This window comes from Poecilia mexicana, unplaced genomic scaffold, assembly GCF_051168715.1.
Source record: "Poecilia mexicana isolate PSO_F unplaced genomic scaffold, ASM5116871v1 scaffold_5, whole genome shotgun sequence".
Lineage (NCBI taxonomy): Eukaryota > Metazoa > Chordata > Actinopteri > Cyprinodontiformes > Poeciliidae > Poecilia > Poecilia mexicana.
The window spans coordinates 5,133,057-5,421,414 of NW_028263374.1; the positions used below are offsets into that span (position 1 = coordinate 5,133,057).

At 40.9% G+C, this 288,358-nt stretch overlaps 9 protein-coding genes across 24 annotated transcripts in view; 2 read left to right on the forward strand and 7 right to left on the reverse strand.

The window, feature by feature from the left end:
- Nucleotides 1-2,256: 2,256 nt before the first annotated feature.
- Nucleotides 2,257-15,792, reverse strand: trpc4apa (transient receptor potential cation channel, subfamily C, member 4 associated protein a). The gene is made up of 18 exons (XM_015011428.2): nt 15,624-15,792; nt 11,953-12,081; nt 11,714-11,830; nt 11,551-11,608; nt 11,400-11,455; nt 11,135-11,263; nt 9,832-10,033; nt 9,557-9,742; nt 8,957-9,099; nt 8,739-8,870; nt 8,575-8,633; nt 8,301-8,486; nt 8,126-8,216; nt 7,868-8,008; nt 6,776-6,887; nt 6,554-6,666; nt 6,248-6,454; nt 2,257-3,472 (listed from the first exon to the last, which is right to left on the reverse strand). The coding sequence occupies exons 1-18, from the start codon at nt 15,747-15,749 to the stop codon at nt 3,335-3,337; spliced, it is 2,325 nt and encodes a 774-aa protein (XP_014866914.2). The 5' UTR covers nt 15,750-15,792; the 3' UTR covers nt 2,257-3,334.
- A 2,017-nt stretch (nt 15,793-17,809) lies between these two features.
- On the reverse strand, nt 17,810-22,622 carry sla2a (Src like adaptor 2a). 2 transcript variants are annotated; one of them, XM_015011422.2, is made up of 8 exons: nt 22,409-22,622; nt 21,853-21,928; nt 21,642-21,741; nt 21,477-21,563; nt 21,047-21,150; nt 19,412-19,564; nt 19,204-19,324; nt 17,810-18,381 (listed from the first exon to the last, which is right to left on the reverse strand). In XM_015011422.2, exons 2-8 carry the CDS (start codon nt 21,923-21,925, stop codon nt 18,258-18,260), a joined length of 762 nt encoding a protein of 253 aa, XP_014866908.1. In that variant the 5' UTR covers nt 21,926-21,928; nt 22,409-22,622; the 3' UTR covers nt 17,810-18,257. The 2 variants fall into 2 exon arrangements, with proteins under 2 accessions (XP_014866908.1, XP_087861516.1); XM_088005390.1 differs by having other exon boundaries at nt 22,405-22,622.
- A 2,949-nt stretch (nt 22,623-25,571) lies between these two features.
- Nucleotides 25,572-78,657, reverse strand: ndrg3a (ndrg family member 3a). Of its 3 annotated transcripts, XM_015011417.2 has the most exons (17): nt 78,500-78,657; nt 55,475-55,560; nt 51,880-51,912; nt 40,679-40,784; nt 40,419-40,539; nt 39,408-39,470; nt 39,267-39,327; nt 36,273-36,359; nt 34,971-35,027; nt 33,250-33,353; nt 32,951-33,016; nt 32,811-32,862; nt 32,685-32,732; nt 32,557-32,592; nt 32,136-32,187; nt 29,349-29,387; nt 25,572-27,685 (listed from the first exon to the last, which is right to left on the reverse strand). In XM_015011417.2, the coding sequence occupies exons 2-17, from the start codon at nt 55,529-55,531 to the stop codon at nt 27,510-27,512; spliced, it is 1,158 nt and encodes a 385-aa protein (XP_014866903.2). In that variant the 5' UTR covers nt 55,532-55,560; nt 78,500-78,657; the 3' UTR covers nt 25,572-27,509. The 3 variants fall into 3 exon arrangements, with proteins under 3 accessions (XP_014866903.2, XP_014866905.2, XP_014866904.2); XM_015011419.2 differs by lacking the exon at nt 29,349-29,387 and having other exon boundaries at nt 78,500-78,629; XM_015011418.2 differs by lacking the exons at nt 51,880-51,912; nt 55,475-55,560; nt 78,500-78,657 and adding an exon at nt 46,090-46,353.
- A 1,945-nt stretch (nt 78,658-80,602) lies between these two features.
- phf20a (PHD finger protein 20, a) lies at nt 80,603-95,848 on the reverse strand. Of its 4 annotated transcripts, none has more exons than XM_015011423.2 (17): nt 95,694-95,848; nt 92,699-92,805; nt 92,159-92,327; nt 91,918-92,002; nt 90,873-90,949; nt 90,196-90,784; nt 90,046-90,096; nt 89,678-89,950; nt 88,564-88,758; nt 87,779-87,862; nt 86,397-86,552; nt 84,629-84,810; nt 84,440-84,539; nt 83,761-83,956; nt 83,243-83,693; nt 81,893-82,061; nt 80,603-81,797 (listed from the first exon to the last, which is right to left on the reverse strand). In XM_015011423.2, the coding sequence occupies exons 2-17, from the start codon at nt 92,779-92,781 to the stop codon at nt 81,655-81,657; spliced, it is 3,003 nt and encodes a 1,000-aa protein (XP_014866909.2). In that variant the 5' UTR covers nt 92,782-92,805; nt 95,694-95,848; the 3' UTR covers nt 80,603-81,654. The 4 variants fall into 4 exon arrangements, with proteins under 4 accessions (XP_014866909.2, XP_014866911.2, XP_014866910.2 ...); XM_015011425.2 differs by lacking the exon at nt 95,694-95,848 and adding an exon at nt 95,083-95,182; XM_015011424.2 differs by lacking the exon at nt 95,694-95,848 and adding an exon at nt 94,580-94,779.
- Nucleotides 95,849-97,758: 1,910 nt separating this feature from the next.
- arhgap46a (Rho GTPase activating protein 46a) lies at nt 97,759-142,405 on the reverse strand. 4 transcript variants are annotated; one of them, XM_088005391.1, is made up of 10 exons: nt 141,219-142,405; nt 125,926-126,435; nt 113,315-114,719; nt 108,502-109,171; nt 107,255-107,347; nt 103,655-103,728; nt 102,341-102,540; nt 101,179-101,270; nt 100,924-101,093; nt 97,759-99,070 (listed from the first exon to the last, which is right to left on the reverse strand). In XM_088005391.1, the coding sequence occupies exons 1-10, from the start codon at nt 141,230-141,232 to the stop codon at nt 98,876-98,878; spliced, it is 3,423 nt and encodes a 1,140-aa protein (XP_087861517.1). In that variant the 5' UTR covers nt 141,233-142,405; the 3' UTR covers nt 97,759-98,875. The 4 variants fall into 4 exon arrangements, with proteins under 4 accessions (XP_087861517.1, XP_087861518.1, XP_087861520.1 ...); XM_088005392.1 differs by having other exon boundaries at nt 108,526-109,171; nt 141,219-142,404; XM_088005394.1 differs by lacking the exons at nt 125,926-126,435; nt 141,219-142,405 and adding an exon at nt 120,860-121,668.
- A 573-nt stretch (nt 142,406-142,978) lies between these two features.
- Nucleotides 142,979-232,896, reverse strand: sulf2a (sulfatase 2a). Of its 5 annotated transcripts, XM_015012673.2 has the most exons (22): nt 226,225-228,474; nt 198,500-198,568; nt 164,564-164,828; nt 158,488-158,727; nt 158,236-158,387; nt 156,584-156,753; nt 154,176-154,326; nt 153,712-153,887; nt 152,510-152,638; nt 152,152-152,208; nt 151,920-152,049; nt 150,920-151,127; nt 150,352-150,610; nt 148,087-148,183; nt 147,887-147,981; nt 147,753-147,812; nt 147,503-147,669; nt 147,173-147,315; nt 146,889-146,997; nt 146,760-146,793; nt 144,666-144,719; nt 142,979-144,273 (listed from the first exon to the last, which is right to left on the reverse strand). In XM_015012673.2, exons 3-22 carry the CDS (start codon nt 164,757-164,759, stop codon nt 144,243-144,245), a joined length of 2,658 nt encoding a protein of 885 aa, XP_014868159.2. In that variant the 5' UTR covers nt 164,760-164,828; nt 198,500-198,568; nt 226,225-228,474; the 3' UTR covers nt 142,979-144,242. The 5 variants fall into 5 exon arrangements, with proteins under 5 accessions (XP_014868159.2, XP_087861523.1, XP_087861522.1 ...); XM_088005397.1 differs by lacking the exon at nt 226,225-228,474 and adding an exon at nt 232,744-232,896 and having other exon boundaries at nt 151,920-152,208; XM_088005396.1 differs by having other exon boundaries at nt 151,920-152,208; nt 226,225-228,476.
- LOC148159598 (uncharacterized) lies at nt 194,122-195,619 on the forward strand. Its single transcript, XM_088005395.1, has 4 exons — nt 194,122-194,286; nt 194,444-194,599; nt 194,838-194,930; nt 195,314-195,619. Exons 1-4 carry the CDS (start codon nt 194,122-194,124, stop codon nt 195,617-195,619), a joined length of 720 nt encoding a protein of 239 aa, XP_087861521.1.
- Nucleotides 232,897-275,388: 42,492 nt separating the features above from the next.
- Nucleotides 275,389-276,842, forward strand: id1 (inhibitor of DNA binding 1, HLH protein). The gene is made up of 2 exons (XM_014998870.2): nt 275,389-275,927; nt 276,159-276,842. The coding sequence occupies exons 1-2, from the start codon at nt 275,580-275,582 to the stop codon at nt 276,192-276,194; spliced, it is 384 nt and encodes a 127-aa protein (XP_014854356.1). The 5' UTR covers nt 275,389-275,579; the 3' UTR covers nt 276,195-276,842.
- A 3,518-nt stretch (nt 276,843-280,360) lies between these two features.
- LOC106924911 (nuclear receptor coactivator 3-like) overlaps nt 280,361-288,358 on the reverse strand; it is a 48,276-nt gene continuing 40,278 nt past the window's right edge. For 2 of the 3 annotated variants that reach the window (XM_088005401.1, XM_088005400.1), the window contains 9 exons: nt 288,186-288,358; nt 287,144-287,350; nt 286,791-286,908; nt 286,496-286,667; nt 284,911-285,273; nt 284,679-284,789; nt 283,825-284,089; nt 283,554-283,746; nt 283,012-283,471 (listed from right to left, as the gene is read on the reverse strand). The exon at nt 288,186-288,358 is cut by the window's right edge and continues 70 nt beyond it. In XM_088005401.1, coding sequence (XP_087861527.1) covers nt 283,243-283,471; nt 283,554-283,746; nt 283,825-284,089; nt 284,679-284,789; nt 284,911-285,273; nt 286,496-286,667; nt 286,791-286,908; nt 287,144-287,350; nt 288,186-288,358 — 1,831 coding nt within the window. In that variant the 3' untranslated portion in view covers nt 283,012-283,242. Of the gene's footprint in view, nt 282,263-283,011; nt 283,472-283,553; nt 283,747-283,824; nt 284,090-284,678; nt 284,790-284,910; nt 285,274-286,495; nt 286,668-286,790; nt 286,909-287,143; nt 287,351-288,185 lie in introns of those variants that run through there. The other variant, XM_014998868.2, reaches the window with a different exon arrangement.

A 288,358-nucleotide genomic window follows, 5' to 3' on the forward strand; every position in this document is an offset into this window, starting at 1 on the left:
ACACACCCAAATTAAGACTGTAAAGTCACCGACTAGGAGGTTTTTTCGGGAAACAGGTCAGTAAACAAATGCTGAGGCTGAAGTTGAGTTTGTATTTTAAGGAACGTCTTTAATTTCTTAAATTCCCTCGGAGTATTTAAGGCGGTGACAGAAAAGAGAGGGCTTAAAACTCAGATGAAAGATGGATGTGTAGCTTCCTTCAGTATTGTGAGTGATGAAGAACTACATCACATTAGCCACCTGTTGCTTTCTGCAATCACCAGGAGCTCGACCAAAGAATTAAGATGAGTTGGACAGCCAACTCATCTTAATTCAACTCATCCAAAAAATAAAATAAAGCTTAAATAATACCTGAACCCCGAATCCAAAATGAGTTGAAAAGGAAGCTTCGTGGACGAAGAGCAGGACCTGAAGGCAGAGAACGAAGGAGGAAGTTCGAACCATCTCTTCCGATCAGTCATGAAGGACAACAGTCATCTCCCAGACTCCAGCGTCTCTTTTCGGCTTTCTATTGCGTGCTGTTTGCAAAGTTACTCAGTAAAAATTTAAAAACAATAATTTGTTTTATTTAGCCTGTCAAAGAAAAAAAATATGTGCAAATTTTTTCAAAATCATATTTTCACTTTTATTCATACAGAAATACGTAATTTACCAGCTAAATATTCAGTTTACAAAATAAATATTTTCAAATTAAGTACTTAGTTAAAAGCAAAATATTTAGTTCCCAAACAAATTGGAGCCAAATGTTTAGTTTTAAGCTAAATATTTAATTCCCAAATAACCATTTATTTAGCTAATTAAATATTTTGATCCAAATAAATTTTTAATATGAAAGCCAAGGTTCTAAATACTTAGCTTGCCACCTAAATATTTAATTTCAAAGTAAATATTTAATATGAAAGCTAAATAATTTCCAAACTAAATCAGCTTGCTAACATGGTGAAATGACTGAAAAATGGAACACCCCCATGTTTTTCTCCGACAGGATAAATAAGCTAAATTAAATTAACTGCTGTTAACTTTTGACTGTGTAACTTGACAAAAGGCACCACACAGCTTTCTAACAATACAGCCGTGCAGCTTTAAAGAGAAACGGCTAAAGCAAATGAGGTGGATTAGTACTAAGTGCTTCCCAAAAACTGATGGTGTCATCCAACACCGGCTGTCCTGTGGAATAGTCGGCTTTCTTTAATGAAAATCACTAAACTGTAGAGTAGAAGGAGAACTACATGTTTTTCAGAAGTTCTACAAATGACAATCTCAAAAGTGGAAAAAAGCAAATGTATACAATGCCCTTTACTTTGACACTGAAAAAAATAAAATCCACTGTTTGAGTCACCTGATTAGCAAACTGGAGTTCCTCTGAGTAATTCAATCTACGCATAAATCCAGCTGTCCTGTGAAGATCTCAGAAAACAAACAGCATCATGAAGATCAAGAAAAAGCAGACGGGTAAGGGATGAAGGTGTGGTGAAATCTAAAGCAGTTTTTAAAACATCCAAAGCTTCAGACATCACACTGAACAATGTTTGATCTGTCTTCGGAAAGTGAAGACTGCAAACGGAAACCGAGAAAACATCATCCACTAAGGCAGGGGTGTAAAAACTTTTTGCCATGTGGTACCAAAATTGTAGAGTGCAAATTTATTAGTTTGACAAGAAAATCAAGCAAATTAGCCTCAATGATGAAATGATTTTGCAGATTTATCAAACGAATGGCCTCCAGTTTTCAAATTCTTTTGGGCTTTATTATTCTTATTCTCTGTCATAAAACAGAATTTGAGTCAGTTTCTTTCAAAATGCAAGCATTTTGAAAGAAACTGACTCAAATTCTGCTATATTGGGGTTAGTAAATTAGATAAATGCCAATTTGGGTGCAGCAGCGTCAGCTCTTCAGTGAAAGCCTCTGGATGGACTTGGTTCTACTTATTAGATAAGTTTGGTCGTAAAAATACGACTACTTTGTGTTACACTCAACATTCTCCAAGACAAGAAAATTACATCAGCAATAGTTTGACCCAGAATAAAAATAAAAAGAAATTTGACAGAAGAGTTAATGGGGAGATGGATACTTCAGCAAGGCAGTGAGTAGGAGAGTTTAGCTTTGAAGATAAAATGGATCCCAGTGAAGAACAGCAGAAGGTTTATAGCCATGTCATGATTGGAAATAAATCTGGACTCCTGCAGTCCAGAACAAACCGACCCAAAATAAACCGGGTTTTAGTCAAGCCAGATAGACGAGCCTGAAGGAAGAGTCTTCTCTGAATACTAGCACCTGCATAGTTTATTCTCTTTCTAAAGCATCTCTCACAACATTGAAACAATTTGTTAGAGAATGGGAACATTTTAATGAACAAATGAGTTAATATATATATATATATTAAACAATAAAAACAATTATTCTGTGCAATGTTTTATTCTACAGTTTATCCAGAGTTAAAAGCCATTGATCAAAGCAAAAAAAAAAAAAAGAAACCTGGAAAAGGAAAGAAAAAAAAGGAAGAATACAAATAAAATAACCATGAGTCCCTGGGTGAAGCTTCTGAAGCCACAAAGAGAATGAGTTTTCTTAAGCAAGAGGAATCCTGTAAGATATGAGAACCAGGCCATCTTGCTGATTAAATGGGCCGAGTAAAGCCAGAAAGCACCGACCAAAGACAGCCACGTAGTAAAACAGGGCCAGAGAACAGGAAGATGAGAAGTCCCCCCCCCAGAACCCCTGCAAACACTGAACCATTAGCATTTTGTTCACCTCGGGCGAGGCAGTGGTGTGGCATGAAGTCAACAGAGTTAGTCAAAGTAGTGAGTGAGGCTGGTGACGACACACCACCGTCCTGCACACGTGGGCTCAATCTGTGCCGAGTTTCAAAATCAAGTCCATGTGAAAAGAAACTTTTTTTTTTTTTGTTCTTGTTTTTTTTCTTTTTACATATAATTTGTTCATTCATACTTTTCCATAGAATTCTGTATAGGCTATATAAAAGGCTCTATCTGAATTTCACATAAAGCAAACAACCAATGCGGGTGTCGTTTTTCCAAAGTCTATTTCCAAGGTCTGTTAGACTGCTGGGAAAGGGGGCCCTGCAGCTTTAAGTTCTCCTTTCCAAAAAAAACAAAAAAACAAAAAGCATTTTAACTTTGTGAGAAGATGACAGTCAGTCGAACTCCATCATCTGCTCTCAACTGTGATGACGGCCTCCATGCGAAGGTACGGACAGCAGACGGGTGAGTCTTTAGATCCTGAACGCAGTCACAAAAACACCTGGAGGGGTCGGATCAGAAGAGTCTGAACCACGGGCTCCCTTAGCCCCCCAGCGCCTAAGCCCGCCGGAGGGTCAATCTTCCAGCAGGTCCCTGTCCAGATCCATGAAGGGCTCGTCAATGTAACTCACAATGGCACAGCGAGAAGTTCTGTCAGAGCCCAGAAGTACTGACACCGTCTCCTTCCAGTAGCTGAACGGGATGCAGGAGCTCTGAGGGAGAGGAAGCAGAGAATATTTACTTCTGTTTGTTCTACAGCCTTAAATAGGGGGGCAATTTTGTTGAGCTGGAACGGTTAAAACTAAATTAGCTGCTGCTAAACATCAATCTTATGTTTAAGACGAACAGTGTTACTCTGAAAGGGTCATTGATCATTTTCTGCCACTTGGGGGCAGCAGTAAGATAGAAAACTCCACAAGAGAGCCATCTTTTTTTCCCTTTAAGATTATTATTATTGTTGTTGTTACAGAAACATGTATAAAAGTAAATAAATAGCTCCTTTCAATTTTTACATCCAGTTCATCCTGGCAAAATTAGCATTTGGTCACAATCCTGTAATTACTTTGACTTTTTCTAAACATAACATTTTTATCACAGCATTAACTCCTGGGTTGACCTTTAAGGGTGTCCAAACTTTTCAAACAGTGGACCAGATTTAAATTCTGTATTTATTTAGTACAATTCTTATTCACCATCACGTTTAATTTTCTTGTATTCTGTATTTATAACTACAGAATATGAAAAAATAAGTAAAAAAAACTGAACTAAGATTGAAATAAAATGGCAAATTAAATAATAGAGATAATCTAAAAGTTATACTGCCCTACTATTTGTGTTACAATTTTTAGATGCAATATTTGGTTGGCATATTAATTACTTTAACCATTTATTTCTTTCAATATCTATTACCAATTTTGGCAGCATCAGTACTCCGTTCCTGACTTCAGTACAGAAAATATGAAACTAACAAAAAACAAACAAAATGGGAAAAAAAAAAGCGACATTTTAGGTGTGGCAGAGGGCTAAAAATACCAACGGTAAATTAGGAATATTAATGTGGAAAAAGTAATTAAAAAGAGACCTGGATCTATTCCAAGGTGTTAGCTTGGTCCAATAAAAACATTTTAATGATCAATCAGCTACACTACAACTTACTCATCATGCAATTTGCAAGATCAACTTAAAAAAAAAATTACTCAAGTTGAATTGCGTTTTGAGTGATTATCAACAAGTCAGATCAAAACGGAGAAAATCTAACCAAAGACTTCAGCAAAACCTGACTTCATCAGATTGTAGGTGTTCATGTTGAGTCACATTTATTTTTTAGAGATGTGTAGTTGTACTGAAGAAACTGCTGATGGAACTAAATATTTGTCACTGAAGAGAAAAGCGATATTGTAGAGTCCGAGATGTGAGTAAGGAGTAAATGAACACATTACTAGTGTAGATCATGCAGTGTATTTTATTTTTGTGTTGAAATAAAATATATTATTTAAAGCAACTGAGTTTTTAACTATAAGAATGGCATTAAAGCCTAACTTAAGTAAAACAAGTAAATAAAAAAAAATCTACACACATTTGGACAAAACATTTATTAGTCTAAACTAGCAGGCTAGTTTAGCCCACACAAAGATCCGACTTGTGAATGAGTTTCTTATGTCTTAAATTAATGGCACTAATGTCATACTCTCTTTTCAACCTAAGGGACTTGTTTTAGTTTTGTTCAAATGTGTGGAGAATTTTTTTAGCCAACTACAAAAAAAAAAAAAAAACACTATTTACAAGTGGTAGGACTTGTAAATAGAAAAAGAACATGTTCTGTTTGTCCATTTAGTCCTCTAAGTTTAGACTTATAAATTCAGTGTTGCAACTAATATTAAACTTTTTAAAGTAATGTTTTTCGGTATCTGGCTGCTGATAGGCTGCTAAAATCAAACCGAATTGTGATAAATTGCACTTACATTTTCCTTTCAGTTTGTGGCTAAAATCTGCTTATGAAGTCACTTAAACTAATTTTTAACAATCAAACCTAAATCTGCCACGTCAGGAAATCAAAAATAGTAATTCGTCATAAACCTGACTAATTATGATTCCTCCGATGATCTTCTGGTGTGACACTAGAAGTATTTGTTGTATTTAGGGCTGTCACAGTAACTAATGTTTCTGGACAATTAATCGTCTCAGGAGTTATCGTGATAGACGATAATATTGTTTTGAGACAATTTGCCAGTAATATGATGATAATAATGAAAGAACACGTTCTGAAAGAGCAACAAACTTTAAATTCTAATTTAACACTGGAAGACATTTTAAATATCCAAAATAAATCAACAAAACAACAGAAACAACTAGTAAAATTAATTATGAAGACTTTGGAAATAAAATTATCCTTCAAAAAAGGTTTAGTTGAGACCAAACCTCCAGACTGAAGACTTTTATCATCCATTTTTTGATAGAGAAAAATGATAAATCATGAAATTGGAAATTGAGTTTGTTTTAATTTATCATGCAATTAATTGATTTACTGATTATTGTGCCATGTTGCATTGTGTTTTGTTTGTGTACTTGTGTTTGTAGATGTGTTGATCTAAGCCAGCCTGTTAGAAAGCAACTTTTCAGACTGACAATTGCACAAGTGATCTGTCTGAGCGTTTTTGGCTGATTTATCTAACAGCTGGAAACCACAGGAAGCTCTCAATGAGTAAAAGTACAAGCATCAGGTTGGTTTGCTTAAAATGGAAAACTGAACCAGAGTTTCCACTGACTCTATAAACTCCTTATTCTTGCTGTGTTAAGCTTTTGGTTAAAACTGTTGGTAATGAATTTCAGGGCATACATTTTAACCAACAAGCTTGCATTGCATTTCCATTTTGGGATTATTTTGAATGGTTGACAAAAAAAAAAAAACAGACAACTGATCTTGATACGACATGGAAAAAGTGAATTTACGCTAATAACTCATGGTTTAACTGCGTTCAGGGACTCACGTTCTCCAGACATGTGCTATCCTTGTCCTTGTTGAGGTAGTGGTGTTGCCAGAAGCGCAGCAGGTTGTGGAAGTTGTTCAGCAGGCAGCCGGGGTATTTCTCCGTGTATTCCTTCTCCCGCAGGGCGTTGAGATAGAAGGGCAGCTTCGCCTTTCGTCTGGCCAACATCAAGATCACCAAACTGGTATTTAAACAGCTCACGTTCTCCTGCAGAAAGAAAGAGAGGTGGGGGGTCACATGACTCAGTGTCCAGCAGGTTCGCCTGTTTCTGTACGCACACACACCGCAGTGAAAGCAAACCCCCACCTGTGTAAGTGTTTGTACGTTGATGATGTTGATGAGTCGGAAGAGGAAGGACAATCTGTTTTCAACTCTGGCCACGTAGGACAGCAGGCAGCACTCAGACAGCACCTCCATAACTGATGAGGACAGAAAAATCACTGATTTATTCACTCAAAAAAAGCTACTAACCATTTTCTGATCATATTATAGAATCAAAATTTGGCCTTCCTGAAAGACTTGTTTTACCTTTGACATCTTCGGTCTGGCTTTCAAAACGGTCCAGTGAGAGGACGATGCAGCGCACCAGCATGTTTGAGTCCACCAAGGAGCTGTTGATCTGAGTCAGGAAGGCCTGAAACTAAAACAGTTTGAGGTTCAATCAGCTGTGACGTCTTACTGACTGATCAAAACGAAGCAGAAGAGTGACACTGAAACGTAACGAGAATAAAAGACCTGCAGCTTCAGCTGTGACATTTTGTTGGGTGAAAACAACAAATAGGAATTCATTTTTTAAAACCAAACAAGTAAATTTCTGATTCAATTTAAGCGCTAAATGCTAAATCAACAGCTACAGTGGCCATGCAGTAAAGAAAGTCAAAACTATTTTAATTTCTGTGCAGATAAAATGGTTTCTACTGCATATTTTTCTGAATTATATTTATGCCTTGCTAATTCCAAATTTAACTCAAATATTACCTAAATTGTATCAACAACCACAATAAAGAGAAACGCTTTATTTTTCTTTTAGTGTTTATTATTCAACACAAATTACTAAAAATTATTTCACTGTTTCTGTAAAGTTCTTCAAAATTAGTCTATTTAAAATATTTTTGTAAAAAGAAAAGAATCCAAACTTCGTTTATGATGACATAAATAATGATGACAGTGCAACCTTATATAATGAGAACTATAATGTTCCGATCACAGATGCACCAAGACATGCATGGCAGTCCATCTTTAGTGGTTTTGATAGGACTTGTTGATAATTCAGTGGTAAAACGGTTTTCTTTCCAGCTCCAGTTGATTTGCTAAAGATAAAAACTCAAAAAGACTCACTCTCCTCCTTCATAAACAAAGTGTTGTCCTTGAAAAATGTATTTATTTTATGGTAAATGCCACATGTACCAATGTCTCTCCCTCAACACAGTCGGCCACATCAGAGAGACGGTGAGCTACACTCTCTCCGTTACTATGGAGACCTGTGTAATGGCTGATTAGTAGAAGAACAGAGAAGTCACACACAAACCAAAAAATATATCAACAGATGGTGTCACAATCTTTGTACTCTGTCAGATCGTGCGTATGATCTAACATTTTTATATCGGAGTGTCTTCATACCTTCTCTGGAGTGTTGACGTATTTGTTGAACCTTTTAAAAGCATCGATGTTGAACTTCATGAGCTCCCCCAGCAGATCAAAGTAGCTCTGAAGGACGTCTCGAGACGTACAGCCGCTGTCTATGATGCAGAGCAGGATGTGCTGTCGGAGGATCGAAGCACAAAATGAGCAGCGACTCGTTAAAATGACCAAAGTGGAAAAAAACTTTTTTGTTTTTCTTTAACATGAGTTTATTCCTGCAGGACAAACGTGCTCTACCTCTAGGAGCCCTCGCTTTAGGAGGAACATTTGGTCTGCGTAAGATGTTGCTCCTCTGAGAAAACTTTCCACTGCCCTTGCCTGCCAGAACCTAAACAAACAGGAAAAACAACACGGTTTAGTTCAATGTGCTTTCAGGATTAGGATTACAGTGACAATGATATATAATCTGAACCTAAAGGATGAGTCGGGCGGTTCCCTCTTCATGACGGTGAGGAGACGCGTGAGGAGACCCTTCTTTCCATCACAAACTAAGCTTCTGTCTGTGTTGACTAGAGCTTCCACCTCTGGGATGTTGGCCTTCATGGAGATGGCACTCAGTTCGTTCAGCTCCTGATTGTTGAGCAAGAGGTACTTGTTCCTGAAAGATGGAGAGCAGATTCTTAAAAAAACAAGACACCAAAACGCTAAACATCAGCACAAAAGCAGGTGAATTTCAGGACACGTACTCATGGTGATCGCTGAAACTCTGGAGTAGCCGCAGGAATTGGATTTTAAAGGATATCTCCTGCACAACAAGGAACATGTTTTTTTTTGGACAGGTGAAATAAATGTTCACATTCTTTGAAGATTTTCACTTCTCAGTGAAAGCAGAAGGTGAAGAGGATCATACTGGGCTGCAGTCGCAGTTCTCATTCTGGCCGTGCACCACGTGATTGGACGCGGTGTACTTCCTCCAGATGAGCTTGTCGAACAGGTTGTTGAGCCCCGGGATGAGACGGAACTCGGCCAGCATCTTGTGGACCTACAAAAACGACGAGGAGGAATGAGACAAGACTCGGCCGCGGCGAGGAGCGCGACATGTTCCGACTCCGGACGGCGCAGCGGTACCTGGTTCCTCTGTCGGCCCATCAGGAGGACGCAGAGCACATACAGAACCTCCACCTTGTACATGATCTCGTGGACGGTCTTCATGGACTGGGGCAGCCTGTGTCTCAGAGGGCTGGTGGCCAGAGAACTCTCGTCTGACGACTCTGAAGAGGAAAATGACCTGAAATTCAGACCATCTGAGAGACTATACACCGGAAAAACTGTTTGTCACAGTGAAAGGGACGCTTTCTACAGAATATGGTCAAAGTGGACATGGTATGTTAAACCTGTTCTATAGGCTGGTGTAGTGGCATGAAAAGTGATATCACAAATGTCATTATAATCTGGTTAAACCAAGTCCTTGGGGTTTTTTGGGGGGGTTTTTTGGGGGAGGGAAAGGGAAAAAAAGTTTAGAAAATAAGAAAATATCAATAAAGCTTAAAAAATGTGCAACTTTGACAGCAGCTTTCTGAAAAAGGTGCCATAAAATTAGTAATAATCACAAGAAAAACATTCTAGAGGGACTGAACTGAAGCCGGAAAACAAAATAGCAGATGGGTAAAAAAAAAAAAAAATAGTAATAAAAAAACAAGATTTTTCCAAAAATGTCTAAATTCTCACCAGTGCTGCTCTGCTCAGCCTCCTCAGTGGCCATCTGCATGAGCGCGTCAAGCACCAGAGCGTTGTCCAGCCAGGTGTACCAGTCCTCCAACTCCTGCAGGAAGTTTGCTCCTGTGGCTTCAGACACTTTTCTAGTGGCTAACTTACACAGCCGCTCAATGAAGCCCGGGATGTTCAGTAGAGTCACTGTGAAACGAACAGAGATCAGGAACCAATCAGGGTTTGTTTTTTTTCTCTCAGACCAATCTGATATCTGTACATAAAATCCAACCAACCCTGGTTGACCTCGGCGCGGGACGGGCTGGCGTTGCGCTTCTGTTGAGCGTTTTTGGCCAGCAGAGTGTGCTTGTCGTCGTTCCCTATATCCGGTTCTGAGATGGTGACGGACAGGATGCGGCAGAAGTTGGCCAGCTGCTGCTGGTCGAAGCTTTGGACCAGACCTGAGAGGTTGGGGATTCCTTCCAACTGGATCATCTCCTTAAAGACGTAAACGGATGTGTTGCCGTCAAATTCACACGGAGCGCATTTTACTGGATAACAACCCACGTTTACTGACAGATCAGGCTGAGTGAGGAGATCAAGGTCTGGAGTTTTTTGCTGATTCATGGTGTTTCATCGTTTTGGTCAACCGAACCAGAGACTTGTTACCAGAAACCGTCATGGAGGACATTTTCATTGCTTCAGTAAGGCCAACAATTTAGTGTTACAACGTTAGATTATTATGCAAGCGGACCAATGATCGTTCTGGTTTCAATCTAACAGTATAAAGACACAACTAAAATTGATTGAATATAAAACTATTCAGACAATTTCCACTTCTTCAAAAACTGTATTCAAAAACATTCATTAGGGTTTTTTTTTCCCTCCAAAGTCATTTATTTATGTCAGGATATAAAACGCAAAAAATATGACAAAATTAATGGTTTATAATAAAGTGATTTAAACATATTGTTGCGAAATTAACTGATACCCGAGCATGAAAAAACATTTTTACTACATTTTATTCTTTAAAAAATGTATCAAGGTCTTAAAAAAATTATATTGCACTTCTTTATAATCTTTTTAGGTATCTATACTGGGACTTGGTTGTATATTCTCAATTTACAACAGAACTCAGTTTCCCTGCCAGTCATTTATAGGTCTAGTCAAATCCCTGAGTTCCAGTTGTTTCCAGGGCTAAGCGGTTGCTGAATACAATCTAAACAATGTTTGTGAGGCTAAACCACATTGTTTCAGAAAAAGTTTACATTACACATAGTGAAACTAGAAACACAGAAAAACAGTGAATGTGTTTGCTGAGTTATTTTAAACAATGTGGTTGATGACATTTTTCTCTGCTTGGTGAGAAGAAAATTATTTTATCAATCTCTGAAATAAAAACTGAAAAAAAAATCCTGCATTTTAACTTGTTGCTAAATAATGCAGGTTTTAAATGTAAAGCCTGTAATTTACCTTGTATGATCACTACATATAACATATTATAACATAAGAAGAGAACTAAAAATCAATCCCTCAGCCCTGGTGCTTCCAGAGTCCCATGAACCAAATCTACAGGTTCAACCTGAGCGCACTGCTCACCTTTTTCACTCCAAGAATGTCTTCAATGAGCGTCGCCGTCTGCAGGAACGTCTTCTTGTTTGTCATCAGAGTGAAGAGAAACAGAACAAAGTCGTCCCTGGCTGCCAGGCTCTTCGTCACTCCCTCCGTCTGCAGTCAGAAATCAAATAACTTCACTACAAGTGACTCATCAGAAACAAGAAAATATTCTTTGAAATAAACTGCATGAAAGCTTGAAGCACCACCGCTTTTGTCTTACGTTAAAAAAATGTAATTGAACACTTACACATATACAACAGTTGTAGAGAACACTAAGGCAGTCTTTGACCAGCTCATCATTCACTGTAGAAGTAAAGGAACAGATGTTAGCAGGGATTTATTTGGTAAAAGAGAAAACAAAATGAAAAAGATGACAATTTGATGTTATTCTTACTCACTTTTGGGTTTCTTCTTCTGCATAGTTAGTGTGGGTCTCATTAAGATTTCCACAAGCAGCTGCCAAAGAAACAGAACATTTGGACGTCAGAAATAAACTACAGCTTCCACTGTAAAATAAAATTTAAAAAAAAGAAAAGAAATTGAAGAAACTCTCAAACTTACATCGACTCCACCGAACAGGTCAAAGGTGTAGGTGTTGGGGAAGGTGGATTCCTGAGCTTTTGTCCTGTCTTCTGTGACAAAAGACATGGCCTCCACCGAGAGCTGTGATGATAAGCTCTGGAAAAGAAAAAAAAAGAAAGAAAGGGTTGATTAGCATAAAATCCCTAATAACCAGGTTGGGAATCACTGAAAAGGATGAAACACCACCATGACGGTGAGCCGAGAGCGACGCTGTGTACCTTGAGATAGCCGTGAGCGTGGGAGAGGTCGCTGTTGGGGTGGCTGCTCTCGTGGAGCTTCTGGAGCAGGTCGGGGATGCCATGCCACTTAGCAGGTTTATCTCTCTCCTGAAGCAAGCCTCCAGGGAGCTGCAACGTACCAGAGAGGTCGGTCAATAAAACACACGCAGACCCACACAGACAAAACACTTCAAAACAAATGACACGCTGCAAGTTAAACTACTTTCAGTCATGCAATTCAAACTGTGTATACAAAGAATAAAGACTTCAGCTGTACAAGTGACCGCTGGAGCAGAGAAAATGAAGGGAAAAAACTAAATATGGCAAAATTTAAAAGTATCTTACACAGTTTGATGTTTGTCTACGATGTGGTACCAAGTGTGTGTTGCATTTAATGACGTTTCCAGCAGAAAACTGGCTGCTTGTTTTGGGTATCACTTTGAACTGGGGATTTATTGTTGTCATGGTACATTTTGGTTATTGATGATAAATAAAAAAATTTAAAAAAAACAAGACTGACAACATGATCTGAAAATGTTATTTTTGCTTTTGTCCTCCACTGTTTGTTCCACATGAACTTCAATAAATATCAATAAATGTGAATATGATATACAATTAACTAAAAATAAATACTAAATAGTAATATAATAATACTAAACATTATGATTAGATTCTTTCTAAGTTCATATCACTCACCCTGACACTGAACATCAATGAAAGACAATTAATCCTCTTTGAATCACTTAATAAAATAATCGCCAACTAGTTCAATTAGCTGGAGAATGCAGCTTCAGTAAAAGGCCATTTGCTGAAAGAACGGCACAATCAACCCAGGAATTATTCAAAAATGCACAATAAATTTGTACTTTTGCGCTCAAGACAAAAAAAAAACAACAAAAAAACAACAACAACAAAAAAAAACACTGGTCTACAAATTTACTTTATCCAGGACAAAAAAAGTCATTTACTAAGCACCTGTTTCTACGCAATTATTTTTTGAAGTTCATCTAAAAAAGCTGTAAACTGATTGATGTTAAGTCGAGCAGAAAGGCCTGAGCTTCTCACATTTTGATGTTTGTATTTTTTTTAGCTGCAGATGAATCCTTTGATGCAGACGATCAGTCCATTTTAGGCAATTAAATATTTTGTCCAAATGTCATTTTAAAAAAGGAATTCATCATTTACTTATTTGCATCTTTTAATCTAGATATTGTTTGAAAAAGGTTTGAGTGGTTAAATGAAGTATTTGTGGAACATACACATTTTTTTTTGTTTAATTGTCAGAATAATTGATAGAGCAATCGATGACTAATCGTTAGTTGCAGCCCTAGTGGTCGGTGAAGTGCAACAGAGAAAACCAGAGCTCAGTTATACTTTGCAGAGGAAGCCGTCATGTGACCTTTATTGTTAATTTTTCTTCAAATGACTTTGAAGTTTAGAGGATGATTGCATAAACCTGATTTAGACTGTGGAAAGTTGTAAAGACTTAATCAGGAAATAATCACATTTTACTCGCTTTTTTATTTGAAGGGACGGGACACTGAAAATAAACCTTCTGGGTTCAAGATCTGGATATCTTTGTAAGCATCTGTGAGCGAGCCCCAGGTTTCTCTGTTATCGTTTCAATCTGGAATCTGCATCCGTTTATCTGCTGACTTTTACAAACTTTAGACACACTAAGGTCAGGACCAACGTGAACAGTTGGAAGCAGCGGATCGCTTGTGCATAAATGCACAGAGGAGGCGAAGGTTTTCTAAATTAAACCACATTTTTCCACTCGGTAATCAGTAGGAATTTACTCTGAGCTCACAAAGGAACTCTGACTAAATCTGGAAACGAACTTGCTGCTTCAAATACTGAAAGCTCTTCATACTGGAGACCATTTTTTGGACAGCAGGACTTTTCTGCCATAGTGTTAAAAGCCAAATCAGTATTCTGTCTCAATGTGGCCACTTGTCCTTATGCACGTTTACCAGCTCAGTTAAATACTGCATGTAAGAATCTTCCTTTAACATCAACTTTGCCTGTTCACACCAAGAATAAAAATTGAAACTACCCTCCATCAGTGGACATTCACCCAAACCCAACGCATAGACAGTCATGTGGTCATATGATGTAAACAGCATTGAAATGCGTATCGCCAAAACCACAATCATCATCATGTGTTTTTATGACTGGTTTCCATGCAAACAACAACGAAACAAAACAAAACAAAAAAGCAGCTAAATATTAGGGTTATATGCTTTAATGCACAAATGTAGCGACGTATTTTATTCAGAAAGATAAATTCCTTCAATTAAACACCAAATAAATCATTTTATTGTTTACATTACTGACAAAAAATAAAGGGAACCTTTACCATTTTGTTCAAAATGTGAATTTGATTTTAATAAAGAATTAAAAAATATCGATAGTTTTATTGAAATAATAGCTATTCAATATTTACAGTATTCTAGTCTAAAATATCTGTCTCTCCCCTTTGTTTTTCCTCCCCATTTTTTTATTAGTATGAGATCGCAATTAGTTTGTAATTATTGTGAAAGGTGCAGGTTTTTATAAGGTTTTTCTTCTTCCTGCTCCTTTTCACTCATGTAGATTAATTGTTGTTACAAGACAATGTTTTTGTACATTGGAGATGGAATGTGTTTTGTTGAGTGAATAAACTGATTGATTGATTAGTATTTGACATTTAAGATGTCATATAGTTCAAATTTTGTATCTAAAGTCCAACTAACCCCTAAATAAAATGTTTATTGCTGATAAACTGAATATATTATTTAGAGTTCTTTTTAAGAGATGATGCAACTATATCACGGGACACTTTTTAAATTTAATAATTAGCATATTCAGTGGAAACATTTTTGTAATTCTAATACAGATTTTTTTTTTTTTTTTGGAGATTTGTCGCGTCAAATTAGCTCCCAATTCAATTTTGACAGTTGAGAGGCTAACGCAGTTACCAGGACAATCGTTCGAGCTAACCAACTCATCAAATGAACTCTTCAAAGTAAACTATATCTAGTAAATTTCTGTCAACTTGTGAAAACGAAAGATAAGCGTGTCAACCTGCCCAGGCAGCTGCTCTGCCCTATCCATTTATGGAAACGGTAGTTATTGTGGTTGCTGCGTGGTTACGTAATCACCTGAGCTGTTGAACTGCCTTAGCTAACCAGATGTACTTAGCCCGCTGGCTAACATTACCAGCTACAACTACCGTCAGTGACGAATTTAAAATCATATTTTAAATAAAGCGGAGCTTTTTAGCAATAATTGCATCTTAGAGCACAAAGCAAGGGTTAGTCTAAACATCTTGACTTATTAGATGATATCGCATTAACGTAGCCCTAGATGCTAAGCTAACGTGGAGCTAACAACAAAAGATGCATTTCATGCGGAGCTTTTCCATTTGCACTGGTATCAATATTTGTCCAACTACATGTGATAGAATGCTATTCCAATGCAAAGTCGTATATATTATTTTGCCTCTGAATATACTCTGAAACGTTCTGCCTAATTGGCAAAATACACTGGGACATTGACGGAAAACCTCCCCAGCTAACTCTCCGGGATAACCTCTTCATTTTCAGGCTTGACTCCAAGCGCAAGTCCCCGGTCTCACTCGCCTAACTTTAGAATGCGTTCACAACTGATAGAGGTGCCGTTTCTCTTACCTGTGTTCCTCGGCTGAAACCTTCCCCGGTTATTTTACTAGACGTTAACTTCGTGACTATATTACTGTTGCAATTTCTTCGTTTTCTTCCACTACTAGAGAACTCAGACCCCAGAAGCGTCGCCATTATTTCTTCTTCCTGAACCCAACTGTTTGGGCAGGAAGTGGAAAGCTTTAATAAAATAGAAAAATGAGGAGTGGCGCGCCATCTGGTGTTAGCGAAATTGACATTACACGTTTAGTTTCATAGTGTATTTTCGTTGCAGTATTTGCTTTGTTCAGTAAATATGGAGTTAGATTTGTTTCACAATTATTCAATCAAAAAAAAAAATCATGTCAAACAAAAAAAGTAGTATTCAACCAAAAAAAAAATCATGTCAAACAAAAAAAGTAGTATTCAATCAAAAAAAAAATCATGTCAAAGCAAAAATCACTAAGTTTTTTTTTAAAACTTTTTTTTTTGTTGTTTTTGGTTGAGTCTCTTTTTTGTGGTTTGCTAATTAACTTAAATTCTCAAATACTTTATTGATCCCAAAACGAACTTAAATATAAATAAAAAATGAAAATTAAATTATGTCAGTGGCCCCACAATTTTTTCAGGTTTTAAACCTCAAAATAAATCATAAAAAAATAGAGTAACAAAGGTAAAAAAAAATCTAAAAAATTTGTCTTTAAGCAAATTGGGAAAGCCCAGATGATGTGATGCTTCATAAGTTTATGATAGGATAATTCACCACATTTGAATATGGTGACACTGTTGATATATTTTGAAGAATCCCATAAGCAACATGGGGGAAAAATAAAATAAAACAGATCATGAGTGTACATTTTAGCAATGATGACCAAAATTAGCTTTGGAGGAAAAGAGCCAAGTTCGCTAGCCTGAGAACATAATTCCCAATTGTGATGTACGGGGGTGGCAGCATCATGCTGTGTGGGTGTTTTGCTGCATGAGAAACTACTGGTATGAGAAGAAACAATACATATCAAACCAACATTTGCCACACTGTTGGCACCTGGGAACAAATTGATCTTTAACAGACGAGGTCTATCGGACAGTCACCAAATTAAAATGAAGAGGCTGAAAGGCAACAACATCAATGTTTTGGTGAGGTCATCACAAAATCCTGATCTCAGTACCATAAAAACATGCAGGCAGAGCTGAACAAACTTATTGTTTCACCAATTATGACAGGAAGAATGGGACAAAATTTGAGAAAACATTTGTGAAAAGCTTGAAATACTTTATCTGAGTCACACAGTTTAAAAATCATTTCCACCAAATACTAAGGAAATGTTTAAAAATTCTGAATTTAGCAATAATATTATTCTATAACTGCTCTGCTATTAACAATAGAAACCCAAAACAAACGATCTGTTTGTTGTGATTAAATTTTTCGACAAATAGAGAGATGTGTGGTGTAATAAAATATTGGAGCTCAAACATTAAATGTGGTATTCCACAAGGCTCAGTGTCAGGACCTAAACTTTTTAATTTATACAATATTTGTGAAGAGGGATTTTATTTGCCAAAGAGAGACAAAGTGAAATTTTTATTGCTTATGCATTCATTCTCCTGTGTTGTTTTTGTTTTTCTTCTTTTTTTTTACAGACTTTGCTGATGTTTTATGGTAGATGATTTATTTTTTAGTGCTGGACTTTTGTGTACTTTTACTTTCAAATTTTCTTGAGTTTGAATTGGTGAAGCAAATATCAATACGTATGGTGTAATACAATGAACAAAATAACATTGATCAGGGAAATTGTCATTTTTGTTCTTAACTTCTAGAAGCAGTGGCGAAACTAGAAAATGTTCATGGGGGTGACGGGCTGGGACCGTAACTCACTCAGGGGGCCCAGCAACTGATCGGCACCAGAGTCACAACAGAGCACAACATCTGAATTTTCAAAAATAATTAATAATTAATCTTACTATATCAATAAACATAAGTTTATTGGTTTCATCACTGCTGCCACCACCTGTTTTGGAGGGTTGCTCTGCTCATGAGTGACTCACCTGAATGAACCAATCACTTCACAGAGATGGCTGCAAAGGTGGCCAATGGTTGCCCTGGCCACACCCTGGCTCCGCCCCTACTGAAGACTCATATATTGACTTGTTGGTCTCCAAACCCAACTTTTGGAACCCTTAAACTAAATCATATGAAATAAAAAAAACCTCCAAACTCTTGTAAATATGTGGTTTTATTGGTGTAAATTATTTATTGGTAGCGTATAGATTATATTAGTTTCAAATAACAAGACAACAGCGACAACATTCAGATACAGTCAGTTTGCTGTAATGTTAACAGGCAACATTAAGTTAAAATCTTCATAAATTAGGTGAAACATTCATCGCCTCTTTGCAGCCGACATCCTCTGCCTCTGTGCTTTGTCCGCCTTCCACTAGAAATGGCCGACAGTTTGACTTGTCTCTGAGCGGTGTAGTGCCTCTGCCTCGCTTCTGTTCCTGGACCAATCCTCAGAGATGGCGTTTGGGCGTCCAGAGGACTTCCTTCAGGGGTTTGCTCAAGCTTGCAGCAACCCCAGAGCAGTAATTCCCTCCACTCTTTTTGTTGAACTTCATTTTTTTGTTTGTTTTTTTTCCCCCAAAACTGACCACACAGGCTTTCCTTCACGTGTCCCAGCTGTAATCTTTGCACTCTGTTAACTGGAGGTAGGAGCTGATGGCCTCCCTCAGCCCGTCGCTCACCAAGGAGTTGTCCGACTCAGTTCTCTTTCTCCCGAGGATCACGGACCTATTTCAACGGAACATAACAGAAAAAAGGTTTAGGGGTTTGAATAGCTTTGGTTTTTGCTGCAAAGCAATTATCACAAATAAAAGTAGAACTTCACAGAGTCACAGGAAACTTTCTTCAGACCGAACATGGCGGTGAAGCGCACAAACAGCAACCAGTCAATACAACCACAGCCTTATCTGCCCAGTTGATCATGTTTTCAAACTCCTCTGCATCGGTTCGCTTAGCTCTAAATCACGCAGTACTATAGGACTATAATAGGTCTGTTTTTCATTATAGTTTAATTTTATTTTGCGACTTTTTGTTTGTCTAATTTAGTTAGATTCAGTGTGTGTTTTCTAGTCTCTATCAGTTAAATGCTGCCTAGTTTTGGTTTAGTTTTTAATTAGTCATAGTTTTAGATTTAGTTTTTTCATACTTTGGTTAATTTTTAGATGCTGAATTCAAAAAAGGTTTAAATATTATTGTATTTTGATTATGTATAAATCGATTGGGTAATACGATACCATTTTTTTATTTTATTATTCAATTATTGCTGAACAACCAACTGTCTGAATTTGCCACCAGCTGATGTGAACTGTGTGTGTGTGTGTGTGTGTTGGGGGGTGGGGGGAATCAATTTCTCACCAGTTCGAAAGGCTAAGAAATAGATTCATAAACACAAAAACGAAGAATATTATACTTATAATTTCAGTATGTTTTAGTTTTATAACATGGGTCCAGTTTCAGTTTTCGTTACTTTGCTGGTTTTAATGACCTTGGACTGAACCAATGCATTCTGAGGAAATGCCAGCAAAAACAGCAATCAGTCGGTCCTCTCACCTGCTAATTTCCCTCCAGTTGATGGTCGGCCTCCTGACGGTGGTGGGAACTGGTCTGGGCTCATCCAACCCTTGGATGAAGCAAGGGACCGTCAGTCGACAGCACAGCCCGTCTGGAAGTTCTGTGGAAGGAAAAACGGCGCCGATGTCAGTCAGGTACATTTTGCTGCGACGATGTAAGAAGACAGGACCAGGATCTCAGCACAAACCTGAATAGTGTTGCACCAGGTAATGGAGGGAGGGAAATGTGAGACCTGGAGAAATGTAGACCCAGGAGTTTTCCAGCTGGGAGATGCGGTAGTGCTTCACAGGGTTCAGGTCTGAGGAGCCGGTCCTCCGCAGGATGGAGAGGGAATAGCTGTCTAAATGCAGAAAACACACACAGACGCAGCTGTTAAAATACACGTTTGAACTTTTGTGCTGTTTTCCCTGGAGTTGAAATCTTTTTGTTGCACTTTTTAAATAAACTATCAAACACATGACTGAGTTCAGTGATAGAAAAAATTGACAAATATTTAGATTCTGTCCTCAGCAGGGCTGGTCAAAAGTTGAATGGAGTCCTGGGCAGAATTTTGGTTTGGGGCCCACTTCCTGTTTATTCACCAGCCACCATTGCACCAATAATATCTATTTAATATTGTCCACGGTCAATCGTTTCACATTCTGCTTTAATCATATCTTAACTAATTAGGAATCGTTCTGATTCTTTTCTTAAATAGGGTTCTGTTAAAAAGTAATTCTCTTAATTTAAGTTTCTAATCAGTACTTGGCTGGCAGCAAACATTTCATAAAGGTTTGCTGCCACGAAAAGAATATGGAATATACTGTATAAAATGTAAAGATGCTGATTCTAAAAATCAAAAAATGTTTGTTGTATTCAGTCCCCAAGTTGCTAATCTGGCTGAATTAGCGCTACTCCTATATGAGCTAAGCCGTTTATATTTTCTTTGTCTTCAACAAAAAAAGCAAATATTTCAGTTCTTTCATGTATATGTCTGCATTTTATAAACTGTTGAGTTATTTATTTAAGCAACATGCTAGATTTATGCTGCTGGGACAGAAGTTGTGTAGTTTCAACTAGACGTTGTGGGTCAGTTTGTCGGAACAGAGAAACACCAGAAAGAGTTGCTTCTTTTCAGGCGGCCATTTTGAACTATTCGACAACCTGACGAGTCTACACTGAAACTCTTCCACAGGATGAAATGAGAAATAAACAGATAGTAAAATGATGTGGTAAGATTATGTTAATGTGGGTAATGACCAGCTGACATACAAGAACCAGTTTAACTGAAACTAACATTAATTACCTTTCAGATTCTAAGCGGTTAATGCAAGCTAGTGCTAGCTGTGTTCAATATTCACACTTTCACCAAATAATTAGTCATTAGTCAAGTTAAAAGGCTAAAGTTGTTTCTACTTTCAAGTTTTCTCACAAACGTGGTTCAACATAAGGATCCGAGAATTTTAAACATTTCCATTTTGAGAGTTAATTTTATTATCTAAATTCAACTTTCTTGATAAGTAAACGCAAATTTAAACCAAAGAAGAAAAAAAATCCTACACAGTACTCCATTTGCATAAAGGCCACTCTATGGCAGGCTGAACATTATTTAATGTAACTCATATTCAGTGTACTGAGTCAACACTGCATGTTAAACCAACTCAGGTCTGAATCTATTCGTCTCAGTATCCAACTAGCAAAAATAACTGTAACAGAGCTGTTTTTAACCTCAAACCTTTTAAAGTTGTACTTTCAAATGAAATAAATCGCAGCAGAGGCTATAACATTGAATTACAAGTGTTTAATGTACAGTTTACTATTTTTTTTAAAAAAAAGATCTAACCTCTGTTTGTCTCTGATTCACGGATCAAAAAGGCTCCAGTCTGGTTGCTGGGATGTTTAAGGAGTTCCTCTGCTTTATACCTGCTGATCCCCGTGTACAGCCACCTGTTGCAAAAAAAACAAAACAAAAGTGTTACCCACATATTCAACAAGATGACACTACATTGCAACATTTGATAAATATTTTCAGGTCTGGAAAATCCACTGGAACACCATGACAGAAGATTGACTCCCCCCAGGAGGAGGAGGAGTGAAACTGTTGGAGCCTGTTTGTGTGATCAAAGAGAGCAGACATCTTGTTCCAAACGTCTGTCTCCACCGAGGCGCAGTTCACCTACACAGAACCTCCTCTCACGGAACTCCCCTCTTCTCTTCACTCTGTTCTCTCTGCTTTCTCACACGCACGGCTATGAAATCTTAACGTCACTCACTTGTCTGTCACCTTCGCCGTGTAGTTGGTGGGCACGTAGCTCTCGCGCCCGGTGGTCGTGGATCTCACCATCACGAAATCACCGTCGCTGTGACGTTTGAGAACAGACATCTGTCACTAATCTGCCGTCAAGTCCAGATTGGATGATGTTTGGAGTTACACTTACTCTGAGACTACGGTCAGCCTTTCCCCCAAGTGCATGGTCAGTTCTGTGTGCTCAAATGATGGGTAGTCGTACAAAGAGACGATCACACTTTCCTGTTGTCCTGCAAGAGATGAGATACAGGCATCGTTGATGTTTTGCTTAATTTATTTAATTTATTTAATTTACTTAATTTTTTTTTTGTCCTCCTGAGTGTTTTGGGAGTGGAACTTACTTGGCGTCGCAGATCCAGACTGATTTTCGAGGACTGTCTGGTTGCATTGACATCTGGTGTAGCAGGTGCCCATCCTCTGGTTTGGGAATTCATGAGAACAAGTAGAAGAAAAGGTAGAAGGAGAAGAAGAAGAAGAAAAAGAAAAAGAAGAAGAAGTGGAGAACTTAGTGAGACAATCTGGGAAACATGGAGATTTCATTTTCCTCATCCTACTGATTATTGCTATGACTGTGCAGCGAATCGTGGCCACCTATAGGGACTCTATTTATTGTAAGCAAGCAACAGTCGCGAGGTGACACAGGAAGGCGCCCGACCACAACAAGAAGCCCTGTGATATCCTGTGTTAAATTTCCATGCAGCATGCAAGCGAGGGAACGAGCGAGACTTTGATGCTTCTCGAAGGCTAGAAAAGAGGGAAATTTTCCTCTTATGACACGAAGTGCAAAATGCATTGAAGACAACGCACTTACTGTTCATCTATTTTTCATGAGGAGAATTCAATACTACATGCAATCAAAAACAAAAAGGTAAAAGTGCCCAGTTAAATATAACTTACCCAGTTTGTTTCTTGCTCCAATAATTTATCAAGAGGATGCAGCGATATCCAAAGACAATGCTTGCAGATAAATCCTTATCTTCGGTAAGAAAATCCTTTAAAGATTGAGTGACGCTGAGCTTTGCCTCCTCTTCTTCTTCTGCTGCTGCTGTGCGCTCTTGGAAGCTGCTGTGTTTTGCAGCTGTTTCTAACGTGGGCTGACTGAAGAGAGAGGAGGTCTCCCGCCTCGCCTTTATGTACGACGGCCAGCTTCAGCTTCCTGTGACGTGCGACGCTCGAACATCTGACTCAGAGCGCCTGCAGCGATGCTCTCTATCCAGTGCAGATCTCTGAAACGCACCGCATGTGTATGGAATGAGCCCCTGCGTAAGTGATGTTTGCACTCGCAGTGCTGTTGTGGTTTGATCTGGTGACATAATTTCAAGGAGAAAAAAAAAAAAAAGAAATAAAAAAGTCATTTGCAGTCTTTGGAATCGAAATGCGGCGGCCAGATTACATGATTCTCCGTCGGCCCACTGAAACCCAGCTGATGATTAAACGGGAAGGTTCTGACTAAAGAGCCTACGAGTCCATGAAGTGATCATTTCTCATCAGTCTAAAGTTCAACATAAACCTGAGATCATAGAAGCTTTAACTATGGAATTCAGATCAATTGATTAGTGGAATGGTAAAGAATATTAAAACTTATTTGTCATATAAAAAACATACATATATGAAAAAATATAAAATAGATATATTTATATATTGTATATATATAATGTATATAAATATATATTATATATTTATATATTTTTCATATATGTATATAAAATTATATATTATATATACTTTTCATATTTTATATATATGTGCAAAAAATGTTTTATTTGCTTCAATCGTAGTTTTATCATTAACTGCCTTATCAACATGTATTTTCATAAAATGTGAAAAAAACATTCACAAACATTCAAAAAAGTAGCAACTACGTTGCAACACTCTAAATCCATTTTTATTATTGTAATTTGAAAGCAATATTACCTGCAGTTAATGCCTTTTTTTGTTGTTCTTGTTTTTATTAACTAATCTAGTATAAATCTAGATTAGTTGGTCTAGATTAGATGTAAACTAACAGCTTGTCTGTGAAGGAGATTAAAACAGCATTCCACTGTCTTTAAGAGTAAACAGATTCAATCCAGTCTTGTAAATGAATTTGTAAGTGCCATTTTAATCAACCATTAAGCTATGGTTAATTACTAATGATCATATTATTAGCTACAGAATAGATGGTAGGAGGCTGTGCGCCACCTCTGAGGTTTCTGAACTGTTCTGAGATTGGATCATGTAAAATATTTCCATTAAGACCATTTGTGAAATAGAAAAGTAAAGTGGTGTAAAAAATTCACCTGAACCTCTCAGACTGTTGTTTTTTTTCCTGACATCTCTCAGTGATACAGTTATCTGTTAGGGGAAATTATATTGAAATATTGACGCAACATATAAAAACAAGAAATCTAAATTTCTAATTTTCTCTAATTGGCAAGAAATCTAAAGCATTGGCACAATAATTAATAAAAACTTTTTGAAAGGTTCTGGAGACTTTTATTTAGCACTAATGAGACAGGGAGTGAGGAAGTCATGTAGTAAGGGGCCTAAATCCCACCCTGGATGGTTATGTGGAGGGATGATGGTCTCTGTATTTGCTCTAATGCTACACCATGCGGTGCTTGTGAAGCGAGGCGGCCTACAAACCTGACTCAGTTAAACCTGATATCCATATTACTACATATTAAACAAAAACGCAGGCAAAGTGGAAAGGTTACTGAAAAATTAATTAGAAATTCAATGTGGGTGTTGTTTCTTTGTGCATTATAAAGGCGAGGAAAAATATTACATAACATCTTATTGGTGCCGGAAAAGGCATCTTCTCTGGTACTGGGGGCGTGATAAAATCTAGAGGTTCTCAATCGGTTGCTCTGAGTTTGAACCAAAACGACAGCAGTGAACGGAACAAATAGAAGAACAGATCAGGAGTTGAATCACCAGAACAGCCCGTTAGCACAGACGGAAAGTTGGGTTATCACCATTAAAAATCTTCCATAGCAGCGCAACATTTATGAAACGGGTCAGATTTTCTAATGGCGGAGCTTTTTAAACCTCCGCCTCGCCGTGTTTGATTATGTCAGATTCAAGTGCGAGGCAACTGAAGCAGTATTGTTCAGGCCAGCTCCGCAAACCGTCTTATTAAGGTTTCACCTGTACACTTCTGACTTTTTAAAAAAAAAATATGTGAGACCATACTGAATAAAATTTAACACAAGATATGTGCAAATGTAAGGGGAAAAAAACGGAGACATTTCTGGGGTATTTTTGTGGCTCGTGGAAGCAGCTTTGTGCTTCAACAGCCGTGTGCTAGCTGCTAACGGTTGATTTGTTTGCTTGCTAACCACATAGCAATCCAGTATTAGGAACTCCTTATCAGCAGCTTTAACCATATACATTAATATTAAGTGTTTTTGTTTATGGCTTTAACCACCTTGAGTCATAGACCGGATAGCTTAAGAACGTCTTGCCTAATAGAAAAGTCCTGCGAGAAAAAAAAACTACATAGAATACGAAATTAAATAGTTCTGATACAACAAAATTTAAAACCTAACTAGCGCATTTAATGCCAACTTACATTTTTAATCAATTTAATAGATATTAAGACGTGGGATGCGTGTACACCCTGGCAAACTGTGGCTTCATTAGGTCCCCAAAAAGATAAATCTCAACAGCTTTACATTATGACCCAGTATTTTCTAGCACTTGCACAACATTCAAAGAGAAACTAGAACATTCCTCTACATAGATACTTTGTTTTTGTTCCACTCTGCACCTCTGAAGTCGTTGTCTTTTGTAAAGCAGCTGATCATTGTTTTTTTGTCACTGCATGCTAAAAATAGACTGCCTCATCTGTGACAGCAGCAGTTATCACTCAGAAAGGAAATAAGAACATGTGCGGTTGGAAACAATCTCACCACCATCACCTCGCTTTTCCACTAACAGAACAGGCAAAGTACTAGAACTTACTGTCTGTCTTTCTCCTGCCAGCTGAATGAAGAAGCTCCTCTTTCACTTTATTGGGAGAAAGATACAAAAAAAAAAGAGGCAAACTCACCCGGCAAACAGAAAAACACCAGACATGTTCTCGTCTCATAGCTTTTTATTCAGTAGTAATAGAAATGAGCTGAACCAGCGGACAGTGAGAAGCCGTTCTTGGCCCCTACGTGACAGGACTGCTACACTTTTCACACCTGAGCTTGTTTATTAAGCGTCAGTGAAAAATCCATTCAGCCTGAACACAAACACCAACACAGAGCGTAAAGAATTAAAGACAAAAATAAAAAGATGAAGGCGTTGAGTTTGATCACAAGGAGAAATCTAAGCTAAATGGTGACATTTTCTAGAAGAATCTCACTTGTGCAACGTTGCAGCGCTACGTCTGCCTCACTTTGTCTGCCGTCAAAATGCAACTCCTCTGCTGTGTGCCTGTTAGGTTTATGTGATATAAAATTATGAGACCTAGATGCATTCTTACAACTTTATTCCCCTCATCTTTAATGTATCGATTCGAGATGGAAGTGAAAAAAAAAGTTTACTTGATTAAGTGAAGGTTTTTGGTCAAACATAGCTGACACTTCGAACCGATTCACCAATAATACATTCTTAGAGTATGGAGAACACAAGCTGTTAGTACTTTTGGCCTCTCAGTGATCCTCCTCCACCCACTTTAGTCACCATGGTACACAAATGGTACACTGCAAGCTCTTGTATCCTTCTGCTGACTGCTACCTTTAAACAACAAGATTCCTTTAATGCTTTTTAACCTAGTTTCTAAGGTTAGATTAACAAAATGTCTGATTTGTTTTTCAGTTCGCCCACTTTTCTCGCAGAAAAGTTCATGCACTTCTACAGTATTTTCAGTTTTCCAGCTCCACACTTTGAAGATGAAATCAATATGAAAACCATTTCAATTCGCCACTCTCTGATGTAATTTATTACAGTTCTTAATAATAGCTTGTGATGGTATTCTATATTCTACAGCAGAGACAAAGTAAGCTGAAGTGAAGCAAAATTTTATGTTTTAAAATGTCTACATCTCATACATCTGTCTGGGTTAAGTTGCAAAAAAAAAATCTCTAAAAGAAAAAAAAATCTTGCTATGTTTTATGGAATTTACTAAACTGAAATAATTTGGCTAATTTTAACATAAAACAAGAATTAATTTTAGAAAGTAAGAAAATAAAGTGTGTCATTTTATTATGTTTAAATATCCAGTTTCAACTTTAAACGATGCTTTCCAAATTCAGGCTTTTAGTCAAACGCTGTAGCTTGCACTTTATTTCAAAGCGGTGACGTTTTAATATCAAGTGCTTTAGATGAAATTAAACACTTTCCAAGCCTTGAAAACATGTAAATGAAACTCGAGCCTTTTTCGGGCACACCTGTTTTCAGTTGTATCGCACCACATAAAAACATCACATCCAGGAAGGACCTGTACAGTGATTCATCGTGGTCTCATTTTTCACATCCCAAACCTGCGCACCGACAAGAATCTGCATGTTTTGATCCCTCGCTTTCTTCTGCGACTCATCTGCATTGCAGTAGGTTTAAAAAGAGAAACACAATTTGTTTAAAATCCATGTGAGAACCTTAAAAAACAAAAAGAAGCTCTTGCGAACACAGAGGATTTCTACAATAATGTCTGAAGAGGTTTAAAAACAAAAACAACAAAAATAAATACAAGGTTAGACAGCTGACTCAAACATTTAAATATACAACATCTGAATGTTCTCATGGTTTATGTTAGTATGTTGACTTTGACATTGTGTGTATATATATATATATATATATATATATATATATATATATATATATATATATATATATATAACATATCCTCTAATATGCATCTGTTAATATATATTTTTTATTAGCTCCTCCTTTTCTAATCACACATACACACACTCACACACTCCCTCTGGCGTCAAGTAGCTTGGGAGCAGGATGAGTGAGAAAAGAGAGGGAGGAGGGGAGTGGCGTATAAATTACTGTGGGAGTGCGCACGCAGGTGGGGAGGGGTTTAACAGGACACCTCCATGGTCTGGGGCGCCACCTGGCTGTCCAGTGCCCCGGCAGCGGCGTTGCCCTCCAGCAGGCTGCTGATGTTGTTGCGGCTGCGGCTGCTCTCCATGGAGGTGATGCTGGAGGAGGAGGTGGTGCGCGAGCGAGCCAGGCGAGTCATTCCTGCTGACGGCACTGAAACAGGGGAGGAGGAAAAAAACAACAGATGTTGTACTCTCACACACACTGACACACACATCAACACAGAGACCAGAGTGAGGCAGGAACACAGAAACAACTGAAAAACAGAAAAAGAAAAGTGCTTACCATGCAAGCAATTCTCAGAATAAACGACTAATCAGGCTAAAATAAAATAAAGAGGTGTGACTGAGAACTGCTGAATGTGTCCACTGAAAGGGGGGAAAAAAAATTAAAACGACACAAGCAATGCAGCACAACAGAGCACGGCATTTTGCAGCGGGTCATGCAGTATTTGGACGCCGGAGCGAGGACATGCTAACGGGAAGCGCCGGGCTCTGACAGGGAGAAGAAGAAGAAGAATGTAATGCAGAAGCTTCTAAAAATGCTGCTGGAAAACGTCTAGCAGAGCTCTGTGGGGAGCTTTCTGCACACATTCACATTCAAAATGGAGCGGGGTGGGGTGCCAAACTCATTTTCATTTTGGGGCCACATCAAGATAACGAATGTCCCGAAGGGTCGTTTGGGCCGGAATGTATTACTAAAACTCATTAAACTGTTAAAGAGGCAGTGTTATGTGCCTTTTAGGCACAAAGTGCCATTTTATAGCACAATCAATTAACTATGTTCCCTGTTTCAAAGTCATATACCAAATATGACTTAAAAGAAATTTGACCTTGTAATTTAACACCTTGAAATTGGGCCTTTGTCTCTTTAAGAAGCTCCTACTTTTTCTGAAACTCCGCCTTCAGGAAGTCATCACAACATGGCTCCTCTATTAACCCTTTAACAACATTTTTACCAGTGGTTCACTGAGAAGCCACTCCTATATAAGTAGACGTGACGTTACACTTATGCAGGTGTTTGCTAATTGCTGCTGGCTAGTTTGAAGGAGCAGAAAAAGCTAAAAAAAGTCGATTTTACAAAAATACTGCCCCTTTAAAACATTAATAAATAGCCATATCTGAATTCAATAAGCACTTCTTAAAAAATAAATAATATGGAACAGCTTTTCACTCTGGTCAGTCCCTCCAGGATTTCATGACTGCAAAAAAAAAATAAATTAAAAATTAAAATTAAAAATGAATTTAGTTTTTGTTTTTACAAAACCAATCACAATTTTGAGGGGCTAATTTAAAAATATTTGCACGAAATGTTGTGATACTTGAGCTTATATTTCAGTAAAGGTGACTGTTTTTTTGCTACTCGCCATACTAATCACAAACTATATTTTAACATCAGTTAAGGCTGAGGCAGCAGTGTGGTAGACATAAGAAATACTGCCACCTGCAGGTGGGAGTTGGCATCACTTTAACCCAATATTTTTCAACCACTGTGGAAGATTTGCAATAAACTCACAATTATGGAGTAGCACGTAGAAGTGCAAAGATCTGTTGATTTTGCGACTGCGAAAAACTCGAGGGACTGATTGATGTAGTTTGGCCGTATAGAGATAAAAACTGTTGCCTTAACTGATGAAACAACATTTAAGCAAAGAACTGTTAATTATATGCGTTCCCCTGCAGCCCAGAGGGACACATAAGTAGCTAAGGCGGGCCGGATTTGGCCCCGGCGCCTTGAGTTTGACACACGTGTGTGCTGCAGAAGCATTTCGGTTCAAAGCGCCCCCTGGTGGAGGAGCTACTGAAGAGTCCAGTACCTGATTCGTTGCTCAGGTGACTGAGGAGAACGTAGGGAACTGAGGGCAATAGTAGAAGAAGAAAAGACAGGAGAAAAAGGAGAAGAGGAGTGAAAAGGTGCATCTTTGTGTTTATAGAGGAGGCTTGGCATCGGCTCAGGACAAATGGCAGCTGGCTGGCAACAAGAGGTAAGAAATCATAGCATGTGCGCACACATCGAGGGCTGCTTCCTGCCGTCTGTGACCGTTTCCTGTTGCATTTCATGCTGCCCCAAGGTGTTAATGAGGGGGAAACACACTGAGGTGCCAAGGTTTTATTTTGCACACATTCGCTGCATGAAAACAGCCTTTTTTAATCTGCTCTAATCCCGCGGTGACATTTACTCGATAGGTGGACTGGATGGCCTTTAAAGCGATGCCGCCACGCCGGCTCCTCCCACGGCGAAGAGTTTGATAGCAGCAGAGACCAAAAGAGAAGTGACATTAAAGAGATTCACTCATACGGCGCCTTGCAGAAAAGTGTTTTCACTTTTTGTCACGTAACATCAAACTGCAGAGGGTTTAATGTGGGAGACTGACAGGGAAAAACAAGAAAAGAAAAAGAGTTGCATAACGGAAGTGGAAAGAAAAATTATTCCTTCTGCTGATGAGCTGCTAACGAAGGTTAAGTGCTATTAGCATAACAAAGAATGACCAAACACAGCAGGATGCTGTAGCTGATAGCTATAGCTACAGGTATAGCTTTACAGACGAACCGGAAAATAAATTCCCTACCAAATTAATCTAATATGTACACAGCTGATTTATGTGTTTCTGTGTGACAAAGATCCCATCGCTCACATTTATTAAATTGACTGAAGATGAATAAACTAAAAACTGGAGTATACACATTTTAAAAAATCATGTTTTTGAATATGTTGCTTTCTAATGTTATTACATTGAACATAATTTCAGATTTTTGTGGAATTTTGACATAAAAATTAGATATTATTGTTACAAGTTCATTTTCTAAGGAACAGGAGTAGCAGTTGGAGATGCACATACATGGAAATTTGGGCTGATATCTACAGCTGATATTGATACTATTTTTATTTGATTATACAATTAATCATGAGAAAAATAGATTAATTGATTACTAAAATAGTCAACAGCTAGTCAATAGGACGATTATTCGTCAAGCACGCCACAAAATGAGTCTTTATGGAGAAGTGGCGAGAAGGAGGTCTTCTTGGTCTCTGACCAAAAGGGAACTATGTGGCCAATATGCTAAAAACATGGCAAAAAAAATGAGCATCACTCATCTCCACACCACAGTGAAATACGGTGGTGGCAGAGTCATTCAGAGCTAAATCCAGGATAATTCTTGAAGAAAAACCTATTAGAGTCTGCAAAAGACTTGAGAAAGGGGGCGGAGCTTCACCTTCCAGCTGGACAACAAACTCCAACCATTCGTCCAGAGCTGAAGCCGGACGCCGGAGCTCAGAGCGTGTTCACATTCTGGAGCAGAACAGACACTTTCCATCCAATCACACTGAAACATCTTTTGCAAAGAGGAATGGTGTAGGTGTGCAGAGAACGAAATGTGGTTCTGCAAAGTGTTGAATCAGGGAGGATGAATATAAATTTGTTTCATCATTTTTATATCTTACTTGCAAAAAGATAAAAAAAAAAGGATAAAAAAAAAAGGATTATTTTCCTTCCCAGTTATGCACTACTACCCTCTAGGCTTGTTATAGAGCCACACATTTCCATTTATTTATTTAATTTACTTTATATTTAAGTCACATTTAAAGTACTTGTAGTCTAAATATTAATTTCACACTTGTGTTGCACATTTTATATCACTAATTGTTGCTAATATTTAACAGGAATAGCCTGTCAACAAATAAGAAATTTCCCCCCGGGGATCAATAAAGTATATTATTATTCTTTTGATGACCCATGTTGATCTTTTACATGAAATCTTAAAAAGAAATATAGGGTGGTTTGTTGTAACATGACAAAATGTGAAAATGTTCACTCATGGCTAATTTTGCAGCCCACTGTAGACAGATGATATCTGTGTGAGAAAGGAAACTAAAGCTTTATAAACCGACTCATCCGCCCAGAGGTCACACTCTCAATCTTTGAACACTTTTTCTTTTTTCAAAAACTACAAACATTAAAACCAGAAAGCCTGTTTAACTATGACTCGCCCTCAAAAGAGAGCGCATCAGTAAACAGTTGAGCATTAAAAGGGAGAGAGAGAGAAAAAAAAAAAGCACACCAAGAACAATAAAAAAGGGGTCATTTTCAACACCCACTCTGTGCCGAGCAGGAAGCAAATTGCTGTTCAGCACATCTGAGTGTGATTTCAGACACAAATCTCACCTACTGAGAGCTGTGAGTGGCACACGCTGCAAAGAGCACAGAGGAAATGATATTAGCACCAACAGAAGCCCCCCCTCGAAGGCCACTCCGTCCGGGATGGGGGCTCAGAGAGCATGCCGCTTTTCATGCTCTCCTGGACGAAACCCAACCCACTCTACCAAAACCCAGGTTGTTTAGCAACAGGCAGCAATGCGAGAGAGAGAGAGAGAGAAAAACAAAAAACAACCCCCACCGAGCTCAGGAGTCTTTTGTAATTGCGCTCACGTCAACAGGAAGCCGAAGAAGTAAACACAGATGAACCTGAACCACAAGAACGTCATCGAAAAGCAGCTAGAAAGTGACCACAGAGTCAACCGGTTCAAACCCGAGTTACTATATATATATTCATATGTTTTTCAAAGACCTTTGACACATTAAAATGACAGCTGTTTTACTTACTGTATCCCATGCCCTGAACAAAGTACTTGAACGCCTCGGCGAGCTTCCCGGGCTGCAGAGAGAAAGTCAAGTTTTATCTCCAGAGCAGATTGGAGCAACAAGGCAGTTCAAAGTGTTTGACATCATGAAAACGTAACATAGTAATGATGAAACAAGCAGCCGACGTTACATTTTGTCAAATCCTATCATTAATCAAATATGTTGATTAATGTTCCAGTTATTATGAATCAAAGGCGACTCTAAACTGGTGAGTTTTTAGCTTTGATTTGAAGGAAGTCGGTGTTTCTGCAGTTTTAAAGTTTTCTGGAAGTTTATTCCAGATTTGTGCAGAAGCTGAATGTTGGTTCGGCTTCAGAAAAAATAGTGATATGTTGCATTTCTAAAATGTAAAAAAGCAAAAAAATAAAAATAAATAACTGACCTGCACAACTTGTGGCAAGCCTCCACAATCAGCCATCTAAAGAACCAATATCAGTTTTATTAAAACGTGAATTTTAAAGCTAAAATTGATTTGAGTTTTACTCATCTGAAATAGCAAACGCGCTTCACCTTTAGCAGTGTGGTCTTGGTGGGATTCAACCTGGAATTGCACTCCACCTGAAACACAAAGACGTTGACAACAAAGAAGAAGAAGCAAATTATTTAAATGACCATTTCTGGTGAACTTTGACCTACCACAGCCTCGACAGCAGGTGACGTGTCTCCGACCACCAGCAGGGCGGGGCACCTGGAGTGGGTGAACAGAAAAACATCTAAGGTCAAGCTGCGCTCTGGTGCAAAACACAGATCAGCGCCGCCTCAGTCTCAACACCCACGTTAGTGTGTTCACCGTATCCTCGTTCAACCCCACGATGGGCCTTTCGATCTCCAGGTCTCTGCGGCTGCAGACAAAGTAAAGTAACGGCGTGTTAAGAGAAGATGAAGCTAAAAAAAGAACCATGTAATGTTGACTTAAGCTGTGGGGTTAGACTGGCCTTTTTGGGATTAATTTTAAGTTTTGACCAGAAATAATAATAATAATAATAATAATAATAATAATAATAATAATAATAATAATAAAATGAAGAAGGAGAAAAAGCAAAACAATGTGCATCTTTCACATCTTTGAACTTACTACTGGTAGGAGCCACAGAACAGGGCCAGGTTGTCCTGGTTGATGTCCTGGGCGATGTGGAGGCGGTAGGTCTGGATCAGCTCCTGGTTTTCTGTCAGCTCATCCTGACGGACAGAAAATACTTCAACAAATTCCAGTAAAGATAAACACATTTAAGAGTCCAGACTCTACAGTAATCGTACCCCTTTCTCGTTTTGGCACACTTGGCATGATGTTGTCACTGCTGTGTTTCACCATGGGATGTTCAGGGTGATCCATTGAGGGGTTTTTTATGTGCATTTTGAGGTATATCATTGAAAAAAAGGTTTATGGTTTATGTTAAGGCAACATTTGAAAAAAACTCCCTCAATTTCACAAAAACATTTTTTACTTTTTTCTTGAAAAGTGTTAATGCAACCTCCACTTGCAGCCATGAGTTTATTACATCTAACGACATTACGCTTTCCGTAGCCTGGTTGATTCGCTCCAAACCCGTAGATGGAAACGCGCCTAATCTGCGTTTTGCTTTTTTGTGGAACATTTTAGAAGTTTGCTCAAAATTCACAAAACAATTGGATGGAAGCATGGCTACGGTTCATTTTTAGCCAAAACCTGGACTTTTACATGTAGGTCAAAACAAATAAACTTCTCCCACATGTTTTCTTGAGGCAAACAGCTAACAGTACTTCTTTAAGCTTCCTGCCGCCTCTCTTCCATACATGCCAGATCTATAGAAAGTATGACTGAACTACTACAAAGTCTTCATGGGTCTCTCACACTGCTGCTCACACTTCATATCCATGAACATGCATCAAGAACAAGCAGTAAAAACGTCATAAAGAACTTGCACCCATGGTATATAGAACCAATTTGTCTGCTCTTATGGAGGATGTATAAATCCCAACATGTGTCTCCAGAGGAGGCACTGATTACAGTTTCAGGTCTATCGTTGATTTTTAAAAAGTCCGACTTCCCAATTCCAATTTTGGTCGATACTGTTTTTTTTATTTTTTTATTTGTTTGAAAAGCGACTAAATATATCGACAAAGTTGCTAAGTTGGCAACAGTGGGTGACTATTGTTGACCGCTGTCAGCCAAACCTCTCTCATGGCAGAGGAAAAGAGAACAATGGCTGACTTTTAGACCTCTGCAGAGGAAGGTAAGATCGGTAAGACTGAGGAAATCAAGGCCAATTTTTCGGTTCACACCTACTTGTCTAGTCTGCAGAGTCTGCGGATCTCTGCAGCTTCACTTTTCAAATGGGTAAAATAAAACCTGGTGTAATTTTTATTCAGCTTCACAATTCTGCTTAAGTTGCATATGACGTCAAACACACACACAAAAAAAACAATGTTTCAAATTTCTGTGCCTGTAACGTGACCACGTGTGTTGAAAAGATTAAGGAATAATCCATTTCATACACAACAACGTGGAGGAAGTCACATTTAACAGAAGCGCAGTGGATGTGAATACATTTTACGTGATTGATTCACTCCAACAGCTGCTTATGTTTGCACAGTGGGGTCATTTATAGCACTATTAGACGACTGTTTGCTTTTTGTGGGTCATGATTGGCCTCACTACATATTAAAGATGTTATTAGCAAACGTCTGTTAGTCGTTAAAGGTTAGATAAACTTCTGGCTTTTCAAGAGAAGTCGAGTAGTTTATTACAGACGCCGACACAGGATCAGTAATAAACGAGAGAGGAGGGCGGGAGAAAGAGTCGCAGTGAGAACTCACAGTGCTGAAGTGGTGACCCATGACGATGTCCACCAAGTTACTGGTCCATCCAGACAGCTGCACACACACAGCCGGCAGAGACAATGTAACACATTTATCATCATTTTGTTAGTGTGTGCTTTTCGTTTTCTTAGGAAACTGATTTTTGTACTCGGTGAGCAAATTCACAGAACATTTAGCTTGTGCAACAATAATAAGCAGAATAAATGGCATAATTAGAGTGTAGCTAAGTTATTACTTAAATAAACATTGTTGAACAACAAACACTGTATACTGTGTGTTTTAGAAATTAACAAAAAGCAGCTTAATATATCTTTAGATGCACTATCTCACATTAACATGAGGTCGGGTAGAAAAACAACCCTATCTGGAGCTTGCATCAGCGCTTTCTGATAAAAACTTACCATGTGTATTTTTAACCACTGCTCATCTAATAATACTGAGTCTGCTCTGCCTGTGCAGATCTTATATTGTACACTTAGTACACTGGTTGGAAGTCAAAAGATTGTCTGGGGTTTTTCAACTGTTTTAGGGTAATTTTGATGAGCTCAATCCAAAAGTCAGACTGGTTTTGCTGAATCAGATCAACTTTCTGAACTATGGAGCAACATGAGTATCAAAACCCACGACTTGTTCTCACATCTGGATCGATTTCCTGAGAATCTGATCAGTGAGTGATGAGCAGGAGGAGAGACTCCATCAGGACAGGAAAGAGACGGAGAATTTTACACAGTCAAGACGAAATGTTCAATTCACATGTACTTACCCTGATCAGTGTTTATTATTCAATTTTCAGAAATCCAAATTTGTATCATTTAATTAATAAACTCTGTTGGAAAACAATTTTTTCCTCCTAAATCCATTTTTGGATGAGAAATATTAACAAAAATGAACTGATTGTGTCACAAAAATGTAATGAATTAAGTCAGAAGATCAGATTTCTCTAAATCAAATTAGAATAAAAACCTGACCTGATGGAGGAAAAATTGATGTCATTTTTGGATTCAGCTGTGCTACATAGTCCAAATTTAGCTGAAAAAACAGACAACTTCCAAAGAATATTCTTTTGTAACCCAATGTTATTGTTCCACCATTTTTTGTTGATGGGATACTCTTCCTCTAGCAGTAATTTGAAAGTCGTCTGAATCGCAGCATGATAACGGTGAAAAAAAATAAATACTTTTGTGTAGTTCGTCAGTTTATTTTTCCATTTTGGTCGCTTCTGATCGCACATTTCTCATTCCTGTTTGAATTTCACATGAAACTTCCTTCCGGGTTCTGCGGTGAAGTTGGAACACTGACCTTCGAAGCGGCCCAATCAATCCAGCCTTCGGCGCATGGGTCGACGTTGATCAGAACCAGTCCTTCTATGAGGCTGGGGTTGTTCAGCTGGAAAGTAAGCGATGAACGTGAAGGTAATGCAGTGTTTTAGAGACAGAAAAGTTTTAAAATGAAACAACTTTCCACCATTTTTTGTAATAATAATAAAAAAGTGACACACGAAAAGAGTCTTAGAGGAGACATCCTTCTAAAAAGAAAATCTTAATATGGATGATGACAGCTCGTCTAGGACAGCAAAGCAGCTATATCTGTTCCTGTAAATTTAATTAACTTTATAAAATAAAAAAACAAAAAAAGGGAAACATTTTTAAATGACTCTGTGGCCATAAACCGTGAATAAAAACATAAAGTGAACAAAAACAAAGAAGCAGGTTTTCTTCTCCTCTGATAAACATAGCAGCAGTGAATGGAAGCAGCTGAAAGTCTTGGTTTTTCTCTTTACCAGAAATACTTTTCACTCCAGAATCATAAAACAACTGAAGACTTGATTTTAAAGGAAGCTGTCAAGATCCGTGTTTCTTTGTGTTTATTTTTGAGTTTTCTGTGTTCAGTCCTGTTTCCCTGTGAGTCTCTGTCCTGTCCTCCCCGTTGATTGCTCCCCAAGTGTGTCTCATTCCCTTGATTACCCCGTGTGTATTTAAACCCTCCTGTTGTCTGTGTTCCTCGTCGGGTCCTCGTCGTTTGACTACTGTGTCTTATGTTCGTGCCAGTTGTACTGCTTAGTCCTGGTTTGCGTTAGCTCTCGTCTCCAAGTCCTGTTTATCAGTTGCTACCGGTATTTGGCTGTGTGCCTGTCTCTCTGCCGTGCTGCCTGTTGTTGGACTGTTTGAGCATCTTCATCATTAAATATCTTCATCATCATCACTATAACCTGGGTCTCAGCGTCTCTCCTCACCACCACTTCAACCCCACCTCATGACAGAAGCAACAGCAAATAGGAAGTTAAGGGGACAAGCCCAACACACAGTTCATGTTGTGGCAAGGACACACAGTTCTAGTTGTACGTCAGCCAGCAGGCCACTGAGGTCAGAGGTGTTGTTTGTGGGTACAAACTGTCTCGAAAAGAAAATTATTTATTTTCATTTTGCATGCGTCTTCTGTCACTCTGTGGATGACATGATAAATAACAGGCTGTGCATTTCCTATGCATGTTATCCTGCACTAATAGCGGCAGTTGTGACTAAATGTTTCCTAGAGACCAATAAATGAGAGACCATCTGACTGTATCTTAGTATTTTATCTTCAGGTCTATCCACTACATGTGTGGTATTATCTAGAATTGACTTGTTGAAAAACAACATGTGAGAAAAACTAAATGCTGATGTATGTATAAAGCTAAACCCTCTCAAATTAAATGGGGACTGAAAAGCGGAATTTCCAGCTGCTTCCATTCACTTCTACCATGTTTTGCAGAACCACTACCACTGACAACTACTGGGAGGAATGCGCTGATGCATGCATGGGTGGATAAGAGTAAAAATGCTGGTCAGAACCAGCAGAAATACAAATGTCTAACCAGAAAGCTGCCAGAATTTTAATTTTTGAATGAGATGTTTTTAATCACAAGCAGTGATACCTTTGTCTGCACTACCTTTGCGCTATCGCTCTTCACTACCTTTGTCTGCACATTTAGCTGGTTGTCTTTTTTCTTCATGCTTTTTTTTTAAAATATTACTCAGTTTTAGAAGTTGAAATTACTATCAACATATCAGCTACAAGCAGTCATTCACTACATTCAGCAACTTTCAGACAATTTGGGCTCTTCACAGAATGCTTTTAATTCACTGGGTAGAGTACCGGTTGCTTGGGTATCCAGGCTGCTGCTCTCAGCCAAAATATCTCTTGACTTTTTCCTCCTCACTGAACAAATCGCTGCCTTATAAACAAGCTGGAGACTTTGCCATCTCTAATTTTATCTTGGGTGGCAATGAATAATTCATTCAGTAAATCGTCACTCTCCACTACCTTTGTCTGCGCTATTGGCTGGTTGCCTTTTGCCTTCATGCTTTTCTAAATATTACTCTGTTTTAGAAGTTGAAAGGACTATCGCCATCATCAGCTACAAGCTCAAAAGCAGTTTAAGAAAAACATTTTTGGAAGCTATAAGTGCCAATTGCTTCTTCAGAATTGGTACCAATTGCTTATTTTTACAATTGAGTGTCGGGTTACAGCTTGGGGAAAATAAATATGTTTTTAAAGTTGTTAACGAAGGCCTGAGAACATGAAGAAAATGGAAAAACATAAGAATTTCATGCTCATATGAAGACACAGATAAAACCTATAAAAAAATAAAGCACATCTGTCAGTTCAAATGAAGCTGAAATGTGATTCAACAGAGAGTGCTGGGTCTCTAAATGCAGGCGAGTGGATTTAAAAAGGCCTGAAGGCAGACAGAGGCCGTCTGGGGAAACACAGGACCTTATCTTGCTTAATATCGAGCAGATGCTACAGATGCTGCGCTTGGCCAAAATATGAATGCGGTGCAGCGTGAGCCGCTCTGCCCATCCCGGGTAAACAAGATTCTCTTTCCGGCCTGTTAAAGCCAAACATATTTCACAATCAATGTTTCCACTTGAGTTTTAAACCGGAGCAGACTGTCCTTGGAGAGACCGCTGCTATTTTTCCATCTCTTCACCTCCCTGTATTACCAGCCTCCCGTTTCATTATTAATCTGTCAGTACTTCCTCTCTTCTCCAGAGCTTTCTTCTAGATTGTGCTTATTTTAGCTTCGTTAAGCGAGCGCAGAAACAAGGCGCACGAAAAAGGAGGGAATCTTAAAGGTGATTCATCCCGGGGTGACCGGCACCACAACAGGAACCCGATGTCGTGTGTGGGTTTGATAAGAGGCTTTCATGCTACAAGCTGTGTGGTCAAAAAAACTCCTGGGAAACGGTGCCAGGGGGAATCTACGTTGCACACCAGGAGAAATAAAAAGCACCAATGTGGAGGACTCACTGCAAAGCGGGTGAGGACGTAAGCTCCAGCTCCTACACCGATGCCGATCACACTGTTGACCCTACAGAAACAAACAGATGCTGTAGTGATTCAGACAAAAAAAAAAAACATTAACCAGCAAACAGCAGGAAAGATGCTCACTTCAGCTGAGTCATCACAGAGGGCAGCATTTCAGCCAGCTCGTCCATGGTAGGGTAATGGTATCTGTAGACAGGTCAGAGGTCATGTAATTGATATACGATATGTCAGCACCAACATCGGTATCAACCACTTGATATAGCTGCATCCATATGGATATTGGTATCGTTATTGGATGTATAATATATTGGCACTAATATTGACATCGGCCACACAATATATCAGAATTAATATCAGTATTGGCTATGTGATATTTCAGCACCAACATCGTATCGGACAAAAATAACAGTAAATATCGAGTATCACCCATAATGACAATATTATTACTGGATATCAATATTGGCACAAATCTTTATATCGATGCATCCCTAATTTATACTATCATGTAAAAGTGTTTGTGCACTGACAATTTTTACATCCTGTCATTTTTTCAGACTCAAACCTGAACAGATTGTATTTAGATTTTGACTGAAGGGCCAACACAAAGTGGTGAATAACTGAGAAGTGGAAAAGGAGAGTTATATATTGTTTTCAACTGGTCATTCTCACACACGCACATCTAAAGCATTCCACTGCAGCTCAGGCTGTATGCTTAGAACAGATTTGAACAGGAGGTAATTAGTTGCCCTGGATTATGTTTAGTGGCATTAGAGTATAAATATATTTGTATATAGTTTTCTCTTTTTGAAAATCTACAAATACTTTTTTCCACTTTCCAGCTGTGCACCACCTTGTGCAAGTCCATCATGCAAAACCATAGTTAAATACACTGAACGTCACAGCTGTAATGTGACAATATTTTTAAAAGGTTCATGAAATACAAGCAGTTTCTAAACCCTGTACATTTTCTCATCTTTCAGTTAATCAGAAAAATTGAGATCATTATAGATTTATACGTTCAAGGAAGTTCGATTTGAAAAACAAATGACCAGTGAAAACGTTTCCATTAGCAAATGAACCTGCTGTGTCAGCACCAGCTCTGAAATGAATGTGTTAAAGGAGAGCGCCACTCACCCGCTGGGGAAGGGAGGCGCGCCCTCCTGCTGGCCGGGCGCGTCCACATGGACCACAGCAAAGTGCTGGGTGATCTCCTGCATGTCCTCATAGTTGAACAGGGTGTTGAAGCAGGACTTGTCTAAAAAAAAAAAAAAAAAAAAAAAAGAGGCAAACAAGATGGAGACAACTTACCAATAATACAAAAAAATAGTCACTAAACCGTGTCATTCATCCAGGAGTGTGGGACATGGGCGAACATATTTTTTTGGCTGACTCACGGTTGAGTCCGATGTCGTGATAGGTGAGGATGACGGGCCTGTTGCCCTTGGGAACGCCTCGCATCGTCACATGGAGAACGCCGTGAGGAGTCTCAATGTCATGTTCCTGCAACCAAGGAGAGGAAAAACATGAGCTTAGGATGAAAGGTGTAATGCCTTCAGGAGGATAGATAGGCAGATTCTAGCTTTCTTTTACTAACGAGCTAAGTTACAACAGAAACCTCTCAGATGAACATGAACAGCAAAAGAAGGCATATAATGTTTCCTGAGGAAGAAACTACTAATAAATAATAGCTGGGTTGTTTCCTTAACCCAAATGATGGATTTACTTTGCTGGGAGAGTCGTCTAAACACCGAGAACCAGCAAGCTGGGTTAGAGAGGAGACTAAAAAGCGCCACTTTGGATGAGATATCACTCAACCTGTTGTCCAAGACAGCATAAGCAATAGTAAAATGTAAAATGATGCTGAATAACAATGTTCATTTCAGCGGCTTATGTTAAGAACATAACATAATTTGTGTAACTTTTCTTCACATAAGGAAACCAATTTGTTAATTTAAGCTAGCTTTAGCCTTTTAGCTGCTAATTTATTAGCACAAGGTAGTGCTAGCCATGTTTCACACACACACTGACCAAAGAGTCAGACATTTAATATGGACACGGTAAGAAGCTGTAATTATTTATATTATAGGATTTTTTTGCCGTTTATTAGTTGTATTACTCCAATAGTTTTACCAAATATGCATTAAATTTAATCAACAATAGATTTAAATGCAAACTGAAGTAAAACAAAAACAAATGTGATTTAGTTTGACCCAAATATTAATATTTTAGTATTTTAAGTTATTACTCGTTGATCATATTGAGGGTAGAAAGGAGCTGCTCTAACCATGTTATTGGTTAAAGCAGACTTAATGGTCAAGTCCATTAAGTCCATTGACTTAATGGACTTGACCATTAAGTCAAGTCCATAACCCTAATGTGATAAAATCAACTCAGACCAGAAGACTTTCATTTTTGACCAGGGACTTGATTGGCCACACCACCCAAACTGTGTTGGTTTTAACTCAATAGTCGTAGATAATAACAGCTGCAGTTTCTTTATCGATGCAGAAGGAAACGTATCTCCAGAGATGAGCGTGAAGTTCCAAGGCTAAACTAAATTATTTAAGTAGAAATTTAAATGTAGTAACACTGGGTTAATTACTACATACTATTTGTTGCTTAATGTTTTGCAGTCCTTAAACTGTTGACAGGTTATTTCTAACACACTCATTGTATTAGTGTGTCCACAAGGACACTTTAAAGTTTATAAATTGGGCATGCAAAGCATGCGTCTTTTCAGTCCTGAGCCCTTGAAGAAACAAAGCAGTGAATAGGGCAGGCTGCAGAACCCTTTTCATTTGGTTAAAAAGGGAAAGAGAAAAAGCAGCATTATTGTTCAGGACTCTGAATCCGCTTTCACCCAGATGACTCTGCAAAAATTTCAGCATGGTGTGCTTTGGACCAATGGGTTTGCAAAGAGAAGCATAATGAAATTCAGAAACCACATCCCAGCATTTGTATCAATTTATTATTATTTCTTCACCATTAACCAGAAAGCCCCACGTTTGTATATCGGATGATTAAAAAAATGACTAAAGTGTGGTATTTGCACAGCAACAAACAATCAAAGCATTGACTGTGTTGATGCAATTCAGAGAGAAATGACAGGAAGTGGGAGAAAAAAAAGCTGCCACTTTCCAGGCCTACTTTGTGATTCACAAACTCATCATATCCCAACAAACAGATTCCTCAAGGTCAGCATGATGCGGCGCTGCAAACAATGCTCTGCGTGATGCGGCTCCATACATCTGTGAGGGCGTGTGAGCCGCACAGAGCAGCAGGCGGGGCCGCCGCCCCGGTCTCCAGGCCCCACTGGTCATCAATAATGGAGCGAGAAAGCCGGAGCGAACGAGAAATCCACATTAAGGACAACAGATCGAACGTCGGCCCTGCTTCTCCGTGAACTCCCAGCAGCATTGGGAGAAGCGCATGTGTTGTAAACACTTCAGATTAGTTGGAGGCTAATCCTGAGGCCGGCGGCCGCTGTAATCGTTCGGATCCGCTGAGTATAACGGACACAGCAACACAAGAAGAAGAAGGGGAGGAGGAGGAGTTGATCCTGTCGGTGCCGTTTTCCTGAACCGCACAGGTTCGGGCAAACATTAAAACTGCACCGCAGTATCATAAATGTGTAGGGCTGAAACGATTATCGATTAATCATGATGAATCGATTGTTGAAATAATAATCAACTAATTAGTAAGGGACAAGGGTGTAATGAAAATGGATGGATGGATGGATGGATAATTAGTAATAGATTTAATGTTAACTGGAGAATACAAAGTACAAAAGAAAACCACTAGCAGAAAGAAGAACATATTAAAAACAGCAATTCAGCCAAAACTGTGGAAAAAAACAAACCAAACACATTTTGTATTTAAAATAATAAAAAACACTTTGTAAATATGTTCAACCCAAAACTCCTCAGGTGTTATAGCTAAGTTAGCTAAAACATTAGCTAGTTTTAGTTTTTCCACCCAATTAATAATTGATTCATCAAAAGATAAACCAATTGATCATTGGTTTATTTTTACTGATGAAAAGTTAAGTATCAAGGGCTGAGCTTCTCATAATATTTAAACTATTTTTAAGCTGCATCCTTTGATACAAGTCAAGCAAACACTAAAGGAATGCTGTTGTTGCATTTTTTATTTTAAAAATGAAGTACTTGTTTACTTGCTTATTTTATTGGACTTCTAATAGTTTTTAAAAAAGACTTAAATGGGTAAATGAAAAATCTTTTAACCAATTAATCAATAAACCGTCAGAATAATCATTTCAAAACCAATCATTGGCTTCAGCCCTAGAAATGTGTGGCAAATGAACCGATGATGAACTCTACTTCTCATGGCGAGACCAAATAAACCCTGATGGAGGAACTCCCGCCTTCGTGTGGAGCCTTCGCTCGAGGTAGTGCAGAAAAACAACCAGCTGTAGATGGAAAGACCGTCTCAACGGCCGTGCTGCTGCAGATTTTCATTTCCAGACAAGGACAGAGTCAAGGACAAGTCCACAAATATACTTTGCTAAAACGCCTGTCTTCTTTGGTGTGTGTGTGTGTGTGTGTGTGTGTGTGTAGGTGTGTGTGTGTGTGTGTGTGTGTGCCAGAGAGAGCAGGCACATGCATTCCCACCGCTGACATGAAATGAAAAGGTCCGTGGGGGGAACCGGGGTGACGATGGGTTAGACGGATCAAGGGACAGACTGGACGTAGATGGAGGGAAGTAGAGCATGAAAGCCGTGGCAGAGACAAGTCAAGAGGCTGGCTGAGGGAGAGTGCCTTAAAACAGAAAGGGCTGCGTCGCTTTAATTTCTCATGTCTGCTCCAGCTATCATGGAGAAGGAGGAAAGGAGAGGAAGAGATTTCTGTTGGGCTAAAAGTGTTATTGATTCACTTTTCAAATCTCTCGTCACGATTTTAAACATATAAACATGAGTGCTTGGATAAGTTCTTAGTAAAGACAAACCAATCAGCGTTGAACAGGCTGATTTTCTTTGTACTAGAATTTTTTTTTTATCCTAATAGCAGTGAATGCTGTAATTATCTGGATCTACTGTGTGTGAGCTTTTATCCAGATTTTTCCAGGCTGATAAAGATTTAAAATTTGTTTTGATTATGACCAATTCAGATCTTGTTTTACTTGAGCAACTGCACAAAAAGAAAAACAAATGTGTTGCAGGCTCTTTGATGGAGGTAAACATTTCTAATCAAACAGAAAATAAAGAAATTACATGACCATACTGGTTTGAGAATTAGTGTAGAGGCACAAATAGTGAATTTTCCGCCTGAACGAGGAAAAACTACCTCGCTTGAACTTCTCTTACCGATCAATCTCATGTACCAATGTTGATCGGTACATGTGTAGGTTGTAGACATGGCGTGCACAAAACCGGACATATGTGTCACTGCAATATTAATTTGAATGTTGTGACGATGACATCGATTGAGATTAAGCCAACATGCAACTCCCTTAGTTGTACCTTTCCCATCATGATGTCTCTACCATTCTCCCTGAGCTTTAGCCTCTCTACCATTAAGATCCAGGTTGGTTGTGGGTAAAATCAGCAGTCCATCCAATTCAAACTATTCTTCCAGTGTCTGCTGTTCAAAACGACTGAATTATGACTCTGCAGTACAGTTGCACTATTTAACGTAATTGGTGTAGAAAAGTAGCCATCTGATAAAATTTTAGATTTATAGCAGTGTTTGTTGTCTGAGTCTTTGACTGTATGGAGTGGCATATTTGTAACCAAATAAACATTTGATTGAATTTTATTGTCACTGTAATGAATATCATAAAGTTTGTGATGAAATTCCTCATCTCCCACCCCTACTGGTTGAATAAGTTATTAGTAAGGGGCGTTTGATAGGAGACATAATGACTACTAAAGTTATTGCATCCCAGCTGTCCTTTGGGATATTGCACACATCGATATCCGACTGAGGATTGTGATTCAACGCATAGAGCTATAAAATGGGAAGTGAAGGGCGTTAGCATCTATTCCTGCCCGCTTTGGGTGGGTTGTGGGAATATCAGGGAAACATCTGCGCTTAAAATATGAGTATCAGCATGTGCACAAGTGTGAAAAGGTAACTAATGATTCGCTTTCTAAAAAAAAAAAAAAAAAAAAAAAGGTGCAAAACAGATATGCCACCCTCATCATCTTCCCGCAACGCCTCGGTCGATCAATACCTGCACTCTTGTTTCCTCCTCCAGCTAAAAACGACGGCAGTCTCGGGTGTGAGCCACTAAACCCCTCCATGCACATACAAACATCCATGTGCATATTCCCCCAGCGATACGGTGGCCCTCCCCTCCCTGCAGCCCCCCCATGCTACTCGCATGTGTCACATCCAAACGGCGGGCTGGAGCTACAAACTCAAGGACTCTGCAGGGAGGGGTGAAGCAGCAGCAGATGTTTTTAACGTATTGTTGCCATGCCGTGCGTTGGGGGGTGAGTGACCTCCCTCCCACTGCCTCTTTTTAGTGAGTGATGGATGAATAAGGAACACAATGCATGGGTGCACCACAGGCGTTTGCAGAACACGTTCATCTGCAGCGACACACATGTACACACAGACACCGTGGGCATCTTTCGTATCGTCACCACACCCTGAGCAAGTTTGGGTGCTGTGTGACCTGTGGGTGCGCACACACACACCTGGCAGATGTTCCCCTTATTCTACCAGCAATCCAGAACAGACCCATTGAGCTAATAACAGTCAGTCTATTGAAAAAGTGCAGAATAACGCCTCTCCTCTAAAGACCTAGCCAGGCTCTCCAGTCGGACGCATTAGTCACTCACCGCATCATTTCCAGCATACGAAATCTGCTCCAGGTCCAGGACGGTTGACATGTTTTACCCAATGCAGGAGCCGAGTCTGTTATGCTATGCGGAAGCGTGTGCTGAGCGGCTCTTAAGATCTCCAAACCCAGAAGGGGGAGGCAGAGGAGGAGGAAGAGGAGGAGGTTTTGGTTGGATGGGAGGGATGTGGGGTGAGGCTGCCAGATGATCAGCAGCAGCAGCAACACCAGCGACAAGGGAGACAGACAGAAGAGTGAGAGGCGAGGAGGACACGGGTAAACAACTTGAATGAAAACAAGGAGGAGGGAGGGCAACTGAGAGGCAGAAAGACTGAGAGAGAGAGAGAGAGAGAGAGAGAGAGAGAGAGAGACGGGGAAGTGGTGGGAAAAGAGAGCAGGAAAGGAGACAGACGAGTAGGAGAGTGAGACTGCAGCTTGTGTTTGGTAGTCACAGCGCGATCATGCATTCAGCCAATGCTGCGTCTAATTGGACTGCGGAGGGTCAGGTGGGTTGGTGGGAGAGGGAGGGACTTTGAGGAGCATCAGGAGGAGGAGGAGGAGGATAGCGGAGTGGGAGAGGGGTGACGGGGTCCATGGGATGCAAAAAGCAGTCCAGGAATACGGATAGGCTGCTGACATCACTGTGTGCTATGGATAAAGAGGAGAGGAGAGGCAGGGAGGAGGCCGACTTTGACTGCTGGCCCTTGGGGTCATTTTCAGCGTCAGCAAAATGGCCGAACAAGATTCCATAGCTGCCACCGGGAGAGATAAGAATGACCTTAACCCTAACCCTAAACCTAATCCTGAAGGACCCACTTAATGACCTCCAGATTAATAAGAGGGAGTTGAACACTGATTTCCCACAACACTGTTACGAACATCCATAAGTGCTTCTCTCATAGACCAGAAAAAGGAAACAAGAAGCTCCTTATTTCATCTCCAGAACGATGAGGATTTTTTTTTGTCCTCTAAACTTCCTGCTTAGTCACCTGATCCACACAGTTTATGGATCTCTCCTCTGTCGGTGCACAGCAGCTAGCAGGGCATGGCGTCACACCTCCGTCTGAGACAGGCTGCTCGCCTCAGCCAATCAGACGCAGCGCAGCAGGTGAGATTTAAAAAGCAAAAAATGGGTTTTATTGGTCCGTCAGTGTATTAGCATGTTAGGTTGTAGACTGCAGTTTCTACATCTTCTCACGGTCCTGACCCATAGAGGGGGCTGTTCACACAGAGTATGAACATGTACAGTAATTTAACACATAGGAACTATATGTGGATGTTGTGTTTCAAACATTTTAATGCTGGCCTCTTTGTTCCTGATGAATGTAGATGGTATAGGCTTTCCGTAGCAGAAAATATGTCAAACTGCACAAAGGTAGTGTGTGTCAACACAATGGATTTGTGTCACGATATGCTTTATAGTCAGTGGTGTTGCATTTAGGTGATTAAAACATAGAAGGAACCTTTTCTTGTGTCACTTTATCATACAGTGAGTCATCAGGGTCTAAGCATAACTCCGCAGTGGGAGGTTTTATAGATTCACACGAAGCTGCTCAGGTTTGCGTTAAGCAATGCACTGCAGCTTTCCATCCATCTATAAATCAGCATACAGTACCCAGCTAAAGTATTCTTGCTCTTGAACCTTCTACGTGTTCTTGAATTAAAGCCACAAACTTCAATGGGTTATGTTGGAATCGCGATAGATAAGCAAAATGAGGATAATGTGCGGTTTTCATCTTCTGTTTACAATACAACATCTGAGTAGCGTGTCTTACATTTCAACTCCCTTTACTCCGACACACCAAAATGAAATCTAGTGCAACCGGTTGTCTTAAAGGGAAAGCGGGGGTGAGATTATGCAAAATAATTTTTTTGAGCTTTATATCGTGCTAAAATGTTATTCACTCATCAAAAATGTACAAAGTGTGTTGCTTTGAGTCACTCGTGCATGTTTGAGAAATCGCCGCCTATTTACTGAAAGCTCCACGCTGGTGACTCCGACGCAGCTACAATGCAAAGTCATATTTCTATTACGTCTTTGATACAGAGTATTTAATAACAACTGAAGGCAACAGTTACTTGATTGTGCTATAAAATTGTACCTAGAAAATACGCAACACTGCCCCTTTAAGAAATCATTTAATAAGTAAATGAAGTCTAGTGTAAATACAGAAATTACTGGAAGGCCTCAGAGATTTGATAAACAAACAGCATCAGGAAGACCAATGAACACGAGGACCAGGTAGGTCGAGGGTAACTTACCCATGGATAAGGAGCCCTTCACTGAGATCACTGCCCTCTATGCAAAACGATATGCAAGGTGGAAAAATAATTCCACATCACTGTAAATGTACCATGTCCAGTAAAGCAAGTCAGTGAGAGCATTATAATTATTAGGAATGTTTTTATTTTTATTTAGACAGAATGGATGGAGCTCAGAACATTGCAGTCCTGAGAAAAAAGTTCGACTCTGCAAAAGACTTGAGATCTGGGAGGAGGTTCTCCTGCCAGCAGAACAATATAAATCCAGAGGGAACGACTGAGATCAAAGCATTTTTATGAGTATACAGCTCTGGAAAAAAATGAAGAGACCACTGCAAAATGATCAGTTTGTCTGATTTTACTCTATATAGGTATGCGTTTAAGTAGAATGAACATTGTTGTTTTATTCTATGAACTACTGACAACATGTCTCCAAAATTCCAAGCAAAAATGTTGTATTTATTTGCAGAAAATGAGAAATTAACAAAATAACAAAAAAGATGCAGCGCTTTCAGACCTCAAATAATACAAAGAAAACAAGCTAATATTGATTTAGAAACAACAATACTAACGTTTTAACTCACGAAGAGTTCAGAAACCAATATTTGGTGGAATAAACAGGAGGTTTTCAATGTGGTTCAATGCAGTGGGCTCTTACATTTTTTTACCAGAGCTTTATTAATTATAATGCTTCCAAAAATGCATTAAAGTTTGTAGTTATAAAGGCAACCATGAAAAACTCATACATTTGCAGGGAATGCTACTGAATGCATGCACTCTTTAAGACTATCACAATTCTCATAAGGACTATCCTTCAGTAAAAGCTGCAAGGAGGAAAGTCAAAGCAAACCAGTCTCAAAGGAACAGACAGGCTGATGTTGCCCTCTGCTGGGCATTTCTATGAAGTTAACAATCCTGAGCAGCAACCTGCATTATGTCGAAACGACAGTGCTCAAAGGAAAGACGCTAAATTATACTAAGTATGCAAATCTATGGTTTATAATTAAAGTCAAACAGATTTAGAAAAAAAAGAAAAGAAAGCAAAGAAACAGGTCATAAAAACGGCCTTGAGCAGACGCTTCAGGGAAATCTATTTATAGCGCCCAGCATAAGAGCACACTCAGCTGTTTTAGTCGTTTTCAGCCCATGAGGCGACTCTGTATGCTGACGCCTACACTTCAAAACACTCTTTCACATGGGTCTGACTCAAACCTCCATCCTCAGTGTGGCACACTGTCACAAGCAACGCACGAAGTCATTATAGTCACGACGCTGTGTGGTGCACAGGGATGCAGTGTTAACGGGCAGCCTGCGGGGGGAGCTGTAGCAGCAGGTGGATTGATTTCCAGCTGCTCAGAGTGATGGCGCAGTGGCATGCTTAGTGTATAGATGTAAAATTATGCTGCGTAATGCTTATGCCTATTTTTTCTTCGTCTTAATATAAACCGTGAAACTGCAGGTCCTAATTTGGACGTCTCCACATAAAAAAGCAGTAGCTTGCATGTTATTTGTTCTGAAAAACACAGACTGCTGCGAGAATTGAACCCGCAAACAGCTGCAAAAATACGCTGCTGCATGAGGATGTGTTGGGAGAAATGGTCCAACTGATTCCTGTTTTCATCCAGGACATAGTCCAAAGATGGCTACCTCTAAGGCAATTAAAGCTACTTATGTCCTGATTTTTTAATAAAAATAATACAAACTTTAAAGAGTCCTTTGTGTAAGGATTGTGTGTCGTTCTTTTATAGTGACTGATAAATGTGGTAGTCTGATCTTAAAATGGCAACCAAGGAATTAAGGTCAAACTTGTTTAAGCCTGCCTCCATGCCGACAACAGAAATCCTGGCACAGATTTTCTGCAGCTTACAGCTGCATAACTTCAACCGAACAGATAACAGAAAACAGTGATGGGAAAGACGTTTTATATTCAGTAATTGGGCAGCAAGGATATATGAACACGACTTTATTAGTAACAGCAGAAAAGGATCAAGTCCTGAAGAGAACGTATACCATCTGCTCTACCTGAAGTACTAGTACCCTTCCTGCAGCTGCTATATTTAGCTCTGGTGGGATGATAGGAAGAGGCGTGGCTTCAAAACAAGAAAAAAAAAAGGAGAGCGAGAGGTGAGGGGGGAGATACTTTACCCACTTTATGATGATCACTGAGCAGCACAACCAGTCAAGAGCAAATCCATAAAGCTGTTTGAATGTGCTAAATGTCTGCAAACTTGGGTTTAAATATTCCTCCAAACTCTAAATCTAAGATGCAAAGGCAGATCTGGTCCCGTTTGCCCTCATGCATAATAATGTATATTTATGTAAATTAGAGAAAGAACAAACAGTGTCGCCTCATCATCGACTAGAGCCATTTGTGTTATGCAGATTGCTCGCCTAAAAATAGTCTGGCGTTTGCTGCTGGTGGAACTTATCCTCTCTTCTAATGAGGTGTGCATACTTATTCAGTAAATACATTTTATATGTAATTAAATTGTCTGGATTGGGTTTGTGCAGACATTAATTCATACTTTATATCGCAATATGAATTAGAGAGATGACATATTTCATAATTGGTTTTGAAACGTTCCAGCGTGACGTCTCTGATTGGTTCTTAAAGCTCACAGGAATGCAGTCAAGTGAAGAAATGTTAATAACAACAATAATAAAGTTACAAAGCAGAAACCAAAACTTAAATACAAATAGTTTCCATCTGGACATGATTTTTGCCGAGTGTATTTGACGTAATTTGCTTAGTAAATCCAGGGCAGAAATAAATCAAACACCATATGCATGACAATTGCCCTTCAAATGTTTCTGAATGTGAACCAATGTAGCATAACAATGTTTTCTGTTGATTGATTATCTCACTGATTTTATATGCGTGTCCCTGTAATCCCTTCAAAATCTGCCATAGAAACTTTAAAGTGCCAACATGTAAGATTAATTTTATAGGATTATGACTTTATCCAGTTATACGACACTCTTATAACAAGTGGATTTATACAGTGTTCTCAAGCAGTGACAATTTCCCATCACATTCATGTTGAGGATTACTGGATATGTGATTTATTTTTATTTTGTTAAAGTGCAGTTTAGCTACTGCAGAATCCAGCCGTAGAGCAAACCACGGTAGATAAACATGATCTGAGCTTCACAGTTATTCAACAGCTATAACAATCTTTAGCATTATTCTTGTCAGTCACACCAAAACAGCATTTATTAAATATTAAACCTTACACCCAGGAGACCCACAGGTGCTAATAAGAAGCGGTAGCATTTGTTTTGTTAGTTTTATTTGCTGCAGTTTTCAGAAAGCTGGACAAAAAGCAAAGGTGGGGTACAAAGACTGATTTATCCATAAAAAGACAAACAAGCCGTACTTCTCCAACACTGGGATGAACAAACACACACAAACACACTTTCAGTATAACAAGGAGGCCGAGGATACAGCCCTTAACCCCTCCTACCCAAAAAGCCTCACAGCATCCGCTCTGACCAGGACATAATTAATGGCGGGGAGAGCAGCACTCACCTGGCAGTCGAAATCTTGGAAGTTCCGCGCGTTCTGCAAGAAAAGCAAAAAGAGGAAACTTTAAATGTGCGGCGTTCTCATATCTGAGGCATTTGGCGAGGTGAGCTGATTCTCACTAGGTCTGTGAAATGCTCGCATAAAGGAGGCATGAACTCCAGGGCTTTATGAAATAAAACACAATCTGATTCTAAAATGATGTGAATCCAACCGCAGATCACACACCGTGGTAAAAACAAGAAGCTGTTGCTGCAAATTTGTCCAGGAAGAATTATGACACCATTTCCAAACAACTTGAACTCTTGCTCAAGCTCGACACAATTATTCATAAGTGGAAAAATATTGTCAGTTTTTCCAGCCAAAGGACCTGGGAACCTTTCAGTCACTGGATCCACCATGGCCCGTCTGTGTACGGAAGAATTCAAGAGTCAAATGTGAGGACAGAAGAAGCTTGGTATAAACTGGATTGTACAAAGCATCATAATGAAGTTTTATTAGGATTAAACCTTTATTAAGTTTAGGACACGTAAACTTAATAAAGCTTAAGTGTCAACAATTCAATGAATTGTGGAGAATTCGAGATTCTTCACAATTGTGGACATTTGGAGATTGCCAAATCTCTACAATGGCATGAGACTGCTACTAAAGCTGGTTCTAAAAGGTACTAGATTATAGGATGTACTTAAGTTTGTTTTGTTTTGATTTTTATCCTTTTTGGCTTTAAAAATCGAGATGCACCAATAAATCGGCCAACAGACAAATCGGTCCAGATTACTTTCATTTTGGGAGATCGGCCGATACGTGCATGAGAAACCGTTCTCATCCCGACAAACCCGCCCACCAGCTCACATCTGCATGTGTGCGATTAACAATGGTCACCCAGCTTTAATGATTTATATTTAAGCAATAAATATAAATCATTAGAAGAAAAATAAATCGGCATTTGGCCAAATCAGAATCAGCAGATCAGCGCAAAAAACTGCAATTCACCTTCAACCTAAATAAATATCGGCATTATGGAATATATTGCATGTGGTTTTTTTTTGTACTCTTCATTCGGTCTTTGTACTTTTGATCGTTAACCTAAATTGTTAAAACTGGGACAACAGCAGCTCAGATTTAAACCCAAACAGTGAAAGGACCGACTCCAAACAGGATGAATTAGGAGCAGGGAGCATCTAGGAGAGAATACCTCCCAGTAGGTGTGGACTTTGCAGAGAACACTAAAAATATCTGCAGCAACACTGCAGATATTTATTATCATACACATAACGCCTTTCAAAGCACTGAAGGAAAGGGAAATGCACAATATATTCTCCCCCAACAGTATAAAGGATGTTTCCGCTAAACGTAACAAATAAAACCAGAGCATTTCATTGTTTTGTTCCTGTTGGCAATGTTTTCATCCACTGCGCAGCTTCCTGAAGCCAGAGCTGCCGGCCAGAGCGCTGCGAGTGGGCAGCAGGCGGCAGAGAAAACTATACTGGGATTCGCTCCAGGTGTTACCAGTACGGTTTAGACGCAATAGAGAGCTTACTGTCGTCTTCCCAAAAACATATCGTATGTAGAAGAAAGTCAAAAAGATAATATGTTTCGTCTAAGATGGACACTTTTCTTCTCGCCTACGCTGCCCTGAAAATATAAATTCCTAGATACTGAGAATATATAATTTGGTGAAGGGAGGAAAGAAAAGACAACAGAAAAAAATTCTGTGTCAAAACAGGCTTCCAGGAAAACGGCACCAATAAAATCTTAATATTTATTGACAAAGTTTTGCTCTCGTAATTACCACCATCCTTTGGCTCTTCCCATTCATCTGCCTCATTAGCAAAATAATATGTGAACAGAATGTTTGCCTTTTGCAGCAGAGCCACTCCTGTCCATGCTACCAAAGTTTAAGACTTCCAGCAGCAGCAGCAGCTCTGTTTTGATCCAGATTAGCGTCTGCAGGGAGGGAACAGACAGAGAGCTGATGTTTCTGTTGGGTGAAGCTCGAGTTAAGAAAAAAAAAAGGAAAAAAAAAGTGTGTATCTCACTTTAGCAAAACTGGTTTTCTTTAGGGAGTTATACTTTTTGTATAGATTATACCCGACATGGCTATGTTTAATTAGATTATTAACCATTTCTATTATTTTTACAACCCTAATACTCATCACCTGTGGTTTTTGATGTGAACGATACAGCTCCCCATCCAGGGCTCCATCACTCCAGGGTTAGTTCCATATTTAAAATGAAAAAAATTATTTATATATGTTTATTTTTTTATGTCATTTTTTTATGGGAATTGGGCTCCCCTGTGTTGGTACTGTTTAATAATATGTGGGTGTACACCTCGGCTTGCTGATGACGTTGCATCTGTATCTGATTGGGTATCCTGTTCAATGCCCACATCCAGACTGCATATCGGCCATCTCTAAAGATTTTAAATATGATGTTTCTGAAACTCATTTTGAAGCCAACAAAAACTTTATTCCATTTGTGAAATGACAGAAAAAGTCATCTTGTGGATGGAAAGCCAACGTTTTGTACTGTGCATCAGAGAAAGGAGGAGACCATCACAACCAGGAAGTAAAAAAAAAGTTTTCATTTTTTTATAGAGAAACCCTCATATTTGATATTCACATTTCTTCACAATGTTTGACTCAATTAAAGTAGCATTAAAATGTCAAATGAGTGAAATCTTCTCCATGTTTACAACTTTAACTCCATCTGCTAATGTCATCTTAATAATCTCTTATTTCAGTGTGTTTGAAGAAACCTGACAGATAGTAGGAGTGTGTTTGCCATGTCTTCAGGTTACAGAGATTCTTCCAACTAGGTTTATTTTCTTGATATGATCACACAGGAAGCATCATGAACAACTCAGTTAAATCACTTTATGACATATTTAAAGGAAACAAACAATTCATCCAGGTTTCATCTTGATCTTTGCCTTAAACTTCTGTAAACTCTTTTTGATGAATTGACCACTAGGTGGAGTGAGAGGTCAGTGACAATGTTGTCCATTCAAATGGCGTTTCTGATGCATTTCTCCTGCTGTCATGCAGCATGACCAGGAGGAGTTGTCTCCTCCTCGGTCTTCACACCCCGCTGTGGAGGTGAGATCCCCTCAGATCAGATGAAGAACAGCTCACACTCCTCTCCGAGGTGAGAGGAGCGATCTGCTTTGAGTTTGCTGAGGGAACAAAACACCCAATCAGATAATCGGCTGCCGAGACGACACTTCAGGGAGGGAAAGAGAGCCGGAGCGAACGGGAACGGCTTTGATCTGCCGTTTGGGGTTTTCCCTTACCTTCTGCTGGCTAGTCGACCTTTTTAGAAAGAATAATAAAAATAAGAATTTCCTCAAGCTCTTCCTTTCATCTCCTACATTTTTCGTCCCTCCTCCGTTTGCTGGCTCTATACATTTGCTCCCAACATTTTGAGCATGTATGAATAATTCACTTTGATGACCAGAGCTGTAGAGAGTGCTGTTCGTTAGCGTAGAGTTTGGCTCCGTTTCGCTCAACACACAACACTTGAGTTCCATCTCAGCTGTCCGTCTGTGCGCTGGTGACATTAGCAGCTTGTTTCCGTCTCGTTGCGACTCGCCACTCACCTTACTGGTCAGCAGCGGCTTGATCTCGGTCAGCTGTACGTCCTGCAGCTCGTCCATCTTCCTGATGCTGAGAATCTCTGCGCTTGCTGAAATAAAAAAACAAAACAAAAGGAGAATAAAATCAAACTGAAAATAAAACATTCAGGAAAGCAGAGCAGCGAGAGTGCTGCACCGTTCAACAACACGGTTTAGACCCGTTAGGCATTACATAACCATCTGGATGTGATTTTTAAGCTCAACGGTAATCACTCTGCATAAGATCCAGGATGCGGAGGAAATCGAATCAAACGAAGAGGCGTCTCTTCTTAAAGATGCCACTCTGTTTGTGTGTGCATTGTTTTCTCAAACTAAAAGAAGCAAAGTTGGAATAAAGCATGAATTTGTTTTGGGTTTTTTTGCATCTGTAGAAAAACTGCTAATTGTTAGCAGTTTCTGGTAATTGCTCATTTGGACTGATGATGACAATAAGAGGCAATAAAAAAAAATGAATCTAGCAGGACTAGCAAGTATCAGCATCATTTGACAAATTTAGACATATGAATCATTTAAGTTGCTTTTAAGCTGCAAGGGGATCAATCAGAATCTGACTCCGGTGACTGCCACTGTGGAGGCTTCTCAGCAGACTATTTTAGGTCATCCTATGACATCTTAATCAGATTTCCTGACTTCAACTAGGCCACTTTAAAGCTCTCTTTTCTTCCTCATTTTTGGAGTCATTCATAGGTGGACTTTAAGAGAGGAAACAATGTGGGAAAACAGAGTTTCTGCAAGTCTTACAAACTCAAATTTAAGACCTAAATTTCAACTTTAATGGTCTTAAAATGTCTTAACACCAGCATCTCTAGAAAAATGTACGAACTTTGACCACCATCCATGACAGGCGCATAAATGTTAGCTAGCTAGCTGGCAAGGGTATATTAGCAGCTACTTAGCGGTAGCCTCAATTGTCTCGAGTCACATAACAACAAGAAGTGTCACTCAAACTTTTCCCTGATAGAAAAGTCCCATGAGAAGAAAAAACAACAACAACAATAATATACTTGATAAAACTTTTCTGCCAAGACAAAATTTAAAACCTGGGTAATAACAATTTGAAGGCCAACCTACTTTATTATAAATTTAAGACATTTTAAGGCCTTGATTTTAAATACGTTAATTTAATTTAAGACTTTTTAAGAAACAACAAAAATACTTCTCATCTCACATGTGTTGTCTTATGCATTAAGCAATGTCACCGCAAAAAACAAACAAACAAAAAAACAAAAAACAAAACTGTTGAAGCTCGTTTGTGAGCGGGTCAATTTCATCTCAACTAAATAACATTTTACAACAACAACAACAAAAAGCAAAGCAAAAACAAAACAATTACATGACTTTTTATACAGGTGACCATTTCTAATGTGATTTTTAGTAGAATTTAATAAATACTCATAATGAGTGTTTCATTTATCAGAATGAACAGAAAAAGACTAGCAGGTTGAATGTCTAAATTACATTAAAACAAGTCAATTAGCCTTTCTGTTCAGTACCTTACTAAATAACCAATGGTAAGTGTTTAAAAAGCACACGACTCATTTGCATTCATGTGTCCACTTGCTGCAGCCTGTTTCTCTTCATCTTTACATCCCACATGCTGATTAATAGTAAGTGATTCAGCACAGCAGCATAATGACAGCACAGCCAGGGATGACATCTTGAGGGAAAGGGCATCCTTCCAGCCCACACAGGTGTTGCTGCAAACACACAAAGACAGACCGGGCAGACTCGACAGGATGCTCCGAAGCCTTCCTCATTTGTTTTCTCCTTGAAGGGAGCAGCTTGTCCCTGCACTCGATTATAGAGCAACAACAGAGACAGAAAAAAATACCCCGCCTCTACCCCGAGACAGCTGCTGAAACGCTGCCTGCAGCTCAGCCTCGCCTGGCTGCAGGAGGGGCGGACAGGAAGTAGTGTTGGATTACCTGGCTCAGGTTGCAAATGATCGCACATGAAGCCTGGTCTTTGTCAGTGCCTCAAACTGCCTGAAGAGGTCAGATCACCTTGTTATTTAGAAAAAAAAAAACAGTCTTCATACAGAAAGACGACACTTCATTAAGAGTCAAAAGCTCTACAGAAGGGAACTCTGAAGGACATAAAACAAGTTTTGAAATTTTAATCAAGCGCATCAGCCTGTGAATGTAATGTTCAATAATAGCTAAATGTCCAGGGTGTACAATAAGAGAAATAACCAACCCCAAGGATAAAAGCGTTTACACAATGGATGGATGGATTCTTTCATTAGAAATTTAAATACACACTATTGTGCTTTTGTTTATGAACTGCTGATTGTGCAGAGGTTTTGTACGTCCATTTAATTAGGAAGACAAATTGATGTCCATTCCCCGTTGACAAAAGTCAACAAAAGACTGAAAGAGTCGTTTATTTAAAGAATTAATTAAGAAAATTAATTTGAATAAGAACATTTCAAAATTTGGATTTACGTTTTAAGTATACCAGAGCGCGCCGGTCCATTATTCACGGATTTTTCTGTGTAACATAAATTATTTGTGAAAAATTAACGATCTTTCACATATTTACAATATTGGAAAGAAAATGCAGCTTGTGAAGCTCAGATACATAGACACAACGCTACTGGCTAGAGTTTACAAAGCAGCCAATGCAGGAGCATCATTTATTTTCCCTGTCGTTGACTGGCTGTAGAGTCAAGAGCAGCAAAGAGAAGCTAACATCCAAAGTCTTGGATGCTACCTTCTGCATCAGTGCTAAAATGGCTTCCACTGTCTGTATTAGAGCATATTAAGGTGTATTTGGAGTTTTAACTATTAAAATAGGCAGTTATAAGTGTTTTTTGAGGGGTTCTCAACTAGCTGCGGATTTTAGTTTTTTGCGGACGACAGTGGAATACGCAGTTGGAATTTAATTTACTTGCTAGCGACTTTTGGCCGTAAAGTTTACACAGTTTCTACTCAAATTGTGGTTAAACTCTACCCAAATGAAACATTTTGAAATTAGTCCATCGGTTTTATTCATTAAATTTAATTTTTTTAAAAATCGGTATTATCTGTGTGTGATTTTCACAAACAAGCACACTGGCAAAGCTGTTCAAACTGCTATATAAGTGTATTTGTTCAATTAAATGTACTACTGCTACCACATGTATTGAATGTTAACTATTAATTACATAATATTGTTCATCTAGTTTATCATCCATGTTAAAAAGAAACTAAAAATATGAGCACATTGTAACTTTGGCATTAAGCATTGCTGAAATTGAGTAAACCTGTCAAAATCAACTGTAACTAGGAGGCATGTAAACATTTTCCCTGATGCCTAGCTAGCAGGTTTTACTTTAGCATTAGCGCTGTCATACACTCTTAATGCGTACTGTGACTAAGAAACTTTTTAAACGAAGTCCTATGACTTAGGAAGCCATAAAGACCTGCCTTACTGTTCTTAGCTGGAGGCTGCTAACCGTGGATGAGGAAAACCGTTAACTAAACCAACATTTTTACCATTTTATTAGCATTTTAGCTAAATGCTAAAAAATGTTTTAAGCAGGAATTGTTAGCCAAATAAACTAGATAGTGCAATAACAATTGAACAATTATTGATAATTACATTGAAAAATTGTACTGTCACAACTCAGAGAATTTAAATGATCAAAATTACAGTAATTCCTGTTTAAAGCTCACAAAAGGTGAGGAAATGCAGTCAGGCATTGGGGACCAAACCAGCTGCCGGAACGGAGCAGAATCACTTCCTGAGCCTGAGCCAATCCTCCCTGAACAACCTTGAGGGGCTGGTGTCGAATAACTTTCAAGGTTGCCGACTGATGAGCCAACTTCCAGCAGGAGGGGTCCTGCCGCCATGACGCCGCCAAGCAATCACGTCTGCCTCGACCTCAGATTAAAGCGACAAAGGTCCGAACAGACATCTGCCTACTGACGGATTATTGGTGTCAGAGGTCGCAGCGCTAAGTCAACAGACTGCGTCTCGCACGAAAACAACCAGCGAAGCAGATGGACGCAAGGCAGCAGAGGCTTTAGATTACATAAAACAATCAGAAAAAACATGGAAAGATCCAGTGCAGAAAGTCTTCAGCGATCACAAATAAGAAGTGAAAACACGGCCGGAGAAATCCCTGCTGACAAATCCGGCTCAAGTGTGGAACTGAATAATATTTAGACAAGTGAGCATGGGAGAAAAAGAAAAAAAACAAATATTCAGCATGCCTGGGCAGATTGAACGGATCAATCCAATACTTCCTCTGCCACAGAAAGTGGGATAGAGGCAAATGCGGCTTTAATTGTAGCAGGAAAGTCGGTAATTGAGGCATTAAATTGGAGATAAAGGTCAGCATACGCTTTAAATGAGACACTGATTGGGTGGCTTTTTCTGTCCCAACCCTACTGATGTCCTACAAATGGGTTACCCAGACATCCTTCAATGTGATTTGATATCTCCTGATATCAAATCACAACTTAAAAAAAAAAAAAAAAAAAAAAACACGCAAACACCACCACAGTGCACCCATTTCCTTCCCACTGCATGCCAGCTCCACCGCTCGGCATGCACAGCTGTTGCCATAGAGACAAAGATGGTTGCTGATGTTCATTCTAAACTGGGATAGACCCATGGGACAGATGTGAGGCAAGGAGACGAGCGATGGAAGCGATGCTGCAGAAGAATGTCTTCACTTTACAAAATCCGTTTACCTCCCGACAATCCCCAAACGAGACGCCAATAATAATAATAATAATAAAAGAAAGACGGTAAAGCGAGGTGGAACCAGATCAGAACGTTGTCTCCCCGATGACAGCGGAGAAATCTATTTGCAAGCTGTGCAGCTTGCCCCACATTCACACCATACCATGAATGTGGAACAGCATGAGGGGAAGGATGAAGAACTGATCGTGCACGAAACCCTCCATCAAAGAGTGGGATTGCCTCGCTCTTGCAAAATGCTTCCCCATTACACCAGACTTTTGTTTATAGGTGATGAACCAACATACGGTTACATGGTTGGCCCGAGAATCCTGTTCTCCATCTCCATTCCCCTGTATGGTGCTCTGTTGCAAAGGAAGCCTCAACTCAGCTGTAATTATCACACCACGCAGCGAGGGGCGAGGAGGTTGCAGGGGACGAAGAACTGAGTCGAAGGAGGACCTGGTGAGGGTGGAAGAGGTCCGTTTTCACAGTCAGCGATACCTGTGAGAGATGGGCTGTTTGTGCAAAGACGAGCTCAAATGTGTCGGTTCGATAAACGGATAACACGTTTAATATCCCATCTCCTCTGTACTGAGCAAACATTTCTGCTCTCCAACGCATCAACACATTCAGGGGTTTGGATGATGGTGCAACAGGAAGACGGATTTGTGTGTCGGACCACCTGCAGAGCACAAGTGTTTTAGATTTCATCATGGTACAACAACAAACATCCAAGTTTTTTTATTGAGATTTTATACAGACCAAAGCAATGTATCCATAAGTTACTGTTATGATAGTCCTGTGGATTCATTTTGATCGGGGAGCAAAACTGCAACATTTGTTACATTTTCAGGTGGAGTGGTTCTCTTTTGCACTGTGTCAAATTAACCGAAAACCTCCTCACCTGTGGGGCCGCTGCACTGAGAACCACTGAAGAAAACGAATCAAAAACCTCTGAAGAAGACACTGAGCACAACTTCCTACTTCAAAAATGGATTTTAGTGGTTGTTGATTATTAGCGGCAGGCCTAAGATGATCACAAAAAAATCACCCCAAAATAAATTTAGGTTTGTAGGTCTTATGTGACAAAATGTGAAAATGTCCAATGAGGATCAATACTTTTGTAAGGTATTCTTACTCTTTTCGGTTCAGGAGGCCAGAACGTGGCACCGACCCACTTTTAGCCTCTTCAATTGGTACCCATTCCCACAGCAGCTCTCCCTGACGTCATTATGACGGCGACTCTTCTGATTTCAGGGTCACAGAGGTGACCGGCATCAGCCTGACTCGGCCACAACAACGTTGGGCTAACCTGCTGAACTCAAACTGCTGAAAGAGGATTATAGTGGGAACGGTGGCTGAGTGACAGGCTGTAGTTAGACCCAATCTGCCACCTGAAACACTCACTCATTTGAGAAAGCATAGTTCGGAATAGTCTTGAATTTCAATGCAAGACAATCTTGGTAATGCCGTTTAATCCTACCACACAGATCAATCAATATATTACATCATAATTCTTATGATTTATTTATTATATTTACTCGAGCCTAGAAAACATTCCTTTATGACGCATAGCTCCACTTGAAGCCTGCTTTAGAAGTTGATGTTTTGGGAGTTTCTTGCTTCAAAGCCGTTCATAAATTTACATAAATCTCACGGAAGGTTATGCAGAAAACTTTGAAGCTTACAAAAACTCAGAATAATAAACATTGTTTTAACTGCCTGGCACCGAGAGTTGTCAAGTTGTTATGGTAATCGCTATGCCATGTATTAAGTCTCTGGCGAGAACAAAAAGGAGAAAGAATAGATTTTTTTAAATTGTCCGTTTAACATGTCTCATCTTTTATCCAAAGCTCGCTTCCAATTGGTCGAACAACACCTTGTGACGTCTCCTGCCTCAAAACCAGAACAAAATGTCTTAAATGACTGAATCAGAGTTGTCCATTTCTGCCACTTTAAATGATTTTGTTTGCACTTTGCTAAATATTTAATTTATTTATGTTTGGGTTCAAGTTTCTGCAAACACCAGACCTCATACAGACTATCGGTGACTGTGTGAGGTTTTTATGCCTTTTTATTTTTGTGTTTTTATCACATGAAGAACTTCGAACTGCTTTGTTGCTGAAATGTGCTCAACAAATAAGTTTGACTGAATGACAAGTACATCCTAATCCTGAGAAAAACACCCAAATCTTGTCATTCTTCCCTTTATGTGAGACTATTCCCTCAAATTCATCTGTCAGATTGATTTTCTGATTATGAAACCGACTAATATTTGGTAGATTGTAAGATTGGTTTATAGTCTTAAATTATTCAAAGTAACATAATCAAGTTACATTCCATCCACACAAAATCTGAATTATGCATTGGAGTTTTACTTACAAGCTCTTTTTTCTTTTCCCTTTTAGAGTCTGGAATTGATTTCACCATAACTTTGTGTTATCAGCTCTGATTGTATTTGACCACCATCTGTACAGTGATGGCTTGGTTATCACAGAAACCTAACATATGATTGCAGCTCTCATTTTACAGTTACTTTCCAACCTAAATATTACTTCTGCAAGTAGACTGGGGACACAAAGTCCTCACGCTTCTGTAGGTCTTCTGGGCGACAAAACAAGACCAGACAACGTCTTCCGGTCGTGTTCAGCTGGGAAACCTCCAGGATCACGTCACTGGAAATTTCCTTATCCCCTCTCCACTCTCCCTCCTGTCCCCCCCCACACCAACGACTTTTCGTAAGTCAGTGTTTACTGTTCTGGGTCCGCAGAGACAGCCATCGGCGGCGGAGTAAAGCTAATGGACTGTGACGAGGCTCAGTTCCAGATTATTGCTCCAACACGGCTCGTTTGGTAACAGAATTAGAACGGGAAAAATCCGTTTGAGCGGGATTTGAGCCCCCGCCTCCTCCCATGCCACTCATTAGGTCAATAACAAAACACGGGTGAAGTAACGGTTCACTGATCATCTCACTCATGTTGTGTTGTATTGAAATCAAGAGGCACAAAGAAAGAGAAGACCCTGGAAGCAAATCTGATCTGGGGGTATAATCCTCTCCATGGTGGAAAATGTAACCACCAAAGGTCTCCTGCTGGCATTTCCAGCAGACCCCACTCAGACGAAGCGCAGCGCACATCCTCACACAGCTCCACCCCCCTGTGCTGCGCGTCTGGTTAATTAAATGACAGCTTGCTCTCCTGAGGCGCCGTCCTCCTCCTTGCAGCTCCCAGGACTCTCCTGACACAATCTTCCCGTCTTCAACAGACAATGTGACAAAAAAAGAAAAAAAAAAAAAGAAAAGAAACGATCAAAAGACCCTACAGAACACCCACGTTTGAGTTTAGAAATAAAACTGAGAATAATGTGACAGGATGCTTTGAAACGGCAACCAGAACAGGGAAGTAGAAAGCTTGATTAAGTTTAGAAAAGATAGAAAAAAACAAACCTTAAACATGAATCTCACTCATTGATCTTTCCAGGATTAAAAGGGTCTATAAAAAACTAAAGAGTGCATTACTATAATTGTCGGCGCCTTTATTAAATAAGCTCCATCTGAAGCCAGTGTGACGCAGTCTTCACAGCACTTTAAGCTCTCCATCGTCCATAACGCAATACAGAAGTGATAGAAAATAAAAAATGTTGCAGAGGTTGTACTCGAACATGAGGCATTACAGACACCGGATCGATACTCCAGGCGCTGCTGCTGAGGTCTGAGAGCCTCAGCAGCCAACACTGCCGACCCCCGGATCATTAAATTTACTCCTAATGTGGACGTCTTTATCTCTTTTAGGCAGCCTACAAATAAATCCAAGGTTGTCCTTTTGTGAGGCGAGTTTTATTTGATTAATTTAGGATATGCCTCAATGAAAGGCCATTAATTCAGCACCTCAGGCTTTGTGGTTTACAGCAGCTAAAAACAAATGGAAACACCCTTAATGAGAGCCATTAAAGCTAATCTTTTGGTTTCAAAAGATGTAATTTTAATCGAGATCAAACATACTTTTATATAGCTCTAAACTATTTATTTCCCTTACCCTCTACAGTTTGGAAATGTGATCCTAATAAATACGGCCTACAGTGGACCACCGCCTAGTCCGGGTTGAGTATTCGTGGAAAACTTGCGTATGCGTGATTTGTTCATAGAGCAAAATATTCCAAAGAAAATGCAAGTCAGGAAGCTAAGATCCCTAGCCACGATGCTACTCGACATGCCATTCTCTGGAGTTTACAAAGCAGCCAATCCAGAGGCAGATACTCTTTTCCTTTGGCAGTGATTGGCTGTACCACGGCCCAAGAATGGAGATGAGGAAGACTGTGGATGTTAGCGTCTGTGGTATTGCCAAGATGGTTTCAGCTTTATGTATTAATGCAAATTAAAGGTATTTGGTGTTTTAACTATTTGACGAGGAGGCATGGTCTGATATATTCCATAGTCAATTGGCCTAATAGGAGTGCAACACAAAGCTTTTAGGAAATATACAACTTAATTCTATATGAAGGCTATGTATCTCCATAATTCGTAAAGACAAAGAAAAATAAAGTAAAAAGTAATGAAATTGCAAGACAAGGAGGCAAATTTACTCTGCAACAATAATCTTAGCTAATTTAATTATGTGATCCAAAATAATCTTTGAAAATTGCTGAAGAATGGAAAACAATATCAGAAGAAACGCCCTAAAAGAAAAAGAGTGCTATTCAGACTGAATGGCCCTGGTGAGAGAAACAGAGTCAGAATCGTAAAATCCAGTCTTTTTCCACTCAGTAAACGCACCATACTTAAGCCCTATGAGGTCACGCTGACAAAACCACTCTTGTGTAAAAGACGCTACTGATTTTGAGAATCAGTCAAGTGTTTAAAAACACGGATCCCGAAGATGCGTAAGAGGTGGAAGAAGCTCCTAAAACAGGAAACCGTATCCTCTATGACGGTAAGTCAGGTGTTAATTCAGACTGATACTTTTAAACATTAAATAATGCTGCAGAGAGGCTGAATCCATTACCACAAAGTTAGCTCTGTTTTATCCATTTCAGCTTCCAGCGTTCGTCTGTCATGGAACATTATAGTTCTGGAAATCCTGGCAGCCTTTTCATGACTCCAGAGTTCAGGTAAAGATCTACATTCTCTAAGAAATATTAAAACTTACGCTTTATAATACAAACTGTGCTAGCCACTAAAATAAGATGGTAGTTGTTTAAAATATGTTCACTCTACAGTCACTTCCTCTTTGCCATAAAATGATTTAAAGCAACTCCTCTCTCACACAGTGTGACGTCGCTGCTTAGTAAGCAACTAACAAAAAGAAAACAATATGTATATTTTGAGTTGAGGCATCACAAAAAAAATGGACGTGCTTTGAGTCCTCATTGTGACGAGCTGAACTTCCTGTTGTATCAGCGCTCTTCTCCAGGTCTGCATGCTAACAACCTAGAATCACGCTGTTGGGAAGCTAAATGTCTCACCAGTCTCTCTTGCGTTCTTCGCTGCAGCGATCGGCCGACAGGCCAGCTGAGACCCGGTGAGTGATTAAGCAAAGCGCTGACAAGAAATCACTTAACCTGATGACTGATTAGAAAGATCCACAGCCCTCATAACGCCCGCGCTGCGGTGTAATTTAATGACAAGAGATAGCTGGATTTGAACAGAAGCTGGAAAATACAACAAGTCCAAACAAACAGTTGCGTCAACGAACCATTTGCATTCAAATGTGCATTTCAAGCACACATCTGAAAGCGGGAAAATGTCTTCAGTTTTTTCAAAGCTTACAGTTTTTTGTGTAAGAGTGGATATCATTTAGGGAATTTTGTCAATATCATAATGTAAAGTTGGGAGAAATGCTCTTTTTATCTAGGTATTCTGTAGTAAATTTTAACTTATGTTTTCTGCAACTGCATCTGGTTTGAAGGAACACAGTGTGGGGCTATAATTTTAAATCAAACTATGAAAAATATTCAGACCATAGGAAACTCTGATTACAAAGTCATTCAGCAGTAAAACCCACCAACTTTGACTCAATCAAAATGAAAACACGTTGAAATGTCTGGTGAAATATTAATTACTTTAGTAACAAAAGGAGGACGGACAGAGAACGACATTATAATTTGACAGAAAATGGCTTCTTAACTGGCAGGGCTTAAACCCTGCAAATGTTAAAACGACTTAAAAGTTTTGTATGAATTACAACTTCTCAACTGTCACAAAATGTATTTATTCCTTCAAGAAAATATGGTTTGCAGTGTAATCCAATCAAAGCAGTGGATGTATTCTGGTAATAGTCTCTGTTATGCCCAAGTCTGTCTGAATTAAGCCATTCTGTTCTTATTTCGGGTTCATTTTATGCCACATGTGCCCATCTTCTGCAGCAGGTAGCCTGGTCCTTAATCCAGCATGCACAGGTGAGGGAGTGCATCACTAAGGTAATTTAGATTAAATTATATCTGTACCGTTAAGCCAGCCAAGTTTATTTGTATAGCACTTTAAGCAACAAGGCAGTTCAAGGTGATTCACACCATAAAAACATAACATAAAAACAACTAACATTACACTTTATAAAATGCTATCATCAAAATAATCAAACATGTAGATCAATGCTCTACTAATCAAAGGCAACTCTAAACAGGTGAGTTTTTATCCTTGATTTAAATGAACTCAGTTTCACCTAGTTTTCAGTTTTTTGGAAGTTTGTATCAGATTTGTGGAATGCTGCTTCTCCATGTTTGGTTCTGATTTTGGGGATGCAGAGCAAACCAGAACCAGAAGACCTGAGTGGTCTGTAAGAGCGATACAACGACAGGCCTTTAGTGTATTTTGGTGCTGTAAGCCAGTCAGTGATTTATAAACTAAAGTATTTAAAGTATTTTAAAGAATGTTCTCTGAGCCACAGGAAGCCAGTGGAAAGACTTCAAAACCGGGGTGATGTGCTCTACTTTCTTATTTTTAGTAAATTATAAAGGGTATTGACTTTTTAGGCAGAGCTGTGAAGACAGTATTGCAATAATAATTGCAACTAAAGACAAATGTACAGATGAGTTTCTCTAGATCTCGTTTGGCGTTAGTTCTTTAATCCAAGTGCTCTTCAGGTGTTAAAAGGCCGACTTTGTAACTGTCCTTATGTGTCTGTGAACGTTTTAGGTCAGAGTCCATCATTACTCCCAGATTTGGAGCCTGATCCCTAGTTTCTAGCTGTAACAGCTTAAGTTCACATCGTCTTCAAAATGAGTTTAGAGAATCTCTACACAAAAGTATTTTCTACATAAGACATCCTCTTAATAAATGTTACACTGGATAGTCTAATTGTATTGCATGTCTTAACAAAAAAACGAAAAACCCATACAAGACGTCTGTCACTGTAATGTCTGTATGCATATCAGCGAGGAAAAGGCTCGTTCATTAGCAAAGACAGAAACTGGCACAGCATCACGGACTCTGGGTTGCACTGCCTGCCAAAGGGGAGGCCCTCCTCTAATCACTTAGAACTGGAGCCATGTTGGGGGAAAGCCTCGGATGCTCTCATCCATCTAAACAGCACATGACCTTAGCAGACTGGGCCTGTACGCACTGCAGCCACACAAACACATCCATACACATTTCTTACGACACTGGGCAACAAACTGTAAAACACCTCATTACTAGGAGATTCTAAAGATTTAAATGAATTTAAAGGGCCCAAATTGTCCTCCATCATAAAACAGCAGTGTTGGACTTTGTTCATAATGGCATATCCCTCAAATTATCACATTGGGCAAGATGCACAATGAGAGAAAGCTTCAGAAATGCCATACTTTCCAAAATGTAGGCCATGATTTCCAGTGGCAGGCTTATTTTATTATACCAATACAGACTCGGGCAGCGACACCAATATCTTCCACTGGCGGAGCGATGTTTCAGACCAGCAAACTGGAAACTATTTAATCATCATTCCCGTAAAAGAGAGGGCAGCGCACGGAGCAGCTGCGAACTCGGTAGGGTTTAGCTGGGATGTGAGTCAGTCCTCTCCTGTCCATCCCTCTTCAGTGCATCCATCTATACAGCCTCACAAAGTTACCAAGGATTCTATTTTAGTCAACTTCATGCATGATTAAAAGGACAATTTCTGCAGTGAGTTGCATATCAATTTTATGGGAGTCCTTCAGATTTGCGCACAGAGGCTCTCTGGTTGTAACCAAAGACTGCAACGTAAAACATGAAACATGGGGGTGAGTCAGTACCCCCTTGTCGACAGACAATTAAAATTCATTTGAAGTCTGCTTTCAGAAAAAATAAAAGTATTTATCCTGTTGAGGAGATTGAAGAGGGTAATTTTTTAATCAAGCAGTCAAGAGCCCCCCCCTAAAAATAAGAGGCATCACGATCCCAAATCATAAATGATGCGTTTTGAACATTTTCACAAGAATTTAACTCAATAATACATGGGAAAGAAATGCAACTACAAAGGAAGTATGCCATGGTTCAAGTACATGGATACAAATTGTCTTGTTTACCAGGATAAAATATAAGCGGGCAGGAACAAAATTCCAATTCATAGGAATTAAGACAATGCCCTCTGTAAGGTTACCCTCACAGTTTATAAATAATTTGCTAGATTTTCAGAAATGAAGCTGCCATTGTCAAATCAAAGAAGGAATTGAAATGAATTCATAACTTTTGGCTAAACTGTTTGTCAGTGTGCTTTGACGATGTGACCCCTCGCATGGTGCCTCAGAGGCAGTGGGATGATTTAAATCCCCTACTGTCTTGGTCCTTGCAGAAAACCTATAAGAATGCAGTTTAATCTCAGCTTGAGATATTTTTAAAGGGGATTATGTATTCTGTTAGGTCTAGGAAGACGGTTAGAAATTGGGTTGATCACCTGTAGATTGGAAGACAATGGGCATCTACAACATTACCATTTGGCAGTGGGGCGTGAAAGCAGGAAAACCTGTGTGAAGTCAACATTCTCCAACACTCCACTTCTGAGCTCTCAACCTCAGTGAGTCATGGAACAGGTTGGAATTGGAGATGTTCCTAGCGCAAGGCATTCTGGGTAAAAACAACCAAAACAATCACACAACTCTAGCGCTTGCAGAAGAAATGGTTCGTGGTCTTTTACCAAAGACAAAAGAGAAAACCTACAACTGCTGAAAACTCTCATGCCACTCCATTTTTTGTTTGCATTTTGTGAAGGAGGGAGTTGTGCTCAGTGTTTTCATGTCATTTCCTTCAGTGGTCCTTGGTGCAGCCCCACCGCAACGAGCGGGTGAACAGTTTACTCAAAGAGTTAGGTTCGTTTGATACAGTGTAGTGTGATAGCAAACTGCGCCAGCTGAAAATGTAGTGAATGTTGCAATTTTGGTCAAACTGAGTCTACCAGACTCAGTTTACCAGACTAACAACCTCAGAGTTAAAGAGGCCATTTCTACAGACCTGAGACAAACAATCATGAACACACACTTATATAATACTGCTCAAAAAAATAAAGGGAACATTTCACTTGAATTTTGTGTGTGGCTCCAAATCCAGGCCTCCATTGGTTAATAAATTTGATTTCCATTGATGATTTTTGTGTGATTTTGTTGTCAGCACATTCAACTTTGTACAGAACAAAGTATTCAATGAGAATATTTCATTCATTCAGATCTAGGATGTGTTATTTGAGTGTTCCCTTTATTTTTTTGAGCAGTGTACTTAAGGGTGATTAATGGTTAGTTTCCACTGAGCGGTACGACATGGATCAGTTAAGTTCAGTGTGCTATTTTGTCTGATTCCATTGTAAAAGTGGCTGATATCATACCATATCTCATCCCCTTTACCTGTAGCTCCATAGGACAATGGTACAGTATGGTTAGGGTGGAGTTACAGTGCATTGATTTGGGGTATGAACAACGCGTTAGACGTTTGGGTTCAACCCCGTCTGCCCATTAAGAGTCCACTTGCCAGTTGGAAACTAGGCATGAGAGAAACCAATTAACCTAATATGAATTGATGTGCACAGCAGGAGGAATGTGGGAGAACCAGGAGAGAATGCAAGCAAGCATGGGGAGATCATGCAAACTCCATGCAGAGATCCAGCAGCTTCTTCCTGCAAGTTGACAGTGCCAAGAATTGGATGAAAATAAGTATTGGCAGATAAGGCTTTACAAAAACTAGAGATGGGAAATTGGCCACAAAATTCTTTAGCAATGCATCTTTTGCTAAAGGATAAAAAACGCAGAGCAGATAATTGCTAAAAAAAAAAAGAAAAAAAAAGAAAAAAAAAAAAAAAAAGAACATTGCCAACAAAAACACCAAAAATAAAAAAATAAAACATCTCTGTTCTTATAGGTGAAAGTGAGGTCTGAGCCCAGCTGAATGTGCCTCTCCTGGCTGAGCCCCTCCTTCTATTCAGCTATAAATAAAACTGAATGGCTGCCGCTGTCAGCCCTGCACTCAGAGCTGCTAATAGAGTACCTGTCCCTCCGCCGCTACACTAAGCGAGCTGCAGGTCTGTCGGGATTTCCTCAGCCATGGTTGGCCATGTAGAGAGGACTGGCAAAGACAAAGTGTCTGAGAGACTCTGAGAGTGTGTGTGTGTGTGTGTGTGTGTGTGTGTGTGTGTAGCCAGTGGATGTGAGGAGTGCAGTTTCCAGAGCAGAGGAGCCCCGCTGGAAGCCCAGCAGGATCCGCAGAGCGCGGTCAGACAAGGGCAGATGTGGCGACAGCGGCGAGGCCATCTGTAAACCCTGCTCACGAATTGACCGACTGAGACAGAGAGCGCTCGACGGGATGGGCCGAAACGTGAGATACAGGCTTCAATAAAACATGAACACAACACTGTGATACCTCTACTGACAGGCTGGCTGTGAGAACATGAAGAGCTTTACATCCCAACACGTCATATTTCAGTGTGAGAACCAGCACTGGGAAGGCTGTTCCTCACGGGAACGCGCCTTCGGCTAATAGAGTTATCCGTGTGGTCAGCCTGGCCGTCACAGTGACTGATTACTGACAATTCAATCTCCAGAGAAACGCCGGGAATACTCCTGCACCGCCCCGCCTTTAGCAAACACTGGCTATGGAGGCCCTGAGTGTCCTTGGCAACCACTCAAGAGGAGGTCCCCTCCCTCCGCCTTGTCCTCTCCTTGCCAACGCCATCCAAAGCTCAGCTGGTGGCGGCCCTGAACTCAAATGACCTTTCAGACATCATTTACATGAAGTCATTCTGCTTTCATGACTTGATCCAACATGTGGAAAACAACAGGCAGCCGAAGCTTTTTGTGTGGAAACAAAGAGTAATATAAACCATGGAGATAAATCCATCAACAGCAGAATAAATCAATAAAGATGTATGTGGTGATAGACACGTGGTCGATATCAATAGATAATTTGTCTGACAGAATCTTCAATAATTTCACTCCGATCAGGACCGGCTGATCGGAGCATTCGGGGGGACGTAGGCAGAGAAAATGCTTTTGCTGCTCAACCTCTCAAGGCCAGCTAAGCAAGATTGGTGGCATCAACTCACTCACTCACTCACTCATTTGTTACCTAGCAACAACCTGTTGAATAACGTGGGCGCCAGCAGTTGAAGTTTTTGACCAAATCATAATTGCTTAAAAATAAACAACAGCGTGGAGTGAAATGTCTGGATAAAAGAGAAAAGGTCAGGGTACCAGTTTGGCAATAATTATCAATATCTACCAATATGAAATTGGAAATATGTTGTGATACATTTTTCAGCAATATCGTCCAGCCCTACCCATCCTTAGCAGACACACACATGAATCTCCAAGTCCTGGCTCACACTCCCTCCTGAGAGATCTACCGCCTCGTAGTGAAACTGTGTGTGAACGTTTTCTCTGTGGGCATCAGAAAGAAACCTGCGGCCTGAGCAAGAGCGTCTTCAAAACACCAACAGTCAACATCCGGCAGGGCCAGACGAAATCCCTCAGGAGGACGAGCACACTGTAATGCAGGTCAGCGAGTCTTTATACGAGGCTCTTGTGACAACATCACTTTTAAACATCAGGCTCTGGAGAAGTATTCATGCCCCTTTAACTTCACTCTGCAAGACTTTCTTCAGCTGAACAGAAACAGAACTGAAGTTATCATTTTTGGACCCAAAGAGGAACCATCAAGAGTCAACACACAGCTTCAGCAGTTACTGTTAAAAAAATTTATCAGGCCTGAAATCTGGATTTAGTCATGATGGACTCAGGCCTGAGCCTTCAGAGTCACATAAAGACAGTTACAAAGTTGCCTTTTATCACCCGAGGAACATTTTAAGGATTAAAAGACTAATCTCAGGGGTGCTGTGGTGGTGCAGGGACAAAGCACAACCCATCTATTGAGCCCTTAGTCCTCATGCTGGTGGTTGCAGGTTCAATTCCTGGCCTGGTGACATTTGCCGCATGTCTTCCCCCGCTTTCCTTTTGAACTACTTTCAAATAAAGGCCACTAGAGCCAACAAAACCTAAAAAAAGGACTAATCTTGCAGCAATATCTAGAAAAACTCATCCATGCATTTATCTTTAGTTGCATTGATTACTGCAACATGCAAGGCAGAGATGTCTTTACATGTCTGCCTAACAAGGAGAAGCAGCATTCAGGTTTTACGTTCCACTACATCTGGAACAAACGTACAGAAACTGCAAAACAGACGAAACACTGACATTCTTTAAGTCATGGCTAAAAACCCACCTGTTTACACCTGTTCTTAACTAATAACAATTGGAACATCAATTCTAGTCTGAAAAACAACTTTTCATTTATTTTGTCACTAATACGATGCTTTTTATGCTTGTTTATAGTGTTAAAAGCCACGGTTGAAAGAACACCGCGAGAGGTTGTGTTTATAGTATGGACACAGAAAACAGGTGGAACAACAAATCAACTTGTTTTCCAACCACATATATTCCTGCTCTACTTTGTGTTGGTCTATTAAATGAAACCTCAATAAAATACATCAAAGCTGGTGGTTGCAGCATGACAAAGTGTGAAAAAGTTCCCAGGCAGTGTATTGGGGGGCATGTGAATCCTGGATTTAATGTTTTGGTTCAACTAGCTTAAAACCTGAGCTTTGTTTCTCCCCACCCCCACCTGCTGCCATTACAGCTGATACTGAAAATGGAGACCGACAGAACCCAGGCTCCAGCAGGGGAGCCTTCCACCGGATGAAATCCAAAGACTCTCCTTATTGCCTCACTCAAGATACACCGTCTCAGATACAATTCGAGCCATTGCCTCGCTTTTCTTCTTCGCCATCAGGAAACTCAGCATTCCCATCGTCCCAACAATCAAATAAAAACATCAAAGAAACCTCTGGAGCCGTCTGAAATTCCAGCCGGCCTTGTTCCGGGAGACATATATTCTCCTGGAAGAGGTAGTGTCCGTTGCTTTAGCAACGCTTCGGCTGTAACTCGAAGCTTGGAACGTCTTAGATTACAAATGACTTCTAGTTAAAAACGTGCTGCGGCTGTGCAGAGCAATGGAGCGAAGGGTTATGGCTGACATAGGCACATAAAAAACAATGTTGACCTGTGGTGGCGCAGGGGTTAAGCACAACCCACATATGGAGGCCTTAGTTCTCGACGCAGCTGTCACAGGTTCAATTCCTGGCCTTGGCGACCTTTGCTGCATGTCTTCCCCCTTCTCTCGTTACCCACTTTCCTGTCAATTAACTATCAAATAAAGGCCACTAGAGGCAAAAAAAAATCTTTAAAAAAAACAATGTTGACCTTATTCTCATGACGAAAAACAAACGGCAAACTGAGTAGATGATAGCAGGCATTTTTGTTTTTGAGAAGGTCAGAGAAGAAGTCCACTTGAAACTGGTTGTAGTCATGAAAACTGGTCAGCATGGACTTGTGTGGTGACCTGTTAGTAAATCTAATCATTAGTAACTGACCAGAGAAGAGCCAGTAACCAAACTCAAAGTATATCAAAGTTTTAAAAAGTTGCAGCATCAAAACTTTTTGACATTTTCCGTCTTTTTAAGGAGACCACAGAGAGAGCAGCGGCATGACGGAAGTTCTCACAAATACCAGCGAACTATCCCCTCTCCCCCACCTGCGCCATACGCTTTTTTTTTGTCACCTCTGTAACCTTTGCTTATGATAAAGAGAAACTTTCAGGGATGAACAATATATGAGTGCCAACATCAGTTTCAGCTGATATTAGTCATTTATCAGTATATCTTAATGTACCGATATTGGCACAAACTTTCATATCGGTGCATCCCTAGAAACTTGTCTTTAAAGCAGCGGTTGCTATTGTTCAGATAGCCTGACTAAGTAACGGCTAATATCAAGTAGAGAAAAAGAAATGTCCTTTGTAGTTCCGCAATGGGGAAATTCTGCTGTAACAGAGAAAAAGTGACAATTGATTAATATGTAAAACTTTAATTAAAAATAGCATGCCATATCGTAAAATTTACAACATTAAATACTCTGTGGTTCCTAAAAAATTGAGTACTACAATCTAAACAAATGTGAAACTGAGTAGGATCATTTTTATTTTAAAAGGCACCAAGTATCCATGTGTACTTAAAAACTGATATTACTGATAATAAAAATTGATAAGAGGGGAGATGTTATTAAAAATGGATTAATAAATTAATTAACTGATTAAGTTCTTATTGCGACAGACTTGCCACTCACCAATACAGAAATGGCTAACTTTTAAGTCTTCTCCCAGTAAAGACTTCCACACAGAAGAGTCTTGCTCCTAGTGCAACCTCATATAATCGGCATGGTGCATTCACTGCTCAGAAAAAGACGTAGTTTTCCGAGTTTCAAGTCGTTGAACGGCACCAGTCAAGTTTAAGATCAACAAATTACGGCCCCATCTGTCAGTTACTGTAGTAGTTTTTATTAGTTTATTTTATTTAAGAAGCCAGATTAAAAAGCCATTATGATTTAATGACGTTTATGAGAAAAAGTTAAACCTACAGTTTAAATGCACGTATATAAATGTTGCACAGTAAACAATGTAACATGTTTCTATTTTGAATGAGTATTTTTATTTAGAAATATGAAAACATCAAGAAAACTCCAGCTGAACATTTATTAGAGAATATGTAACTTTTTATTAACAATAATTCAAACAACAGCTTTAGAGTCTGTGCATGCATCAACAGTAAGGTCTGACCAGGCCTTCCTGTTACAGGTGTTTCAGGTTTGGTTCTCTGTGTCAAAACATGGATCGATTTTTGGCCCAGCCTGAATTTAGAAACAGCAAAAGCTGAGGTGAAAAAAAACAAAAAACAAGTCAGACTGACTGTCAGCATGGAGGCTTAATTACTGTCTCTATCCCTCCGCTGGGTGTTACGGCCTGACATTCATCCCCTGCCACTGCTGCAAGGAATCCTCTTCCACACAAGAGCATTTCTGCCTTTTTATGTGCTCGCTAATCCCTGCAATACATCAAGTTTACACTGTAATCCAAGCTGAAAAGGGGTTTAATATTGGTTTTGCTTAATGCGGACATCCTGAAATTATTTCACATGGTTCACGGATTGTGTTGTTGTGACAAAGAGGGGCCAGGCGGCAGAATTATTCTCAGAAGTGAACAGACGGGGCCGTAATTTGTGGATCTTAAACTTGATGGGTGCCGTTCAACGACTAGAAACTCAGAAAACTACGTCTTTTTCTCATCAGTGAATGCACCATGCAGATTATATGAGGTTGCACTAGGAGCAACACTCTTCTGTGTGGAAGTCGTTACTGTGAGAAGACTTAAAAGTTAGCCATTTCTGTATCAGTGAGTGGCAAGTCTGTCGCAATAAGAACTTAATCAATTAACTAATTTGATTCCCATTCTGATGATTAATACTTTTTAATATTTTAATATTATTTCCTTTTATTTACGGTTTTTATTTTGGATATTTGAATTCTCTTTCATTTCCAGTGTGGGGTGTTGCGAACAAAATGAAATGACAGGTTAGTAGTCTTTGACAATGTGGATGAAGATTATTATCCCATTATCGATACATTTCTTGAAAATGGTCTCAAAACAGACAAATTACCATCTATCGCAATAATTTCTGGGCCAGTTCATCATCTAGTAAAATGTATTCCGACAGGCTTAAGTGTTCTTGCGTTGTTATTCCATTATTATCACATTAGCTGAAAATCATCTCAAAAATATTATTGTTTATCGCAATAATGTCTGACAATTTACCATCCAGCAAAATTTGTTGTTATCTTAACAGGCCTAGTGAGGAGTTTAAGATGAAGTCAGAGAAAACTCAAATTGTTTTGGAAGCAATTTGAAGGGAAGCTGTATTGTCTGACTGCTGCCACAAATCAATTCAATTCAACTCAGACAATCAAACTTCAGCAGTTGCTGCTCATTTCACAATTTTAGCATGTTTTTCTATCATGGGTCGTCTCATACCTTTCCCACCTAATAATTAGCCCCACCCCCCACCTCGAGGACATTCGTTCACCAGTTGAAGGAGTGACTTGGCCTGGGGCGGACCTGGGCAGACAACAGCAAGGCCGGCCAGCAAACCCGCTCCGTTTCGTTCTTTTGAACCCTTCAGCCTCTTTCTGTCACGGAACATGCTGGATTTATAAACACTGGGAGGCTTTTGGAAATCTCCAAGTTAAGCTAAGGATCTGCATAATCTCAGGAATGCAAACGGAGGCTGATGTTTTTAGTCATGTTATTGACACTATTAGCGCTAAACCCTGCAATATAATCCCCAAATGATAACAATTTAGTTTTCACAAAGTCTGTTGTGTAGCGTGATGTCACCTTTGCTACTTATTTAAATCATTAATAACAGCTCATAGGGGGAACTTTTTTTTATGCTGTTTACTTATAATTTTTTATAGACAAATTGGAGTTGGCTAGTATTTTTCTCAGTAGGTAAAAGCTTAAAAAAAATAATATCTTATGGGTGTAACTCTATGTAGGGTGCTTTTGCTTCAGTCTCAACACACTAAAGCAAAATGTTTCCAACAAAATTAAACACCCTGGGGACAACATGTGGATTAATAAACAACTTTTGACCGTCCCGTTGGTATGGCAGTGGATTCTCAGTGTAATAATCAACCAACACACTTCGACAACATGGCCGTAAACCTCTTATTACCCCGGAAAGCCTGATCCTGTGGAAAGACGCCAGCTTTGGTGCTAATCCGTTATCTGGTTGCCTTTCTAGGTGGAGCAACGGTCCTCAGCGGTTAATGTTGCGAGTGTCAACAAACTCATGGTTGCTGCTTGTTGTGCGAGCTGTACACACTACTCATACTCTGCTAACCATGTGACGCGTACGCTGTGGGAGATAGAGAGCATGACTCAAACAGCATGACGATGAAATATGGACTGAAGAATACAAATGGATTTGAAGAAGTCAGCAAAAAAAAAAAAAAAGGTCACAATGACCTTCCAGTGTTACCATCTTTCAGTAAAATTAGAGATAAGTGAAATGATGTGTGTCTCTTGTGGTTTTAGTCTCAAACTACACACTGAGGCCAGCAGCCCACGTGGTGGTTTTTGACCCTGCCACCTGTGTGACCTTCGTGTGTTGTCCTGCTGACATTGGAGTTCATGACGTGTGAATGCAGTGAGCCGATCTGCTTGATAATGATAGATATTAGCAGTGAAAATAGATTAATTCTGACACAAATAGATCAAAACTTAGTTTTGTTTTCTTCACAAAAAGAAAGCAAATCTAAACATCGTGATCGTATAGTCCCGTCATAATCAACTAGTGAGAACTTTTATTTTGAGGTTTACATTCATTATGTTTCACTATTATTTTAAAGTTGTATGACGTATTCTGCTAAAATCACGTTTGCTGGGAAATGTGTTTCGGTAAGAGGTTGTCATAAATATAACCTGTTAGCTCGTTTTTTTTTTTTTTTTTAGCTCGGTTTATAAAAAGGTGAACGCATCGTGACAGGCCTTGTTCTATTTTTTTCCTGTAAAAACTAAAGCTAATTTAATTCGTACAAGATTACAAATAGATATATATATATATATTCGTACTAAGTATCCCGATAAAAAAATAAAGAAACGAGCTCCTGAGTGTGTTAATGTCGCATCTCTGTGAGAGAGGAGCAGCACTCGAACTCGATCCAGTTCAACTGCAGTTTTTCTTACTGAACCGCTCCACTATGTCTCATTTCAGCCCTCCCGGGGTTCAAACATGTGGCTTTAAGCGGTAAATTGGGACTTTTTTGACGCTTTCACCACGAACGCAGTTCGCCTAAAATAACAGGGTAACATATAGACGAAAAGCAGAGCAAACTGTGCTGTATCCAGAAAGCTGAGGTAATCCGCCTGTAGCATCGGGCACATCTGTAACTGTGGTTAAATTGAAGATGTTCCGGGGTAAACACGGACATAACACTTACCTCTTCGGTGAAATGAGCTTCCGGTGAAATAAAGTTTACTCCCCGCTTGATAAATTGCTGAACAGCAACAAATAAATGTATATTTTAAGCTGTAGAAAACAAGCAGCTTCTGCTTGCCGCTTCCTCTCCACGACAGCCTGTATATCTGAGTGACTGTGGGCGGAACTACACGCTGCGGAGGAGACACAGCGGAGGAGCCAATGAGAGGAGGCGGCACAGCAACACAGATAGAAGGAGGAAACAGGAGTTCTCACTCCGCTCGGAAGAACAGGCTCACTTAAAAATCACAGTAATTCAATTTAAAAAGGAAAGCTCGCACATGACTTGCCATTTCAAATACATTGATATGCTTCCAGGGACTGTTTCTGTTAATTTTAATAGTTTTAGTAGCTAAATAAAGAAACGCCGATTTAGTTTCTCAGAAATTACAATACTTTGCAAGAACAACAACAACAAAACATTCAATATATAGGTCTTATCGTCTTATCTTATAGAAAGCTGGCTCTTCAGAGTGCTGTTTCCTTTACAATCCATATTAGAGAATTTTGCGATATGAGATAATGTGGCTGAATATTGCGATTACCTGAAATACATAAACTAAGACTGTTATGTCTTACTTCTTCAAATTTGTTCCTGATGTAGACTCACAGTAAGTTAATTCAACTGCTGAAAAAAATTGATGGTATATAAAAAATAAATTGTGGTGAGATAACTTTGTTGAACATTCTAATGGCTCCGAGAACACTTTCTGCTGCAGTATACTCCAAACATAAATATACAACTGCAATAAACTGCTGAACACAAGGTATTTAGCTAAAAATTACTGCAGTTTGAGCAATTCTTTGCAATACCAATATGATCTACAGTCATAACAATAAATTCGTGTCTTCTTGATTAGCCCTAGTATTCATTCATATTGTTTAATTTAGCTTAGTGAAAGGAAAAAGTGCAGTTGGGAAAACCCCACAACCAAAAGGGCCAATTGCAACATTCAGAGGATTGTGGAGTAAAATTGAAAGGGAAGATTCATGAGTTATGTCTTCTGTGCCAGAGAAAAAATCAGCTAGTTGCTTATCCAAGATCAGGTGAAGGGATAGGAATGGCAGGGTTCATGAGGGAACCCCAGTGATCTCTCTTAAGGAGACATCCACCAGGTCATAATAGGAGCTCTCAAGGCGTTGTTGGGATACATAGTCCCTCCAAGTGACTCCTGGGTCTTCTCTTGTGTCCAATCCCAGTGGGACGTGTCTGGAAAACGTCCAAAGGGAATCGACCAGAGGGCTTCCTGATCAGATGTCCCAACCAGCTTAGCCGACTCCTTTCAATGCGGAGAAGCAGCAGCTCTACTTTGAACTTCTCATGGATGCCGTACCTTCTCAGCACCTGCCTGCTCTGCCAAAAGATACAAATGCTGGATTTAATTACCCCTGGTATCTTTGTGTTTGACCAGCCAGCAAACCCGCCTGAAGTAAAACTGAGAATTTATTGGGTTTAACCAACAAAGACTAGACCCAACAATGCAGATGATCTAAAGGCCACTATTAAAGCAACCTGGGCATTATTGTTTTAAAAATTGTGTTATTGGCATTATGTAGAGTTCCAACTTTCAGAGAAACTGAGTTTTGGAATCACATAAGCTGATTTATGCTAAAAATTAACAGGAATAAGTACAACTAAATACTCAGGTTCTTAAATATAAAAGAAAAAAAATCCACTTCAGCCACTTCAGGAAAGTGGCAGAAATAGGCTATGCTGTCATATTCAAATATGGATTCCAATGAGGATCAGTTGTCACGTTAAAAGCTCCTTTTGGAAATAACCTTTAAAAGCGTAAACATTTTTCACATTTCCAATAAAAATAATCAGATGTTTTCATTAGCTATAATGAAAGTGCAGAAAAACAATTACTAGAAATAAAGGCTTGAAAACATCATGATAGTGTAACATATGCAGATTAAAGATATGGTTCATATCTTTAATCTGCATTAAACAAATAGATGTGAATGAAACTGCGAGCTGCGACCTCCGACTTAAACACAAAGGCAATCAAACCCATTTAAAAATCGTCAGAACGTTTGTTAAAAACATCACAGAAGATGTGCGTAGAGATTAATAACAATGATAGTTTATTTACGTTCCAGATCTGTTTGCATTGCCTTTGACATTTTCCCTGCTTCTAAGACAGACAGTTACAGTACAGTAGCATACAATATCTGTATTTTTATTCAGAACACATTTTGAATGATGGCTTAAAAACAAAAAGAATCAATGAAGGAAAAAGAAAAACAGAGGAAAGAGAATGAGATAAAAATAAATTTACACATGTTCTAGGTAATATATTACACTTACACAAAATGCTATGTTGAGGAATCCACATTACAAGTTCCCAGTGAATCATACTTCAAAATGCTACAGCGACACAAATATAGAAGTAAAAATAAGGAGATGACGTAATAAACACGAGCCAAAAACAGAGCCTACCTTTAATGTGAGACAGAAATTAACTTCACAGTGTATAATAGGAAACTGATAATTTTTATAGACCTCTTTGAAACGTAATTTTACAGTGAATGTCTTCAAATCGCCACCCGTCTAAAAAACAGACAATTTTTCAACTTAATATGGCAGGACAAATGGAGAAAAACAAAGTCTGAGATGCAAAAAAATAAAAAGACCCCAAGCGAAAATGTGTTCGAAACACTATTGCAAAGAGTTCGTCGGTTCAAGTACACAACTGCAATCTGAATCTAAAGCTGTGTGTAAAGCACTGTGCACCGAGAGAGAGGGAGGGAGGGAGAGAGGGCAACCTTCAGCGGCAGTTCGGACAAAAGGCATTCACAAGGTTTAGAGTTGCATGAGAGCCACGTTAAGTGTGATCTGGTCCTAAGGATTTCCTTCTGGATTGTTTTTTTTTTTTCTCTTATTTTAACGAGGTTGCTCTTTGTGTTAAATCAAGCAAAGGATGCTTGCTTGCTTGCTTTTCCGTTTGTGGTCATATCGATATTTCTATGATTCCACCTTGGACGGCGGGAAGCTGAGCGAGGTCGGAACGTTTCCTCCCAGAGAGAGAGAGAGAGAGAGCCTCTTCCGCCGCTCCGCCGTAGCCACGCGAGTCGCCGCGAGGCGCTCTAACCCGCAGCGGACCTCTGGCGCCCTCATGTGGAGCTGTACAGGGAGATCTGCTGCACCTTGCCGAGCTGCGTCAGCAGCCGCTTCATGCGGTGTTTGAGCTGAGGGAGGCGCGCGAGAGGCTCTGGAGGCTCCAGCTCCCCGGTGTAGTCCAGCCAGCTTTCCAGCACTGAGGAGGAGAAAAGAAGAAGGTCAGAGGGTAATGGAGGCTTTTGATCGGCTCAAACGCAGCACAAATATATATATTTTCCCCCCCCCCTTTACCGTCCAACTCTCGTTCTATGAAGTCCATCCTATGAGAGACTTCGTCCTGGACAGCGTCGATGTGATCCAGCAGGTTGATTTGCCACTGTTGGTACTGGCCGTTATCTGCCAGGTCTCTCCCATCATCCTCTCTGCTCTCAGCGTGCAACCATGACACACCCATTAAAGCCTATGATCAAATAAAGACGAGGCATATTTAGTTTCAGTAAATATTTTCAAAATAGTGCAACATAAATTAATTCACTTTGCTTTTTACAAAGTTCTTTAGGTCATATCTAAAATGGCTCAGATACTCAAAGATCCAGTCTTCTAAAAATTCAGTGAATGCAACATGACGAGGTACTACCAGGCCACTGTAGCGACAACACTCTTCAATGTGGAAGTTGTTATTGAAAGTTTGCTATACTTAAAACAGGTTTCATACACTTTTTCCACAGTAAAATTCAAGCACTTTTCAGGAAACTTTTCCAGCAACACACTTTGGAGATAAAAATAAAACAAACTAGAGACAATTTCAATTCACTATTATATGTCATTATGTGTTTATTGCTACTAATAATGTTAGTAGTTTATTGCTACTTATTAGTTTACGTTAGAAGGAACAACGTAAACTAAAATGTAACAAAATTTGATATTTTGAAATGGAACTGCTGCCAACAATGCTAACCGCGCCATCAATAATATAATGTAGACGCTAACATTATTTACAAAAACTGATTCAGACATTTTAGATTGAAGTTTGAATAAATTTATTTTTCCAGATGCCTTTTTGTTATTGTAGAAATGTCAGTGATAAACTTGAAAGGACACATAACTTTTGGAAAAAAAATAATTAAAAATGAACTATAGATCACAAATGAACAGGCATGAATAGTTTTAGTCCAAATTTATGAGAAAAGTATATTAAAATCTGACTAAAATAAGTTCACCAAACTCAGATTCAGAACAGCACAGCATGCTGGGAGACATAGGCGCAACCTCTCACAGCTAAGCTAAGCTAGGTTAGTGGCATCAAGTACTTCACTCATTCTTTGGTTACCTAGCAACAACCTGTTGAGAAACTTGCGTAGCTACAGTGCCTCATAACTGCTTAAAAATATTTTTTTTAAAATCAACGGCGTGCAGTGAAATGTCTGGATATAAGAAGAACGGTCCCATCAGCAGCTTGGGAGTATTTCAGATATTTAAAACAAAAACAAAACCAATAATTATCAATAAACTAATGTGAAATGCTTATGTTGCGATACGTTTTTTAGTCATATCGATTTTTTTTTTCTTTACAGAAAGTAACTTTTGGAAGAGTTTTCCCTCATGGAAACCCCTTCAGGAACTAGCGCCATGGATCCGAACCTTGTTGCTGTTGCCCGTTGACTTGGGCCTGTCCATGTCCAGGAGGCTCCCGAAGCGCTGCTCCCGCTCCAGCAGCTCCTCCGTGCTCCTCATGCTGTCCTCCAGCTCGGAGCCCTGCCTGGTCTCCACCACCAGCCGCTGCTCCACGGCCGGGTAATACGTCCGCGGCTTCTGGTAGCAGTGTTCGCTGGTGATGTACGAGTCCTGGAAAGACGGGAAGGGGGAGGAAGAGCTGGAGGACGACGAGGCGGCGGAGGCTGCGGCCGTGGCGGCCCGGCTCAGCTTCTCTAGCGCATTGGACATCAGGATCTCCCCCCTGCTCATGTCCTCGTCGGGGGTGAGCGGGGACGGGGCCGTGTTGCTGCCGCGGCACGAGTCCGAGCCGAGCCGCAGCCGGTCGAAGTGCTTCCACGGCTGCTGCCATAGCCTGAGGTCGGGGTGAGTGCTGCTCCTGCAACGGTCCCACAATGAAGCTTCTAGAAAATACACGACGGCGCCGTTTAAAGCCTCGGACTCACTGTAAGACGCTCATCTTGAGCTGCAGTCCGTTGAGGATCTCCACCACATGGTGCACGTCCCCCAGCAGCTGGTGGGTGGTGGTGATCTTTTTGGCGTTCTGGTGGGAGTAGTTGTCCTCCAGGAAGGAGAGGCCGTACATGTGGCCGTTGGTCAGCCACTCGCGGTCGTACCAGTAGCGCAGACTCTGCCTCTGACCTAAGATGGAGAACAACGTTTCTTACAAACTGCTGAGTTCTTTTCCGGTCCCGAGTGGCATCTGATTTTAAACAGACTTCCCCAACTGTAGCTGCATTTCTGTTTACAGTAAAATTGCGCAGATTGAATCGATTACTCCGGTTTTGATAAAGCTAGTGCTTTTCCGTAGAAAGTTTTTGAGCGAGGATGAGGTGGTTATTCAGCTGCATCGAAACGCTTTTTTCACATCACGGGAGTGACGTGACCAGCCGGATGTTACTACTGATGGAAACGTCAAAGAAGACAACAGGAAGTCGTCTTCTTCGTGGTTTGTCTGGACAAAGTGCATCAATCAAACCATCAAGGATAACTACTTTTTGGACGAATTATCTTCTTACAAATATATTTGTCATCTGTTTCGTTATAAATAAACTGTTCTGCATTTATGTGTCTGATGCAAGCAGATCTGTTTCTTTCTAGCAGGTAACTGCGCGTCGGTCTCACCTGGCGGATCTCTGCAGATGTAGCAGGTGTATCTGTCCGGGACGTTGTCCTCCATCAGACCCATGCAGGTGCCGTGCTGCCAGCACAAACAATCCTCGCACTGATGAACGGGAGAAACGCGTTAGCTGAAAGCCGCGTGCTTTAACACGACCGAATCGTGTCGAGAAGCGAAGCAAAAACCAGCACAACCTGAATCATGAAGTCGTTCTCCTCTTCCACCTCGCAGATGCAGCGCACGATCTCCTGGTCGGTGGAGTCCAAAGCGCCGGAGTCGACGCTGAGGGGAGGCGTGGTGACGTCCAGGTCCATGTCGAAGTCGTCATCGCTCCAGCCGCAGCTGTCGGTGGACCAGTCGCTGATGCTGTCCTCGTCTGTAGGGGCAGGGAGAAGCACAACCGCTGGACTTCAAAAGGGGTTTTCCTTTGTCTATTCTGCCGTGTCAGGATGTAAAAGTAGCCAGAAGCTGCTCGGTAATTGGATGATTTAATGGGAATCTGCAGGTTAAACCATGAAGCAAGCCACTGCAGCAGAGAAAAGCTCAGGATTCAACCAACCATCAGTTTGATATTAGATATTAATGTCAGCGATGCACAGAGAAACCTGCTGGTCGGAAATAACCCTTTTCTGATCTCTGGCTCTACTAGGCTGGTGTGACAACACTCTTCAGAGTGGAAGTTGTTACAGTAGGAAGCAAATTTAGTACTGATTGGATTGAGTGGCGTTTAAAAATTCATTAACAGCCAGCAGAAATGTTGTAAAAAGCTATTAAAAACAAGCAAACAAAAAAAATATATCCTACTACAAATCAGGACATTTCGTGTTCATTCAAACCAAGCAACACGACAGTTTGGATAAGTGGATTAGTTCAGGGCCTTCCAGCCTCAGCCTCTGGGAAATGAGCCCTTTGCAAACTCACAATCTTACTAAACATGTAACACACATCAAATTTTACAATGTCTTTCCTCACTTTTATTCTCCATTTGATAATTATTACATTTGTTTAGCATAAACGACGACCAAGTTGCTACGCTAGCTTGAGCAGCAAAGCAGTTTGATGATTGTGACTGGAAGCCAATCAAAACGATGAGCATGGCAAATAATGTTTGAAAAAAAATATTTTAACTAATAAGTTATAAAGATTGAAAAGTATATTAGATGTCGTCACATCTGCATATTTTGTAAGTCTTTGCGAGTAACAGTACAGCAGTGAGCCACACTGTTGTTTTGTAGCCACATTTAGCTGCATTTAAGATGGAAAAAATAAAAATAAAAAAAATCAGAATTGGCAGTTTAGGCTTTAAGAAAAAAAAAAAAGTGATCGGCCAGGAGCACTGCTGTTTCTGCTTGAATGAAGCAAAATATAAGACAAACATACCTAACAGTTCCAGGTGGAACCATTTCTAATTAAACTTTTTGTTTTATAACACTTAACTGAATGTTGAAGCACTTCAGTCAAGTTCTGTCATTTTGTTTCAAATCTCCTATCATCTACATTATACCTAGTAAAGCTTGTTGCCAATATAACATGTTAAATGATGCTTAAAACGTCATTTCCAAATCATTTCTGCTCCACTTAAGTTGGATAAAACCCTGTTTCACAGCAACACTATTAACCCCATATATTTAAAGACATGTGTGACCTGTCAGAGCAGAAATTCTAGAAAAAAACATTTTGAATGACGTTAATTTCTCAAAGAAAAACTAGGCTTTAATTTGAATTAAAAAATGCTTCTATTGCTACTAGCGGTAAAACAAAATTGCCCCAAATCTCTGATGCGTCTCTGGTGCAATATTTGCATCTTGTACTACATTAGATATTATTTGCAAAGCTGGCAGCATGGCTGATTGAATCCCAAGCGAATAAAAGACGAGAAGAGGGAGCAGCTGTCAAACACACTTACTCAAACTGAAGCGTATACACACACACACACACACACACAGTTATAGATATACCCACCATCGACAAGTATCTGCTCTGTGTAGCTGTGTCCGGGCCTGCTGGGGTAGGCCTCAGGCTTGTGATTGTGTGAGAGGGGGAATTTGAGTGGCAAATTCAATTTGGAGTGAAGACCCAATACTGAGATGTCAATATTCTCCTCACTACCAGTGTTTTCTGTTAATACAGGGAGGGGTGGGGAGCAGATGTGAAACAAAAACGTCAGCTGTGGAAATGCTCAACAAAACGCCCATCAGCAGGCGACAAAATGTGGCACAAAAAAAAAACAAAAAACAAACATCGTTGGTAGATTACAGACTCAACAACAACAAGTTCTCACACAGTTGGTTAGAGGTAGGGCTGGGCGATAAATCCATTTTATCGATTAATTAAATATTTGGCTTAAGATTTCATTTTGGGAAAAAAAAAAAAAAAAGGAGGGAGGGGGGGTAAAAATTTGCACTTTTTTCAACCAACCAACTTATTGGGTTTCCATCTTTAAGGGTGATGTCAGCGCGCCCATGGCGGCCATCTTGATTAACGAGCGTATTTTACAGCTTCTACTTAACTGGACTTTAATTCAAGTCAACTCTGTGACAAAATGTAAGGGCCAGATTACACTTTCATTACAAGAATGAAGTTATAATATTACAAAAATACAGTTATATGAGTATAAAGTCCCATTTCCTGAATAAAGTCGTAGTATTGGGGGGAAGAAATGAAAAAATAGAACAAATTATCCCAGCTTTGTTTTATTAAAACAACTCTTTTGGAAGATGTTTTTCCCTGAATCATTGCCTCTTTTTTCTGCTAATATGACTGCATTCTCGAAATTAAACAAAAGATTCTTGAAGTCTGGCCCTAATACGTCATTGTACGACTCACAGAAGGGATGACTGAAATAACAGTTTTGAAAATGTTTTCTGTCGTTTGGGGAAAAAAAATTGAGCAAAGAAGACAATAGCAAGGGGAGAAAAAAAAAGTTAAAAAATCGGAAAGAACAGATTTTCTTTCTGCAAAATACAACTATCAAATAATTTTTAAAAATGGGGATTTTATTTTTCAGCCATATCGCCCAGTTACAGTTAGAGGGAGGCAGCCTGTACATACATCCCAAACACAGTATAGGTTTGGAACATAGAGATGAATGTATGAGTCCAGCCAATTAAATCACAAAAAAGCCCATGAACTATAAAAAGAAATTATCTGACACATCCTGGTAGTCATGTTGGAGAGACAAAGCAGCCAGAAATGTTCCACTTCTCCCACACACCAGCTCAGTCACCGCACCAAGAGGAGTGAATGGAGCGCTTTGTGCTTTTAGCAGGCCAGCCGTCACAGCAAGCGCGCATGCAGAGCAGCAGATGATTGACCTCGCCCAGCTCTGGGGACCTGCTTCTTACCAGACTTGGCCTTCTTTTTCTTCTTCTTCTTCTTTAGCTTAATGCGGAGGAAGTCCTTCTGTTTGGGTTTCTCTTTGGGCTTCCCTAAGGATCATGAAATAAACATTAAAGGCCATGTGAACACAGAGACTTTCAGAAAGATTGGACCTCTGGTGCAAAAAAGATGAAAAAGAAATTAATCTTTTATTGGAAGAGCATAATTTAGCTGTGATAAAAGAACAAAAAAAAGACACATATTGGGATCTCTAACAATTCTAACTTAACTCCAAGTGTATTATTTTTGCCATTAATGTTTTGCTTAAATAAAGCTATGGCTTCTAAATCAAAATCTATTTAAAAATGTTACATGCAACACAAAGATATTTTGCAAGCTTTCTGGTTTTCTTCTGTTGTCATGGGACAACCCTAACCCTAACCCCTTGGTGAACCCAAATGTGCTTTTAATGACTCCGTTATCATAACTTGGCTAAATACAGAAAGTGTTTTGAAATGAAAACCGGCCTGGATTCTGTTTTTATTGCCAAGAACAGAAGAAATACTTGTTCAGTTCCCTTTGTTAAATCAAAGGTACTGGCTGCCTTTGATTTAACAAGGAAAGTGAGCAAAAATCATCTGAAGTTTCTACATGTCAACCCCAATAGTGGAAGATAAACAAGTAACATCATAAATGATTTAAGGCAAAGAAAACATACTTTACATGAGGAAAAAAAAATCAGGGAATAAAGATTAATATCCAACTACATTTAATCCGGTTTTCACTAAATAAAACACTGCATCACGCTCACCAATGTCAAAGCAAATCTTGTCAGTGTCCTTGTCCTGCAGCTGGCAGAGGTTCCTGTCCAGCTGGTTCTCCTTACTCTTCTCCCTCAGCAGCGCCCTCTGCTGGTGGCTGTGGGTGCTGACTGCAGGAGGGGCCGATGTGCGCCTGCCTGCAGCCTTAATGTCACCACGTGGAGCTGCAGCAGCTCCAACTGAGTCTGTAATGGAAAGAACTGGAATGAGTTCATGTACTGAGCAATTAAAGGATGTCACGACTCAGAAATGGCGAGTCTTATGGATGCATTACGACTGTTCATTCAAACATTGTCTTCATAATTTCAAGGAACCCAAGTAAGGATCCAAGTTACTGATTAATGAGTTAATCTAAAGTTGATTGATCTTATTGATACATTAATGATTAATTGATAAGGTCATTTCCCTAAAAACCTAAGGAAAATGGCCTTAGGTTTTCTCTTTGATTAAGACGACAACATTTTTTCAAAATATCAACAGTAATACTACAAATATTAAGAAAATTGCATTAGTATTTTTTGTCAGCAGTGTTACATACCAACATACTGGATTGTCGTTTTCTCACATTAGACTTTTACATATTTTTATTAGTTTTAAAAAAATAGAACATAAACATAAACCTGTTGATGAAAGATGAAAAGAATAAGATGTGAAACACTTAATGAACAGAGAGAGGTTTGTGCTTATAGGCATCAAGTTCCCCTCCCCTTCACATTACAATTCTTCATCATGTTCTCGCAGTGATATTTTTGACTGAAAAGTTGACAGCGCTATTAAGGCGATAACTTAAGGAGCTTATGGAGTGTTTATAATACAAAACAATCGTTTTAAGAGCATTTCACATCCCACACCGGACTCTATTTGGACCGTTTTTCTTTCCTTTTCCGGTATTCCCTGCCATCTTTAATTTCTGTATCAGCTGTGTCCGCTTATGGATGACCAGCGGCGCCCTCTGCTGGATGGTGGCCAAACTACACCACTAAAAGGAGGTCTCAACGGACTTTATAAGTTGGTCAATGTGAACAAATTTTAACCTAATAAACCATCAATCTGTGATTAACTGTCAGTAACCCTAAACCTGAGTGAAACTGGACAGGAACTCACGCATAGAGGCAGAAATGGTGCGGCGTCTCTTGGAGCTGTCCAGACCAGGAGCAGCAGCGGGCTGCTTGTCAGACGCCCTGGTCTGGACGCTCCTGGTGGGGCTGTGCGGTCCCTCCGCAGGCAGCTCTTCACCGTGGTAATATTTCATGTGATAATGCAGCAGCTTTGCTTTACGGAATGACTTGGTGCAGCCTGGAGCGCCACACTTGAAGGGATTGTGGTCGAGGTTGATGGACAGAACGGGAGGAGGCTGGTTTTTGATGACTCGGTACACTAAATAAATAAAATGAGAACAAAATGGTTTTTTTTGGAGTTTTTTAAAGCAGATAAAAAACAACATACATAAGGACCATTTCACATAGACTTACATGGCTCTCGGCTGAATCTGTTGGGATTGTGGAAGCCCTGCTTCCGTACCGCTGAAAATATAATCAAAGAAAAATCCACCTTTTGAATAAATCGAATCATTTATTTTTTATTATATTCATTTTATTGCTGCTGTCGAGCCAAACGCTTACGTTTCACAAGCTGAGGAGGCGGTGCGTCTGCTGCAGGCTGCGCGCTCTCTGATTGGACGTTTGGCTTCTGCTCCGCATCGCCGCTGGATTCGGCTGTCGTCGTAGTGACAGAGTCCCGCTCCGTCTGCGCCGACAACTCGCTCTGCATCTCTGCGTATGGCTTGGGTGGCTCCGTGTATGGCTTTGTTACGCTCTGCTCCGACTCCTCCTCCTCCTTCTTCACATCTCCGTTCACGCGGCGCTCTCCCTCCGTCTCCTCCTCGTCTTTTTCCACCTTCACGCCGTTCGTGAGTCCGGTTCCCTTCTCGGCGTCGGCAGGGTCGTTCGGCTCGGAGGTCTCCGACTCCTGTTTGGTAGTGGCGTGCTCGGCCTCGCAGACGCCGTTCAGTTTGGGGTTTTTGTCGTTCACCGCGCCCTGCTCCTGCTCTTCATCGTCGCTGTTGCTGTCCTCGTCCTGGTCCGAAGTGCTGCGCCGGGCGCGCTTGTTTTTGGGACAGCCGTTCTCCTGTGGCCTCCTCTCTCTGCGGTTCGGGGCCCTTCGCACCGCGTTCTTGTCTGAGGACCGAGATCTGCCCCCAGCTCCACCTCTCTATCAGAACAATTTAAAATAAATAAAATAAATAAGTCCAGGGAATCGGCCAGAAGAAGCCACAGATATCACCTGGACAGATTGTTACCTCTTTAATATAAGGCTTTACATGCATCCCCTTCACCGTCTGGATGACGCCGTCGTAGAACTTCACAGTGTAGGATGCTGAAGGTGAAAACACAGAAACTGAAGCAAACTATATTTTACACAATCTGGACACAAACAGCTCCATATCGTGTCTCACAAAAACTCCTTGATTTTTACTTCCTCGTGTTACGACTACAACATTCTGTGCATTTACTTGTGATTTTATCAAACAGAAGAGCACAGAGTAGCACATAACTGTGATGTTAAAGGAAATAGATTATTTCCTATAATTTTGCAACATTCAATTCACCAGAGTCTGTAATTATCCAAATCACATTTTTGCTGAATTTACAGCTGAAATGGATTTCGATTATGCAACTAAGAGAAATAACTTGATTTTTAAAAATAGGATACAGCAATAAATGCCAGATTTGAGCCATTTTTCTGTTTTTTTTTTTTTTTTTTGTTCATGGAATAATTCCATTTAATTTCCACAGCAGAATGACACTAAAAGTACCAGTCACTTTTGGATCTATTTTTTATGAGGCTGGAAACTGTGCAAATATCAAGAAACTGTAGCTATCATCTTTTTGAAATCGCTTTATTTTTTTCTTTTATATTAAAACCTAAACAAAAGAATAAAAAAAAGTAAATATTTATCAAAAATAAAAAACTGTCTTTTTTGAGGCTCTAAGTCTGTTTTATTTAGCTGGAAGCTTCTCTTTCCCATCAGAAAAAAACATGTCAACAGCATGATGCTGCCCCCACCATGTTTCAAAGGGGAGATGTTGTGTTCAGGGTGATGTTTACAGTCAGATTAAATGACATAATTGGACTCTTATCTAAAAGAAGAGTGACTTCCAAAGGGAATTAGTTTATCTCTGGAGTGCCAAGGTAAACTGTGCTGAATACAAATGGATGTCACACTTTTTCCAGTCTATTACATCCCAATAAATCCATTCCAGTTTATTGCAACATGAGAAAATATGAATTACTTAAGAGGTCCAAACACTGTATATACATCTGGAGAAGCTGAAGCTACTCACCATCTTTATTGACTGAAATGACCTTGGCTGGGTAGAAACGGCAGTCGGACCAGCTGGCCAGAACCTTGTCATTTACATGAAAGCCCTGGAGGAAAGAACACAGTGATCTGAGTGACTTCTACTGGCGAGCCAGTGTTTTCTAAAAGCCAACAGAGAGCAGCACTGTTTTCTATAGCTTCGCTGAAACTAGCATTTAGGAGGCGTAAACAAAACAAAGGTGGTGTGTGTTACGCCGTCTTACAGGTGAGCTGTCGTCGTGCAGGCCCTGCCGTCTCAGCTGAATTCTCTCCACGGGTCTCAGGTACGGACTGGTCCAGTCAAACCATTCATCGTAGCGGTGGCTCCACTGGCGGTAATGAATCAGTACTTTCTCATCGTCGTAGTCAATCTTCTCTATGTTGGCAGCATACCTTCAAAAATAAAAGAAAAAAAATTAATAATGCATGATTAGGGAATCATGCTGGGGCTCAAATCCCAATTTGTGTTGCGTTTAATATTTCCTACAGCCATCGAAATGCAACATAATGTGATCTTAGAGGGAAAGAAATTGATTTCCCTTGTAACGATTTCAGTGAGGTGAATCTGATGGGGGTTTGGGGAAAAAAAGCGAGCAGTTTACTGGCACAGGAAAAATGAAGAAATAAAAAATCTAAGATGTTTTTCCCAACCATAGCCAGTCAAAAAAAAAAAAAAAAAAGGAAAATATGCTACAAGAGGCTGAATGTGAGAAAATGAGGGAAGTGAAAGAATGAGGGGAGGAATGAGCGAGGCCATGACTCACCAGTTTTTGAGGCTGTCTCTGGCCTCGAGCTGAGCTCCCACCTCAAATGTTATCCCTCTTCTGTTAGGGGGCGTCTTACTCATACTGCCCACATCAAGGCTCCCTTCCTGCACAAACACACACACGTACACACATTAACCGACAACATACCAATGCAAAGCTACTCTCGTATAACCTTGGGTGTACAGAGACAACACAAAGCCGTCAAGGTCTCTGCAGGCGCTCGGCTCCACAGTCGGTCTACAGATTGTGGAAAAAACTCGGCTCTGTGAACAGTGGCAGGTTTGACGCCGAGCAGGGGAAGTGAGACCAGCAACTTAACAGCAGAACAACGCTGCTGGAAAACACCGGAGAGCAGATTCCCTCTGCAAAAACACACAAGTCATACGTTACGCGGGCACCAACTAGAGAGACGCACCATCTCAGCCGCAGATCAAAATGTAAAGTTACCCTTGATCAACTCTCACCTGAGATTTTCAGATCAAACACTAAATCAGATTTTTTTTTCTTATCAATAATAAAAACTTCCGCCATTTTCTCATTTGCTGCATAGAAACACAACAAGCAGCAACGTAACTAAGATCCTGCTCAGAGGATTCAGACGTCAGGGTGTAGCAGAGTTTGAAGCCTTTTCTTTATAGTATTTTAATAAGATGCTTGATAAACTCCAGCTGTTTGAAGCACAAATTAAAGCCATGCACTGCTGCTGCACACCACCAGTCAGCTGGCTGAAAGCAGACCACTACACTGACTGTGATTAGTATTCAGATTTGGCAAAAAAAAAAAAAAAACACCCACAAAAATACAACTGAAACAAGCAGTTAGGTAACCGGCTAATTGCTAATTAAATTATTAGTATTTTGTTCTGCGAGAGCTCAACAGGCACACACACAAAAAAACATCTTTAGCAGGTGCTTAATCTACATTTTTCTCTCCCACACTCTCTCTCTCTCTCTCTCTCTCTCTCTCTCTCTCTCTCTCTCTCTCTCTATATATATATATATATATAAAGTCAAAACAATAAATTGCTGGATATTATTGGAAATGTTATCATTAGATTGCCACACTGACCAGAAAATAAATCAGATCAAGGTTACGGACACACGTTTTGATACACAGCTGAGGGTACTCTTGTCATTTCTTCCATTGCTGTCAGATTAAATTGCAATACTTCTATCAAATAACCTGTAGGAGGATTTTTTTATGCGTTACATTCCTTCTAACAAGAGAATAGGTACAAATCAGAATAGCAGGTCAAACCTCAATGAGAAGTGGAGACTGGCTTCAGCCTGGAAATCCCTGAATCTAGTCGCTCTACTATGAACAGGGTGATGAAAACTGGACTAGTGAGGTGAGCCATGCCCCTGAAATGATGGTGAATATGTCCAGCGACGAGATATTCAAATGAGCATGTGTGACATTTGAAGAAAAACCCAACAATAAAAGAAAAAAAACAACCTACTATACCAGAGAAATATTCACTCCCCATTTCTGGAGAAGACATAAAACGACTAAAGACGGACCATTTTACGGACCATTTTGACCGCCCGCTCCATTAAAAGCCAGCAGGAAGCAATCATGCGCCAAGCTGATTCCCGCATCGATTTCACCGCACGCTCCGTTAAATCCCACTCTGATTGTTTCACATGTACACGTTTCTAATGCTGTCGGCTTCGGTTTAAAGAAAGGCCTAAATGAAAGGAGATTCATTCAGTCGCTAAAGGGAGGAGGGCGAAAAAAAGGCAACCGCATCATCCCTCCTCCGCTAACAGAGCTTCTTTTGTTAAACATAAAAAAGCACGGCGGACACGCTGACATACCGGCGCCCTTTTACTAATAAGCAACGATAAACATTTTTAAAAAACGCCGGCAGCATCTTACTTCTCTCCCGCGTTCAGCCGCCTGATGAGGTTCGCCATAGTGGAGGTGTTAGCTGGCTTTCATCAATGCAACACACTGCAACCTACAAACCGGATATCTCCACACTCCCCGGCCCACGTGTTTTCTGCTCAGCCGATTTCGCCGAACAGACACAATAGGAGACAAAGACTGCCGTGATCATCCTCGTGTGGCAGCTAAAATTCAGAGCACGACGTCAAAAAAGCATGGATAGTGATCCAGCCTGTGGAATACAATATTTAAAAATTGACCCGTTTGTTTTTATGGCCTGTAGAGAGCCAAAGATGACAAGACAGGCAGGCAGGGACGGAGGAAGCCGGGGTTAAGATGCCAAAACTGGGTCAGAGGCTCCGATTATTGGAGGTTTAAAAGGTGAGAGCTTAGCATACATGTTGTGTAAACATCAATTTACATATTAGTTAAGATTTAAGCAGGGGAAAGGTTACTTGGTGCGAACACAGTCTTTATACGAAAGAACTACATACGTGGACAGGTTTCAGCTTTCATTTAAACTGATACAACGCGAACACGTGCTTAATTTCCAGGTAAGCCATTGTTGACCACTTCCACCGCTGCTGGCACTTTATTGTCCGGTGTTTTATAACCACAGGGCGCAGCAAGAGACAAACCAGCTGTACGTCAGTGATTTAGAGAAACGTGATTGGTCGAGTCGGTGTAGCGTGGGCGGGTGCTCGCTGTAGCTCGCTGGCGATTGGACGCGCAGTTGTCAGTCACAGGGTGGGCTCTCCGTGGCCTCGCGCTAAGGCCTACCTCCTCGTACTTTTCCAACCGCGAACGAGCGGCGTGGAAATGCAAAACAGTAAACTTCTCTAACTGGGACACCGCACTCATATCTACGACTGCTCAGTCAGTAACAAGAAACGTACGCCAAAATATAGAAGGGTGAACTCATAAATAAGGAGCAAACAAATGTACTTAGAGGACATTCAATTATTTACTTCGTCACGTTTGTTTTGAACTCTCCAAGCCGACATGCGGCATCATACCAAGTGTGTGATGCAGCCACAAACAGGGCCTCATTTACGGCGGTATAAACTCGGAGATGCGCCATACTAAGAGGATTTAAGCCTCTTACCTGTTCTCCAGTCACTATGTGTCAGGTTGAGCGAAAAATGTAGCCTGCAATCCCTTGACTGCGCAGATACAGCCGCCTCCGCCTGTCTGCTCCAAACCACGCAGTTGAATTTCTCTCGCTTGCATTTACCACCGGCGCGGGTAGTGTAAAAGCACAGTGCGCATGCGTGAACCACAAACTGAACTCTTGGTAATTTAATTATTTAGATAGATACGGTTGTTCCTTTATTTGGAAAATAAACAAGCTTAATATTCACAAACAAGGAAACTCTGAAGTCAAAATGCCATCTCCATATGCAGTGTCGGCCAAATATTGTATGAGCCCGAAGCAGAAGTAGAGTTGGGGCCAAATCAAATAATTTATTCAAATAAAAGTCGTAGATAAATTGTGGAATCGTGGTTCTAGACTATGTCTGTAATTTGTATGGGGAGTTCAGCATTTAAGAAAAGACTCGGTTAAAGTAGGAAGTCAGTACAAATAGTTTCTTACTGATTAATATGCCGTTACATTTGATATCACAATGAAATTTACCTCGAAACCATCAGAAATTATTTTAAATTAGCAACAGTAAATGACTGCTAACTGTAAAACGTGTTACATTTTTTATGCTACAACTTAAATCCTAAAGAAATTTACATTTTGAAATATATGTTTGAAAAATGCTAACGCTAGTTTTAATATTTTCCTCAATGAGAGAACATGCTCTCGTGCCCCCCCTGCTGGCCTGTGAACATAACAGCAACGCACTGCCATGAAGCAGAAACATAATCACTGAGTTTTTTTTTTTAAATAAATTTTTTCTACTTTGAAATATATTTTAACTCTCTAGAATTGTGGAGAAAACAAGAGGAATATTTTTATAGTCCTTTATTTTTGAAAATGCTCTGTAATTTCAGTTTTCTCTGAAGAAAGTCGACATTGGTTCAAATTAAAGCAGCGAGTGAATGACTGTTCAGATAATTTACATCAAATAGGTTCAGGAAGTTGAATAGTTGAATTCAGAAATTCTGAGAAGTAAATTAACAAAGCTGGTTGTTCTGGAAGGAAATGGCAATCATTTAACTTTTCTTTTTCCCTTCACTGACTAGAATAGAGAAAATGGATCCTTACTCAATTAATCCATTAAATTCTGTCAGGATGTATTAATAATGCATGGCCTTCTAATGGAACAGCTCCCATGCTGCAGGAAGTGGTTTCATGTAGAAAATGACTCATGGGGCTGATGTGGAAAGACATTAAAGTAGAACAATTAAAGCCTAAAAGTCAAGGTTGCTGCAGGCAATTCATTGATAACATGTGGTGCATTCACTGTGCCTCTGAAACAGGAACTAGGATTTCAGAATGACGTCACATCCAACTTCATGTTCCGATCCATAAAAGAGACCGCAAGCATTTTTGAGACACACAGTTCTGCCAGAAACCTTTGTGGATGAATAATCTGGTCTCTAAAGTTCATCCAGATGGACAGCACTCAAGTTAGAGAAACATCTGAACAGAGGTCATCTTTTGGGCTATTGTGAACCTGTTATAGTTAAACGTTACATAAAAATGCTATAAATGTTTAAAAACACATTTTTTCTTTGTCATGAACTTTTTTTAAAACAGTCATGGTTTAAAAACTTATAGGGAGAGGAAAAAGAGAATAATACTGTCTGGATACACTGTACACGCAGTCGCCATGTTGGATTTTGATCATCATGGTTGATGAGGAATTTCTTCCCAAATTTTGTGTTGCATCTTCACGGAAACATTCCAGTTGTTTTTTAAACTTATGTGAAAGTTTTTCTGACTTGCCCCAGTTGCAAGTGAGAAAAACCAGTGCTAAGCTAATTACTATTAGCAATACGAACTAATAATACAGTTCTCAGCTATTATTCTATTGCTATGATCGTAGTTCAAAATTTCAACCAAAACATTAAAACTTTATTTTATTTTGAGATAATTTTCAGCTAATTTGTTTTATTCAATCTGCTGGGACTTTTTTGGAGTTTATTATAGTTGAATTAAAAATATAAATTTTCTCTCTCTCATTGCCCCAATTTATCTTAGCATGACCACAATCCACTTTATCAACAAATGAACAAACTTTTATTTATAGTCAGTCATTACAGAGAAGAAAGTCTGCAAACACACATATGCCGAAAGTGGTTTGAATCGGTTTTTGTTAAAATAGCAAGCAGTTACAGCAGGAAAACGAGCTGTCAATCACAGCCTCTCACTTACGCTTTTTTTATTGCTCTTTACAGTGAAACCGAACCCTCTTCCATCCCCACAAACCATCCCACCCCATAACCCAGTTAATTAGAATATACTTCTGGAAGGTTAGTACAAATTTCCACACAGAATTTATTTACAAACAGCTCAGTTTACATTTTTAAGAGAGTTCACTGACACTTCATTTTTCTCTGCAGGTGTTTTTAACTGAATTTCAGTCAGCGATATTCATCCAACACCCATTTTTTCCCCCGTAGGACCTGAGCTAAAAAAAAGAAAAAGAAAAAAAGAACAATTCCAACTGAAAGACTGACAAATAAAATACTTATTGCATAAACGGGCTTTGTGAGAGGTTCCATTTTGGGAAAAAAAATAAATTCTCTTTAGTTCTTGCTAAATGAAATGATCCCAAAAGCAGCCGTCAGTACAACCAACAAGAAGAGCTGAGGCAAACCTATCAATAAGACATGATTACAAGAGTTCTTTTAATTGACTTTCGGGTTACACAATAAAAAAACAAACAAAGGTGTCTTCTGTTCACACTGATAAATCACACATTAATAAAACCTGAAAGCTGGGGGGAAAAAAGTTTGAACTGCTTAAATTATTTTTTCTTTTTTACAAATGAAGAATTTCGATCTTGAATCTCGATTCAGTCCCACCTTGCTCGACCAAGCTGTAACAGTAGTAGTAGCCCTATAGTTACAAATAAAGCGTTGACCTGTTTTCACATGCTGCGGTTAAACAAATAGAAATCTGAACTGAAGCGTCTTTCTGGAAATGGACCAAAGAAACAAAACAAAACAAAAAAACCAAGCATTCACACACATGTTCTAAGAGCTGTAAAACATCACCTCAAGTTTCCAGTGTGACCTAAACAGAGACAGTGTTGATTTTTTTATTTATTTATTTTTCTCCACTGGTTCGTCAATGTGTGACCGATATGTGCGCTCTGGGCGTTCCAGTGTCTACACCACGCCCTCGATGAACCCCGTGTCCAGGTGGACGATGAGCATCCGCAGGAAGGACATCTCTTTGCGCGTGTTCTCGAAGATTATGCGCGGGTCGTCCGAGTGGCACCGGAGACAGTTGGGGGCCATCACCATGGCCAGGTTGTTGACGTCCATCTTGGTTATGGCGACGTTGGACGGCTGGGCGAATACCTGGAGATGAAGCAGGTGTGAGAAGGAAGGAAAGACAAAGGCGCACTGTGTGGATGAGCCTTAATCTGCACTCTGTTCATGAGAAACTGGGCTGAAAAACTCCACCCAACAATTTGTGATTTTTATTTACTGAAGACGGTAAAAAAAAAAAAATCATACATTATGTTCCTTCAACTTCACAATTAGTGAATTGTATCACATAACTCCATATTTTCCAGACTCAAATTTCTACATTTTCCCCCCTCAGCATTTTCTAGAACATTCTGAGCACTTGAATAAAAATTATTAAACCTAAACTTACTTTAATCATAGTCATGCGTAATTATGTGAAGGTTCCACAAAAGCCGAGCCAAGCCAACTTTATCTATAGGGACTTTTAAACAGTTTGGGGGTTTTAAAAGTGGCAGTAACAGGAAGTAAAAGTCAAAATTTGCTTCCAAGTGAGATAGGGTCATTTCAAAGGTTTTATGGCATTTGGACCAACTTGGACTCATCCTGATTCAAAGGCAGTACTTGGACTAAATGCAGATTCTTTCACTACAGTTTTTCCACTTTGGTGCATTTGTTTTTTTTTTTTTCTTTCTTTTCTTTAAAAAATGTGGCTTTAGTGCTTTATTTGGCCTTTCGACCTATTTTAAGGAACCACAAGTCCAGTTTAAGTTGAATTTAAGGTAGTTTGGAGAGCAAACATTAAGTATGAGAGGTCATTTTTTGGTGGAAATAGTATGCATTCAGACAGCAGATGTGTATTGAGTGTATTTTTATGCAGATTTTTGAATTGTGTTAAAAATGGTCCTCAGTTTTACTTTTTTTTTTGCTCACTTGAGGTGGAATTTTTGCTTTTCAAAAAAAAAAAAAAAAAAAATTAATGCGCTAAAGATGGAAACACATTTGCTGGATAAATTCTGAGATAACCAACTTTCCACTCCAGTCTGGGTGGAGGAGCGTCTACTGGGAGTGGCCGGCCAGAGACACTCTTGGTAGCTGTGCAACGGTAGCGTCTACTGGTGGGCCCGTGCCATACCAGAGGCATGAAGGCCGATGGAGGAGAGGACTCTCAAATTCTCTGAAGTGTGGGGTCCATGCTAGTTTGCAGCCTCTACATCTGGATTGTTACATCCATAACATCAACATCCATAACATCCTGAATGCATGATCAACATAATGCATTCAGGTTGAGTCGCTTCAAATTAGTGGATGGGGATGCGCCCGATTCACTTTTTTTTACATTTTTTTTTTGCAAAATGTTATAAGTTTGCTCAATAACATAGCCGGTAAGTCAACATCAAACTAGAGAGGCACCGATCCAATATAAATTATCTATCAGTCTACATACTGGGGTGGGGGGAATAATGTACTCGATCAATAAAGGCAAATCTATTTAGTGTAATTCTATGCTGTGTGCTCGGAGTGACGTCACCCTTTATTATTAATTTTACATTATATTCACAATTCCTACCTGTACTTTCTGAGCCATTTGCAGTTTATTTTTTTATACGTTAAACCAAGGTTGAACCAATTGTTTGTCAATTTCAGTTTATTGTTTACTTTGGCTGTCCTACTCCTAGTTGCACTGACAAAACGAATTAAAGTTGTGTTGATTTTACATGTTTGACCAAGCTTGTGAAGCCATTGATGTATTTAAGTAAGCTGCACTGGTGCAGTTATCAAATATATTTGTAATTCAGTACATTTACATCTGTGTTTAAAAAAAACGTTTAAAATTAAACCATTTTTCAAATCGGCGGAGGCTAAATGTCAGATATCTATATTAGTATCGGAAAGAAAATGGGCCGGTGGATCCCTGTTCCAGACAGGGCAAAGATTGTGTGTGAGAAAAAGCTGCTTGTTACCTGAAGGAAGTGGATGAAGTAGCATAGAACCAGTCTGTTGAGTTCTGGTAGAGACTGCACCACGGCAATGGCCGCCACCGGGTCGTCGCAGTTGCTGATGCACTGCTTGTAGAAGTCCATCGGGATCAGCGGCTCCTCCAGTTCCCGATACCACAGCTTCATCAGAGAGGCTTCATCAAAAAGAAACCGTATTAATCCATAAAACCTGAGAGTGTGAATGTGAAAACGTCTCTGGATGATAAATACAACCCGTACCTGGAACGTTGGGGTCAGAGAGATTCTCTGGAATCCTCCACTGGTCCACTTGGAGCTTTAATGCGTTGACTTCATCAATGTCTCCAGGCACTCTAAAGACCAGAGAAAAACAAAGAGAGTTAGGATTTCAGCTGGGTCTGAAAAAGTCAGCAAGAATCCCAATGTTAGGCCTCAAAAAGGTTTAAATTTACATTTTAGCTCCTAAATGACATTTAGTCCAATTTTAACTTCATGTGTAGCTGCTCTGGCTGAGGTAGGAGGAACTGACCGGAGAAGATTGGCACTAAAGCGGCTTCTGCTCTGTCTGTTTAGGGAAATGAAATCAAAAGGTACTTTTTATATCATCCACTGCCAGCTTGTTTGACCAAACATACTGGGTGTGTGTGTATGTGGTACGTTAAAAAAAGATAAGCATTTGTTAAACAATTAAAATCCTATTTCAGATTATTTAATGTAAGAAAAAATGACTGTTAAAACCAAGCTGGTGTATATAAATGGTCTCTCAACGTGTCACCCCCAAAACAGAAAAAAAAATCAATCAAAAGAGTTGCACTCTTTGGCCACTAGAGGGACCTCCGTCTCTATTCCGCATGTCCCTCAGAGCAATTTTAGATTACATTTGTTGTGAATTGGTGCAACGTAAACACACACAATTCAATTAACCTGAATTAAAATGCAGCTTTTTAAACACAACCTCTTGATCCCAGCAGTCGTACTTTTACTGGAGATGAAAACCAAAACACAATGAAGTCATCATAACCAAAAATGTCTTCCAGAGACGTTCCACAGCACGAAGTTTGTTTCGTAAAGGGATCTGATTTGTAAACATGAGGAGATCATACAGAATTCAATCCGACTGAAAACTCTCCACACACACACACACACACACACCGCTGAGAGGCCCCCACGTGCTCTGCCGCTTGGACAGCAATGTAAACACACACATCACCCAGTGTCGCGTTACACAGAGCGGCTATGAGGAGCAAAGTTTGCTTAGAAACAGAAGGAATCACAAGACCACACACACACACTTGTTTACACACACTACAGTTGCAATAAAAGCCATCCATGTACTTTGTGAGATCCCCTTTTAATTAGCCAGACCGCCGCAGCGGCGCTCGTGTCGAGGCATGTCGTCGGCCGACTCGGGGTCCCGCCTCACCTGAAGATGCCCTCTGTCTGAGCCCCGCCTAGAGCCAGGACGTACTGGGACAGCTGGACCTGCACCCAGGGCAGCTTCCTGTCTGGGAAGAGCTCGCTCTGCCGCTCCATCACTTCCTCCAGAGAGCTGCCGAACAGAGACGGGGTGATGATGGCCCGTCTGCTGTGGTCGATCTCCTCCAAGGTGGGCTTACGCAGACCCTGCAGGGTAACAGGGAAGCAAGAGGTAGATTTACAATCTGAGTGTGTCAAGGAGACGCGAGGGGGTGGGTAGGGCAAATCACAGCCAGGCCTGCAGGTGCACTGCTGTGACTGGGTCTTGTGTTTACGTCTCTGCCTGTGACTGTTTCGGCACACCTGTAATTACGTCTCCCTTGCAGACGGATGATTCAGAGGAGGTTCGTACCTTTCAAACTGATTCGCATGTCCTGCATCATGTTCCTGCACAGCTTTCGCTTCAAAATTACACTTTAGTCGACTCAAACTTGCAGAGTTCTCAAGACTTTTAGCCACATGCTGAAAGTATCAAACTCTAATCCTGTGACTAAGGCTGTCGCAATAAGGAATAAATCTTTTAATAGCATTACAAATTTAAATGAGCGTGACAAATTTCATGCTTGTTTGCTTAATTTTTTAAAGTGATGCCGTCATTTAATATTAGTGAAGAGCCACCAGTTTGAAACATTTTTTTACTTGCACTTTTATGTTTTGCAAAAGTCCTAAATGGCAGTTTTTCCCATCTGTTTTAAAGGGCAATTTTATTTTGCTGAGTCCTCATAATGCATTTTAGTTTTTGTTTTGGTTGTTTTGTTTGTATTTTTTGGATATTTAAAATGTCTTCCAGATCCAGAGATAAATGTTCTTTGGAAACTAAAGTTTGTTAGTTTCTGGAACAATTAATCGTTCCGCCAAGTGTGTCATTGTGACAGATTTACAGCAGGCAGACATTAAAAATAGAACATGCATAAATCAGAGGATGGATAAAACAGCATGAACGGATGGACTAAAGGATGAACAGATGGTCAGATGGATGAGGAGATTGATGAATGACGAATAGATGGATCAAAGGATGGATGTACAGGCAAGCAGATGGACAGAATGAATGGATGGACTACAATATGGATACCTGATGGGACTGATGGAGAATGAACAGAAATTGATTGAGAAAAGATGGATGGAAACCATTTTTGTTTCCCATCTTGTTTTTCCATACCGATTAGTATTTAGAAAACCTCAAATCACATTCCAAACTTTTGCAAATTGCCAATAAATAAATAAATAAATAAATAAATAAAAACTTCTCTGCCCTGCTTACCTTTTTGCCTCCAGTGATAGCCACCTTGAGCAGCTTCCGATGGCAGAATTTGGCATATGTGCTGACAGGAAGGCCTGCAGAGAACAGAACAAGCAAACACTTAGCACCAAAGAAAACCAAACTTCTCCGAAGACAAAAAAAAAGACAGACCCCCTTTCTCTATGTCCTCAAAAGATCCCAAAGTAAAAACTCTGGAAGCGTCAGTCAGCGTTGAACGCACAGAACAACAAATGATTTAGATTCTTTCCCACGAACGGGAACAGCAGTGTTTTTATTTCCCACAGATGTCAAACGGGAGGCAGAGTTTGGGAGGCGGGCGGCGGTAACTAGAGAGACATGTTGACGGTGCAACGCCGGCATGTGGGGATTAGAGCGTACCCGGTTAAACTGTCAGGCTGAGCCGAGATTTACTGCTGCTACAAAAAGCTTGAGGTACAATCCAACCCACACACACACACACACACACACCCCCACACACACACACAGGTGATTCATCAGCGTACACACATTTAAAAGGCCTCTGGAGAGAAGAATAAGCTCGGGGGGCTTCCTGTCTGATACCTGCATTAAAAGCCACAAGATAGTTCAGAAGAGAAATGCATTACAAGTAGGGATACAAGTTATCAATTAGTGAGTTATTTTAAAGTTGACTGACCAATAAGATTGACTAACGATTAATTGATAAGCAGCAACTGTCTTTAAAAAAAACTTAAAGGGCTAGATTTTTTCAAAATATGATTAATTTATTTTAAAAATAATCAAATATTAGCATTATTGAGTCAGCCGTTTTAAACACTGACTGAATAAAAAGGAAATATTAAAAGTCGTGATAGCTTTCAAAATCAGATGTGCTTATTTGAATCATGTTTTTTTTTTTTTAATCAAGTAAAAAAAAAATTCTGCGTTTTCTGTCGTAACATCCTATACTTTGTAGCTCTTCAGTATGAAGTATTTTTTTGGTTGAAAAGTTGACGCTGCTTCGTCATAAAGCAAGGCTCAATGAGCGCTATTAAGGTAATGAATTAAGGATTTTGTTGAGTGTTTATATTTCAAAACAAAACCGCATAAACTGCATTTTTCATCCCACACCGCTATCCGTTTGTACCGCTTCTCTTTCCCATTCCGATGTAGCTCCGCCATTTTTAATTTCTGTATCAGCAGACTCCGCTTAAGGATGACCAGCGGCGCCCTCTGTTGGATGGCGGCCAAACTACAACACTAAAAGAAGGCCTAAGCGGACGATACAAATTGAATGATTGGAACTAATTTTAATCTAATAAACAATTAAGCGACAATTAATTGTAAATCGATTTATTGTTTGAATTCCAAATTACAAGAGCTGCCTCCCAAGACTGGACACACTTAAAGAAACCTGGAGAAGATCTGAAAAAAGTGACCCCCCCCAATCATCAGAAAGTCTCCTCCTCCAGCTCTCAAAGTAAAAACCAAAAAAGAAAGTTCTGACATTCAGGCATGGATATAATCCCCTATCTTTCATGAGTGAGGTAAGTAGAGCCAAACACTGCGTTCTTGTGGGCTTTATTGTTGTTCTTCAGCATCCTCACCGAAGCGAGTACCTGAGGCAGGGCCATGTGGAGATGCTTTCTACAGGGATTTATAAAGTAACAAACTGTCCCCGGCATGTTCCCTAGGGTCAAAGCTCTTAGATTCATTGCAAACAGGTGACTCCTATGCGAGATGCTAATCTGACAAACAGACTATAATTACATCTATTTAGAAAGATCAGACCAATAATTTGCCCTTGATCTCCACATTCTTCTCTACCCCAGCAAAAGCTCCCAGCAGAGACGCAGAACAATTAGTGGGAGAGAAGCCTCAGCGCCATCGTTTGCGTATATTTGCATCAGCGTCGACACCGTCACTGCAGCGACAACCAAGCAACCAAAGCCTGGGAGAAATAGGAGCCCATTAGATGCTTGAGAGTACTGCACCGGACTGAGAACAACATGACACCAAACAACTCCCAGTGCTGCTGATCACAGCTACTTGTTGATCTGCTCAGCTGCCATCTACTTTGCAAAAGCATTCCTGAAAGCATTCAGGCTCTTTTAACGTTTCTGTAGCCCAAAAAGTTCGGTTTTTGGTCTCATCTGACCAAGGAACCCATTGTTTGACCTTCTAAAAAGTTTGTTGTAAACTTTTAATTTACGCTATGATGGTTGGTGTAAGTTCTGAAGCTCTTTGGTCAACTTTTGTTTTAAATGGGCTATAAAAATAAATTTGATTGACATGCAAGCAGCCACTTTTTCCTAAAGTTCAGATTTGAGTTGAGGGGAACTAATACTTCTCTAGTCAACACACTGATCCAGTTTTTTGCGATTCCTGACACGGAAATTCACCTCAAATCAACAGATTCCCACATTTTTTCCACCATAATGCGTAATTATGAGCTTATTGCAAGATTTCTGCAAAAATGATGCAAAACATTTGGTTTAAGTGACAAACTCGCCTTACTGCTACTACACTGCTGTGTCAGCCTTACTTGATGTTAAATTATGGTCCTTTATTTATAGCGAGTAACAAAAATTGAACTATTTAAGTTATTTAGAGAATAAAAATTTTTGCATGTGTAAACCGTCATATTATTCATGTTTTTACTTCTTTATGTAGATTCTGGAAACATATTGCCAAATTCCTTGCAAGTAGCTCAATGGAAACTGTGATTTTTAAAATTATTAATAATAATAATAATAATAAATAAAAATCACAAAAACGATCATAAAGTCGTTTTTGTGTCCTGGAGGGACTGATTAATATTCCCCAATAATCTTGTTAGGTGACTTATAAAATCGACTGCAGAAGTATTAAAAATATAAATGAATGTAAATGTTCACTGCTGTGAATCGTTTTAATCTCTTTACTTTATAATTTTGAACCCAATTTGTGTTGATCCATCAAATAAAATCAACTAAAGTGTCAAAATGTGACAAAATGGCTTTAGCAAAGCTGCCACTCATGTTCCAGCTCTGAGTACCAATGTGGGTTTTATTTTCCTCAGTTTGACCTTTAACTAGTGGGCTTCACCTTCGACCTCTGAGCTCAGCCTTGCTCTGTGTGATTCTGAATCACAGCAGCTCGACACCAGGCCGCTGTTGTGGTGCTGGATGATGATGTCACCGACCATCCAAGTCAAAGAAGTCGGTGAAGAGAAGCCACGTGCTGCTGCTGATGATGATGATGAAGAAATGACCAGAAATGATGCCGGGATGATTCACAGAGCAGACCATTGTGGCTGTGAAGGACCATCTGAAATTCTCGTCCTACTATTTTTCCCTCCCTGTTCAGCTGTCTGTGAAGCCCACTCGTTCTGCCAGTACATCAAAACGCACTCATCTGACAAACTGCAAGGTCCCCGACTTTCCATCCCTCTTCCAGCGGCCGCTCCGCAGGGAGCAGTCCGTTTGATTTGTAATGGTTTTGCACGGCTTCTGCAGAGAGTGGAAAACCATGTGTGGGACTCCCAGCCTGCTCTAGCTTGTTATCCAGCAGAAATGCTGGTGCAAGTGGGAATTGTTCGTCTCTTGGAAAAGCAACATCTGAGACTTATTTTGAAAAATGCCGATGAGCGAGAAAACACACCTTCTTCCTCCTCTGTGTTCTGTTTCCGCTTCTTTCTGGACTTTGAGTTCTTCTTCAGCTTCAGTTCCTGCTGCTCCAAAATAAACTGTGTCACTATGAAAACAAAGAGAGCAAACATCAATTTTCTGGTGAAAACGGAGAACAGGACGCTGTTATCCAGGGTTCAATCTGTCCTCCTACACACTGTTACAACACACACCGACAGAAACGGAGGAAAAAGGACTGAGTTCTATCAAAAAGCATCACAGAAGGGATAGAACTAACGATTATTCTCACAATCGATTAATCAGGTAAAAAAATTGGCACATTCTACAGATTTTTCATTTAATCACACAAATCGTTTTTTTAGATGATATGCATTAAAAGATGCAAATAAATAATTTAGTTCCTTTAAAATAAGAAAATAAACACTGTATTGCCTAAAATGCAATAACATAGCATTCCTTTAGTGACTTTGAAACAATTGAATAAAAAAATCCCACTTGGGGAGTTTTGGGTAAAATATATTTACAGGAAAATACATTTTTATCTTGAATGCAAAATGTATATTTATATTTTGTACAGTTTAGTTTTAATTATCACTCTGTCATATTTTTCAGCAAACAGTCTTTTTTTTTAGTATGATTAATCGATTACTAAATTAGTTGATTATTTTAATAATCAATTTGTCACAATTATTCCCATTAATCATTTCAGCCCTAAAACAAAAATTCAGTTCCTTTTTAAAATAAGAAAATAAACATGTCGTTGCCCAAAATGCAACAGCAGCATTCTTTTAGTTTGATCCTTTGTAACAAGAGATGCATCTGTAGCTACAAAATACTTCTAATGTCAACATGTGAAAAGTTCAGCCTTTCCTGCTTGACTTAACGTCAAAACAGCTGATCTGCTGATTCATTTTTGAGTTAATCTATAAATAATTGGAAAGCAACAGGTGCTTAATCAGAGACTTTTTCACAGAATTTGAATCAGATGAAGCTAAAACTGTCACTTGAGGAGTTCTGGGTAGAAAATATTTCCAGACAAAGTTTATTTTTTAATCTTAAATGCAAAATATTTGTATTTTTTACACAATTTTTGCTTAATAACTGCTGAGTATATTCTTCTTTCAGCAAATGGCCTTTTTTTAAAATTTGTATACTCCAGTTAATGATTAATCGAATCCTAAATTAGTTGACGATTATTCCATTAATCGATTAGATCACAGACAAAACAGGGAGGTGCAGACAGAAAGAAAGGTGACCCACCCTGTGCCTCAGTCTGAGACTCACATTTCTTGTCGCTGTTGGGCTCCGTGTGTCTCTGAATGTAGCCCTCCAGGTAGCAGCGAAACTTTGGCGAGGGCGCGAAGAAGGCCAGGCTGACGGCCATGAGCTCCCACCCCGCTGCCAGGCTCCGGGGGCTGGCGTTGCCCGTGGTCTGCCTCACCAGCTGCACGTACAGCTCGTCCCGCAGCCCAGGCATGTCCCAGCACTTGGTGACGATGAGCAGCGCGCAGTGGCGGCGGTCGAGGCGCGATGGCCGGTCGCCCATGTAGGCCTGCACCAGCTTGAACATCTCGCAGGCCTCCTTCCTGATGGCGCGATCGCTGGTGACCAGCATGGGCTTCTTGATGGACCCACGGTTCCAGGACAGCATGTTGGCGATGGAGACCCGGCGCCGGAACAGCCCCTGCGTGTGCATGTTGAGGTGCTTGCTGGCCCAGTCCTCCATGCCCATGTCCGGCGGCGGAGGCTGCCGCAGGGTAGCGTAAGCGAGCTGGTAGGAGGACCCTCCTCCTCCTCGGACTCCTGCTCCATCGCCTCCTTCTCGGTTGTCGTGGCTGGCGGAGCGATGCGGGCCTAGAGACGCCGTCCGTCCATCCACCATGCCTTTCTTCCTGCTCTCCAGCTGAGCTTGTAGCTCTAGGGTTCCCGCCTGCAGGAGAAGGAAAGAGGGACGGGAATCAACGAGGTAGTGGATACAAAGAGGGAGAGGCAAAGAGAGATACAAACTCTGAGTGTAGCTGCATTTTTCATTGTGTCACACTAAGAGCCGGACGGCCTTTCGCCTAATACTCTCCCCTCTCTGCAGTGCTGGGACTCCAGGGGAAACTGTAGCAAGATCGGCACATTCGTTTCCTACAGCTGGATATGTAGCTGGCAGGAAAGTACGTCCTCCTAAACTCTGGCTGCACACCAGCACAGCAGTCTGAACCCCGGCTCTTCCCTAACATCAGACCAGCCTTCCAGAAAATCCCAAACTTTCCTCTTCGCAAGAACTCCCTCTGAACTTTGCGGTAGAGTAAGCAGCAGCTCTAACTCCTTAGAAGAAATGACCGAGAAGGTCAGATATATTCTGCACACAGCCAGAAACAACACACAGAGCTAGACAAGGCCCAAAGCGCAGGTTGTTTTTAGTAGGACATAAAATGCACCAAGATCTCTAATCACTGGACCCTCGGGTGGAACGAAACGATCTGTGTTAGGGGAAACTGGATTTCAGATTCTGGTTTCCAATAATCAGTGATAATTGTGAGGTCTGGATCAACAGAGTCCGCATTGTTGAGGTGTATTAAGATACATTCGGGTTTTAACAAGTTAAAGTTGCAAAACTGCTACAATTTTACACCATTCCTATGGTATAAGACAACTTCTAATGGGGCCAGAGGTAGCAGTAGATTGACAGGAGTTTTCTTAACTACAAAGCTTAAGGATACTAAACTTCTTCCCTGGATACAAAAAACAGACAAACTTGGTTGTTTAAAATATTTCCAGAAGCAAAATAAGATCTCCACCCACTGTGCTTATTAAGGTAAACCAATTAAAAACATCATTTGGCTACAAACTGTATAATAATTAACCAGCTAAAATCATATCATTATGCATGTTATTTTGTAAACAGGAAAAGTTACATTCTGGAGACCTTTGAAAACACTTTTAGGACAATTACTATTTAAATTTAGATGTAAATTAAGCTTTGTAAAATTTTACTTGCTTAAAAACTTAAAAATAAAAGTTTTTCAAGTTTAGCTAGTGTTTAAGTAATTTTATATCAAAGTTTTCTAACTTGAACTCTTTGCAGTACACAGTAGGCCTCACAATTATCTACTGAAACGCTTTAGTAATAAATTTAGATATATTCACCTTTTTTCAGACAAAATTAGTCTATATCGTTTAAAAGATAACCAGACGATCCCAAAGACATACTACTCTAGTCCATTTCAGATATTTAAAACATTTTACAACCTTGCAGGACATTGTAAATTTAGCAAATATTTTTTCTATATTTTGGCTTACAACTATAAAAACTAAGAATGTCTATAGTTTGGATTTTTTCCCTCCTGTCTAAAATAAACAATAGGTTCATCTTCAGCCATTTGTATTTAAATTTTAAGCAAATATCTTGATGTAGTGGCATTTGAGTACTTTTACTCACAGTAAGCACACAGTGTGTCTCATAGATCAATCGAAAGTCGTCTCAACTTAAAGCAAAATTAAATGTTAGCATGTCCTTTAAAAAAAAAAAAAAAAAAAAAAAAAAATCAGTATATTCTATGAATGCATTTGCCTGATCTATCAGCAGGTCTGAAGAACATTCCAGCAGACTTAAGGGGCCCTCTCAATGCTGTCGCTGTTTTCTAACACACGTCAGCTGCAGTGGTACCACCAGGCATTGGTACCGAAACGCCTCTCTCCTCTTCCTCACAATCCTGGACCATATGGGCCTCAGTGGTCCTCCTTCCTGACCGAAGGAGGCCATGTCCTGAATCTCTCTGGCCTGGCATGGGCTTCGCTGCCCAAGCGCAGAGCTGGCATATGAGTTTACAGAGCCTGCAGAGCGAGGCAGATGGAGAGCAGTAAGAGGACGATGACTATTGCTGGAACTACGGCCATTATGGCCAGCAGTGCTCAGCCCGATGCTTCGGGACCATTTAAGTCCCTTTCAGGAGTGCCTTTATAGTAGAATGGGTATCTAGTTATGCATATATGGCTCCCATTTACCTTACAGTTCCTTTCAGCTTTATGCAGACATATTATTAGCCCATAATAATAGGCCATAACAACCTATTGAAAGAGGGCATTGAGTTTGAGAATTGGAAATATGTCCGCATTGATAACAGACAGGATGGCTGTGGGAAATGAGTAGGCATTACAGACGTGCCTAACACAGCAAAGCCTTGCATCGGTCACTGCCCTGAGCTGATGAAAGGCCAGAGGAAGACCTCCACCTCCAACAGTGGGGGTCCACTCCTTCCTATCCTCGGTTCAATAAGTGTTACTATACCCCACCCAGGAAGATAGGAAGATTGGCGTTATAAATCTTTAGAGGAGCATCTGGTGGCTCGTTCAAACTCATTCTGCTGCTTTCGGATTCGTGATACGCAGCAGGTATTTGAAAAAGGACTTTAGTCTCTTTACATTGTAAAAAGACCATAAAACTCAATAATTGCAAATGGCCATTCTTTACAAAGTGCAATGTGCGAGTCTTTGGGATGAATCAGACTTAATATAGGAAAGGCTTAATGGGAGTTAACACGATGTGAAAGGGTGGAATAGTTATAAAGCAGGAGTGTTCTCTACATTTCTTTTATTCTGCAGATTTTGTAAAGACCTGTGGCTAAAATGTAACCAAATGTCCTCAGTGTGGTCTGAAAAATATACACTGTGCAGAATTATTAGGAAACTGAGTATTTTGACCATCATTTTTAGGCATATTTTCTAACTACAGTGTGAATGAACATGAATTCTTGATGGATTTTAAGAATAGCAGATAAAGTTTATCTACGTAACGAGGGAGGGTGTGACGTAAAGATATCAACACAAAGTGAGCATAATTATTAGGGAGCTACTTTCCTCTAGGAAAAATGGGTAAAAAAAACAAAAAAAACAATTTAACCGACTATGAAAAGTGAAATATAAACCAAAAGTCTCTTGAAATAAACAAGATCTTGAAGTCTGATCACAGAAACAAACGGTTTGTTGCAAATAGTCACATGGGTCGCAAGAAACGTGTTGAGAAAAATAAGACAAGTTAGCTACCAAGGATTTGAGAAGAGTCGAGCATGAAACTGATCAAGTGACTGACTAAATGATCGAAATGTTTACTGGAAAGTTTTGAGCTGAGAATAAAACAAGTGAGATGGGAAAATTGTGTTTTTCATTTGAATGAGTAATAATCCTCAATAACAGCTGCACAAAGAAATATCCTCCTATAAAACCAAAACATCACTTTTACTTTCTTAAACATTCATGTTTGAAGTTTACTAACCTTCTGGATTAACCAAGAGCGCCGTAGACGGTGATTATTAAAAGTAATCCTCACAAATAAGACTTGCCTAATAATTGTGCACACAACATAATCTAATCAGTCAGCAGGTACATTTCTGCCCTGCCAAACAATCTGTTCATTGTGCCTTAGAGGAACCAGACACATGCATATCTAAAAATTCACACAACTCACAGATGAAAACAAAGATGCTTTATTCAAGCATGACCGGGCCTCATTTGGGAGCAAATTCTTTTCTTATCCGACAGCTAATCTACAGAGAAATCAGTAATCAGAGCTCCACCAGCTCAAATACACTCAAGCATGTTTAAGCTTTTTAATTACATAGTAAAGACAGCGTTAGATTAGCTAGAGTGACGAATTAAATGTTTATTCATGCAGAAACAGATTAGAAATGGGCTGTTTGTAGCTTCATCAGCCCTGGTCTTCTTCCATCAGTATGTATATTGCGTGTAAGCACAACCAGATTATGCTAACAACTAAACTGTTACAAAGGAAAGAAGACTTAAATTAGCCATTTTCAGTATCGATGATGTTTTTAAAATTAAAGGAAAATGTTTACAATTCAGACTGCAAACAGGGAGAGCACACTTTAACATATAAAACATGCAGGTCATTGACCTTCATGTTTTATATTACTAGTATTAGTGATGCTAACTATGCTAGTCACTAATATATCTCAGAAAGACATCACCTTTGCTCATAGTAATAACTACTACATTTAATGACAGGAGGAGTACAAACAGGTACTAGGAATTAACTTGGCCCCAGACCTACAACCAATAACGTTACCTGTGATGGTGGTCCTGGGGTCTCTGGTGAAGACAGGCTGGCCTGGCTGTTGATGCTCATCTCCAATGTATCCACCTTTTCATAGGTTCTTTTTTGCCTCCCTGGTATTTCCAGAGGGGTCAAAGCAGGGGGGCCGTAGTTAGCCGTCCCCTTTAGTGACCTTGGCGCACTGCTGACATCCTCTCGTGACGGACACCTGCCGGCAGAGCTCACTCCTCCTCCAAACCACCTGAGTGAGTCGGCGGGGGAGCGTGTCCGAGGTACAACGCCCCTGTCCCCCATCTCCGGGTCCAGCCCCGCTCTCACCTCTCTCATGGTGTTGGAGCGACTCACCACCTCCCTCATTTCAGCCATAAGTCTCTCGTTTAGGGCGCACAGCTCCCCGCTGCTGCCTACGGAGCCCGGCCTGCCTCCTGCCCCTCCGCTGCCTCCCATTCTCCTCCGGCTCTTTCTTCTCAAGCTTGGAGAGGGACCAGTTGAGTAACCAGAGTCTTGATAGTTTGCTGTGGCCTGCGGCGTTGTAGACGGGAAGTCTTGCGAGGCCTGGCTGCTCTGCCTGCTGTGCCGCGCGTCCATGGCTCGCTGCACGGTGGCCTCAAGGATTCGCCAGTTATGCTTTTTGTCCAGCGAACTCGGACCCGGGGTTCCTGGCTCTCTGTCCCTCAACTGGCCTCGAGATTGTTGCGAAGGTTGGGGTTGAGGCAGAGTCAAAACACGGTCCTGTCTGGACGTAGGGGAGGCGGCTCGCGTAGGCAGAGGAGAACTGGATGGGAGCCCCTGTTTGGGGTCCACGTTGACCATGTGCTTGATGCACTCCAGACCAGCTGGGCTGTAGTCAGAGGAAGACGGGTCTCTCCGGTGTCTAGACCCTGGATGTGACGACGCAGGGTGCGGGAGAAGTCTGGGCTTTTGGAGACTTTGGGTAGGTGTCAAACGAGACAAATGTTGTCCATTGTACAGGTGTGCCCCCTCTACTTCCATATCTGTAGGAGGTTCGTCATATATGGGACAGTCTGAAACTGGCTCGTCATAGATCGGGGCAGTGCAACCATACGGAGGAGATATGGGGCGAGGGGTGCAAGTCTGTGACCTATGGAGGAGCGGACTGGGATGGCTACCGTCCGACGTCACCAAACAGAAACTACCGTTGCTGGATTTTCTCATGTGCTGAGCCTGACGTGCATCACTGGTCATTTTGCCAGAGGGGGCTGTTTTATAGCCCTGGCTGGAGCTTAGCTGTCCTCCTTGGGGCTTGCTGCCGGATTGGTGCAGGGAAGCGGTGCTGGCTTTGCTGTGCGCACTGTGCTGAAGAGGTGGGATGGGCTGGCCGCGCTGCATGCTGTTCACCTTCACCAACATAGCTGCTTTAGAACCGGGAGCTGGCTGCCATCTTTGAGCGCTATCCCTGTAAAGACAAAAGTGAGATTTAAATTCAGTAACAGCAGAAGAGTAAACTCTTTAAAAAGCCTGTCATAAAAGCGGCATCATTATATATGACAACTGCAGGCCTGACGGGGCTGGGAAAATCTCCAGCAATCCATGAAGTCTTTTCCAAACATTTCCCTAACCTCTAAAGACTTGAGTCCATTTTTAGCCTGGCAGTCAAAACAGCCCCGTCAAAACCACAAGACAATGACTCCTGTATGCGTGTTGTGCAAATCAGTAGCCTAAAATTACCAACTGACTGAACAAAACACATCTTTCTTGAGGTCCTCTTAATAGGTGTGACTCATGTCTGGGGACCATATCAGGACTCATGCAAAAATATTTACTTGGACTCATATGTAGACGATCAAATGCGGAGCTGCTGGGTCGCCGCTGGAACATCTGAGCAGTGAATCAGCGCACGGAGAGCTGAATCAAGTCAAGACCACAGCTCCTCACAGATGAGGTTTCCCGAAGGGTGACTCTCCCCCCTTTTTGGGTTGAATAACCGGCCAAACTTCAAAGCCAAGAGCCGGCTGCTAATCCCGGCAACGAAAAACAATCTGCCATCAATCTGGTCACGCTGCTCTGGTCTGCTGCCCTCAATGCTGCTGCTGCTTTTTAATCCTCTACTGCGATCTCATCCCTCAGCTGATCAAGACGTGGCCTATAGAACGACATCTACATGTAAAACCAGCATAAAGCCTGTATGTCCGTGAGTCTACGCTGAGAAACGTGTAAAGCGGCACATGGCTTTCTTAAAAAGCAAAACAGGTAAATGGGTTTAAATTGAGGCCAAGCAGACTTACCTTCACACACTCCGACCCAGTCCAATACGGTCATTAATTACATCAAAGCCGATCATCTGGGTAAAGCCAAACAAACAGATCAGCGCGGAGCTGAGAACTTGTGCTTAAAAGCGTCTCTACGACTTGAGAGTTGGTGGACTAGAAGAGCAGGAAAAGGACGGCGAGGGAGGAGAGTAGGAGAGTAGGAGGTGGAAAGACCCCCTCCTTCTGCCCCCTACGTCTCTCTGGAACAATACTGAAACAATTCCCCAGAGCTCCCTCACACCAACGGCTAACTTCCTTTAGTCCTCGCAGCTACGGATTGGCCCTCCATTTCTTTATCAGGACCCCATCTGTGTCTTCCCCTCCACCCCCCTCCCATCATCTCCCTATACAGAGTGACTCACGCTGCCTCAGTCATCTGAATGTAAACACACACTCATCCTGAAACACTCCAACAAAGTCACCATCCAGGCATGGCCTATTAGCAGCCACTCAAATACCCTGCACTGATCTCTGACGAACATCATCCCACTCCCTCTTCCTCACCAAAGCCTACCGGGACGTTTTACTGCCCACTTAACACATCCACAGACAGACACGTGCGAACGACCGCTCTGATGAAACGCCACTGTTAGAACTGCTAAAGCCAGTGGCAGTGTGCCTGCTTACACAGGGTGGTCAGGTGACGCGCGGCAGCTGTAAACATGGAACCGCCGCCTGCTCGCTTTGAACCAGGGGACGTTTTCTCACTCTGGTCTTGTCAAACAGGAAGAGGAGCGGCAGGTGGCGCACAGCCGGCCGTTTTAGCGCCGTGCAGAAAACTACAAATCCCAGTCTGGTACTCCAGCACAAAAACGAAGTGTTGGGAGGATGTAATCGCTTGGTGAATAAAACATGACTGGGCTTCTCTAAATTTGGGCTGCATGAGTGACTAACTTTGTGAGGATTGACCCCCAAAGAAGAAATGACCACTACTTCCTGTGTGTGGAGAAAACTGGGAGGGTTGGGAGAGAGGGCTTATGCTGTATGCTGTACAAACAGGAAATGTTTTATGTGAGGTTCACACGCTGCATTTATGGAGGAGAGGGACTTTTACACACATTTGGAAAATAAGAAGAGCCTAATTGTGATGTGGAAGGAAACAGAGAATGGTTGGAAATGTGGCATGCATTTGCATTAAGCCAGCTTTACTCAGATACCCCACGATAAAATCCAGCAAATGTCCTAAGATGTCACCTAATAAGTAAACAGAAGCCACCTGTGCGTAATTTAATCTTGGCATAAATTAGGGCTGGGCAATATGGCTGACAAACATGATAAGCATTTCAGATCAGTTGATACCAATAATTAGATTCATATTTTGCTTTAAATTTCTGAAATGCAGCCAAACTGGTGGCCCAACCTTTCCTGTTTTATCCAGTTTCCTCTCTAGCTATTGTAAGAGACATATAATGGAAAAGATTCACAAAAGCTCTCCATCTATTCTGACTGAGGTTGCACCGTTTTGCATAAAAAGTGCTAACTTTTCATTCTCTGGATGTGCAGCGCCGGTAGAGTGAGAACCAAAAAGACTTGCAGCTGTAACTGCAATACAAGCTGCTTCTGGAACATACCGACACACTGGGGTTGAATACACCACATTTTTATTAGTGAACGCTTTGAAAATCATGGTTATGTTTCCTTCCACTTTGCATTCATGCACCATTTTGTGTTGCCTGATAAAATAGAGGCTCAGCAGCTCATTCCACATAGTTCAAAGAGATGGCTTTTTAAGGCGTCGTCTTTGTTTTCTTTGTCCAAACCAGGCATGGCAAGAAGCTTAGACTGTTTACCTTGTCTTAGTACATGGATGACATACTGACTGTCATGGACCTTAAGATAATGATTGTTGTGATTTTAGCCTGACGTCAAACTGTCTTCAGTGGACACCCGTCTTTTCGCGGTCCAGTACTTGCAAATTTTCTGTGGAACGTAATTCTGATATTTGCTGATTTTTCCCCAACAGAACATCCAAAATATTTGAAAGAAAATATATCCTTGTACTTAGGCACAGTGATATTGGCTGGTGTTTTCAAAGCCACCAACTCAGGAGTGCCGTCTATTTTCCTTGGCACTGATTGGCTAAATCACCAACAGCGTAGGTAAGACTGTAGATGTCCGCTTCTGCGGTAGTGCTAAGATGGTTTCCATGGTGTGTATCAATGCAAATTATGGTATATTTGAGGTTTGAACTACTAAAATAGGCAGTTATGAGTGTTTTTAGGGAGGGTCTCAAATATTTGTAGGTTTTAGCCATTAGCAGATGGCTGTGGTCCCTAAGCCCCTGCAAATACTCACAGTTCACTATACAGGACTTTCAATCTCTTTTCAAGGCTCATCATCCCGTTACACACCAAACACATACCAACCCAAGTTAATGAAAAGCCCAATTCTAAATTCTGCACCAAAAGGAAGACCAGAGCAGCACAATGCCGAGAAAAGCCACAGCTAGAAAACATAGGGTAATTTGGAGGTGGTTTTAGTGTGAGGTCTGAGTGAGCAGCAAGAGAGTGAGTGTGAATGTGTGTGTGTGTTTGTAAATGAGAAGGGGTGGGGATTAGTCGTGGGAGAGTGCAGCGAGGGAATGAGCGGGAAGGCTGGAATTCCTCAGGGCTCATTCAGCGGCCTTTGTGGCAGCTAGGCGAGCCCAACACAATGCGTGGCTGTGCCATCGTCACGGAGACGCCTCCCTCAATGGCAGCAATGGAGATCGGTGGTGGGGGGGAGCAGAGGGGGGACAAGAGAAAGAGCCATCTTTGACCTCTCGCGAGTCTGGCGGCATCCGGGTTACGTAATGTGGCGCAGGGCCCCTGGCGTCATTCTAACCGCAAAGAGAGTTGTTTGGAAAGGGCGTGTTGTTTGCTGGATGGCCGCCTGTCAGGTGTTAGCCTAGGATGGGCGCTATGCACGGCTATTCATCACAGAAGTTCAAAAGGCAGGCTTACAGCGGGATTATTTCGATTCTTAGCATTTAAAAACACACGAGAACAGCCCTTTAGAAAACAGAAAATCCTCTCCTTCTGAGCAACGAGCTTGCATGTGATAAAGAAATGTTAGATGAAATAAGTTCAGAGCTCCTCTGGCACTGAATGGGGTAATCTGATTGCTTCTGAAGCAACAAATCAGGTTAACTGTCAGCAAATTTCAATTAGCCTCAGATCCTCTGGTGCCTCTAAATCCCAAAGAAGGTATTTGAAAAGCATTTCACCTCTGAATGTTTAACATTTCTATACTACTGGTGGGCGGTATGGACTTAGGATTTTATCACGATATTTTGCGGCAATGTTGCAATAATTCTTTTTCAAAATGGCCCTTACTTAAAGAATTGTGATTTGCATAACTGAACTGCACATAAAAACCTCAGTTAATCATATATATATTTTTATTTTACTGATATTTAGTGATGCTCTCATGGAATAAAGAGTGAAGAAAATAGCAAAAACGACATTTCAGTCAGATTTTTAAAAGTATTAAGTGAAATTTATTAACAATAAATCAAAATTCTTATAAAGAAAACTTTTCCACAACACCCACAGCTGTTATCCACCCCTCTCTCTGTTAAAGAGACGCATCCCAATGCCACGATGCTGCCACCACTGAGGGGTAAAAACCCGTCGCAGTGAACAATAAATCTATTAATCGCATTATAAATTAAAATGAGCTCAATAATTTAAGGGCTGTTTTGATTACAGAGACATAATCCATTTTATTAATGATTTTGGTTGTGGGTATGTTTTTGATTTCCATTTCATTTTTGGTTTTTGGTCGTTTTGTATATTTATTTTAGATGTCTTCCAGTTCCAGTGTTGGATGTTTTTCACAAAATGAAAACTTATTGCATCATTATGCCATAATCATTATATTACCTGAAAATGGTCTCAAAAATAACAATGTTATTGGTTTTCACAATAATTTCTTTATTATTCATTTTATCATAAATTCTTTTGAACTCTACAGTATTTCTGAAGTTCAGTTTCGGGAGAAAATTCTCACTGAAATAAATTTGGAGAAGCCATTAGCAGAGTCACTTTGCAGGACTGGAATATGGATTTGGAAATTCCTAAATATGACGAGAACAGTGGGGTAACAAAAACAGGTTATTATTAACATCGGCAGAACAGGAAGAGGAAATGAGGTCATAGAGACAGAGTTGCTGCTGGACAAACACCTCTGAGTACAGGATCAGTGATCCACGGGGAGGAAGGAAATCAAAGACAGAGCAATCATTAAAGATAATATTGCACCAACTGGCCAGCGTTCAAGGCCAATTTTTCTTTTTAGAAATCACTTTTTGAAATACCAAATGACATAAAAAAAAAGAATATTAATAAGTTTGAGGGTTGTTGGGGGGAGCTGATAGCATCCCGTTTCCTGTCAGAGACCAACAGAGAGCCAGCTGTCCCGCAAACAGCTGAAAAAAAGACACACCTCCCACCCCCGAGCCAAGACGTCTAGCAGCTGTGTGGGTCTGAGTCGAGAGGAGAAACGGGCTGGGTCGAAGGAGAGCCCACGGGACGGCTCTGGACAGTACCACGGAGACCAGCCTCTGCCATCTGAAAGTTTATCTGCAGCTCTTTCAGCAGCTCCGATAATAGACTATTTGCTGAAACCGTAGTCAGCGTCTGCTCGCTGAAACATAATCAGAGAGCAAAACAGAAACACACCAACGCCGGTACGCAGAAATAGACCAGCTCTGAAGGCGCAAGTCGCTCGAAGGGGTCGGAGCTGAGGTCAGATGCAACCTGGTGCCGTCGGGTCTTTAAGAAAAAACACACACTCCAGCACATCCCAGAATCACAGTGAGGCGGTTTACTGCAGAAACGCCTTGAATAGGAGCTGAAACAATGGAGGTTTTGGATAAATGGCACGTCTGCAATCGATCTTTTGAGGATGACAAAAACCTCGCAATTATGTGGAATACAGAGAACAAAGTGGGATGTGTAGGAAAAAAGGTTTGAAAATGGAAAGAAAAGCATGACTTCAAGGAGACCAATGTAAAGAACCATAAACTCAACAAGTAGGGTTTTTTTTCGTAAGTGGAAAAAAAAAGAGGCAAAGATTTCCTTTTTTTTTTTTTTAAAGAGCAGACTTAAAACGGCCTCTATAAAGATCAGGAATCAAAGACCTTACCACACCAGCAGAGTCAAGATAAAACAAATCCTTCCCGTGTGCGTGTGTTAAAAACGCTGCGTACGTCCTCAGACTGGTGGCACATTAAAAAGCATGAAAGACTTCTGCTCCTGTAGGAAACGCCGACAGAATGTGTGATTCATTAAAATCTTTATCTTACCCATAAAACTCGCCCTCGCTTCCTAAATAAACCCCAGCAGTGATTTGGCCCGCATGGCTCACAGCCTGTTACTCACAAGCGCCTAAGAGGAAGAGGGTTTGTTTGGGTTCCTCTGAGTACTTTTGCTTTTGGTGCGAAGGGTTTGTTTGCAAAATTCCCTTGAAGAGTCCCTAAAAACTGAAAGTGAAATAGAGAGTCACGGTTGGTTCAAAGTGGCGTAATTCAGAAGAACGGAATATGAAGCGCTCGTTCAGCGTCACAGAAAGTTATCAAAAATCCTGTAAATCAGTCAGGTGTTTTCCTGACTTTTATTTTTTTTAAGTTTCTCTGCAGTCTTCAAATTTGAAAATAAAAGGTTTCTCTTAAGAACTGACCCATGACAGGAAAAAAAAAAAAAAAAAAAGACATCTCTGATCGAGGTAATGGTTTTAGAGCAAAAAGAAAATAAAAGCACTGCATGAATTTCTACATTTATTGTATAAATCATGATTTTCATCTATTTTTGATTTTTGTTAAACACAAAAATAGCTTGACTGAGTCCTTACATTTCCTGATGTTTTTGTTTTTAAGCCACTAGTGATGTTTGACAGTCAGACGGGCAGAGAGAGAGAGAGAATGTATTATGGATTATTTCATAATCAAAGTGGTACAAAAATTGTTTTCAAGTTCTTTGCAAAAAAAAAAAAAGTCTGAAGAGTTGAGATATGTATTCCACCCCTTTACTCTGATAACCCTTAATAAAATCTAGTACTAGATCCGTCATGATAAATTTTGCTGGACAAGAAATTATTGTGATAAACAATAATATTGACATTTTGAAACCATTTTCAGTTAATAATAATAATAATAATGACATATTGATCCAAGTACACTCCATCAAAGCTGAAAACTCCCTTGTTTAACACTGGAACTGGAAAGCATTTAAAAATATCCAAAACAACCAAAACAAAAATTAAAATGGATTATGACGTCTTGGTAACCAAAACTGCATTTCAGGCAAAAGTGGCACAGAGTGCGAACTAGCTACTTTGTAGTGGGCATCAAATCTTTCTCAAAATGGCGGCTTTTTAACAATATTAGAGGGAAGCATCTTCTTAACAATAACTGTTGCCCAAATGGAAATGATCGAGTTCATTTTAATTTACTATGCGACTCATTGATTTATTAATAATTGTGATAGGCTTGTGTAGTTGTAGTACAACCAAATTGACTTCAGAAATCACTCAATTACACTGTCCCACTAAAAACTAACAAAAGTAAAAAACGATGTTAAAACCGGCTTTACTGTCATGTGTAGCTTTGGCTACGAGAGCAGACGGCCTGTAAAGCAGCTCAGTAAGAAAAACTACTCACAACTCAGCTACTCCAAAACAGGAAATGCAACTTGTCAGTGACTAATAGTGTGAATTGCTTTGATTGGTCATTACCGGGATAAATTAGAGGTTGCTTGCAAACTGAATGCTGTTCCTCTCATGGCAGCACACGTAAACTTCCTAAAAACAACAAAAAAGGAAGCTTTCAGTTCACCCTGAGGCAGAACTGTGTTCGAAAATACCTTTTGTTCGCCTTACTGGTCCACGCTGCCCCTCAGGGCGCAGCGTAAGACAAAGGAGAAGCCACAGAGCCCACGTAAACTTCCTCGAGTCGCTTTCTGGTCGACTTAAAGCAGGCAGTCAACCGTCCCGAATGTCTTTGTGATCCGACGAACCCTACAGGTGTGCAACTAAAAAGCTGCATGGGAACACACCCACACCCAGCCACTATGTACATAAACAGAGAGCCCTATAAGTCTTTGGTTATGTTTAGTGTTTAACCCCATTAATACCATGTAGACTAATGAATTTCCCACCTCGTTTTTAATCGATTTTCATTACTACGTCATGGTAAGACCTTGACACTTTCCAACCCGATTCTCCGAGGAGTTCACGGTACTTCCCTAATGAGCTGCTTGAAACGCACAGAAATTTCCCTGCACATGTGATAAGACTCGGTCAATGATTCACAGATCTGGCACTGAGACAGACAGTCACACAAGTGCAGACTCACGTGACTGGATTCAGCATTGTTTTAAAAAAAACCCAAAACAAAACACAAATACAGGTGTGAGCTTTCTTCCACAAAGAGAAAGGAAGCAGCATCGCCGAGTGCAGCTTAGAGACTTTCATAAAAACTAAGCTGTCAGGAAGCTATTCTGAACGCATTTAGTCATAACCTAAAACAAAAATAAAGGACAGTCCTGTTTCCACACAGGGCAGCATTGTTTTCTAAAAAAGGTCAGATGTTAATGTTTTATTTCCACTGCGCTACAAGAAACAGGAACATGTTGAGACATGTCCGAAATAGCTCAAACGTTAATACAGAGAAGAAGAAAGACATTGAGGAAACGGCTCCTTTTTTTTTTTTTTTTTCAAGCAAACATTCGATGACCAGAAGTAGAAAACAACCAGCTCATCACAAATCTTCTCCGAAGCCTCGATTTCAGCCATTTTGGCCCGACGCATTCCACCCTCTGTGGGTGTTTTGTGGTTTCCAATTACCTGCTGAGAGACGGAGGGTGGTGAGCCTGTGAAGGACCATATGGTTAATTAGGGTATCAATCCTGTCGGCTAAAGGCTCCTCGGCTTTCTGTGTTGGAATACAGCTGGCTATTGTTTTAAAGGAGAGACAGAAAAAGGTTCTGGGAAAGGTTGAGTCACGGGGGGTTGAGGGCGGCAGTGTGGGACCCCAGAGTGAAAACTCTCTCCGTAGCAATGTGCTGGCAAGTTAACTCATACCTCTAGGACTCTTTTCACATTTTATCGCATTACAAACCACAAACCTCAATGTGTTTTAATGGGATTTGATGGGAAATCAAGTAGGTCATAATTTTAAAGTGAAAGAAAGTCATACATTGTCTTCAATCATTTCGCAAATGATCTGAAAAGTGTGGCACTGATTGGTGACTTTGGACTTTAAAATGTGAATATAGATTCCATATTTTTAGAAACAGACCTCAGAACAATTTGATTGGCTGCTTTTCCCCATGAGCCTGCCCCCAGCTACCAATGAAAGCTGCTCTTTCCTCTGGCTCAGCAGGGAGCCAGGGATTGGATAGCTCCATTTTTCAGTGAGTTTTGTCTCAGTAGCAACACAACAAACTGGTGCTTAGCAAGAGCTAGCATGACTATGGGTCCATTTTTGGATGATTGACTGAACCGTTCAAAGCTGGCGATGTTGTTTTGCCCTACCGCCTCCACCAATGCCACCCATCAGCCAGAGATTACCATTTAACTCCTCAACCATCTTTCTGCAGCACCCAAATAAAATACAAAGCAGATCCAAGCTGCTAGCCAGTAAGAAGAAGAAACTAATCCATTTTCAAAGACAAAACCTCTGAAAACTTTTCAGGGTTAGCCTTGCTCATAAGCAGCAGGAATGTGGTGGCTCTGTTTGTTATTAACCACCACAACATTCTCTCACATGCCTCTCATGCATGCACATTAGAGGGGTTACAGCGTTCTATGGCCTGGAGCCTGGATTTGTTTAAGGAAAACGAAATGAGCAGTGCGTTGGAGCCGAGCCGGGCCGAGCGCTGGTCAGCACACAGAGGGACACTGAGATAGCCCCGGTGGCCGTGCGCCAGGCGAAACAGAAGTGGTATGTCTGGTATTTGACTTGGACAGGGAAAGATGCGGTCTAGATGAGGCCGCAACGGCGAGCGCATGACGGGGTCTCTGAATGACTTACTGTTGGGGCTCGTTCTGCACCAGTAACCCAAGCGCAAGGGGGGAAATGATGTGCTCGCTAATATAGCGCACCGTTTCCCCCCCCCATTTGGTAGCGATTTGCTCAAACGGCCGGGCACGGTTCACAGGCGATCGTATGGAAACTCGGGATGTATGGAATGCGCAGATAAGTGAAAAAGAAAACAAAAAAGCAGTCTGAGTCTGGCCCAGATGGTCAAAAGTCAACGCAATCTTGCAAATTCTCACAACAGAAGCATTTGAGAGTCTTTACAAGCAGCGGTGACATATGCTCCGATCGGTATCGCGTTTCCTCAATGGTCCTCTGGTAATACGAGCCTCTAATGATCAAACCTAATCTCAGCAGAAGTTCCTAAAGCAGAGGTGGTGAACTCATTTTCATTTTGGGCCACATCAGGATCATGAGTGTCCTCAAAGGGCCGGTTGTGACAGAATCTATTGATAAAACCCATAAATGTCAATAAACAACTGCCTCTGCATTTAAACTTCAATAAATAAATAATACTGAACTTGAAATTAAAACTTAAAATACAATTTAAGTACACAATAGTTACCTTGAAGGTTTTATTTATGAATCCCTCTGGAATCTAAAGCAGGTGTTAGCTACTTTTAAAGCTTTCAAATGAGCCATTTTGACTCTCAGTCGAGCTACATGAAACATGCTGAGAGACCCAAATGTTACATGGCATTTTGAAGAAAAAAAGGACAAGTTATAATTATAATTTTAGATAAATAGACAGGATATTTTTGTTATTTTTAACCACCATTTTATTTCTATTTTGAGATTTTAAAATAAAGAAAAACTAAACTTTTAGGTCTATAGTTAGGGTAGGCATTTATTGTATGTTGATTTATTGCCATCACAATAAAATCCAGTTAATGTTTTAAAAAAAACTGTCTTGTCAGGATTGTTAGTTTTACCATTTTCTCCACTGTTTGTTCAGTGAGTGAGTCAATAAATATCCATAATTTTTAAAATATGATTAAATGAAGTTATTGTGAGAAGTCAAATAAAAACCACACATTTCTAAGTGACTGCTGTCCTAAAGAGGCATAACAAATGGTTTGTTTTTCCAAGAGCAGGATTTGTGTCTGTGGGGCTGTTAATGCCGTTTCATGCAGTCACAGCCTAAAACAAGAAGCAATAAATAGTTTGTCACCATCGTTACTTTATAATTACTATTACTTTATAATTATCACAATACTACCACAATACATTGGGATAAATGCCATCCCCAGTCTAATGAGCCCCTGTGGAGCCGCAGGTTGCAGACCCCTGATCTAGGGGGTCACATAAAAACCTGGCCGGACGTAGTCGCTTACCTCTGAGGGTCTTTGCCGTCCTCCGCCTCGTGTTCGGAGCTGCTACCATCTCCTTTGGTTCGGCCGCCCGCTGCCGGGTCCGGCTCGGAGTTGGCGCTCTGCTCGGACGGCTCTGGGGCTCTGGGCAACGGGCCGTCGCCGTCCCGCTCGGCCATAGGGGTGCGGCGCCCCTGGCTCCCCACGCTGCCTATGCTTCCGGTGGTGGAGCGGTGGTGGTGCTCCTCCGCCGCCCCGCCGGCCTTCCTGGCGTCGCTGCACCGCTTCATGGCCTGCAGCTGGGAGAGGGGCACTATGTCGGCCCCCTGGGGCCGGTGCCAGACCGTGCGGCGCCCTGTAGAGTTGTAGTAGTAGAAGCGGCCGCTGTGGGGGTCAAACAGTTCCCACCACTGGTTGCCGTCTGCCTGGCGGACGGGAACGCCGGTAGGGGGATCCCAGCCGCATTCGCCCGTGGTCAGGTTGACATACATGCGCTCGCGGGAGCGAGGCTCCAGGATCTCCACCCAATCAGAGCTGAGGAGGAACAAATCAAGATAAAAGAGTTACCAGCTGGTAAAAAAAAAACAAACAAACCCCCCCCACACACACACACAATATCCAAGGATGGGACGCTATCCACCTTTAGAGGTCGCAGTCACGCCTGAGCACTAATCAACTGGACAGGCGGTAAACAAGTCACGCCGTTTGGCAGGCTGAGAGGTTCAAAAACACACGTGTCCATATGGCAAGAGCTTTAATTTCTGTGCTCCCCGTAAGCATCCATCTGTGTGAGTGTGAGCTTTCAGTGATGTCATCTCTGAACTGTGGGGATGTAGAGTGATGGAGTGTGTTCCCCTCAAACCGGGAGACAGGTGGGAATGTCGGTAGGAAGCCGGAGCGTGGAGTCGGCGGGGCCCGAACAGACCCACGCGCTCTGGGTGCGCCACAGAAACCACAGAGCTCAACTACAATCAGAGTGGTCTGCAACCGCCAATTCAGCACAATGCAGGCAGGACACAAAAGAAACGCTGGGAGGGAGGAGGCGCAGGAAACAAAAGGAGATATGTAGGGAGGGCGGGAGATAAGTACGCCGCTGAAAAGGTCTGAACCAGTTTATAGTTCTACCATACTTCAGAAAAACCTAAAACCCTGGGACTGACTATTCCACCATTAGGTCAAAATACAAAACAACTTTGCAGAGACCACATTTTAAATTGGGCTTTAAGAGTTTCTTCAACAGGTGAAAGTCACAAGAACAATGTCTGAAGCACAACCAGTAAGAATTTTGTGTCCAGTCCAGTGAAATGACTATGCAGATTTTCAATGATTCTTTAAAAGCTGCATTAGAGGTACAAAAGGAATTCAAATATCCCTGTTAGGCCTCCTGCAATAAATATGGAGGCGCCGTCTCACTGTGCGAGAAACCAAAAAGTAAAAGAGCTTACTTTTTAAAATGACATTAACATCATTAAGATGGCTAGCATTAGTAAAACTCGTTTTTATGTTAGACCTCATCGGTCTAAGATTTCCAAATCCATTGTAATCCATGACAGAGGATAAAAGCTTAAACGGGTAAAAGCAGAGAAACTTTGGTGCTCTGCTACACCTTTCCATCATCTGCTGGGTCTTGGGGTTGCTAGGTGACGGCATAGTGCCGGTCTATCGTCACTTAATAATCCAGAGGTTTTTGAAACGACTCATTTTCAGTTCACCAAAAATATCAACTTATTGCTAAAAACAGCTTCTTTTTTTAAGTGATTGAGTTGTTTTTAGAAAGTACCGGAAAGCACAAAATGTGAAGTTAAGCAATGTTCAAAATCCAAAACAAACCCAAAATGAATAAATATGCAACTACTGTCTAAGAAACAAAACAAGACTCAAAGGCTTCCAATACAATAATCAAATAAACATCTAATAAGCATTTATCTACATAAAAATAAAGTGCATGGAAACACTGAGAGCTGTGTATCCAGGCCATGAAACTATTTTCTAGACTCCTTTGATCTAGTTCACCAGTGAAAGCCTTTATATATACATTTTTAAAAAAGCCAGCCCTATTCATGTGGGAAAAAGGAGAAGTCCTTCAGTGAGGCGATGTGTAGGTCACCCCCAGAGGACTGCTTCCAAACACCCAACATATAATCTGCTCTCCTCTCTCACAATGACCACTTGAAGATCCTGGCAGGCCGAGCTCCTTTTCTCTTCCTTTGTGTCCCACCCAGCTCCAGCTAAATATCTTTGGCAGAACAGGCCTGTGGGGATGAACTGGTGTCACTGGAATCTGCTGGATATTTGGCCGCTTTCCCAGTCTCTGGGTGGGAGGAAGAAAACCTCCTCGACTCCTCTCTGTCATTTTGTTTGCAGGCTTGCTGTCCAGGCTACCTGTGCTGCTCAGGAGGTGCAAGAAGCTTAGCGTGGATCAGAGTGTGGACCAACAAGCGCACATATGCGCTCCTTGAGCTCGTGCCAAGTCTCCGCTTGTGTGCTCAAACCTTGGGCTCAGAAATAGACACAGAAGACTGGTGCCAGTCAGCCCTGCCAGATTTACACAGTCACCCACTCTGGGAACGACAGCTGTTCTCTGTTTTAACGGGAACGCCTTGAGTAATACTGTGGTACCTGTTCCGCCGCGCTTTAAATATGGAGTTGTGTTTAATCGGGTGCCAGATGCAGCCCGGGGCGCTCCCGCTCCCTGATAAACATCCAGGTAAAGGCAGAGCAAACACGGAGAGGAACATAGGAGCCTTCCACGCTCTGCTTTCCCATGTGGTTCTGGGCTCTCCGCTGGGCAGCCATCTGCTTCATTCCCTCACACCGGCTCCAACTTTCTGACGACTCGATAAGAAAGCTACATTTTTGTGGCAAGGGGGCACATGAGCGTCAAAGAACAAGCTGCCATTGTTGGGCGTAACGTCTGACGTCCCCCGAACTCAGAGGTCCCACAAAGAGAGCAAACTATTAGAAGATGACTCGCAGACTGATTAGAGCCGCAACACTTAATGGCTGGGAAGCCTGGAATATAATAGGCCATTCAAAGCGAAGTCAACAGTCAACATCTCCCCACGCACGCACACGCGCGCACACACACACACACACACACCAGAGCCTTTATCCTTTTATTGCTCCCAGTCTCTAAATGAGGCGCTCCCACACTAAGAAGCTCAGCTGCATTCAACAACATTTAGCTGGGCTAATCACCACTTTCTGCCTAGGGAAAGTCTGAATCTATTCGACAAGCAGCAGTAGCAACGTGTTGGATGAGTTTTGTCCCTTGAATGCCTCAAATGTCCACTGTAGTGAAGAGAGGAGGCAGGAAAGCAGGATTCAGGGGGTCAGCAGTCAGGGACGTGGCTGATGAGCCGAGCAGCGCAGGCTGCGTCAGTCGCAAAGGCCGGCTCCCTTTGAGTAAATAATCAGCGGTTAGAGCTGAGAGCTAGCCTGCTGGGCTCTGTTGACATGGAAAGATAAGTAGGGAGGCTGGCTAGTGTTCAGACTGAAATTAATACTGAGGAAAAACTGCAAAGACAAGCAAAAGCCTTTAACAAATTCACCTAAAACAGGATTAAATGTGTTTTATATTTTAACTAAATTGCTGCATCGATTAAACTCAACGATGTTCCATCTGAGGGGTGATGTACAGCGTAGATTGGTCACCAGTTCATTAACAGGGTTTCACCAACTCAAATGTAAGACTTTTAAAATTATGAATGAAATTTAAAATTTAAGACTTGTAGCACGATGGATATGTAAAAAAAAAAACATTTGGGGTAAATTTGCACTTACTCATGATAAAAAAAGCTAGCCAGCTAGCAAGGGTATATTGGCAGCTAGCTACTGGTAGCCTCAATTAAAGGGAATCGCAGAATGCAGTGAAGATGTCTGCGGGTGACTTGAACTTTAGAAAAGTTTAATAAAGTCTGAGTATACAAGACTGTCCTGCCACGACAAAATCTAAGACCTATGGTTAACTTATTTAAGGACAACTTGCATTTTTTAAATGAATTTAAGTCATTTTAAGGCTTTAATTTTAGATACACGAATCTAGGACTTAAGGGTGGTTGTACACCCTGATTAAAGGGCCTCATTGTACGGCTTTTGCACCAAAGTGGTTCCAGTATTTAACCAGCCAGTTCTTCACTGGTTCCGTTAAAAAAACAACAACAAAAAAACACAAACTATTTGCTTTTCCACCATCCGAGCGCCAAGCCAATGCCGTGCCATTACATCACTATAAACGTCTCATCCACTTAGTGATCCTGCCACTGTTTTTTGCTGTGTTTTTGTAAAGGATTCTAGTGGTTGGAGAGAGTTTAACAAACAGGGAATACCAGCAAACAGATGTCTGTACATCACCAATCAAATTTATGTTTCACAATCCAAATCAGTTGATTGCTCATCGGTGCCAGAACCGCTGGAAAATCAGAGTTAAGTAACTTTTACGCCAGAATTGATCAACAATGACAACGTTACAGAAGGGACCTGGAGATGGCATTTATGGATTCAGTAGAAAATAATTTGCCGTTTTCTTTTTCTATGTAGCACACTGAACCTCTTGAGTTCAATGAAGAGAGACATTATTGTATACAGTTTGGAACCCGCTTGTTTTATTGTGATGTTACTTAGATTTTGTTGTTGTGAAAGCGGAATGTTTTTACAGTTTTTTCTTTTTAATTTAAAACATCAAAGGTGAAGCTAAACTCAAAGTGTGGAGCTCGTAAATTTTGAACTGATTAGATTCTCAGGTTTTGAATCTGCTTAAATCAGTATTGGCAGGTCAAAGCTTTACAAAAAAAAAGATCAGATAAAAGATCTGGATCAGTAAATGTACCTCCTGCATGACACCAACTAGAGAACACAGAAAAAAATCCAACGCTTGCAAAACAACATGCAAAGTTAAAACAAAATGGTCGTGGCTGAGATTTGAATTTAGGAACATCTTGTTGTGAAACAGCTGAAGTAACAAAAAGTAATTAATATACTTCATGAACAAGGCAGAACAAAAAAATAGGGAGAGAGAAAAATTGTTTTTGTTGCATAGCGCTTGTAAATAGTACTCTGTGTATGTAGACTGCACATGACACCATGTAAATTAACCTCAGTTGCCTCAGCGGTAGGCAGTCTGTCTGAGTCGAGAGGCAAACATGAAAGAATAGCTGAGGACTCCACATAATGTGCTTCATGCTGTAAATGTTCATAAATGGCTTGGAATGCAGTCTGCAACCAGCTCGCTGAAGTTCAGCTCTGACAGGAATGTTTTGTTTTTTTTTTCTTATTGATCTAAAATGAACTTGATACGCATGCGGTCCTATGACTGATGAATACAGCACCTGATTTACCTTGAGGGGAAACTCCAGCTGAAGCACACCGGTTTCTGTTTCACTCCAACGACTGGGAATGGAAATGTTTTTTTGTCCGTTCTCTTCTTTCAGAAACTCTCTGAATAAAGAGCTGGTTTAACATTTCGTGTCTTAACTTCCCAAAACAAGAAAGAAACGCTAGGAAGAAATGCAGCGTCCATTTCATTGTGGTGTGAAACAAGGGTTTCTATCTCCCAACTGGGTCAAGGAGACGCTTCAGCTGCGTGTTTTTTCTCTCTTTTTTTTCCACAGCAGCTAAAAATAAAGCTGGTCAAATTGTAAATCCACCATCAGGACTAAAAGATACAGAGACTAAACACACCTTCCCCACCATCATATCAATCTCAGCAGCTTTCTGAGAGAGACATAAGACATCTATCAAACAGATTTTTACCATCGGCTCCAAAAATAACTGGGAACGAGGGCAGTTTCCCAGAGCGAGGGAAACAACAGAACATGGAATCTGCCCCATTGTTCGAAGCCAACGCCAAAGTGTAAATGGCACTTTTCCCAGTAGCTGTAAACATACAGGACTGGACAATGCAGTCTCTGGAAATAGGGCAACGAGTAACCATGTGTCATTGTCCAGTTGTGGGTTTCAAACAAACTTGAATACCAATGAGTTCAACAAGGAGAGAAAGAAAGAAACAGCAGAGAGTTGCGTAGTGAACTCCAGCGGTAGCGTTTAATCAGATCATCAAGGAACGGCTGAATTGCAGCTTTCTGCTTCATTGCCACTCTGGCATTTTGCGATGTACGGATAGGACACCTCTGACAAAGCTCAGAGGGGGCTGTTGGAGAGTTCGTGTTTCACACATGAAAGTCCAGTAGACTCGGTTCCTTTGGGGACAAAAATTGCAATATTTGTTACATTTTCCGCTGGTGTGTTTTGCTTTCACACTGAATCGTGTCAAACAATTCAAACTAATTGAGAAACCTGTTCCCCTCCTCACCAGTGGTGGCGCTGCACCAATAGTTACTCCAGGAAACACAAAAATCATTGAAAGACGACAGGAGCGCAACTTCCTCCTTCGCAAAAAATGTGAATAAAAATGGAGTAGCATCAGAATTTAGCAGAAGGATTTCTCTTTTGTCTTTGGTAAAAGACCACAATCCATTTCTCCCGCTAGCGCAAGACACCTGTATTTGTTTTGGTTGCTTGTACCCCGAATGCCTTGCACTGTAGTTCTTTTCATGCTTTGGGAGCGGTCTCCGGTTTGCTTGTGTCCAAATATGCGTTCGTACCACCACAGAGTTCATTCCAACTGAACCGAGACCTGGGTTTTTAGGCGGACCAGAGTCTGCACCAGAGTTCGATGGCGCTTTCACACCTCCCCAAACGAACCAGACTTTCAAAGGAGAACTAGAGTTTGATTAAAGTGAACTAGACTAAGAGGAAAGCATTGAGGCAGTATGATGCCAGGTAATCGAGAACCTTCTCTGACAAACAGCCCACTCTGAGCTGTTCCTGATGGACCAAGGCAGGCGGAGCGCTCACACAGGGCTCGCCATTCATCCAGGAAACCTTAGCACCCTGAATCGCCGAGCCCAGCAACAAGTGGTAGGGGTCCACCCTTTACCGGTGTATTTACAGGAGTAGCTGCCTCCTATTTCTGCTCAGATACCAACTTAAAAATAAGATGGTGCCTCCAGGGAAAGGGAGAAGTGTTAAATCATCTCACCACACGGAGAAAAGCAGTTAAATTGTGCAATGCTGAAAAACTACTGAGTTATTTTCCCAAACAAAGCATGCAGAGGCCTGTGAATGAAACACAAGACACGATCTGCCAAAATACGACACTTCTGTTTGGTTATGGATAAAGCATGTACAAAGTCTATTCAGGGTGGCTGCTAAGCAACGCGCTTATCTAAATATTGTAAAGCATGAAGCGTAGATATGGACCGACAACAGAGCACTTGGCAGCAGTTCCAGTAGCTGTAACTGTAAACCCGACACGCCGCAGGGCCCAGGGCCTCGCTTCTGTTTCGCAGCGTGACGAGGAGGGCCGCAAAGCCAAATGGAGGGGCGGCAAAAGCCAGAGCTGCTCCTGCAGGAAAACAGGAAAAAAAACTGAGATGAGGTGCAAGATGCGTGACTGGGGTCCAACTCACCACCCCAGATGTCCGGAACAATCCAGAGAGAGGGGAGAGTGCACATACCTCACATGACAGAAAAACGTCCTGCACCTGCCGTGCACACATTCTCTGGGGCTTTTGTTTAACACCTCCCATTCCTATCGTGTCAGAGGGAGAAGGGAGCAGGACACCCGCAGCACAGCTTGTATTCAGCAATGCTTCTTCACTTTCTGAGGAGCCTTTGAAGAGTTGTTTTCTGTAAATGCTGGCTGCTTTTTAGTCCCGATTGAAAAATCAGAACAGTCCCTTCAGTTGTTTAAACTACACAATGTCACGCTGTATGCAATTGACTTGTAAGGATTCACCTTACTCAGACAAAAACTGCTGTTTTGGTGCCTTTCAATTTGTTTTTTTGTAAATGCAAATGAAGAAAAGATCAAGAAAACTGCCTAATCAGCCAATCTCCAGAAGGATTGTTTGTTTTTTTGTATGACTGTCTAGTTGACTGATTTGTAGGTATCTTTTAAGTTTCCTAAATACCCATTCTTCTGGAAAAGTTCAAAAGTTCTGGAAAAGCTAAAACAGACTGAACTGAAAATAAATGTACAATACAATCAAAGACATAACACAACTAATACTGAAAGACATTTCTCTTAAGGGAAGCATCATGTATTTTCCAGGCACATAGTGGGATTTTATAGCACAATCCAGTAGCTGTTACCTTCAGTTGTAATAAAAAGGCCAAATATATGAAACATGACTGAAAAGAAATTTAAGTTTGCAATTTGACGCCTTGAAGTTGGCCTCTGTGTCTTTAAGAAGCTCCTACTCTGACACTTTGCCTTCACCACGATGCTTCTCATTACACCCATTTACAACAGTTCTTAGGAACCTGAGACTGAAAAGTAATTTGTTTGATGAGCTAAGCAAACTTGCAGTTCCACTAGATGTTTGCTAATTGCTGCTGCTAGTCTGAAGGAGCTGAGTGGGGAAGTCGCATGGGAGGATGAGATTATACAGTCAGTATTTACTGATAAAATGGTTTATAATTGCAGCTGGTTGCACAAGATTTCATTACACGGTGTCCGGAATTGAACACAAGTGAGCGCCACACTTTTCAGAATCATTTGTAAAACCATTCGTCATTTCTTACATCTGCTAGATAGAGTCCAAATTTAATACAACGAAGTTTGTGGTTGTAAAGCGAAGATCTTCAAGTGATATGAAGACTTTTGCAAGGCACTGTAACTCTGCTAGAGACATGTAGGAGGTACTCATCCCCACAGCAATCTACATTAAAGTTAATGTTAGGCTTCAGGTTGTCATTTACCCGTCCTGATCCGTTTTTAGCTTAGCATTTATTTTATATACCAGACCTACAGCTTTCTTGTTTTTTTTATTCTTAGTTGTTTTATGTCCGATTCTACAAATCCTCGTCTATTTTCTTAAACACCACCACATTACAAGACCCCTTTCTCCACAAAATTTGCCAACAAATACTTTGGATTCCTGAAGAGAAATGATGGCGGGAACTAATCCACCGACTTTCCCTTTGCTTCAAGCCTCCTCCAGCTTCCTCTTCCTGTTCTGTTTGGATCTCCAGCAGTTGTCGATGTCCATTCCTCGTCACACGCTGGAAAACGAGTTTATGGGGGGGAGAGGATCGTCTTACACTCTTAGACACGGGAAGCACGCTAGAGCTGCTTTATTTGAGCCAGCAAAGATTGAAGACTGGAAGAAGAGTAAAGACTCAACAGCCAAGAATCTGCATGCCTTGCTGAGGGAAAAAGGGGTCGGATACGAGAGAGCTGTAGGCACCCCCCCGCGCTCTCATCCCTGTGACCGGATTCACTTCCAAACATTGGGATAAGACTAGAAAGCCGTTAATAATGGGTGAAACAATGGTCCTAAGACTGCCTTATATTGCGTCATGTGAAATCACACATGGAAAGTGTTCCCTCTCTAAGGACGTTTTATCTGAACAGATAAATGTCATTGCCACTTAGTGGAGAAGAGTGAACAGACTCTCAGTAACCCTAAAACTGTCTAGTCCAGTTGTCAACTGAGCTGGGCCGATATTTGTTGCTCACCACAGTGACGCACCTAAAGGTTCAACAACCAGACGAACCAGTTTGCTCGAAGCGCTACAGGGCTGGCGCATACAAACTAGTCTAAACATGGGGTTTCTCTCAAACTGATGCAAGGTAAAAAAAAAAAAAAAAGAAAAACACAAAGAAAAACATAACCTTTTCCAATCCGAGTTGTTCCGCAAAACACTACCCGATTGAAAACAAAGGCGAATTAGACGGTGCGTGATGTGGACACCGATATCACTGAGAAAAATAGGTCAACTTGCTCTGGGTCATAATGGGATTCTCACAGTATCACAACCTTAACTCTGTAATATACAACAGTTTTGCTGGATCACAGTCCTGGTACAATGAAGAAAATGTATAACATGATCCTACTGGGTTTATTTCAAATTAAACAAGTCAAATTTAAGACTTTTAAGAACTTTTAATGCTACCTTGAATGAAATTTAAGACAAAAAAAATCATAAATATAGGGAATGGTTGGGGGATCCTTTTGTACTACAGAAAGCGTCACAAAGCCCCCTGTGGTGCCTAGCTTAAATGTGTTTTGCACAGAATGCACCTAGCCTCAAATGCGTTGGCAGCAAATGTGAGCTAGTAGCAAAAACAAATGTTGTTCAGCCAACAGGATCTGCACTTAACGACAGACACAGAAAAATTAGCTAGCTAGTTAGCATGGATATATTAGCAGCAAGTTAATGGTAGGCTTCATCGTCTCGAGTCACAGAATGCAATGAAGACTCATGACTCAAACTTTAGCTACACAAACAACGTACTGGCCCTCTTTCAGCCAACAGACGAGCAGTGTGCAGCAACAGGTGGGGTAGGGACAGCAACTCTGGTCTCTGGCATGTCTTTAAAAGCACTTTATGTCATCAGAGCAGTACAAGACTTTTGAAGCTCCAACTTTTAACCCCCTTTGGACAACTGTCTACTGTTGTATTAATTCACTGAACAACCAAAGTATTGTATGTGCATCACTAATGCCTGTTGATGCACACGCCAAGCATCAAATTGGAAACACTTCGCCACCGTCTGGCAGTCAAAGTTTATTTTTCTAATTTACTTACCAAACACCTGTTAGATCTTTGTGCTATGTGTTTAAATTCATAGCAACATCAAATGAATTTAGAGTCTGACAGAAACAACTGTCCATACATTTATAAGAGGTTAAAAATTTGGTATACATTGGTAAACCAACTAGCTTGTGCCTAAGAAGCATTTTGTAAAGGGACAAAATATGGTACCTTGTACATAAGAAGGACCCATGACGACACGTGACCTTATGCATTACAAAGCCTTTGAAATAAACCTTCTTCTGAAGCCTGTGGTGGTGCACAACAAAGCCAACTATTGTCAGATCAACAGGCGGGCGCCCATTCAAGGAGGTCTCTGTGCCGCCACCACACGAGGAGAGTCCAGCCAATCAGAGCTAGGCTAGAGGGAGGAGTCTGGGTCATGTAGGAGAGGTCTGGGGTGACCTCCAATACCAGCTGCCCCAAATTTAAAAACGAGAGACAATTTCCGCCTCTCCTTTGGCACAGACTTAGAATGGGATCCCACAGGGTCACCGAGCCACCTTGGGCAAGGCCAACGTTTCCCATACTCTCTTCCAACAAACAATTTTACATGGCTTGAGTGAATTCACTTCCATGAGCCGCCAAACTGCTCAGACCCCGCTGAAGCCAAGTGATTCTCCACTAGTTGTGAAATAAAAGCGCCTAAACCTTTCAACAGCTCCAGGAAAAGGTTTTTGTGGGTTGGCACTTCAAAGTTTCTTCAGATACCCGGCCACAGTATCTGCCAACAAACTGAATGAGGAGAAGCGTTGCTCAGATCTCTCTATGGAGAGTATTGTCAGGTCCATCGGCCTGCATTCTCCTGGCAGAGCTTTCAGGAACCTCCACCCTCCGTCCAGCTCAGCTGAACAGTCGGTGTCTGTCTGAGGTCGCACTCGGCAACAGGATCACTGAACTCTTGGTGTAGTCATTCCTGAAATCCCCCCGGCCTCCCACTGGCTACCTGAAAACATATGGAGACTTTTGAGGTCAGATATGAGGACGGGATCAGCGTTTAGCACAAACACGCCTCTTTCCGTCCAGCACACCAGCTGTCACAAAGCGAACAATGGGGTCACTTGTCCAAACAAGATAAATCCAATTCCTGCTTTATTGTTGTAAGTTTTATTGTATTTCTTTTGCTGGTGATTCAACAATTCAGTTGCAGTAAATAGAAAATCAGAAACACCAATGAAACCAAACCAAAGTAGAGGCAGAGAGGCCTACTTGATAACTAGATTTCTTAGTACAAAAACAGTACCGCATCATAAAACAAGGGTAATAAGTGGTAAAATGTTGTGATTTCAAATGAAGTTTCATCTTACAGGCTTTACATACCAAGACTAGTTTGAGCAAATTTTACAAAATTAATGCATCTGTTTGAATCGTGAGAGAAAATGTGATCTTTACCATTATACTAATTTCATTTTTTCAATGTAAGGTGGTTCAACTTTCAGCCATAAGTGGACCAAACAATTCCATTTCTTTCGTTTTTTAAAATAAAAAAAATTACATTTTTGAACAATTTTGTTCAAAAACTTCACTTCCCCTGAAACATCTCTTGCTAAACAAACACCACATACGTATTTAAGCAAGCTGGCCCCCCATTTGTTTTTCCACCAGCAGCAGTAATTTGTACCATCATTTTAAGAGGAGCCCCACCTTCGCCCCGCTCCCCCAGATAACATGATAAACGACGCCAGCATCTAATCCCGGCGTGGAGCTAGGAGGTTAAAGTGGAGGTCAGTGGGCGGACAGGGAGCCAGGCAGGATACGCACGTCTGTTCGTGCCGTCCTCTGGAGGAAGTGAAGACGCCGACCCTCCAGGATTAGAAACGCAGAGCAATCTGGTGAAGATGTTAGCGCTCAGTCTGTCCGGGGCCCGACGGGGAGAGGAGGATTTAAGAGGCCATCGCAGGGGATCAGCATGCAGGGAGAGATTAATATTTCTCAAACAGTGGAAGAGCCAGTGCAAAACTTTGTGGCCATGTTTTGTTCCACTCCTGTGTGATTTATACCTTTCACTCAGTTTCTTGACAGCCCACCGGTACGACACGCACCGGCTGCACGGGTTAGAACGAGATGAGTCACCCGTTCAGATGTCTACCCGTGTAGTGCAACGAGTTGTTATCCGCTTTAATGCGGCCGAGTGATGATCAGCATTTTCCGCGTTTGCTTCGACTCTGCTGTGCGCAGGTGAGGAAAAGCAGCTCCCGGAGGACGAAAAGTGCGCAACATCAAATGGTTACGTGCAGGTGAAGATAAGCGTGTTTGACTATAAACCACCTTAACCTCATTACGGAGTCACTGCTGCAGGTCACGGCGAACCAGGGTCAAATTAGAAGGGTGTGTTGGGTTCAACAGAGCTGATCCGCAGATCTGAACAGGATTACAGTCCAGGAAAAAGAAAGAAAGAAAGAAAGACATGAGGAATACTAGGGCTGCAGCTAACGATTTTAGTTAACAATTAATCTGTTGATTGTTTTTGACAGTCGATTAATCATATTCAAATATTGGTCTGCAGATTTTTAATTTCAGACTTTTTTATACTGTATTAGAAATACATTAAAATATGCAAATAAAGCAGTAATTCAACTCATTTTTAAAAATGGAAAAATGAATATTTTGTTGCCAAAAATTAGTAAATGCTTGACCATCTGAGACGGCGATCAACATATGAGATACTGTTTATCTGTTTTTGGATCAACAGATAATCGGACATTAATAGATTTGTGTATTTATTACAGTGACAACTATGCCATGCGAGTTCTGAGTGAAAAATATTTATAGACAAAGTTTTGTTTGTCTATAAACAGAGATGAGTCAGTTTTGGTTTCATTACTTCTCTGAATATGTTGTACTTTCAGCAATTGGTCTTTTTGTGAGTCTGTATACTCCAGTTAATTAATTAATTACTAAATTAGTTGATGGTTATTTCAATAATTGAGTTATCATGATTTAGAATCGAGTTTTAGAAGCACTCAACGTCAAAAACACTTTAAAATGTCCCGTAGACCAGCAAAAAGATTAGTTAATTGTCAGGATTTCTTGTCTTTTTGTCTCTTTGACGACACTTTGATTCATCCTGTAAAGACGATAGGTAGGGAGTGAGAGGGGTGTGTAAAGTAAGTTGTTCTCCTTTTGTCTGAAGCGTCTCCAGCAGCCCATCAGGGTAAACACCGAGGTGACGTCCCATTGTGATTCCAGCCATTCATATTAACAAGCCCGTGCAAGGAAGATAAACTCTGCCTTGCGGCGACAACAAATGGATCAGAGTTTACACCATAAAACGATGGGAGACGAGCTTAGTAGAAATGGAGAGAAAAACCTTTAAACCGCAGCACCCAGGCAGGATGGTGATGGGATCTGCTGCACCCAAGAAGCCATGTTGGCCTGCTGTACCAAACCAGCAGCTTCAGGCTATGTAAACAACATCAATAGCTTTGGGTTTTTTTTATTTTAGATTATGTATGTGGAACAGCTGTCAACAAGAGGTCTCGGCAGTCAGATGACATGTTATAAAAAAAAAAAAAAAAAAAAAATCTGCACTTGGTACACATGTACCAGGGATAAAACAAAAATGATTCATCAATTGAGCCACAACAATGCCTAGGGAATATGTATACATTCCTTACATCTTTCACATATTGTCACCAAGATTTCATGTGGTAGACCAGCACAAAGCTGCGCAGATTATCCAGGAAAACGGATGGATGTCTGTGAAACGCTTTCACAAACAGAAGATATGAAAAATGAGGTGTGTGTTTGTATCAAGTCCCTTTTACACCGACATCCCCAATTAAAATCCAGTACAACTCATCACCTTTGTGCCATTTAATCTGAATATTGAGGACAACAGTGAACAAACAGCATTGTGAAGACCAAAGAGCACAACAGACAGGTCCCAGGATTTAAATAACTACTGAATGGAAATACTATGTCACAACTGGCAAACCAGAGATATATGACTGCTCCCCACAAACACTTGGGGGTCAGGAGCTTCTATCAGGAAAATCACTTTACATCACACTAAACGATGGTGAACATCTGAGGAGAATGTAGCTGTAGGGGCTGAAATCCAATGAAAAAAAAATAAAACGGAGTAAAGTTTTAAAGCACATCTGCTCTGAAAAGCAGATGGTGAAGGCATCCAGCAGAATATGAACCCTTATAGCTGAGGCTGAATGAGCCACCAGTGAAAACCGGAGCAACAAATGGGAGACTGTGGAACATTTACTGGCCTCCTAAACCACAGCAAAGAGGAAAGTTAGTCCAGCAAATTACTGGACGAGATCAAAGCCAATTCAAACGATGTGGCTGCTGGTGGTATATCATTTGGGAGAAGATACATTTCAAGTCACACTACAGCTACTGCTGTGTTGTAGCTCTTTAAAACTCTTAATTAGCGACTAAGAGCTGCAGACGTTTCAGTGTGAAACCCGTTGTTTCCAACGCTGTTAGCAAACAAAAACAGCTTGAATATGAGTTTTAAAATAATAGTAGCAAACAGAACCAGCCAACACATTTGCAAAGAAAGCCAACAAATTATCTAGTTTCTCTTAAAGCCTCTCTTGCATTGTCTCGACCCACAAACCGTAAAGTTTAAAATTAATTTGAACTAATTAACCAGTAAGTGGCGCGAGAGCAGTCGGGATGATAGCGAGCAGACACACCGAGCTAAACTTTCTGCGTTTAATTTCGTGTCGCATTCAAAATAAAGTGGGTAAACTTACCTCGTCCCGGCCATTTTTCACATTGTAAACGAAGCGGACGCAATGAAGAAACTCAGCTCTGCTTCGGAGGTTAGTTTTTCGGAGCGGTGAGCACAGGACGGTCCTCCCGGCGCTGCCTGCCTGGGTGAATCCGATATGGAGTCTCCGCCTCCCCACGTGAATCATGGGGTTGGGATGGGGGTCACCCGGTCTGCAACCCCCACCGAAGCACTAATACAAACTTCCCAGCCCACATACAACTCCTCCTTTACTCCACACCATCCACCCAATCCCGCTTCACTCCCGGCTGTCCGACGACGAGCCGAAGCGTTTGTGACTCATTCAGAAACAGCTTCAAAAGTAGACCGTCCAGCCGGGACAACTGCCTGGCACCTTTAAATAGAGCTACGTGTAACCTATTGCTGTCAACCAATATAACATATTAATTTATGAATTACACAATCTTTTTTATTACTAATACCACTTTCTAACCCTTTACTTGCTCTGTATTCACCGACTTTCAGACGTATCTTGTCTCACAATGTTTAGTGAAACAAAAGGCCTCCTGAATTCCGACTCTTAAAGTCGGAGCTAAATAAGCAACCCTGAGTTCAGTATCCAATATGGCCGCTTATGAGCGTTTCCTAGGAGCAAAGAGCAGCAAATCGGTTCAAAACAGCAGCTTTTGTATAGCGTAGTGAGTGGAGTCATCATATATTAGTTGACCATATTGCTTAGTCTAACACTAACATTATCCTTAAAATCTCCAAATACACTCAGTGGTAGTTGTGAGGTTTTTTTCAAATGACAGGTGGGATTATTGTAAGGGATTTGCTCTTGTGACGCAACCAGTGACTCCACCCCCTAGCCAATCAGTGACACAGTCTTGACAACACCTTTTCAACCTGACTGAATAAGAGACCCCAGCAGAGAAGTTTCTAAAAAAAACAAAACAAAAAAAAAAAAGAAAGGGGCTGTGCCATGCAACTGGAAAACTGTTATTAGCAGACGCCATCCTGAGTAGGCACTAATGTAAAAGAGCCACATATTATAGTAATTATTACCAGTATAAACTATAAACCATCCAAAATGCCCTCTTCTCTGATTTCAGCCATTCACCTGACATCCAAAGGTGACTCAAATGCAGCATCCGCATATAAAATACTAGCTGTTACTAATCAGAATCTCAGACACTATTTTTTTAATTGGGCAGTATGGCTTTCCACCCAGGGCAGCACACCACAAGGAATGTCATTCGTAAACAGGTTTTAGCTAATTTTCAGAATGACTCAAAGAATATAAGTATTGTTAGAAAGTGTGCACAACTATTATATTGACAGAGCACGTGCTTCACAGCTTATGATTCAGTGTTGAATCAAGAGGTCATTTAAAATCTGAAATGTTTAGACTGACTACACCTCAGCTGGATAATTTAAGTTTGTATTTGGAGTAACAGAAAAAGGGTCTCACCCTGTCAGTGCTACAAACTGCACTGATTAGAGTGACAAGTTCACTCAGGTCTTGGTTTGCCACGTCACATATCACTCAAGTCTTGGACTCGTGAAAATGTTTAATTGTATTAGAGAACGTATTCACCTTAACTAACCGTTTTTAATTATGTTTTTTATTTTCACAAGCTGTATCTCGCTGCTCTCTGACCTGCAGCACTCTGCAGTAAACATTGCTCTGCGTATTCGCCCAAATGAAGATCTTATCCTGTAGACGAGCAGACAGAGACACCTGCTGGACAAAAACGACATCATGACAATAAAACAATAAAATGCATGCCATTTTTTTTATTTCAAACAAAACACTTTATTATCCACAATTACTATCGGCTCTATCTAGGTCTATGGAAATGTTTACAAAGAAAAACAAAACATGATCTAATAACAAAAAGCAAGTACTTCACATCAAGTATTATTAAATTGTGTTTTTTTCCCCCCCTCTGGCACAGAGTAGACTATGTATTGATTATTGTACATCTCATCACAGTGAATCCTTTAAGTGCTTTTCTCATGTAAATAAGGACAAACATACAAATCGTGGGGTTTCTGAAGCCGCTTCTTACCTTCATTTTGTCAACTCGTATTGTACATTGAGGTCTGCCTCTTCTTAAGTATTATAAAAAAATATTGTAAACATTTATATTAATTGCACAACATACATTCAAATACATACTGTACTGTACAGCAAAGGTTTAATTCCGTGTTGTTATCCAGTAGCACCATGTATAGCAAGCTAAACAAACTATATAGAAACCTCTAAAGTGTGGTACAAAGGAGCAACATCGAAGTCACTAATGTCACTTTTGTGTTCACTCGTCAAATGTTCTTCTGTTCTAGCTGTGAGGGAGGGAGTGTTCAGTGAAGGCCTATTCAAGGGTTTTCTGTGTAGGTGGTGGAACGATTGCAAAGGAGAAGTCTGGTCACGTCACATCTCACGGCTGTGAGGGAGATGATTCCTCATGAAAGACATTCATCAGTGTTAAAAATCAACTACACCACAACAGGTTATGGCGAGGAGTTTTTTTTTTTTTTTTTTTTTTTTTTACAGTTGTTAGAAAGTTCACATCACTTCCATGTGCAAACACGTCGGTACGGTAAATATGTTTGTCCGGGTTCCTCGTCAGCACGAGGCCGTGATGTCATCGTGTAGCAGCAGAGTCGAAGCGTAGCTCATCGTGTTTCCGTCCCAGTCCCCGCTTCCCGACCAAAAGACAGCAGATTAAAGCGATATTCTGGATGTTATCTACAAGGATTTGCTGTCAAAACCGAACACCAAACTGACCCAAATGCAAATGATTATGAGATGTTTTCCGATGCAGATAACTTAAGAAGTTTTCCTAGCTTTTTCAGTCTTAGTGTCTCATTCACGCAAAGGCAACAAAGAGCAGCACTCCCAAAAACTAAACCCGGTTTAGAGATGAATAGTATCTCCGGTTCATGGTTCAGCGAAGTGTGGTCAAGGTCCTTAGGTCTGTATACAGTCTCCATGCTCCGTCCTCTGCTGGAGGAGGCTGGTGTGGTTTGGGGCTGCAGCTGGTTACCCAACCCATCCTTCCCAAATCTGTCCTCTGCAAAACCAACAAATAAAGCCGTGTGAGTTAAAAGTGCAACCTGAGGCATCCGATAAATACCGTCGCTCCAGTTCTTTCTACTGCCACTGTGAGAAAAAGCAAAAATAGAGGATAGGAGGACTGACAACACAGCATTACAGAATGTTTTTGTTTGTTTTTTTCCTGCATTGCATGACTGTTATTGACTCGACACGATGAATGAAGAAAAATGAGCTGCAGCTGTTTTTAATGCAGGCTGTTACTGTAAATGAATGAGTACAGAGCTAAAGCAAATGGCAAGCTGCTGGGTCGCCTGAGCGAGCTGAACAAAAACCCGGAGAGAAACGGGGCGAGAGGAGCGGAGCTTGTTTGGCTGACTACAAATAGCAGATGGGTTATGACAAACTCACAGCGACTTGGACGAGGGCTTCTTCATTTTTGGCCTCTTTCGACGATGAACTGGCCTGAGGCATGCACAGCATGTACACACGCGCAGGCCAAATGCACGTGCATGGAAACAAACAGGTATAGACGCACACACACGGCGTACGCATGTAGAGGCATGCACACACACGCGCGCACACACACACACACACACACACACACACACACACACACACACACACACACACACACACACACACACACACACACACACACACACACACACACACACACACACACACACACACACAAAACAGAGACGAGTCATTAGGGGTCAAAAACAGGAGAGGCAGAAACAGCAGAGCAGTGCTTGCATGTTAGCCTGTTTGGTGTTTGTTTGAATCACTAGAAAGATTTTGGACTATGATAAAACACAGAGGCTTAAAATAAGTTCAGATTATTATTTTTATTGATTCCTCTGACCGCAGACAGCAAGCAAAATCATACAGTGCCTTGCAAAAGATTTTACGCTTGTTCTAATAAGGTTGATCTAAGGTAGCAAGGTGAGTTCCTCTGGATTCTAAGTTTGTTCTAATTCTTGAAAGAATAGGTCCTTTGGAGTGAAGTATATAAACTAAATGTTCCTGCTCTGGAAAGTTGTTCCTCTGGATTCTTAGTTTGTTCCAATTCCTTTTCTGGGATAAGCTGGAAGGAGTTTCTCTGCATAATAATCTAAAAAATATAATATTGGTCTAAACAGTGAATACTCCACAATTTCTAAAAGTAATATAAGTTTGTTCTAACTAATAAGAATATAAGAATAAGCAGGATGAAACAACATTGGGAAGAGATAATTGATTTTATTTGCTGAAACGTGTTTGTGGACAAACACAAACTCAAAGAAGCTGTTTAACTCACAGCATCAGTTGCACTATGAAGATTATACTTCTACACTTTTATAAAGTAAACTTCCCAATTCCCTTAACATATTAAAATCTTTCAGTTTATCAATGCCAAAACCAATAAATCAAACTCAATACTGTCAAACTTTATAAACAACCATTTAGGGGAGGCTCCTGAAGGTCTGGGGTCCCCTAAGTAGATGTTTAATTCACTTATGGGCCGGGCCGGCTCCGACTGCTGGGTATGGAGAACCTCAGCCTCAAATTGTGTGCTGCCTGTCAGAAAGCAATGCCTGTATTTAGTTCTCTTGTTTGTTATGTGATGTTTCTAACAAACCTCTAAATCCTAAACAGTGTTTACCCTGAGATTTAATCACACACTCTGCTGCCCTCCATCTAGCACAGTGGTTCTTAACCTTTTCTGAGGTACCGAACCCACCAGTTTCATATGCGCATTCACTGAACCCTTCTGTAGTGATAAATAAAATAAAATATAGCTCTACATTCTTAAGAGAATGAAAAATTAATAATAATAAAGACTTTGCGGTATTCTGATTTAGTAATGCAATTATATTAGTTGTGTTACCACCCCCACGCCACTAGAGGCAGTACCAACCCCGAAAAGATGCGACTAAGGAGCAGATTTAGAAGTACACCAAAAGCTACAGAATTTGGTAAAAACTGTGAGTTTTGCTGAAGAAATTAAAGACACAAGTTCAAATCCATGCTGAGACTGGAGCTCCTTCAATCAGTGCTCCTCCGCAGCTCTGATTGGCTAAGCAATGTAACGTGATCCTCTGCAGCAAGTGATGGCAAAGCGGGGCGTCATCCCGACTTTACACAAGTGTGTCTTTACCTCCGCGGCAGAGGCTCCGCCGAACCCCTGAGACCGACTCATCGAACCCCTGGGGTTCGAACCCAGGTTAAGAACCACTGATCTACCAATCAGGTGACTTCTGGTAGCAGATGGCAGAGGAAGGAGTCTGAATACATACGCCTGCTTCGGTTTCCTTTTTTGTATCATCAGTCACGCCCTACTTTGTGTCTTAACAGGGACAATCCTGATGAACTAATAACATGACAAAAATGTGAAAGTGTTGCTTTTGCGAGGTACTGCAGACGAAGCTTCGCTGTGCAGACAGAAGCCTCCCTGATTTCATTTTGCAGCTTTACTTCCATCTGGAGTGTTTGTAGATGTAGACATAGAGGAAGACATACCTGTATTCACTGAAGTGGCTTCTCTCCTTTCCCCCTGGAAGGAAGTGAAAGGGATCAACATCGCTCTGAAATGACTTGAGAGAGAGAAAGCGACGAATCACGTTCTGCCCTGAGAGGCGTCTTACTCACCCTTCTCCGGGTTGCACTGCTTGTGGCCCTTGCAGCTCCTTAAGCCCATGAGCTGCTGATGCATCGAGTTGAGCGCGTTGCGATCCAGAGTGCTGACAGCATTTATCAGCTGCGGGAACGAGCGAGGACAAAATGTCAACGGGCGTTTGTAAACTCTGGAAAATGTCAGTAAAGCTCTACCCCCTGTGGACAAAGGAATGCACTGCATTTTTTTTTTATTTTTATAGTTGTTATTGTCGAAGTATTTATACCCCACTATGGGTGTGTCTGTGCAAACAAAATACCTGGTAGGGGTCGGTGCTGAGGTCAAAGTATTCCATGAAACCGGTGGCAAATTCACAGAACAGGAAATTGTGTGTGTCATTGATGGTCCTCAGGCACCAGTATGTGTTGTTGTTGGCACTGGTGCACGCACAGAACGGACCCACTACAGGGAGAGGGAGGCCGGAGGGGAAAGGGAGGGGGAGCAGATTTAGAAAACAGCAGCTTTTCAGAAAAAGGTCGCCATAATATTGTTTTTTATCTCAATCTGCCCTGACAAACGGCAGCAGAGGTAGAAAACAAAACACCACGTTCCAAAAACACTTTCTGAAAAGCCAGTTGTCGTTCCTTACTCGTCCAGAAGGGGGCGGTCTGCCAGTGATGGTTGTCGTGGGTGAAGCAGGTCAGACCGGGCATGCTGCAGGTGTCGTTGTTCTGGAGCCTCTTCAGGAATTTGCGCAGTTTTTTTCTGCGCTTTTGCTCCTTCTGCAGCCACTGAGTCTTCTGCTTGGACGGCACTCTGACGGGAACAAAATCTCCTAGAGTGACTGAAATATTAAAAAATAATTTAAAAGAGCCTTTACTAATGACGTAAAGTGTTACCTGAGAGAGTGCATTTGCTCCACATTTAGCAGATAAGCCTCCTTACTCTTGAGAAGATCACTGAGGAGACAAATTTCAGCCGTCACCGTTTGGCGAGTCTCGGCGGCGGTCTTATTTTCGGATGACTTGCTCACCTGGGCGCGTTGCACTGGCATTCCTCTGGCCGCACCTTTTTCAGGTGACCTTTCACCTCACGCAAGTTCTTGATTTTGGTCTGCAAGGTTTCGATCTGAGAGCAGCGAGAAGAACCAGAGAGTCACCCGGAGCACGTTGCGCGTCAGACAAGCTGTGGTGTCGGATCGGTTCGGCAGAGTTTAGATAAAAATGGGAGCACCTCATGCTCAATGTGCAGTTTGTGGTCCTTCCATGCCTGAAGGGACTTGTAGAGGCCCCCGTCACACTTCACCGTGTCGTTCATGAGGATCGAGCATCTGCACGTAGAGGAAAATACGCCGTTCATGCATATTTAGCACAACACAACTGAAACTTAAAATCCATTCGGCGTAAATGCTCCCGAGTGAAAAGAGTGGATTTATCCGACAGTGAAAGCTGAAGGTTAAAGCAGAAATCATTTTTGCTGCTGTTACTGGGTGTGTTTTTAAAGTTGCCCCTGAAACAATCCCCTTAAAAATGATTAAAAGTGTTTTGAAAATGCAGTGAAGTTGTAGCTTAAGCTCCAACTGAATCCAATATCTGGCAGAGTTTGAGGCAAGGCGATTTTCTTTTTGTTAAAATATTATGGCAAACAAATAATTTATTTAAAAAACTCCTTGAATTTCATCTTATCGTCCTCTTTCTAAGTTGCCTCTGTCATCTCCAATCAGAAACAGATTCCTTGGTTGAATATGTTGTAAATCTATATTTGTGAATACTTAATAAAAGTTGCTACACCTTTTATTGTCATTATTTTTAGACCTTCATAAAGCAACTTAAGATTCATAAGATTTTATTTTCATTGCAGAACTTAAGAACAGTTTGTTTTAAAGACGCACAAGTATACCAACCTACTGTGCTGTGGAGAATGGGTCTTCTCTTTCTCTAACATGTAAATTCACCTATTTCTTGTTAATAGTTGCAGTACGTTAGCAGGTGTGTGTGAAATGGGAATCCTTAATTTTTAAATTTGCTGTTTGTTTTTTAAAAATAAAGATCCAACTTAGGATTGGGTTTGCAAATTAGCCTGTGGCTAGAAAACCTCCGTACAAAAACAATGGATCTTTGTTTTCACCAAGTAACGTTGTTTACTGTTCCGTTCCTGATTAAATAAGCTTCAACTGATTCAGATGGTGACCAGACTCGGATGATTTTCAGCTTCTTTGTTTTCAGCCGGTCGGATGTGCAGAAATCCAGTCCTTTTTCGATCGCCCAGCATAATAAAACCAAACTACAAAGCTGCGACAACCACTTTAGTCTTTGTTGCTGGAATAGCGTCCAAAGTTATCTGTTGTTGGTATAAGTGGGTTTAAAACTGAAGTCAGAGGAAGAATAAATACTAAAAAAAACTACTTAAAAAACATAATGCATTTTCTTCCTGTTGAGAAATGAGGTGAGAACGAGTGAGAGAGAGAGAGAGAGAGCAAGACAAGAAGGATGAACGTATCACAGCAAAGTTGCTCTGTTTTATCTTGAAACAGGCTGGATGTGTGCTGCTCCAGTAGGCGTCTCTAGGGAACAGATTCTGCTGTTTTAGCAATGCTAAGCTTGCTAATCGCTTGTACATGGTGCTGGAACATCAGCTCTGTAAATGTTTTCTTTAATTCTAGCTACGGGTACAACCCCGTTTGAAGAAGCACTGCTGCTGTGTGAGGCTGTATTTTTTTTCAGTCACTTCACCAGAGTGACTTCAGCAAGTGCTAATCACTTTACTCCATAATGAGGCACGTTTGTAGTTTCTGTTTTGGTTTGAAAAGGAGCCATCAAACACAGAACATCAATCTGTTTCCACCGTGTTGATTTTTCATCAAGTCGGCAAAGAGGCTGAACGACAAGGGGCCGGCTTCAGCAGGGAGGCTGGATGTAAATCAATGTTGCTGAGTTTTTTTTTTTTTTTTGTGCTTCTGTTCTCTGTCTGCTATGAAAGATGCTGGGTTTGGAAATATTGGCCGTCTTTTGGAAATCTCACAATTAAGTCAAGGCTCTTTATTCTCTAAGGGATATACACACAGTCGCTGATGTTTACACCTAGCTACGTTAACTGCGTGAATTGCTAACAAAAGACGCTAAAGGCATCCTTAAAAATAAACAAACACTGTAATCCTGACTTAGTCTTTGCTTCTAATAGAAATGATTAATGAACTCTCACAGCAGGAAGGCTAGAAATTAACATTTGCTTTGTTTAGTAACAGTTTTTAAAGAAGAATCGGTGCTAGAGCTTTACCAAAACCAGAGGCCACAAATCAGTCACATATTTATGATCACTACATCTGTTATAAAGCTGCTTAATCCTTTCATAGAAAAATTACTACTTTATTTTAGCTTCAAAGCCTCTTTTTCTTGGCCATCACTTACAGAGCTTACTGTCAGTTTTATTCTGAGAGACACATGCATTAGCTGTGGACCTGACAGCTTGAATATTTGCATACCCCCCCATCCCACACACCTGTAGGTGACTTTCAAAGCAGCAGGTGGTGTGAGCTTGTCACGGGTGGTTGGCTTGGCTGCGACTCCCATTCCGCTGAATTCTTCGCCGTCGTCTCCGGCGGCCGCGCCTCTCCACCTGTCTCTGGTCCAGCTGGCGTTCCCGGATCCCAGGGACCTGTAGCCCTCCTCCAAATCGACGGCGTACAGATCTCCATCCAGCTCGAACGAGACGGAGCGCGCCCAGCGCTTCCTGGTCACGGCCTTACTGGACTTAACCTCTGCAGATTAATTTGATTGACAGAAGATAATTTGAGCACTTTTGATCAGAGTCGGTGCATTGGACAAATATCATATATTCTGAATTTGTTTCTTTGGAATGATTTCTGGCTCCTGTGATTTCTCAACACCACCACTTGGTGGCAGCACTGGCACATGCCTCTCATGTCATGAAAACCTGGCTGCTTTAATGTCAGATTGTAGACCCGCTGCTTCCTCTTCAGGCACAGAACACGTGTATTTCTGATCAATTCATGGTGTAATAACACTTGTTGGGACAGCAGAACGGTCAAGTGAGATAAAGAACTCACTCTTTTTGTTCAGCAGTCTCTTTTTCTTAAGGACAGACGTTCTGAGCCCCCCGTCGCCACAGTTACAGTCGTCAAAGTTGGAGGTGACAGACATGGTAGAGGGACTGCTGGCCATCAGAGCCTGCATGCGAGGGGCAAACAGACCCGCCATGCCTTTACACTTATACAGCCTCAGCTTGCCGGTCGGATCCTCCACACACTGCCACTTCTGGAACAAAACCAGAAAAGGAAAGGGAAATGTATTTAAGGGGGGCCTTTTAAACAAAATGTACATTTTGCACATTTTTGTTCTTCCATTTGTGTCTCTGCTGCCATGTTTTGGCAATAAGTTGATGCTTTTTGGTGTTTGGAAAATGAGCCGTTTCAAAAACCTCCTCATTGTTGAGTAACACTGCACTGTTACTGAGCAACCTAAGCGGAGCTCCAGCACACTTGGTTGGCTGGTTTTACTCTTTGTGGGCTGTACAATGGCTGCTGGAAAATACAAGCGTTTTGTTGTTGACTTACCATCCAGAAACTGCTTGCTGCTCCTGGTTTTCATTGTATTATTGTGCATCTGTTTGCAGCCATTTTCACATGCGATTGTGAACATTGAGTTTGAGGGGGGCCGGAGAGGGCGTGGCCTGCAGCAGCTTATTTGGATTTAAAGTGACAAGAGGCCCTAAAACAGCTCATTCTGAAAGGAGCTAAAGATAGAACTGAGCAGATTAAAATCTCATTATCTAAGCAAGATTTTGCACAAAAAAAAGTAATGAACATGTTTTGCATATTCACTGCGTTCTATCCTAACCTGTGTGACAGTTCACCTTTAACGATATAGACTCAGCCCTCTTTGATTATAAAGAAATTAGATGGTATTTTCAAAAGCTTACAGTCGCTGCACATCACAGTACGTTCACAGATGGTAAATTACTATCCTGCCATGGCAACACAGTTTGTTGTTTTTTTTTTTGTTGGAAACTGAACAGCCTCTCCTTCTTGGCTCATACAGGTCAGGTACCTGTCCCGGTTGTTGGCATGAAGTCTGATATTCTGCTTTCTGGCACAAGTCCTTCACCCTCTGGTATTTTGGCAGGAAGTTTTCCTCCTGGGCCATTTCCTTCCCGTCGGCTCTCTTGTGCGGAGGCTTCCTGAAAGAACAGACAGAACATTGACAGGGAGGCCGACGCTGCCAGAACACGGCGCCTTGAATGAGAACGCGTCTTACAAAAAGGTCAATCAATAAAACATACCCCCTCTCCACCAGGAAGGAGTCTCTCCATGTTTTCCCCTTCCTGTTCAACTGGAACCTGAGAAATCAGTAAAAAAAAAACAAAAAAAAAACACACCAGACTGTGATATTTGCAGTGAGCAAACATCTGCGCCATTTCGAAATGTCACGCTCCCTTAAAAGATAATGATGCTGTACCTCTGTGTTTGAATTGTGAATTTCATTATGTGTGACAAAGCACTTCGTTTTGGTAAAAAAATATATAAATAAATAAAAAATTCTGACTAAATCCCCATTTGACTGGGTCTGTTTCACTCTCCCCTTTTCTAAATGTCGTCCAGGAACCGTCGATGGATTGCTGAGACGGCGAGCGTGTTCACCTGTTCATTGGTCGATCCGAGGCCAGAAGCTTCAGGATGGACTTGCCGTCCATTTCAGCAGGAATATCGACGCCCGCCATCTCCAGCATAGTCGGCGCCAGGTCAACGTTCAGCACGATGTGAGGATTTCTGCCAAGAAACAGGAAACTCAGCGTGATCATCATAACGCCGTTCTTTTAACCTCCAACAAAATATACGTTTCTTCTTTGATGTGAAAGTTTCCACACGTCTTTGAAATATTTCATATGTTGTTGGAATAAAACAACAAGTATGTTTTATTGGGGTTGTATGTGATGAACTAATGCAATATAGTGGATACTTGTGAAGATGAAGGAAAATGATGTGCTTTTTATCACATTTTGTAAGTAAAACTTTATGAAAAGTTTTGTGTGCATTTTCAATCGATGCCTTAGTTAATTTTTGGCATCAGAATAAAGCAGGCTGAGTACAAATGCATGTCACGCTCAGAGTTTGGTTGTGTCCAGTTACATTTACTCAGTTATATAAACATGAATAACTGAGTAAATGTTGGAAAATATATATATATATTTTCCAAATATATATATTTGGAAAATATATATATATATTTAGGAATACTGTCACTATGCTGTACTTTTTCCTTTTAGTACTTACTTTTTTTTTTTTTTTTTTACACTTGAGTAGTTTGTTGGACGGCTACATTTTACTTTTACTTCTGTAAAAATATGTTGAAGTTGTGCTGCTCTTGAGTACAATTTCTGGGTCCTCTACTCACCTCTGGCTTTTTTTTTTTTTTGAGTTTTATTTGTAAAGAAAGTCTTTGAAGAAAGAACTTTGAAAATTGTGTATCATTTCCCTTCCAATTTACATTTATGTACTTTTTTCTAATCTGTCATATAAAATCCCAACAAAATATTAACATAAAATGTGAGAAAAAGAGAAATGTTCAGTAATTAGCTGACTTCTTTTTTGCACCAGACTTCACTCAGAATAAAATGATCTTAATTCAAATTCAGAGAGCTTTCAAACCTGTTAAAATCATGAATTTTCCTAGACAACTACGCACTACGTCCTGCCAATTTGCAAATATGATCCTGATAAAACACATCATAGATTGAGATTTCAACATGATGTGATCAGATGCAAAAGAGTGAATAGTTCAGTACAGCACAAGTAACTAATATTGCTGTCAGGAAAATGAGCGTGGTAGGAAAACTACTCACGTAGCGCCTTGCTCCACATTGGGCCCCCGTACGTAGAACGGCACGCGGATATCGAACTCGTAGGGCATCGATTTGCCCTTTACCAGCCCAAACTGGCCGATATGATAGCCGTGATCTGAGGTGTAAATGAGGTAGGTGTTGTCCAGTTCTCCCGTCTCCACCAGCATGTTGTACACCTGCGGGGAGACGCGAGTCATTGAGCAGGCACACGGGGTGGAAAAGAACAAGAAAAAAAGAGAAAAAAAGTTACACTTTTTGTTTGATAGCTCAAATCTCTTGTGCCAGTTTCAAGGAAAAGGAGATTGAACAATTTACCAAGTGTGTCAGTGAATTCATTACCCCAGTCCCAGTCAGAACAAGCACAGATCTCCCAGGACCGCCGGCTGTCAGACGGGCGGTACGTGTGCGTCCGCATTTAAGGGTCGATGTGTGTTTAAAGCCTCCATCTCTGGCTCACTGCGTACCTTTTGCACGCTATCATCCACGGACAGCAGCGTCTGCATCCTCCTGCGCTGGAGCATGTTGGTGAACTGCATGTGGACGGGCTTCATCGGGCCGGTGTAGCGCAGGATCCAGTGCTTGTCTGGATTGGGAGCATAGTTGTAGCTCGGCGTTCTTTGGCAGGACGGAAAAAAAGAAGAAGAAAATAATGAGCTATAAATGATCAACTACTAAAACTTTCCATTATTGAACAGGATTTCATATTAAAAATGTGGTGTATTTTTTTTTTTTTTCAGACAGCACAATTTAAGGTAAATGCTACATCTCCAAGCTGTCGTAAAATGTTTATAGTTCTGTTGTGCAGACGCAGCATCTTTTTCTGCTGGCGAAGCCTAATGACTTTCCAGAATCGAAAGAGAACTATTTATTCAGTGTTATAATGGATCTTATATAAGCAATGTAAAAAAATGCTAACGTGCTAATCAATACGGCTGCGCATTTTAATGAAAATTTAACTCTGCTCTATGTTGACATTTAACAATTTGGAAACAATAAGTGCCAAAGAGCTGAGGGGAATGAATGCTATGGTGGATTGATTGGAAGTTAAAAAAAAAAAAAAAAAAAAAAGATAATGCATCACTGTTGTTGAATTTTTTTTCTGTAAGTTAAATAGATTGTAAAGTTCAGGACAAAAAGAAACGGAGAAATAAAAAAGGACTTCGCAGCATCAAAAACCCAAGAGGAGTGCATTTATGGAGAAGGAGCAATTAAAAGTTTCCAGAAAGACACAGAGGTTGGATTTTCTGAGCCTTCTCTGTACAAAGCCAGTGTGGTACAGGTTAATGATGCAGGAGGGATTAGATGAAGCAGCACGGGAGTGAGGGGAGTGTGTGGGCTGAGGGAGGGAATAGTAACTACAATCTCATTACTGGCCTTGGATCCTTCTCCGGAGGCCAATAGTGGGCTTGCTATTAGCCAGCAGCTACAGAGAGGCAGTCAGAGGTACAGAAGGTCAGAAAAAAATAAAACAAAAGGCTCAAATGAAAGAGATACGCGCTTGTGCATATGCATGACGAAATCATTACCTAGGCATTAAACGTACATTGTTTATTCCAATTTCTGACCATAGCTGGCAAAACAGTACAAATTAACTGGGCTCATTGTGGTGACAACACTAACATGAACAACACTGGAGCCAAACAAACTGGAGCAAAAGAAGAAAAAAATGCTGGCTGTGCATGCAGAGGCCCCGAAGCTGCCAGCAGCCTACTGTAAGCAGCAGAAGACGACATCCAGCTCAGATTATCAAATCTGTGTCATTCTACGTCAAATGAGAAGAAGCGTGAACGCAGGGATGAGTCATTTGTTACCAAACGGCAGTGAAAAAGCAAAAATGTGCTGCGTACTTGTCAGCTTTGTCCCACAGAGATCACACAAATTCTTCACGATTGAAAAAAAAAAAATCACTTTTTTGTTCAAACACCTTGCAGTTTAATTGAGCCTGAATAATGAGAGAAATACAGAGCCTTGCGAAAGCTGTCGACCCCATAGACATCCTTGCATTTTGTCGTGCTACAATGATGCTTCTTGATGTATTTTTAAAAGGATTGTAGTTGATGGACCAAAAAAAAGTAGAACAGAATTATGAGGTGGAAGTAAAGTGACTTATCTAAAAGAAAAAAAGTGTGTGGCGTGATTTGATAACCCATGTTATGCTGACAACGTAACTGAAATCCACTGCAACCAAATGTTTTAAGAAGTCACCAAATTAAAACTCAACCAGACGTGACATCGCCCTGAAAGAGACCTTTCAGTTCCCAAATCTCATTTTACCTCCTCTTGGTTGGAAAAACAAACAGGAAACCTTTCCAAATTCAGAGCGGAAAAGCTGGATATTCCTTCCCCAAACAGACCTCAAAATCCAATATGGCTGCCGTAAATGGTTTATTTGTACTCTGTTGAGACAAGGTTTTAATCAATAAAGTCAAGAGGAATCCATTGTTATTCCTCGCGATGTTTGCAGCAAGTTGATCAAAAGTAAGCAAAGATCAGATGCAAGTTTTTGGTTTGCCGTCGTCCGTTTTGTACCAGTCAGTGGTATTTGTACCACAGTTTAAGAGCAAAGTGCATTCATCTGTCAGAATGACCCGGTCAAAGTCCAGGCAAAAGTCTAATTAAGAGGTTGTTGCAAGAGTTTTACTTTTTGCTAATGTTTCCCTGCAATCTGACTGATCTACTAGTCCACAAACATGGATTTACAAAGTGTTGATTCTGGGATTCTGAATACAAATGGGTGCAACATGTAAGTTTTCATTTGTTCAATTATTTTAAATACAAGTACATTTCCTTCCACATCACAATTGACTTTTTTATTTTTTATTTTGCTGATCTATCCCAGTGGTTCCCAAACTTTCCAGCTTCTGTGTCTTACATGTGCTGAGAGGCGTTGGGGAAGGCAGCGCTGTACTGCGGGGCGGAGTCCTCTGGACCGTGCGGAGCCACGTGGCTCAAGACCATCAGCACCGGCCGGTGGGGGTAAATCCTCTTGGACATCCGGAAGTAGTTGATGCTGTTGTTGGTGATGATGTCCGTCAGGTAGTCCTGTGGAACGAGCAATTATTACCCACCAGGCACTCAGCAGTCAGTGACAGTAGAGCAGATGTCAAAGCGTATGTTGCTACGCTGGGTCAGTGTCAAATACTAATAAATCCCATTTTTTTACTTTTTCAAACTGATGAGACTCGTTCGATCAATCCACTGCTTGTATTTGATCCAACAGGAGTACAGAAAGTACAACTATCCAGAATGCATCATGCACACATTTGGTTAAATTATTGTGTTTATTTTAATTCTACACGGTTTCTGCAATAGTTAAAATAAAGAATTTTGAGGAGAGATGTAGTTTCAGTTTTTAAAGAGGCAGAGGTCCAATTTCAATGCATTCAATATGGAAGTAAAATTTCTATCATATTTGATATATCATATGATATATATCATATGATGTATATCATATTTGATATATATATGGCATTTTTATAACAACTGAAGTTAACTTATAATAGATTATGCTATGAAATGGCACTGTGTGCCTGGAAAACACATAATACGGTCCCTTTAATATAATGTTGCCTCACTTTTTAGGAGCTATAAAAGATGCAACTCTTCAGGGAAAATATTTTAGTATTATGGGAATTTTTGACTATTCCTCTAAAACCCATTTGTGAGGTCAGACACTGATGCGGGACATGGTTGACGGTTCCATTTTAATTTGAGGTGATCTATAAAGTTGAGGACTTTGTACAGCTCAGTCACGTTTTCCCTCACTAAACTCAACGAGTCGTTTCTTTACAAATCTTTCTTCGTGTGCTGGTAGGCAGTAATGTTGGAGCAGGAAGGGGCCGTTCACACACTGTTCTCACACAAAGCTAAGACCATGAAATTATCCAATTTATCTTTGTATGCTTTACAAAGAATTAATGGTTCCATTCACCGGAGTTAAGGGAGTGAACACAACACCATATCATTATCCTCTTTCCACCAAACTTAACATGTTCAGTCAGGTAAGTGCCGTTCCCCTGATCAACGCCAAACCAGGACTCCTCCGTTAGATTGTCGGACTGACAGGAAAGAACGCCACTCCATTGCTGTGGAATCCAAATGTAATGTCCTTCACACCACTGCATCTAACAATTCATCTTACACCTTGAAATGTAAAATGTGGATGTAGCCGCTTTCCCAATGGAAACTCTTTCTCTCTCTATGCGCCTTTCTTGAGCTAATCTGAGGACCAGGTGAAGCCATTTACTCTGCAGAAAGTTGGTGATCTATAGGCACTAAGCAACTTATCACCCTCTGACCCTGCTCTCTGATTATACATATCCTAGCACTTCATGGCCGATTCATACGTTTCTAACACATGAATTCATTAATTTGGGTGGACGACCCAATACTGTGTGTTTAGTAACAATAGTCTCTAAATGTGAAGTGCTTAAAATTTATACTATAATAACCAATTTTCTAAAGTAGGCCATTGTTTTGGGGCAGTTAAAGAAGCATTTTGCAACAACAATAGAGTATCAATACCTTTGGGTAGTCGCTGCTGTGTTTCTCCCGTACTCCATTTCTGCAGAGGGTGTAGTTGTAGAAGCGGGAGTTTTTCACCAGCGCCACCCATTCTTTCCAGCCAGGTGGCACATAGGAACCGTTATACTCGTTCAGATACTTTCCAAAGAACGCTGGGTGGAGAATCAGGAGGAAAGATGTTAAAAGTCGTTTTTGCTCAAGTTCTCAGGACTTTGATAAAAACGCGAAGGCCGTCACGGCGGCAGCACCGACCCGTTCTGTAGCCAGAGTTGTTGAGGTGCACGGCGAACGTGTGCGGTTCGTGGTGCACCTGCCACGAGGGCGAGGAGCAGTTCTCGTTGTTGGTGTAGGTGTGGTGGTTGTGCACGTACTTCCCCGTCAGGATGGAGGAGCGGGACGGGCAGCACATGGGGGTGGTGGAGAAAGCGTTTGAGAAATGCGTGCCTCCCTTCTCCATGATGTGGCGAGTTTTGTTCATGGACTGCATTGAGCCTGAGAGAGAGCGGGGATGTAGGGAGGAAGAAAAAAAAAAAAGAGGATTTAATATTGGGCGGGGCTGGCAGGGTTACATTCAAAGGCTAACAGCTAAAATATAAAGAACCCAAGGTGAGAAAAATTAATTTAAAAAATCTGGAAATTCTAGAAGCACAGCTGGGAAAATGTGAATATACAATTAAAAGGGAGGGTAAAATTATTGGGAATAAAGTTGGAGAAAAAAGAGCTGGACTTAAGTGAGGAAATAAACCTTTTTGGTAAAGTGTGACCCATTTGGATTTCTATGTACCCAAGGCTTTTCAGACTGATGGTGATTGTTTGGGGAAACAGATGCTTGACCATAAATTCCTCCCTCAATGGCTGCCTTCTCGCTGCCATCACACAAGGACAAAAGATGTCACAGAGGCCATTATGCTGCTACTCCAATCCAATATGTTGCTAAAGGACTCAAGCGGGTAGGGAGATGGCCGGAGTTTGGCAATCAGACAATGGAAGCCATAGGCTGGCCTTAATTCATGTCAGAAATGGAGCTGGCAACGGGGAGAAACATGACTTGGACTGAGCCAGCTGTTACGTTGCCAGGGAGCAGCTTAGGTCGGTTTTCTCTTACAAATGTTGTCTGACTGACATGGACAGAATATCTAAAATAGCAGAACAAAAGCAGAGACAGAATTATACGTACACATTATAGATTTCCTCTTTTTACTTCCTTTATTCGTGCTTGAATGTTTCAGATTGTAAAGCAGATTTTCTAATCCAAAGAAAGATGACCTCTGAGTAAATGCTTCATCTTATTTATTAAGATGAAAAGCTATTCAAAACAACCTGGTGGGATACAGAACAGTAATTGCTCCTAATTCTGATAAATGATTGTGGCACATTTGGCACAACCACTGCCAATCCGTCTTTTCCAGTAGGTTGGAGGAATGTCGGCCCAGTGTTTGTAGATCTGTTTAAATCCAGTCACACTGGAGGGTTTCTGGAGCATGAACAGCGTGTTTCAGGTCAGATCACAGCATCTCAATGAGACTTTAGTACAGACTTTGGCTAGCCTACTTCAAAATCCTTCATTTGAAGATTTCTACCCGTTCACAGGTGGACTAGGTGGTGTGCTGTGGATTGATCGATTTTCTGCATAATCTAGGTCTAGCTTGTGCTTAAGGTCTTTCTGTGAGGATTTTGTGGTAGAGAGCATAATTCATGATTCTATCAAGATGTCTTCCAGGTTCTGAGGCTTTTACACTTACACCACTGTTCGCATGATGTTCAGTTGGTGAATATTTTTCATTTTTTGACAGATCTGACAAGGTTGAACATCTTGCTGTCCACAGCTGTGTAGCTCTTGAATTGCTACAAAATGGAGCTGTATTTCCCTCAGCCCACTGGCTACAATGTTGACACCTTGAGATGCCATGAGACCTAAATCCTGAACATCATGGCATGGAGTGCATCTCAGTTTTCCATGTCTGCCATATAACCATTCATTTTAGCTTTTAAACTGGTTCTATTGATCCTGTGTCCAGACAGAGTGATAATCAGTAGCCTAGCATCATGACCTGTTTGTGCTGAAGATCCTGCAGCTTCCACTTCTCTTTCTAACATGGCGCCTCCTAACCCTGACTCTCATACTGACAGGAGGAACCACAGAGCTCTGTTAGGTTAAAGCTCATCTTCTGAAGTTGGGATATTTTTACTCCAACAGCTTCCAGAGGAATCACCTCAAACCAGATGTTGGGACTGGATTTTATTTTAATGTCATTTGTGAATGTTAGAGCCTCATTTTCAACAGTGGACCTATAAAGGTTGAAAAAGGTTATTTTGGAGAAAGTCTTATCAACATCAATATTTCCACTAAATAAGAAGCAAAAAAATAGTATGATAGAGGAAAAGCCTCTCAGACTCGGTTTCTGCGGTCTGATGGCCGCAGTTACCACGGTTGCTGGAGGTTTTTGTTCACAGGTTGTCCCAAGGGTCACTGACAAAGACACGCATCGATGCACACATACTTAAGATCAATTTCTATCTGTTGTGTCCCACTAGCCTGGAAAAAAACAGCTCCTTGATTTACGTTTTGCTTCATACACGGGGTCTAGACCCTCGGCTATTGAGAAATGATTGTCTAATGGAGGTGTGAACTTCAAGTTTCAAAGAATTAGATTACAATACCCAATTGCTGGCGTTTGGCCGTGACTTATAAAATGTGTCAGCTCGATCATGAGCGAATCTATGCAATGAAGCTTACCAGAAAATGCAAACCATCCCAAGATAGAAATGTCAAGCCAAATGCCATCTTTACCAGCAATACAATGTCTTAAACATTCTTCTTGGTCCGACTTTAATTTCTCAATGCTTGGAGAAGTGGCCAAGACAGACTGAAAGACTTTGTTCACTGAGAAGTCAGTGAACGAAGCTACAAACAGGTTATAACCCTAAAAGAGCCCAGAAAATCGATATCATCGTTCACAACTTCTCCTTCTGTTCGCCAATTGGCCCGGTTGAAATTCTACCAGAGATACCGAGGTCAATGGGAGAAATCTCAGACAGAGCACTGAAGGGAAATGAGAATCAAGCTGAATCGCATGGAAAGGCATTTGCCCAGCTAGACTTCCACATCGGGTTGATGGGGTGACAGGTCCAGAAGGGAACCACAGACATCTCTCCCAGGTCAGAGTAGACACATAGACCATCTTCATCATTCATTTTAAATCCTGCACCGTATTCAAAAATAATCTAATTATTATTAATAATAATGTCACCAAAAGCTGCTGATGCTGCTCATCTGATGGAGACATAAGAGAGAAGCTACTATTATTTAAAAAAAAAAAGAGATATAAACATTTGTTTGGGTTTAATGGTTAAAATACAAGAAAAGTGAAAAACCAACAGACTCATAACCAGTTTACAGGAAAGCATAGAAATGGACTCATTTATCTCCTTCCCGGCTATGAGCAATGTGGGTTGCTGATGCTGTGCTACTGTTGGTGTCAAGCTCTCAGTTACACAGAAAAAGCTGGAAGACATTGTGTTCTGTCTATTGTTTATGTTTCCACACCGTACAGAACAAATGTGTTCGACTGGGTCGCTTACAACCCTTCAAATATGGAGCGGCAGCACCATTTCTTTGGGATCATCCTTTATTCTATTTCTATGCTAACGTGTAAAATTATTAAACCAAAAATAATTTCTTTGTAGCTGTTCTCCAAGCAAGCAAGCTTTGTCACAATTTACAACAGCAGTAGCAAATGTTTGTAAGTTACATTTAATTTACTTTTAAGATATTTTTAAGTCAAGTATAATTCAAAATTTTAAACCTGATATAATGATGAAAAATCCTACTTAAATTAATGATTTTAATATACCGTTGTCAATCTAAACTTAATATTTAACCATTAAAATCCCCGTTTTAATCCCTAGCCTCCTGAAATATACCCTTCTGAAGTTCGTCATGGCGCCTCGAATGAATAAGTGACGCAGTTGCAAAGGGTTAATAGTTTGAGTCATGTAGAACTGATTTGACCGTTTCCATAGCAACGATCAGAAGCAAGACATTCCTCCAGAACTACAGAGACTCATTCTAGCTATGACCTCATCTATGACATAGATCTGATATAGATCTATGACATAGATCAAAGAACATCTGAGGTTATGAATGCTTGGATCTCGAAACAAGCAGCTCTTTGACAATTAGCACTGTGTTTTACAAGGATTTTAAAAATGGAACAGGTCGCAGCCACCATGTTTTTTCCCCTGACTTTTGGCGCTGGATATTTGATCACCACAGGAGTGGTGGATTCCTGGAATCACCTTTGAAATAAGTAGTTATAAGGACGAGTCCACAGAGTACGATGAGTTTGATGCTTACCTTTTCAAACCTTCCACAACTGTGAAGCAAACTTCCCTGACCGGAAGCATGTTTTTTCCCCTGGGTTTTGGCATTGGAATCAGGAATGAGGAACGTTTCTGACAAACTACTTTCTGCAGTGACGTGCGGTGAGGTTCATTGCTGGTGAGGCACTGACTTAAGACTTAGACACCATGCATGTTATTGGACGTACGGAAATTTCGCGCAGGCATACAACGCCGGAGGGCAAAAGGACTAATCATTTACATGTCATCCATAGCCGCGTTAACTCAGTGAAACTTAGAAATGTAGGTATTGATTTCGTGCTATGATCCACAGCAAAGTGATCTATCTGTATTCGCCAAGCTACGCAGACTCGTTGCCATAGCAACTGACAACAATGCCACTTCATGTTTTAGATTTAACACCAAATAACACACAGAACAGAACATTTAAGCTGTGTCCGAATTCAGGGTCTGCATCCTTCGAAGGACGGATTTGTAGGCCGATTACGTCATAGCGTGGCGACAAGGCCTGTCCGAATTCAAAGACTCCTTCAAATGCATCCTTCAAATGCGTCCTTCATTTCCCCAGATTTGAAGGATGGGTCCGGTGTATCCTTCAAGGCCCACGATATCCCATAATTCATTGCGGGTTCCAACTGGGCGTTCAGGCAGAGCGTCAATGGCGGTGAATAGCGACAAATTATTTAGCTTTATAACACTTTAAATGACACAACGTGATTTGGTACAACGTTTTTAGGCGAGAATGTAAGTGTGTAAATCTCAAATATCTGCTCGGTTCATCAATACATCACCTAATTGCAATATTGCTCTGACATTTTCGGACCTGTCTGCTACCGCTGCGTTAACAGCCAGCTCCCCGCCAGCTGTCAGCTCGGGCGCTCCAGGTTCGGTATACCGAGAGAAAACGCCTAACTCCTGGCACATTGTATATAATATATATATATATATATATATATATATATATATATATATATGAAACTCACTTTCGAAGTACACTTATAAAAAAAATGTCAACACTCCAGCTTTTTGTTTATGTATTGATCTCCAGTCAGTGTAACAGATGATTTCTCACCTTGCCCAGACATTTATAGCTTTTGTGTTCATGTTAGCGACGGGATTTGACTTCTTAGTTCGTTGCACACAGAAACTCATCTATCAGCTACGTGCCGCCACGATGAGCTCCGCCACCCATTTGTTGCGACCGGGATGATATGAAATAAATTTTCCGGTTCATCCGTAAAGCTACACTTGCGTTAATCATCTAATGCGCAGCAGCCCGCAGTGTTAATATCTGCTCACCTGTATAAATACACTTTCATCGCTCGTCCCCACCGTTCGCTGGGCACCAGGCAGCAGCTCCGGGAGGAGAAAAGCTCCAGGCATCATGGCAGTCATTCTAAGGAGCTTATTGGTCCCCCGACATAATCATGAATCGATAAAATCCTCCCAGGTCAAACTTGAAAGCTGGACTTTATGCTGCCAACACTTGGCTTTCATCAACAATTCAGACGGAAGTGAGAGCGCTGCAGCTAGAACACGGTGCGCTAAATAATAAAATATAATTAACGAAGCTTTGAGGCAGGTAAATTTTCCTCGAAGAATTTTAATACTCGAGGTACTTGAATCACTCGAGGAATTGTTTCAGCCCTAAATTATTTGTTTAATTCAGGGGGTTTAAAGAGATTTAAATCCCCTTATTTAAATTTCTTCAAATCAGGGGAAGATGTGCTGCTTTTAAGGTCTTTTCACCTGGTTCATTTTGTTAGAGAGGCTTTGTTGAGGTGAAACAGGCCTGGGAGTTGTTGGTGAAACTAAACTAGAAATGTGGGTAATTGATTAATTTCTTGATTTTACAAGGTGGGCAATTGCAAAAAAAAAAAAATCCAAAAAATGTGAAAACAGGAGAACTCTGTAAGGGGGTAAATAGTTTTTCCACAGAACTGTACAACCACAGAAGTCATCTTACCCAGTTCTATGTCCTGATCATCTGTGAGAATAAGAATGATGTTGGGCCGGACGTTTCTCATCTGGCGGTCCCTCTGCAAGCGAGACCTGAGGCGAAACCCAGACAGGTAGCCGGAGCCCTGCGCCTCAGAAATAACTCCCACCAAGACAAGTAGGAGAAGAAGAGGGGGAACGGCAGGGTGTCGTCGCCCTGCCATCTTTTCAGCGTACAGTACCGCCTCAGTCCTTCATTCACCACATGGGGAGTCGACAGATCTCTCTGCAGCCTGTGAGACAGGACACAGGAGGGCTACAATAAGAACAAAACATTTAAAACCGATGAACACACACACACGGACACACACAAGGAAAAAATAAGCAGATGCAAGCCATACGCAGCCATTACAGGGTGTTCTTCCGCTCAAATGCACCCGATTGGGCTGAGCTCAGCTCGTTAATCAATCATTAATGATGCATTAGAGTGGTGTCATTGGCTGGCTGTAATGATCGCTGGTGATGAGCACATGGCTGCCAGGCTGGGGCTAATGGGCCTGGGACTCGGGCCAGCTCAAGCCTCACCTCTCCCTGAGAGGGTTTTGTGGACAGGAGGGATGCAGGCCGGTGTGGGTTCAAGGAGGAGGGGTGGAGGTGATGGAGTAACATGAGGAGAAAAGCAGGTGAGATTGAGAGGAGAGAGGAAAACAATTACAAATGCTAATTTTAAGTACCGGCAAGTAATCAGTGTACGTAAAAATGGAAATATTTGTGAACCATTAAAGCATAAAAATGATATCTGTAATTTAATACAAACACAATCATAATATGTTAAGAAAGTGACAAATTCTTATTATGTAAAGTCAACAAAACTGTTTAAATGAACCACCAAAAATTGTTGCCAGTTTCTTTTATATTTTATTTTTACTGCTAGAATCTCTAAAAATTTTGCTTTGGCTTTGGTCATCTAACTGAAGTTACAAAATCAAACAGGTTGTTGAGTCAACTCTGAGCAACATCAATTTCATGTTGCCCTTTACTTCCTGCCCGCTCTGCTGGAGATAAATGTCTAGAACGAGTACAAGAACAAGCAAATAAAATACTTTAATAAACAAATATAGCTAAAATATTTTCTATATATTATTTAAAAGGGTCTTCCACTAATATATAGTGAGAATTTTATGTCTGCATGCATCTTTTGATTGTAAGAAGTGTAAATGTAAGCTTGGCTAGCTACTAGCATAGACATAGACAGCGCTATGCTAGGTGCCAAAGGTTTGGGTGTTTATTGGATTTATCTTCAGCTTTTTTTTTTCATAAATCCTAAAAATATGAGATGTTTTAGATTTTCTACACCCCAAAATAATATGTGCTACATCACTAATTCCCACAGTTGAAAAAGATGCGCCTGAACGTGACTGTTCAGGGAGCACCAAGGCCAAACAAGTCTATTTTCCTGCTAGGCTGCTGAATGGTGAAGCAGAAGTGACCTATATGGAAGATAAGACATTAAAAGTATATTTTTTATGAATTAGATAAAGTATGATGTAGTGTTCAAATATAAAACAAGAACCTACCTTTCTAATTTTTATCAGCTGCTGAAATCAATGCCTCCCATTAACACACTTTTTAAATAAGCTGATATTTTGGTGTTTCACACCATCCAATGGGTAAGGGACAGCAAAAAAAAAAAAAAAAAGGAAGCTCAAATGTTGTGTCTAATTAATGATGACACATAGCTGGAGCTGCGACACGACCCAGCGACCGCAGCTACAAGCACAGTTAACATCATGCAGCATCTGCGTGTCTGCTGAGATGCTCCGCTGTCATGGAGAGGTGAGGGTCTGGATATTTTTTAGAGTGTGTGTATGAGAGACTCTCGCATACTGTCTCTCGCACATTGATAAGCTGCAGAAAATGAACAAATGTACATATTTAATTGAGTCTGGATGCACACGGGCTATTCGGTTATTCAGAGGCAGACAGGTTTGTTGGCACCAAGTGTGAAATGGTTTAAATGGAAATATGTATCTTATTGCAGCAGCAGAATCTCACACATTTATTTCTTTTTTTCCATTTAGAAAAATTCAACCTGTATTTGAGTATATTTATAAAGTCGGGGGGGAAATCTTTAACAAAACTACTAGCTAAACAATTGTTGGTACTCTTAATACAATACAATACAATACTTAATACAATAATCTAATGAGTTACTTTTAAAATTAATATTTACTTTTATGTTTTGTCAAATTGACTTCTAATTAATGATCTATGACGTTTGGTTTTCTGGGGGCATTTCTCTTACACAGAGAGCGGCCCGATGGTCACAGAGGCAAAACAAATCCCCCAAAGGACTTGGGAGAGGCTAGCACCATATTGATGGGTAACAAAATCTCCATAGCAACCAGCGGTAGACATTTTGGAAACCAGGTGCTTAAGTGTATCCACCAGTTTGATACTGTGAACATCAGGTATCTCCATATTTCAAATCAATAGTCCTATGCTGTTTTTGGCTCTATACAATACACAAAAAAAAAGAAAAAAAAAAGAAGAAAAGATTTCAGTAGGGCACTTTTTTATCTGGAGGAAAAAGTGGCAGGCCCTTTAACAGCTTCTGTGTCTATCCCTGATCACAACCGATGGATCCATGTAGGCTTTACCTGGAACCATGTGCTGTGGTCAAATGAGACCGAAGTTAACCTTTCAGTAACTAAACACTCCAGGCATTTTTCAGGAAAGAAAGGATGAAGTCAAGTCAAGCTTGCCGTTAGGTACGGTAGAGGGTGTGTGGTGGTGTTGGCTTGTTTCTCTTCAAAATACCCTGGAAACCTTACTAAAGTGAATGTCTTCATAAACTTTTTAAAATCACCAAATTATTGTAAATTCAAATCTGGTGGATTCTGGCAGTAAACTAAAAATGAGACTCCAACCAGCCTTTCAGCAGAATAAGGGCGTATAATTGATTTAGATACAAAGTCATCCTTCTTCCATGCATATAAGTATCCAGACCCAAATCCCACAGGGGTTAGCTGAAAGAAGAGAGCATACAAGAGTGTAACCTAGAGAAATAATCAAAGATCCCTCTGCCGGTGTGGTCCAACCTTTCAGAAATGTTGTAGGAGGACATCAAGAGGAAAAAGTGAGGCAGATGTGCCTATTCCAAATGAAGGGTTGAGTTTTCTACTTTTATTTTTCAGGGTGAGATTATGTCCGTTTAGTAAAAGATACATACATTTCAAAGCTTTTCACACAACTTCACCAGCAATCCAACAAACTGCTGCGCTTAATCACAGGATCCCAGCAGGTTTATTGCGCTGTGAATGCGGCGGCGCTGCATTCCAGCACCGATTCTGCTCCATAGTGTCCGGATTGGGCTCATTAAGGACCTCCCTATTGCACCAACATCTACATCTCGTCCCTCCTCCTTCCCCGTCCTCTGTGGCTCTGCATCGCACACACCTACACATGCAAATCTACTGTGTGACTGTGTACATTACAGTCTGAGGTAAAATGTATGACAGGGCTGTATTTGCTCTGGTTTCCAACACCCGGGGCACGCGCTAGCCTCTTCCCCCGGGGAACATCTGATCTCTGACCCGAGGCGATGTGCTGTTTGGAAATGTCCTTGCTCCCTTTTTTTTTATCCGTTCTGCCTGCCTGGATCTTCCTTTCATCTTTAGAGATGGATAAAAAAAAAAAGAAAAGGTACCAACGAGAAAAGATGATCCAATGTTAAAGAAATAAAAATAATGAAAACTGTCCATTTAACTAGCTGCGTTTATATTTAGCTGCGAATACATTTTCACAGAGAATCGAGGGTGGATTTGTGTCGATGTGGAGATCATCCTCTGCCAGTGGCTCCTTCATTCTCAGTGGTTTGTGAATGTTGGAAGGCGCAGTGCTTGCCTTTGATATTTGTTTGAGTCGTTTCAAAAAGCTGATGTGGGCAAACCATAGACTGTAAAAGAAAAAGCAGAAATCTGCACTGCTCTACAGGGAAAACTGTAGTTCTCGTCTTCAAAGAAAGTATTTAGATATATATTTTTTATAAAGATCTATCAATGGCCTCATATGTAAATGAGGGAGTACATCCATTTTACGGCTGTGAATATTTCCTTGCCTAACTCCGGTGAAAGCCGTCTTCTTCCACCTGATACTCAGCGCTAATTGGATTTTCAGGCTTTTATCAGCTGACACATGGACTTATTTCTTCCCAGTTTGCTCTTCCCCTCCATCTTTTATCAGCAGAAATTGTTTATCCGACTGTGCAGTAGATGATACATGAAACATACAAACAAAAAATAGCAGATAAAAACAACGTCCGACCATGCCGAGGGCGCAGCATCTCCAGAGATGTATGGAAATGCAGAGGAGGACAGCTGGTGTGCAGTGGGGAAAATGAGCTTTGAACATGTCAACATTTTTTCCTAGCAAACAAATTTCTAACAGGGATAGTGACACAAAACTCAGGCCAGATGGCGATAAAATTAACATAAAAAGGTCCTTAAACCATGTGTGACAAAAACAAACAGCACAGAGAATAATTATTGAGCATTTACTGTAGTTTATTAAATATTTAGGAAGGTACTTTTTGATAACGAAAACTTCAAACCATCTCCTGTATGTAAAAATTAGTCATTTGAATTAATCTGGTGGGCTTTCAAATCTTAAATAGCTTTTTTTTTTTCCAATTGAATTCAAGTGCGAGCCTTTCCAGCCTCTTTAATTATGTTCTCTGAAGCCAGCAGAGAGTTTCAAAGGCTGCGTGTTTGAGATTATCGCCGAAAACTCCACCCTTGTTTCATGTTCAGATTTGTTGAAAAACGTCCCAATGCGTCGCTCCACTAATCCTCCACTCAGCTCTACGTCATCTGCCAGTCCCACATGTTGGAGTCATCTTGACATTTTCACACCTTCAAACCTCATTGTGCCAAAGTCACTCTGAGCTCCTCTTAAGATTTTGTCCAATTCTCCCCGTACGTCATTAGCTTGTCGAGATGTCCTTCAAGCAGAACTTGGAACTATAAAAACTGATTATTTTTCTCAACTCCATTGGGAAAGAGCTTTAGAGGAGAACTTCAAACCAATGAAACAAATGTTTTTGTTTCATTTGTTTGTTTTTTTTTTTTTTGGTGCAATTACATTCTTTCCACTTAAAGCAACACACACACATATATATATGCATTTCTTTTTTACAAATGGTCACTATGTCATGATAGTATGAGACATATAATCTGTGGGCAACTCCTGGTCAGAAACAACCAAACAGAGCCAAGGAGGAGGGTCTTAGCGCTGTCAATCATCCTTATGTATGCACTGCTAAATGTGCATAAAAGAAGAAAAATGACTTTTTGTAACAAGTACTATTAATTATAATAAAATCAATGTCAGTTTGCACTGGAGCGGGTTGTGATTGCTTTCTAAATGCTATAGGGTTTCAGCTACCGTTTTGGCTTTCCATATCTTTTTGGAGCTTTCCTCATCTCCAGTAAGGTTAATAATCTATGGTCTCATTTCCTTTGATCTTTTTTATTTGCTGGGGTTTACTCTGGTTGTTACTGAAAGTGCTGTAATTTAACAGCCAGGTTTAAAATGTGATAACCCAGAGAAACATGGACACATGTAATATTTATCTTCCCCGCTGTAGACCAGCAACACCTTATGCTCCAGCTTCTCTCAGCCTCCGACAACATGACCAGCACGAAGGTTTTCAAGCGTTTATAAAACCGTTCCTGAAAACTGGGATGATTCTCGAGCTCGTTTTCCCTGACAGAGCTATATCCACATCAGCTCTTTGTGCTAACCGAACTGTGAAACGACAATGCTGATTCAGCTCGATGGGACGCAATGAAAGTGGGGGAGGGGGTTCTGCCTTTTAGACAGAAGCAGCAGACAACATGAGTAAATATATCTCTCAGCAAAACTCATTAAAAGCCAGAGGCTCGCAGAGAGGAAGGGCTGTGGGAGTTAGCTATAGCAGAATATGAGATCAGAGGGAATCAGCCTCTAAAAGCATGGATAAGGAACCAGGATCATCTGAGGTTATACTAATGCCTAGTGATGCGTGGACGGAAGAACACAGAGGGAAAGTTTTGCTCTTCAGTCATGCGCTTGTAAAGAGGCTCTAAGAGACGGCCGCGCTGCATCATGAGATGAAAACTTAATGCCGTCCATCATTTATTGATAAGACTAAATTATGAATGCAGTGACAACAGAGCTGCCCATGTCACAGCATGGGCATGATGGTAAGACAGCAGCAAGCGTGCAGGGACGAAAACACACACCGGATCAACTCGCAGCTACTTTACACACATCTGCATCAGAGTCCATATGAGGAAGCTGAGACACAGAGAGAGAGAAAGAGAGGGAGAAAGAGAGCAGCTTGTGAATTTTTCCCATACTTTTCAGATGTAATTTTCTTCCCATGAATAAAACACCCTGCCTTTTGAAAGAGAAAGTTTGATTCACCCAATCTCGAATCCCCCCCCCCTGAGATTCAAAAGTTATAGACAGCATTCGATAGAAGCCAGCAAATTGCACGTGTATTTCTTATTAAAGAAGGGCAAACCACTCTGCATTTGCGATTTAATCAGCTGTGTTTCACGATGCATGCAAAATATAGAGCCAGCAGCCCACAAGCATAAAACCACACTCCTGGATTCTCCATCTCCATCTCAAATGCTCCGAGACAGAAAAAGATTGAGAAAATACAAGTGGAGAAAAAAAAGTGGGCGAAAACAAAAAAAAAAAAAAAAAAGGGAAAAAACTTTAGGAGTACAGCCTAAAGAGTACAAAGACCAAGCACATCCACTGCAGATGGATTTTCTACAGCATTAAACTAGACACCAAGACCAAGGCTTCCATATAAAACAGAACAGAATCAAACAGAATCCACAAGCAGAGAACCTCTATATTTCTCCTTCTTCATTCTTGACACAGAAATGTGCGATCTGCTATTCCCTGATGGCAGAAAGAAAAAGAAAACATGAAGGAAGTGGCCAGGGAAGTTTGGATGGACACATTCAGAGCTGAATGTGAGCGGCCGAACATTATCAAGCCAGTCCCTGTGGTCATAATTGAGGCTGGCAGGGTTTTGCTAATGTGTGACTTTGTTCCCACTGGCATGCCTGGCTCCGAACTGAATGTGCAAAATCTCCAAGGACCCTTGAATTTTCCAACAAAAGTTGGTATTCAGATGCAAATTGAGCAATGGCATGCATCTATGTGAGAGTAACTTCTCAGAGGAGTGAGTGTGTGCTAGCATTTCTCACCTTGTAAGGCCCATTTTGCCAACAAATACTACATTGTGAGGACCTGATCCTTTTTTGGCCCATAAGAAGCAGTGGTGATTAGGGATTAGGCTACAGAAACGCATGAAAGTAAATCAATGCAAAATCCTTGTGAAGATAGAAAAATGTAATATGTGTGTGTGTCTACTTACTTAGCTATTCTATTTAGGATCATTTCTGGCATATTTAATGAACTTTTGAAGACCGACGGGTCTTATGGGGACACAAAGCCCAGTCCTAATAGGGCGGACCCCACTGTTTAGGGTCAAGGGATACGTTTAGAGGCAAAGTGTGAATTAGTTTTGGTTAAGGTTAAGAAAAAACTAGTAATGGTTAGGTTTAGGGAACATGTCTGAGAGGCATAAATGCGGTTACTAAAATGAATGGTAGTCGATATGAAGTCCGACTACGGGTAGAAATATAAAAGTGTGTGTGTGTGTGTGTGTGTGTGTGTGTACTTGTATATGCAACATATAGAGAACCGAAAAAAGCTTTTAACCAACAAAAAAAGGTATTTTTCAGGAAGTGAGGACATTTTCCTGTTCCTCACTTTTTTCAGTTGAACTGAGGTCTGCTGGGTAGGCATACAGGTAAATTAAGTTTTGGTTGGTGTTAGAGATTAGGTTTAGGACTAAGGTGTAAATTGAGTTTAGGGTTAGGTGTGTACTGGAAATGGTTAAGTCTGTCAGGGTTAGGCTATAGAAATGAATGGCAGTCAATACAAAGTCCTCAGACTGAGAAGTACAAGGATGTGTGTGTGTGCATTCTCAATACAGTATGGAGAGTTTTTTCATGATACAAAAAGGCCACAGCTTGCTGTTATTGCTTATTTATCATCCTCTACAAGTAAATCTCTGCCCTGCTGCTAGTTTCAGAAAAATCTTTACAAGTAAAAATCCTTCATTATAATCAGGCTAGTTAATCTTATGGATAAAGTGGATTGACTCAAGAAAATCATACACAAGAACAGGAAAGACTGGGCTCTTTAATTTGTCAGCAAGGCAGCGGGCAGTTCATTCTCAGGCCAGTTGTGTGGGACTTTCTTATGGATCCAGTCAAAAGTGATAAACTGGCCTAATTATCTTAGAGAGCTGAGCTTATCAGAAACGGCGGTCCACCACAGCCTGCAGGATCCAGCTTACTGTCATCCGTTCGCGCTGATGCAGCTCACAGAGTTTGTCCACTGGGAGGTAGCAGTAGTTACTAGAAGAAGCTCCAATTATTAGTTTGTTGCAGTGCTCAAAATACTGAAGGGGAGCATGCTTTACTGGGAACGGAAAAGCAATAAATCCACTGAGTTTAGTAGAGCCCACGCGACGTCAAAACAAATTCATTACTAAAGCTGAGCCAAGACATGGACTAAACTGTAAGTTCAGCAGGTTTAATTTGTGTAAAAACACAGACCACAGGACAAAAGCATTGAATTAAAAAAGATTCTAGGATTCTAATACATAAGAAAATGATTGCAAATGGTTTAATTAATGCTAATTTTGTTCAGACTGAAAAAGAGAAATAAATGGAGTCACGATACCTTCTAGTGTCAGCTTGTTAAAAATTATATTAATTAAGAATCAAGGTCTGATTTTCCAAGCTATTACCAGTCAGCTCCTAAGTCACAATGAGTCAGACACAAAATCATCAGTTTGTGCTTTCATTAGTTTTTCATCAGTGAAATTCGACCTTTTGATCTCACTGAGTTACTACTTTTCACATAAATAATCTCAAAATCAAAGAGCTTATTATTTTTAGTTTTGTTTAATAACTATTTGCTTTGTTATAAGATAAGCCAGAAAATGTACTGTATCATTACAGGACATAAAACTTTAGCGTTGGGTTATTTTGGTAATAAAGTCAGAATTTTCTGGTTTGTGTGAATGCTCTATCTAGTCTTCATTTCCAAATAGGTGGACGTGTTATTGATCTATTCCTGCTGAAATGTTCTCCCAGTTTTAATGCTTACATTTATTATTTATTGCCCCTGTTGAAAACGAGGTAAATGCTCCATACGCTTTGTGCAAACATCAGATAAACCTTTTATCCACATAGCTGCTCTTCACTCAATAGTGCTGACTCGTTTACATGACGTCTATGATCCACTGATACAAAAATAAAAGAACATATAATTTTATCCATTACAAAATACATGAAAGCATATTCAATTTCTTAAAATGGAAAAAGTCACCTACATAAACATTCCTTCGATAAATGTGCATTTGCTTCCCAAAAACTTCTCTGCCCAACTTCAGTAGATCACTTGAGAAAGATAAGAGCTAATTTGGAAGCAAGTTTCATTTACCACAAAAGATTTAATTTAGATTTCCCTCAGGTTCTGATAAGCTCAGCACTCTGCAGACATTTTAAGATGACAGGCACTTCTTGCACAGCAATTTTCATTGTGAGCATGCAGACACAAAAGGGCACTGACTTTTAAAGTGAGAATGAGATTTCTGCTGAGATACCAACACTGTAGATAAAAAAACTGCCTCTTTAGAGATGCTCTTAAACGTTTTTGCCTCTATATTTGTGTCTTGTCTTATTTATATTAGGCTTATGCAACCTTAACGGTGTTGTGAAAAGCTCTTTCTTGAAAGCAAAATATAAATGCTTGTAATTTTAGCACTTAACCCATCATTAATGCAGTTGCCCTGGGAAATGGGGTGAAGATGTGACGTGCTCTGGCTCAACTCTCTCTCTCTGTCACGTACATCCCCTTTGATGGCCTTCTAATCAGAGGAAAGAAGGTCTGCTCCTGACTTATTTAGGTTTCCTTGGGCGAGACACTAAGCTCTGCGTCGCCTCAATGTGTTCATTAACTTGTAATTATGTCTTTAATGGGAAGCTGGCTCAAGGTAAAGAACGAAAGGCTTTAGGAATCGGTTCATGTTTGCATAACGCCTTGGTCTGGAAAAACCTATTACAATATAAAGCTAACTGTATAATTATTGCCATTTTATATTTGTTATAATTCTGTGTTAAGAAGGGACCCAAATAAAGTGAGAGCACAACCTGTAGTAATTTAGCAAAGTAAAATGTCATAAAACACTAAACATAATAATAAACACAAACTAATCAACAAAGTGGGGATGATGTGACCTGTATTAAAATAACGTCACAGTGGGGGGGGGGGAATAAACATTTATGAATGTAGTGTAAATAAGTTTTATCTTGGTCAATAAATGAGTACAAGGTATATCTTGATAAAACTCCAGGTTGATTTTCAGTTTCTCTACAAAGTGCTCAATACTCAGCCTGAGTTAAAGCCGTCACTCAGGCACTTACCCAAGTATTTGTAGGACAATATATTTTTAATGAGGTTACCACAACTGAGATTATAGAAGGTATGAGAGTAATCTGTAGAAAATAATTGTAGATTTACTCACTTTAAGGAGAAATCGTCACTCATGAGATGCATTTGACAAGTAAAGTCAGTTTTGGTTCATCAAGAGCCAAAGAGTAGAGCCAAAACTTTTCAGCTTACGACCCACAAAACAACAACAAAATTAACTTGTAAATACTATATTTATATCTTCTAAAAATTTTAGCATAAACACTTTCGACTTTTTGTGCTAATTATGGTTATTGCTAATATGAGAAAACTAAGAGTTTAAATGTTAATTTTGTAATGTTTTAAAATGTTGGAAAATATCAATTTGACCCCAGAGCTTTAGAACAGTAACATCTCTCTTTCACACACATTATTGATTGAAGGTTCCAGAACAACTGTACAAATTAAAAATCCAAGAATTTGTCTTGGAAATCCATGTTTTTCATTCTATGTTTCGCAGTATCAGTGATTTTCACAGAGAAAACAGTAAAAATGTCACAAAAATAAACTTTGTGCACATCCACACTGACTGTCGTAAAACCTGGTGTACAATCTATCCTTGTGAAAAATTACATCTAGAACTAATTGTCTATAATGCAGAAAAGTGGGTCCAGCCAAATTTGATTATCAGTATTGAAACCGATTCTGACATCATGGATTGGATATGAAGTTGAAGGAGGCCGTCCTCTGACAAATTCTTAAACTTTAAGTTTATATTAGAGAATATGAGCAATCTCATATGATCCTAAAGAAATATCAATAGTGGTATTATTTTGATTATATATAGTACAACTGTGCACAGAGATGCTGCTGCTAAAGACAGTAATGCTAATGGCTCCAACACCTAAAACTGATCAAATCACTGTCAAAAACATTTTCTAAAACATCTCACTATGAAATGTTTTTTTCCCCTCTTTGTTTCACTAAAATAGGAAACAAATTTTATTGTGTCATTTCTCACATACACACAAGCTGTCGGCTCTGCTCATCGATAATTAATGACTGTTAATAATGAGCACATAGCTCCTTAAATTACTGCTGTACGGTGTGATTTTGTCACCAGCTTTAGCAGCTTAGCAGAACATTTTACAAAGCCCAATACACACACAATACACTGTGCTCCCTTGCCATCTCATTTTACATTCTTATAAAGAACAGCATGATAAAAATAATACTCTTCTAAGTAATCAGTGTTATTTGTTTTACATCTTTCTTTTTTTTTTTTTTTTAGCAGCGATTAAGCTCTTCTCATAACTGCTGAGCAGCTATTTGCATGTTTCCACTGGTATTTGGATGATTTATCTTCAGTGAGGAGTTCCAACACATTGAGGTTGAAAGGCCTCCTTGTCATCACCTTAAGCTTTACCTCTTGGAAAGTATTGGCATCTTGGCAGATATTTAAATCCAAATATCAAGATCGGATCGGAACCCAAAAGTCCTGGCTTGGAGAATCTCTGGACATGTTCTAGTTTAAATGTTTTTATCTGGGATAGAAGGGGCTAGGATACAAGGTGATTGGTTTAGCAGCAAGTTGCAAAGAGTGATGCAGGAAGAGAACAGAGGAGAGAGGTAGGAAGGTGATGTCAGTTCTGACAAAAGGCCCAGTCATGATGTGTTCTCACTAGAGAACAAAGAGCTCTGACAGAGTCCCTTGGTCTGCTCTGTTGACTATAAATACACACACACACACACACATACACGTGCAACTTAACGTACACGAGAATACACCCACACTGCATCATTCTTCAAGCTCTCTCTCCAAAAAAGAACATGAAAGAGAAGAAGAACAGCCACACTAATTATCTCTGAATCTGAACAAAATGAACATCGCATTGTTCAATTGTTCTCTAAATGTAAGGTCCAGTCTTCATCACGACATCACAGTTACTGTCATACTTTTTTTTTTTTATCTCCTTAAGTTACAACAAAGTCAGAGCATTTAATGAGCGCGTCATTTTGTCACTATGGATTACACAATGTCAAAATGTGCAGCACAGAGGATGTTTTGGTAGCTGAATGCGCTCCTAATCTCTTCAGATTCTCGTTTTCAAGTTTCATTCACACACTTCCACTTGGCACTGCATTTCCGTTTCCAGTGGCAACCGCGCGGCACGTCGGGCCTGAGCGGAGGTCCGCGGATTCCTTTCCAAGAGGGCTTCAGTCAGAGTCTACGTACGGGTCGGGGTATTTACCCCTCCTCCGCTGCAGCCTTGTGGTGCACCCCATGAGAGCCTGCAGAGAACACAGAGGTGTTCAAGAAAACCCTAACAGAGCTCCGATTGTCACTGCTGAGGGTTTAACACCCCCTACGGACTCACTCCTAAGCATTTAAGACTGACAGAATGAGCGTCCATCAATAGTGGTTCTGTAAATACGGAGCTGTTTGCACTGTGGACGGGTTTATTCAGAAGTTGGAGAGAAATCAGTCAGTTCACAAACGTTTGAGTCCTCAAGTGTCGTTGTCGTCGTCCTTGTCCTATTCAAATTTGCATGGGAAAGTCATTTACAATCTGTCCAAAGCAGCATCTTTTGAAACGGCGGTTGACAGCTGTAACAAGTGAGCAAGCTGGTGGGCACTACAGCCTGCTGAGTGATGACTGTTTCTTATTGGCACTTATTGACCAGAATCAAAGCCCCCCTACAGTGTCACAGCACAACTAACTGGATTACAGACACCATCAGGCGGCGTTCCCTCTTCCACCGACCCATCTACCTTATTAAGACCTCAGGGGTGGCCAGATGACCGCTGCGTGACACAGCGGAGGTGCAACGCCAGCAACAAATCAAATGTTTCCAAAAACAGATCCCAACAAGTGCGGTGGGCAGACTGCTATTGAGAAGAATTTTATTGACTCGTGATATTAAAGTTTACCTCTACTTCATAATCTGAGCAAACAATGATAAAATTAGATCTCATTCCGCACGGCTTAGGGGTTTTTCTGTTATCTGTTGTGTTTTAATTACATGACAATTATTTTTTTTACCCCTACTTCCACCCTCCACTTCATCAAATTAGCACCTGCATTGGGAACTGCTCCTAATGACCCTGATTTAATGATGATTACAGAAAGCAGGAGTTTCAGCTTTCTGTAAACAAATCCATTCCCGCTCACTGAATAAATTACAGATGACTGAAATTAATCAAAACACAGACTGGAAGTGGACGAAGAGATGGATTCTTCACAGGCGTCGTCTCATTGCTGGCATCAAGGTGGACCCATGATTTAAAATATCAGCGTACAAATATTTCTTTATATAACTCCTATGCTGTAAAGTGCTTTTAATGGAGACGGCAGACAGAATGGGGGAGTTTTCTTTGGCCTAATGGTGCATAGCCAAGGCTGAACTTTAGCTCAAGATTACTGGGGCTTTAGCCTTCGGGTTTTTAACATGCTTGGTGTTTGGGGGGGGTAGCCAGGTGAAAACAGGACAGAGGTACAATTTGGACACCAATTTATACTTCAAATTATTATAAAGATGTTTATTTAAAGAGATATAAAGAGATAAAGAGATAATAAAGAGATAATTTATAAGCAACTATTTTAGGATATTAGTACTGACATTCGGTCTGAAAAGCTAAAATTGAATTCTCAATCAAATGAATGTCCCTGAGAAAATTTGAAAATTAAAAAGGAATTCACAAATTCACTCCTCCCACCAAGTCATACTAGGAAATCATAAGTTGATCAGAAAATTATTGTGATATCTCAGCAGAATTGAGCCACATGTACCTAGACCTGTCACGATAACAAATTTTGCTGAGCGATTAATTGTCTAAAAAAATTATTGCGATAAACGATAATATCGTTTCAAGACCTTTTGACACTGATTTAATGGAAATGACTAATAATGCATGCGATTATTAGGTGGACCCATGATTTAAAATGTCAGCGTATAAATATTCTCAAGATACTGAAAACAAACAGGACAAGACTTTATTTTTTTTTAACAGTTGACTTTCTTTGTGTCCTTTTTGTTTAAACTATATTTTCGTTTCGTTGAAACGAAAATATAGTTCGTTTCAACTATATTTTGAAACGAACACAACACTGGAACTGATAAACTAAATAAACAAAATAACCAAAAACAAAAATAAAATGGATTCTCAGTCTCCATTAACAAAAAACATACTTGAATAAAAATTAAACAACATAAAGCCAAAGTGGAAATAAATACTGCATTCAACAAAAAGAGTGCAGATTATGAAGTCTGTATACTGTATTGCCCTTCAGTATTTTAATAGAGAAGATGGGCACATCCGACTACCTAATGCAATAGTTCATACTACACGATTTTTTTGCCCCTATTTTCGTCTTACGACAATCTTAGAACGTTGGCCGTTTCAAGACTGTCGCTGGTGATTTCGTAACCGATACTGCAGTGTGTGGTGTGTTACAGTAGATACCGTAACACATGTGGCCGCTGCGATCGTGGCCGCTCTGATCTAAATCAGGGGTTTTCCCCGACTGGGAGTTTAATGCAGCCTGTTGAATGTGACAGGTAGCCAATCAGAAAGCGCGGATTCTCCTCCATCCTTTCTGAGGGGAAATTAAGGAGGGGAATCCCAAACAGCCGACACGGCGCAACCCGATGTCCAGCGGACATCGGAGATGATATGTGGAAACAACATTAATATTTATTCAACATTTTGTGCAAAGAATATAGAAATGACAAGAGGAGGAACTGGAGCCAAATTGCTACCGCAGTTGATAAACCCGGTAACTTTTCAGCTGTTCTTCGTTAACGTGACATAAATAGGTTATAATGATTTTTATTCAGTCAGAACTTTACACTGACTCTAGCCACATGCATCACAGGTAGATTCTAGTAAAGCATTGATTAATGCCTGATTTTAAAATTAGTTAACTGGACTTGTAGCCATTATTTTGTGCCCATGTGACTGGACACCACACGGCACGACGAACCCGATCGAACTGTTATACCTAGGATTTCTGTCGGCTAATGTGTCTCATGTTTTGAAAATTGGCCGACAATCGGCCGACAACTCGTGTAGTGTGCGCTGGACATTACACTAAGGTAATGAGGAAGGGAGGTTCAGTGCAGAGCACCAGAGCTCAGCCTTTTTTCATTCAGTGTCATCAACAGAAAGAAAAAAAGGCAGGAAGAGACGATAAAGCCGATAATTAAAATCAGGTCGATAGGTTTAATTTATGGTGCGATTAATTGATTTATCACTTATCGCAACAGGCCTACATGTACCTAAAACAGAGACCAGTTAATGTTTGCTACTGTTGAAAATTAGAAAATAATGGATTGTTCTGCCTCTGTCTGAAAATCATAGAGAGAGGGCATTACAAACTCCAAAGTGCTACATATAACTATCAATATGTTCATAGTCAAGTTACTTGTAATTAAACAGAAATACCATAAAATATTTTAACCTGGACTTTTATTATGACTCTGCTGGCTGGACTCACACTCTCTATATATTATGACAACTTTCACTTGTATTTTAACTCGCAGTCTTTGGTAGAAATCTCTCACTGCATGCCTAACTACAGGAGCAGATAGCCTGACTGCTTATCCAGCTAATATCAGCGTGTTACTTCATAAAGAGCACAATGTAAAAATAGCTTATATTCCAAGCAGCAACCAATTTTTTTTAGAGTTGGCTTTGACAAATAACTGAAATAGATTAATTTTAGTCTTTGTTCCAATATTTTATGACAATGATTTAGATGACATTTCAGAAAATGTACTTTGTTGGTTTTATGTTTTCACCATGAAAAGCACATTGATTTATCAGTTGCTGAAATGTGATATAAAAATAAACTTGCCTTGCCACATTTACCTGAAAACCATCACCGATTCAGAGAATGCATCTTCACAAATGCTGCTTCAGCCTTCATATAAAAATGCTATGACTGTGAAAAGAAACGGTGCTTTTGCAGCAGAATATTTTTGTCCTGTTTCAAATAAAATTTTCTGGATCATGTTAAAACATTTTGTTGATAATTTTGGTGTCAATCCTCTAATAAGGTGAAACTGTGGTATGTTTACTCAAGTTATCACACTTTCAGACTCGTACTAGCCCATGTTTATTTCTTTACCCCTCACCCCTCCAGCTTGGACAAACCTCAACCACCATAAATGGAGCTCTATCTACCAAAGGGTGGCAGAGTTCAGTGGGCGCAGTGGGAGTCATCTTCATCTAATGTTGAGCACACCCTTGGGACTTTGAGAGGCAACAACTCCTTCTGCACCTCTTCACTCCTCCCATTCTCCGTCCTCACCCCCCCCCCAAACTTCACTAGCTGCCTTTCTCCTGGCCCTTTTGTCAGCGGATTACCGTCGGTTTAGAGATGCACAAACCGATCCCTGCCTCCTCTGTTGGAGCCACACAGGGGGTTAAGGCCGGAGCACACAGGGGAGACCCCCCACACAATGATCTGAATTACAGAGCCTATTTTGTGCATGCCACTTTGTATCCCCCCCATCTCCCTCCTCCATTTGCTTTGCTCAGAAATCACCACAGAGAGTTATTCAACAACTGTGGTTTTCCCAGCAGGAATCAACAGCTTCTTTGCCAAAAATCCAGATTTTCTGAATCCCTGCGAAGACATACTTCAGACTAAGTCTTTGTCTTTTTGTTCCGTTTAAACACAAAACATGTGACTCCTTGTAATGAATCACAATGCAAACAGTGAACTACAGGAAGTCTGCCTCCCCACACGGGAACGAAAACCAAGTTCCAGGTGAAACCGCAGGTTTTTTTTTTATCTAGCTGAACAAACTGAAGCCACAGTCGATGGCTTTCCTCGGCACAGCTAGAGAACACATGCCGTCTCTCCTCTTCCACAGGTCCGTATCCGTCTCTCCCTCCCCTGTCTCTGGGACAGCTGCCCAGACATCTTATCTGTCTGTCCTGACCTGTGTTTGGGACCATCGGGGGAGCCTAAGTGCCCCATGAAGGGGGTCTCTGGCATGTTGCCCACTCGGTAATGACAGCAAAGCTGCCAGCAGCTAGCCTAACAGGTCTCTCATGTGGTGCTACAATATTGATATTGTATCAGATTGCAAAGGGCTTTGCAGCCTTTTAATGAGAGCTCAGATTGATCAAGCAGCAGTGCTTGATCAATCCCTGGCTGTGCCTGCAGATCTCACCTCCATCTGATCCGTTTCACTGACCGAGAACGAGCAAAAAATAAATAAATAAATAAATAAATAAATAAATAAATCAAACCCCTTCATGCACACAATCCAGATACACAGACACAGAAACTGCACAATAAAGCAGAAAATCAAATATTTATATTGTGAACAAAAATGTCAATTTTGCCCTGGGTGTTTTCTCACAAACTACGGCGCTAATGACTTTTACGGATACTCCTGATTTTATCTTTCGGTCAATATGCAATAAAAGAGTGTCGTAAATTTCTCAGCCATACTGAGGGAAAAAAAAAACAGGCATCCTTTGTTGCAGTCACTATTTCTTGTTGTTGTTGCTAAACTGTTTGAATTAAAGTGGTTTTCAAGCTAAAACAAAGCCCGGCTTTCAGCGGACCCGATTAGAAATGAGATTAATCTGATTTCCATTAAATTAGCAGCACAGTTTAGCTCCTCTCCTAATCCTGTTGCAGAAAATGTGTTAACTTAATCCGTCAGAAACTATTCAAATAATAAAAAAGTTGATAATTGTGATACCACTTAATTTGGTGCAAGAAACTAAATAGTGGAACAATTAAAAATCTAGCTTTAGAAGAAAACAGAGCGACGCAGCGCTCAGAGTTTAAAGGTTTGCACTGGCCCACCACCAACACAAGTTCTGCCCATTTATCACACGGGACCCTCTGCTCTTTTAATATATAAAAAAACTCAATCTTGTGTGGCTTAAAAAGAGGGAGGTGCGATAAAAACTATTACAAAAATGCAACTATAAATGTATTCCTCCAGTGAGTAAGAACTAGAAGATAAAACAATGATTCACCATCAGCCATTAACAGGAGGCTGAAAGGTCCGGCTGCTGTAGTTAATCCCACAGCTCTGAAGCTAATAACCATTTTGTTCCACGTTGAACAGCAGCTTCTTATTTTTGGTTGTACTTATTAGTTGTTTTTCTGTTACGTTTTGACACATTACAAACAGTCGGTGGTTATTTTGCTCCTTTCGTCATTTCACATGTTTTCACAGTTTCAAACCAGAAACTTTGTACCCAAGTGGATTATTTTTATCCACTTTGACACAATTTACAGAAAATATTCTACTGCTGGTTTACTGTTAGGATTAGGAAATAAATATTACTGCAACGAATAATATTTACCAGCAGCAGGTCATTTAGTTTGCCCATCTGTCATGTTTTATACCTGGACATAGAGACGTATATGTGGAGAGTGCAACAATGCAAAGATATAAATATACGATTTAGTTCAATTAAACAAAAGACTTGAGCATTTTTATAGATATCTTCATAATTCATTCATAAAATGCTACAAATGAAAATAAAATTATGTACTATGATTGAAGTGCATGAGCATAAAGGATTTTCTTTTACAGGTAGAAAAATGGAAGTAAGAGACGAGATATCTCTTTCTACTTGAAGTGACTTGGAGACATTACAGACTTTTCAGGTCAAGGAAAGATTGCAATTAAAATTTAATCAAAAACACACACACAAAAAAAAACATGCTCAACAACTAAATCCTACATCCAGGAAAAGTATGTTGAACTAAAAGTTACTCTTAACGTCACAAAAACTAAAACAGAGGTCATGCTTTCCTAAAAGAACAAAAGAGGTTTTTCTTTGCTGCTTTTTTCCCCCCTGTGAGATCAGATTGCAGAAAAAAAAAGGGATGATAAAAGCAAATGGCAAACAGGCAGCTCATTCTAACACAAGCTGACAACCTTTCAGATGCACACCTGACAAACTCCACTCAGCCTCCAACACGAGTCTGTAAGAAAAGTAAAACGTTGGGAGTTTATCCTGCAGCTTCGACGTGAAGATGTCAGCCGAGACGAGTGAGGATGTAGTGAGTCCACCAGCACTACCAGGCAGCCTCTGTAATGGATCTTAAACTTTGCATCCCTTATCTTCCTTTTCACCTGCCTCCACAAGCTGCCATAAAAGCCACAGCAGAGGTCTTACAGACTTGAGTCTCTCCTATTAGCCCTCCATTAGACTCCTGTCAGAAAGGCAGCCAGCTGCCCCCCAACACGCCCCCACCCCCACCCCTCCATCACCCCCCACTGTTGCGATGTGATCATGACCCCCTTTCAGACCTTGAAACGCCCCCCTCTCCCCCAGATCTGCAGCAGGGAAGTAACAGGATGACGGTAAAAATGAAACCCTGCTCAGACTCGGAGGAGAGGACATTGTGATTGCTTGTCAGTAAAAAAAGACTATTCCACGGCTGTGCAGGCAATTGGTCACACCGAGATGTGATGTGAAAACCTCAAACACTGAATGCTGCATTACCACGGGTGGAAGGATATGAACTGTGGTCCTCTTTAAAGCATTCCAGACGCTCGGGCGACGCCAAAATCCTGCTTGTTTTCCTTACCTCCGCACTGTTTCGCCTCCTTAAAAATGAATAAACAGGGCCTCTGATCAAGTTCATAAAACTCGTGCCGTGCCAAAGCAATTCCCCAGACATGAGAGATCGGCCCCTACCATCGTACGTCTTTGACTCCTGTCCCCCCCGTGCAACTTTAAACCCTCTTGCTGGACCCATCCATCAGCTCAGAGAGAACATAAAGCAGCAAACACAACGCGGAGATACAGCCAGCTTTTCAACCATGAAGGGATTAATGGGGACCTATATCCATTTACTGTGGATTGCAGGGAGCAAGAAAGGTCAATCAGATTCATGAGAAAACGCTGTGGATGAATGTCTGCATTTAATGAACGCTGCAGAGAGCCAAGATCACTGTTACAATCTCCTATGTGGAGCAGCAAAGCAATGAAAATAAATGGGCGGCGAAGCCGATTCATGATGCTCGGCAAACGACCAGTAAATCCCCAGGATAAGCAGACAGGAGAGGGAGCGTCTTCATCTCGGGGAGAAGGACGCCGCTTCGCTGCCATCGTTCGGCCTCACGTCATGTTTTAGGAGACCGTTGGGAAGGAACGCCAACCGGGAGCTACTCCGCCGTTCCCTCGATACATCGCTTGACGTGCGATGTCATGATATCTGCTGATGTGACGATACGATTTCATGTATGATTGTATCTGATATTCATATTTTTAATTTATCCAGCCTGCAAACTACCATTACTGTTCTGTTCTCAGTGTAGTCGGATTTGGTTGTTTTTAAGACACTCGGTAAATAAACTTTGACCTGACTTAGGGTCTAAAGAGCTTAATGTGTTCATATTATATAATACAGATTAATTGATGGAGATACGTGGTCAAGTTCTATGGAAGGCCATAAGGGACACAAATTGCCACTTTTGCTACAGGTATGGCTAAAAAGCTGTGCAAAAAAACTGTGGTTTATGACTTGGAATGACATAAAATATGCCAGTCATCCCATCAAACTTTTTATGCCGTTGTAAGACTATTGGAGTCGCGAATGTGTGAAAAGATGAGTGAGGAGTCAGACCGATTTGCTTAGTGGCAAATTTCAACGTAAAAATCACGGCAACGGACGGACTACATACAGCAGTGGTGGATTACCCTCCCACCGAAGCATAGGCAGTTTATAGTTAGTATTTTCAAATTAAGTTTTAAACAAAGTGGCTTAAAACTGAAATACTAGAGACAATAAGACATTTTCTTAAACATATTTTGAAAACATGCATTTTTACAGTCCAATCTTACAAAGTTAAGTACAGTGATTGATCACAGAGTAGAATGTGATTCATCTGATTACATTTTAAATGGATTGACAGAAATAATACATATGAGCACTGGAAATTAGTTGAGAGAGTAAAAAGGTCGTTTTGAGGAAATTTAGCGAATGCTTCTTTCAGACTCTTTTACCCCCATCAGACTGCTTAAGTCAGATGAGCAGTTATGCAAGTGGACATAAAGGATTGTTTTCACACACGCACATTTTCGTCACAGCCCGGTGCTTCCTTACAAACGGAGAGCCGACTTCCCAGCTCGCTGATGGCAGCTGACACCCAACAGAAGAATGAGCTGCTTCTGTGTCGTCACCGTAAAGCCCGGCTGAAGTGCCGAGCGGCCTCACAGTGTGTGGCGCCGCAGGTTGGCACACTCACAGGGGTCTTTATTGGGGTGCTGTCCTAAGCTCCAGGCAGCGTGCCCGGTGTTGACAAAGCCTGGTATCGCCTGCTGTCAGCCCATTCTGTGTGCGCCCGGCGGAAAGAATCAATTAGGCCCAGCTCACAACAGAGCACTTTAATATTTGACTTTTAATCGGCGGGCAGACGGCAGGACGGATCATGAAAGCAGGGCTGGCAGAGTCCGTTTTACTGATGTGGAAAATGAGGGTCAGAAAAACGCTTCGGAGGACGACGGGGGGTGCATATCTCGTACCCCATTCGACGGCTTTCATGATCGTAAAAAAAAAAAGTCCCTCGAGATGTGAAAGGAAAATAAACTTTTATCGCTCACAAGATACTAAAACCTAAAAGCCTTACGTAACCCGCTGCAAGGAGCGGGGAAGGGTGTCACAAGTTCGTACCGAAAGAGGCGCATCGCTCTGCAGAGGACAGTGGTTTGAGAGACGAGAGCTGAGCTGAACTTTGAAGACTTGGGTGTTTAATCCCAGACTGCTGAAGGCCCTGCGTGTCAACAAAAGGATGAGGCAGAGAGAGAGAGAGGGAGGGAGGTGAACACTGTCCTCACACAGAGGGGGGTTTTGAAGTGGAGATCAGTCCTCAAAGAGAATATCTTACCAAAGGCCCGTCATTTACCTGTCGGCTCCTGCCAGTGTCACAGACGAGCGACGGAAAAAAATCAAAGTTCAGCTCCATCGAATATTCTGTCATGAAAAGTTTCTCGGCTGAGCATATATATCCTAAAACTAACGCAAAGAAGGTCGTCTGTTCATGCGAGGGTGATCTGATTAGAGCTTCACGTACTGCTGATGTTGAGGTACTAATGAGTCGCAGCTGTAAGTCGTAGCTTCTGTTGCGACTTACAGCTGTTCACACAGGATGGCTCTGATCTCGGCAAAATGCACCTGTACGTTACAGGATGCCGGCAGCACTGCACTGCATCAATTAGCAGACTACAGTGTCTACTGTAAACACATGGAGGCGGATTAATGCTACGGGCTCTCTAACTTTGCAACAAAAAAATAAATAAAAAAATCCTGCAGCTACAATAAAGTTTATGGATTTTTTTTTTTTACTTTGGTAAAGCAGCGTGATGCACGAGTGTTTCTGAGGTGATGAATCTGTTCGCCTGGAGTAAATAAAGTGTTGACAGTTACTGCGGCGGATAGCGTTTGTGTTTTATTTCCTCTGGGATCTGTAAACTCCACGATAACAGCAGCCGTAATCAGAATCTGACATATTTCTCCGCAGCTGGAGGAACGATGCCCACGGAGGTGTAAAACACGAACATCCCGATTCGCTTTGGAAAGACACGAGTGTCGCACAATAAAACTTTTGTGATTCCGTAATTTGGTTTTAGTGTTAAGATAGAAAAACACCAACCGGTAGGAAGGAAGCAATCAGTATGAAGATGCATCTCTGAGGAAAAACCACAAAAGTCTCACAAAACTATTCATGATGCTTGACCCTTTACATATTTGTCACATTATAATAACCAACTTTAATTTATGAGATTTTATGTGACAGGCCAACACAAACTAGTCCAGAGAAGCAGGAAGTGAAGCGTCCTTTTAACTTCAGAAAAATACATTTGGTCTTTAAAGCTGCGGTACGTAACTTTTATTAAAAAACAAAAAAGTTTTTTTTTACATATTTGTTACCACTATGTCATGACAGAATAATATGAGAGATAATCTGAAACATTTAACTCATCTACCGAAATACTCAGCTCCAAGAACCAATCAAAGCCAGGGGGAGGGTCTCAGTGCTGTCAATCACTCTCACGTAAGCGCTACTCACTCCTTCCCTTTTGCTCTCTGAACTCTACAGATTCCTCCCAACAGCAGAGTCTATCCTGAATGCTAAAGATACTTGTCATAGTCTAAATAGTGTGCAGTGTGTACACAATGGTGATTGACAGCAGTAAAATGCCGCTCTTGGCTCTGATTGGCTGTTTTTCACCAGGAGTGGTTCTTTTCTTGAGACAGCAATAGCAACTCAGAGAGGAGCTCGATCGTTTCACAGATTATCCATCTCATACCATACGTAAAAAACATATTTTTGTAAAAGTAGATTTAAATCTCCTTAGAGGTTTGTTAGAGAGCTTCAGAAATCAAATTGCATTGTGAAGAGCAACCACTAGACAAGCCTGGAGAAGTTTAAAGTAGAGTCAGGTTATAAAACAATACCTCAAGGTAAATAAATAAATACTACACTGAAAAAATGAGAATTGAGGGGTCTTTCATTTTGCACAAACAAAATAAGTTAATACTACACAAGACTATCATGTCTCTTGTATTTACACGATTGAATAAAGAATCATTTACTTAATTATCAACAATAATGAAACTACACATTTTCTTTACGTTGGTTTAACGTAATTATATTACATTACTAAAACCATTGTAATCATGTTTTATCATCACCGGAAATGATGCAATATATCAAAAGACACTATCAAATATGATTGGACAATAATAAGAGCGGTCTTTTTAATCTTAACCAATCAGAAGCCAAACAAGATATTTGTAAAGATATCGCGATTGCCGCCCAGTTTCTTCCGACTCCTCAGCGACAAGAACGTTTAAGACAAATCTTTAGAGAAATATCTATTAGGTAAGTGATCTAAATCTATATATTTTTTGTAGTTCAGAATGTTTCCACATGATTATTGTGTTGTATAATAGCTCATTGTTAAACTATCTGCATGTTCTTTGGTTTTCATTTTGCTAGCTATTCTTATTAGTATAGCTAATAGCTGTAGCTAAATACAGCAGTACAGAACAGTATGCTATAGTCCATCAAAGTTGTCCACAGAAGACGGTTGTTACCGATCATATTTGTAATTTGTGTGCTTGGGATAGATCAACGAGGTGGTTTCAATAGTTTCCAAGCAGTGAAATGCCACCAGGAGAAGTGTCCGTTACTTTATTTCCCTCATGGCTACTGTGACGATTTAGAACCGACTGGCTTCTCAATGTTCTGTTCGTATAGAAAATGCATGTTTTTTGTTCTTTCATATTAGCACTGTCAAGCAAATGAGCCACCTCTTCTGGGATTATACCCTTGTGGAAACATGATACACTAACAGAACCGATATTCGTTATTATGGTAACAATTCTGCATGTAGCGTCGCTGACAGAACGACAAAATAAGAATATGAGGGATTTTGAATACTTCGACGGGTTTCTGGGTTATTTTCCCTTATCTGTGGTGCACTGCGCAACATTAATGATCCCCTCCATCTTCATATTTCAATTTGCTAACGTAATGGTTCGACTGCATCAGCGCCGCTGTATGGATGCCAAGGCCATCCAGCTCAGTTCGCTGGGGGCGCAATGGTCCAGCGCAGTGCTGGAGCACAGTATTCGGTATGAGTAAAAATCCGAATGTTTTCCAAATTCTCAAGACTTATGCAAAGTGTCCTTTGTAAATATCTACTGATAACTGCAATATATGGTAACACATTTTTTTTCTTTAAAAAAAAATGTATAGAAATATTCGAAAAATAGTGTGCTAGGAACATTTTTGACAGATTTATGAACCACCTGCATTGGAACAGTACTGTTTTGTGAATGTGACATGCTTATTAATGACAGGTAGAATGTTTGTCATGTAGATGTTGTTATTGTGAGCCCAACAGTCGTCTCTGGCTCCCTGTCTCTCGCCGCTCCGCAAGTGTCAGTTCGTGAGTTCTCCTCCAGCGGCGGCGGCGTCTGAGAGCTCACCCTTTTTTCAATAGCTTAAGGGAAGACTCAATGTAAAGTGTTTACAAATTTGGGTTGTAGAACAGATGTAAATTAATTATGGCTCCTAGATAGGAATTGCTTTTTTAATTCATTTTTGTAAGCCAAGATGATTTAGTATAAAAAAACAAATTTAAGTTTCAAATGTGCCTTCCAAACTTTAGCACCCATGAATTTTATGCTGATGGCAGATATTTGTCAGGACATTGAGTTTTGGTAATCTGGTGAAGAGCTTAGATTTTTTTTTTCTTTTTTTTTTATATATGTGAAGTTACCTGCTGGATTTTCAGTTATCTCACTCAAGGTTATCTTTGTGTGTTACAGGTTTAGGTGGTGCTGGTAATGTGGAGTTGTAAGGGGTGCTCAGAAAAAGTGTCAAGTAGGTCCAAGCTTTTGCATCACTACAAATTAAAACATCCACATTTTGGACGTCATTGCCACTTCCCATGTACATACCTGCATTGTCCATGCACCTTTAAAACATGGAATGCACTTATTGTCCATCAAAATAAATGCCACAAAACAGTGTTGACCACTACAACAAAAGCTATTTTCTGTTGTCACCTTTGTGAATGCAATGATTTGGCATCAGTGCGGGACTATTTTGCTCACATATATTCACATCTAAAAAGAAATGAAACACTTACTTGTATGTTCCTAGGTTGTAACTTTAAAACAAACGTTTACTCTACATTTACGTCACACAAAAACCGTAAACACAGTCACTACACTGTGTTTGATTTTAAACAAGGCATAGTTAAAAAAGAGACCCCTTCTGCAAATGAATTTGAGGGAAATAGTCAGTTTGTAGAGCAGCTGGATGCCATTGTTCCTTCACACAGCCCTTGTCATACTGAGGACTTGGAAAAACTCATAGAGCAAAGATTTGCAGCTGCTTTGCTAAAACTCGAGCATTTGGTCCATGTTCCAAGCACAGCTATTGATGCATTTCTAGAGGAGCTGTATCATTTGATTTGTACTGCACCCATACCATTGTCCTGTGACATTGTAACAAACATATTGAATCAAAGAAACCTACATGTAGATAATGTGGTTGTCACAGAGACTGTTAGTGCAGTTTGTTCAGGCAATCCTGTGCCACGATGCATACAAAAGGGTGGTCTTCTAAGCACAGCGTATCTGCGTAAGCAGTATTACAAGAATAATTTCTGTGTTGTAGAACCAGTTGAATATATCCTTGATGTTAAAAATAAACAAAGCTTCCAATATGTACCATTACTGAAGTTGTTACAGCAGCTTTTGAATAGAAGTGATATTGTTGATGAAGTAGTTGAATGCCACAAAAAACAGAAGGAAACAAATACTACTGGTTCATATTGTTATCGGAAATCAAGTGATGGTTCCTTATTTAAGGAAAATACTTTCCTTACTGGAGAGAAGCTAAGGCTTTCTTTACGTTTTTATGTGGATGACTTTGAAGTGTGTAACCCACTTGGTACCTCACGGAAGAAACACAAGCTTTGTGCCATTTATTGGGTTTTAGCTAACTTGCCTCCTGAATCTCATTCTTCCTTATCATCCATCTACTTAGCAGTGTTATGCAAAACCACAGATGTTAAAACCTATGGTTATGACAAAATATTCGAACCCCTTCTACATGATCTGAAAAATCTTGAAGAACATGGCATTTATGTTCCACTTTTAGGAGAGTCGGTTAAAGGTACAGTCATAAGTGTAGTTGCAGATAACCTTGGTGCACACAGTGTTGCAGGATTTATGCAAAGTTTTTCTGTGGAATATTATTGCAGATTTTGCACAGGTAGAAGCAGTGATATTCAGCTACATTCTGTAGCATCTGGTGTTTTCCAGCTAAGAAACAAAGAGCTTCACCAGGTCCATGTAAAAGAAGCTCAAGAGACAGGTACAAGCTGTTATGGCGTTAAAAGAGAATGTGTCTTCTCAAAAAATCTGTCGCACTTTCATGTAATTTTTGGTTATCCACCAGATCTTGCCCATGATGTTTTTGAGGGTATAATCCCAGTAGAGTTGGCTCATTGCTTGACGGTCCTCATATCAAAGAAGTTTTTCACATTAGCCGACTTGAACAATGCGATTCTGAAGTTCCCCTACAAATGGGCAGATAAGACAAACAGACCTCATGTAGTGTCACAAACCTTCTGTAGCACAAAAACTGTTGGAGGAAATGCACACGAAAATTGGAGTTTGCTTCGGTTCTTGCCTTTTTTAGTTGGATCACTTGTGCCTGAGGATGAGCCTGCGTGGCTTGTTCTCATGGATCTGAAGGATATAACCGAACTTGTAGTTTCTCCTGCTCATAGTGATGACTCACTGGCCTTTTTGGAAAGCAAAATCATAGAGCACAGACAGAGATATCAGGCACTGTTCCCTGATATCAAGCTACTACCCAAACACCATTATTTGGAGCATTATCCACAGATGATCAGGCTTTTCGGTCCAGTAGTTGGGCAGTGGACAATGCGTTTTGAAGCTAAGCATAGCTTTTTCAAGCAGGTCATCAGACACACAAGCTGCTTCAAAAATGTACCTCTCTCATTGGCCTCAAAGCATCAGATGATGATAGCATACCATCTAAGCTCCCCATCTCTTGGCAAGTCTAAACTTGAGGTCTCAGCTATAACAACATTTCCAGTGGATTTGCTTAAAGAAGAGATAGCAAACATCATTAGGCATAGATTCCCAGACATACTAGAGGTCAACCTTGCACAGTGTGTGACAATAAAGGGCATAACTTACAGAAATGGAATGGTACTTTCTCACAGGGCAACAGGAGGATTGCCAGAATTCTGTGAAATAAAACACATCTGTATTTTAAACCACAGCATATACTACATTGTCAGAGAGCTGGGTGGCTGGTACAGAGAACATTTCAGAGCTTTTGAGCTCAAGTCAGTGTCCACAAGAGTATTCACTCTTGTTTCACTTAGTGAACTCCTTGACACTTATCCACTTGTTGACTACAAGATTGGGTCAGTCCGCATGGTGACTTTGAAAAGGCATATAGAAATACAAGGTATGCAGAAAGTGTGTTGTTATGACTTGTAATTCAATTAATTGATCACATGCATATAATTTATTTGTTATATTAATGTCTTATTTTTAAAACTATCCTTTCTAGATGTCTAATTTTTATTTTCTGTCCACAGAATAACTGTACAAAATGGGGTCTCCGCTGATCCTTAAGATCATCTTGACTGACGGAACAAGTCAAAGGCTCACTCTGTCCAGTGGGCCGCCTGAATCAATTGAGGACCTCATTGTTGAAGTAAAGAGACAGTGTTGTCTTGAGGGCAATTTCAGACTTCAGTTCATGGACTCCTTATTTGGGAACGAGTTCCTAAACCTCACCTCAATTTCGGAAATAGAAGACAAGGGGACAATTAAAGTCATTGATATTTCAAGGCCCACTATTATTCAGCAGAGTAATTCTATAGTTCTTGATTGTGTCCAAGACTCTGAGAACCCCAGTACTTCTTTTGATTACAACTCTTCCTTCATGACTGACAGATCTATTGATACAGATGTGTTGCCAAGTGAGTCAACAAGCTCGAGGTCTGCTTGGCCTGCTGTCTTTAAAGTGCCCAAGTTTCCCTATGATGCTGAATTAAAACTTCAGCAGGCAAGTATGTTATACAATCAGAATGGAACTGTACTTATTCCAGATCCAAAGTTGAAGTCAGCCATTCTTGATGGTTTGGTTCAGGAAATTCTGGTGTACAAAGTGTATGTCAGTGATAAAGAAATGGATCAAGTTGCTCAGAGTTTGATCAAGAAGCATCCCTGTCTAACTGAGAGAGGCTCCAGCACTGGTTATGGAGCATGGAAAATGAGCTTAAAATATAAGCTCTCCAACTATCGAACCCATCTACGAAAACTGGGATGCCCAGAAGTGACTGTGAACTCTTTAAAGAACAAACCTGCTGGAAGATGCAGTTCAGCCTTTGGTGTCAAAAAGGCAAAGAGAGCAGAAGTGAATTTTTGTCCACCATACCCAACAGAAGAAACTCAGGAAAGTTTAGAGGCGATGCGGAATGCTTTACTCTTGGAGACAAAGAAGAGGAACAACAGAGACTTGGTGAAACGCCAGATGGAAAAAACTTTTGCATACAGAAGACATGAAGTTGTTCGTGATGCACCGATGGTGGAGGCTTTCATGTCAAGATGGCCTGGTCTATTTGACATTAGAGAGGTATGACCTGTCTCATACATGTTTTTTTGGATACTGTGTTAATCTAAGATGTCTAGGCACATTTACTTCACTGTTCACTTTGGCAACACGAGTGATTGTGGCCTTCTTCCAGATGTTTATAATTTGAAAATCATTCCTTTGTGCTCATTTTTTTCAGATAAATGCTGAGTTTAAGAGAATTACGACCATACCGCTTCATTCAAAGTTCTTCTCTCAACTGGATCTCCACTGTGACAACCTGAGGAAGCTCTTCAAAAGAAGAGGAGGACAGCTCGGACAAAAGCTTAGACAAATTGTTGCACAAATGGATGATGTAAGTGATGTAGCCATAACACAACTAATAATATAGAAAATTACATTTTTCTTGTTTTAAATGTTGTCAACTTGGACTTTTACTCTTGCTTATTTTCATTTAAAACTTTACTTTTAACTTTATTAGTTTCTATCTCTTCACCATAAAAAAACATTTGGGTAAAGTACATTATTAAACTTCATTGTGAAGCACAAGGCTTGAAAAAAATTCTAATTTTTTCATACTGAATTTCCTTCAGTGTGAAGATGTTGATGTTGCACGGGAGTGTGTCATTAAGGGAGTCTGCATATATATGAGAGAAGATCCAGCCAAGCTCATCCATAAATATGTGGTATGTATCTTAATGTGTATTTACACCTAGTGATAGATAAATCAATCTAAATATAGAAATAGATTTAGATCTGCATATAGTTGTATCTATATAGACTTAGATGTCTCTAGATATCTAGAGATAGATCTATCTTTACATGAATAGACACATAGATCTGTCTATATCTACATGTAGGTATACTTGGAGATATCTGTAGAGAAAGGACTAGAGATATCTATCTAAAACTATCTATTTCTCTAAATCTATCTCTAAAACTGTCGATCTATATAAATCTATCTATATATCTATTTCTTTCTCTATGTTATGTTAACTATATCTATATATCAAGAACTAGATACAGCTAGGTCTAGAGAAAGAGATTAATTTGTCATTTCTTCACATAGGGTGTGGATGAAGCTACTATTGAAGAGGGTATTGGAGCCACCACCATCGGTGTTTTTCATCTTAAAGACTGTTCTTCAGCAGATGAAGACATCGGGGTCGTTCTTGAAGGCATCAGAGTGTTGTCCAATTTGGATAGTGTGCCAACAGCTGTTGCAATGCTTTTTGGACTGATATATGCAATGAACCTCGCCTACCCTGCTGACCTCCGCTACACTTTCGAGGTATTACAGAAAATAGTAATGGAACTGGATGGAGGTAAACTGTCAAACAAGGCATTGTCCCTTAAAAACCACCTCTATGAGTGAATAGAGATTTTCTCATGTTTAATTTGGTAATGTTCTCATGTTCAGTTTTTGTATTTCTTGTTGTATTCTTTATTGGAGGACACAAATGTATTTTTTTAATGAGGAACGTTCACCTGAAAGACTGGGCTTCAGCAGCTTTTACGTTCCAGTATGTAGTGCTACTTATAACACTACTGTTACTTAGTGTTACAAATATGTTAAAGAAATTTGCTATAAAAGTTACATTACACTGATTTATTGTCATGCAAATTACCGTATTTTCCGCACTATAAGGCGCACCGGATTATAAGGCGCACCTTCAATGAATGGCCTATTTTAGGACTTTCTTCATACATTAGGCGCACCGCATTATAAGGCGCATAGACGCTTCATACTCTATTATTACACATCCACATTAATAAAGAAATGGTCCCCGAGTACTTTATATAGTAGGCTGGCCCAGTCGTTGTTTCACTCACGGTGTTGGTGTTGCGATATTATGCCCAACTGCTTTCTGGGTAACACAGACCAACCGACACGCTGCCGCTGCAGTCTCTGTCTCTCTTCCCCTGCCCCTCCCCCCCTTTAAATGTATTATCAAACTTTATTAACAAACCAGTGTTCTGACAACTATCCCAGCATGCACCGCGCACTACTTCTTCTACGGGGGAAAAAGAAGTTGGCGGCTGCTTACTGTAGTGGACCAACTACGTAAGCAGCCTACTGCATGTCTGTGTAAACATGACGTCTTTCATTTCGATCTGAGTTAATTAGCGTAGCATTTCTGCCGGATTTTCACAACATATCAGCCACGACAATGGACAGGGGAACCAACAAGTTCATGTCATCTTTTTTGGACGACATCAAGGTGTTTGAGCCACTGGATGCCTCCAACATTGTGCGCGTCACAGCTAAAAGCTACCGATAGATGAGGAAAACAGCAGATCCTCACACCCTCAGCATAAATATAGCTGTGGACAAGATCACTGATGCCTATTGTTCTTGCAAGGCTGGGTAAGTCGGCATTCATGGTTTTGATGGTCCACAATGTACATTAGCATATGTTTACTACTGTAGCTTGTGTTTGTGAGATGGTCACGCACGTGGTAGCTGCACTGTGACCTAAAATGGGCATTAGCCAATGAAACGCGGCCCCTGTGGTAAGGTCCGTTGCTGGACCTGTTGTGGCTCAATATTGGTCCATATATAAGGCGCACCGGATTATAAGGCGCACTGTCGGCTTTTGAGGAAATTGAAGGTTTTTAGGTGCGTCTTATAGTGCGGAAAATACGGTACATGTTCAGAATTGTTTTAGAAATTTTACATACTTTTCTAAATCATTTTGTCTTTCATATTAATATCTTAAAGATAAACTTTTAAGCTGTAGTGTTTCCCTTGTAAAAAAATGTTCTTGTTTTTACACATTTGTTTAGACTATCACTATGGTATTACATAGTAATCAGTAAGACATGTGACAGATAATTGGTATAAAAAGTTTAGCTTTGTCTCATATTGACATAACATACTGATAGTTTTAACAAATATGTTAAAGTCTGTAAAGCTATGTACTGCAGCATTAATTAATGTCATTTGAATACATGTTCAAAAAGTTTGTAGAAATTTGACATACTTTTCATAATCTTGTACATCTTTTATAGAAATATGTCTCAGGTTTTCCTTCATGTTCATAAAAATTGTATTTACTAAATTTAAAAAAATGTATGTCTCTTCAATTTAAAATATGTTAAGTACAAAATGGTGTGATTTAAATTTTCTTTCAAATAAAACTAATTTGTTCAGTAGCACTCGCTTTCTTTGTCTTTCTTGTCAAATATCAGTCTTTAATTTTTTACAGTAGAACAGCATATAGAGAACTTGAAAAAATTAAGTAGGATTTAAAGCTGTAACATGTGTTCCATTAACATGATAGAATTGTGTTCGCCCAACACAATTTCATTGAGTAATACTGGCAATGAAAAATAAGCTGGTGTTATTCATTACAATAGTGTTGCTGAGACATAAAAAAAGTTATTGATAATACATAATATATTTACATTATGGTAAGAGATAAAATGTTTGTAGTTTCAACTTAATATTTTCAAGTAATCTCATGTAAATAAAATATGTTGATTTGACGAGCTTTAAGTATTTGAGGGAAAGAGGGAAAATATGTCGGTTCTACTTATTTGCATTGTGTGGGACGGATGTACACAATAAAATTAAGTAAAATGAACAGCTTTTTTCTTTCAGTGTAGCATGAGGATTGTGTAATCAGTTATTTGACAAATAAAAAAAGTTCAACACAGCTGCTGGCTTATGAAGAACCTGGTCATCAAGCTAAACTGAGTTGATCAGAGAAGCAGCCAAGAGGTCTGCACCAAGTCTGGAGGAGATGAGATACAACATTTTGGCTCACAAAACAAGTGCAAAAGTTTTTACACCAACTCTGTACATCACCCTACACACCACCCTCCTGCCTAAGCATGGTGGTGGCAGCATCATGCTGTGGACACAGAGTTCATAAGGGAGATGGATGGAGCTAAATACAAGATAACCCATGAAGAAAACCATTTCAGGCTGTAAAATCCCTAAAACTAAGACACCAGAACTATAACCCTAACCCTACATTAAACCTTGATTTCATACATGTTTATTTCTCGTCTTACGAAAAAGTCAAAATATGACCTGGGCAATCATGCCACGAGGCTAACAATTTGCAAGAAGGACAAATAACCATGAATCGTAATCCTTCAAATAAAACACAGTGAAGCTTGTTGCTGTAATGCGACGAGTTGGGAAAAAGTTTAAGCTGCGGGAAATATGTTTCCAAGGCTCTCCGTCTGTGACAGTGAGGAAGGAGTGGTTTCAATCAATCTGTGAGTAGGTGGTGAGCAGCCTTACCTTCTTTTCTAAACAAGCTCCTGTAGATGTTCTCCTCTCCCACAGAAATCAGCCTCAGACTGCCAAGTTCTGCAAGCAAACACAAAGTGAATGAATTCTTGGCAAGCGCGAGGCTTCAACACAGGAGCCCAAACAACTCGCATATCTTTGCCTTTCCAGCTTGTTTTCAGAAATCCTTTTTAATTAAAAAAAAAAAAAGAAAATATGTTCCCATTCTGATTCACTCAGACTTAATCTACACTCGTCCGTCTCTGCCATAGCAGTTTTTCATAATCCCGATGCCCCTCCCGTACCTTGTAATTTACACAAAGAGGATACTAAATCTAGTAAAGCACTCCAGAAAAAAAACACACACACACACACACTACATGAGAGGACTGTAGAAATACAAATGATATTCACGACAGATAATTTCATATTTTACTCCTACTGACGCCTGAGGAAACAGGAAATGGTTCTGGGGAAGCTTTAATTAGACCTACACCAGGAACAAGAGATAAAAATGGTCTCTGTTTTTTAATATTTAATATTGCCATCATCTGTGTAAAACTACCACAAGCAGACAGGTGAGTGATGTGCCTTTTTTTTTTTTTTTTTAGGATATTATTCCAGGACAATAGCAATAATGTTAAAAATACATTCAAGGTTTTAACACCACGTAGAAGCCGGATCACAATCCTGGCAGAAACGTGAAATCCTTTTATTGCTTTTAGCTCTGTGTCAGAAGCAGCCAAGGTACAAAAAAAAAAGCTGTTTTCTCTCAGCTCTTTCCATCAGGCTGCCATCTCACAGCATCACTACAATCTTGTAAAGTATGAGGCCTTGTTTTTCATCACCTGTCAGTGAAGGCACGTTGACAAGAATGGAGCCTGCGTCTCGAGCTCGTGTAGATTGGACAGGTGTCAGTGTCCGGCTTGTGAGCGTCTCGGATGAGTCGAGCAGACGGTTCGTAGCGTAGCGTGGCGTGGCGAGGCGAGGCGAGGCGCACACATCCATGTCTGCTACTCACCACAACGGCTAAGAATAGCAGAGGACTTTATAAAGCCGTGGTCGTCTCACTGCCGAAGCATGTCAACGACCCTCAGCTGTTCTCTGTTTGTGCTAAACTGAAAAACATTTGTGGACATCAGAAAGCCGGTGATGGAGACCAGAGGTTCCCCCAAACAGCATTAGCTTCCGGGTAAGGACCCCCTCTACAAACCCACAAACAGTGCTATGAAATATGTGAAGAATCGTTCACTTTTAGGAAGTTTTTTCCCCCTCATCATTCTATAATTATTACTTTCGTTTAGCAGAAATGATGCTTTAAAGTCTCCGATTTTCGTTGGCAATGAGTTTTGGGGAGCAAAGCAGCTTGATAAATTTGACTTTCAGCCCGTCAGAAAGATGAGCATGTCAAATAACATTTCAATACTTTATTTTAGCTAGGGTTGGAACGACTCCTCCAATGATTGCAGTACCTCGATTATTAAAACATTTATTAAATTCCTCGAGGAAAATTCATCTGCCCTGAAGCCTCGTAAAGTTTTGTTTTATTTAGCGCAGCGTGTTCTGGCCAGGTCGTTATTTGTGTCGGGCAGCGCGCTCACTGCCGCCTGTGAGTTGTTGCTATGTGCTAGCAGCATAAAGGCGAAGTCTCCAGGTTTGTGTCGTTTCTTGAGGGAACCAAAAAGTTTTATTTTTTTTAATTGACCAACGTGACTCTTGGAATATGCGATGCAGCTTTTCTCCACCAGGAACTGCGCGTTGACATTTTCAAAGCAAACGGTGAGAAGTGCGCTGCCAGTGACTGTGATGAAGAGAGAGACGGAGATATTTCCAAGTACTCGATTAATCGTAGAAATAATCAAAGGAGTACTCGCTATTCTTTTACAACAGCCCTAATCTTAATTTATATTTTAAGATTAGATTAAGATTAGTGACCTACTGCCTCAGTGACCTGGTCACTGAGGCAGTAAAATGTAAAAAATGTAAAAAAGGCAACATTTTTCAAACAGAATCTTTTAGGCACTACAATGAATTTTTTTTCTCTCATCAACCTTGCTTTCTGCATCAACTATTAACAGTGAATAGGACCATAAGCAGTCAGCGACTTTTACTAAAAAGCAGGCTTGGATATAACCTTTCATTAAACTTGACTAAAAATAAGAATGACTCATACTCGTAAGCTTTCAAAGCCCCAAAACTGGGCAAAAACCTTTTTACGTCTCAGATTAAGAATTAGGTTCTCAACAATCACAATGTTGCATGTTTAATTCACTCTAGGTAAAACAAGAAAGAAGAAAAAATGGCAGAATATTTAGTTTTGAATTTTCTAAAATATTTAGATTAATTTCATCTTAAAAGATGGACACTTCTGCTCTAGACAAAGTGCCTCGTCATATGGAAGCATTCGTCACATCACAACAAACTTTCCACTCCACCATTATGTCCCACTTTGTAAAACACGTCGGTTGTGGTTTTAACCAGACGATATGTGAAAAATTTGAAGGGGCATGAATACTTTTGTGAGACGTTTAAGTCCACCTGAAACTTTAAAAAGCCAAGTTGAAAAGCAAGTGACATTGGTATTTAAAACAAGGACACATGAGAAGCAAGTTCTTTAGTCATCACGAAGAAACAAAGCCGCAGACAAAATTGGTTCTGACAGCTTTTTCACAAGGCCAAAAATTGACACCCACATGCTTGCTGCATTCAGCAGACACAGCAGGCTGCAAATGACTTACTTTTCTTTTTCTCCCAATAAAATAGAAGAATGACAGATTTAATATAAATAAGCGAAGAGGAGGGAGGAAGGAAGGAGGGAGGGAGGGGGGACCGGTACAGGCTGCGGGTGACAAGGCGCTGTGACGAGCGTAGCAACCGGGGGGGGGAATGCGACACCTGGCCTTGTCCTTGATGTGAATAAGAGGATGATGCATCAAAAAGTGACAGAGCAGAAAGATGGTTATTACCCTGCCAAAGAGCAAGGGAAAATAGGGAGCAAGAGTAGAAAGTGACTATTTTTAGCAGTAGAGTAAAAATACACCAGCGCTTTACTTGATATTCCTTTTCATCAGAACATTTTGTCATTCCGATATTTTCTCCAAAACCGAATTCTGAACGCTGATTTCGGGACGACTGAATCGACTCGCTGGAATCAGCCATGCAAGCTGATGCTCTTCTTGACTGAGATAAGTAGGAGCAAGTCCTGCGCTCAGGTCGATCCTGTTGAAAGTTTGATCAAAGGAGTAAGTAAGCAGCAGCCCGAGGCTCTGTTTTCCTTCTCCGAGCCAGAGAGAAGGCCGATTGATTTCAGTGAGCTGGAACCTTTGCTTTTGCCTCCATCGATCCTTTATCTCCAGCCCTGTCTCCTCACCAATTAAGAGTTCACTAAAAAGCAACTCTTAATTATTTCCTCTTCACTGCCAAAAGTCTCTGCTGTGTTCACTTCTTCTGTTGTTTTTAATTCGCCACGTCTCAACCTGTGGTCGCAATCGTCACCGAATGTTAAGAACGACGTCGATCTCGTGATTTTGCAGGGTGTTAAGAGAGGTGTAAGAAAAGCTCCCCTTTTTTTTTTTTTTAAAGATAAAACTCGCCACACACGCTTTAAAAATCACAGCGTATACAGACCCGGCTGTTTACCCTGCAGCCAGATATCTGAAGGGATCAGAACGAACGGAGGTATTTTGGACGCAGAAATCGGGGATGTGTCTGAGTGTCAGGCGAGGAAGATCAAAAGATTCATTAGATGAGAATTAGATCAAACACGGCTGAAGTTGTGCGGACGCACAGAGGAGGTGTAAGAGGGAGCGTGGTCGACATGAGAGGAATAGAAATCCAGGCTGCGGAGCCAGAAAGCCGACTGACTAGGAGCGGCTTTAATTGCTGAGAACATCCACGTCCAAGGAATCTGCCGACATCGTCGTCTTTTTTTTTCTTCCCCCAGAACCATCAGAGTGTTATCCTCTAATCTGGCCACGTTCTGGGTGAAACTTTTATTTAAGCTATTCACACTCAGAAATTTCAGCCCTCCCTCCACCCCACGTTTCCACCCTTATGTTTAAACTTGTAATCCCATTGCATTGGTAGAGTGAGAAAAATCCAATTTCAGATAGCTGTAGGACCATAAATAATATTAGGCACAGCGGCGGCCGCACCACCCCAAGGGAGAGACAGAACAGGCTGTTGTTGTGAAGCAAAGAGAAGATGGAACACCATTTTTGGGGAGGAAAAAAGGAGAAATGGGAAAAAAAAAAAAAAAGATTAATAGAACACAAAATTTGAGTAGGCTGAGTTGGACACATGATTGGCGAAGCAAAGAACAGGTATGTTTGAGATAATTCGAGGAGAAGCAGAATCACAACGAGGAGAAGCAGCATTCGGCTTCTATGCACCAACAATCTGGAACAAACTGCAGCTGAGACACTGAGCTCCTTAAAATCCAGACTAAAAACTCACCTGCTTAGAGTCGCCTTTGAAGCAAAATCGACTAACTTAACGATGGTACTTGACTAAATGAAATGTTTCCATTGTTGATTCTATGTAAAACACTTTGAAATGCCTTGTTGCTGAAATGTGCTATACAAATAAAATTTGATTAATTGATTGACTCAACTAAAATGAAAAACTAGCTAGAAGCTAACTGAAGTAGTCATGTCATGAATGTCGTCCTCTGTAGGACTGCAACACAAACTCTTCTTCACTCTAGCCAGATAAATGATACACAAAAAATAGGTAAAGTGTCTTCACGTAAAATAAAGCACCTGTACTTGCACTGTGGGCCTGATCCAGTTGGTTGATTTTTATTGCAAAAAAAAAAAAAACAAATCACCAAAATAACAAAATCCTGGAGGAACTGAAAAGATGTTCTATAAAAATATTTACTTTTAAGGATTCGTTGATATTTGTTGCTGAACGGGTTTGATCGATATATTCTGGCACAACCGGCCCTTTAAGAGCCTTCATGACCTTATTTTAGCCCAAAATGAAAATGAGTTCGACGCCCCTGCATTAAGGCAATATCAGCTTGTAAATATAAAGTTTTTTTGAATGAGCCGAACTGTACAAGACGGGTAACGTTCTGAAAAAGTAACACCAACATTTCAGGAGTAAATAGTCAGTATAAGTAGTGTTTGTCAACTAAAGCTAAAGGACAGGTCCCGTCTTCAATCTAATGGAAAATCTGTGCAGGCAGCTGGAGATTATGGTGAAGGTGTGACTCTCTTTGTCCAAGAAAAATGTTAAAATACCAGTGGAACATGCAAAAAGTTGGTAAGTAGCCAATAAAGGAGTTTGAATACTTTAACAGCAATAAAACGTTTTGGATGGAGAGTATACTTAGCTATCCGACCCATTTCCTACCCACTTCATGATTGAACTGAAACCACTTTAAATCTAGATCTGCCAGAGTTAGGAAACGTTTCTGGCTGAAATTGCATTCCATTTTTATTTGTTTATATATTGGGATGTGTTTAATATAATCCATTCATGTCTATTGAGCTACAAGAATGTGTTTTACAGGAATGAAGTCAGCAGCTGTTATTTGTAATGAAGTCGGGAAGGTGGATTTTTGTTTCCAGCAGACAAAGCAATCAGAGCCAGTAGGACTTTTGAAATGAACCGAGTCATTTATTTGCTGAGGATAGCATATATTGAGCATTAATGTTTCTATGAGTCGAGTTCACACAGACGTAAATGTCCTCTTGTTAGGCAAACGTTTGCGGGTTCGTACCGGTGCCATCTCAGTTTTTTTTTTTTTTTTTTTTTTCAGGCGCACTATTGAGAAATTGGGTTGCATCCGTGACCAAATTGGTTGCAGTGAGCCCTGTCGTACTTAACCTCATATTGAGTTGCCATGACGAGCGACAGCATAATGAAATGGATAACGCGAAGGTTTTGGTGGGTTTCATTTTAAATTCTTCAGCCTCTCCGTCTCCATTTCCAGCCAGTATTCTCTCTGCAGCTGTTTAACTTCCCTTTTTCCCGTTTTATCAGTTTTACATTTGACCTTTTTCGAGCCAACACAGGCCAAAAGTGCCTTTTTGAAGAGTAAATTACAGTGGAAGAAAAAAGCTATTTTGAGTTGTTTTGGGTCAGAGTGTCTTACCCTCTTCCAATGAGTCCTGCAGTCCTAGATTCATTTAACTGTGACTTTAATGGCCCACTTAGTGTACTGCTATCCGAGTGCATTCATTGATTGCCTGCCGAAATTCAGGAGAGTGGGGTGTGTCTGTTTGTTTTGCCTCGCTAATGGACACCATCTCAGCATGCACCTCAGCCGAAAGCTAGCGGCAGAGCAAACAGAGATGAAAAGAAAGAAACACTGCCAGAGAAGAAAGGAATATAAAACAGTCTCAAAAAAAAAAAAAAAAATCAATGAAGCATATTTTTGTGTCAGCAACTCAGAAGGAGTGAAAGATGAGGACGATTCTTAAGGTAACAATCAACCCAGACCTGATAAAGCCTTGCTTATCAGACAGACAATCTGGTTTTAAACGATTCTCATAATCGTCGCTCGTAGCCATTAGTTAATTCTACAATAAATTAACCGCAGCTGTAACAAAATCGCAGATGAAGCCGATTGGAGACGGCCACTGGATAGAGAACTGAATGCTGCGTTTTAAGATGTAACACGGCTTTCTTTAGCAATGTTGCTGCTGTTTGATATTAGCAGTGAGAAGGGGCCTCAAGCTGCCGTCTCTCGGGATAGATGGGGCAGTGAAGCCCGCACTCTGTGGCCAGCAGGGTATAATTACATTTTCCCGTGGGGCACCTCTGCTGCACCAGCTCAGCCATACAGAGGGGAGAGATTGAAATCTGATTGCACTCACGCGCAGCCATCAAATGTCCACACGTCAACGGTGAGCGCGCGCACGGCGTGCACGCCGGTCTGCGTCTGGCACGAGCGCAGAGCGAATGAACGAGCGCGCGCCCAATCAAAAGCGTCGCCGGTCGCCGTTCTAGCCGACTGTTCTCGCGGAGGAGAGTCAGAGAGGCATTGTCGAAACGCCCTTCAGTCTCTCTTTCATTAGAGCTGACGGGAGCAGAAACACCGGTCTCAAACGCTGATCCTCTAAAGCCGCCTCATCGCAGGATGTACTAATGGCGACTCGTATATTTTTCAGACGAACACGGATTTGGTTTAGTACTGCTGACTATCAAACTGCGTTAAAAACGATTTAGAAGAGTTGCTGTGAGGAAGTGAATAAATAGTGCAAAAATAGCGGTTTGTCTCATGAGTTAGTGATTAATTTCTGGGGGGAAAAAAACTTATATATGTTAAAACATTTCATTTTCAGGGGCTTCAAATAGCCTAATTTAGCATTCAAGCTACTCTGTGGCTTTATGTTGGTTCTTAATATTTCAACACACAATTTATTTCAAATAGGGAGCTACGGTCTGCAGCAGACAACGTTTAAATCAAAACGTATATTTGCAACATTGAAAATTAGGTATGTCCTAATTGGAGCCCAGGTACTGGCTCCAGTTCTGATGATGTTATTTTAAAATGACCCATATTTAATCCTGCTGAACTGTTTTGTTTTGTTTTCCTCTTGTGTATTATGGGTTCTTACTGGGTTCTCTGGCCTTTTCCATCAGCCCAGAAGCATGCGTTGTTTGTCCTTTGTGTCTCTCTGTTGCCCTGAGAGGGCGCTGTCCAGGGCGTTCCTCTGATAAAATCACGATTGTGTACGTCAGGGGTCCCCAAACTACGGCCCGCGGGCCGGATCCGGCCCGCCACGTCATTTGGTCCGGCCCCCTGAACAATGCCGGATCCGGCCCGCCTCCTCATACCACAGAGCATTCAGTGTTTTTTTTTTTCATATATTGTATTTTCTGGTTTATATTTCTTCAACCACCAGGGGGCTTGAGCAGATGTGAAACTAACTTTCCCTCAATGGAATATATACTAGTCAGTCCCAGTCACCGTTTCACTCACGGTTTTTTCCATTTGCATTCTGGGTAAAAATCTATCTAAAAGCGCGAATGTGTCGCCCCACCCCCCGCTTGACAGCTTCAAAGACAGAACAGCCCTCCCCCTCTTCCCCCCCCCAACCCCCCCACACACAAAAATTTTCTAAGGTTTCTTTCTCCAAGAACTAAGACCGTCCCCCGACCAGAGAAAGGAACAGCTATGTGGCCCTCGCAGGAAAAAGTTTGGGGACCCCTGGTGTACGTATTCGGATTTCAAAGTCACACCGTTGAATGTTTTCAATACTCTGGGTTTTTTAAAAAAAGGAATAAAAACATGAGTTTTCTCTTTACTTTGATCAGCAGTAAACAGTTTGGCTTTATTATGTTCTAAAACTTAAAAAATGGGGGAGATTTAGAGCTTGTAGGATTATTTCAAAGCCAATGGGAGAAAAGATAAACTACGCTACGATATAACCACTTGAAAACATTCATGATGATGCATAGAAATCTTTGAATAAGAGCGTCTACATTTCAGCACAAAATATGTTTAGATTGCTTTCAAGTTGTTTTTATATTTCAACAAGCCGGTGTCCCAGCTGTACCTGAATGCAGCCTGTGCAGCTGCTTTGATTATCCCGTCTCATCAACAGAGATTCTTGCATTTTAAACCACGTATGGAGTTCGGTCTGATTGGATGCTGCAGGTTTGAAGCCAGATAGTTTTTCTCCATTAACTGTGATGTCTATATTCATCTTGACTTTGTTTCAGGTGAGTATTTCAGCTAAGTGGAGAGCCGGCTGTGTACTTTACTGCTGTATGGTGATAAAGTTGTTTGTTCTACATGTTTTCTCCTCTCTAGCTGCATGAGGAACCATAATGTTGCTACATAGCAGAGCTTGGTGATAGCTGGGAGTCCGATGTTTTGTTTTTTACTGTTTAAAGCTGCCCGCTGAACATGGCATTGGGTACATTTACCACATGTGCTCATGTACGTAACAACACTGTATTTGCTTCATACTCGGGCGTACGGAATCAACAGGGTTGTAACCGAATATTTTTGGTGTAAAAACTTGTGCCGTTACACTCCTGCTGTATGGGTGCTGAGTGTGCCTGGTCTGTCAACAGGCCACTTGAATTGGACCAAATACAATCTAAGGCTGTGTTCACACTGCAGCCTGAAATGACGCAATTACGATTTTTAGTCAAATTTGATTTTTTTTTTTGCCGTAGCCTTTCACACTTATATGTGACCTGTATGTGATCTCCAGTGTGAACGGGCAAACGACCTGAAAGTGTCCCGAATGCGCAGTAGAGGGCGCAGGAATGTCACACTTTGAGAGCATGCTCAGTGTTTCGCCAACCGCCATGAAAAGGAGACGGCAACACTTTATTTGAAGGGGGGTGAATAAGACCGTTTAAACTTTACCTTTAATAACATAAAGTTACCTAATTTTTAAAGTGCAATCAGTAATACTTTTATAACAAATTTATATCAGTAATGATTTCTTGGTTAATGTCAAGCTGTCATAACAAAGACATTTTGAATAATGTCAACTTTGTATTAAAAGTGTCATAATTTACCGAATGACGCTTTATGACAACAGTCATAAATATTCATGAAGGCTTATTCGTGTTCATGACAGGTGTTATGTCATGTTTATGACAGTGTCATGTCAGTCTTATTCACCCCCCTTCAAATAAAGTGTTACCAAGAAGAAGTGCTCAGTGTTTGCGGAACTAAACATGGATGTTAACAACTGATTTTGAAGTTGTTGTCTGACCGGAGCAGCACTTTAACAACTAAATCCTCATTATAGTCCATCATGGTTATTGTTTTCCTTTCTGCCTGCATCCATCAGATGCAGAATAATGAGACTTGTCGAGTATCAGTGACGTTCAGGTCGGATGAATGCGACAGGGATGTTAGGATGCATTTGAATCAGCTACGTATCGGATACCCAAGTAGCCTGGGTAGCATTCAAAAAGAATCCGACCTGTGTTGTTCAGACTGTCAAGAACAGATCAGATATGAGTCGCATTATGTCAAAAAAAAAAAAATCAGAATTGGGTCACTTCAGGCTGCAGTGTGAACACAGCCCAAGTCACAAGTCTTTGTTGGGTCTGCAGTTTTAAATAAATCACTAGCAGGTCATATCAAGACAGAGTTAACATGTTGACATTAGCTGCTTAGATTAGATTAGATAAGATTTATTGTCACTGCACAGTAAGCAGTACAAGATTAATAGCACAGATCTGCTCAGGGCTTTTAAAAACAAACAGTGACTCACCTTCTGTTAGTGTAATTGGCTGGATTGGCTTTCTAGCAGCCTATCTTAGCATGAAAACATGTCAACAGGACTGAGACGGGAGTATATTCAAGATGGTAAACTTATATATTGAGTCACATAACTAAAAAAAAAAGTGTAAACGTAACGGTCCTACACCTCTAAGTTACTAAGTTTAAAAGCAAATAGTTGCCCTTGACGATATTAACTTTAATGAAGAATCAAACTTTGATTCAGATTAGCATGAATAGCAGAAAATCCCGATCAGCACATCCCTGTAAAAATCACTTAAGAATGATGTACATCAGTTAAGATGTTGTAGGATAGAAATTAAGCAGTGTAGATGAAACATGTCTGAACAGCTCCAACAAACTAATGGGGATGCTCGATTTAGGCCTCTTAATGTGACCTTATCCAAACCATTATCTGACCACAAAAGGCTAAGCTGGTGGTAAAACGAGCAGACATTAGAGCTGCCCAGACGTCCTGCAGTGTCACCTTGACTGCTGATATCTGCCACAACACCCTCCAGCCAGGGGAGGAGGGCCGGCTGACAACAGGTCCGTCAGTAGCACTTCGAGGGGTGGAGATCGGAGGAACGCGTTCCTCTGCCTTCGACAGCAGCCACAGCGTGCAGCGTTAGCATACAATCCATATTCATGTGTGTTTTCCCTTTGACTGTGTCAAGCAGCTCCTCTCGCACATTTTGAGCCAATTTTACAATCAGTATGTCGAGCATTTTCTCCAGAACTCCCGCGGGCCTCTTGTGTATTCTCAACACGGCCGCCGCAGGGGGGAAAAAAAATTTAAAAAAATACATCAACAGGTCTCAAGGTCATTACCTCCTCTTTTTTTCATCTGCATGTTGGCATGTGTGAGGAGTTCGAGTCTTTTACAGAATGGTGAGGGAACAATAAAATGGAGAAAATGGCCGATGGTGGTTCAAGTGTTGTGTGTGAGCGTCATTTTAAGCAGCGTGAGCGTATTAGATGCGTGCATGCAACTAATTTAGTGCAAGTCGGCGGTTGTGGTTTTATTTCTTTTCCCACAGCATTGGCGAGGGTAACCAAGCAATTATGCCTGGGAGTATGTGTGTGTGTGTGTGTGTGTGTGTGTGTGTGTGTGTGTGTGAGAGAGAGCATAAATGTGTCCATCTGGGCGCAGAGTGTAGCATGCAGTTCCGACATGCCTTACAGGTAGAGTAAGCCGGAGCATCCTCCTTTGGTCCACTGACATTTCAGCGAGAAAAGAGGCCAGTTGATGTGGGGTTACAGCTTCCGTGAGTGTGTAGGAATAAATAATGAATGCTTAAGGAAGAGATCCCTGAAGCTTCTTTTCTTTCCATCCATCCATCCATCCGTCCGTCCATCTCTGCATTCGTTCATCCACCCACCAGGAGCACCAAAGACGGCATTCAGAGGCGTTCAGAAGCTTCTGTTATAAATATTTCAGCCTTCAGGTCACCAATCACACCCTCCTCCCCTCGGCTGATCTTAACCGCCACCGCTTGGTGATGACACAGACTTTTGACCCATAAAGCTATTGACAAAACACTGATAGTGAGTACATTCACCGAGACCAGTTGTCGGGAGGGCGGCAGGCAGCTGCAACTGTTGAAATGGCGACTCTTGAATGAATGCCGACTGGTGGATACCTAACTGGCTTCCAGAAAAAAAAGGTTGCCACAATGTAAATTATTCCACACAGACCTGCACCAAACTTTAAAAGTAGTAGCATTTTCACTTTTGTTGTTTTTTTTTGCTCCAGGAGAACAAAACAAAACGCCAAAACAGACAAAAGAACCACTAAACATATAAAGTACAATCTTATGGTCGATTCTCAAAACCAAAGATCCACTCAAAAACAGCATCACCTGCGAGGAGTTGCTTAAAAACCAAACCGAGACAGAGATCACATGTTAACCGCATCAGTGTTTGAAACTCCAAACTTCGTTCGCAAAGCGAAATGCCTATCCGCTCGCTGCCCTGACTCGGAGCCAGATCCCGCAGAGCATCCGTTATGAGCGAGAGGTCTGATCTCTTTTAGCCCAATGAGCGGCGCTGCTAGCGGCACGCATAAATCTCAGAGGCGAACAAAACGGATCAGAGCGTTCAAGTGTAAACCTGGGGCAAAGCTCCAGCACTGTACCTTCTGGATGCGCTACTCTTGGAAGGAAGGAAGCAAGTCCTGCAGAGGACCGAGATCCGGCATGCGGGGAGAGAGAGATGGAGGGGGGGGCAGAGATACGTACACATGCTGCTGCATGTCAGCTGTTATAAACAGACATAAGCCGTCAGATGTTTGTTCACGCACCTGTTTGGCCGGACTATACGCCATCCACTCCCGTCCTGCTCTGCTCGGATCCGGTTGGCTTGCGCTGGCAAAAGTGAGGAGCGAGTCTCACCCCCCACGCAGCCCGGTGCAGACAGCTCACTGTTATGGATGCACTGACAAGTGAAAGGAGGGAGGCGTGGCTTCACATGAGATAAATAAAAGAGGGAGGGAGAGAGGGAGGAGAGAGGCTCCCTCAATCTACAATTCAATTTTGTCCTCACTCTCCTTTCAGCGCCGTTTTGTCCTCCTCTTCTTTTAGCATATTCTCGCTCTTTTTAAGCACTCCCTCTCCTTTTTTTCCCCCCTTTCTCCCCCCCCCTCCTGCGTGTTATTTGTCAATGGTTTCCATTAGTTTGACTCTTTCTTCTCCTGGGTTGCTTCCTGTTTATTCTTTCTCCATGTCGCATTTTCCCTCTGCCTCTTCAGGCTTTTTGGGCTCTCATTCATGAGCAAACATGCTGCAGAGTTGCATGTGTGTATGGTTGTGTGTGTGTGTGTGTGTGTGTGTGTGTGTGTGTGTGTGTGTGTGTGTGTGTGCGTGCGCAGACACTGAACCAGGGCAGCTCTGGCCATCTGTTGGAGCCTGTGAGCTTCACCTATTCACAGTCTCATTAAGGCAGAGGCACACAGAGGAGCAAAAGAGAAAGGAATGGGAGGGAACGAAGGATCAATCTTAACGCTGCAGGGTTGAGGAGGGAAAGCGCGGCGTGGCAAACACACTCTCTCTCTCTCTCTTTCTCTCTGTCACACACACACTATATCTGTCAGGCTGGCACCTCTGAAGAGAGCTGGCATGGGCACGCCTTCTCACTGGGTTCAGGCATTGAAGGGGATTTGGCTCACAGCGTTTGAGCATGTAGACAGAAAAGAAACGGACACCCAAATCAATTTATACAGAAAATAAAAACAGCCGTGTTCGGAAAAAACACACACACACAATATCAAAGAACACTTCCCTGACAAAGTAGTGCCAAAAATGTGAATAAACTTAAATAGACAAGATCATGGAAAACATGGGACATTTATATATATATATATATATATATATATATATATATATATATATCTAGCCCGGCTTCGGCTAGATATTCCTCCCGAGTGCGGGCGTAACCTCCTATTTCTGACCAGAAGGAAGAGGTGCGACGGAGGGTAGCAGAGGGCGGAGGCATCCGTCTCTGTCTGCTCCAGCCGTCCCATGATGGATGCGCCTGTTTATCCCTCTCTGCAGGTTATTTAGATGCAGTCACAGCCAGAAAGATTAGTGATGGGAAACTTCTGCACCTCTCTGCCTCTCCTCCCACCTTGTCTAATCAATAACACTCTTATCTATAATCAGCATTTTGAGGCATTTCTTCATGGAAATATGAAGAACTGAGAGAGAGAGAGAGAGAGAGAGAGAGAGAAAAAAGAGTAATTGTCCCACTCCTCTCGATGTTTTCAATTACAGAGTCGGCTATGGATCATCTGCGTGTCAGCAGGGCTAAACAGGTTATTTGTGTCGCTGCGGTGAGATGAAACCATGCTGAGAGGGAAGAAAATAAAAATCAAAACGGCATTTCTCTGACCAGGATTGTTTCTGAAAGAGGCAAAAACAAATGGTTTACCCACAAAGGGAGCAGACAGCACACAGGTAGAACAGGATGCTCCAAGTCAGACGAGAGCTAAATTGAAATTTCTGGTTTATGTGCGAAACAGTCTAATTACAACATCCCCACAGTGAATCATTGAGGAGGCAGCGTGCTGTGGGGATACGTTGCTTCAGCGATGACGGGGAGATGAAAACGAAGGGAGTCAGATGGGCTTTAAAAAAGACGTGCTGCTGACGCAGAGCTTCACCTTTCAGCAGAACAAGAGCCAGAATCACAAAGCAAAAATGGAAAGGTTTGGATGAAAGCATATTTATGTGTTAAAATGGCCTAGTCAGTGACCAGAATCCAATTAAAAGACTTAAAAATTGATGCTTGAAGTTTATATCTATCTAGTCTGTCAGAGCTTAACTGATTTTTAATAGGACTTTCAAAACGTTCATGTTTTTTGATGTTGTCCTTTGTGCAACGCAAGGACCAAAAAGTCAAGACGACCTTCCAGAAGCTCATTTATTCAGCAATGACGTGTCATTCATTATATAGTGACATTTTTAATGCAGATGGAAAGTAACAGTGTGATTCTAAACACCATCCTTCGGTTTTTATGACTGAAGAGGACAGACAGGCTTAAATGACCTCGCAGGATTTTCCACTACCTGGACTGAACCATTATCCACCCAGGACTACAAATGATGCAAAAAAATCACATAATGAAACGCAGGTGTTTATAAAATTACAATACAAACATTAACTCATACTACATTTAAAATAATAAGCAACATTTATCATGTTATAAAAAACACAATTTAGGTAATACTTTATTTGAAGGTCTGTGCATAAGACTGACATGACGCTGTCATTTTAAACAGTACGTAACACCCGTCATGAATATGAATGAGTCTTTACGACTGCCGTCATGAAGTGTCATTCACTATATAATGGCATTTTTAATGCAAAAATGCATTAAAAATGTATCACAGGTGTCAAATTTGCATTATTTGGTAAATAATGACACTTAAAATTAAAGTTACAGTAAAAACTTGCATTAAAAGTTCATTAAACGTGCCAACTTTGCATCAGAGGTAGAGCTGGATGTAAACAATGGATGAAGCAAGAAGTGCCTAGTATGAAAATAAATTATGAATGAATTCAGCATCAGTGAAGCGCATCACATCACGGTTCTACTACTCCTGGTCGTAAACCATTCACACAAGAGTCAGATTTAATTAACACGAACAGCAACACCCACACGCACAAAAACTAAATAAAAATAAATTGGAATCGAGTATCAAGACCTGCTGTGTGATCAAAGCCTTACTCTCAACACGAGAACCAGGAAGCAGCCAGGCCAAGTAAAAGACAAAAACAAAAACACATTTCTTTCAAACAATTATCTTAGTATTCCTCACATCCATCATATTTAACCCCAAAAAATGTGCGGTACATTAACACGGGTCTTGTGTAAGGAAGGTGAACGCTGCTGTGACGAGGCGCAGGCCGACACCGAGCTGGACGAGCGTGGCCACAGAAACGCACATCAACACACACAGACAAAAACCACCCATGTAATTCAGCTGATAAATGAATAAAGGCTTTAGCAGTCCTCCCAATTACCGTCTGTTTATTTCAAAGCACGATACGCCAATTTGAAATACAACAGGAGAAAATATCAGCTGAAATATTTATTCTGTGGCAGCGGTGACGGCTCGCCTTTAAAGTGCAAATCAGGTGGAGGCGCATCCTAAAAGACTTGCAGCTGTAATTACAGTGAAAGGTGGATTTAAAAAGAGTTTTCCCCAAAACTTCATAGTTAAAGCTGAAGTATGCAACTTTTACAAAAAATGTTTTTTATATATATTTGTTAAAGCTATCACTATGCCGCGACCGCAGAATATGAGACGTGTAAGTGCTGCTCAAACCCTCCACCACAATACAACCTGCTATGAATGGTCAGGCTGGTTAGCATAGCCGCTGATGATGGCACATAAACACTTTTCTTGGAACAATAATTTGTTTCTCTGTCTTTAGCGTATTTAGTAGAGTGCACACGAGGATGATTGACAGCGCTAAGACCCTCCTCCTGGCTCTGATTGGTTGTTTTTGACTGGAAGCAGTGCATTTCATAGACATAATATAAGGATAGACGCCTCATGGACCGCTCTCGCCTATTGTCGCTGACGAGATTTAGGCCGGCCATCTTGGAGCGGTACTCCACTCCACTCAGCGTTATGCGTTTAGCAGCTCAATGACGTATCAGCGGATTTAATCGATCATAACACACTTTTTTGTTACTGTAAACCATATTCAAACATCTATCAAAGCAACATTTATAAACAATTGTATTTTTAAGTATGTTTTTAATACATAGTTCATCATATTTAAATATGTTTAGTAGCTATAACAATAGAATAGGAATGGAATATTCTGATATCGATGTATGAAGAGCATATTACAAAGCACACCCGTTCATAATTTATTTAATAAATTATTTAGTAATATCAATACATATTTTATATAACTATACAAACACTAATAAATAAAGATTAATAATGGCACAAATAAATAATGATTAATACTGAATTATATATATATAAACATGTGTGTATATATATATATATATATGTTTTTCAGCCGACGAGTCCAAAATCTGATGTGAGATTCATCCGTGCTGCAGTGAATCCGTCTGTCTTTATAGATATCTCCCTCTTCTTCCTCACATCGTGTCTTTAGGAAACTTTCAAAACAAAAACGGAAGATTTAGGATGTATCTTACTTTTGACAGACTGAAAGAACATAAATAATAGTCTTTACCACCTGTGTAAACTTGCCGGTGAATGTTATAACACATAATATAAATTTTATAGTATGTGTTATATTGTTTCATTTCTAATATAGGCCCTTGTGTCAGATAATCTAAGTCAATGTTAGAGAATAATTATTTTTTTAGATTTACGGAATCTCAGTTAGCCTTCATAGCGGGGCTGAACCCGTATTACACCAAGCACTGTAGCTAATATTAGCTGGTATCTCGCCGGTGGACATAAATACAGTAAAGTAATATTCTAATCACAAAATATACACAATAATATGTCCATCTTACTTGTGAAATGTTGTCTGTGGAGCCCTCACATCAATAATCCATCGACCAGAACAACAATATCCCTCAGTGATGAGGCATCTCCTGCTGTTTTGATTGAGCAAAGTAGGAGGGTATACCGCTCCAAGATGGCCGCCGTATTTCCTGCGCCGGAGCGGTCCATGAGGCGTCTATGCTTATATTATGTCTATGGTGCATTTCTTCAGTAGTAACATTGAAGAAATGTAACCTTTTCACAGATCGCCCATCATATTATATTATCACGACATGGTGACGGATTTAACAAATGAGAAAAAAATACATATTTCTGTAAAAGTTACATCCTGCAGATTTAAGTACTACTTTATGCTTGTGTGTAAAATAAAATACCAAACAGTACGTTGCTATTTGTGGCTATAACACAGAAAAAAAGGTGGAAAAGTTCAAGGGTCATAAAGACTTGACAAGATATCATTGTGGATTAAGATTCTAACAAATATACATAAAGTCAAGAAGTTAAATTCTCCAACGTGTGCATGTATTAGTCGCATAAAGAAGCCATCTTACGGCTCTTTCATGCTAGATTACAGACGATTCCCCAGACACAGCCATGTTTTTCCAGAGCCATGCCGGCATGCCAACACAGCAGCCCAGTGACACCACTTAAGCACATGGTTTATTCATGCTCGCTCTCTCTCGGTCCCTCTCAAATGCACTTAAAGCTGTGTCATGCTGCTGACTTCTAATTGGGCTCAATACAGATCAACAGATGCGTCTTCCATCAAATCAATCGTGAACAGAGCAGCGTTTCTTATGCAGCTGGGATTCATCTCAACAGATATCACCCCGGACAGAAAAGTAATTTTTAAAAAAAGCACCTCAATAAAAGCTGTAAAACATAGAAAAGTAGTTAGTCCACTCTAGAAAAAAAGTCTTAATGTTAGACAAAAAAAAAAAATAATAATAATAATAATCACAGTTTAAAGCTTCAGAGAGAGCCCAGACCTTGGGGAACACGTTTTGCTTTTCTGTTTTCTGCTTCATTGAATACGAAGTGGGAGAGGCCTTGTGAACAAGCCTTTGCATGATAATGTCAGGGCAGATGCATAAATAAAACTGAAGGATTTCTCCTCAGATAGGACAGAAAGACAGCCATGTTCTATCAGGCCGAGATCTTGTCCTTGGCTTCAAGTATGTTGTAACAAATGAATTTGTTCCTCCTCGTGCACTTTGTGGGCCAGGCTAATAAAAATATCCCCGTCAGTTGACAGCATAAAGAGGAAAAGGGCTCACTGCAAATGAGGCAGACCACCTCAATGCCTTCCTTTCACCGACTCTCCCGTCTCTCAGAGTTTTACTCCTATTATTTTTGCAGCCTGGGCTCGTTGGTTCAAGGCTGACTTCTCCTCATCGCCGCCGAACAGGCGCACAGACATATCCCCAGCGGGCTGTCCTCTGTTCAGCATAAATCCCTTGTTGAATGTCTATGTCACCATGACTACATTATGATGAGAAACAGAGCTGGTGAGGAAAAGTCCCAGAAGCTAAAAATGTAAAGACTCAAGGACAAGGGATCGGTAGAGCCGAGGAGGAGAGAAGTCCTTGTGTTGCGGAGCCTTTCTGGTGCAAACAGCACACGGGCTGCAGCAGGTTCCCATTTATCCTCTGAGTGCATTGCTTGAGGCTTGAGGCAGGCAGACGCGCATCTGTGCCTCTTACCAAGCATGCTAAGGCTCAGACATGCTCTAAACTTCAGTTTGCATTCATAGAAAATGTCCTGACCTACTAAAGACACAACCGTCACAGGGTTAAAACGTAGCGCACGTCCAGCTGTGCCCGTCGCTCCAAGACCACATTATGCATTCTAACAACACACATCAAACATCGCCCTGGTATAATGAATTCAATTCAGCGCTTCTGTCATATTTTCCAAAGGTGCCACTGAGAACATAAATAGCAGAAGCACGTGTTGTTTTTGATGCATTGTTCCACATCCTCGGGTAATGCCATAATTCATTCAAAAACATGAGAAAGGCAAATTAGTTGTTTCAGCTGAAAATGTGTGAGGTCTTTGGTATCATCAAGGCTGTGCTAACCGGATGTCACAGGACGCACAATGCAATGAATTTACCAAGTCAGATATTGGCAAAATTAACTTTATTCCATGCATCATAGTTTATACATCAGAATATCTGGTAACACTTTATTTGAAGGGGGTTGAATAAGACTGACATGACACTTTCATAAACATGACATAACACCTGTCATGAACATGAATAAGCCTTCATGAATATTTATGAATGTATTAAAAGTGTCATAATTTACCGAATGACGCTTTATGACAACAGTCATAAATATTCATGAAGGCTTATTCATGTTCATGACAGGTGTTATGTCATGTTTATGACAGTGTCATGTCAGTCTTATTCACCCCCTTCAAATAAAGTGTTACCGAATATCTTTATAACTGAAAATGACCAAAATATTGTCGCTCTTGTTGAGTCACATCCTTCACTATTTCTTGTTATTTTCACACAAATACAAAACACTACGCTGATTTCATTTGCTCTCGATTTTTAAAATACTCTGCCAAGATTTAATCTAAGAGTACCTGGGCATAAGATTCATTCGACATGGGCAGAGAGACTGGAACAGAATCAGATCATTTCCAGGTTGACTGAGATGAGGTGTTACACCTCCACAGGTAGCCATGCTACAACACTCTTCAGTGAAAAAGTTGTTACTGACAGAAGATTCAAGTTACAGTGCTTTGAAAATGTAACTTTCTCCCTTGCAGATTTCCACTGATCTTGATTTCTTGTCACACTTCAAAGCATAAATCATTCATTCGTCAATTGTCTAAACCCACTCAATCCTTATAGCGACACCTGGTGGTTGCCAGTGTTGCTCTGCTGTCCTGTAGCCTGACCTTTCAGATGATCATGAGGCGTAGTAAAGATGTATAGACAACAGAAAAAAAACGGATGCTCTGAGAAGGGCCAAAGATGTTTCTCGATTGCTTCTAATTTATTTCAGATAAGATCATCAAGTGTTGGTTTTCCAGGTCTGTCAGCTTGTCAGCCAGGTTCCTTTTGAGTGCATTTTTATTATTCAGGTCTGCATGTGGCTAGTGAAACTGAACAGAAGAAAATGCCATTAATCAACGTTAATTTGCCATTTAACAAAGAGAGCAATTGCTTTTTCCAAATAGAGCCGAGTTGCTTTGAACTGCTTTCTCTCCTTAATAAATATAATTACCACTTCAAAAATCAGATTTTCTTTGTATGACTTTAAGAGTTGTTTGATGATCCGAGTTACTTGAGACAAAATACTTCTTTCTCAGTGATGCATCTTCGCTGTCAGGGAGGTTTTAAAAACAAAGTCAGAGGAAGAACAAAAGCTGTAAGAGGGTGTTTAAAAGGAAACTACTGTTCAACACGTCTTCATCCAGGCAGCTCGTAAACTGTAACAGGGAGTGAGACATAAAACAGACACTAAGCAGGATGAATGTGTTGCGTCAAAGTTGCTTGGTTTTATTGTGTGTTGAACTTTCAATGTCTGTCCGCTAATGAATGTGTTGCATTTAGAAATGTAAACTTTTAGGAAATCTCTCAGCTAAAGTCTGCATGTACTAGTAAAAACAGACTGAATTCACACAGATTGACAGATTAAGGGTTGAGATAAATAAGCCCAAATCATTAACATATACAGATGAGAGTATAATTTCTCTAATCACTGGCAGATTTGGATTAAAAATTATTTTCATCCAGCCAAAAGGTTTGAATCTGGTAAAAAAAAAAAAAAAAAAATCCAATTAAGACGATCTAAAATCGCAGTGCTATAAACTATTTTTCCGTTTTAACAAGACTGTGTATATTATTATTATATATCATGTTGTCTGAAGGGAGAAGATAGTGTTGGGATTAATAACCCGTTTAGAAAATAGTAGTTTGTTGTTGGTTGTTTTTGCTGCAACTAAGAAAAATCTCAAGCTGTGACAAATGTAGAACTCGCACAAGAACTAAAAATGAGCTGAAAAAGAATAAAATCTTCTGTCGTTTCCTCTTTCTGAAGACAAAATGAATGATCAATAGTCAAACATGAAAAGTTAATTCAACCTGACAGTTAGAAGCTGACAGAAAAGGATAGTTTGGCAAAGGAAAACTGTAAACTAATTGGATCCGTCATAGAGACAAACACACACCCACAGAGGCGCACACACTTTGTTCCCGTCCGTCTGTTCTCCAGCGCTGCAGAGGTTGTGGAAGTGTTGGCAGACCGTGGGATCCGCAGATCAAAGAGCAGCCCCCCTGTTGAGGACTGCAGTCCCAAGGAACACAAGCCGCTATGGGCAAGAGCCAGCATCACATCCCCAGCTAATTAACCAAACCCCCTTTGACACCACGCTATTTGCATTCTTGATGTACAGCACTTGGAAAGTATCTGCTTCACATATTAAACAAGAAGCTTGTGGGTTTGTCTAAAAAGGCACCCCAGTGCTTTCAGCACAAATGCATTGGTAATCACTTTAAAACGCTGTGAGAATAACTACACAGAGAAGGTCAATTACTCAAAAAAAAAGAAAAAAGGTGAATTTAAAACTTAATTAAAACAAAAGACTTGAGCGAACTTGATTGCTCTTGACTCTGATACAGCCTGGCGCATGCAGTGTGATTTTGAGGCAACCCACAGTCGAGGTACAATGAAGGACAGCTAAGTCTCGAGAGCTCTGAAGTGTGGCCTTTCGATCTCACCACTCACTGGAGTGAAAGAGTGGCGTGAATTATGGATCAACCGGCCCTAAACGGCCATGTAGATCAGCGACGGGTTGTGTTTGGAGTCCTCAATAATTAATTACTTGTTTGCTACTGAGTGGACCTAGCTTCTCTTCTGTGTGCCTTTGTGTCTGCAAACAAACACTGGCTGGCATGTAGAGATGTGAGCAGAGCAGCAGAAGAGCCTGCTGTGAAGACCGACATCAGAAGGAAAGGTCAACAACGAGGCAACGGGGTGGGGTCAGGGATAGACTTAAGCAGGGCCAGGGAATAAAGCAGTATCCCAAGATCTGAACATCTTACTGCCGAATCTAAGAATCAAAATACAAGACAGGACCATGTATCTGAACTGGCAGCCAAAGATGGAGAGTTTTGGTCACAGAAGCAGCCAAAAGGTTTGTAGAAACTCTGGAGGAGTTGCAGAGAAAGCAGAAGGATCTATTAGTTATGCACAATATAAATTTAGTCTTTATGGAAGAGGGGGTCAAACAGAAAGTTGTTGTTACAAAAGAGAAAGGTTAAGTAGTTGTTTTGCAGTTTCCAAGCATTGTAGGAGACACAGCAAACAGAAGCTCTTCTGGTCACATTAGCTACTAAAAACCTACTTAGTGAAACATGGTGGAGGAAACAACATGCTATCTTTCACCTGGCACTGGGACATAAAACTGCAAAAACACAAAATATTACCAAGTATTTTTGGTCTAGTTGCTAGTGCAAATATCTTAGTGCACTTGAAATAGGAAAAAACTAACTTATAAGTACCTTTTCAGCAACATGTAGGAGCTTGTTTTAAGTCAATAATTCCTTAATATTGAGGAAACGGTGCTAATTTCACTGGTAGATTATTTCACTTATAACATGGGGAAAATATTTTGTTGTTATAAGTGAATTTATCTGCCACACCTGATGATTGAATCATAATCGGGTGTTAACATGGCCCAGTGAAAGTTCAGGCCTAAATCCATTTGACAATCTATGACAAGACTTAGAAGTTGATGTCCATCCAATCTGAGCTGGAAATACAAACCAAAAATGTATGAGTGAAAAATTTCACTTTTTGCATGTGTAAAAGTGATCTTTCTCCCTACCTAGTCCAAAAAGACTGAACTGTAGAATAGTAGTCATAAAAGAAAACATCTGTCATTTTCCTTCCACTTCAAAATTATACACAATTTTGTGTCAGTGTATGCAAATAAAACACATTGAAGATTGTAGTCGTAAAGCGATGAAATGCAAAGCAAAAGTTTGACAGGTATGAGTACATTTGCAACGCACTGCATGTGAGCACAGTCTCGGGTGAAGCTGCAGGATTCTCTCACAAACCACTTACTCCCAACAGAGTCTCCAGTGTGCTACAACAGAACGACGCCTGTACAGCATATTAATGAAGTTATCTGTGTCTGTCCACTGCATCCTACAAAAACTGTAAGGACATGTCTTCCTTACCCTGTGGCCATGTCCCCATGGCTTCCCCAAAACAGCCAGCTAAGCAGACTGCAGTCAGGAGGGAGGATATGAGGCGGCTCCTCCCTCTACCCTGCAAGGAGTAAAATGATGAATTGTGCTAAATCCTATTTGGCAACTCAAATAAAAAGAAAAAAAAAAGACAGATTAAGCTAGCAACGCAAAAGCCAGAAAAGAGCTGATGCAGCCGGAGCAGGAGGGCCCATTAGAGAGAGGCTTCTGTCTGTCTTTCTGTCCAACTGGGTGACACCCCGTCCCTTAATGAGCTGTCTGAAGTGAAACAGGAGAAATACCAGCACAATAAATTACCAGGCTTATTTCTCCCTGTTCGTCTCCCCGTAGACATGGCTGAATAATCTTTCTATCCGGGGCCCACATCATCCACGACGAACCTCTGTCCATGCCCATGCTACAATCTGCAGGGCTATTTACATAACTACATTTGATGTTTCCAGCCAAACGGGTGACATGTTTTCTTCTACAGTTAATTAGATTCTGGAATTAGTTTTTCTAAAAGAAGAAAAAACAAAAAAAAAAAAGAGGATGATTTCTCTTGTGCTTAGAATAGGAAATATTCCCATTTGGAAGTGACAAGATAAAATTGTGTATGGGGCTAATTGCGTGGCAGCAGTGGCAGAATTAGAGCTGGGGAGAAAATTTATTTATGCAGTTAGGAACTAATACTCTTTTCCAGCACGAGTCTATTTAGCATGCTCGCTGTGAAGCGCTCACTCCGACATGGCAAACCTCATTAAGATAGAGCAAAGTAATTCACTCGAGGAAAAGAGCTAATTCCTCATATCTGTCTTTTCGACTCGAGATTTGAAGACAAATTGAAGTGAGGTGCAAAGGGTGTGGACAGGCGAAGGCAGACCTTTATCCTGACATATTAAATGCAGATTAAGGAGTCAGCGGTGAGAATATACCACCACTAAACCAATGTTGACATAATTAGAGAGCAAGCTGAGTTTTATTCAAGCCAACTCTTTACAAACCTGTCAAAAAAAATTTACATCTACAATCAACCCCAAAAATAAAAACACCTCTTGAACTCTTTTTAAATTTCTTAAAGCAACAGCTTGTAACTTCTGTGAATTTATTTCGTAAGAAGCCAACAGAACCCATTGCAAAGTATAATGAAAATATTGGAAAGTAATGCTGTATTCCACATGTAAAAACTGATAAGTGCGGCATGCTTTTATATGCAGCTCTCATGTTTCATCTCTTTGGGTTTTATCTCCAACTGATTTGCACATTTACCGATTCATTTTTTATGCTCCACTAATTGGGAACAAACGTCCAGAAAACAGCCAAAAACACAGAGTTACTTAATATCAGGGCTGAAAACTCACCTATTTTCAAGTTGCCTTTGATTAATAGTAAGTGGAACTTTGTTCAGTCTGATGTGGATTTGGTTGATTATTCTGATTATGACATTTAACACAATTATTTTTGACGTAATTTCTTCTACACTTGAGATAAGGCAGAACTAATTTACAAGTAACTTTTTAATCAAGATATAGGAGCTTGTTTTAAGGAAATAGTTCCTTAATATTGATTTTTTAAAACGAACTAGTTCCACTGGTAAATTATTTCACTTAACATTATTATAAATGAAATAATCTGCCAGGGGAACAAGCACTTTTTTAAAATAAGTATTGGGGATAACTGACTTCAAAACAAGCTCCTATATGTCACTGAAAAGTTAATTATGAAATAATTTTGTCTTACTTTATGTGTACTTGGATATTTGCACTATAAAGTAAAAACAGTTGGTAAGATTTTGTGTTTTTGCAGAGAAGCAAACTCAGATCTTCTAATGACCCTCTTTCCACAATAACTTTCTTTTTGCCATTTTTTTAGGAAAATGTTTGTCGAAAGAACGACTCAGTTATTCGTACACCTTCGCTGTAGATTCCTGCAGATCATCAACGAACACCACAGGCCTCCTGGCTGCTTTATTTAACACTCCTCAACTTCATTCCTGACCCGTCTTCTGTGTTATTTGATCTTCATGATGCTGACATTAAATTACACACAGGTGTACTTACTTATTCTATGGGACACTGCTTACACAGGATTATATTTACGGTACAATCTATTGAGGTTTATATAGGTTGTAGTGTGACAAAATGAGAAAAAGAACCAATAGGAGGAGTAATGTTGCAGGGCACAGTTTGTATTCAGTCTATGCCCAGCTAATGAACAGAGTTGAGCTCCTATCAAGCAGAGGAATAGGAGAACAGGCAGGAAAGAGACAGGAAAAAGAAAGTGACAGACAGAGGCCGGTCATCCGTTAACAGAGTAGTCCACATGGGATGTAGCATTTACGGAGAAAAGCCAAATGCCATAACAGTTAATCAGGCCTTGAATGCCATCTGCTTCATTACTCTTTACAACACTGCTGTGGAGCCACATTTCAAAAAATGGATGTACACTTTTCTCTATATTTGCAGGAGCAGCAATATGTGGATAAAATATTGTCACTTGTCTCCAGACTGATGTGTCAAACTGGGACACACGCAGAGAAAGGGAATGAATACATCATTTACGCAACCCACAGCAGGGCCGGGAGATGCCACGCCGTTTTACTCTGTGGGAAGTTGCAAATTTCTTTTGAATAACCAAGGTCTAATTGACAGAAAAACAATGTGCTGTCACTTTGCTGGTGCGACTGTCATTAACACATTTGTCTTTTTTTTTTTTTTTTTTTTTGGTACGTGCTCCGAGCCATTATTGTTTTGTTGGCCCCGATCCCTCCCCAGTGCAGTGAATACGTTTTAAAATGGTTGTGAGCAGAATGTTGTTAGCTGCGCCACGCTCCCTGGGGGGAACAAAACACGGGAACAATTGGCTCATTAGAAGGAGAGAGAGACTTCAAGCTGCAATATGGCTGGAACACACTCAGAGGAGACGCACAAAGTCAGCCAAGGAAGAGCACACAGATGGATAGGTGGGAGGGTACGCTGGGAGAAACAAAGGCACGTCAACGGAGCAGAGACAACTTTGTGTTCGCCGCAAAATGACGGTAAGATTGGCAAGAGAGCAAGAGACGATCTGAAAACATGAACACGTCTGAAAAGGAGTGCGGGAGGAGTTAAATGTCATGCATATTGGAGTCCAATAAGTTAATCAAGTAGTCCTAATCGCTTCTAAACAAATACAAGACTCTGGAATTAGTTTAAAGCACCTTTAAGGTGTGGGTATTACAGGATTTTGGTAATTATAGGTACTACAAGTCTGCATATGCCTGTAACCTTGAATTGTAAGATAACATTAAAAGACTTTTTATAATAATGCCTTATTTCATTCACACACACCTACTCATACTGGAGGCTGCTGAGGCGGGGGATTAAATCACCTTCTGACCACAGAACCAGAAGATCCACAGTCAAAGAGCTTCACTGCAGTGAAGGTAAAGTCACCCCTTTACCCATTTCAAATCAAACTAATTTTGATGTCAGATAAAGATAACCCAAGTAATAAGTTATGTTTTTAATAACAAATGGGGGGGGGGGGCAAGCAACCCAGGCCAATCTGGTGTCTTGCTAAGATAAATATATTTTCCACTATTAAATCATGTATTAACTGTTATTATCCACATTTTGGGTTGAATTTTGTCTAGAAGGGGTTACAAAGGCTTTGGGTCCTAGTGACGCGCAGTGAAAGCAATCATTCACACATAAAGAAAACATATCACAGGACTGAACCTTCCCAGGAGGAGCCATAATTACTCCAGCAGCCCATTGTGGCAGCGTAATGTTCTGGGCTGCAGTGCTGCTTCAAGAGCTGAACGACTTGATGGAGCCATTCAGCTCTCTCCTAAATGTGTTCCACAATTATTCCATCAAAAAATAAAGTTGTGTTCAAAACTTTTGGAATCGTAATATTTTTGTTTTTGTTTCAAACAAAAAGGAAAAAAACAACTTTACACTTAAAAAACTAGCAGTAAAGCTAAAGTGGGAAAACACACCGGACCTCGCTGTTAAGTTAATAAACATACGGAGGCATTACATAGCAGTTTTTAACACATATTTCCTTCAGATACATTTGGTATTTTCCACGCTTAATGCCACTCGACAAAGGTGCGCTGGTTAACGAATTCAACACAAAGACAGACGAACATTACACAAGCCTAGTTTATGTACTTTACCCAGGGCTAACATTAGCTAGCATGATATGCTAACAGGGACCGCGGCAGACAAGATATGCGACTGTCGTCTTAAGTTATGTAAGATTTCTTCTTTGAAAAAGGGGAGGACACTTTAGTAGTTATTAACGGTGAAATTTTGTGAAGCTTGCTTACCATTCACATTCTGTCACGTCACTGAAGCGAGGCAGCAAGCCCGGGAGTTCGGGACAGAGTTCTGACAGAGCAGTCAGAGTCATCCGCTTTAGTCAGCGCTAACCAATAGGAACACGTCTTACATCGCTCGTCTTTAGGCCCCGCCCAGGATGTTCATGTTTCCACCAATCAAAACTCTTCGAGTTCAATCAAAAAATGGATCGTCAAAAACTTAGGCTATGCTGTCCATAGACATAATATAAGCAAATAAAATATCCTTATATTATGTCTATGATGCTGTCAACCAAAACATTCTGACGTGCAAATAAAAGTTTATGTTCTGCAAATAACCTTTTCACTTCATGAGACAAAAATGAGTGATTTTAATTTTTTTTAAATAGTTTTTTTTTTTAAACAAAACGTTTTTTGTTTTTGAGATAAGTTTTCGTTTTTGTTTGAAACAAAAAAAAGTTATTACAATAAAAGTTAAAAAAAATATATAGATTTTTTTTTTTTTTTTGATTGAAGTGAAACAAATTTAACTCCATATAGTTTTAGACTTGGACTTTTTTGGTCAATGTGTCATTTAAATACTGAACCTTTTTAAACTTGACAACTCAACCAAGAAACAGGTAAACAGATGTAAGCATAACTAAATGTAGTTCAAAAATTATTTGATCATTTGGTTAAACTAAATGTGACTTTCAACATCTGTGTGGGGCTTAATTTGGACATTACATAAAAAAACTTTATCTCTAATTTTTCCAGTATTTATAAAGATAAGGACTGACCAACCTAAAACGGAAAATAAAAGCATGACCACAGATGTCCGGTAACTGGGAAAAATATCTGGCGGTTGTGAGTTTCCTTTCAAGCTTTGAAAAAAAAAAAAGGTAAATTAAAGAGTCAATGATTTTTTTTTTTTTTTTTACTTTTAAAGAGGAAATGGAAAGCAAAAGAGGACGTCCACTGAAGAGAAAATGTCTTACTGCACTTATCGAAAAAATTTGCACAAAGAGAATGCCAATATGCAGTTTTAACAGCAGAGCAGCTTTTACTCCATCTGCAGTATACAGACTAAAGGTTTCTATCTTTTAATGACACACAAAGTCCACAAAAAACAAGATTTATGGATTCTTGGAAACTCTCCAGTATAGGGAGAATAAGCAGATTTTTTCCCATCATGCCATTTCTGAGTACTTTAAAGGAAAAAAAAAATCAATAAAGTTTAATAAAGACTTTTTTTTTCTGTCCACATCCTGTGCTGCACAACCTCATTTCTGATGACTAATAACACCCATACTCTTTGATTAATGTGCAATAGAAAATGGGTGCTTTAGTGGGTCAGCTTCTACCTGGCAGCACTCCAAATATATTTTTTAATCTGCAATAAAGCCCTCCACTGGAAGCAAACAGGACAGCTGCTGCTATATTTACGCTCTTTATGCTCCTTGTGTGTGCCAGCGTGTCATCTCTTTTTGTTCCCAACTACCTCAACTGGCTAATGCACACATCTGTTCTCCCCATTGTTGCTCCTTATGTCTTTTACTTAGTGGCCACTGAGTTACTCACAAGGTCACTTAGTATTAAGGAGGCCTGACACTTAAAGCTTACAAAAGAGCTATAAAAGCATGTCTATCCTTGACATTTTGCTGTGCTTCAGTATAGTAACAGGGTTTTTTTTGTGGATAAAAGGTTTATTAACTGTTAGATCAATTGGACATTATTCAACTTTGATTGGATTTTTTTTTTTTTTTTTGAAAATTAGCTTATTGACTTCACAGTGCAGCACAGGTAGACTGCTAGATGAGAGGAGATACTGCAGAGTTACTGTCTACAGGACCAATTACTGCAGAGTTACCGTCTACAGAAACAGGACCTTTCGGTTAAAATTTATTCACTTGGTAAATAATGTTTGCAGGACACGGTGTGCAAGATGAGGAGAAAGAGAACCCGAGAGAGGCTGTTTATTAAATGTTATCGATTTTTACCATAATTCATCACACAGAAATAGCAAAATCATTTTTAAGAGAATCCACAAATAACGTTTTTAGATGTGCGGGTGTTTCATTTAGAGACACCGAGCCTAATTCAGTATGTGGGGGAGCAGGGTGGGGGCGTGGGGGTGTAAGACTGACTGTGTACTTAATCTTATTTCTAGAGAATGCAATAACTATGTTGGCAGAAAAAAAATGATTTTATACCCTCAGTGAAGTAAAATGGCCTTTTTGCCACCTATGGTTGTGAAAGAATATGTTGTAAAATATGAAAAATAAAATATTTAATAATTTCTGCAATGCAGAGGTTTCTATTATTGCAATTTTATTAGAACCAAATTTTACAAAATGTGATTGATCCATACAACCACAGAAACGACTTGTATCACAACATAAATTTGTCTATTTAAAAACAAAATGAAATAACTACCGTTGTTTTCCTCAGTTCTATTACTGGATGGAAAATTCAATTAGAAATAATCCACACACACTTTCACGCAGCAGTCTCTCTTAAGCCATCTTCAAAAGGTTCTCCATTCCCCACCATTCAGATGTCGAGTCAGCTTTGAGAAAAATCAACTAAATGACAATAATGATGTTAAGTGGTGATGCCTTTTTTTTTTAAATAAAAATAATACAGAGGTCTAAATTTTCACAAATGCGAGTCTGAATTGAAAGTAAATATCAAATTTCAAAAAGTGGTTTGCAAGTTGTTGTTTTTTTTATTCTAACCCAAAACTGTTGCTCTGATGTTTTGAAAGCAAGAAATATGTTCAGGTACTGCTATTTTAACTCTTAATTTTAAGTATCTACAATAACAAACCATATTTAACTGACAAAGTTTACATAATTCAGTCTTGAAAGGTATAAACTTCACTTCTAGCTGGTGATGCAAAAATCAGTCAGATCAACAATTGGCAAATATTCTCTTGATCGATTATAAATGGCTCTCACTCTCTTATGCATGTTTTAGTAAATAAAATAGATTTTAGATGAAAGCTTTGGCATTTAAGCAGCGGTCATGTTCCCTAACAGAGGGAGCTCACATTGTTGTTGCGGAAAGAAAACCTAATTATATCTAATTACATTTGTGTTTAAAAGTATTCAAGTTGTTTTTTTTTAGCGCATCAGTATACACAGTGATTAAATAAGTATAATTAATCAGAAAATGGTTTAGACTGGCACCACTTTGAAACCACTTCAAACATTTGACATGCTGACGTGAGTGAATCTTCATTATTCAAAGAGGATCTGCCTAGCATATAATAGGTTTAATATTTTCATTGGGTCACATTGAGAATAAATAATTCTGTGTTTTCCTTAGATGGATAGTTTGATGTTGACCAATTGGTCTATAACACCAACTTTCTGAGTCATGTTTGATTTTTTTTGTTTCCTTTTAAAAGAAGAAAACACAGGGGGGCGGGGTATTATAGAGATAAATACATAAGTGATAAAATGTTAAATCTGAAACATTTTATATTCACTCTAGATGGTAGATTTGGAAAACTCTTGAAATGCTTCACAGTATTTTAGTCCTTTAGTAATTATCTTACAAACAATAACATTGATTCCAAATTGATAATTTGATCATATTTTCAGGGGGAGAAGGAGAAAGCCCTATTCCAGGCCAAATTCTATGCGAAGAATGGTCTATTAAATTTGATGAAAAGGAATTGGAATTAAAGCTCAGGTGTTTCTGGAAAATTGTTTGGAAAATAGAGAAACAAAATTACAATTGGAGTCATCAAAATCAAAGGCCTGAGTCCACCACCTGAACATGGAGGGGAGGACTCCCTGTGACCTGATGACCTCATTACGCCATTCAGTGAAGAAACGCCACATCCCACCACAAGAGCCAAGGCTGGGAGATCAGGGCAGAGGAGAACAATGAATCAGTATAGAGGGGTTCTAGATATTGACTAGTCTCACGAATTGTGCATTCTCATTTTATTGTACTGATAGGTTTTCCTCTTTCTAACTTTTAAATTAGTAAATATTTAAAAAATGTTCAAGTCAACTTAATTTAGGATCACAATAAGACAGAAATGTTTTACTCATTTTTATTAACCACTTCATATTTTTGGGGATGTTTGGTCACCTAAACACATTAGCTTAGTTTTATGGGACATGTCCAGAGGGTTGCAACACTGAGGGCTGCAATCCATTCACTGCCTGCTGTCCCGCCTCATGATCATCTCCCCACCGAGCCGTTCAGCTTTGCCTCCAAGTACGAGGAGAGTTGGAGTCACTGTTACCAACTTCATTAAGAGAAAACAACAGCCACTTTTTCTTAAAGAAATCTAGCTGTTCCTTTAAGAAAATCATATAAAACTTTGGCCAAACAGCTGTACCAAGTTATGGCTCATTTCCCAGCTTATGTGTGGATGATTTCAAAACCAAGACTGTGTTCTTTATTTTGAGATCTTTCTTGAGCTGAGTAAAGTCCCTCCAATGACAGCATTGGGGGGATCTATAAAGGGAATAATGTATTTTAATTCAGTCATTGGATGGAAGACCTTTCTATGGCAACTATGTCAAGACAACTGTCCCAAAAAACAGGCTGAGTCACATTATCTCTCTCTCTCTCACAGACAGAAGGACAGGATCCAAGGAACACTGAGGAATATTGTATCACAGCAGCCTGTCCCTCTGCAGATGGAAAGTTTTAGGGCAGTCTGGAAGAAAGTTGAGCCGTTCTCGATGTCTCCAGTGCTTTGTTCAAACATTTTAGTAAAACTTTTAAGGACAACCCATCTATAATTAATGCACTTTATTGAATCCATAAACATCCCACACAGACTATTGTTACCAATTTTAAGGACCTGCAGTCAGATGAAAGGGATATTATACAGACCCCATTAGTTCATTATTTGTTCATATACAACTAATTTAACAGACAATATTTAAACCAGTTAAAGAAACAGCAGACTATCATCATCAGACGCCCCAATTTTGGGTGGATTTTTTGTAGGATTTGTGTATAATTTCCCTCAGATCTGCTGTTTTTAACAATGTAATTCAAGGGCCCATGTAAATCATAAATGTGTCAAACATTCCCTTTATTTATCCCCTGGTTGGATTATGAAAAGAAATGACCCCATAGGCACAACCGTGCAAAGAGGCCTCTTACTCACCCTGGCAGGTACCCAGAGGGCACACTCCTTTAGTGATGATGAACCAGCTAAGGATGAGTTTTCTTCTTAATTAGAGATGAAGGAATTTGGTAACAATACAAGGTCAGAGGGATCTGAGAGCACTGCGTCAATAACCTGACGAAGTAAAGGAGCTCTAACAAGATAACTCTGCAAGAGATCACTTTGTGGTTAATGCTCAAACTGGGATTTAATCATGTTTTGCAGATTTAACAGCTTTATTATTTAAAACACCATTCTCTGCCAGCTGGTCTCCAGCTAATAAACAGTTTCAAATTGGACTCAAACTCTTTCTAACTGGTTCACTGCTCTGTTGTCCAGATGACAAATGGTGCACATCCACACACTTTGAATGAAAGAAGATCTTAAAATAATATGTCTGTTTAATCCTCAGGCAGCTTGTGTTTCCGATGACTCAGGTTTAAGCCTCTCTTTAAGAACACTTTGTTCTTTTCTTTTACTTCGGCCATTTATATTGTAATAGCTTTATTTCATTTTGTTCAAATTTTGTTCTTCATTCTTACAAACAGAATTTATTTGTGGAAACAGTACAACATTAAAATAATAATCACAGAGAAGTACCAATGCATTTGCCACATTTAGTCAACAATTAAAACTAAACTAGCTTCCCTTACCCATCTACTGCTGATAACATTTCACAGCTCACAACATGCTGGACTAAAATGTTGGTTAACTTTTGGTTATTGTACAAGTTTAAAGCATCATACATTACATTTACTCAAAACTTGACCCGGTTCCTTTTTGCCTGAAATGTTGCATCAGTGCAGTGAAAGCCTCTGACTGTGTTGAGGTGTAAAAGTAGAGCCCATCTTTGTTGAATTGTTGGAGAGACTGCTATAATCATAAGGTCAGGAGTCTGCAAATTACAAACCAGAGAGCAACTGTTACATTATCTTTTGAGAACATTTTTTGATAAAGTGTAAAATGTAGAAAATTTTAGGTCATTTTAAAAGAACCACTATTTTATCTTTAATTTTGGGTTTTAAGATAGCAAAAAGAAAAAAATCATTTGCAAAAAGAGGATGGATACATTTTCTTCTATTGATTATTGATGTTTGTGGCAAAATACCGTTTCCAACATGACAAGAAAAAAATACTATCGCTGGTACTTTTAAAGTAATTTCGTTGCGTAAATTAAATGCAGACAAAACTGGTAAATCCCAATTTATTATTGCATCTATACTTTTTCCTTTTTTAATTGTTGGTTCTACAAATTATTAAGAGCCATATTGTGGAAAGTTCCGGAGCCGCAGGTTGCAGACTCCTAAACCAGAAAAGTTTAGCTCAGCGACGGAACGACCTTTCGGGTGGTTTCGCACTAACAGAGACACTCGGTGTTCTTTTGGCAAGTGACAAGCTGTTCTCACCTAAAAAATATCCTGTTAGCAGAACGGCCATAGAGCTCCTCTGGTTCGGGCTAGCTTAAACCCGCAGCGACCTCTTCCGACCGCAGAGCTTCTCCACCGCCGCCATGACGACCAGGAGGAGCCGGAAGAGCGCAGGTGTTACCAATCAGGCTAATTAAGGCTGCGCAGCATCCTGAACAGGGGAGCAGGGACGCATTTGATGCTGCTACACCTACCGTGACATTTTAAAACTAGAAAAACATCTCATAGTGCTTCGTGGAAAGGTTTGTTTTCTTGTAGTTGCTATTATTTTCAAGCTAACCCCAACAAATTAAATGTTGAGCTATTAAGCTCCAGCAAACAATAACAGTATTTTCTTTCAAGCACATCGACCTTTGCTTCATCAAACCTTTCAATAAAACTCTTAAAACTAAGTACTTAAAAAAATCATAGTCTGAATCAGAACTAAGGAGAACAATACACCAGAAATATGCATGTTGACACTGAAGTTGGAGCTTGACATACATTCTTAATAACAAAATGTAAAATATTTCAGTTAAGTGACATTAAAGAATGTGATGAGATACTTGATAACCAGGTTAACTCATTGACAATACACACTAATAATATTTTTCTTTGCTAGATAAATGCAGTTAAGCCCAGAATTATTCACAATGCTAGCAAAATGTACATTTTGAATTATTTACACTCAACAAAGGAGTTTGATTTTGATAGGATATGAGTCTGGTATTTTTCAAAATATATATATAAAAAAAAAGCAAAACGAGTGTCAGTTTTGAAACAAAAAACAATATTTTTCTGTTTAAATGTTATTACAAAGTTACTATGCTCCCTCAGATTATCTAATGGATTCACTATAACATTGAAGAAACGTGTTGATAAATGAAAAATATCATTTCAATCTTAAATCTTCAAGAGGTAATAATGAAGTAAGCAGGTAGATAAGCACATCCATAGTACAAATAATAAGAAAATAATAAAGTATACTTTATACAAACAACATGCACAAAAGATAAATTTCTGCTTGAAGTAGGAATGACAAACCCGTGTAAACAGCTGAGTGCAAAAGAGGGATCAGCATTGCAGTCAGAGGTGACTGTTGCACGATGTCATGGCCTGAGGCAGGAGTGATTTCCTGTACCTGTTGCCATGGCAGCGCAGTTGGAGAAGTGTTTAAGGAGACACTTGGCTGCTCTGAGGGTGATCAGGGTTAGCCATGATGGATAACAACATCCTCCTCTTCACCGCGGTCTCCAAACTGCTAGGTTTGTTCAGCAGAGGATGTTGAATCGCAAGGTGTAAAAGATTCAAAAGAAACTGCTAATAGACTTACTTAATCATGGTTACCGCTAGGCTTTAAATGCGAGGCAGACATACTGGATTTTGAGATTACGGTTTTACCTCTGACTACTTTAAATTCTGACTTCGGGGTTAAATATTTGTTCATTGTTTCATTGAAATCTTATACTTCAGAGTATAGATGAGATGCACTCAGAGGTTTATCTCTTACAAAACAGTGCAGTGCCAATAAATAAGAATGTTATTCTTTATGTATTTTTTTTGTTAGTGTAATATTACAGATTAAAAAGAGCAGGGTCCCATTGTAAAGCTGTTGTAAATGCTTCCACTGAGGTGGTAATTGTTTCATATCGGCCACAAGATGGCGCCACCAGCTCACAGTCTTCTCCTCTTTAGTTCTGGTCCAATCAGTTTTTCATGCCCTTTAGTTTTGTGGCAGCGTTAAGAAAAACGCTGCCACAAACGCTGCATTTTTTTTCTCCCAAATGTTTGCGACACAAACAGAATAGTGAGATTTGTGCAAACATGTTTTCTTTCTTCATCACCGTTATTGGACTTTTTATCCAAATAAAATCTGAATTACAAATCGTATACCTTTTTTAATGCATCTGTAAATATCTAAGATGTCTTTGTCTCTTTTTGTTATTTCAAGCAAGTAAGTCAGGTATGCTGAAACCTTCCTTCAGGTGGGAAATGTCAGCTTGCAAAGACTTGTATCACAAACACTCACCATCTATCCATTACAGCTGCACAGCAATAGGTGTAAATGAGATATGACAGCAGCATCTGCCTTCCATTGCCCTGGAGGCTAACGTGTGTGTGTGTGTGTGTGTGTGTGTGTGTGTGTGTGTGTGTGTGTGTGTGTGTGTGTGTGTGTGTGTGTGTGTGTAGAGGGGGTTTAGACAGGCAGGAGGCAATCTGCTTAGCTTACATAAACTCATCCAGGAGTCATGGGAGATCGAGAGAAAGCAGAGAGCAGTAATAACCTGTGGATCATGTCTCCTTAAGTCAACATCAAGGCCATGTGTTTATTTATTTATTTTTTCTTATTTTTCCCCCTAAAGGCAAAGAGCTCCTGGAAAAGGACGGTCTCATAACAACACCTCCTCTAACCTGCTCGTTTCATCTAAACCATCCTTCCTCTAGACAGCGCATCGCCACTCGCTACAAAGGGCGAACAACATCTTCGCTCCCTCAGCTGGGTTTCAGTTTTCCCATGGAGCGGCGTGGAGCCTGTAACAACAGGCCACACCTATACGGAGAGAAGCCCATGATCTTTTTAAATATGTCTCTGAGAATTGTTGTTGTCATTACTGGCAGAAGTGTTATTACAGGCATTACTGCGAATGTGACAAAGGGTTGCTGAGATCACAGATGGCAACAGCAGCTGGGTGATAGATAGAGCCCAGATGGTTTCACTCCATCGCGGCCCCGGACCGAGCGAGTCGACTGCAGGATTAGGCTCACCGAGGGTGAAATGGAGCCAGGGAAGCGAGGAGAGTTGAGTGAAAGGTTAAGTGGCACCTGCAGACAACAGGCCATCGGCGATGCCATAACAGAGATGTAAAGAGCCTTGCTAGGATAGTTTGTTAGAGACCGAGTTAGCACACCGGGGATGTTTAGAGCGAGTAAAGCACTTGGACTCACTGTTGAAAAAGTCACTGTGGAATTTACAGTAACTTTCTGGCAGCAGGGTTGCCAGCCAGATACTGTAATTTTTTTTACAGTAGCAGCACTGTCATCTTATTACAGTTTTACTGTAATTTCATTGGAGTCTTACTGTAAATGTATTAGTTTCACTGTACTTCTGTTACAGTCTTACTGTAAATTTAGTGCAGTTTTACTGTAAGTTAGCGTTAGCAAACAATGTTAATAGAAGCAACAGTAGCTCAATATAACTACATAAAATATATTTTTGTCCACAAACAAACACAAAACTGCAATACAATGTTTTTTGAAAATGTACTTACCCGGTGAAAGTCATTGTTGGCCCCGCCCTCTGGCCCGTTAATGTTACCCTACGGGCGGCGAACATTAACGGGCCAGAGTTAATGTAAAGTTTTAATTTAGTAAAGCTGTAAATTTCCGCACGTGATCCAGCCGTCCAATCACATCCCATATACTTTCCACACGCATTTCAGATCACAGTAAAGAGCTGTATTTTCAAAACTCGGCCACCTTACTGGATTTTCATGATGTAGTTTTTGCAGCTATTTGTTACAGAGCTGATACCTTCACAGGCCCTATCTGCTCCTGAAGGGTCAGCTTTGGCGAGTGCTAGAAAGCAAGTCACCCATCAACGAGGCCGCTCCGATGTGTCTTTTTGTGGCTGGCAGACTGTGAGATTGTTTCAGATTTTTCACTCTGTCTGTGCAACATTTGGTGTGCCAAACGTGCCTAAGCTCAATTTTGAAAATATTCATTCTCGGAGTTTTAGACCCACAAAAGGGAGCGGCCAAATGTTTTTCTATTTCTTGTTGTAAAAATCAATAAACGCATTTTGTTTTGTTGACATATGCTGATTTTAATTCAATCAAATAATCTGCAGTCTTATAAAGTGATCTTCAGATGGAGGCCACATCTGGACGCTTTCACATCCTGCAGCTGGAGTTGCAGAACTGTAGGGGCATGTCCTGCAAATACCTGGGTTCACATCGGGGGATTTTTGACCGCTGTAGCCAAACTCCTTCACAGAGAAAGAAAATCTTAGACCCTGAGCTTGAATCGGAGGTCTGTGCTTGTTTAGCACGGCAGACGGGACAACAGGCGATTTAATGTTGCCACCACCAAAATCAACCTGTTAACCATCTAGCAGCGTCTTCTGTTTGACAATTCTCCTCCTTTCTACCCTGACATGAGGTCGTCCTGCTTCCTTCCCCTCTTCCATCTGAAAGAAAGGAATGTCGATATGTGTAGCTTGCAGTTCTTTTATTGATAGACTAAAAGCTCGGTTGGATCTGTCGGACGCTTAATGCTGCAGCAATAAGTCATCCAGTCCGGCACCTTCCATTGTGCGTTCTGACAGGAGTTATTATAATTTCTCGCCCGTACAGTTTTACAGGTTAAGTCCTGTAAGATCTTACAGTAAGTGCCAAAGCTCATGACATCACTAAAACCGCTGGAGGTGACGCTCATGCAGGCAGGCTGTCCAAATGCATTTAGTACTTTAACGATGAAATGATAGTCCTCTTTTGCTTTGTTCTATGTCAAACTTGTTCCCCTATTGGCTCTTAAAGTGCCAGTGGTTGCAGATTTACACCTTACAAAGTAACTCAATGAGGAGGATAGATCACTGAACAAAACAAATGATCTGAGGTTTCTTTCTTACAACATCCGTGATCCTATTTAACTTCAGCACAACAGCGTTTTCAGAGCTCTGGCTTTTTTTTTTTTTTGATAAATCAACTACACTTTACAGAAATTGTTCGTTTCTTCAGCCTCATATTGTTCAGCCTCATATTGTTCAGCCTCATATTGTTCCTCTACTCAAAATAACACTATTTACGTGTGATTCCTCTTACTCACATTACTGGTAAGTAGTCACCTTTCTTTGCCCTGCCTCCTCACCATCATCGTCACTTCATGAGAAGTCAAACCGTACGTGAATGACTCTTTCCCTGCTATCGGTTGGATGGTTTACCCTCATAGCTGACTTAAACCTCTTATTTGCCCAACTCTGTGAACACAAACACGCTAAAACCAGCCCTTGTGCACCACTAAGTCAGTTGAGCCTCTCCCGGTGGGACGCTGGGAACGCTTGTGCAGACGATTGTGTTGGCCTTTAGTAAACCTGATGATTCACACATGATCTGGTGCCAATCTGCGGGTCTCAACACACCATCAGCACACACCTGCCCTGCCCAGCCAGCGGGATGATGCCTTATTGTGCAACAGAAGGACAAATTCCCTCATCTTCACAGATTTATTAGTTTGAAACCAAAAGCTGACTGTGGCGTATGTAGCCTGTTCGTGTGTAATGTGTATTTGCGCTTAAGCCCATTTTACTCTGGTGCATCCAAATTAAATCCAGTGCACCTGACTGGTAATAAATCGCCTAATAAGTACAATGGAGCGAAATTTAATCCCAGTGTCAGATAGGATGTTTTGTTAAAGAAGTCCTGCTTGCAGTTTACACACATGCACACACACACACACACACACACACACACACACACACACACACACACACACACACACACACACACACACACAAACAGCAAACGTGTGGGAAACTGTGTGATGGTCAGATGAAACCAAAACGAAACTGTTTGGACTGCGTGATTAACGCAGTGCGGTGGAGGAAGCCACATTGTGTTTCACTACCATAAAGCACGGTAGTGGCAGATCAGGGCTGTTTAAACAATATTTTGGGTGAGATTGTTATCCTGCCATTTTGATTTCATCCCTGTTGTGGGCTAATTTTTAAACTCGACTAAGTAGAGCAAGCGTTTTTGAAGAAAAAGGAACTGGTATCTTGTTCTTGCTGCTGAACATAAAATAATCATGAAAAAAAAAACAATATATGATATAATTAGAAAATAAATGATTCCCCCAAATGAGGGAATTGATTGTTTCCTTTCTCTAAAATCATCAAACACCCAAGGCACTTTTTACGTTTCACATCCACAGTGAGTTGCTGATTCAGACTGCTCTGTTGGTGTCTTTAAAATGTTGCATGTAAAATGTGACAGGTGAAAACAGAAAAATTCAGAAAGAAAGCCAATTATTTAGAGAAAGCGAGCACTTTTAACTTGTGATTTTGACCCTCAGAGATAGAGAGGCAAATTCAGCTGCTGGAACGGTCCAGTCAAAGTCCAGACCAGCTCCCACTCTGAAACAGTAGTTGGTGGCAGCAGTGAAATATCTTTTAAGCAGATTAAGGACAGGGAGTTTTGATAAATTTGTACTTCCATCCACTCCTTGGAATATGTTTTATGCCATATATTTATGAAATATAAAGAAAAAAACTAAACTAAATATGCCCAGACTGCATAAATATATTATTGTAGGAGTATATTCATTTAATTCAAGATAATATTGAATTAAATGAATTAATATTAATATTAATTCAATATTAATATTGAATTATTTGGAAAATACAGATGTTTTGCTAATGTTGTTGTTAGCATTGGCCCCTTGAAGAATTTCTGGCTCCGCCCCCGGTCCAAACCCGAATCTTATTCAGAATATCTGTGGGGAAACTATTGAAAATAAAGCTTCAGTTACCGAAAAGCAGCGTTGTCATCAACATTTTGTTTTTACATACGGTACGTCTCAATAAAGCGCTTGAAACTTTGGTTCACAGAGCTCTGCCTCACGCGAGCCGCTCCGTCCCTGCGGCCTTGACGCAGGTGGGAGCCGCGCCGACAGTTCGCACCTGTAATCCGAAGAGCTGAGGTCACACCGAGCACTCGGGACAACTTGTTCTCTTTGTCTGTCATGCAAAGCTCCCTCCCTCTTGTGTATCTGGTGTCTTCCTCCCATCTCTTGCCGTCTGCATCTGTCCTCTAACAAAAAAACAAAAAAAAAAAAAAAGAACTAGGGTGGGAACCGGAGCTGATACAGGTGGTGAGAGAGGGATGTGCAAAGGTTCAACCAAGAGAGCGAAACGTGAGAATGGAGAGGAGAGCAGGGGAACCATTTCTCCTAATGGCTTCCAGAGAAGGCAAACACCAACCAGCGCTGCCCAGATGCAATCAGTAGTCGCTCCTTCTCTTGACGCCTCACTTAAATGAGGATTGCCTTGTTTTCTACTAAAGTGGCTGTACAGTTTGTTCCATTTCGGGGCAGAGGAGGGGAGGCAATCAGGCTGCAGCTTTGTGGAGAATATCACGTAGACCTGTTTACCAGTAATGCATAATTTAACAGGGTCTTCTCCCCCATGCAGGGTAGGACGTGGCGTGAATGTCGTAACGCAGTGAAGAACGATTACGACGACGACAACAGAGACGCTCACGTAAAGCAACGTAAAGTTTCCTCGCCGTGAGCGCCTGTGACGCCTGCCTCTCCGAAAGAGGTTGATTCTGTCACAAGTTTTCCACTGTTTGAGAGGAAAAGCGCCGTTGCAGTTTTCGTCCTGTGCCAAAGGGAAACCCTGATTTATGCTGTTTACCGGAGAGCCAGGCCTGAAATTTAAAACAGACACCGTCAGGAACAATCTATAATTTGCATAACAATCCCAGCTAGCTCCTAATTTTCTAAGTCTCCCCAAACGATCCAAACGACGTAAAAGCATTCAAACCGCTTGGACGTTTTTATGTTACAATAAAAACCATTAGTATGTTCTGCTAGAGTTTCATGTAGGAGATGAAGCACAAACTTGCACATAATTGTGACAAATAAGTAGTAGGATGCATAGTTTTGAATGTGTTTTTCATTGAAAACAATCTGGAAAGTGTGGTGTGCATCTGGATTCAACCCCCTGTACTAAATTATCATAAAATGAGGCCAAAATTAACTTGTTATACAAAAAAAGGCAAGCAATTATCACTGGCCAGTCTTCATCCAGTGTGACTGATCTTCTGCTACTTTGTAAAGAATGGACCAACATTTTAGGACTTACATTTGCTAATCTTATAAAGACCATACTCCAAAAGATTTGGATCTCTGTTTGCAGAAAATAAAATGGTGCTACAAAGTATTGAAGATGCAATCTACACTTTGTATGTGAAAAAACAAATGTGAAGGTAAACATTGTTTTCCTTCCATTTCCTTATTATACACCATACTTTGAGAGGTGGGTACTAACTAACTCAGTTATATTTACTTTAGCAATTTTTTAAGGGAAAAAAATTACTTTTATGAGTATTTTTACCATGCTGTACTTTTTACTTTAACTTGAGTCATTTTTTTTTTTTATGAAGCGTCGCTACTCTTACTTGAGTAAAATTTCTGGATACTCTGTGCACTGTGAGTAACTTTGCTGAATGAAGAACAGGTTTGTTGCGGCCAAAACTTCAGCTGCAGTTTTTAGTTGCAGTTTTTGTTAAAAATTCAAAAGTTTTACCCTGAAAGAAAATGATTTGGAAGAATTTTACTTTTGCCCGATTTTGCTATTTTGTATTTAAAAATACCAATAGTTCCACTAACTTTATATTTTGATCTGTCTGCTGATATAATTGCTTGATATTCAGTACCTTTCTACTCTTACTTGAGTAATTTCTTGGAAAGTTTTGCTTTTACTTGAATAAAAGTATGTTGAAGTTGTGCTATTCTTACACTGGTACAATTTTTGCTCTCTCTAACCACATCTGATTTTTGTCAATCCCATTCCCACTGATGAAGAAGAAGGTCCACTGGGAGTGAATACTTCTGCAAGGTAGATTAAATCCTGAAAAGATCGACGTAGGTCAATAACTATATAAATATAAAAGGTTCTGTGTTTGCACATTACATTTGTACATGCTGAGCATAGAAAAAGGGGAACTAGATTTTCTAAATCTGGCAAGCGTTCTCTGCTTTTTGTACCTTTAAGGAGCTGTTCTTGTGTGTGAGTGTGAGGCCAAATAAGGACGGATGGACGGTGGAGGAAGAGAAGTGCGTGTTAATATTTAAAGCAGGAAGGTAAAGGAAGGGAGGACAGAGAGCTGGAGCGTCAGGCTGGATGTTGCACCAGGTCATCAACAGAATAAGGAACATTTGTCCTGACAGAACCCAACAGGAGCCACCTTTCAAACAAGGCGGCGTGTGTTGGAGCCCCTGGGGGCGGGGGAGGTATCGTGTTTATCACAGCTGTTTAATATGTATGTCAGAGCCAATGTGTTTATGTGACCGCTCTTTGGCTTGGGAGCCAATCGGTTGAAAGACCACTGGAGGGGTCCCTCTGTGAACACTTGGCTCCAGCCTTTAGAGCGAAGGGAATAACAATCCTCTCTATGATATCTTCCACATGTGCTTCATGATCCGCTCTCCCGTTTTTTTTTTTTGTTTTTTTTTCTGGCTGTTGTGTCCTTCATCAGATGTGCTGGAGTTTGGACAAGACTGACAAAGGGGAGAACGATACAGAGGGGTTAGAAAAGGCAAGTGACATGAAAATGTGAGAGATTTTTAAAAAAATGTTATTTCTCTGTACCCCCCCAACCCTCCAATCCAAACAACTACACAAACACTGTGACTGAAAGCTGAGTTTCGCAGGGTTTGGAGGGGGCGAGTAGCTGAGGCAGAGAGGGATGGATAGATGGATGGATGTGGGAGAAGGAAGGGAGCGAGGCGCTCAGCAGAGCCACTGAGTCTAGACTCCAGATGTTCCGGCAGCAGCAGAGTGGGTGCTTTGGCCCCCACCAGGCTGCGTTGGGAGTATCCCCAACACATGTCCCCACGCCGCCTGTAAATCAGCCCAGCCAGGCCTCAGGCAGCACCGCAGCCACAAAACCCCTCCGCCCGGACCCCCAGAGCAGGCCGGCCAGCGACAGACGGACGCCGATGAGCCCGCTGAACAGCCTTACGTCTTTTAATGGCCTCCCCGCTCTGCTTGTTTAAAATGGAAACTGTTAAAGAAAAAAAAAAAAAGAAGTGACTACCCTTTTCCATGTTCACCTTTCTTTTACCTTCCTTTTTGCATTTGTATGCACAGCTGGAGCCCCACATTTAGTGTACCACTGTATGAAAGGACACAACTTTTCATTTTTTTCTCTCCATCTGACGTCAAGTCAGACTAAACTTTTCCTGGTTTAGGTCAGTTTGGATTATCGAGGTCATCTCTACTTGTTAAATACCAGAATTGTGAAACAGAATATTTCATTTATTTTTTTGCAAAGCTAACAGTTTAAATGTACTTTTATTGGCATATGACTTAAAATAATTCAGAAAATCCCAGATGATGATGTTATATCAGGGCAGGGCAATAAATCAATTTTATCGGTTAATCAAATTTTCAGATTTTTGGAAAATCATAATTTATTTTTTTTTTTTAACAATGCACTCCTTGAGTGTCGAAAAGTGACAGTGATGTTAGCTCACCCAAGAACTGCCATCTTTTTTGACGAGCTTGTTTTGCAGCTTTTATTAATTTCGACTTTGAATTTAGGTCAAATCACGGAAGGAATTATTTAAATAAAAGCCAGGTTTTTGAGACATTTTCTGTCATTTTCAATTTTTTAGTATACCCCGCCTCTCGACCGAAATGTCTCGCTGGAGATAGACACCAGCACCACTCCAGACAAAATTAAAGAAAATGCATGGACAGTTTGTTTGAGAAGAAAGTCCGGTTCATTTGGAGCGCTCTGAATGCGCAACCAAACTCCGCCTTAAAACTAATGTCTTGGTTCGGCGGAAATGAACTCTGGTGTAGTTTAAACACCAAGATGCCTGGAGAAAATTTTGTTTGGGTAAATACAACCAAAACAAATGCGCATGTCCAGCGCCAAACACAAAAGGGAAACACTACAGCCCATAGACATAATATAAGGATAGACGCCTCATGCCCCGCTGTCGCCTATTGTCGCTGACGAGATTTAGGGCGGCCATCTTGGAGCGGTATACCACTCCACTCGGTCCTATGTGTTTAACAGGCACAGTGACGGATCAGCGCATTTAATCGATCATAACACGCTTTTTTGTTACTGGAAACCTTATTCAAACATCTATCAAAGCTACATTTATAAACAATTGTATTATTTAAGTATGTTATTTAAGTTATTTAAGTATTTAAATATGCTTAGTGGCTAAAACAATAGAATAGGAATGGAATATTCTGATATTGATGTATAAAGAGCATATTACAAAGCACACAGCCGTTCATAATTTATTTAATAAATTATTTAGTAATATCAATACATATTTAAATAACTATACAACACAAATAAAGATTCATAATGGCACAAATAAATAATTAATACTGAATATATATATATATATATATATATATATATATATATATATATATATATATATATATATGTTTATATATATATATATATATATATATATATATATATATGTTTATATATATATATATATATATATATATATATATATGTTTATATATATATATATATATATATATATATATATATATATATATATATATATATATATATATATATATATGTTTATATATATATATATACATATATATATATATATATTTTTTTTTTTTTTTGCCGACTTCTAGCTTCAGAGATTCAGCAGCTGAGATTAAGTCCAAAATCTGATGAGATCCATCCTGCTGCAGTGAATTCGTCTCTCTTTATAGATATCTCCCTCTTCTTCCTCACATCGTGTCTTTATGAAACTTTCAAAACAAAAACGGAAGATTTGGGATGTATCTTACTAGTGAAAGAATTACATATAAATAATAGTCTTTACCACCTGTGTAAACTTTGCTGGTGAATGTTATAACACATAAGTTTTATAATATGTGTTATATTGTTTCATTTCTAATGCTCTTGTGTCATATAATCTAAGTCAATGTTAGAGAATAATTAATATTTTTAGATGTACAGAATCTCAGTTAGTCTTCATAGCGGGGCTGAACCCGTATTACACCGGGTTCAGATACCAGCTAGGCGAGATACCAGCTAATATTAGCTGGTATCTCGCCGGTGGACATAAATACAGTAAAGTAATATTCTAATATATAATATAATCACAATATATACACAATAATATGTCCATCTTACTTGTGAAATGCTGTCTGTGGAGCCCTCACATCAATAATCCATAGATCCGAACAATAATATCCCTCAGAGCTGAGGCATCGTCTATTGTTTTGATTGAGGAAAGTAGGAGTTTATACCGCTCTAAGATGGCCGCCGTATTTCCTGCGCCGGAGCAGCCAATGCGGCGTCTACCCTTATATTATGTCTATGCTACAGCCTCTAAAATCTGACCGTTTGAGTTTCCGTCAGTGTCTTCTTCTGAGGTTTTTGTGTCGTTTCCTTGGGTAGTTCTCAGTGCAGCGCCACCACAGGCGAGAGAGGGAACAGGTTTTGTAAAAGGGTTTATTTGACACAGTGTGGCCTGGAAGCCAAAGTGACCAAGTGAAAATGTAGCAAATGTTGCAATCTTAATCCCTAATCGAACCGAGTCTACTGGACTATCAGGCGTGAAAACACCCACAGTTGTAACCCTACCCAGTTACTAAGGAAATCGACCTAACCTTCTGAATTTCATTACATTTTTTCAAAACAATTTTTTCTCTTACTCTGACGTTTCCTGCTTTTCTAATCCTAACCGACATAAGCCAGGAAAAGTTTGGCTTAGTGTCAGAATGTCATAAAAAAAAAGAAGAAAAAAAAATCTTGTCTTTTTTTTAATTAGCTTATGTAAATATCTGGTTTCAACTGTAGGCGCCGCTCAAGACATGGACGATACCCACCGTACAGCCGCCTGTAGAACAGAGAGCAGCGCGGCTCTGCATCATAAACCCAGCCGCCTCTCCTCATTTAGCTCGACCGCAGCTCGTCTGCCGTCCTGCTCCCGAGTCTCACTGGCACCAGGGCATTCCTTCAATTGCACCCTGCATCCCAAACTTTCACATCCACTCCGGGATCCATTCACACAATTACAGATTCCTGCTGAACGTGTGCGCGTGTGTGTCTGCGCAGCCCTTTTCCCATCAGCGCTCAACACATAATTAGACGTTGAACTTAGAGGCTAGGCCCATATATAGTAAGCAATGCAGACCACAAACATGCACTTAAAACCAGATTTCTTATTGTACTTTGTTGGAGCAGAGAGAGAGAGAGAGAGAGAGAGAGAGAGAGCGCTATTTTGGAGGGAGAAACAAAGTTTTTTGAGCAAGTCACACACATCCAAACCCAACGTAACGTCGGGAGCACAAAGAGGGGAGGCCCGCATCCATTTCCAAACCCAATACCGGACGGTAGCATAACATGCTAAAGTCTAAGCTGTTCAAACAGACAAACAGCCTCTGAATAAACAGGTGAAGCGAAGGGGGGAAAAAAACTGGACTGCTGGTCACTAAGTATGTCTATTTGCCTGCGTGTCATTTAGCCGTGAATTAAAAAGAGGCCTTTTATGCTTCTGTTTAGCTCTCTGTGTGAACAGATGAGTGAGTCCTTGTTTTTAGTGGACACAAACACCGTAACTGTAACACCTATTTACACAGTCCTACACACACAAATCCCAGCTGATCCTCCAAAACACAGCTCTCCTCCTCACTCCTGGTGCGTTTTCCAGTTACGGCAGCCATCTCAGACGCTTCATGAGTACAGGCTTTGGCTAAATGGTTATTGAAACATCTCGACAGGCTTGCCCCCTTAACCTCCCCCCACCCCCCCGTCTCGTCTCTCGCAGCTTCGAGGCACGGGGACGCCGCGGGGAAAAACAGCTGACGGTCCCTGGAATGCTGTTGGACGCATGAGGTTAACTGGGCTTTAACCTCGGCACTGTGGGAGGGGAGCACCACTGGAACGTGGAGCAGACCTCTGACCAAGCTGTCGTCAAGAGATTACACGAGCTGATCAAGGGTTCTCTGCTCGGCAGCATGAGCACCGCTAGGCTGATTTGGGATTTATAAAGTATCACCCGATTTTTACATCAGGGTGTTTGCGGGATTATATGAAGCAGTCATCAAAACAAACACTTTAAAACACCAATCCTTCTCGTCTGTTTGAGCCAAACACTTAAAAGTGGCAGGAGAAAGTGTTGGAACCCTCTTTTGTTTTTGCCTTTTTTTGCTTATCGTCCCTAAATGTTTCAGATCGTCAATTTGATTTCATCATCGGACAAAGATATTGGAGTGCTGGGAGGAAGTTATCAAACAAAATCTGTTTAATTTGGTTTATTTTTAGTATCTGCATCTCGCCAAACTTCAATAGAACCTCTCTGACAACATGAAGTAGTAGGCAAAAAGGTTTTTCTTGCCCTCAGTTTAAGAAATTCAAGCAAAAATGAGAAGTCAATGGCGTCTATCAGTCTATTAAAACTTACAAAGACGTTTCTACGGCTTTGGGGCACAGCCGCAGAAACGGCTATCACAAACTTCAGCGATAGCCGTTATTTACGAATGGAGAACACATGAAACGATAGGGAACCTCCACAGGCATGGCCAGCCTTCCAAAATTACTGCAAGAAGCTCAGCATCGACTCGCACCGACATCGGCGCTCAGGATTCAACAATAAAGAACAAGACGAAACGAGGAGTTCCAACGTGAACGTTGAAGGCCTTCCTCACATCTGATGGAAAACATTTGATCCCTTTTAGAAGGACAATCTGTGAATACAAATGTGACTTTTTGGAAAGTGAGTGTTGTGTTACATCTATAGTCTGAAACCAACAGAGCTTCTCAGAAATAAATAAAAACATTGCATGGACAGTCAAACATGGTCTGTTGCGCTCACATTTTGAACAATCAGAGACTGCTTGCAAAATTGTATTTTAAACCATTCACATTAAAGTTTTCCCAGATGATTTAAGTGTTTTACCCTCTTTGTTGCAGTGACATTCACGGGGAGAGTGAGAGTGAACCGGCTGCAGCAGCTTCGTGTCGGTCTGTGTCACGTACTGAGTTGTATGATATTCAAAGCAAAACAGTAGTTATGAAGAAAAAAAAACAACATTTTCTAAAACTAACTGACCATACCGAAAAATGTTATGAGTTAAATTATCAAAGAGTGGTATCAAAACAGAGCAAATAAGCTAAGGTTAGCCTAGATTAAAGTAGCTTTCCAAACAGTTTATCCTCTGTCGATGCAGCACATTGAGGCTCTCCTGCAGCTAGACGTAATTTGATCTTATTAACTTTAAGTATTGGACTGGGACTGACAGAGGAGGTGAAGATATTTGTCTCTCGTGTTTAAATCATTGGTAAATGATCACACGGCAGATTGTACCCATCAGTATCTTTATCTTTTCTGCATTTCTGTGAACTTTCATAGGTCAGTTTTTCCTCCGTCGCACATCCTTGGTTTCATTTGAGCTTTTTGATATCTGGGGGAAAAAAAGAGCCAAAAGCAAAATAAAGCACGGAGAATAAATCACATTTATCCAGTGCTGTTGCAGTTTATCTCCCTCCAGCTCATAAAACTGTCTGAAAATCTTTGCAATGTCCCAACCTGCGGCATAATTTCGCTTTTTATTTCTTGTGTAAATTGGGACACACAAAGTAACATTTTCCCCAAGCAAACAACACTTGGGGACATTTGGGAGCAGGCTGTTTGTGTAATTACAATGATTTTTGTTCCACGTTTGCTCTACAGTTTGCCGTTTTGCCCTTTCAGTACAGTTGGTCCAGTGAGGTAATTAGTACCCAAACTACCTGCTTCCAGTAGTGAGAGTGTAGAGCAAATTACGGCTTCTTGCTTTGGTCTAAGGTATTGTGGTTCTTCAGAGAATGGTCAGTACTGAATGCAAATACCAATACATGTCGCTTATAGCCAGCAGAAGCAGCAGTGATCATGATTTAATCGTTTAAATAACAATTACTTTCCTTCCATGCATCCTTCATCCTCATTGTCACTCTGGCTCATTCTGGGCTATTTGAAGGAAGTCCTAGGCCAAAAGATATTTGCAGTTGTAGTTTTTCTTTTTTAAACGTTGCATTTTGTAGGTTACTCAAACATCTATTGGTAAGGTCCATCTTCTCACCATTGTCTATCTTTCCTCTCTTTGTTTTAACCTCTATCCTCTCTCAGTCTGACCAAAGTAATTATCACTCTGCGACAAAACAAAAGCTAAACAGAAAACATTAGCTGGGAAAGGTGTAGAAATATTACTTCCTTGCAAGACGGCACCCACGAGTCCAAAATCACAAACCATATCAATACCTGGTTCTCATTCTGCTGTCAGTTCTATTTACTTCATAACAGAGATCATGCATCAGTTCTGAAAACAACAAAACACTTAAAGAGAGCCCTGTTGCCCTGAAGCCAAAGAGGAAAAAGGCCCTTGAAACTGATGTTCCAACAAGACAACAACCCCAAGCACACCAGTAATTAAGATGCTTCCTGGTTCCACACCAACAAGATTAACCTTGTGGAGTAACCGGCACGATGCCCAGACTTTAACCTTAGATGGTCTCAGCAAAACGCAAGGAAAGGAGAGCAGTCATAGAATCCAATCTAGCAGTCCTGCATTGGAATACCTTAACGTTGGCCACCTCCACGCAAAATAGATGTGCAGCAAGTCTCAGAAACAGCAGCGGATGGAACTAAATGTTTGGTCAACGACTCACAGGAACGCAACATTTCTAATAAATGTCTAATTTTTACAGTAAATGTTTGAGTTATTTTGTCTGTAGTCTGATATCAGATTTCAATTACTGTAAAAATGATACAGCTTTTTACACGGCTTTGTTGGTACACCAACAAAGCCGTGTTGGTGTACCTCAGGGTTGTACATTTGGTCCATTGCTTTTTGCTTTACGTGTTATTGAGCTTTGGGAAGTTTAACTTCCTCATGTTACTTTATCAGTTATTGATGCATATTAACACTCAAACTGATGCAATTATTAGGATCTCTGCCTGATTATATGCTTACAACTCAACCCTGATCACATCGTCTGCATTTTCCTTCCTAGTTCTAGAGACAGAGATCCACATCTAAGTGTTACAGTTTCAAGTAAACGATTGTCAACAGAAAAAAAACCCAGTTTTGTTTAGCAGTAAATTCACAAACAGAATTGGATTTGACTAAATTAATACAGAAAAGGAACTAAAATAAACGGCATAATTTTTTTTCCACGTCAATTATTGTACAATTTTCTACAACTGCGATTAGTAGAAAAACTCTAAAAGCAAAAAAAAAAAATACAAATAAAAAGTCAAAGTCATAGCATTACTGCAACATTTTAGCATTACATATTTTTCTTAACAAGATCAAGTTTTAAGATGTTTCACCAATTTATAAAACGTTGCAGGGCTTTCCCCCCTCCTCTACTGAATAATTTCATTGAACAAAATGAAATTATCCATGAGCGCTATAACGAGAGGGGTCTGTAAAATCCCCCATGCAAAAAAAAAACAAACAAAAAAAAATAAAAAATTGCAGTCAGCATTCTCCTAACACTCAGAGTAATGACCCAACAGAGTTGAGAAGAGAAGCATCAGATTTTACAAACAATTTCAAAATCTGTGTACAAGATGCAGACTGACTGTCTTGCATCTTGTTTTGATCTAAATTCAGTTTTCTAGTTTTGTTTTATTCGGTCGACATGCCGGGGGCCGTGCATGAAAATGTGCATTTGTGGCTAAATCTGGCACCTTGACACGATGAGCGAAACTCCTCAACATAATTAATGTGCACTAACTACATAAAATAATGTTTCCTATGAACTTGCACACATGGATAGCCCTATAATACAATGGGTATTATAGGAAGTTTCATCAATTTTTAAAAAATAATTGTATCTAAAACAAAACTGCACGACTCAATGTGGTTCGGTGCCGCAGAAAACATGGGCTGTATATTTCTGAATAAGAATCTAGCTGTCGATGGAGCTCTGTCAACATAAAAACATCAACAGATATCAAGATATTTGTACTATATCTATTTCTTATTCTGTTTTTTTGTGCATATAACTATGCATTTTTTTCTTTTTAATTTTGTAACTAGATATGCTTTGCTATTATTATTATTATTATTATTATTATTATTATTATTATTATTATTATTAGCAGAAGCATCTCTTTTTTTCTGAAAGAAACTTGTTAAGTTGTCTGTGTTACAATGCAACATGTTGTATTTACATTAATTGCACCTGGAGGGACTATAGATGGGCTAACTCTGGCATATCATGCAACGTGCATTGTCCCTTTAGAAATAAACAAAAAGTAGCAACAATTCAGCCACTTTAACTCGAGAACAGTTTATAAAATGGACAATTGCAAAAAAAAAAAAAAAAAAGGAAAAAAAAACGGGATTCACAAACCATTTTTCCAACAAACTGGATTTTGCTCCACAAGGGGGCCACCTACACCGTGTGAGATCCTCTCAGGGGCCAAGACAGATAGGCGTCTCTCTGTCTATGTGTGTATTTACTTGAGTGTCAGCTAGCATGCATGCATGAGCAATCCTGAGTGAGGGCTAGGGAGGAGAGGCGGAGGAGGGTGAGGGCGCTGAAGACAAGGCAGTCAGTCAGACGGCCCTGGGCTCCCCCCAGTTAATTAGTAGCAGGGCCTGGACACAAACAGGCCAGCAACGGGCTGCTTGGCTAGCCGTTGTCATGTGAAACGGCTGTAGGGGGGAACGTCTCCACGACGCTGCAGATAGAGCCGTTCAAAGAGCTTATCTGAGGCCGTCTGGCCTCGCCTTATCTGATCTGACCCCTGGCTCACATGCCTCCCGTTAGGCCCCGTTTCATCCGGGAGCTGCGCGCGTGCGCGTCCGTCTGAAGGTGTGCATGCGTGCTGGAATCTGGTTATAAAGTTAAACGCTTGACTTGGATGTCAACCAGGGCAGAGTGAGGTCACCGCCGGCCATAACACAGTTAAATAAGAAAGGTTGGGGGGGCGGCGGAGTCGGAGGGGTGCAGTTCAGTTCAAATCAGCCACATGTAATCTTACTGCTACAGTGAAAGCTGAAATCGTTTAAGCGTACATTTGTGCTCTGATTTATGAAGTGAATTATGGGAATGCTACACAGGCGATCTCTGTGGCCCTAGCCGGAGTGTGTTTCCGTTTAAGTGTGTTAAGAGGACAGCTCAGCAGGTAAAACCTGGTCGCTGGAGTCCACAGAGAGCGTGCGGATGTGAAAAAGGCCCGCGGTGATGAAGCTGCAGGAGGTGAAAAAGAAAAATGGCTTTCAATTGTTTGTTTGCACAACTAGTTTGGGTGTTTCGGTCTCTAGCCAATGTGGTAAACAGCCAGCAGAGTGGCAATATTTCCAGTCTAGGAGCACCCGCTCGTCCTGCAGGTGATCGTTTATGTTTCATTATATGCTAACGAGCCGCGTTGCATCTTTCAAACGAGCAATTAAGTCCCCCGCGCAGCGCGTTCCTCTCTCCGGCTGGCACCGGCCGGCCGCCTGTAGCCAGGCACCCACAATTCAGATACAATTTAGCTACAATGCCGCAGTAATTGTTGTTGCCCACCGTCTCCCCCTGTCCCACCCTCGCCCCCCCGCACCCCCGCCCAGGGGTGACCCCTCGCTTCCCGAAACACAAACACATGCAGATACAGATGCACAGAATCACACACATTAGCACACAATGTTGACACAGCTTCAGCAGGGACAACCCCTCCACCTCCCACCCCCCAACCCCATGACAACCCCCCTCCACCTCCCCCATCTTTGCCTTCTTGATCCCTCATCCCTCTACACACACACACACACGCGCGCGCGCGAACACACACACGCACGCACACACACCCCCACACGCACGCACGCACACACACACACACACACACACACACACACACACACACACACACACACACACACACACACACAGTGTTGTTTGGTGGAGATCAGAAGCCCAGCTCAGAGGCCCCACACCTGGGCATGTTTGCGGAGGAAGCGGGCCCTGGGCGGGCTGCGCTCCATGCGCCTGTCGACTGGCTCCACCAAGTCTGGCCAGCTGTGCTCCTGGCCTGGCCTCGCGCTGTGGGGGCTGTGCAGCTGGGAAAGGCATGTTTCCCAAAAGAGGAGAAAAAAAAAAAAAAGGACAGAGAGGGGAGGAGGGAGGACACAGAGAGGAGGGAGAAAAATGAGAGAAAGAGAGAGAGACAGAAAAGAGTTTGGGTTATTTTGAGCTCATTACACATTCATTCCTCTCAAGCATCTCCTTTTATATGAAATTCTCAGATAAGCCACTCAGTGCCTTTGGAAGTGTTGGGTTTCATCGTTATAGTTTTCTTAAACCACATTTAGATGATTTGAGATTTAAAAAGAAAAACACACACGATGGAATAATTCAATCAGAATCCAGTTACAATTCCTGGATAGGTGATTTATTTTGAGTTATTTTGACTTCCAATATGGACTCCCGCAAATCAAAAGTCTGACATGAGCAATGTCTCAACCTTTCACACCTTTCTCAGGAGCTACACGTATAAATTTATGTGCCATTTGAATGTGTCAAACAACGTAATAGCAAGAGCTTTGCTAACAGTAGCATGTAGCTCTTTTTTTTTTTTAAGTATTGGATTAACTGTTTGCTTTGCGACGGGTGTGTTTGTCTTTTTCCCTTGATAATTTATTTTAGTTCCCCCCCCCCCTTTTTTTTTAAGTGATACGGACTACTTTTTGTCTGGACAGAAAGACTTCTATTTGCCGTTTTCCTTTGCAAATAATCAGCCGAGTTGTAAATACGCTATATTCTGTCGAGACAGGCCCCGACCGCCTTGTAAAGATTAGACACGTGTGCCAGGGAACAATACAATGAAGGAACTGGAATTGCTGGTAGCATGTAATTCATTATAAATTCAAATATTAAGTATTCTCGGGAAACCGTCCTCAGATGAACACACTCTGTACTTTTACCAGAAGACCAGGAGTCCGACAGACAGGTCAGGAACGAAGCTGTGGAAAAGTCCGAGGCTTTATTTAGGTTATAAAACAATATCCCAAAGCTCTTCGATCCGTCTTCTGAAAACAGAAGTACGACAACACAATGGGCCAAATAAACCTAAAACTTCATCATGATATTCTGTGGTATTTTAATGAAAGTGACGGTAAAAACTTATCTTCAATCCTTTTTAAGGAATTGTAGCCCCACAAATGCAGATCCCCATCTGGAAATAGGTTACTTCAGGACACAAGTGACTTTAAAATAAAAAAGTGTGATTCTTATGACAGAGACCGTATTTCAAAGCATTAATTTAAAACGTCAAATTTCTTCTGTCATGTTTGAGCATTTTGGTAAAAATGTCAACGTAGTTACTTGATTGTGCAGTGAAGCACACACTACTGCATCTTTAAGGCATTTATCATCACAAAATGTTACTCATTCTCATGACCAGGATGGACTTTATGTTACATTATATGTTTTCAACTTTTATCACGTTATTCGTACAACTTTAAAATAATAATATGTAGCAAAATCAGAAACTGAGGACTTTGCTGTTTGCGAGTCTCACACCAGTCGACATATTAAAGGAGATGAAAATCCGTATCACAGCCTGAGAAACGGTCACCTTACTAGTCAACTTCAACAATTTTTTTATGTTTGGCAGTTTAGCATTAGCTTATGCTAATGGTTTTACCTGTGTTTAGAGGTTTAGCATTAGCTTATGCTAATGTTTTTAACCTGTGTTTAGAGGTTAAAAACCTCTAAACACAGGTTTAGAGTGTTTTAGTTCTTATGCTTAGTTCTTATGCTAAGCATAAGAACTGCTAAGCATTTCTTATGCTTAGCAGTTAAGTGTTAGCATTGCTAAAAGTCTTTCCTGTCGAATTAGTGCTTAGTGAACCTAACTTTTTTGTTAGCTGTACCCATTACTAGCAATAACTAAAATAAGTTTCCCATGATGGTAGCAATCTTGAAAAATCCAAAAAAAATCACCACTAATGTATGACATGACACTACAAGTATTCACCTGTAATAAATATCAGCAAGTCGATTATGGCGGCCATCTTGAAAAATGGCAGGCATCTTGAATTTTTCAGTACCTAAAGTCCCCCCTCACCCCCAAAAAAGCAAGCACTTGGGAACATCAGTGCTAAGTCAGGGTCTTATCTCCTCATGTGAAACATTTTGCTGAAATATTCAATTAGCTGCTGCACTATAAGACTATAAGGCTTAGAATAGAACTACAACGGGATGGTTGAGCTCTAAGCACGTTACATCTTATATCGATCTACCACAGAAATCCCAATAAAGCTCATTTCTTTCCATTTTTCTAAAGTTGGCTCCACTAAACGGATTAATGCTCTTCCTCCTGAGCCTCCATCACCTTGTAAATCCATGGGTTACAGGTGAAACACACAGAAGTTGCTGCAGAGCCGTTTTCTGCTTCACGCAGCCTTCAACCACAACTTTTAGCGCTCTTAGCACGCTGACATGATCAATATGTGTAAAACAAAGCTGCATGGGATCCTTCGGACATGTTTGGCGCCAGTTGTCCGGCTCAGCTATTTATTGCCCCTGGCAGGTCGTTCCCTGAGAGAACCTCAAATGTGGGGCAGCAGCTGGGCAAAAATACCCATTTGTCCGTTACACACACCTGGAGCTGTGTGACCCTGACTGGGTTCCTGCTGGACCCATGTGGGAGCAGCAGCTCTCCATTTTTCAGTTTGACCTCTGTGCCAATGGATGCTGCTGTGGCTCAACATGTCAAAGCAGCTATATATATAGATTTTTTTTTACCAGCACACCTGTTCCTATTGGCTGGTCCTGATGCCCTCTCTCATCAGCCCCCCACCCCCCGGGGGCCTCGTGCCTCACTGGGACGAGTCGTACCAAACATGATGTTTCTAAGTGGCACGCACTGGCACTTTTGTTCTCTTTCTGGCTACAAGTTAGCGATGTCGCATCACAAGTGGTGATAGCATTACTGGCAGGTGCTATGTAGCAAGTTCAGACGGAGAGGCATCTACCGCCATATTCTCTCCTCTGCTATCAGTCCTTCTGACCCTCTGGATTGTCCTGTCTATACCCAGCGCTGTTGTCGGGTTCGGTGTGCCACTTAGAACCAGGCTGCCGGTATCGCCCGGGCCCACACACCCACTGTATTCCACCACTGTCAGCCAGAGGGGAGGGCAAGGTGAACATCAGTCCTTACAGATGATACGCCCTTGTGCAATATTCCAGTTTATTTTATCCTAACCAGCAGGTAATAAAGCTGTATGATGAATAGCTTATTTCATTGTAAGTATGCCCTCCACAGGTCTGAACTCTGAGAATGCACTGAGTCACTAAATCCAAGGCGCAGACCTAAATTAAATTGAAAATCAATTGGATTTAGGTTTGGACCTTAAATCATTCATCTTTTTTTCCTCTGGACAAAAAAAAGGTTCCCTTCTGATTTTTTTAAGGTTGTTTTGTTTTACAATGTTTTACATTGCAGTATTTATGGATTATATTACCAATGCTGGACATTTTTGCAATTTTACTCAACAAGTTCTTTTAACAAATCAATCGTGAAAACTTAAAAAAAAAGAAGCATCATAAACAGATAGTATTGTCAATAGTTGTTAAAACAACAACAGACATAGCATTTTGTCAAGTGGCATCATTGAAATCATCAATACACATCAAATATGTTGGTCATTTTTACATACGCTATGGTTCAAAAGCAACTCTTAAAAAGTTTTTGTTTAGCTTTCATTTAAAGGCACTCAGTGTTTCGGCTGTTTTGCAGTTTTCTGGAAGTTTGTTCCAGATTTGAGGTGCATAGAAGCTGAAAGCTGCTTCTCCTTGTTTGGTTCTGGTTCTCCGAACGATTCTCACTTCTGTCAGGCTTGTTTATAAATTTGTGGATTTGAAATGGCGACTTTTAGACTCTATTGTGGCTCTACTGCTCTGTTCTCCGATGCTGCCGGTTTGATTGGTAGACTGTTGAACATCAGAGATGTTCTGAAAATGTCTGTACAAGAAGCTACATTTGCGTTGGTGTGTCACTGAAAAATGTCAGCAAAACAAAAATACTTTATTGTTTGTAGCCGCGACTGGACAGAAACTGCAAAAACGTGAAGCCACGAAGCCGAACACGGGCTCCGTTTCTCAGGTTTGCTTTGCATCACGTCAAAACAAACTTGCTGCACAACAGCAGAGAAAATGGAAAAACAGTACAGAGGTGGAGGGGAGACCTCTGGGGACGCAGAAAATGAGGCAAAAAAAAAAAAATCCTGACAAAAGCAGAAAGTCGAGAATTATCTCCCCAGCTGTCTGTGCATCAGGAAGTCTCTCCCAGAGAGTCAACTCTGGCCGGCTTGATCACAGAGGCAGCGCAGGAAGTCCAACAAAAAAGGAAAGGAAGTGAGCACCAGCTCCAGGAAGTGCATTTTTTTTCTCTTTTTTTATTTTTTTGCAGTTTCGGCTCCACGAAGTCTGGACCCCGAGGGGAGGGAGGGGGGGAAGGAGGATGGGAGGCAGCCCAGCTCAACGCCAGAGTGTGAGAGAGGAGGAAAAGAGGAGGAAAAAAGGCAGAGGCAGATTAGGGCGTAGTGACGGCAGTGACAGCTGTCTCTGCGCCGCCAGCTGTGTGTCATTTACTGAGCGCTTATAAAAACGAGCCTGGCACCAGCAGAGTGATGTTCCTGATGCCGTGGCGCCAGGCTCTCCGCTTCAAATGACACTGGGTGCCACCGCCGACTTCCTCTCAGCCTACACACATACGCATGTACACAAATAAGAGAGCACACACAGAAAAGGAAAAAAAACAACAAAAAAACGTTTGCCTCAGCACAAGTAAAATGCAGGCTTTGCATTTGTTTGTGAGAGTTGAATTTCCAGCCTCTTCTTCTGCAACAGAAAACCGAAATGTGTTCCCACAAAGCGTCTAATTACACAATGCAGCCATTCAGCAGCATCACGGCAAACGCCGAGTACGTCAGGACAAACAGATTAGTGGCTCCAGCAACAACATCCCTACCAGCGTCCTGCTCCCACACACACACACACACACACACACACACACACGCACACACACACACACACACACATGCATGCACACCTGTGTTCACACATTTCCCAGACTTAGCCCTGTGTTTTGCATGTAAATAGAGTGTGTCACTGTGCTGAGGAGGTGCTAACTTCCTCTCTGCGCTGCACCTGGACCAACTGCTCATCTACATGAGAGGTGGCCAGCGAAAGATGGACAACATTGGAGGCGTAAGAGGAGGGGCTAATTGGAGGCGCAGCTAATCGACGCATGCCGCAGAATTTAAAAGTCCAACATTTTATTCAGTAGTAAGGGGATTTCTTCTCAGGCTCAAGCAAAATAAAACAAAAAAACAAAACAATAACAACCTGAATTCTCTGTGTACCAAAGTGATGTGACATGTTCAAATATCTGTAACTTTGGGCCTTGTCAAGATCCTGAAATTTCTCAAAGGGTTGCTTTTGAACAAATGTATCGATAAAACCTGAATAAACTGTTAAAATATTAATACTGCGTCTGTATTCCGTACTTGAAGCTAAATAATACTGAACATATTTTCACGTTGACGTGTGTGTCCCTGCAGAGACCACAGGGCCTTGAGTTTGACACATGTGACATACATTGTCTTGAAACGGTATTAACATCCTAGGATTTTTTTTTTTTTTGGACTTTTTTTTAAAGCTACAACAACACACTTCCCTGTAACATACCAGGATTTCATGTGAAAGACCAAGTCGAAGCAGAAGTGAACGGATTGATCTAAAATAACAATAATATCAATACCAAGCCGGTACCGGTACCAGGTCGAGACGGTAAGATCGACCCTTTAGTTTCAGATTTCTTTTATTTCTGTATTGTCGTTTCTCAGCTCTGCCTCAAAAAAAGATTTTGTTTCAAATTGTACATTTTTGTACTTTATTTGGGAAAAATCCACACAAATCATGTTAGTGTGTTATTATTATTTTTTTTAGACATCTACAAACTTTATATAAATTCTGTTGGAGATCTGAGGAAAATAATTGAAAGGTAAAAATACAAAAACACCTTAAGGTCATATGTTTGATGACACGTTGGATTCAAAAAGTACCATTATCAGTATAGGTATCGCCATGACGATCTATATACCTGGAATCAGATCGTTAGCAAAACGTGCAGCATCGCACACCTCTACAAAGAAGCACCTAAGTGCAAAGCTGGGAAAAAATAGTTAATGGTTCAACCAATTACCTTCAGAAACCACTAATTTTGAAAATTAGAGTCAAACTGGGTAATTTAATCAATCTAAGTAGAAAATGCAGGTCAGGTCTCAGAGGATTATTAGAGAAACATTAGTGAACAAAAAGCCCAACGAAGACCAAGGAACGCAGCAGAAAGGTCATGGAGAGAGAGAGAGATGTTAAAGGAAGAGTGAGGTTATAAAACAATGTCCCAGCCTTTGACTGAGCTCTGCTTAAACCATCACCTGAAAACGTAAAGGATATGGCCAAAAACAAACTTATACAAAAATCTGAAACTGTATTCAATTTAATAATAAAGAGGGAGGAAAACAAAAACACTTTAAAAAAATGTCTATACTCCACTTTTTAGCTTAAGTATTCGTCTTTAGTCAATTTAATAGGTGAACTCTCATTCTGTCCAGTCTGTTATGGTCCATATGAACGACTGGATTTGGTTCCTTCGTCACACACAGAAACGTCTAACCAGTTATGTATCGCCACGTTTGTTGAGACCGGGATCATGGTACATTTATTTTCCGGTTCGTCCGTAAAGCTACACTAACGGCCGCCTGCCGTGTTCAGTCTATCGGCTCACCTGTATAAATACTGCCACCGTGCTCTTCACCTCCACCAGGCAGCAGCTCCAGAGGAGAAAGCCTGCCGTACTCCAGACTTCCTGCCAGTCAATTTAAGGATTATTATTGGTTCCCCAGTAACCCCGACATTATCATCAGTCAATGAAATCCGCCCCCCCAAGCCGAACTTGAAAATTGGACGTTATGCTGCTAGCACTTAGCTTAGGCGGAAGTAAGAGCGTTGCACAACACAAATAATCACCCGGCTGGAACACGGTGTGCTAAATAATAAAACATAATTTAACGAAGGTTCGAGGCAGGTAATTTTCGTCAAGGAATTTTAATAATCGAGGTACTCGAATCACTGGAGGAATCGTTAAATCCCTACTGCAGATCAGCCTGAACGCACTGACCCCATGGTGGAATATGGCGGTGGTAGCATTTTGCTGCTGGGATGATTTCATTCAGCAGCTACTGGGAAGATGGAGGCAGATCCTGGAATAAAACCTGTTAGAAACTGATTCAACTATCAATCAATCAATCAAATTTTATTTGTATAGCACATTTCAGCAGCAAGGCATTTCAAGGTGCTTTACATAATTAAAATAAAAACAGCATGTAATAAACTAGTAGTTGTGATTATTTGACAGACCTAAAATAATGGAGCGGGTTTGAATCCCTGGAGAGCCAGTCAGCCATTAAAACCAACTCCTTTAGAGCAAAGACCAAAAGTCAGGACAACAGAAATATAACAAAAGGGACAACGTGGGAACCTAAAATGATTATGTCAAAGTTTTCAGGATCGTGACAGTAAGTGTGTAAGGCTCTTCATGGTTCAACTGTCAGCCAGCCCCGAAACCACATATGAATGTTTTTCCTTTATAATTTATAGGAAAACCCTTTTTCTTCTTACAAAAAGTCACGATACCAAACGATACGAGAGTCTCCGCAAACACGGATAAGCCCAAGTCATCACGTCTCTGTGCAGGCAGAGCGTCGTGCTGTTATCTGTGTGTCCTCTACGCCTAATCAGTGGCAAACGATAAAGCCAAACACACGTTCTGCGTTTGTTATCGGAGGCTATCGAGCCGAGCGCTATCCTGCCACGAACCCAGCAAGGCCACGATCCGCTCCGTCCCTCCGCCCCTCGTCAGACGGGGCCTGATGGCGTCCTGGAGTCAGCACGGGACACGCAGTCACAACACCGGGCTTGGAGTCTTCCCAACAGACATAATTCAGCACAGCTTTAAAAGCAAACGGCTGATAATATTCAAAACGACTGCTGGGAAAAGGGGAACGTTCACTGCTCTATATTTGGTCATTTCTCCCGGCTCTAGATAACTTCACCAAAGTTTTTTTTTTAGTGTGTTGTTTCAGTCTCACTTTCAGTAAACCCTGTGATCACCTTGCCTTTTTTGCGTTCCGCGGGCCTTTCAGCCGGAGCACAAAGAGAGGGGAGCGGGGCGTTAAAAAAAAAAAAAGCCTCCAGCTTTGGCTTCTTAAAGAAAGCAGAGGTTTAGCTCTTTCACTTCCACGCCATTGTTATGCTAAGGCACAGCTTGGGAATAAGAGTGAGCCATTAGCATCTGAAGAAGAGCCAACATCTGAGGGAAACATGTCTTTAAGGCCCCGCAAAGAATGGACTCAATGCTGCCTCTCCTTCTCATTTTCTCATTCTCTCGCTCCATCACTTGTTCCTCAACTCAGCTCTCATCCCCGGCCTTTCGACGGCCCATTCTTCTTTCCGTCGCTCTCCTCCGCCGGCTCTTTTGGCGCCGACAGAGGGGGTGGATAAGGGACGTTCATGTGTGTAAGGGCGGGTGGAGAGGCAGATTAAGAACTGGGGAAAATGGCCCTTTATAGATACTAAACATCGCTAAATCAAAATGGTTAATTCATCACAGATTTATAGAGGCGGGAACGATCTGCTGCAACATTCGGAGTGCATCGGGGGAAATCGGCACTTGAGTGCAACTGGTGACCCAAAGTTTTGACAAAAAAGATGAGTCATTTAAAAAAAAACATTTTTAGTAAGCAAAGGTGGAAATTTACAGCAGAAGGCAGACGTTTGTTTCCTGCTGTCGGCAGCGGTCACTAAGATACCCAGCTGCTGTCATGTTGTCATGATGAGTAATATTAAGTAAATCACTTGTTGCACTTTCAGTTTCTGGGTTGCATGTTGAAAAATGTCCACAGTTTGGCTTGTTGATGCCTTATAACACGTGTGTCAAACTCAAGGCCCGGGGGCCAGATCTGGCCCGCCGCAGCTTTTGATGAGGCCCTGTAGGCTCCAAAATACAGCCATAATTTTCTCCACACATTTGATTTGACCCAAAACGAAAACGAGTGAACCTGCACACCTACATCAACCCATAAAAAGTATACCCACAGCATGATTCCACCACCACCATGTTTCACCATGTTTCACTAAGGAGGCGGTGTGTTCAGGGTGATGTGCAGTTTTAATTCTCTGTGACAGTGTTTTGTACGTGAGCCAAAAGAGTTTGCTGTTATCTGATCAGAGCGCCTTGTTCCACATGTTTGCTGCGTGCTCTACGTGGCTTCTGGCGATAGCTTTCCTTCGTTCTCTGCTTCTTTCTTCTAGTCTGTATGTGTAGGTTTTTGCAGATTTATGCTCCTTATTCTTGTTTTTTTAAAAATCAGTCAAGTAGTGCGGTGCTTCACCAGTCCAGACAAACAAAACCCAGAATGATTCCAATGCATTAAAAGCCCCAATTTAATATGACGTCCCGCAGACCTTCGACGGGAGTTGTAAACTCGTGTAATCTCATGCTAAGCTGTGATTCGAAGCAAATTTGAGAGAGTAGACGTAGTAGGATGTCTTCAAAACAGAAGTCGGGTTTTGCGGAAGAGGTCTCAGGTACCTGACAGACAATAATGTCACCCGGATAAAGGAATATGGTATCATAATAGCCACCGAGTGCTAAAGCGGTTTATTTTTCTCAGCTGCTCTGAGCCACTCATTGTTGCGGGGCCGGTTTAAGGCTTAAGCACTAAGCTGCTGCTTAGGGCCTCCAGGCCAGCAGAAGACCCACGAGAGCATTTGATTTGTTTGAGAAGAAGAAGAAGCTCGATCTGGGAATGATGTCAGACCTGAACGGTTTCTTGTGGAAATCAGACAAACAATATGAAGTTGTTCTTTGCTGCGGTACTAGCTACAATCAGCAACACAGCATGATAACAATGCGTCACAGGGACAAACAGAGGTTGTGTAGAGTAGTAGGGTTTTTTCACACTGATAGTGCAGTAGACTTGGTTTGACTGGGGACCAAAATTGCAAGATTTTGTTACGTTTTCAGCCGGTGTGGTTTGCTTTCAAACTGTATTGTGTGACACGATCCAAACCCTTCGAAAAGCCTGTGGTGGCGCAGCACACAGAGGAAATGACACAATAAACCCCTGAGCGCAACTTCCTTCTTCACAAAATGCAAACAAAAGTGGAGAGGCGTCGGATTTTAGTGGTTGTAGGATTTGTTGTTTGTCTTTGGTAGAAGACCATGAGCCATTTCTGCAGCTAGCGCTAGGTTTCCGAACTGCTTGCATTCACATATGCAATCACATAGTCTTTCAAACCGCACCAGAGTTCACTTCAACAGAATCAAGACCCAGGTTTTTAGGCGGACCAGAGGCCGCGTCAGTGTTTGATTGCCAATTCACACCTCCCCAAGCGGACTAGAGTTTGATTAAAGTGGACTAAACGGGGCTGGTGTGAATGCAAGAATGAGTGCTAATTAATGGTTTATGCTGGCAGCTTTACTTTTCTATAACTGGCAGCCAAGTTGGAGACTAAATTTGGATTTGCCACAGACTTTCCCAGTTTAGGGGGCATTCTTGTTGTTTTCCCCACAGGGAGTTTGTAAAATCTGTGTAAAAACACATTTATCCAGCTATCTTCTCCAGATGTTTGATCTTGCAGGTTGTGAATTTGGTCTATACATCTAGGGGTCATTGGGTGGGAGGCGGGATACACCTTGGACAAGATCCTGGTCCATCACCAGGCAATGCAGAGACCCGCAGGACAAATAACAATGCACACACACACCCATACCTAAGGGCAGTTTAGAGGCCACTTAACCTAAAGGTTGGACTGTGGGAAGAAGTCAAGCATTCACAGAAAGAAAAACCCCAGGTTGGGATTCAAAGCCAGTATCTTCTTGTTGTACGACATTCTACACGATAATGTTTCGACCTGTTTTTTTTTCTTTTTTTTGCCTTTTTTTTGTATGGGTGGTTTTGGAGAATCAATCTGTCTGAAAATATGATATGTGAAAAACACCCAGAGGGTGGATTTTGGCTTTTATCTTACGATCTGCTTCTTATATTTCACTGACTTGTCCCGATCTTCTGCTTCAGCTTTAACACACTTTTTCTTCAGCAGTGGAGTCTTGTGCAGTGAGTGTTAACTTCTATCACTATTCAGTCAATTTATATTAAACCATCTGATGTTGCCTTGCAGATCGCAACAGGAATACTTAAGAAATAATAACAATTTTCAGTTGTGTTCTTAACTTTCTGCATTTACGCTTCTTTTTCTTAAAGTCTCCAGATTCTATTACCTGTATCATTATCAATTACTTTATTTTTTCAGCAATTTGTTTTGATTTCTCTGCATAATCCAGACTACTTGGGTTGTTGTTGCCAAATTCTGGACAGTAAAAAAAAAAAAAAAAAAAAAAAAAAAAAATATATATATATATATATATATATATATATATATATATATATATATATATATATGTATATATTACAAAGAATATCAAAGTGTTCAATACTTATTTTTCCCTCACCATGGTAAAAGTTCTACGTAAACATGAAGCTAATTTTGCTTATAGAGCCCCATGCGATCAGAAAATATGAACTCTGGATTTGCTGTGTTTGTCCCGCAGGGGCCACGGTTGGTCAGAGGGTTTGGCTTTGTACACACACACACGCGCGCCCGCACACACACACGCACACACACGCACACACACCACTCTGGGTGGGATCCTACAGGTGTTAACAACAACAACAAAAAATCCTAGATAGAGAAACTCTGTATCCATGAACATAAAATCAAACTTCTTTGTTCGCAGGAATCAGGGGGCTGATACCAAGAAACGCTGAGTCACTTGAGTTTGTCAGGCTGAGAGAGATTTCTGTTCTTCTCCCAGCTGGCTGCTGACACGTCACAGCGCAGCGGTTCGCAGAGAGATATCAACAATGCCATCACCCGCAGCGCCGCGGAGCCAAATGCGTGATAAACACATGACTCTGTACCGGGGTTCTCTGCCTCAGTGAAAATCCTGAGCCATTCGGGGAACAGGAGAATGACTAAGTCGTGCACCTGCCTCTCCGTCAGGAGAGCAGCAGCAGCAGCAATCTGACAGGAGGAAAAGAGGGTGAGAGGTCTGTATGATGAAAAAAAAAAAAAAAAAGAATTTCCAAGGACGGGGGAAGATGTTGTGAAATCATATTGCGCATGTGGCCAGCACAGCTGCAGAGGGAGTGAATCGCTCCATGTGTAACAGCATGAATCACTCAGAGTTCCTCAGAAGTCAGATCACACTTTCAGTTCTCTCTCTCTCATACACACACACACACACACACACACACGCACGCACACATCTTCCTCCTTCCCTCCACTCCCCGCCCTCTGTTTTTCATACCTCACCTTCCCAGTCGCAGGTGCAAGCGGTGAAGTAAGCGCACCAGAATTGACCACATGTGCAGCATCCCCACGCACATAGCAACACACACCTCGGCGATCACAATGAACAATGCCAGAGCCATCTAGAGTCTCCTCGTCAGCATGAGGTCATGTGGCGTTTTTTTTTTTCTTTTTTTTTTTTAAACACACATCGCTCACACACTTCCTCTTCTTGGTCCTGTCGCTGCGGCGCAGGTGGGCCGCCTGCTGCATTCCCGCTCAGTTGTTAAGTGACATCTCCTCTGCAGAAGTGTCCTCATCCTCAGCCAGGAAAAGCCGCATGACTCATTGGGTTCCTTACCTGATGCGTGGATCCTGTTTAGGGTTTCCGAAACGCTGCCCTGAAGAATGCCTTACCGCCTCACTGAAGGCAAAGCAATGTGACTGTTCGGCGAGTAGAAATGTGACAATGGCCCAACAGAAGCGATCAGATTCTGAGATGATTGCTAATGCAAGTTGCAAGTTATCTTCTGGAAGTGGACTTTTTGTCTAGTTGCTAATGGAAACAAAACTGAGCGCACACCTTTGTTGTTTTTGCACATTACACGGTTAATTCACTTCACAGATATGCACCGAGTTGGCCAAAGAGAACAGAAAAAATGACTTCGGGAGTATGATTGCAAACATTTATCACATTAAAATATGTTGCATGTTGTGTTTGTAATGTGACAAATGTGGAAAAGTTAAATAAATACTGCTACAAGGCGGCGTGGTCCGATGCAAAACATGGCAAATGGGACTTAAAGAAAGTGTTGAGCACGTTTTGCCACTGACACTGGATCTGCCTAACATCTGAACGCTCACTGAAATTTTTAGAGTTGCAACAAAACAAACGTACATGGATGAATTTCACGAGTTTTGTTTGTGATTGAGCAATAACGACGGTGATTCAGAGTTAAATTCCATTTCAGTCAAAAAAAAAACACACACACACACACGACTACAACCTGTGATGACATGTGGAAAGAAGAAGCCGGAAAGGGCGTTGACGTCTTTATCTGTCAAAACCCAGGCCTTCTGATGCAAACGTGACAGCTTTCAAATTGAGTCTCTAATGGTAATTGAATAGTTAAATCCACCCAGAGTTGGGCGCGCAGAATGGCGTTGCCCTTCAGGGCAGCAGTGTCACCCCCGGCGTCCCTGAGGACCGGTGGGCGCTGCTCTGTGTGGTCCGGTCTCCCCCCTGTTCATGTCTTCCTCCCCCCAAGAGCGGAGTGATGCTCCTTCATCTCCTTGATATCAGAAGTGCTGGAATGGAGAGAGAGAGAGAGAGAGAGAGAGAGAGAGAGAGAGAGAAAGACAGAGAGCTGAAGGAAAGGGTGGGGGCCCCCGGGTGGAGAGCCGAGGTCTCCGTAGTTGCCAAGCGAACAGCATATGGGCAGCTCGCTGGTGTTACTGGGGCCCCAGGGCAGTTCCCAGAATTCACATGATAATGAAGCCCGGGGCCATTCATGGCGCTGGCCTAAAGCTGGGGCTAAGAGCTTTTGATAGCCCCCAGCAGCCTGTAGGCCTGCCCACCCCGGGCCCGGCCAGCTTTCCTGCCAGGCACAAACCACCTGTTTGATTTTCCCAGGGCCCTGCCACTGTGGAGGGAGAGAGGAGAAAGAGGGAGCGGGGAGGGGAGGGACGGAGAGGGGGGACAGCAAAGGAATGTCTCCCTCTTACTTTGTCGCTGAGTGTGTACTTCCCATTCACTTCCTCTTTATAATCCCAAAGCCCGGCCCTCACGTGCACACACACACATGCACACGACGTGTCCAGCCTAGATGCACACACCCGCGCTGACCCATGCACAGGCTCTTTTGGCCTTTGTTTAAAAAAATAAAATTAAAAAATCCAAGAAGCAAGAAGAATGAAGTTTAAAAGTAGGGCACCTTCTGCCGCATCAAAGATTCACACAAGCAGATTCCTGGCAGAGAGCCCTCTGCAAGAAAAAGAAGCAGGACTCTTGTCTTAACGGTACATTCGTCTACCGGACGTGGGAACCAGAGGAGGATCGTCTCTGGGCAGCCAAAAGGAGACAGGGAGACTGGCAGGAGGGGGCAGGAGGGATGCCAGACCAAAGCTAGAGGGGGGATGAGAAGCCGATGTACCGATGGGTGGGAACAAGGATAAGGGATGAACCTTATGGAGCTCGCAGGGGAGGTCAACGTACAGTATGTTTACAGGAAGGACGCATTCCTTTGCCGTGAGAATGGCTGCTCGATACTTAGCAAACAACACAGGGACAGACAGGACAGATGGCCTGCAGCGACAGTACAGGAGAACAATAGTTCTGTCATTGAGGTGGGAAGATAGGGGTGGGGGGGGTTAGGCTAGTAGAATTTGGCTACGAGGCCCAGAAAAATGGCATTTGCATGTAAAATGCCGGCTGAATGTCAGCTTTCTTCCCTGCAAAGTTTCTCCGCCAGGACATTTCCTGTTGCGAAGTCACGTGATGGGATCAACAGTAGCCAAGCACACACTCGCAGGTGCGCAGGTGCGATGTCGTGTGCTCTGCAGCCACTTCCAGTTCCCAGTGCAAAAAAGGCGGGGCAGCGTTCCTACAGTTTAACCTGAAATGCTGCCTTGCTGGGGGCTAAACACCTGCGCTGCGCTGACAGGGTTTCAGAGAATGGATTGGGTGGGAGGCACAAGTTAGCTGCCTGCACCTTTACCTGAAAAGGGTTTCTGGTTACCGTAGTGCCCCGTACGAGCTGCTGCTCTTTTGCAAACAATTCAGGTCAGGTGTATGGGGAGCATAGGCATAGAAAAACATTACAATAACCTTCTCCTGTGACAAGAACGCACACACCTACACCTGTTGCACCTGCGCCGCCTTATGTGGGAAGCCTGAAAAGATTCCCACACCCAAGTAAATTCACTTCCTCCACGGCTTTGACAAACAGAAACAACAAACAGTGGGGGAGGACGGAGAGGGAGGAGAAGGAGAGGAGCTGGAGGACGCTCCGACCACAGCTGGGTCAGCAATGGGCTGTTGAGGTGGGACTCAGGCGTCAAGAGCGTCGGGAGAAAGAAACAAAAAACTCCCGGAGGCCCAAATAACTTGATTATACCGGCACCACAATCAAAACAAAAGTGGCAGCCCCAATCTGTTCACTGTCAATGGCGGCTCTCATTTGTCAAGCCCATCCAAGAGGTTGGTTCTCAGGCAACTCGCACAAAGCCCGGTGACAAACAGGAGGACTCTCCTTTTTACCCCTGCCTGCCACCGGGAAGCCCATCTGAAGTATTAATCTTTTGGTGGAGGAGAGGGCTCAGCCTGGCCGGGCCATTGTCCCCAAGGCCTGGGCCCTCTGAATGGGGCTTTGTCAGCTCACCAGCTGCCACTGTCCACGCTCCATCTATGGACTTTGGCTCCCATGTCCCCCTGGCCGTGCTGACTGGACGCCTCTGTGCAGCTGTGGGGATGTGCGAATGTGTGTGTGTGTGTGTGTGTGTGTGTGTGTGTGTGTGTGTGTGTGTGTGTGTGTGTGTGTGTGTGATGGGACGGAGAGAGAGAGAGGTCAGGTGACGAGCCATTTGTCTCACAACACACAGGGGAAACACACAAATATGTGGCTTAACGCGGGGCCTTACTTGTCATTTCAAAGCAGGGCGTTCAGGTTACCAAGGAGTTTGAAGGACAACAGCATGAATGCCCGTTTTTGAGTTCGGCGTCATCCGGTAAACATGACGATAAAGAAATTGCATGTGTAAAGGAATTTTCTGAAGACTGTTGGTTGAACTTACTCACTTGGTTCTGGGATTTGTGACAACAACAACAAAAAAAGTCTGGTTACCTGTGCTGCACAGGAGTAAAACAAAACAAAACAAAACAACAAAACCCCCGCAAGATTTGCATCCCTAATTATGCCCATCTAGTCTAACAATCATGCTGGAGGAGGAAATTAGAAATGGTGCGAGAACAGAAGAGCCTATTTATTTGTTCCCCATCTTCCTCTTACAGCAGGGGGGCAGCTGGCCAACAGCAATCAGCTCTGTCCCCCATAGGCATCCTCTGGCTACCAGCTGGGAACAGCTGGCCTCCCCTTCTGCTACCAGCACAACCAGTCCCCGCTGGAAGCCCTGCAAAGGAGAGGGCCTCATAGGCATGTGACAAACAAGCAACATTCACTCAGAGACAGGCCGTGCTAACGAATAAGGCTCATTAGGCTTCATTTACAGTTCCTATAGAGGCGCACCAATTGCTGGGTCCGGGAGGCGGTTTCCTGGGGACAGCGGTGCACCTCTCCAGGTTTAGTCTACAGCTTCCCCGTCGGCGTCACCGTAAAACCCCGAACTGACTCCTCCGCCGGACCAGAGCGTGACGTCGATGGCAAACTGTTGCTATGTTTAAACAACCCGGTGGAGGGGGTGAGGTGGGATTGTTAAATAGCTGCTAGTTGTGCAGGGGGTGATGACCGCTGAACGGAAACAAGGCTCTGGCGTTATTAGATTTGCAACAAGCCGTAACACTGTCACCCATTGTGTCTCCCTCCACCCTCCTCCTCCTCTCCCCGAGCCCCCCGAGCACAGCGAGAAAACTGCAAGTCTTCCCTGAACATCCCTCCCTTTGCCCCCCCACCTCCATCTAGCACACACATGCACGTAAACATGCACACTCATCCCCCCCCCAACCCACACCCAAACTAAAGCTCTCTCTCCAGGCAATTGCCACTGGAGTGGAAAGTATTCCAGAGCACAATGCCCGTGCTCTCAATGGGTGCTTTAGCATGCCACCAGTGCGCTGTCACCAGCAGATGGGGAGCTAATTAGAAGCCATTAAAGGGCTTTGATAGTGTGTGTGGGAACCAGGCGGAGGGCGATGGCCACAGGGATGTAAAGGAGGGGTGAGGTTTGGGTCCAGAAGACGAGATACAGAGGGAACAAGCTGGCCAAGGACGAACGGCGGAGGACACCTGTGGGGTTTCAAGGATCCCTGCGAAGTTCCGGCGGGCGCCAGCTATCAGATGGTAGATAGTGGCCTTGTAACCTCCGCCTGGCTCTCAGGAAAGGGCATGCATCCACCCGCCAAGTCTGCCTGTCTGAACACAGGGAAAACACCCAACAGGCGGCAGCGAGGCTCCAGTCGGTCTGCCCTGCCGATGACACATCTCTAAACCAGGACTCCCACAGGAAGTGAGTCCTAACCACTGGTCCTCAGTTATTACAGGTCCTCCAGCTGCCCATGCAGTGACCAGGCCAGACTAGGCCAGGCCAGGAATCCCACACACGCACACCCACTGCAGCTTTACAAACATCCACGAACTTCCTGCACTTGTACCTGCTGCTGATGCGTATCAAATGTCGCCACTCAATCATCATTCAGGTGGTGACACTGCCGTGTGTTGTATCTGACACCATGCTCACCCCTCCCCGCCCCGTGTGAGCCTCTCTACACACACACACACACCTGCGCACAGGTGTGATCATTATCGAGCAAACAGGAAGAGCCTGACTGGGAACTGGAAACTAATCCCACAGCTGCGAGGAGATGACCTATGCGCAGGAGCGCGCGTTAGTGAAAATTGTTGAAAACTTCTCCTCTCATAATCAAATTCTTCCCCAGAGTGCGTCTCAAAAGGTATAATCCGTCGAAGAAAAGGGTTTATTCAAGCGCTTTGCTCACTTTCATGTTTCAGGAAGCGCTCAGAGTACTACACATTGTTCTCACAGCAATAAAAACCAGCAGCAAAAGTGTCAAGGCATTGCTGGAATGTCCTATTTCCTATGAGTGAATTCCTGCACCGACGTGGCTTCCTGTAGGCCGCTTTTTGTTGATCTACACTCGCTGCAGCAATAAAGAGGGCGTATCGGCTAATGTGCTTCCCCCTCCAACAAATACAACTTACTCCAGAGAAATGCTACCGGGAAGGAGTTTTAAATATAACCGAGACACACAGTGTGATGTAACAGAGTACAAGTGTTGCCTTTCTGCTGCTTGATGGATGTGCGATGTCGCAACAGCCCCTCGCACAAACAGTAGCCTGTCGCGGCGGCAGAGCACCGAGCGATAATCAGCTCACATGTAAGGGGTCCGCAGGGAAATGAATCCAGTGTCTGGGAGAGGGGCACTGACATTCTGTCAGCTAAAATCAGGAGCTAATATGTTTCACTTTTCTTTCCCCTCCTCTGCCTCTCTCACTCTGTCTTCTCTCTCTCTCTCTCTCTCTCTCTCTCTCTCTCTCTCTCTCTCTCTCTCTCTCTCTCTCTCCCCTTGCCTTGATGTGCTGTAAGCAGGCTAAAAAGGGCCCAGCTGTGTGGAGTTATTGTTGGTGTCAGTAGGAAGTGCTGATAGCTTTTGCAGCTGAACAAAAGCTGGATGAGGGGAGTGGAGGGGCGCTCCAGACACTGTGGCTCCAGCCTAGATTCTCTCCCACAATCCCTGCACCGCACTCCCATTGTTCTGCCCACCCGGCCCTTCCCTCCGCCCTGTCAGCTGCGACCTGGGACAGAGGGCAAAAAGAGGCAGAGAGAGAGAGAATGAGAGAGAGCGAGAGAGACAGGGCAAAAAAAAAAAAAGTTTTCAGAAAAGTTGTTACAGGCTACTGGGACAACTGGAAGAAATATCTAGTGGCTGTTAACTTTGTTACACTTGGTATTCTGCAACAATTTTGCAGATGACAGAATTACATTTAATGCTCTGCGTAAGACAGCTTTGCATGCTACATTTGCTGAATCAGACATAATCCAAAAAGAAAAAAAAAGAAAGTATGTTTGCCTGTGTTGGAGTGTAATAGGAGGTTTTATTCCGTCATTATTTGAGTAACATTTCCAGCATTAATGTCATTAAGCCTGATTTATTAAATATGCTTATCTCGGTCATTTTTTTTCTTATAACGTGACGTGCATGAAGGGAAAATCCTGCTGTAGCAGAGGTGCCAACATACTGCAAAATACATTCTAACAAAGGACATAATTACAAGTGTATAATTCTGACATCCATTAAATCCTACTGGGTTTTTATCTTAAAGCACAGTGGTGGCTTTAACTGGAGCGGACAGGAGTTGGGTCATTTTAACAGAATATTGGGTCAGACGCTGGGCTTTTGGGGTTAGAGAAGAGACCAACGGGAGCCTGGTCGTTCTTCGCAGGCTGCCATTTTGAACTATTCAGCAGCCTCATGAGACTAACACAGGGTAAAAGAAGAAAAAAAGAAGTAACATCATAAAATGATGTCTTATGTGCTGTTGATGTTAGTAAGATGTGACAATAGAACGAGTTTGTTCACCTAAGCTGACATTAGCCTTTCACCTACTAAGAAGCTAGCGCAAGTTAGTGCTAACTGTGTGTTGAAGTACCAAACTTTGGCCAGAGTTGGTCATAATGTCAATACACACACACACATAATATTTTATAATGTTATGAACTAAAGTAGGGTTATTTAGCACAATAACTTTTAGAGTGCTGGCTTTAGCTTTACAGAATGTATTTAAAATCAGCAGGATCTCTTTAACTCAGAAACATAATCTGTAATGTGTTTCGTTACTGTTTTGCTATAATGTTTGCTCAGGAGGAGATAAGAATGAAACTTGGGTCAGCGGTTAAGCATAAAACTTATTTTTGTGTTGCTGATATTACATTTTTGTACACGGCTTTAGTAGATAAATCTGAAAAAGCCAAGCCTCTGTGTGAGTCTTGCTTTATCCGTCTGTGCTATGCTAGCTATACGCAGAACTTTGTGTTGAGCTTATAAAGCTCTGCAGAAATAAAGCTGAAAATTCCAGCAGTTGAAATAAAATGCATGCTTTGAGCCTTTATAGCAACCACAGGGACATAAAGCAGTGAAAGTGGGCTGTCTGCAGGAATGCTGCACTTATTCCCTGTTAAAACAGCATAATGACGAGCCTTCCTCCTTTGTTGCCCCGCTGTTAACCGGCTGACAGCGCTTTGCTCCGCAGGTGCGCTGGGCGGTAATCTCATCCCGCTGCTTTAAGGTGATAAATGGAGGAGAGAGAGAAAAAAGAGAGAGAGAGAGAAAAAAAAGAGCTCCGGAGCCGGTTTGTTCTCATGGCTGCTGCTCCTCCACGCAGGTGAATGGAGGAGTTGCAGAGCGCGAGCCCTCTTGTTTAAAATCTCCATGGAGACCGCCCGAGCGGCGCCAGGCTGACAGGCGTCAAGGCTCGGATGAATGGGTGACGTCAGCGCGCTGGCGCCTGCCAGTCTGCTCTGGCTTGTTTGGACAATCTGGGAGGAGGAGGAGGCGGCGAAGGAGGAGGAAGGCTCGGAACAGAGCGATGTGATCTGAGTTCGTGTGCACACAAGGCTGAGCACGCACTGCAGAAACATGTGAAGGAATCCGTGAAGCTGCAGCTCACACTGGATCTCCTTCAGCTAGTCGCTAAAAGAAAAAAAAAAGGGGGGGGGGGGGACTGTGTGCTTTTTGTGAACATAAAGAGAGCTTTGAGTTTAATAACCGCAGATTTCACCCAGAGAGCGCCGGTGACGTTGGGATGAATTTTCCAGATCAGTAAAACAGATCGTAACACTTCTAAGTCCATAACCATCGGGTCAATTCAATAAACTCTTAAAGTGAGAAAACACTACCAGCCAGAGGTAGTCCGAAGTTAGACAGGGCCCAGGGTGGCATGCCATTTGGGGGAGGGAGAGGGAGGCAACTTTCAGTTTCACAGCTTTTATAGCTGCATTTCATGAACTAAATCAACAAATATGGTTTTATTTTCAACCTGATTACTTGGGGGGGGGGGGGGGGAATCCTAATTACAATAAGGGAAAAAAAATATTTATTGGTTTTTCTCTGGTCATTGGAGATGGGCACCAATTATTTATTTATTTATTTATTTATTTATTTACTTACTTACTTACTTACAAAGCTTAATTCCCAGAAAAAGAAAACTTACTCTGCCAAGCCTTTGTAAAATAAGTAAATAAAAATAGCATCTATGATAATTGTGTGCCAGCATTGTTATGTTATTATTATTATTATTATTATTATTATTATTATTATTATTATGTAATTTGCAGCTCTGTTGTGTGATCAGAGTGACACAATGATTTTCCTTGTAAATGAGATATCATTGAGACAAACATAGTACAATTTTTTTTTTTTAAATGACTGACTGAATCAAAGTTAGAGACCGCCAACCGCCAGCATGAAAATATGACTTTTATGGCTTTTGCTGAGCTGTTCTGTAAACCTGTTCAATGAATAAACAACGTTGTGTTTTTACAAAGCAGTCACTGCGAGTAAACAGAGGTATTCTCAGGGCTAATTTTGCCGAGGGCGACCAGAAGGCTTTATGAGCTGCGGCGTCAAATTGATGATTACAGTAAGAAACGCAGATTTAATGCCAGATGCAAACAAGTGATTTAAAAAGGGCTTTTACTAAGAGCTGTCAAACCCGTTACGCTTCCAGAAGGGTGATCTGTGGTGCCGTAAAATATTTCACATGATATTTGCATAAAACGCTGACCTTTGACAAGCAACGGTACCTAAAAATCCTCTTTGAGAAGCCATTCCGACTACGTTTTAGGAAAATATGAGGGAAGTGTTGATGAAAGAATTTTGCACAGACATGTTTGTGCATGAGACTAAATGTTTGATAAAAGCTCACTAAATTTAAGAAGCACTGCATAGACAGATACAAAATTATGGTATAGTAAGACAACAATATAGCGCAAAATGTGCAATTTAGGGCATAAATTGAGCAGGTAAACCAATAATTTTTTTTTTGCACTTCAATGTGTTTTCTAAGCGTTATGACAACTACAGAGTAAATATATTCTAATTTATAAGAGAATACAACTTTTTATGGACCTTGTGGTGTTCAGGTTTGTTTTGCTGCTTACTTCTCTTCTGCCTTGGGCCGGCCTTCCATCATAATTGAGACGCTCTTGTTAGGGAAAAAAATAAAAAAAGGTATATAAAAAGAGGTGCCCATTCTCCTCAGCCTGTGTGATTAATTCCCCTAAACTTACTGTACCATTGTCCGGCACATCTGCAGTGCCATCAGCGGCCGTCAAAGGCAAATCTGGGGCACCGCGGTGGCCTAATTGTCATTAACCATTCATCCCATTCAGCTCCGTCCCATCCCACACACATTCTCCCAGCGCACGGCCCCGGCATTCACCACCCATTGGATTGGACTGTCACCACCACCACCCTCCCCCCAATGCTCCCCCACCCACCACCACCACCTCCAGGCAATCTACACCTGCAGAGTCCCCAAGCCGTGGACAGCTGGATTCCCACATATTACCCATAAAAGACACACATTTGTTTCCATTTGTAACGCCATCCCTCAAACAGATTGTAAATTCCGATAACCAGCCCGGAACGCAGACATTGGCTGACGGCGCGCCTTCGGAGCGCCTCTCATTGGCCGTCTCCCTTCAAACGGGACGGCTCGGCCACGCCCCGCACACCCCGTAGCCGCTGCTGTCCTATAAAAGGCAGAGGAGGCTTCCCCATGTGGACGTCGCGAACTGTCAACACAGACTTGTAGACATTACCACCGAGAGGAAGCGAAGGCGCCCGTTTCAGTTGTGTGTGTGTGTGTATGTGTGTGTGCGTGGGGGTGTGCGCTTTCTTTTTCCTCAAACTTTCCCAAACCCCCTCGGCGCATTCTGTGGAAGCTAACGAGACAAAAGATGAAGGTTGTCGGATCTACCTGCGCCCTGAAGAGCAAGGTCGGCGGAGAGATCGGCCTGTCCGACCAGAGCCTGGCCATCTCCAAGTGCAAGATCCCGCTGCTGGACGAGCAGATGAACGTCTTCCTGCAGGACATGAACAGCTGCTACAGCAAGCTGAAGGAGCTCGTGCCCACGCTGCCCACCAACAAGAAGGCGACCAAGGTGGAGATTCTGCAGCACGTCATCGACTACATCTGGGACCTGCAGGTCGAGCTGGACGAGCCGGAGAAGAGCCGCCAGCAGCACTCCGTCCCCCGCACGCCGCTGACCACGCTGAACGCGGAGCTGGCCAGCATCTCGGTGGAGGTAAATATCCCCCCTCTCTCCATCCTCGCACGTGCCGCAGACACAGATCAGAGCGTCACGTAAAGCAGGATGCACGTTTGTAATGGATGCATGAGAGCGCGAGTGCGTAAAGTTGCCAAACCTACGCGTAAAAGCGCATGATTTGTTTTGCTTTTCGTTTTTAAACCATATCTGTGTTTGGCGGTAAGCAACATGCACTGACCTGCTTCTCTCTCTCTCTCTCTCCTCCAGAACGGCTGCTCAGAAGAGAGGATAATGTGCCGCTAAGAGCAGATGGAGCATCTTCCCACATCAACCCCTCAAAAGCCGTGCGCCGCGGCGGAGGACCAACAAGGCGAACCCGGTGTGACATTCTGGGCAAACGTCGAAATCTAGCGCCTCGAACTGTGTAGGGATGTTGAAAACTCTCCCAACTTAAAAAAAAAAAAAATTACAAAAAGAAAAAAAAAATTACAAAAAAAAAAATAATAAAATAAATCAAAAGCTAGAAAATCAAGACTGGACATCCTCCGGCCGCGGTGGACTCTGTCACTCACAGCTCTCGATTCATCCGGGGGCTCTGAGAGCGGCAGTGTCCAGATCTAGAGAGCCTGGGTCAGTCAGAGGGACCAAGACAAAGTTCAGAGCAACCAGCGACAGGCTGCTGCTGCTTGTAGAGTTTCGAAAAAGGCAAAAAAAAAGAAAAAAAAAAGCTTGTGTTTCTGTCACGCGCTCTCTCTCTCTTTGTATTTTGTGTAAAATCATATAAAGAATTCAAACATTTTGTAAAAGAAGAAGAAAAATTAATTTCTCAGATTCCTGAGTGACAAACTGTATTGTATATTACAATGCCACAGTATGTGAAGATATTGTTTTCTTACAATGTACTTTATTTGCGTTTTTATTAAAACAAGAACACTATTTTTTGAACAAGAACCCCGTGTGTTGCGTCTGTTTCTCACCCAGAGCTTTGAAGGATGAAATTAAACTTTTTTATATTTCTTTTTTTCTAATAAAGCAAATACTCGTAGGAGTATTAGGTGTGTTTCTACACAGGTCTGTTAATGATTTTTTTTCTGATGTGACAAGAAAAACCTCAAACTTACCAGAAGCTGTAAAAAAAAAAAAAAAAAAAACTCAGCCAACCAGGGCTGGCAAAAGATTTTATGGGGCCCCGGAGCAGTATTTGATTTGAGGTCACCATAGTGACACTAATAGCTCAATTGTCCAAACATGGTCATTGTGCATTTATAAGCCTGATTTAATGGTTTTCTAATAAGCTAACAAGCTACTTTGACCAGCATTATTCACTTTGAGTAATTTATTAAATCACAGACAAGAGAATGTATGTCTCTGATTTATTTAATCTGGCAGTTTTTTTTCCCCAGCTCTCAACACTTTAATGCAGATTCAGGAGTGAAAAGTTAATCTAAATATTTAAAGTAATATTACAGCTAACCTGCCCATTCTCTTTGACCCCAAACAAATTTAAAACTCCCAACGCTAAAAAGTAAGTTTTTGCACGAAGTCGGCTGATTCTTAATAGATAATCTAACTTTCCGCACGTCACATACTCGTCATTCTGGAAAAAAAAGAAAGAAAAAACTTTCTCCAAAAGTTTGGAGAACTTGAAATGTTAGAGATGTCCAACTTTAAGAAGATCAAAACACAAACGTTCAGAACCAGCTTGGCTTTCTTATCCCTTGGGCCGGCTTTGCAGGTAACGTCCAAGCGCAGCTGGTGGTAAACATAATGGCTCATATCCATGCACTTAAATTGCTCATTTGCCTCTCTGTGGGCCATTAAAGTATCACATTACAAGAGGAAGTGCAGACATTGATAAAGACGGCCAGATTCGGTCAAAACTTGAAATCGAATCCACTTTCATTTTTAATATTCTCCAGGTGTGAAATGATAAGAGAGAGAGAGAAAAAATAAGTTTATAAAGGGAAGAAGAAACAATAATCTAAAAGGGGGGCTTGTTTCACGTCATAACACATCATTTAAATGTGCTGTTCCAATATGTTATCGCGTAAATCTGCAGCTCTGTTTCGGCCCCCCTCTCTCTCTCTCCGTCTCTCTCTTGCTCACTCACTCAGTGGTTTAAAAAAAAAAAAAAAAAAAAACGAGCTTTGGCGAGGCGATTCGCTCTAAGATTTATTCTGTCTCCCTGGTGCAATGTTTTTCCCATTTCCCTGCGGTGCGATGCGCACAGCTGCAGCCCCGGCGCGGCCAGTGTGTGATTGTGTTTGTGTGATAGCTTTGTGCCAAGGGCAGGGGAGGGCGGCGGGGCCCAGACTGAGCGGCGCCTCGGCACACCTGGGGAAGTTCAGGTTAAATAGCTCCACATTCCTCAACACACAGCTGATTGAAACATTAACAAACAGTAATCCGCGGGCCAGGCCGCAGATGGGCTGGGAATCACGCCAAAGAGACACGGAGAAAGAGAGAGAGAGAGAGAGAGAAAGAGAGAGAGAGAGACTTGCTCACGGGTAGAGATTCCCACAGTACACTCATACGCCATAAGTTACCTATTAATGTACACAGAGAAACTTTTTTATTTTTAATTCCAGGAGCCAAGCTATTTAACACACAATCTCCTTAAAAGCTTTCATCGCACCGCTTTAGCAGCCAGGTTATTACCGCTGTCCGCTATTCAGCAAATATTAGCTAATTAGCTAATATGGCACACGTATTATTACTAAGCGTTGTACAAAGATGACCAATTCACAAGCCGACTGCGCTGGGCTCCGACCCAATACCCATCTATCATTTTCCAATTAGTATTTTCAATCAGGGATCTGCCGTGGACACATTTCTCAATATCGACACCAATTTCATTTCTACGCTCATCTCATGATATACAAACGTGAAGGAATCCTTATGTCACCTCGCTTGTATTTTAGCTCCCTCTAGCGACATCACAATTAATTACACCCATTTATTCAGCGGTTAAAATAAAAAATGTGGAAAACCACAGGAAGACAACGGCGCCCTCTTCTGGTAATATGGTGACATTTCACAAACAATCTAGACAGAATCGCAGGAGGGTTTTGTGTTTGATGGAAATAATATAGGATTTTAAAATGTTTCTAAACATTATCCGTTTATTATTTCACACAGTTGATACTGACAAAATATTTGTCGTAGTAACACACCAACATACACAAATTTACAGATGTAGTATGTTCTTTCATTCATTTATTACAACTAAATTGTAGCCAAAATACATAATCCGTGATGAGTGGTTCCTTAAACTGAGGTCAGGAAAGCCTCTTCTGAAATAATTACAAAAGCATTTATTCCATTAGTCTGTGTTTGTAATAATATTTTTTAATATATTTTGTTTACTTTAAAAAGGCAGTATTATATATAATATATAAAACCGACTATTTGGAGCGTTTGTAATTCCATCATGAACAACATACAATACATGATGTGTTGCTTTAATTCTTTCAGGCAGGTTTGAGAAATCCTTGAATCTCCCGTGGCAACCATTCAGCTGTGCAAGACGCCTGGTTGGACCGGGTGCAATCTATGCAGATGAAGCTCCTCAGAGCTGCAGTTTCCAAGCCTCCACCTCACAGAGTAACACTCAGCTCCTTCAGACTAGCCATCAGAAATGAGCAAACTCCTGGGGGAACTGCATACTGAGCTCATCATACGAGCTCCTTCTCAGTAGAACGCTGGTGAAAAACATTGTGACTTCCTGAAGGTGGAGCGTCAGAAGGAGCAGGAGTTTCTTAAAGAGACAGAGGCGTTAAATAAAGTCAAAAATTTTTCAGGTCATATTTGACATATGTAGCATTTTTACAACTGAAGGTAACAGTTAATTTCTTAAGCCATAAAATGGCATCATGTGCCTAGAAAATACACAATCCTGCCCCCTTAAGAAAGTATAATTGATTGATTTTTCATTTTATGCAGGATTTAAACAGTTTTTTTATTTGTTGCAAACATCGTCAAGTCTCAAGTTTTGAGAGATACTGATATACTCAACCGTGACATAGCCATAAGTGAATGCCTCTCGTATGATTTTTTTTTTCCAGTGAAGTGCTTCAGAAAGTATTTAATATTTTGTCATCTTGACATTTTATCAACTCTGTTATTTTTCTTTGAATGTTTATCCAGGACATGAAAATAATGGGCTAATAATGACTAATCAAATCGGAGTAAAAAACTGCCTTTGTAGTTGTGAGTAAAATGAACAGATTCAGATTTTTAATATAATTTTGAATAACTCACCACGCTGTCTCAGGGAAAAAACAGATCAATAGGTTTTTGTTTTTTTTCCTCTTTTGAATAGACATGGACTTCTAATGTGCGGTTTGCCCTCTGAGTCCTACAGACAATCCTAAATCAGCAAAGTTCTCCAAATGTTAGATATTTTACTGGTGCAAAACAGGAAGAATAAAAGCAGCAGTTTTTCTTTTAAAACAACATTAGACCACCAATGAGAAGGCAACGAGGTTTTATTAGATCCACACTAATAAAAACAGATGATTTGCACGCAGATACGAACACAGAGTCAGAGTCGAGAATGTTTAAATATAAATTTGTATTTACAACAATATCAACATCGACAGAAAAATTTGTAATATACATCCCGTAAAATGTCAGCTTATTCCACCTCCAAACGAAGAAAAACTAAAAACGTTTTGTCTCTTTTGTACTTCATTTGACTCGAAAAGTTCCTTTTTCGTTCTTTTTTTTTTTTTTTTGAAGTAACAAAATCTGGACAGCTTAAAAACAAATGCTGCTTCCTGAAAAATAGAAGAATTATTGATATGTTTCAAAGTGGATGTCATTCCATTGGTATTTCTCGAACACAGCAAAAGCATGCTTTTTGTTTCCTGGAAGTGGGGGGAAAAAAAAAAACTTCCAGCAGGTTCAAAGTTTCAGGTCCTCTTTGCTATGATGAGCCGAGCATTTTCCTCCATTTCCAGAACCGTCCTATGTTGTTGTTTTTTTTTTGTTTTTTTTAAAAAAATTTTTAAACAGATCCATGATATGTACCCATTTACCATTCCAATAATAGATAACACATCTCATAAAAAAAATGTACATCAAAAACCTCAAACTATACACAGATGTGGAAAAATATCTTTGGATTGCGCGTGTTGAAAAGGTAGATCCTGCCGGTCGATTAACAGTCGAAACAAAGATGGCGTGAACTAAAAAAAACAAACAAAACAAAAAAAACAACAAAAAAACTGCAGCTCGAAGGAGACGGGAGGGGCGGGGGTGTCCTAACCAAATCGACGAACTCGCTCTGACGAGTTCGTGTCTTTTTGTTCCTTCACTTTAACCAACCCTGCGACCGTGTCCAAACCCAGACCTTCAACACAGTAGACGCTCCTCGTTTATTTATTTATTTTTTTTAAAAAGTGCCTTGCTAAAAGATGAAAAACAAACCCAATAAAGGGGGAAATTAAAATCATTCAGGAAACGACAAGAACAGGAACCCAAACGTGTTGCAAAAGGTAAAAAAAAAAAAAAAAAAATCAACCAAATCAGCTTTGACCTATGGGACACAAAAATACAACCAGGTCTCTTTTTTTTGTGCAAGAACGGGCCTATAAAAAGCAGGGCTGATATATATTTCTCCACTATTTACAATTCATATTCACAGAAGACATACGAGACATCTAATACTGCAGTACCATTCGTTTTTTGTCGTTTTTTTTTTTTTTCCTTAAAAACATGGATTATGATGCTCAGTTACAGTCGAAAGCATAGAGGCAAGAATTATTGCTCCAATCTGCATAATGTTATTAGTAAACTGTGTGCTTATAGCTTCCAATGACTTAAGAATGAGGTGCATTTAAAGGCTAAGGAAAAAAAAAACCCAAAAACAAACTAAAACTGTTGTAAAGGCATTGAATCTCTAGTAAGGCTGTAAAGATGAAGGAATATTGCATCCACCTTTTTTTTTTTTTTGCTTTTTTTCCCACTTCTCCCCCTCCCCTCCAGAAACGAAGAGGCTTCCTGGTAAAGTGCAGCCGCAGCCAGTCGTACCGTAGTCCTGTTCTGTATCCTGGCTGCGGCGCTGAATACTGCCCGGCAGCTCCGGGTCAGCCACCCAAACAGACCCGGGTCGATTTTGCGCTTCCAAGTCTCCGACTTGGAATAAAACGTTTCGCACAAAGCAGTCTCTGTGGCCCACTTCTTTTTATTGCAGTACAGTCCCACGTTACCTGACTGTACCCAGGCTTCTGAGTCATCGTTTCTTACTTTCTTTAGCAAGAAGAGGGAGTGGGGGCTCAGGGGGGGAGGTTATCTACCGTCTGGGGCGTCCTGGTCCAGTCCACGCTGTCCCAGCTGGAAGAGTCCGCCAGATGTCCTCAGCAGAACTTCTGCAGAGACAGAGGTCCACCATGAAACCATTGTTCATGTCGTAAAGATGAATACAGTACTGTGAAAGTATTTTTTTTTTATTCCTTGTACTGTTATTTGTGCAAACTATAATGACACTGAAATTTAAAAATTGAACAATTGAGCACTCCATTAAATCGGACGGTTTGATGTTGAAGTGAAAGGAATGGGCAAAAATGTTTTGTGTGAATGCAACAAAAAGTGTCCCTAATGTTAACTCCAAGACATGCGCACACACACACACAAACACACGCACACTCACACAAAACAAATGCAGGAGCCAAAAAATGTTGCAATTACAGAAAATGTCAGCAAATACCTCCAATCAATGACAGAAAAGCAAATTAAAAATGTTGCAACAACAGGAAATAGAAGCAGAAGAAAAAATGCAGCAAGTAGCAAAAAAAAATAAAAAAAAAAAGCATAAAACGCATCAAACTTGCGCCATAAAACGGAAGTCCTCCCGGCCACTAGGTGGCGTCAAACAGCAAACTGTACTCAGTAAAGCAGGGCTGTTGTATTTTAATGGGATGTCAAGTCAGAAGAAGAATATTCTAAAGCAGCAGCATATTTAAGGCAGTAATGTTACCTCCCCCTAGTGGTCTGGAGGATTTCCGTTTTGTGGAAAGAGTTTCCAGCAGTTGTATCTGCAGTTGTTTTAGCCATTTGTGGCACTTTTATTTTTTCTCTGACTTTCCGTGATTTTTTTTGTTTTTTTGTTTCTGTTGCATTTGTTTTTTGTTTTTTTTTTGTATTTGTGTGTTTGGACTTTGCATCATTCACATGTTTGCAGCATGTTTTGCTGTTTGCTGCACATTTTCAGCTGTTGGTCAACGCAGCGTTGAAAACACGTTCCCAAACCAAAAACCATGAACTTTATTTTCCTCTTACCTCACTATTAGTTGCTACTTTATGATCGTCTGTCACATTGCAAAATCCTGGTTGCATCAGGATAAAATGTCTAAATGTTTAGAGTTTTGTAGTACTGTAACATCTTATCTACCGGATCGGGTCCCATTGGCAGTCTGTTCATCCCCATTGGGTTCATCCCCATCTGGCCTTGCATCTGAGCCATCTGTCCTGCTGCTGGGCCACTAACTGGTCCGGGTCCACTCATTGTGGGGTTCATCATCATGGGTCCAAACTGGCCCTGGTTGGCCTGCTGTGGGAACTGTTGCTGAGGATAAGGGCTGGATAGAAACAGAAATAGAGTCAAATACAAAAAAAAAGCAACAACCCTGGAATATCCAGTGAATGGATGATGGTACTCACTTATTTCTCTGCATTCCTCCCTGTGGCCAGCCTTTCATGTCTCCAGACGGGTACATGTGCCCTCCCTGGGGATTCCCCTGCATCCCTGCCATCATGGCGTTCTGTGGAGGCCCCCCCATTCGGCCTTGCATCATGTTCCCTGGCGGGCTGCTGCCGGGAGCCATGAATGTCGAGTCCCCCTGCTGGTTCATCCCTGTAAAAACACCGGATATGAAGTTGAAACCTGAGAATCGTCGATTCTCGTCGACCGTCTCTGCCTCACTCAGCTCACCGTAGTTGCTTGCGTAGTTAAATCCCTGCTGTCCGGGCTGATTCATCGGGGGCCCTCCCATGGGGCTCTCCATGCCCCCAGGTGCTGTGACGTTAGGAGGAGGACTGAAGCCTCCTGCCGCTGCTTGATTCTGTTGTTGCTGCTGCTGCTGTTGGTGCTGTTGGTGCTGTTGGTGCTGTTGGTGCATGATCATCGCCACCCTCTGCCTCCTCATCATGTTTTCCCTGTTGCGCTGAGCCATCATCTGGGCACTCAGGAAACCCGGCTGCAGACACACAACAACGCATGCAGTCACTGGGTTTAGTAACCCATTAACTCATCCGACTGATTGTGATTCTTTATCATCAAATAATTTAGTAATCGATTAATTGTTAACTAAGCACACAGGCTCAAAAAAAGGGCGATTTTCTGAAAGAGCAATATATTCAGAGCAGTAATTAAGTCAAAACTGTGCAAAAAAAAAAGAAAACATTTTCATCTAAGCTAACAAGAACCTTCGTCTGTAAATAGGTTCTACCCAAAACTCGTGTTGATGGTATAAGTAATTTTTAGCTACAAATGACGAAGCATTCACTAAAAGAATGTTATGTCATTTTAGACCGTACAATTTGTTAGTTTTCTCTGTTTGCTTGAATTATTTGGATATTTGCATCTAATACAAGCCTCAAGTAATTATATAAAAAACCTGCAGAATGTGGAAGTTTTTAAACTCCAAATAATCATCAAAATAATAAATTAATCGTCAGCGTAATCAGTTAATTGTCAGAGTTATTGACAGATTAATGGATTACTAGAATCACTGCTAGTTGCAGCCCTGCTGAGCTGAAGCGACATGCTTGGTGCTGGCTGCTTACCTGACCACTCATCCCTGCTGACTGCATGCCGGGCTGCATGGCTGAGCGCATGACGGGGTTTCCTCCAGGGACGTTTTCCATTTTCATGCCTTGTCGTGCCTGGTTCATAAACTGCCAAGGAAGACACAAAAACGCTTTTCAGTGCGCCTGAAACGGTTACAGCAATTTAAGGTTAATCGAAACACAGAAGAAGAATTGATAAAAGATGATTCCCAGGGTTCTGTGTGTTCACCTGCTGTCCCTGTAGTCTCTGCTGCAGCTGCAGTCGGAGAGGCTTGGTGGCGGTCATCATGCGAGGACGCTGCATGTTTGCGCGGGGGTTGCCCATGGCCCCCATGCTCGCCATGCCAGGGAAGCCTCCTGTCTGGCCCATCTGACTCATCATGGGGTTGAAGCCGCCAGGCGACGGGCCCTGCATCGAGCTACCTGCGTAACCAGGCTGCATTCCCATCGACTGGGGGCCCGGGTAAGCCTGGCCATACATTGGCTTCTGGTCCAAGCTCATGGAAGAGTCCAGGCCTGGAAAGGGTTCTGACGGGAGACATGGGCCCTGGACCTGATCCGGGCACGGCTGGGGGCCTTCGGGTCCCTGGGCCTGCATGAGACGAAGACAGAAGTTATGGAGGAAAAACTTTACCGGAGCGGCAGGGTAGCATAGCAACAGAGACTGAGTTATCGTTGCAGGCCTCCAATAATAATAGTGTCATTTTGAGACTATTTTCAAGTGATATACTAATAAAAGCATAATAATGCAAGTTCGATCTCTCAAAATGACATGTTTGTCATTTTGTAAAGAACACAGAACAATGCAACTGGAAGATATTTTAAAGATCCGGTAACACTTTATTTGAAGGGGTGTGCATCAGAATGACATTACAATGTCATAAACATGGGGGAGTCTACATGACTTGTCATGTCAGGAAGAGTCTTTTGGTAAATAATGACACTTTTAAAGCAAATTTGCATTAAAAGTTGGATTATTTAGCATTAATTTGTAAATAACTACATTTTTAGACAAATTTGCATTAAAACGTACATTAAAAAAATCAAGAAAAAGAGTCAACTTTGCATTGAAAGTGTCATTATTTACCGAATGACACGTCATGACAACAGTCATAAACATTCATAAAGACTCCTTCATATTTATTACTGTGTAATGTCAGTCTTATGCAGACCCCTTCAAATTACCGCAATATCCAAGTTAAAATCAGCACAAAACGGTAAATAAAACAGTAAATAAAAACCATCCACAACTAAAACCATAAATAAAATGGACTATAAAGTGTCTGTTAACAAAACTGCCCATCAGAATGGAAATGATCAAGCTTACTTCATAGCTTCGTTGCTTATTGTAACAGGCTTTCTTGTATGGTCAGTCTGGTCAAAACATCAGTTTCATTTATTCACGTCATAGAGACCATGCTTAGTGGTTAGTAGAGTTTCTGTACATGACATCCTTCTCAAGTTGGTTTATAGAAACTTTTTAAATAAAAATCTTAAGACTTATAATGCTATAATTGAAAAGTTTCACTGCATAAACGTTTGAGTCCAATTTCGTTTCATTTGACGAAGGGGGGGGGGGCAACTTCACTCAGGTGTCCAACATCAGTGTCTGACCTCACAAATGCATTTCTAGAAAAATGATTGGAAAATTCCTGAAAATGCCTCCATAGAGTTGAAACTGCTATAGCAGCAAATCTGATGAACAGTTGGACGTGTTGATGGATAATGTGTCAAATGGATAAACAATGAAATGGATGTGTGTGACAAACTGCAGTGAATGCTACGCAAATCTCTTGCTCCAAGTTAGTCTATACCTGGCCCACTATTTCAGGGATCCCCAGGGCTCGATCTATTTCCTGCAGAGCAATGACATCAGCGGTCTTGAGCAGAGAGTCCAGCTGGTCCAGAAGAGCTCTTTCATCAGTCGGCCCATCGTTACTGGGCAGAGTCCCCAGCAGCTCCTCCAGGGGATGAACAAACGTGTCCCTAAGTCAACCAAAGACACGAAAACGATTAGGTCTCTGTCAGAGACTACAAAGTCAACGACTTATCAGTGTCTTAACTGAACCTGAAAAACCCAAAGGTGTGAAAAAGCAGCAACATATTCACCTGTTTGTACAATTTTGCGATCTGTCCATCCCCATGGCGGAGTCAGGCCAGGAGGGAGACTGAGGAGGAGGGCCGTTTCCACCAAATGGACTCATGGCCATACCGCCTTCATTATTACCTGCATAAGAGATAGTGGACGTTCTACGTATTAAAAAAAAAACCCTAGTGAAACATCCTCCATAAAACAGCTTTGATCCATTTCAGCAGATAGTATCTTGAGTCTGGTGTAATAATGTGCAACGTAACAGATTTCTGTAACAGCAGTTTGACTTTCATATTTATATGTTGGTTATTTATTTATTTTTTTTACTTCATAAAACCCCACCCAGCTGATCACTGATCACATGTCGTACCCATATCCATGAGTTGCTGCTGCAGCATCGATCTGGGGTTCGCAGGGACACTGTTGGAGCGGTTCATCATGGGTAATCCCATCTGGCCCGGACGAGCCATGCCCGGGTGTCCGGGTCCGGTCACAGGGTTGCTGTTGGGCCTCTGCATCCCCCACTCCCCTGGAACCACCATAGGAGGGCGCTGATGGATACCTCTGCCCATTCCTCCTGCACAACAAAGGTCAAATGGTTTCTGGGCCTGCAGCGAAAGTTTTAATTGATTAATCGCATAAAACAGTTTAAACGTTCTGCAAAATTTTAACTTAAAACCACTTAAGCTTATTTTATAGAATATTAAAGGGGCAAGTTCTTTTTTTAAATAAGAAAATAAAGTTTTTCTTGCCTAAAACGAAACAGCATAAAATTCCTTTAAAGTATGTTTGATCATTTGTAGCAAAGGATGCATCTGCAGCTAAAAAAATACTTCTGACATCAATGTGTGAAAAGCTCGGCCCTTTCTGCTGGACTTATCAATACAGTATAGGGTTAATATGTTGAGTATTTTTAGATTAACCAATAAATAACTGGTCAGCAAAATGTGCTTAACAAGAGATTTTTTTTTAAATATATATTTGAACCAGTGAAGCTAAGACTGTGGTAACTGAGGAGTTCTGGGTAGAACGTATTTACAGACAAAGACGGTTTCTCATTTTTAAATGCAAAATGTATATATGTTTTGTACAGTTTTGGCTTAATTATTTCTCTGATCATGTCTTTCAGCAAATTACCTTTTACTGAGTCCATATACTCCAGTCAACAATTAATCGATAACAAAATTAGTAGATGATTATTTTAATAAATCAATTAATCACAATTAATTTGATTAATCACTTCAGCCCCAATAGTTTTGAATACAAGCTTTGCAACTCTGCCAACACAGCACCCTGAAAATCCCATCTATTTAAGTATTTCGCATTCAATTCTGCATGGTGTCCATCTTGTTTTTATTGTGTGTGTGTGTGTGTGTGTGTGTGTGTGTAAAGGTTTTGGTGTTTTAAATTACTTGTTGCGTTTCCTCGGGGTGGACATACGCCCATGCCTCCGGGGAAGCCGTTGGGCACCGGTCCGGGTCGGATGGAAGGATCCATGTTCTCCTGTTTAACCAGCGATGGACAGGGGACGTTCTGTCTCGCCGCCAGTCCTCCACCTCCAGCTGCCATCTCTCCATCCATGGGC

What these genes read in the sequence shown, in the direction of transcription:
- trpc4apa (XM_015011428.2), bottom strand. Translation starts at nt 15,749, where the DNA reads ATGGCGACGCTTCTGGGGTCTGAGTTCTCTAGTAGTGGAAGAAAACGA. An exon ending in ACGCTCACGGCTATCTCAAG is followed by an intron (nt 11,831 to 11,952) that starts GTACACAGCGTC and finishes TTTCTTTTCCAG; the next exon opens with AGCTTATCATCACAGCTCTC. An exon ending in ACATTCTTGGAGTGAAAAAG is followed by an intron (nt 10,034 to 11,134) that starts GTGAGCAGTGCG and finishes TACGTCTTTAAG; the next exon opens with GAGATGATCCAGTTGGAAGG.
- sla2a (XM_015011422.2), bottom strand. Translation starts at nt 21,925, where the DNA reads ATGGGCACCTGCTACACCAGATGTCAATGCAACCAGACAGTCCTCGAA. An exon ending in GTCTGGATCTGCGACGCCAA is followed by an intron (nt 21,742 to 21,852) that starts GTAAGTTCCACT and finishes CATCTCTTGCAG; the next exon opens with GACAACAGGAAAGTGTGATC. An exon ending in ACGGCGAAGGTGACAGACAA is followed by an intron (nt 21,151 to 21,476) that starts GTGAGTGACGTT and finishes TTTTTGCAACAG; the next exon opens with GTGGCTGTACACGGGGATCA.
- ndrg3a (XM_015011417.2), bottom strand. Translation starts at nt 55,531, where the DNA reads ATGGACGAGCTGCAGGACGTACAGCTGACCGAGATCAAGCCGCTGCTG. An exon ending in TTGATTGGGCCGCTTCGAAG is followed by an intron (nt 35,028 to 36,272) that starts GTCAGTGTTCCA and finishes GTGTGTGTGCAG; the next exon opens with CTGTCTGGATGGACCAGTAA. An exon ending in GCTTGCCACAAGTTGTGCAG is followed by an intron (nt 32,188 to 32,556) that starts GTCAGTTATTTA and finishes TTCTCTCTGCAG; the next exon opens with CCCGGGAAGCTCGCCGAGGC.
- phf20a (XM_015011423.2), bottom strand. Translation starts at nt 92,781, where the DNA reads ATGAGTAAGACGCCCCCTAACAGAAGAGGGATAACATTTGAGGTGGGA. An exon ending in GCCTCCTCAGCTTGTGAAAC is followed by an intron (nt 90,097 to 90,195) that starts GTAAGCGTTTGG and finishes TTATATTTTCAG; the next exon opens with CGGTACGGAAGCAGGGCTTC. An exon ending in CAACGGGCAACAGCAACAAG is followed by an intron (nt 82,062 to 83,242) that starts GTTCGGATCCAT and finishes ATTTGATCATAG; the next exon opens with GCTTTAATGGGTGTGTCATG.
- arhgap46a (XM_088005391.1), bottom strand. An exon ending in CCCCAGGACCACCATCACAG is followed by an intron (nt 109,172 to 113,314) that starts GTAACGTTATTG and finishes CTTCTCCTGCAG; the next exon opens with GCGGGAACCCTAGAGCTACA. An exon ending in ACTTCATCCACTTCCTTCAG is followed by an intron (nt 99,071 to 100,923) that starts GTAACAAGCAGC and finishes CTTCATCTCCAG; the next exon opens with GTATTCGCCCAGCCGTCCAA.
- sulf2a (XM_088005397.1), bottom strand. Translation starts at nt 164,759, where the DNA reads ATGGCAGGGCGACGACACCCTGCCGTTCCCCCTCTTCTTCTCCTACTT. An exon ending in TCGGATCGACCAATGAACAG is followed by an intron (nt 152,209 to 152,509) that starts GTGAACACGCTC and finishes CTGATTTCTCAG; the next exon opens with GTTCCAGTTGAACAGGAAGG. An exon ending in TCAGCACCGACCCCTACCAG is followed by an intron (nt 146,998 to 147,172) that starts GTATTTTGTTTG and finishes TCGTTCCCGCAG; the next exon opens with CTGATAAATGCTGTCAGCAC.
- LOC148159598 (XM_088005395.1), top strand. Translation starts at nt 194,122, where the DNA reads ATGCGGAATGCTTTACTCTTGGAGACAAAGAAGAGGAACAACAGAGAC. An exon ending in GTCTATTTGACATTAGAGAG is followed by an intron (nt 194,287 to 194,443) that starts GTATGACCTGTC and finishes CATTTTTTTCAG; the next exon opens with ATAAATGCTGAGTTTAAGAG. An exon ending in AGCTCATCCATAAATATGTG is followed by an intron (nt 194,931 to 195,313) that starts GTATGTATCTTA and finishes TTCTTCACATAG; the next exon opens with GGTGTGGATGAAGCTACTAT.
- id1 (XM_014998870.2), top strand. Translation starts at nt 275,580, where the DNA reads ATGAAGGTTGTCGGATCTACCTGCGCCCTGAAGAGCAAGGTCGGCGGA. An exon ending in TGGCCAGCATCTCGGTGGAG is followed by an intron (nt 275,928 to 276,158) that starts GTAAATATCCCC and finishes TCTCTCCTCCAG; the next exon opens with AACGGCTGCTCAGAAGAGAG.